The sequence below is a fragment of the Pithys albifrons genome, chromosome 20, assembly GCF_047495875.1.
Source record: "Pithys albifrons albifrons isolate INPA30051 chromosome 20, PitAlb_v1, whole genome shotgun sequence".
Taxonomy (NCBI): Eukaryota; Metazoa; Chordata; class Aves; order Passeriformes; family Thamnophilidae; genus Pithys; species Pithys albifrons.
The window spans coordinates 12,562,576-12,841,006 of NC_092477.1; the positions used below are offsets into that span (position 1 = coordinate 12,562,576).

The window sequence follows — 278,431 nt, forward strand, 5'->3', positions numbered from 1 at the left end:
CCCTCCACTGTAGGCACAGGTGACTTGTTTGTGTCCCTCAGAGCCCTCCAGTGCAGATGTCACTAAACCCTGACAGCAGTGGGGGTGGTGGGGGATCCCTGGGCATCACCTCTGTCACTGGACACTCACTGGGCTGGGCTGAAGGAGGCACAATGCCCTGGTGCTGTCCTGAAGAGCCTGGCAAGTCCAAAAGTATTAAAAGGAATAAACACGGGGGAAGAAAGTGACAAGTTCAACTAATTTTTAAGGTTCTTGTTCAATATTAAAGAAGTGCTTGCCTGGTCTCCTGACCTCCTGACAGGCAACAAATGGCCTCTTCAGCAGTCACTGTTTAGCCCAAGGAAGATCAGTTCTGGACTGAGATATCCTCTGGGAACATGTGGGGCTGCACACCTCAGAGCTCACCTCAACCTGCCACAACGAACTGTGCTGAAGCCTGAAAAATGCAGACTTTTCTCTTAATCTTTTATTAAAGTGGTCCTGAAGTCTGTTTCTAGCCTTGACAAAGCTGCAGGAGAGGCATCCTACATCTGACAGGGGAGTTAAGTAGCACTCCAGACAGGTTTTTTAAAGCTGACTTGGGACAGGAGGAATGTTAGTGTTCTCTCAGCAGGTGGGCACTGGAGCTGAGCTCTGTCTTCAGTGTGTGTGTGTAATGTACAAACTCCCAGGTATCTGAGTGTCTGCACTGACACCTGCCTGGTTTCCCAGCTTTGGTTCAGTGCTTTCTCTTTGTGGGAGTGCCAAATGACATCTTAAATTCTCGAACCTTCTAAAGGGGCACTGGGGGTCTTGGAATGTTTAACAAATTCTGCAGTACAATTTTACTCTACAAAGCCTGCACCTGCTCCTGCAGTGTGAGAGACAAACTTGCTGTTTTGGGTAACAGAGTAATCACCAGGCAGTTTTTTGCTCTCTAGAATACAGGAGTTACAAAAGTCAAGTCTCAGCAGCTGAGGCTGGGGCCCTGCAGCACCCAGCCCTGCACAGGATGAGTTTCCTTTGGAGCTGGCCAGAGGCAATGCAAACTATCCAGAAGCTGAAAACACTGACATTGCTCCTGAACCCTCACATTGGCTGTGTCTAGTGCTGATTCCAACATACTCCTAGCTGGTGCATATTCCTGGTTCCCAAAGTAGCCAGCAAGTCCTGTAATGTCCCAAGGTGAACTTGTGTTAGGAGTGAAGCCAGGCAGATAATCACTAAACTGGAGAATAAATGCACCATGTGTCTCTCCTGTTCCAAACCACTCTAATTTCAAACATCTTGCCTCAACAACGATCTGTTAACAAACTGCAGGCCAAGAATCTGTCAGAGAATTTAAATACAATTCTGACAAGATCACAACTAGATAGACTCAAACTTTACCAACCTGTGGCTAAGCCAAAGCTAATCGAGTAAGTGTTTGCCCAGGTCAGGGCAGAAGGTGATCGTGCTGGCATCTTCTTCACTGCAACTGAGACTTCCAAAAGCAGGAGATTTGTCTGAGGTATCTAAACTCATTAGAGGAAATAGAGAGTTGATTTCAGCCCAAGATAGTACCTTCATTACTCTGAAAACTGAAAGAAGAGGTTGAAGCTGGGAGAAGACGAGTGGTACAGACAAGGGGATGGTGCACTGAGATGTAAAGCAAGTTCCCAAGAGTTTCTGGAGGAACCTTTTTCTGAATGGGAAAAGTTGCTGGCAGAGGTGTAGATGTAAGAATAGTCTGTGTCCCTCCAAGGGAGGGGACAAATGAAGCACCCAGGGAGCCCTTTGCTTTCAGCCAAATGCTGAGGGGCTGGTAATTCAAGGAAGCCCAGTGCTGATCCACTGCTGTTTCTAAGCATTGCAATACTCCAGTCACTCTGACACTGTCTGTCTCTTGTCAGTACCTTTTAGAAGTGTCTGAATTTCTGGTGCCCTTTGACAATTGCAAAAGTCCTTCTGTTACTGGTGTTGGGCAGAACAAGCTGGGAAAACCTGACAAGCTGGAAGAGGAGGAAGGGAGTTTCAGGTATTAAGAAGTCTCTGTGCTGCTCTTGAAGATGCTGCTGCGTATCAGTAAAAGGGATGGGAAGTCCATTCAGACTGGGAATGTGCATTGGAGTTGACTGAACTCCAAAACTGAAGAGGCACCCAGGGCTCAGCCAGACACAACGTGCTTTCTTTTTCTCAGCATCTGTGTTCCTGTAAGTTGCTGTGGAACTGCTTATGCTGGTTGTTTGTAGACACCCCTGTCTTGTGACTGGCATGATTAAATCCAGAGAAGAGAAGGTTTCTCCCCTGCCAGGTTCCTGCAGCGAGACCTTGGGCCATCTGCTCAATGGTCTGTTGCGTCTCTGGTCGTGTGGTGCTGCTGCCCTGGCTGGGGCTCTGCTGTTGTGCAACAGCCACGTATGGAAAGCTTTATCCTTTAATGGGAAAATGGGGAAGACAGATGCAATCTGGCTCTAATATTGTTCTTGTACGTTTTCCTCTCATCTCTCAGGAGCTCTCTCTCCACTGCCTTTGCTCGCTCTGTGGGAGCACCAGAGCCCCTCTTTTTCCTTGATAAAGCAGGTGCAGTCACTGCCCCCCAAAGTGAGCTCCCTGCCTCAGGGTGTTCCTCAGGATCTCCAGAGGATCTAAACCATCTCTCCACGATGTTTGTGACCTGAGCCCATGCATATTGACACCTCATAGGAGTTACAGATCGGGGAGTTTTGCTGGCAGTGATTCCAGGTTCAAGGAGATGCCTGATTAAACCAGCAAACTCCTTTTATTAGAACACTATGGAAAAAATATCAGAGAGATCTAGTGTTTCAGAGAGGATCAGTGCCAAATGCCCTGTCTTGCTGGTAGGAGGATGGGAGATTTAGGAGTAGTTAGTAACCTGAGGGGGGAAAAAACACCAAAAAGACGAATAATAAAGGCAGCTCCTATTTTTTCTGTTAAATTTCTAGGCTACACAGATTGGTTATAAATGATGGCACTAAATAACCAGCCATGCCCAAGCTCCCTGAAAGGCTCTGTAATATCAGCAGCTGATGTCCCACTGCGCAGGGACACAATTGGGTCTGTTCCTCCAGACAATACACCTGTCACTGGCAAACAGAAAGCTGGCAATTAGCGGGGAGGCTCTGTGTTGGGCTTTCATCCCAGACAATGAGAAGGGCCTGGAAGAGGGAGATTAAGGCTGGCATGTCCACTTGAGACTGTTGAAACAAACCTCTCTGAGACTTGGGGGCATTTAGGAAGAAACCCAAGAAAGTAAAACCCTGGTTAAATCTAACTCTACAAACTAGTCTAGAAAGCAAAATAGTGCTGGAATAGGATCCTTTGCTTTGGAAATTTAAGTCTGGTTTTGTGGAGGAAACTTTCTTCTCAGTTGAGGTATCTTGTCAGTTTATCATAGGAAATTAAACCAAGTGGGGTTCTGTGCACCAGGACTGTGGTGGTTCTGTGCACAGTCCCTGTTGGCAGGTGGCTCAGGTGGAGAGCTGTGCTGGGGGGAGGTCGTGCTGCTGCTGGTGGGGGCACAGAGGGGTGAGCACTGCAGGGAGGGTTGTGCATCTTCTGTGCAAGGAGGTGGCCTGGTACAGGCAGGCTCTTGACCTGCATGTTGGGTCACTCTGTCCCCTTGGGGAAATACTGCCCTGCCTGCCTGTGACCTCGTGCCCTCTCCCCTCAGCTTCCCAGGGGATGTATCCCTGACATACCAGGCTCTTGACGTGAAGCCTGTAGCATCAGGAAGTTTGGTCAACCCTGATGTGACAGACTTGAGAGGTGAGGGGGAGAGGAAACTGAGAGAACTGGACATAAAATGTCACTGCCAAACATGCGGGTGTCTGGCCATAAAATCACATCAGTTCAGACTTTCAGTGTGCAGGGTCAGGAGTTTGTTTGGATACCTGAAGAATTAGCTTGAGCACGTGTCTTCTATGTCCCTGTCCTGCAGAGCTGTGAATGGGAAATGGCATCTGCCATCCAAAGTCCAAACTGTGCAGTTGATGACTCCTGCTTGTCTGGTCAGTGGTTGCTGTGTAGCTACAGACAGACAAGTCTTCTGGGTAAGGTGGGTGTGGAGGTCAGGTGGTGATGCTGTGCCTTTGTCCAGAGGAGCTGGAAGAGCTGTCTAGATTTGTCCAGGCACTACTGCTCCTGATAACTTGATCCATGTGAGAGCGTTGATGTGTGTGAACTGCTTGCTTGGAGTGACAGAGATGGGACGTCCTGCACTGACAGCTCCCTGTCAGCAGGAACAGCAGGAAGTCGTGCCACGACCAGAGTGCTGCAATGCAGGGCTAATTGCTTCCTGAATACTGATGAATCTTCTTTTGGGAGAGCCGGTCTGGAGGTCTCACAGGAGCAGAAACCAGTAGCCTTTCAGCCAGCTGGACTCCATGGGACAGCAAACTCCTGCTTCTGTTCACACAGCAAAGTCTCAGGGGTGTGGCAAGGGAAAGGAGAGGAGCTGTACCATGGAAGTGTCTGTTCCAGGGATGCATTAAATAAACAGGCTGAGAACACACTCAGGAATCCACTAGTCCTGTTCCTGTTTCAATGGTAGAATGTCCATTCTCAGCTTGAAGTCAACCACAGACTTTTACTTGTAGAATTTCTGAACAGTCCATTTGCAACATCCTCACACAGGGGTGGGCAGTACTTGGTGGAAGGCTTTGTTGGGGGAACTGGAAAGCAGAAGTGGTTTGGCCCTGTAGAGAAATTTCTTGGAGTTTTAGTTTCTGCATCTGAGAGACATCTGGGCTCTGTCTGTGCTCTTCAAGAATGTGTCTGAATTAGGGACAGCAGCAGACTCAGGTTCTTATTTGTGCACACACAGAGCCCTGGTCAAGTGCTCAGCATGAGCCAAGAGAGAAGTAATGACTGTTTCACTCTTGACTCTGAATGGTAAGTAGCTGTGGAGTCAAAGATGGTTTATTGGGATGAAGACTCCATGCTTTCAATTCCTTCCCTTGCAGAAGCAAAGAGAAACATCCATGTGCAGATAAATAATGGACCCACTGTAGCTCTGAGCTGGTATCAGTGGGAGGCATCAGCACCAAACGAAAGCTTGTGAAACACTCAGATGTGTGAAAGTGTAACATAACTGAGATGTGGCAGTTGTGTGACACACTTTCACAGCCCCAGGACTGGGAAGGGAGGTCAGTCTGTGGCTCTTCTCCTGGTGCCTCCTGAATCAGCACTTGTCAAACCCTGCCTTGGCTTGGAGCCAATTCTGATGCAAAGTTTGAGTGACACTGAACTCCATGAGGAGGAACTGGGTTAGAAAGAACATCCGTTTTGAGCTGTAATAAGTGTAGGGGGGAAAAGGCTGGAGGAGAGTAACATCTATGGCTGGGTAAGGGTTGTGTGTTTTGGAGGAGAGCTCTGCAAGGGACAGGTTTGCATGAGCCCGAGTGATCTCTGACACACGCCACGCTTTGCTCCATTTCTCAGTGCATCTTGCTCAGACACATGGCTTTCTACTCTACTTGGCAAATATTTGATTTATAAAGATTAACATGTTGCTTGCCCATGTGCTGGGAAGCTCTTCCAAGGGCTGTGTGAAAGATGTGCCTTGAGGGTGGCAGCTCAGGGTTTACTCACTGTTAAGACAATGCTCCTTAAAATGCACCTGAGCTGATTTTTTAAATTGCCTGCATGTAAACAGAATTGCAGCCTATTCCAAACCAGGCTAACCCACAGTGACAGCATCACCCAAACGGTGCAACACAACTTGCCCTTTGCTCAGCTGCTTATTAGAGAGGTTTCCCAGCATTAAACATGCATTGGGATTTTGCCATCTAACCATCCCGAGGTCACATGTCTGCCTGCCAAGGTCTTCATGCACTGGATGGACACCTCTTAACTCCAGGAACTCTGTTATTTCTAATTTATTTTGAGATGTATGCATGGAGCTGACTCCAGGAAGCACAGCTTCCCTCAGGAGACAGCTGACTGGGTTTGTGGGAATTAGTGCCAATACAAGGAGGAATTGCCAGCACTGGTGGTGATGACTCTTCTCTGTGGCAAAGAGCAAACAGATGGCAGTGCCCACATATGTATGAAAATCCTCTGGAGAGCCGGGAGGTCCAAAGGAACTGTCCCTCAGTCCAGGCACTGCACCCCCTTCTGGACTGTGCTCTTTGGGGCCTTTTTGGTGTGATTTTATGTGAAAGAACAATGAAATGCAAATTATTGTCTTCCACTTGCTGGCTGTGACCTTTCTTTGAAATGCCAGTGACGCTTTCTCGCCAGGATCTCTAGAGCCATCCTTGATGCCAGACACAGCTTCAAGTCTTATTTGAAAGTCCAGCATGTAATTATGGAAGTTAGCTCAGGTTTAAACCCAGAGAACTTGTGTAGGTGAGGTTGGAGACTTGGGTCTCCATTCAGTAATCACAGGAAATTTCTCTTCACCTCTCTAGGAAGGTTTATTTGTACATACAGAAAAGAGCAGCAGGGCCTGGGAGCTGGATCTGAGTTCCCATGCTCCCAGAAAACTGCATTTTGTGCTGTTACAAAAGGTGATTCATTCTGTCTAAGACACAGGCATAAGGAAAGTAGGTGACTCCTGGAATACTCTGACTCATTTGAAATAATTTTGTACTTTCCTTCTGAAGATGCCTAGAGTGAGTTTGGGCTCTGACTCGTGCCCTTTGCTCCCTTCACTGCTGAGGGAAGCAGGATCCAGTTTGGCAAAACCACGGGGAGCAGCAGAACCCTCTCCAGTGCTGCCATGCTGTCTGCAGGCCTTTGGCACTCCGTGCCCACTGCCCAGGGCTGCCAGGCTCTTTCCCAGCTGGCAGTGGTGACTAAGCAGCCCAGAGAAGCTGCCTCCAAGGTCCATTCTTGTGTGGGAGATTTATTGCTGAGAGCAGAGGCGTTGAGATGGGATAATTGCCTTCATTCCCAGGCAAAGACCCCGAAGAACAAAAGCCAGTTGCCGGTGAATCCATGGTGTGATTCAAGCATTCTCTGGGAGGGGAGCAGCGGGAACTGTGTGGGGGATTAACTGAAAGAGCAGCTCTGCCCTGTGGGGTGGGGAAGCACCACGGCCCACGGGGGTGACCTGGACCCTCCAGCCTTGGCATCGCCCCCGGGGCTGCTGCGGGCCCTGCAGGGGAAACGCTGGATCGCTGAAGCTGCTCGGCCCGGACATTGCACTGGGGACACGCCGGACGTCTCCAGCCCTGCCCCTCTTCTCCTGCCCTCCTGGGCTGTGTGGGGCTCCTGCTACTGTGCGGAGGAGCCCTGGCAACTCCTCCACTCCCTGGCTGCCTTGCCAAGCCCACGTGCCAGATTTCCCGGGAGGCTTTATTGGACACTTCCATGGAGCGGTGACTGCCTGGGAAGCAGATCCCGGTGCTGCTGGCACGGGCAGCGGAGCGGGGAGGGTTGTGAGTGTTTGCTGTTAGTCGGGACGAGGGCGCCGGGTGCGGGCTGGGCTGCAGCGTGCGGGGGCTGTGCGGGGTGCGAGGGCTGTGCGGGGTGCGGAGGCTGTGCGGGGGCTGTGCGGGGTGCGGAGGCTGTGCGGCGGCTGTGCGGGGTGCGGAGGCTGTGCGGGGGCTGTGCGGGGCGGGGGCTGCTGTGCGGGGGCTGTGCGGAGCATTGGCTGCTGTGCGGGGGCTGTGCGGGGAGCAGAGTGGTGGTCCCAGACTGGCCGCGGTTCCCCCTCTCCATCAACCCAGACCCCGGAGCTGCGCTCGCCGCCCCGCCGGGCTCTCGGGCTCGTGTGGCCGTGCCGGGCTCGGTCTCCCCAGGGCCGTTCCGGGCTCGGTCACTGGGGTGTCCTCGCTGGGTCACAGGACACTCCCCACTGCCCTGTTTTCCCTGCTCAAACCGGACTCCACGTTTCCTCTGCACCAGCTGCGGGGCCCTCCCTGCACGAGTGCAGAGCTGGCGCTGAGGTGCCAGCTGAGAGGGAGGTCGGTGGTGCCACGGATCCGTCTCCCATCCGTCAGACTCTCACTTTTCCCTGGAGGGCCTGGAACTGTGTTCAGTGTTCCCAAAGTTCCTGCTGAACTTTGGAAGACTGTGAACACAGAGCCCGGGCTGCAGACCTGATCTCCGCGGTCCCTTAGCAGCAAAGTGGTTCGCTGCGCTTTTACTGCGCACAGTAAAAGGAGGGGAGAGCCGCGCTGAGAGCAGAGATCACTCGGGGCTGCTGCTGCCAGTGCCGAGACAGCCTTAGGGCTTGTTTGCACTGGCGCTTGCACCGCCAGTTTCCATCTTTGTGTCTTTATGTACCCTCATCTCTGACTTTACTGGATGTTTTACTGCCACACAGTCAGGGTTCCCTCCCCTGGGCAGGGTGGGGTGGCAGGAGCTGCCCCCCAAGCCCTGGCACTGGGCAGCTCTCCGGGACAGCCCTGCAGTGCTGGGCTGGGTGTTTGGGCTCTTGGAGGCTGGATCTCCTGCTCTGCAGGCTCTGTTCTGCTGCTCTATTCCTGCAGATTTTAAAAGCAATGAGAAAAGCTGCCAGTGATGCAACACTGTTTGATGATGCCATTTAAAGTGGCTTTTTTATTTAGCTAATGAAGATATAAAGAGGCTCTGTGAACTTGCCTGTTCATTAACATCACACATCTGTATGTTTTACTTATTTTGTATCCTGCAAACAAATGTTAAAGTGAGACCTTGAGTTCTTCAAGAACTGGGAGTTCTTTGGATAAGATACTACCCAGGACAGGTGTTTCAGGGGGATTAATTTTTGCTTTTTTCATTCAAATCTTTCTGAGAAAAGCAGCTTTGACTGGGAACTCCCTTTCTGCAGAATGCTCCTGTCTCTGTGATGCATCTCCAGCAATACTTTGTTTATTCCATCAAAGAGTGAAAGCTTTACAGCTGGTCAGCATGTTCAGGAGAGACTTGAGCCTCGATTCTTGGTTCTTCAGCTTTCTGGTGAGTTTTACAGTAATTTTTATAATTTCAGTATTTGAGATAGTGTTTCTCTGAGTGTTATAATGCATCCTCTCTACCAGGCCAGCCTGTCCAGGGGTCTCCTTGCCTTTGCAGCCCTTGCCAAGAACCAGACTTCTGAAGGTTAGTGTTTTTATCAGCATTCTCTATGTGTTTACAAACAATATCAAGCACAGAGAAACAAAAGGAAACAGTGGCAGAAACAAAGGTAAAGAAACTTTTTCTTTTACTCTGCTTTGTGCCTGAAATGCTGTTTGCAGAGCTATTTGCCAGGCTGTTTGCTCAGCTGCTGCTCCGTGTGCCACTGCAACAGCAAACAAAACAGATTATTTTGTGTCTGCAAATTTCATCTGCAAGTGCAGAAGCTGGGACGAGCTGGGAAGTGGGGATAAAATGAGAAAATTTGTTTATAACTGTTTTGAACTAGCTTTGCTGAGGGCTCTCCCTGAGTACACCACAGTGAGCTCTTCCTCTGGGCTGAGGTTGGCGTGGTCTGTGTGTCCCACCACAGTGTGCCCTGTCCAGCCCTGGCCCCCAGAGCTGCTCTGGGAGCAGACTCACAATATCCCTCAGTTTAGGGCCAGAATAGTCTGAGCTTGTTGTCACACTGTGCCCACTGAGCAGCCCGAGGGCTGCATGGGGAGATGGTTCCTGCCATAGCTCCTGCAGGATGCACCAGGCAGTGTTTGTAACTGCCTGGGGATGCTGGGACAGACTGGCCCTCTGTGTGGCACACAGGTGGGCTGGAAAGGCTTTCTGTTTCCCCACATTGTGTGTGTCTTTCTCCAGGTTTTGCTCCTGTCACGATTGAGACCTCAGGACACACGTACGAGTATGTGGCCACTGCTTTGGACTGGTGGCATGCTGACAGGTACTGTGAGCAGCACTTTGCTCAGCTGCTCTTTGAACCCCAGGACAGCGAGCAAGATTCCTTCAGCAAACTGCTGCAGTCCCACCACATCAGAGGTTCTGTCTGGCTGAAGGAAAGGGATGGTGTCCTGCACAAACCAAAGAGAAGACGTGAGTATAAGTGGACATGGGCTTTTTGGTGACATGTTTCTTCACTGCTGGATCCTTTTCATTCAGAAAAATCAGTCTGGAAAAGTTTTCACTTGTTTTTTATTGTCACTCTGTTGGCCTTTGCTTCTTCCTTCCTGCTAACTGAAATTTCTCCTTCTAGGAGGCCACACTGTACCAGTCCTGGTATTCAGAGACAAAACAGACACAAAGTATGTGAAGGTGCTCTCTGACTTCCCAGCACTGCCTGCTGTCACAGCCTGTGCCCACCTGCAGTGGGACACCAGGACCCAGGAGATCGCCACCATCTTCTCCTACGCCGTGCCCGCGTTCATTAACGAGTTCCAGCTCCGGGGCTTTGTGGACGAGGAAGGCTTTGTTCGCTTTGCTCTCATAGTCCACGGGCACCACTCCCCATACCTGCCCGTGTTCCGTGCTGATGGACAGTGGCATCACTTCTGTGTGACGTGGCAGCAGGAAAATGGGACCTGGGCCATCTATGCCGATGGGAAAAGGAGAGCTTCTGCCAGTGGTTTGTGTGCTCCAGGACCATCCGCTCCCCAGGCCATCTACGGCCAGGGGACCTTCATAATTGGGCAGGATCAAGATTCCCTGGGGGGCACCTTCAAAGCAAAGGAGTCCTTCAGTGGGAACATCACTGACTTGCACATCTGGCAGAAAGTCCTCAGCATGGAGCAGATTGAGAAGGTTCGGTCGTGCTGGGTTATAGAGCAAGACCGTGTGTTTGGGTGGAGCTTAAACACTCTGGAGCTGGAGAGCACTGTTCAGACAGTGAGCACACAGCTCCTTTGCCCAGGTAAGTCTCACTACACTCACTGAGGGGTCAGCACGTAGGGCCAGTCCCATCCTTGGAGAGGGAATTAGATATGGTTGGTGGAATGATGTTTCTCCTTAGGCAAGAAAAACAGAAGCACATCCAGAGCTGGGCTGGGCCATTTATTAATTGTACTTGAAGTCAGTCATTACAAAACCCTTGGTCACTGGAGCCCCTGCAATGACCCTGGCACAGGCAGCTGCTTGGATATCCCAAGCTAATAATGGGATTTGTCTTCTACTGAGAGAAACAGCTTCCTTGGCAGGGATGTTGTTCCCTGGGGTTTGCACCTGGTGCTTCAATGCTCTGCTGGGAGGAAGTATGTGGGCTCTCAGCCAGGCTGGGGTGACAGTAGTGGTCAGTCATGAACTCAGGACCCAGCATTGGCACCTCCCAGTTCCTTCTGGAGAGGAGATACCAGCTGAGAGCAGTTTCTGAGCCCAGTCCCTGCTCTGCCCTGGCTCTGGGGGCACTTAAGGAGCAGCCCACAGTGTTTGTCATACTGGGGTTTGTGGATTGCTGCAGGAGGGCGATACCTGCTGGAATGGCATGTCCCTGGGAGGCCCAGCCCTTCTGTCTGTGTGTGTTTCCACAGGGCCCGTTGAGGAATGCCGAGCTTTGGAAGTTGGCAGCAGTGGATTCAGTTATGCATCTTGTTTGCAGACTTTGCCTTTCATCTGTCACTACAGAAGGGGTACAGCAGCTGTTAGTTATTTATTCATTACTTCCACCACATGCACTCTGGAGGTCCAGGCTGGGGTGATGGCCAGTGTTGGGAAGGACTTGTGCTTGCTCTGAAGGGATCACATGCAAAGCCCACTGTAGCTGGGATTTTGCTCCAGTTGCCTGTGCTCTTACAGGGGGGTTTGCTGTTCCCCAACTGAGCAGTGGTTGCACACATTCCATGGCTTCTGGATGCAGTGCAGTAGAGAGCCCCCCAACCCAGGCATCTCCAGACTCTGGCAGGGGGACATGGGGGAAGGCAGAAAAGGAGTGTCAAACTGTTTCTCCAGATGGGATCTTGTGCTAGAAGTAAAATACAGCTGTGAAGTCTCCTTGTCCTGCCTGTCCTACAGACTTAACCACCATCTGAGAACCATTCCCGGGCTTTGAACATGGTATGTGTTACCCACACTGCTGGACACCACGGCAGTGGTTCTGGTTCTGTTTTGTTCTCAGATGCATTCTGGCAACTGAAAAGAGCTCAGCTGGAGTCCAGCCACTCGCTCGTTGGCCGTGTGAACACACTTGCAGCCAGGACTGTGGTGAGTCCTGCAGCCACAGCACTGGCAGGTGACACCCAGAGCAGGGAGGAGCTGTGGGGTGCACATGCTGGCACCTACTGCAGGTTGAGGTCACCATGTCAGCAGTTGTGCCTGTGACCTCTCCTGAGCTGCTGTTGGAGATTGTGACCCATACACAGCTGTAACTCATGCTGTGACAAAGCAAGCAAAGTGTTGCTTCAGGCTGACTCATCTCACTGGGGCTGGAGCCTGGACAACAGATCCCTTCCCCCAGGATGTGCCTATTGGCCAGATGGGTGTCCTGATGCCAGTGAGGGCATGCAGGGCAGTGCCAAGGCACAGCTGAGTCAGGGCTCTGCACTGACCTAAACCATCTTTTCCATGGCAGATTCCTGACAGTGTCTTCACGAGTGATGTCCAAGACATGAACCTCTCTATGGCTCTTAGTGCTCTTGATGTCTTGGCAACTGTCCTGAGGGAAGGAGAAATGTCTGTGCTTCAGCCCTCTGACCTCCTTGCAGTGCTCCAATTACTAAAGCAAGTTTCAGATATGGAAGTCCAGGAGGGAGATGAGCTGGAGATGTTGGAAGAGTTGGCCCAGTATTACATGGAGGTGACTGAGTCAATCCTGGAAGAGCAGAATATTGGAACATGGTCATCAGTCAGCCAGGTAATGACTGAGTGCCACATCTGTTCATCTCTTGTGAGCAGCTCCTTGGGCTGCTGCATAACCACAGCCTGAGGAGCTGTCCTTGCATGGTCACCTGTGGCCTTTGTGGCTGTACTTTGGGGGGTGGGAAAATGCTGCAAGCATGGGCATGGACAGCTTGATAAGGGCCAGCTCTTCCCTGGTGCCTCACTTATTGGAGGTACAAGCAAGTTCTTGTGCAAACAAGTGCAGTGAAGTGGTGCCTTCCTTGCAAACCCCTCCAGTGGCTGACTCAGCTCTCTTTAAGCTTCTCCACTTTGTCAGCCTGGATTTACAGGATTCACACTGTCTGCAAATTCCTGGTGCTCTGTAGATTCCTTGCTCCCACATCCCGTTGTCTGGCAGGGCAATGCCCTTTCCTTTCTAGTGTCTTGTGTTTTCCATGAGTGGGCTGCCAAGGAGCTCTTGGTCATCAGCCCTCACACTGCTCAAAACATTGTCAGGCTTTGTGTGAGGGATTTCCGTCATCCCACCCCTGTTAGGGTTTTTTCCCTTAATTTCTTCCCTTCTCACATGTGTCTTTTGTGCCTGTTGCATGGTCTGCATTCTCCATCTGTCTCTTGGAAATGTGTGACAGTGTCTGGCCTGGTCAGCACTCCAGGAACCAAGCCAGAGACCTCCAGAGATGGAAGAACGCTGAGCAGTTCAGAGTTTACCTCATTGCTCACAGTTGTTCGGGTCTCCATGGCCACAGTTACTCACAGCTTCTTGATAGTGGCATAAAACCAGTGCTGGCCCAGTGTAACTGGTGCAGCAGATCTGCTGAGGGAGAAGGAGGGGGAGTTGGGCACTACAGAGGTGGCACTTGTGCATCCAACAGATGCAGGACCTCGAGCAATGGGGCCATTCTCCTGCTGCATTTCAGCAGTGGAGTCTATTTCTAAATGAAGCCTTTTCCAGAAAGAGCAAATGGTTGTTCTATAGCTTTGCAAAAATCAGGAGTCAGGTCTAAAGATCTGTTTTCTTTCCAGAAGCTTATTTAGTTATTTCTTTTCATGTTGTTTTAATGGATTTTTATAAAGAGCAGCAAGTTTCTCTCATGGCCAGCCTTGTCTTCTTGCTGAAGAAACTGGGAACATCCTGTAGGGGAGACATTACAGAAAAGCAAAGCCAAAGCCTTGAGTCCCAACTTTTTTTTTCTGCTGAGGGCCAAACATTTAAGAAAAGTCTTGTGAGCTGCTGGAAGGGAGAGCTGGTGCTGCAGGTGCTAGTTTCCATTGCTCTCTCTGTGTGTGCAGGTTATCAGAGGGCCCATGGCTGTTGTTGAGCTCTGTGACAGAATGGTGTCACTCTTAGTCCCACTGCTGACTGCAGAGAGGACCAAGATCACCATCCAGCATGGGAATATTGGTGAGTGACACTGCTAGAGCTGGGGGTGGTATCTCACCAGGACCCAGGTCAGTCACCCTGCCTGGTTCCCAGTCCAAGTCCACTCCTGGCTCCTCTCCTCCTGTGGCTCAGCTATTACCAAGTCTACAGCCTGCTCCCCATTTCCTCCACACAGTGTCCCAGTGTGAGGGCACCTCTCATGCTGTGCATTGCAAGAGGATTACAAGAAACCTTTGGGCACAGGGGGAACTGAGCTCAGATGCACATGGTTTGTGCTGAAAGGGCCCTGTCTGCTGCTGCTGTGCCTCCTGGCTGGGGTTATAGTGGGATTTTGCTGTAGCAGTAGCTCTGGAGGAAGGCTGAACCCTGACTTTCCCTTCCCCAGGGATGGAGGTGAGGCAGCTGGAGCTGAGTGGGCAGGAGCTGAGTGGCGAGGCGTACGTGGTCCAGACCCCTGAGAAAGGCAGGCAGGACTTCATCGAAGTTCCTGCAGAGGAAATGCAAAGACTGAAAACCAGAGGTTGGTTATGATGTTTATGACACCTGAGCTTCCCTGGGTCTCCCCTTGGCAGTTTTGCAGCACCTTAAGGGCCCAAACTGTTCACCCTGACACATGTGGGGTGGAGAAGTGTGGGGTGGGGAAGCCCTTGGTGAAAGGGAGATGGGACTGTGGGGGGTGAAACTATGTACAGTCTCTCTACAGTCACATCGTGGAGCTGGGGGTGTTCTGGTCCCCCAGTATCACCTCCCCAGTTAGGGCAGTGGTGCCCTGAGCTGTGCCTGTCCCTGTGCCCGTGCTCTGTCCCTGCAGGTCTCCGCAGGGTCACGGTGAAGAACCTGTGGTTTGGCTACGGGGCCCTGCAGCGCTGCCTGTCCGGCAGTGCCGTGTCCTGGGATGTGGTTGTTGCCTCTGACAGGGGACACAAGTGAGTGAAACAGCCCCCCTGCACCCCAGGGCTGTCCTCAGCAGCACGGGAGAGCTCATTCCTAAGTCTGCACTGAGTCTCTCGGTCCCTTGATTTTGGGGTCACCTCCACCCTCTCCATCCCAGCCCTGCTGCTGGGGCTGCCTGTGTGTCAGGACGGACGGCGCGGGTTCCCCTGGGGTTCCCAGCTCTGTTGGAGTGGCCGGGCACAGACCCCTCAGCCCGGGGTGGGTGTCTCTCGAGATGGTGGCGCTGGTGGCTCCCAGAGCTCTCCCGGCGCTGCGAACACTAGGTGGGGATGGCCGCCCGCACATCCCGCACACGCTGCGCCCTCAGCTCTGCCCTCGGGATGCTGCAGAGCTGTCCGCGGTGCCACCTCCCGCAGTGACGGGCAGGGAGCGGGTTCTGTTTGCCAGCGATGCCCAGGTCCATTCTGCCCAGTGCCCGGGCCCTTTGCTGGCGGCACCGGCGCGCTCCGGCGCGGATCGGATCTCTCCAGCTGTGCCGTGTAATGTCGGATCCCGCTTTCTCATGCCCTGTGGCTGCCGTGCCTGTGAGCAGCACCCTTCCCCTGGCAGGTACGTCAGCACTACAGTGGGCACCGCTGTGATCTCATCCACTCTGCTGGGCGACTACCAGGAGATCAGCACGTCCGTGCGCTACCGCCTGCAGCACCGAGCCCAGGTACCCCCGGAGGGGCTGTGCCCCCCAGCACCGAGCCCAGGTACCCCCGGAGGGGCTGTGCCCCCCAGCACCGAGCCCAGGTACCCCCGGAGGGGCTGTGCCCCCCAGCACCGAGCCCAGGTACCCCGGAGGGGCTGTGCCCCCCAGCACCGAGCCCAGGTACCCCCGGAGGGGCTGTGCCCCCCAGCACCGAGCCCAGGTACCCCGGAGGGGCTGTGCCCCCCAGCACCGAGCCCAGGTACCCCCGGAGGGGTTGTGCCCCCCAGCACCGAGCCCAGGTACCCCGGAGGGGCTGTGCCCCCCAGCACCGAGCCCAGGTACCCCCGGAGGGGTTGTGCCCCCCAGCACCGAGCCCAGGTACCCCGGAGGGGCTGTGCCCCCCAGCACCGAGCCCAGGTACCCCGGAGGGGCTGTGCCCCCCAGCACTGAGCCCAGGTACCCCGGAGGGGCTGTGGTCCCCAGCCAGCTCCCACCAGCCTTACCTGGCTGTCCCCAGCCATGGCTCAGCACCCCAGAACTCTGGGACTTAGGAGTGTCCCATGCCCAGGGCTCTCCCCTTGACTCTTGTGTCCCTGGGGAGGTGTTTGTTCTGCACTGACAGACCCTGTTACAGCCCAGAAAGTGAACTGCACCCACCTGTGTACTGCATGTGCATGTCTGTGTGACCTCCTCTCTCCCCTCTGCCTGCAGGACCTGCCTGATACACTGGTGTGGCCCATTTGTGCCTTCTGGAACTTCAGCCTCAGGTGCCTTATTTAAATTTGTGTTCCCAGAATTATAAGCTTTTATTTCCACTGGAAAACCAAACATCACACTATAAATGTAATGGTAAGAGGAGGAATCTGGAATTCTGCCTCCTTTGCATGCAGTCAACCTCTATCTGCTGGAGCAAAGTACTCTCCTGGGAAGATTCTGTCTTGGGTTGAGCTGGCAAAATGCTAACTGCCCAATGCAGATTCAGCTTTCCTCCTTCTAGCTGAGAAAAAAAGGAGAAGGGAAGGAAAAAAAACCCTCTCAAAGTAGGTTTATGCTGAAACTAACTGTATATATTTATACAGGAAAGAGAAAATTAAGAGAGACTACAATATAACATAGACAAGCGAGTGACCTTTAATGAGGTATCTACAACTGAAATGGAAAGCCCCAGTTAATTATGATTGTTGCCTGGGACAAAGAAGAGTTGGTCCGAGATATATGGCCCAAAAACATGCAGGACCCCCAGCCTCATAAATCCTGCCTGGCACTGAGATGTGTTTTTGCTGAGTGTCACCACAGTGAGAACACTGAGGCTGTGATATATTATGGATTGGCAATTAAGTCATTCAAGTGCAAAAAACCTCCTTGCAGTCCCAGACTTGTAACAGGCATGGATCAGGTTGGGGAAGGCGGGAAGAGAGTGTTTTTGGAAGCAGCTGATTAGTGTCCAAATGCTCCCACCAGCCCTGCTCTGACCCTGACCTTCCAGTGACACTGGGGAGGCTCAGAGGGGCAGTGCTGCCAGTGGGGACAGAGCTGGCCCACCACAGCCGTGCTCCCTGCCCAGGGAATTCAGCTGGGGAGCTTTGCTGGATGGCTTGGACAGGCTGGCTTGTCCTGAGGATCCCAGGGCAGTGCACAGGGTTTGTGGCAGGCTGGGCTGGGGGCATGGTTAGACACACCTGGCCCAGTGATGCTCTCAGGGAATGGGCAGTACAAGGAGCTCTTCCCAGAGCTGTGCAATTACTGCGTTCTCTCTGAAGTTGTGGTGGCTGAACTCTGCTTTTTAGTCCACAAATGGACACTGGATCTATTTCCTTTGTGTGCCTGCTGGATAAGGCAAAGCTGCTGAGACACAGGATGAGCCAAAGGGAAGTCCATATGAAGATCTCTGTCTGATATCCTTGTCTTCCCCCTTCCTACACTCCTGGGAGAATGAAATTCCCTTTGTGCCTTGGCCTTCTGTGGGAGTGGATGGTAATTTCTGTGTGTTTCTCTGGGTTTGCTGCATGTTAGCCCAGATGCTGGTGGGATGTGGTCCACAGCTGGCTGCTCTGTGCTGACATCTCTCCGGGACTCCACTGCCTGTTTCTGCAACCACACCACCAATTTTGCCATCCTGCTGCAGGTGTATGAGATGCAGGTACGTGAGGAGCCTTTCTCTGCTGCCCTGGGGGGTGGATACCAGGACTGCAGGCAGTCTGAGGTTAATTCAGGGTGCTTTTCATCTGTTGTTTCATAACTGGAGCAGACAACCACCAAGGAGGAGTTCACACTGCAGACCTTGACTTTCATTGGATGTGGAGTTTCCTTCTGTGCCTTGATAGTCACCTTCATTTTGTTCTTGGTAGTTCGGTAAGAAAAGCCTGGGCACTTGTAGCCCTCTCTGTGTTTTTCTCTTGACATTTTACTTCAGAATCTTTGTCAAGGGAGTGGTTGGAAAGGAGGTGCAGCCCTGTTTGTTTGTGCAGAGATGCTCCTGTGAGCTGTGCACACACCTCAGTCCTCATGCCAAGATTTTTATCAATACTAACAATGTTCCCCATAAAAACTGCTCTGCTAGAATTAATTGTTGTAAAATAAATGGAGCAAAGACTATTTCTTTTATTGCCAACCCTTCTGTGTCACTTGGTAAGCACAGCAGTGGCTCCCTCCAGCCCCTCCTCACTGCCTGTTCCCTGGGGCTGTGGCCAAGGCTGAGCAGCTGCACCCAAGTGCATCCCCAGCACCGAGTGCTTGCCCAGCAGGGCAGTCCCTTCCTCTCGGACTGTTGTCTTTGCAGTGAATGGAGAGAGATCTCAGGTCACCCAGACAGGTCTGCAGAAGCCAGTGAGGACAGAGAGGACATGTGCACCCTCTCACTTGGCTGCAGCTCAGGGCTCCCTCTCTCCTTTCTCAGTGTCCCCAAAAGTGAACGAACAACCGTGCACAAGAACCTGATCTTTGCACTGGCTGCAGGAGAAGCTCTGCTCATGTTCAGTGAGTTGGCCAAGAGCAACAAGGTGAGTTCACCAGGAATGTTCTATTCAACCAGCAGGACCAGGCCTGCTCCATCATCATTGTCAGAGCAAGCAGAACAGAAGTATAAACCTTTTATTAATGTTTCATTGATTACATGTAACTGGCATCTAGGATAGAATTATGTCTCTGTGTTTATATATACATTGTGCAATCCATCAGGAAATTCACCTGTTTTCTGACCCTTCATTTCTGACAAAACATCCTTCTGGAAATTTCCATAGTCATAAAACAACAGCACACAGTTCTGTCCCCTCTGAGTCCCCTTCCATGTGGTTTCTCTCCTGTCTAGGTGCTGTGTTTCATGGTCACTGCCTTCCTGCACCTCTTCTTCATGGCAGCCTTCTCATGGATGCTGGTAGAGGGGCTCCTGCTCTGGAGCAAAGTGGTAGCAGTCAACATGAGTGAAGACAGGAGAATGAAGTTCTACTACGTGACAGGCTGGGGTATCTGCACACTCCTCTGCCTCGGGTCCTCAGGGAAATGGTCTCTCTTTTTGGCTAGTGAAAGTTTTTATAGGAGAGATTGCCAAATGTTTGATTTCATTTCATATGAGAGCTGAGTGCTGCTGCTCTGCAGGGGCTCTCTTGAGTTATGTGTCAAATTGCCAGTCTTAGAGTACAAGTTAAACAGCATTTCTGTTACTTTTCTAAATCCAAGAGTTCAATATAAAAAAATGCAAGGAGAAGTTTATTGTAGGTTCTTGTTCTTGGAGAGCATCATTACTGTGTGCCAGTAACTAAAATAAAAATACCTTCCTGAGGGAGCCCTTTAGGGACATCAAATTATTTGAACAAGCTGAGTTTTGTATCAGAGGAGCCTCTTTAGTCCGTGCTCCTCACAGAGCACATGCCTAGTTGGGCTCTGGGCAACTGCTTCAAATATTTTGGATTGGTTTATGTCTTTGATTGTCCATTTTGTTAAAAAAGCAATCTGAAGAGTAAATTGCTTTGGTCAGGACTCAGGACTTGGAATGCTTTATACCTCAGAGAATGATGCTGACAGCCTGTAAATCTGGTCCTGCAGAGCCAGGACAGATTTCAGCTGCAGTGAATTGATGCTGCTCGTGGGGTTTCACAGGCTCCTGCTGGAGCATGTCTGGTCATGGGGGGTTTGGAGCAATTGTCTTGTGCACAGTGCCCTGTTTGGGGCATCTCTGCCTTTCCTGGGGTTTAGCCTGTGTGTTTTTTCTGCAGGCCTTCCAGTCCTCATCGTGGGGGTCACCCTTGCGAGTTCCTTTAACAAGTATGTGGCACAAAACCACTGCTGGCTGAATGCACAGAGCAACATCATCTGGGCCTTCGTTGGTCCTGTGCTCTTCATCCTGGCTGTAAGTGCCAAACCCTGCTGGGAAGGTGTGATTCCTGTGGGTCTGGTTCTGGAAAGGCATTGCAGAGTCAGGGCTGTCAGCACCTGCTCAGGGGTGCCACTCACAGGGCTCGTGCCTGCTGCTCTTATAGGAAAAATGTTGTTACACTTTATATAGACTTTCAAAACACAAATAAATCTCTTTAAACAAAGCATCTTTTTGACAGGAGAAAGTGCTTTCAGAAAATTTTGCTGACCAGTTCTTGTGTTGGCTGTTCAATAAAGAATGCAGATAGATGAGTAGGTCTGATTTTAATGTCAGAACATCTAAATCCTTGAAGCAATATCAATATCTTTATACAAAACATAACAGCAGAAAAAGGGACATTGTTTAAGGGGTCCAGACCCTTAACAGAGAAGGCATTCTGTAGAAGTTTTGGGATAAGTTTCCTGGGTTTCATATATGTGTGGATAGCTCTGTGAAGTCTTCCATTCAGTGCTTTCTTGGTACTGATACTTTTCACCCCAAGTTCTGCCACCAGTTGCCAGCAGAAAAAGTCTCTCTCACTGCTGGAGCTGAGGCTGCAGCAGGTCACTGTGTGCACTGCTCTGCCCTGCAGGTGAACACCTTCGTGCTGCTGCGGGTGGTGATGGTGACCGTGGCCAGTGCCCGCAGGAGGTCAAAGATGCTGACGCCCAGCAGCAGCCTGGAGAGCCAGATTGGGGTGCAGATATGGTGAGCAGGGAGGGGCTGCTCTGGGTGGGAAATGTCTTGGGTGGTGTTAGATCTGTGGAAGAAATCCTTCCCTCTGAGGGTGGTGAGGCACTGGCACCGATTGCCCAGAGAAAGGGAGCTGTGGGAGTCAGGGCAGAGGGATTCTCTCCACAGGGTCTGTGTCTCCCCCAAAGGCAGTTTGGCTGTTCTAATGCTGGTGCCACTGAGAAGCCCAGCCAGCACCTTCAGCCTGGGAAACTCAGTGCTGGACTCCATCTGCACTCACATCCCTAAATCTCACCCCTTTGGGATGGGGGACCCTTGGCAGTGCAAGCTTGGGCCTTGGTGGGCTGCAAGTAAGGCTGGTGGGGGTTGCACACACAGGGAAAGAGGCAGTGCAGTCTTCTGTAATCAGTCAATATTGAGAGACTTCTAAAAAACTGCTGCTTGAGTCATTATTTTATCACCCCCTGTGAATCTTTATTGTTGTTTGCTGGCGCCAGATACCCCTGCTAGACACGCATTGTTCCCCTCTAGCATAAATAAATTTTCCCAAATTTACAGAAATACAAAGATAGGGCATTGCTGGAGGGCAGGCTGACATCCATGTACAAATAAAACAAATACAAAAGCCCTCCTTGTAGCAGAAATTGGGGGGGAAATAGCTGTTTTCTCATGGCTAATGACGTCAAAGAGCTCCCTTCTTGCTAACTTGCAGTGATAAAGGAAGAGCAGGGGGACACAGTAGGGGCTGGGAGGTGAAATGTTTGGTTTTTCCCATCTTAACTTATTTTCTTTGCAAAGGAATGTGCAGCTACCATCTTGTTAGTGCTTCATCCCTGAATTGTGCCCGGGTAACCCTGAGCTCTTCCTCCTGCCAGGGCCACGGCCAAGCCCATCCTGGTGCTGCTGCCCGTGCTGGGGCTGACCTGGGTGTGTGGGATCCTCGTCCACCTCAGCATCATTTGGGCCTATGTCTTCATCGTGCTGAACTCCCTTCAGGTGAGTCCTGCACCAGGTCCTGCACATCATCTGCTTCAGCATCTTCATTCCTCTTTTTGCAGAATCACTGCCTGCATTTTTAAGGCTCTGCTTGTCTCGATGTCTTCCAGGGCCATGGCTGAGTCATGTTGTTAATCATTTGGTGTTAATGGGGAATTCTGTAGGGCAGAAAGAAACCCTGGTACATAAAGCAACACTTAATATTTCCTTTGAGTTTACTGTTTTTGTCAAAAGACTGTAAAGGTTTAAGCACCCTGTATGTGGATAAGACAGCAAAGCAAATCGTATTAGTCACAGCAGCCAGGAGCACTCAGTTCTGCCCTCAGCTAGGACTGTCCCCAGGACCTCAGGATAGCTGAAACTCAGGGACTGGTGGTAACAAAAAGTCCTGGAACTTGTGCTTGCCACCTGCCATTCAAAGCACGGGCATCAGCTTTGCAAACCTGGAGAGAAGGCAGCTGTAGATGGAGCTAGAGAAACACTGAACACTAACACTACCAACCCCACTGCTCCCAGCATGGGCCCGAGGGGAACACCGACCTCTCTGCAGGCAGGTACTGCCAGCAGGGATCCAGCCAGAAGGGAACTCACGTGGGCTCAGTCCCACCCCTGGGGCTAAGGCTGTGCCTGCACCAGTAGTGCCCAAGGGTACCCTCGTGGTCAGTCCTGTCTCTTGGCCCTGGGTATTCAGAGTCCCTTGGCCAGTGCTTGATGACAAATCCAGCTCCAGGGCATAAAAGTCAAGAGAGCAACTGGGCACTACGCTCCAGACCATGGGGATCCAGAAACTGTTCCACCCTGTCTCCCTTTTTTCCTTTGGCCTCAGCAGGAACTGGCTCCTGCTGTCCCTGCCCTCCTGGAGCAGCCGTGTTCATGGCGCTTCCCTCTGACACACTTGGCCAGCTCTGGCACACTTGGCTGGCTCTGGCACAGCATGGCCCTGCTCTCCAGGGTGAATCCAGGCGTTATCACCTCGTGCACAGGCCGGGTGGCTGCTCAGGGATGTGCTGCCTGTGGCTGGCGCTGGCCCAGTGCTGGGTGCTGCTCACACACATCCATCGGTGCTCTGGTGGGGTGTTCCAAGGCCAGACAAGGGCTCCCTCTCTGCATCTCCCCTCCTGAGGATATTAGAAGGATGGCAGGAGGCCTGTCCTAATGGTGAAGTGTAGCATCAGTTCTCCATGCCTCCTCATGCCATGCTTGGGTTACTGAGCAGGAGAGAACCCCGGGCTCAGTGCTGTGTGCCCATGACTATGCTGTGCTCCTTTGCCTCTGCCCCTGCATTACCAAGTTCAGCTCGATCTGCAGATTATCCCAGAAGAGAAATGTTGGTGGGAAGCTGTGGAGTTGAAAGAAAGCCATCTCATTTCATCCCCTTTTCTGACTGTCTCATGGATCCCTTGGTATTTCCTTTGAGGCCAGTGTGTTGCTCACACTGGAGTCCTGTGCAGTCCTTCTGCTGCTGGGGTTGTTTGTTTGTTTGCTTTCTGTTTGCCTGCGGAAGCCGAAGTCTGTCTTCAAGGCTACTCTGTGCGTCGACACCAAACATGACAACTCCTTCTCCAGCCAGGCAGTGCAGGAATCCAGCCAGGACTGAGCAGCAGCAGGGAGCTCATGGTGTTGTGCCAGAGCAGTGGCTGTCCCGAGGCTGGAACCAGCCCCCATCTTGGAGGTGGGAGCACCAGCACCCTGCCAAGCACCCAGTGCTGTTCCACAGGGTCAGCTTCATTGGAACTTGGAGAGCTGGAAGGACAGTCCTGAGGCTGGCTGAGGGCAGAGACTTGCAGAACTGCTCACCAGGGAGAGCAGAGGAGACAGGGGTGTTGTGTCCAGCTGGAAGTGTGGAGATCACAGGCTGCAATTGCTGGACAGATGGACAGCAGTCAGGAACATCCATCCTGCTCTGCAGGTCCCAGCACGTGCTGTGCCTTTGCTGCAGGGGCAGGGCATTGTGGGCCTTGCTGGGAGAAGATGGCAGGCGGGTGGAAGTGTGGATGGGGCGTGGGGAGGAGAGGGCTCCTCCAGAGCTGCATCTCCACTCCCACCCGCCGCAGCTGGGCCTCCTCTCCTTCCCCGCTCTGCTCCCACCGACCTCTCCGCTCCCCTCTCCCCACGCTCATCCAGAATGATTCTTTCAAGGAAGACCTGCCTTGGCAGCCTGGCCAGAAATCTGGACTGGGGGAGTGACCAGCATTGCTGGCTGAAGGACAGGTCACGGCACAGTGCCAGGGGGCTGCTACCACTGCGCCTGCCAAGAGCTCGCAGATGAGAGCAAGGCTCATTGAAGACAAGATGAATTGCATCTCTTGCTGCAGCTGATTTATCTAGCTGTGATAACAAAACACCCCACAGATATAACATAAATCTGGTGGGCCAGATAGGGCTGCTTTAAGGCCAAAATCGTTGGTCTGGAGCTGTAATTAGCCCCAGGCTGTGGCCCCCAGGCAATGCTTTCCCTGGGCACATCCCTCCCTGGCTCCTGCCATTGTTTGCTGGCCCTTGGTGTGTGAGAGAGGCACTGCTGCTGTGGTGGGCAGGGAGGGTGGCCAGGACTGCCCAGACTGCACCCAAGCAAAGCCTCTGGGTCCATCCCCTCTGGGTTTGGGCCAGGGGGTCAGGCTCGTGCTGTGGTCTGTCTCTGCATGGGACAGAGGAACTGGCCCTGGCATCATGCTGCAAGTGGTCTGTGGGAGGCTGGAGAAAGCCCCCCAGGATCAGTGCTTGGCAGAAAAGGAGGTCTGCTTCCCAGATTTAAGTTCCCCTAGCAATTAATTCCTGCTGGTTTCTGTTTCTGAGAACTGAAGGAGGTGTTTCCTGCAGGATTTCACATGCATGAGTGAATGGGAGTGTGGGAGAGCCTTGGGAAGTGGAGTGCCCAGTGAGGGATGCCCTCTCCTCCCAGATGAAATGGGAGGGGGAGAAGGAAGAGGAACTGGGGCAGGGACTGTCTCTGCTTTGGACCCTCTGTGAAGAGCCTTATCTCAGATGTGGAAGGTCCCTCCTGCCTGGTGGTCTCTGGCTGTGCTGTGCCCAGTTTGTGCCAGTCTCACCCATTTCAGTGCTCATCAAACCCATTTCCTCCACTAAAGGAGCAGAAACCAGTTGTACATCTCTGACCCTGCCTCTGCTCTCTGCTTTCCAGGGCCTGTACATATTCCTGGTCTACGCAATCTATAACAGTGAGGTAAGAGGTGCCCCTGCCTGGGTTCAGTCACTCATCACAACTGGGTATGAGCAGTTTGGGGGTTGTAGGAGTTGCCACAGGCAGCACAGCCCAACTGTGCTTCTGGAACAGTGGTTGCTTTTCCTCTGTGACTTGCTGGAGAATCTCTTGCTGTGATAGAGGTGCTCCAGCCCTCTCTAATGTCCTTGCCCTGCTCCAGGTGAGGAATGCCATCCAGAGGATGAAGGACAAGAAGAAAGCCCTCTCATTCACAGTAAGTTGGAAGGAGTCCCTGCTGTCCCTTCATCCATCAGGCACCCACTGGGGAAGGGTCCCAGCTGAACCTTTGGTCTGCTTTGAGGAGAGGAGGTTGGAAAAAAGTCTTTTTTACACTTTAGTCTCCCTTCTTTGCAGTCCTGTTGGACAGCATAGATCCAAAGATAATCTGTGCCAATTAGGCAGCAGCCTGCTGTGCCAGGCCAGGGTGGGAGCCAAAGTCCAGTGCTGATGAAATCGATCTTGGAAGTTGGATCTGGATCTAGCAAAGACTCAGGCTGCAATTTTCACTGTCCTGTATCTCCTCCCTGTCATTACAGAACTGCTCTCGCCCCATCAACTACTTATCAAGTCCAAGAAATACAATCTCCTGGGAGACAGGGAAGCTGAGTCCTGCAGCTGAGAGTGCCCTGCCAGGCCCTGTGCAGAGAGACCCTCCAGTGAAGAACATCACCAACAGAGGTAGGAGGATTGTTGTCACTGTTAGCCCAGGCTGTGCAGTAACACACAGTAAAATGTTATTCCCAAGGCTTGGATTTTAGTGCACATTCACCTGGCACTGTTAACTCATTGCACACCGTGCCCATGTGGGCATTTGGGGTCTGGTGCTGCTGCTGCTGAAGGATTCCTGGGGAGGGCAAGGTCCTTGTGCATGGGGGTCTCAGAGGGGTCAGGTCCCTGCAGCCTGGCTGGGCATGGGTAGGAGGCAATGCTACACAGCATTGCACTCTCCTGAGGCAAAAATCCAGGTTGTGTCTCACAATGAACTTTCTGCAGAAGGCCAGGCAAAGGTGGCAGTAGGAAACAGAGGGTTTAGCTTTGGGGGAAAAGTGCTTTGCATTATCCAATCAGTTTGTGGATGCAGTGACACAGACAACCTCTTTGGTGCCTTTGCTTCGGTGGGAGATACTTGCAGGACACAAAACACCAAGCATGAATATTTCTTTTCTCTGGTCTCCAAACTCATTGTGCTGCTTCACCCCTTAGGAAATTTTGGAGCGAAAATTCCCATGGGAATTTCATCAATTATGTCACCAGAGAGACCGGTATGTAATGTCTGTTATTCTTCCACCTTCACCCTCCCACAGGGCACAGCAGTTGTGTGGGATGCCCCCTGAGCTGGGGCTGGCCTGGGCAGGGGCAGGCAGGGGGGGCAGCAGGGGGAGGGCACGTTTCCAGGGGCAGGAGAGGAGGCAGCCCCAGAACAGCCCATTCCCAAGGCAAGAGCTCACCCCTGAGCCAATGGGAACCAGCCCCACTGCCATGTCAGGAGGGTGGTTGTTGTAGGGCTGTGCAGGAACAGAAACTGCCAGTGAATTTAAACCATAAAGCACCAGACTGAGGTTGTCGTGGATCAAGGCAGGAGACTTTTCCCAGGGGCTGCAAATTAAATCAGGCAGTGGGAGCTTGCTGTCCTGCCCTGGGCCAGTTGCATCTGTCCCAGGAGGGCAGGCTGGGCTGTGCTGCCTGCAGTGGGATGGAGAGCTCAATAAGGCATGGCCTAAACCAGGAAACAATTTAAATTTTACTACTCTGCTGCTACTTCCATCTCCTACTATTGAAATGATCATCAGTCCTCGTGCACTTGACATAGAAGTGCTGTAATTTCCTCAGAATAAAATCCAGCACTACTTTCCTGAGTCTCTCACTGAAGGATCTCTCTCTCCCTCTCTAATATTTATCCTTTGAAAACCTGTGTCACATAGACAGCTCTTATTTATCCAATAGATAATACTTCTGTAGCTGGCATATCGTTTTGAAGCCACTCAATAAAATCCATATTTCCATCTCTCATGATTTATATTGTGTTTAATGCTGTTCCTCCCCTCATGCTGAACAACAGCAGGACTCAGTGGCAGGTGCAGGTTCTCAGCCAGCCAGGTGTGGGGCCAGGCTGAGCCCCACAGGTGAGGTGTGGGATGCAGGGATTATCCAGGGCCCGAGTTCCCGGGGCAGAGGCAGGAGGAGCCAGCAGAGCTCCTGAATGCCAAGGCCGTGGCATTTCTGAGCAGGCAAATACAGAAAGCACTTCCCTCCATGTGAGGGTCACTGAGGGCTTTGCTGTATCTTTGCTGCATAAACATTGCCTTTGAATGTGCTTGTTTCCTTTTTGGGTGCAGCGAGGGCTGAGGCTGCTGTCAGTGCCAGTGTGAGCCCTGAGGGGCTGAGCTGGCTCTGGGAGGGTCCATCCCAGCCCCGGCCCCACCACAGGGGTGGTGGGCACACCTGTGCCCCATGTGGTGCCCCCTGAGCTGGAGGGGGCAGCTTCCTGCCTGCCTGGGAGCAGCTTTGGGTGCTCATCAGTTATGTAAGCCAGGGCTGTTTCTCCTGCTCCCCCCTGAGTGAGTCATGCCACTCTCTGGAGGAGAAGTGAATGCAGAATGTCACTGGCAGCTGCACAATAGTTTGGATGAAGAGAAGATGCTACTTAAAAACGTTTGAAAACACTTAAAATGACAAAACCCTGAGCGAGTGAAGATACAAACACAGATGAGATGTTCTTCGTGTTTCAGCTTTTTTAAATGTTGTTTGAGGATGTTTGTTGTTGTTGGACTGGGAATAGGAATTCCACATCTCCCAGAGCATTAACCATCCCTTAAGCAAAGACTGCAGATTGTTCAGGCTCTTTGCCCCTCAGCACAGAGGGACAGAGCTCTCTCTCCTCCTTTCCTGGATTTTTCAGTGGTCTCCAGGATGGTGTCCAGCCTAGTGGGTCACCACGGGGCTGGAAGGGTCCCCAGGGTGGGCATGTGGGGCAGAGTTTCAGCTCACCCCTGCCGAGGGTGCAGCTCTGCCAGGGGCCTGGCCCTCGGGGACAGGGATGAAGGCTCCAGTTCCAGCCTGCAGGGTGGCTCAGTGGTGGGACAGTGCACTGGGTGCTGGGGAACCCTGCCTGGCCCCAGGGAGTGTGGGGAGGGGCAACCAGCAGCAAAGCAGTCAGACCTGCACCTTCTGCTAACACATGTTCTCCCCTCTTTCAGGCTGTAGAGTTGACAGCATTCAAATCCTCAGGTAACATTTGCCTACATAATTTTCTGTAATTTTTGTTATTGCTGGTGCTGGGTTGTGTGGTGGAGGGCTGTCCAGAGGGCAGCTGCTTTCTGCCAGGCTTCAACAATCATTTTATTTCCAAACTGCCCTGGTGGGTCCCATCCTGGCCAGGCTCTTGGGACATCTGAACAGATGTGGGAGAGGTGGGGGGATATGGAGCCCCAGCAGCTCTGCCAGTGGCACAGCCTCTCCCAGCAGCACTGATGGCTCAGCTGAGGGTCCTGTCCCAGGGCACCCACCTGGTTTCTCCCCATGTCTCTGCACCTCTCTTGGGCAGGCAGCAAAGGGGCAGGGGACCTGCAGGTACCTGATGCTGAGCTCTCTGCCTGCACTCCCCAGCACACCTTTGGGTGCAGCAGGGACCTGCCCTCGCTACTGGGCAGGACCTGGGCTGCTTCCAGGGGTGGCAGCAGCTCTTTGCTGCCCTGGGGTATTTTGAACCACTATCTGAGGCAGAAAATGCTGGTGGGTGCTGGGAGTGCTGTGATCCCAAAGAAGGGAAGCCAGCAAAGGTGGGGTGTTCAGACAGAGCTGGATTTATGAGCTTAAAAAGCAGCCATGTAGCATCTTCTGTTTCAGGTTGTAGAAAGGCCAATGTCACCATGGAGGTGGGGAAAATTAAACCCAGAAATCCCCCCTAAGCCCCAGAGCTCTGCTCGGTGGCAGTGCTGGGAGAGGCCAGCCAGCCACAGCTCTCTGCTCTCTGCTCAGCTTCTCAGGAGGGTTGGGCAACTCCTGCCTTTGGGCAAGTCCCCATGTCCTCAGGAGACACATGGAGCATATTTACCTTGATTTGCTTTATCAACCACTGCTGGGTACTCCCAGTGTGCCAGTGCAGCCTCTGGATGGGGCCTGGCAGGCAGACAGTACAGTGAGGATGCACCTGGGGGCAAATCATCATCCTTTGCTGCATTGTGGTGTTGCTTTTGCCAAGGGAAGCAGTGCAGTAGCAGGTTTCTGATTTTGCTCCACATGAAGTGTCTAAGCAGGGCATCCTCAGGCTATTTTCAAGATGATGCCATCTAGAAGCAGTGCAGCTTTCCTCCTCACAGTGGACACTTGAGAGGGGCAAAGCAGTGGCACCCAGGAGTAGATGTGCCATAGCATTTTGGGTATAGGAACAGGGACTCAGAGACGGCGAGACCTGCACCCAGCACATGCATTTGTGCTCTGCCCCACCCTCACCTGCCTCTGCATATTTTATGACCCACATGTGTTATTAAACTCCAGCTGTGCAAAGAGGTGGGTTGCTGAGTTTGGTTTTGTTTTCTCAGGTAGGCCCTCAGTGGGTTTTTAAAAGCCTGGGTCTGCCCAGAGGGTGATGGACATGCCAGGCTGGGCTCGGTTGCTGTGGCTGTGGCAGCAGCTGAGGGTGCAGGGAGTGCCATGCAGGGAGTGCCATGCAGGGAGTGCCATGCATGGCCACCCCTTCCAGCCCCCGAGCAGCTGCTCCTGTGCCCCAGGGCAGGGTGCCTGTGGCTGGGCAGCCCTCCAGCCAGGGGTGAACGAGAAGATCTTGAACCAGAAGAGCTCTCCTCTGTGCCCTCGAGCCCGTGGAGCTGCGTGTGGCACCGGCCACGCCGCGCTGCTCCAGGCGCAGCCACGAGTGCTCCCAGCCATTACAGCACATAATGAAAGGCCACAGCACCAGCTGCAGGGGGGCCTGGGGGACTCCAAGGCAGCTCAGCCTCACACAGGCCTCTGCCTTCACAGCTTGTTCCCAGAGCAAAGTGCTGTGGGGCTCTTGGGTAAGAGCTGCTGGGGTCAGATCATTTCAGCACAGGCACCGACCCTTCTTCTATCTGTTGTCTCCAAAACAGTTTAATGAAAAGTGACATATTTTGCCTCAGGTATCTCTGTTTGAAAATTCTCAGCCAGCTCTGATGTAAATGGTGCTGCCAGCAGCAGGAGCTCTGGTAGAGACCCAGGAGAAGCCCACGTGCCCCTCAGGATGGTGGGAAGAGATGGGAACATTTCATGGGTGTGCTCACAATCTCCCAGGAAAGTTGTGCTGGATCTGGGGTGGGGTCCAGCTTCTCTGTGCTCCAGGGCCTCAGCCACACTCCTGTGAGAACTGTGGGCATCACACTGGCTCCAAGCTCAAGAGATGGCCAGGGGGTCCATGCAGAGGTGGGATAGGTGAGGAAGAGGGCGGATAAAATCCAGATAAATCCCAGACCAGTTTCAGAACCAGAGAAATGGGGAGTTTTGCAGCGAGACTGTGGCCAGAGGAAGGCAGGGGCTTCCCCCTCCCAGTATTTGGGCTCCCCCCACAGGGGCTCAGTTCAGAGTGTTCTGCAGTAATGAGCTCCAGCCCAGCTGTCCAGAGCTGCCCTGGGCAGCGAGTGCTGCCGACTTCATTACACCCTTTTTGTGAGCAGGGGATGGCTGGGGGGGTTCACATATTTGCACAAACAATAAGTCCCATCTTCCTTGTCTTGGCAAACAAGGGCTCCAAGAGGCTTCCACATCCTCCATCTCCTCAAGTGATGGCTGCTTTGTTTCCCCACGATAATTTCATTATTCTGTTTGAATACGTTTATATGTTGCTAAGCCACACATAGCAACATGGATCTTGTCTCCACGGCCCAGCCTTCCCCTGATCGATACTGAGTAATTCTGCAACTCTCACTGTATTACCTTAAACAGGATTGGTTTCAGAACATAAAGAATTTATGAGTCTTTGGGACTCAAAGCCAGGAAAGCAGCTGAGTGTCATGGGCAGAAATGCAGACCCGCCCCTGCCTGCTGACCCTGCCGGGCTGCCCTGTGGCGGCATCACTGGTAGTGCCACAGTCCTTCCCAGTGGGCAGTGGGTCTCTCGTGGAGGAGCTGCAGCCCCTGTGCCATGGGTGTTTCCTGCCACAGCAGTGCTGGCACTTTCTCTGAATCCCATGTAAAGCTCATTCTTCTGTGCTTTCAGCAGTGGGTGCTGTGCTCAGGCTGATGGCTGAGCAGGGAAGGAGGGCTTTCTCCTACAGCCATGGCCCTGTGCACGGCTGCTGCTTTGGCTCCCTGCTGTAAGGACCATGTTTCAGAGACCCCCAGAGGGGCAGGGGGGTCCCTGGGATGGCAGAGCTGTACCAATGACAGGCTGTGCCAGATCAGGGCCACCTCCACCAGCTGCTCTGTCCTGGAGCAGGTTTGGGCTGTGCTTTCTGCCAGTGTGCTGTGAGACCCCCCTGGGGCTTGCACTGTCCTGGGTGGGACCCCTGCCCTCCCTCTGCTGCCAACACAACTGACAATGTCTCTCTTTACTTTAGGTTTTTGAGAAGTTTCTGGGTGATGAGAGACAACACCGAGGGTTTTCCAGCAGTTGGGAAGGATGGCAGGTTGGAGCTGGCTTTCCTCACAGGGCTGTCCAGCCTGGGCAGAGCTGTTGCCCTGCACTTCTCCACAGCACCACGTGCAGACAAAGCCAAGGCAGGACTGGGGTACTGTGGGATCTCATGAGGTTTCCTCAGCTGCTGGCGATGGCCCTGCTTCTCTCCCAGGGGAGCAGCCAAAGCAGGTACTCGTTGTGCTGGGGGTCCCTGTGGCTATGCAGCCTCTGCCAGGGCAGCCAAGTCTGGCCTGGGGCAGTGCCCCACATCAACACCAGCAGCGCTGGCAGTGCGTGGTTGCGAGCACTTGTTGCTGCCGATAGGGCTTGTTTAGCCTGAGGGGCCTGGGGCAGTGGGGTGGGAACAAGCCCAGCTGTGCCCATGGCAGCCGTGCCCATGCCCTGTGCCTTTCCCAGCCCTGCTGCTGACCTGGCACCCCACTGTGCCAGGGCAGGGCTGGGGACAGGCTGTGTAGGAAGCACATGCACTAGGGAAGCCAGCAGCTGGCTCCAAGCCTTTTCTAAACCAGCTGACATCAATAGCATCTTCTGCAGTTTATGACGAAAACCCCCTCCCTGCTCCTGGCTGGGCCCTGGCCAGCTGGGTTCTGTTTTTCCTCCCTGTTCTCCTATTACCTCTGTAGTGTTTAGAGCACAGCAACGTGGTGGGGTTTGTTGCTCGTGATGCCAGTAAATGCTGATTTTAAAGACAGCCTTCTCTCCTTGTCACACTGTCCAAGGGAGGGGGCTCCTGCAGCGGGTCAGTGCAGCTGAGCACAGCAGAGGGGGTTTGGCCACGGTGCAAGAACCAGGGCCCTGCCCAGTCCCCTGTGCCCTCTCTGTGTTCCCCACGTCCCCTGATGCCAGCACAGCGTGTGCTGCCCAGCCTGTTGGGCACTGAGAGCCCCCCTGTGCTGGGCAGGGAGCAGGACTGGTGTGTGGGCCATTGCTGCAGGCACTGCAGTCAGCCAAGCAGTGTCTCCAGCTGCCAGGGACAGAGGGGCAGGGGCTGGGGGCACCCCAGGCACTGAAATCATACAGACAGTCACCACATCTATGGCAGGGCTCTGTGCTTTGCCATGGCTTTGCTCCCTGCCATGGTGTGTGCCAGGCCAGGGGCCACAGTGACCATCAAGAGCTGCATGAAAAATGAAAAATCCAAGTCTAAGATAATTGACCATAAATGTTGCCATTTGTGGCTCATTTACAAAACATCCTGAGAGTCAGTACAGAGATTCCCAGCAGCACTTTGAACCAGATCTTGAGTCACCAATGCCTCGAGTCACATGGAAGCAGTGGCCCCGTCCCACACCACAGTGTCCTGGTCCCACAGCGGCAGGAGCACCCCAGGAATGGGCACCCAGGGCCAAGCACTGCTCCCCTGCCCATGGGGAGCTGGGAAACACCAACCAGGAGGGGTAGAAAGGCAGTCAAAAAAGACAAAGATTGCCTTTTTAAATGAACTGCAAAATTTATTACAATGGTTTGCTTCTGACAAGACATTGGTAACCTCCTGTCTGGGAAAGAAGGGGGAGTAGTGGGGAAGGGGAAGGATGAGAGGAAGAAAAGGATGTGAGAGACAGAGAGAGAGACACTTAAGGACACTTTTCATTTTCTGAAAATAAAACATCTTTACCTCCCAAACCATTTTCTCCAGTTCTTTACGTTCACAGAAAGAAGATGAAACCAAACCACAGATCTCTGGAGGAAAATGCACAAACATGTTAAAGCAGAGACAAACATACTCTTCTGCATCTAACAAGCTTCACAAACTGCTCCGGGTGCAGCCTCTGTGGCTCCTCAAGGCACCGGCTCTGCAGAGCCACGGCGGGCAATGCCCCTCGGGCACAGAGACCACCCGCCCTGGGGAACGAACTGCAGCAGCCCCAGGAGCTGGGGCAGGGGCTGTGCCAGGCTGCCTGGGGGCAGAGGAGACGAGAGGACAGCACAGCTGAGCCCGAGGGAAAGCAGCAGTGAGAGTCTGGCACATCCTGGCTCCGGGGGCTGCAGCCCCCAGTGCTCCCAGTCCTGTTTGTGAGTCCCCATCCCATGATGGGGAGGAAGAGAGAGCTCTTTGCCTGTGGCTTCAGCACAGCATTTACTGTCCCCTGGGGACATGGCAGACCACAAAAGGGGGTTTGGGGGCCCAACATGAAGTGCAGGACAATCCTTATTTCTCCTTACCCGTAGGTAAATGCAGGAAGGGCACTGCAGAGCTCCCCAAGCTTCCCCAGGCTCCTAGACACGTGCCCGCAGCTTCTTCCTGCCTGGCTGCTCTGCCACCCTCCCCTGTGGGCAGGACAGAGCTGTGCTGCCCATGGACAGTCCTGGGCACTGCAGCTGCCACAGGTGCTGCCCCCAGCACCACAGGCATGGGGAAAATGAACCTCACCTGAGGGCTCTGTGCTGCCACCCCACCTGTCCTCACTTTGCCAGGGCAACAGTGGGACACAGCATGTGTGCCTGGGGGTCCTGGCATGGCTGCATAGGGCCAACATCTCCAGCCCAGGCCCAGCATTCTGCGTGGATCCTCCAGGTATGCCCCCAGTGCCTGGAGATGCCTGAACCACCACAAAAGCACAGCCTGGAGCGGGTTCATCTCACCTCTCCTCTGCCCTGTGCATGAGGGGCCCTGAGACATGAGGCAGGGTTGGGGAGGCAAAGAAACAGCTGGTAAGGGTAGCAGGAGAGTAGCAGAAATAAGAGGAAAGCCAGGACAGGCTTCATCCCTCCTTGGTGCTGCTGTGCCAGGTCTGCAAGTGTCAGGTTTGGGCACCGGGTGTGCAGTAGAGCTGGGGGTCAGTGCTGCCAGTGGGGCAGGCGGCAGCCGAGCCCACGGCCCTGCAGCCCTCAGCCATCCTTGCTGTCTGGTAAACCATCTGGGACGTTTCCAATGGCAGAGGTTAAATAGCATCACTGAGGAAGGCAGGGTGGAAGGCAGCCAGCCCCGGGCACCAGTCCTGCCCCTGCCGTGCTGCTGGTGGCACTGGGGCTGCACCGGGAGGCACCGGCGGCCGCGCTCAAGTCCGCTTGGCGTGCAGCATCTCGATGAGGAGGTTGTTGCAGGGCACCTCCCCGCTCAGGTGCTTGTGGTACAGGTACTCCTCGGCCTGCATGCTCAGCGCCCGGACCTCTGCCAGCCACAGCAGCAGCTGGCGGAACTTGTCCGTGGAGTGCGGGTAGTGGCACACCGTGTACTCCAACAGCGCCGCGTTCGCCTTCTCCTGGGCATCCTTAGCCAGAGTGTGGTTCTCCAGGTACTTCACGTCTGCAAGGAGGAGGAGTAGGAGGATGAAAGGGTGCCAAACTCACGTGTCTGCCCCATCTGTGCCATGCTATCCTGGGTGAGTTGGAGGGACCCACACGTCTGGGTCAATGCCCCTCATGCATGACAACACAGAGCAGAAAGGGTCCCACACCCCATCCCTGCAATGCATCCCAAGTCTCCCCTGATGCTGAAGACAGATTCCAAACCCCCTGACACCAGGACTGGTATCCCCCTGCCCTCATTGCCCAGGAAGCTGCAAAGCCAGAAGGTGCTGCCAGTTGCGTGCACACAGCAGGAGCCACTGCCAGCAGCCCTCTCTAATTCCTGAAGGTCAAGGAAGCGGCTGAATTAATTCCCCAATAAACCTGGTCTTTCCAATGTGGCAACCAGGCTCACCAGCCTAGAAACCCTAATCCTCCACACCTCGCCAGGGCCACAGCAGCTTCCCCTAATCCCACTGCCAACTCTGCTGCCAGCAGGGTGGGAAGCAGCGCAGCAGGCAGTGGTACCGAGGTGCAGGCAGGGGCTGGCAGCAAAAGGCTGGGACAGGCAGAGCCCCAGGGCAGGGGTGGTCTCCTGTGACCACAGGGACAACCCGGCTGGTGGGCTGGGGGCTCTCCATATTGTTGGGGTGGCCTGAGCTGGGGTTTGCTCTCCGAGGATGCTGCCTCAAAACTCAGGTTGCTGGGAGTGCTCCGTGGCTGAAGTGCTGACCTCTGATCAGTCCAACACATTGTGCAACTGGCTCCGCAGGCGGCTCTCCGTGGCTTTAGGGGACAGTGCCGGGCATTGCCCCATCACCCCCTCCAGCTACACACAGCGATGGTGCCACACCCGCCAGACAGAGACCTTGATGCCAACCCTGGCCCCAAGTCCAGCCTGGGCAAGGAGATTTAATGGATTTACTGTGCAGCACGAGGTGCCCAGAGCGCTACCTCGTTCACAGCCCTGCCAGCTCTGCTGCCCATGGCCCACAGCTGCTGCTGCACAGCCACATTCAGGTTCCACCTGCCAGCTGGAAAAGGGAAATATGGGCATTTTTCTGGCCAAGGCAGCTGGGAGTTCTGATTTTCAACCCAAAAAAGTTGGGAGCCAAACGTGGCTGTACCCAGAGGCTTGAGCAGCATTTGGGAGGGCAAAACACAGTGCTGGTGATGGAGGTGCCTGAGCAGGAGGGAGCAGATGGGACCCCTGGGTGGGGATGTCCATAGCCCCCCACACTACCTGGACTATGGCAGCCCAGCAAGGCCAAAAGTTCCCAGGGGTCAGAGCCCAGGCAGCAGAGGCACAGCCAGGGGCACTTTGAGCCCCCAGGGAGCAGAGGCACAGCCAGGGCACTGTGAGGCCCCGGGGCAGCTCCAGCCTCCAGCCATGGCCATGGCCAGGACTGGCACTGCAGGCACAGGCACAAAGGGCACAGGTTGTGCCAAAATGCACTTTATCAGATCACCCTTCCCTTTTCACTCTGGCGGCACATTTGCTCCTATTGTTTCCTTCTACCCCAGTTCTTGTTATGAAATCTCTTTATCTGCATAAGGTTATTGTGCATGTCATTAAAAAAAGAAGTTATATTGATAAATGTCAAATCTATCCCCTGAGTTGGCTCAACAATAGCTAGTTCTACTCGATGAACTCACCTGGTTCTCTGAAAGACCCTATTCACTGTTTAATTGAATATTTGAATAATCTTTTCATTCCTGCAAGGAATAAAGAATGTTGTCCAAATAACATTGACTCACTTCATTTAGAGACACTGCAGCAGTTGCAAAGACTGTCCTGTGACAAAGCCTCCCATCACACATACAGATATGCCTGGGATTATTTCTATGCCCTCAAGTGTTCTTCCTATTCACAGCTCCTTTTGTTTGGGAGAAGCTGCTGATAAATTGCAAACGCTTAAGGGAATGTGGGCTATAAAAGCCTCTCTTCCTCCCCTCCCCAAGAGTAGCTGCTTCATGAATGTAAGTCATGAAATCGAATGATAGGTCAATCCATTAAGGCTCTATTAAGCCCTTCTGTAGAACAAAGCTAACCTGTGCCGTCCTCATAAATATTGCTATTTTGAGAAGCCCTAATTTTAATTAAATCTCTTTACCTGCTCAGGAGAGAAATCTATTTAGAACTCAAATGGCAGCTCTTGTGAGCAGGGCTTGGCTTTGACTGTGCTGTGGCAGAGTGGTAAATGTGGAAATTCTCTTGTTAAAGGCAATTACATCCTGCACATAATACACAATCCTCTCCTCTACAGCTGAGCCTGCGAAGGGCAAATTACTCCAAGTGAGCTCTGCAATATGGAGAGAAAAAGTTGCATTTCGGGCAAAATGATGTATGGGAAAACACAGCTAGTGGAATCCACGCCTTCCCTGAAAGCTGCTGCTCCTGGGAAGCCATCGGGGTCGATGCTGCTCCTGTTCCCTGTGCCGAGCTGGGCTGTGCCATGCCGGGGGGCCAGAGGGGACACAAGGCAGCGCAGTGAGACCCTGCCCTCCTGGCACTGAACCTTCAGGGGGGCAGTGGCCAAGGAAGGTCCTGGCTCGGACTCCTGCATTTCCCACCTCGAGCACTGTTTGTGCCCCACCTTATCATTGTTTGAGCACGGAATTATCACATCTCATTTCTGTGGATTTCAAAACAGCTCCAGAGGAAAAGAAAGCTGAGGGAGGAGATGCTACAGGTGCAGGATGGGATCACAGCATGGATCCCACGCCTAGACAGGACCCCATGGATGGAGAAGTGCAAGCACAGACCAAGGCACTGGGACAGGGTCAGGGATGGGTTGGGATGGAGACGAGGATGGGGATGGAGATAGGTCTGTCACAGGCTGGGCTCACCCTCCGTGCCCCAGCGCTCGCCACCGCAGGGACTCGCTTCCCTGGAGAAATGCTGGCTCCTGTCCCGCCCGGGAGAGTGCAATTAGCAGCCTCCGAGGAGGTGTGGGAAGGGAAGCAGCCGCCGTGGCAGAGCTGTGAGCCGGGAGTGCGGCAGCCAGCTGAGTCTCTGACACCGTCCTTGCACCAGGAGGAAAGATCTGCTCCGAGGGAAAGGCGCCAGCAGCTGTGATTGGCAGCCGGGCATCCTGGGGACCCTGTGGTGCTCAGCACCACCCACAGCCGGCCCACCCTGCCCAGGGCTGAGATGCCTCCAGTGGGACTACACTGGGCATCCCTGCCTTGTGGTTAAGCCTGTGGGGAATGCAGGCACACCCCTGGCTGGGGCGTGTGTGGAGATGCTCCCCGCAACGGGGGCAGCATGGCCAGGGTGGGACAGGGGTGGGAGTGGGGCCACAGTGGGGCCACAGTGGGGCAAGATCAGCGTAGGGGCAGGGCAGACCCAGGGCTGAGCTGCGGTGCCACCGCAGGGACGTGCCGGGCTGTGCCAGCAGCGCCCGCAGCTCCGTGTTATTTAGTCTGGGTGAGGTGGGAGCGTGTGAAGGCGCCGCCAGCCCCGTCCCAGCGCGGGCACGGACCCTCTGACGCACACACAGCCCGCAGATACGGCTGCCCCGCCGCTGTCAACACCCCTGTTTGGCCCGGCCGTATCAGCAGTTGTTTCCCTGCTCGGTGTGATGGGCAAGTGACCAAAACAGGCTGCGCTTGGCCAACAGGACGGCAGAGTCCCCTGCAGCTGGAGCAGAGCCCAGCCCTGCGGCCGAGGACGGTCAGGCCCCTGTGAGGGGGCAGAGGCAGGTCCCAGCCCTCACTCCTGGCTCCTGATTAAAAGTCCCTTCATCACACAGCGGGACCCTGGGCTGTGTGTGCTCCCTCCAGCTGTGCTCACACCCCTCCCCACCCCAGCATGGACAATAAATACCCTTGAGAGTGGCTGTCCCCGTCCCAGTGCCCCCTGCAGCAGAGCTCACCGAGGCTGAAGAGGATGAGGAACTTGAGGCAGACGAATTCGTGCCGGTCCACCTGGAGCGAGTGCAAGTGCAGGACGAGCTCCTGTGCCCGGAGCACCAGCGTGTTCAGGATGGAGCCAGCCTGGGCTGTGATGGTCGACATGTCCACCTGCAAGGATGGGTTTGGCATCAGCTTTGGCTGCCCCAGCCCACCCATAACCTGCTGCAGGGAATCCCACACAGGGCAAGAGCTGGGAACTGGCCCTGAGTGCTGACTGAGAATTAGGGGTGTCAAAGAAAAGGCTGATGATCAAAACAGGAACCCCATTTAAAACAGGAGGCCCTTCACAAGGTGCTGGTGTAGGCACCCCATCTCCAAAAGCCACTCCCAGGGAGGGAAGGGGCTCCTCCTCACATCCCACCACTGACAGTATGGGTGGGGGTGTTGATCTTCCCATAAGAAACATTTTTCTCCAGAACCAGGAGCTGTGTGGCAGGATGGGACCTTCTGCACAAGCAGACCCATAGTGTAGCAAAACAACCTGTCTGCCTCATGCCTGGTTGGCCACACTGGACCAGAAGTAAGAAAAAAGTCACCCCATGCTCCCAGCCAGTCCCCAGCCCTTCCCAGCCCATCCCCTGGGTCACTGCTCACCTCCTGGCCTGTGACCAGCAGCACACTGTGCTCCTTGCCGTGCTGCAGCTGCCGGTACACGTGGTCAAACACCAGCAGCTCACTCCAGCAGTTCTGCAGCAGCTTCATCTGGTCACCCACCTGAAACAGAGCAGGAGCAGCACGGCTGACACCCACCCCACTGCACTGCACTGCACCCACCCTGTGCCTGGCACACATCCCACAGGACAGGGGGCCCCTGGGGTGAGCAGGGAGAGCTGGAGCTGCATGCCAGAAAGGGGGACCCTGAGCTGGAGGAGAGGAGCCAGGCAGGTGGCTGTGCAGAGCTGGCTTCAAAGCAGCTCAGCTCAGTGTGTTTCAGTGGCACTGCTGGCTCTTATCAGCATGGATTTTCCCCCACCAGGCACAACCTCCTCGAATCGCACAGAAACTTTAACAAAATGACCAGAGGAGGGACACACAATGGCTGCACAAAGGGCCTGTGTGTCCAGGCAGACCCTCTGGATACTTTAAAACTAAGTGAGACAGTGCCCATCCTCTGCTCCCTGCCCGGGAGCCGGGGCATCGCTGTGCCCTGCAGCTGCCAGCACGGCCCCTGCCCACGCACCCACACACGGTCACGTGCACAGTCACACTTGTGCTGCTGTGTACGGCCAGGCACTGGCCCAAAGAAGCACCTGGGCTTGTCCCTGTGAGGAGCCTGAGCCAGGACACAGGCTGGAAGGGTCCCCACACGCCCTGCAGGGTGCTGGGGACCACAGGCAGCCCCAGTGACTGGCAGGATGAGCTGCCAGAGCCAATGACTGCATTTGGCAGAACTAAGAGCTCTGTCAGGCCCCTGCACTTGCAGCCATGGCAGGACATGGGGCACACTCCTGTCCCTGCACAGGGAGCTCAGCAACCTTCCACCACCTCACGAGAACCAGCATGGGTTATCTCCTTGGCATTGCTTTTGTGAGACCCCAGCAGAGAGCTGAACTCCTGTCCTGCCTGGACACCCCTCTCCTGCAGGGCTGGTGTGGGGAAAGGGCTGAGATTATGGCACTACCTCCCTGTGGAGCAAATCCAGCGCCGGCAGCCGAGCTCTGCAGGGCCATTGTGCTCCCCTTTTAATAGAGGGAAGACAGATGCAGCATCACAGGGCTGGATAATGCCCTCGTTTTGCTGAAGAGGCTGCAATAAACCGGTGCTGGGAGATTGCAAAAGGAATAGAAGCCAGATGAGAAAGAGCTTTATGGTCTCAGAGCCGGCGCTCCCCGTGAGCCCCAGGATTTGTCTCTCAAGTGCAGGGGGTGCTCGTGCGGCAGCACCAGGGGGCGGGTGGGGTGGGAAGGCAGAGGGGCAGCACCCACTCCTGCCCCACGGCACGGACCCGCCTGCAGGGAGGGGCAGGGGGCACAGTGGGGCTGCCAAGGCTGTGCTTGCTGCCCCATTGCCCAAACCAGCCGAGGGGCTGTGCCCCATGGCCCAGCAGCACAGCCTGCCAGGCCCCCATTCAGCTGCTGAACAAAGGGCTGGGGAAAAGCTGGTTCCGCACCAAAACAAAATGGAGACTTTCTGCACCCGTGGTGACCTCTGCCCCTGGGTGAGTGGCCTGGCAGGGCACTGGGTCCCAGTGCAGCTGCTGTGCCAGCCCAGCTGCACGACCCGGCCGCCTCCGCTCCGCCTGAGCCGGGGGGTTGTTTTGGAAGCTCCTTCCTGTGCCTCATTCCTGAGCAAGATGAGCTCCAGGAGGGACAGTTTTGCCTTGAAAGAAGTCCTGAAAAATTTAGCTTTTCCTAAAGAAAGCACTTCAACAATTTTGAAAACTTCTTTTTTTCCTTTAAAAATTGGTAAGCAACTTCTCCCAAGCCCTGTGGGGGGTCCAGTGCCCACCCTGCAGCCCCCCAGCAGCACATTTCCCCTCTGTGGCTGCTGCGTGGCTGTGCCCACTCCAAGAGTGCTGCAGCACCACAGCCACATGGCCCTGGGGATGTGGTTGGGCTGGAGGGGCTCGGTGCACCACTCAGGGCTGGGGGCCCTAGAGAGGTGCCCAACACCAGGCTGGGCGCCCCCCTGCTATGGGCTGGTGGCAGAGGACAGCCTTCATGGCCCTGCTCTGGCTCTGCTGCAGGGGGGCTGGCTGGGGTCACCTGGCTGGCCCCCACGCTGGCCTGGTCTGCCCAGAGCAGTGGCTGCTAATGGAAGGGCACTCAGAGGCCATCAATCGTCCCAGCACACACACTCACCGTTAAAAGTTAAGCAAAGGATCTTCCTCTTTTAATGTCAAGGCTTTTCCACAGAGTGCTTTATCAAGGGCCTGATGCAAGCTGTCTTTGAGAGGCAATTTTTATCCCTTTTTTTTGAAGCAAGCATTTAGCTCATTCACAAAATGTGCAGTGAACCGCCAGCCCCCACCCCCCCAAGCAGAGGGGGCACTCCCCTGTCACCAGGACTGCTGATGGGCTGTGACCCACAGAAAAAGGAATTCCCTGTGGGGAAGTGTACGGGACGACATGCAGAGTCAGGGATGGTCCTGCATGCAGGTGTAGTTCCAAAACCCCTGCAACCCTCCCTGTGGGTTCATAGGTGCGAGGTGAGGAAGCCCCTGGAAGAGTTGGGGCTCCCCAAAATGTGCTCAGACCATGTGGGGACAGTGCAGCCCCACTGCACTCATTGCTCCCTGCCAGGCTGGTCCAGGGCATTGCCCTCCCTGGGTACAGCTGCTGCCCTCGAGCATCTCTGCAGCACCAGGAAGCAGAGTGGCCCATCAGCCAGGATGTCCCAGGACATCAGTTCCCAGCCATGGGCATGAGGAGTGCTTGGGTGCCCCTGACCTGCCTCCTCCCCACACATACTCTCGCACCACCCAGATCTCATGTGCAGGATTTGTCCCACAGCCCTCACACAGGTACAGGACACACATCAAGGCCCCAGGCTGCAGCCCCAGCAATTATTGGGTGTGAGCAGAACCCAACACCTTGGCTACCAACCAGTGCAAAAGTGGATTAATGTCCACCAGCACCTGCAATTAAAACTCCACACAAGTCCAAAGTGTTAATGGTCAATGCATATCCCCATCCCACTGCCCAGGTACCACCACGATGGGCATCTTAAAGCATAAAAAAACATCAAACCCAGTGCAGCTGGACCAGAATCTCACCTCCCTGCTGGTTCCCATGCTGCTATGGCACAGGATGCACAGGCAGTGTGACACTGCACGCAGGGCTGTGCTGGCCAGGACGCCACAGGCAGGGGAAGCAGCACATTTGCCCCAGTGCATGGGATGCTAAACATTGCTGCAGCATCCACAACCAGACGGAGATTTTAAATCTGCCAAAAACACTCTGGCCATCGGCCAGGAGATGAGGTCAAGATGACCCACAGATGCTAAAGGCAGAGAAGCAACTGACTGCAAACAGGCTTCGTCATGGCTTGGAGATCTCTAACAAGGACCGAAGGAGAGCAGCCCAGCAGACAGACACAGCGACTGCAGGGACCCCTCGGCCCGTGGGAATGGTGCTGCCCTCAGCATCCCCCCATCACTGGTGCTCCCCCGTGGATGGCAACACGATTTGCCCCAGCCCCTTGGCACAAAGGTGTCGAGGAGAGGGTCAGCATCACCCTGTGGCTGTGTCGTGTCCCTCTACCAGTGCAGGGACCCGCTGCACACCCCTCCCAGCCTGGCCTTCAGGCTGAAACCGTGGCAATTTGTTTAACATTCCTGGCTGCTCATCCCAATCTAAAGGTCACTGCAACCCTCTGCACAATATTGATATGTAGGTATGGCAGTGACACCTATATAAACCAGGCTGTGCAAGACTTGTGTATAAACCACTGCAAAACCAGACACAGTGTGAGTGTGCAAGAGTGTGTGTGTGTGTGTGTGTGTGTGTGTGTGTGTGTGTGTGTGTGTGTACATCTCTCTGTCTCTCTCTCTCTCCATATATATATAAAAAAATTACATCTGAAAGGACAAAGTTGCCTGAGACTCACGACCCAACAAAATATATTTCACCCCTGGCCCATATTTTTCTTGCTGAAGAGATGCTGCAAATCTTCGCTCAGTCCTGACACATCTCATCTAGACTCAGTTAAAGTTCGTATTTATGGGCGTCAGCGCTGACCTCTCCCCCTGCGCCCGCGCGGCCCCGGCCCCAGCCGCCCGCCCGGCCCTCCATAAACAGGCGGCCCCAAATCCCCTCTGCCGCGCAGCGCTATTAGTCTCGCCTCCGAAGGCCAGCGCAGTCCGTAATTCTCCTGCTGGTGACACGAGATGAGCGCCGCGACATCAGTCTCCCGGCGGATTGGCATGGGGACCCTCGTTTGTCAGTGGCAGACTGACAGAATTACTGGCCCTTAAATGAAACGATATATCTGGGAAGTTAAATCTGTTTTCAATCTGACTGCCCCGCGCCTGCGGGAGGACGTGGCGTGCGAGCCGATGTCAAGAGGCCATTAGTCCAGCACCCCCTCTCCTGCCCAGGGTGCAGTGACAGAGCCAGAGGGCCCCTCCCCAGCCTCTCCCAGCCCAGCTACCCCACCTGCAGCAGAGGGCAAAGCACCCAGTCTGCCCCACGCCAGACTGCTGGGGCAGGGAAAGGCAATGGGAACAAGACTGGTCAGCTCCAGGGCAAACCTGCTTCCACTCTCCCTGGGCAGGGACCAAAGGCTCATCCTGGCCAGCCATGAGCCAGCAGGTCCCCATGTCCCTGAGGATGTTCTCCTTCCTCTCCAGGCTCCCTGTGAGGCCCCAGGGAGAAGCCACCTATGTACAAACAGTCCTGTGGAAGCACATGGGTGGTGAGAGGGTTCAGGCAGGGCATGGCTTCATGGGGTCATCTGCCTGCACCCTCCTCCTGACCACCTCCCCATGTGGTGTCAGCCCTGCACGATGCCCTGGAGCACTGTCCCAGCACAGTGCCCTTCCAGTCTCGATTCCTGCGCTGGTCTTGGTCAACAATCCTTCCCTGCTGGGTCTGGGGCCTCTCACTTTCACACAGAGCTTCCCAGGGAAAGGAGAGGCTGCTGGCATCCCTGCTCCAACAGGGACTGCCTGCACCCATGGCCATCGACCTCAGAGACTGCGGTGTCCCTCTGTGCTGGTGGGCTCTGGGCAGAGCCTTCAGCTCTGTGCTGGCAGGAGTTCATTCACCACCCCAGCAGCCGTTTGCTTTTATGTGCCTGGCAGGAGCAGGAATGGGGATTCAAGATCTGACCTACTCCTGCTTCCCACCGGCTGTTCTCCCCATGCTCAAGCAGAAGCCACTGCCCTATACCAGGGAGTCTATGCCATGCTGGGGGGCAGAGGCAGCCCCAGCACCATCCAGGGGGCCCGGGCACCTCCTCTCTGTGCCAGGGCTCGGACCTGCCCTGCTGTGCCACAGAGTCAGCACAGAGGAGGGAGCCAAGGACGACGATACCACGTTCTCCCGCTGGAGCCAGAGTGGGACACGCTGTCCTGCGGTCCCTGGCCCTGCAAGATGCTGGGAATGCACCCACAGTCTCCATGTGGGTGAAGGCAAAAGGCACAAGCCCCTGAGATGTCAGCGAGGGATGCAGATCCCAGCTGAGCTCCCATCCCCAAGCACCAAACCCTGTGCCACGGGCATGGCAGGGGACATGACCTGCTGCTGGCAGGACACAGGTGGGCCTGCCCAGGTGAGGTCTCTGGCACTGTCATCCCCCACAGAGCCCCACGACAGGGGGAACGCCCACCAACAGGGATTCACACAGAAACAATCTATTTTGGTGGCACAATCAGGCTGACAATGGAGTTACAAGGCTACACAGCAATACAGCTGGGAACTGAATTTACACTGTTTACAATATCTCCTGGAAAACAACAACCACCCTGTTCCCAAAATCCAGGCTGGACACTGATATGATTGAAGCAAGCCCGACCCACCCCCACAATGCCACTTCCTGACACTGTTCTGGCAGCTGGGGGATATTTTGAGCTATGAGGCTCGGCCACACTCAGGCCTGTGGCATCATGGCACAGGGAAGAGCCTGGTCCTATCCCACAGCACAGTCCCCACAGCCCCATGGGAAGAAGGTGATTTGGACAGAGTCAGATAGCACAGCCTCGTGCTGGAAGCATGAGAAGGCACCCATGTCTCTCAGCTGGCCCGGGATGTGGCTCTCTGGGTTTTGGTCACATTGCAAAACTTCATTTCCCATTTTTGCATTGGTTTGGGAACCTAAGTCAGTGCAGGGCACAAATGGCAAATGTCTGAAAGCCTGGCAAGGTATGCAGGATGGCAGAGGCTGCCCCAACCCCGCTACCCCACCACTGGCCCCAGTAAATATGCAGGAACATTTGCTAAGGGGATGTCCTGGCGGGATGGGGCTCAGTTCCATGTCCCCCAGCCAGGGACATGTGTGGGCTGGTGGCAGCACACACGGCTGTGGAGCGGGTTGGGTGTTGTGCCTACCCCAGACAGCTCTGCCCTGGCTGCCTGGCGCTAATAGGACCCACCTGAGCACATTGATTTTCCTCCTAAAAGCAGAGGAGAGAATTGTCTCAACTATAATTCCTCAATGTTACATTTTTCAGTTATATCTTGAGCTTGACACCACAGTCACTCTGGCGGCGATTGCCTCCAGACCTGCCCCTGCTGTGATGAATCTGAAACCATTAGCCCCATGGACAGCAGGAATCACTCTGGCACCGCAGCTGGGCCCGGCACAGCCAGCCCTGCCATGCAGGGAGCCAGGAACCAGCCGGGGTGTGCCACACACCTGCGGTGACAGCCTGTGCCCACGGGTGTTGCCCTGTCCTCACAGCATCTCAGCCTCAATCCCGCCTGCCTCCCATCGCCCTCCCATCCCTCCCTGCTGCCAGGCTCCTACCTCCAGCTCCTTGAAGAAGATGCAGCTCCGTGCCCACTCCACGATGGAGAAGAGGGTCTGGTCGGCCATCTTGCACATGAGGCCGAAGGTGCTGAGCTTCTCATGCCGGCCCTTGCCCTGCTCTTGCTGCAGGCAGGCCAGTATCCGTGCCTTCACCTGGGCCTCGTCAGGCTCCAGCTGCAGCAGCTTCAGGATGACCTCAGGGATGTCGGGGGGAGAGCTGCTGGGGTAGGTCTCTGGGTACATGTAGGCGGGCACAGACTCGTGTGTGTTTGTGTAGTGGTCGGGGTACTCAGACTTGATGGTGCGGTTGGGGAAGGAGGGGTAGTGGTAGCCGGGCAGCGGCGCGTGGCCGGGCACAGTCATTCCCAGCGAGGGTGTCCCGTAGGGGCTGCGCTCGTAGTCAACGGGCGTCAGGGCAGCGGGGTTGGGTGGCAGAGTCTTGGACATGGCGTGGATGCTGTGGATGGTGGAGGACAGGCTGTAGTCGCTCTGCACCGGGGACATGATCTGAGGCACGGTCTCCAGCTTGAAGCCGTTGGCGCGGATCAGAGCCTTCTTCTGCTGCTTTAAGGCACGGTCCCGCTTGTACATGGGCCCAAACTTGTTCCTCCCTCCGCGCATCCGGTCTGCACGGACAGCTGGGACAGAGAGAGGGCAGAGGCTGCAGAGAACCCTCACAGAGGGAGAGCAGCGCTTCAGCATGGCACAGAGAAAATTGCTGGGGGGAAGATGACACACACACACAACTTGATGGCCAAAATGGTTTGTGGGGCACCAGCCCAGCCAATGTTACCATCAGAGCCTCTGGCAATTTCAGGAAAGGAAGAGACATTTGGCTTTAAATATAAAACAAGCTGGGGGATAAAGCAGCTTCCATCCCTCATGGGCTGAGGGGACAGCCCTTGAAGCCTGAGCACACAAAGGGCAGTTGGCCAACAGGTTCCAGTGGGTGCACCTCACCCCGTGGCAGGGCTGTGCCGGCCTCGGGCAGGAGACTTGGCCCTGCAGGTACCAGCCTCAGCTAAGGGGCTCTGACTGAACATCCCACTGACAGAGTCACTCCAACAGCCCATCACAATCTCCCAGCTACAGCAAAGCAGATGTTCCCATTGAACACCAAAAGAAACCCAAGAATGTGTCAACATGCAAGCGAGCAGGTGCTTCTTTGCAGCAGGAGCCTGTTCCTCTGCACTGCCTTGCTGTGCTCCCAGGGACTGCTGCCCTGTTATACCCCTTGGAAGAGCCTCAGACCACTGGAAGCTGGGAGCTGGGAGCTGGGAGTTGGGAGTTGGGAGCTGGGAGTTGGACGGCAGTGCAGAGGGACAGAGGAGTGAGCCAGCGAGAGCAGCTCACAGGCTGAGCATCAAAGGCAAAAAAACCCTTTGCGAGTTTGTGTTCCTGCTGACAGCCAGCGGGTCTTGCTTTGTGTCTCAGCTGTTACCTCTGCCTCTCTTTTGCCTACTTATACTGGGGCATGCAGCCAGCCCCCCCAGAGAGCCAGAGCACTCCCAGCGCTCCTCAGGCAGGCTGGAAAGGCAGGAGTGTGGTTGGGAGCAGCAGCATTTCCAGGACAAGCAGGAATGTGCTCCCAGGAGAGCTTCCCTGGCTTCCTCCCTCATTCTTTATTCATGAAAACAGCATCTCTCTGGGAGTGGTGGCCAGCAGCAGCCTCTGGAGTAAGGGGTGCTGTGGCCCCTGAGAGCCTCTCCACACACCTCTGTGCAGCAGAGAGCTGCCCTGGGGCAGTTCCTGACTTAGAGGTACAAGGGAGGTCAGCACTGTGCATATCCCAGCCAGGGTCTCCTATGGGCAGACATGGCTGGCAGCCCCTGCCACACATCTCAGAGCCAGAGAACACCGAAAGCCTGAATCTCACACCTACTCAGTTCCCACCACTGCTCAAGGTCGGGCCCAGCAATGCCCAGGAATTGCATCCCAAAAGGACTCTCATGGCCCTGGGCAAAGGTGCACAGACAGGGGCCCCAGTGGTGCTGCGTGCACCCCTCCCACAGCAAGATGCTCACAGTCCAGTCTCACAAACCCTCCACAGGCAACCACCTAGACCTCCTCCCCTCTCCCAGCAAGAACACAAAGGGAGAAGAGGCCTTTTAATTCCCTCCTGCTCTGCTTTTCCTGCCATTTGTGCCACACTTGGGATCAGGAACAACTTGCCATTTGCTGTGTTCCAGCTGTCAGCTGGGAAGGAAACGGTGTGCCCTGACCTCCAGGGCAAGGGAGCCTGAGTGGAGCCACCCAGGAAGAGCCTTCACCTCCAGCATCCCCACCTCTGCAGGTGAACCCTAAGCCACACACCCACCTGGCAGCAGGAGGGGTCTCCAGCACCCTGCAGTCTCCCCTTCCCATTGCCATTGCCTTGCCTGCCCTCACCCTCATGCAGAGGCTTGGCTGGGGCAGGCTGCTGGCCAGGCTCTGCCCCCACTCACCCACCTCTCTTTGCCCGTGCAGGGGAATGGGGGATGCCCAGGGTAGTGCCCGAGGGATGAGCAGGGCTGTGGGCTGCCTTCGGCCAGGGCTGTGCTGCTCACTGGCCGGGCTTCCCTCACAGCCTCCCTTCAGGCACTTTGAGGGGTGCCTGTGTCAACACTGCCCCCAAAATCAGTCACCGTGGGCTTGCTCTTGTCCTGTGGAGCTGGAGTTTCACCTCCAAAGCATCACCTCAGATGCTTTGCCCAAAAATACTTGGAGCTAAGTAGGGGTGTTCTCTGGTTTTTACTACAGAAGAGACGGATCCACGGAAGTATCACCCTCAGCTGGGTGAGCCCTCGGCTGCCCGGCTCAGCTAAGGGGCATGAAAGCTGCCAGAGCATGCACGGAGGGGTTTAGGGCACCAGTAACGCCATTCCAGGGAGGACAGTGAAACTGTGATCTGTTTTGAAAGCCAGCCCACGCCGGGAGTTTGCTGGAGCTGATTTTGCAGTTCGATGTTGTGTCTTACTGCTGTGCCTCTGCTCACAAGCTCTGACCCCGCTACTGAAGTAAGCGGCTGCCCGGCGAGAACACCGAGGACTTTCTGATAAACCGCACTGTGCCCCGCGCAGAGAGCCCGGCAAGGGAGGGACTCAGCCCGGCAAGGGAGGGGGGTCAGCCCGGCCAGGCGAGGAGGCTCAGCCCGGCAAGGGAGGGGGGTCAGCCCGGCCAGCCGAGGGGGCTCAGCCCGGCAAGGAGAGGGGCTCAGTCCACTCCCACCCGCAGCAAAACACAAACGATTTCGGGGCGATGAGGTGGGGGGGCGGCTGACCCTGGGGGGACTCCTTCTGCCTCTGCTTTTACTCTGCCATCCCGAGCCAACGACCTGTCCCTCAAATATATTTCGTTGCCGACTGCTGAGCGTTGCAGAACCCACAACACGCGACTCGGGGCTATCGGGGCCCGACTCTGATGCCGGGATCGACTGCGCCGACAGGAGAGAGGCGGCGGCCGTGGGGCTGTAATTGTCCTCCTGAGGGTCAAAAATCCATTATATTAAATGTCACCGAGAGGAAAAAATATAATTCGTGGTGGGTCTGCGGCAGTTTTACGGCAAGCCCCATCATTTTTAACGTTTTTCTTAAGTCTCGGCTTCTGGAATTATGTGCTTAAGGAAAACAATAATTTATTCGCTATTTCCCAACCTTCCTGCCAGCAAAAAAAAAAAAAAAATCCTGGAAAGTTGAAACCGTAGCAGCCAAAACCCCGGGGGAAAAAACCAAACCAAAACGAAACAAGGAAAAGCAGAAGGCGACGCGGAAAAACGAATTTTTTCTTAAGATCGGAGGGGAAAACGGAATCGAAGTGGCGACGGGAATGATCGACCCGGGCAGGCGGCGGGGACCGGCGACCGGTCCCAGGAACCGCACGGTCCCCGCCAACCCCGCGCAGTCTCCGCACAGCCCCGCACGGTCCCCGCACAGCCCCGCACGGTCCCCGCGCAGCCCCGCGCAGCTCCCGGCCCCGTCGCCGGCCCCCGCCCCGCCGTGCCCAGGCCGTCCGTACCTTCCAGGCGCATCCCCACGGTGAGGCACTTCTGGAAGCGGCAGTAGGGGCAGCGCTTGCGCTGAGTCTTGTCGATCTTGCAGCTCTGGCTCTCGGTGCAGGTGTAGTGCTTGTTGTTCTGCACCGTGCGCTTGAAGAAGCCCTGCGGCGGCGGGCGGCGGCGATGCGGTGGGCACCGACCACGGCACCGGCATCCCGGCATCAGCACCCCGTCCCCTGCACCCGCCTCCGACGGAGGGTCCCGCCGCCCTCGCCGCGATCGGGGCTCCCGTCGCGGCCGCGCTCCCCTCCCGCCGCCGGGCGCGGATCCGCCGCTAACGAAAACGGGCGAGAGGAGCCCCGCGAGCGGTGCCGCTGCCCCAGATCCTGCAGAGCCCCCTCCCCGCTCCCTACACAGCCCCGGCCCCCTTTCCCCCGTGCAACGCTTCCCCCACAGCCCCGGCTCCGCAAGACGCCGGTCCCGCACAGCCCGGCCCCGCTCTCCCGGCTCCGAATTCCCGGCCCCGCATTCCCGGCCCCGCACAGCCCCAGCTACGTTTCCCCGGCCTTGCACAACCCCGGCCCTGCACAGCCCCGGCCCCGCAGCCCCGACCCCGCACGTCCCGGTCGATCCTACCTTGCAGCTCTCGCAGGTGAGCAGCCCGTAGTGGTACCCGGAGACCTTGTCCCCGCAGACCGGACAGAGTTCGTCCAGGTCCTCATCATAGGAATAGTCCATCCCCTCCAGCGGCCCTGCTGCGGGACGAGCCGCGGTCAGCGGGACGGGACGGGACGGGACGGGACGGGACGGGACGGGACGGGGAAGGGGACGGGCGGCGGCCCCAGCCCCGGCGCTGGGTGCGGAGCAGGAGCGGGCGCAGCGCAGACCGAGCGGCAGGTGCGGGAGCCGGAGCTCTTTATAGCGCCTGGAAGAGCATCTCCATGTTGGTGCGGGCTCACGGCCAGCCCCCCGGGGCTGGGGAACCTCCTCTGGGAGAGCGGGAGGCTCACGGCGGCGGGGACGGGGCGGGGGCGGAGGGACCCGCCGGCCCGGGGACCGGGGACGCGGCGGTCGGGCCGGGGAGCAGCTCGGCAAGGCCTCGGCAGCACCGCGGATCGCCCCAGGGACTCCCCCAGGGACGGGCAGGGGATACCGCTCGGCGGGAAGGGCCATGAGACCCTCCTTGCTCCCCTGCACCATTCGTGGGGAACAAGCTCCCCCAGCCTCCCCGGGTATCCGGCTGAGAGCGGCACAACCCACTGGGAACCAGGAGTCCTGGGCCTGGAGCACAGTCAGCCGGGGCTGAGCACGAGCTTACCCTGCTCGGTGCACAGCCCTGGACCCCCCCTTTGTCAGAACCTCCCGTTAACCCACCCCAGGAGGCTCTGCCAGCCCAAGGACAGCTGCGTGGGGAGCACCGGTGTCTGCAGCGGCTTCTGACACATCCTCTGGGGCCACCAGTAAGGAGGTGACAGTTTGGACCTTGCCACAGCCACCCCATCTGGAGCACCCACTGCTAACAGTGTCCTGGTCTGCCTGTCAACAGCAGGTATCAATTCAGTGCTTAGGGATTCTTTACGAAACGTTCCATGACGGCAGCAGACGGCACAGGAGCACCCTGGCTCTGGGCACGTCCTGTTTATCAGGGTGCTCCCAGGCCACACGCTGCGGCTCAGGCGCTCAGCCATGGGGACCTCGAGGCCCACACGGAGCCAGGCACTGAGCTGAGCCCATCCCACAGGAGCCTGTGTCGGCACAGCCCTCGGGCTGAGGCTGGGGGGGTCTGCAGCTCTGGCACAACTGAGGGCAGCGTCCTGTGAAGGGGAGCCCCACATGGCTGATCCCACACAATCCCGCATGGCTTGTCCTGCAGGACTCATCCCACACATCTCATCCTGCCCAGCTCATCCCACCCTTTGCCCCACACATCAGCTGGCACCCGCGGGTGCGGCGGGTGGGAAGAGGTACTGGCAGGAGAGCAGCAAACAGGAAACGGGCTCGGCAGAGCATCGTTCCAGAGCCATCAGGAATGGAGCCTGGGCTAAGAATAGGAGCAGAGCAGCCCACCCCACCGTGCAGGTCAGCTGCCATTCAGGAGGGAGGGAGCACTCCCACCACCAGCAGAGTCCCTTGGCCATGGCCCCCACACTCACCATGAGCCCCCCGAGGAGCTGCCAGGCAGCCACAGAGCAGGGCCTGCCTTCCAGGAAGACAGACCCTGGAGGGGCCGTGGGCTGGGAGAAGAACCGAGCAAAGACTGCAAGGACCAAAAGCAGCTCGGAGCCCAAGGCTGTGATCCCTGCCCGCGGGGGACGGGGACAGGACGTGGGCTCAGCCTGTGTTGGGAGACAAGGGGTTCCGGACAACTTCCATGCCTGTTCCAGGGCGTGGGGGCTGCCTGCACTCTCATGGGCAACACCCAACCCCTGGGTGACCGAGAACCCCTGACCACCACTGTCTGGCCTCCCCCTCAGCAGCCCATCGGTCATTTCTGGGCAGCGGCGAGGCCGAAGGGCCGAGGCCATGGTGAGGCCTCGCCCAGCTGCCCGCGGTGTGCGGAGCCGCCATCCCCACGCCTGCTGACGGCCAAGGGACGGGAAGCAGAGGCCCACGCACGGCTCTCACTTCCTCGCCAAGCCCTACTGCGCGTTCCCAGACTGGCCTTGGCCACCACCATGCCAGGGCATGGCGGCCGTGGCTGGGAGAAGGGTGGGATGGGGGCACCGCGGTTCCCCCCACAGGCTCGTACTCACTGCGAGGCGGCTGCACGGCTGCTGCGTGTGGGGCCGGCGGGCGGCAGAGCCTCGCTCGGCCACCGGCCAGGAGCTGCCACCCGAGGAGCCTCCGTGGGGTGTGGGCACCGCGGCCGGGTCCACCACAGGCTGGCGGATTTATGGGACCTGTGTCCGCCGGGAAGGTGTCGGGGCTCTGGCTGTGCACACACCGCCCCGAGCAGGACACCGGCCAATCTCCTCCCCATGGGGGCCAGGCTCAGCCGGGATGGACCCACTTTGGTGCCTTATTGGCTTCTGTGGCCACGTGACCGTGCTGAAAAACATAATTAAGCTACAAAATGCTGCCCATAAACTAGCATTAGAAAGTGACAGCGGAGATAAGTGGGACCCCTGCAGCAGATAAGGCGCCCCGGGAGGGAGAGCTGCGGGCAGCGGGGAGCACTGGCGGGTGGCAGGGAGTGCACCGGTGCCCACAGACACCCTGATTTACGGCCCAGGGCGGGAGGGAGGGGGCCAGGTCATGGGGCAGGACACCTCTGGGAGGAACGCGAGTCCACTTCACCCACCCAGCCCTGGGACACAGCCCAGCCTGCTCAGCCAGGGGAGGTCTCCTTTGGAAGGGAGGATGCGAGGAGGCTCCTCCACACTCAGGGCCCCGCTCCTGGATCCCTGGGGGTCACCACAGCCCCAGTGGCCCCACAGCCTCAACGGCTCTGCTTGTGCCAGCACCACACTCACAGAAAGGCAGAGCCCCTGGGCCTAAGGCAACCAAGCTGTGGCTGTGTTTGCCACATCTGTTTCCCCATCTTCCATCACTGGGCATGGGCTTACCCACAGGCACCATGGCAGCTGCAGGGCTTGGGTTCCAGCCACCCTGTGAAACACGGGAATGGCAGTGCTGGGGCAGGAGGCTGCATGAGAGACTCCCCATCACACTGGAGTGGGGATCTGCTGCCACTGCCGGCCCTGCACTCCGGCCATCCATCGCTGCGGTGTCGTCCCACATTCGTGCAGTGTCCTCTCTCTGCTTCATCCCAGTGGTGACAGCCCTGAGAAGGGGTGGCTGCCATGGCCTCGAGCCCCACTCCAGCACAGCAAGAGCTGTGCCATGACTCTGCTTTGGCAGCCAGGGTGGCATGGCAGGACCCACCGTCCTGGGCTCGGGGATCAGGGAAAGGCTCATCCCCTCTTTATCAGCATAACCCTGGCATGCTCTGCAGTGTACCCACACCACATGGGGGGAGCAGAGAGCCCCTGGTGCTGGGACAGAGGAGCAGGAGCACGGACTGCACAGCCCTGCTTGTTTTTTCCTTGCGCTGCAGCTGAAGAGAGGAGAAAAACTAATGAAAACAGAGCTCTGGAAGAAGCGCCAGCCCCGGAGCAGCTTCCGCCCCGATCCCCAGCAATTATCAGCCTCATGCCAGATGTTCCGATGCAATGCCAATGTCAGAGAAAATAAATCTGTGGCAGGTTCAAGGTCCCTGCCGGGCCGGCACGCAGCGGCCGCGGCTCAGCCGCGCGCGAGCAGGGACAGGCTGCGGGGCAGCGCGGCCGCTTCCTCCTGCCAGGCATTGTTCCCCCGGGAAGCCCCGGCCCCACGCCGGCCACTGGCTATTTTTGCAGCAAGGTGCTTTCGGGGGTAAATACGTCCCTGCTGGCCTTGGGCACCTTCCTCTGCGCAGGCCCTGGCCAAGGCTGTGGCCCAGCTCCGGCAGCGGGCGCGTGGCCACGGTCATGGCCGACACATGGGCCGCGGCACAGCCCGATGGGCCCCGGCTGGCGGCGTGAGGGTGGGTTTGGGAAGGTTGCACCGGAGCAGCCACACAGACACCAGGCAGAGCCAACTTCCAGCAGCCTCAGGGATCCCTGGGGACAGGGAGGAGGTGCAGACAGGTGACATTTGGGGGCCATAGCACCCAGGAGGGATGGATGAGGCAGCTCGTGGCTTCCAGCTGCGCAGGGTATGTGGGAGGGGACGTTCAGTGCTGGGGATGGGCTCCAGAGCTGCTGCCCTGTCACAGGGTTGTCACAGTCAAGGAACCAGCACAGCTGCTGTCTTGTGCCCCCAGTGGGCCCAAGCACTGGCACATCTGTCCCCAAAGCCCTGGCTGTTGGTTTGGTGACTTGCCTGCCCCATGTCCTCCCAGCAGAGCTGCGGCACAGCTGGGCCTGTGGCTCCGCACCACTCGCTGGAGGCCACAGCGCGCTTTGGCTCCTTGCTGGTGCACAGCCTTGATGCTCAGCAAAGCATTATCTCCTGCTCGGATTTTATCTCCGTCCACTCAGCTTATCTGCCGGGGCAGCCCCGCTGCCTGCGCCACGTTCCCGGAGCGTGCCTGCAGCAGGTGTGGCGGCACTACCGTTTGCCAAACGCCGCCGGCTGCCCGCAGTCCCTGACTCCGGGGCCCGCGCCGATAATGCGCGTGCGGCGAGGACTTCGGCGTAGCGTTCCCGGTGACATTACCTTGTCCCCCGCATTCTTCCGATGCCACACACGCCTTCGCTCGGGGCGCGCGGCCCAGCACGTGGCGCCGGGGGCAGATGCTGCGCAGGCAGCACTGGGAAGCGCTGGTGGTCTCCTCCCGGGGGGACTCATTGACATATCAGTCACATAGTTCTGCATAATTGGGACTTGGATGCAGCCTCTCTTTATGTTTCCTCCTGGCAGTTGCCAACAACATGAAGCACTCCTGGGTCAAAATGACAGCCTTTTGTTTACTATTCCTGCTTATGTGCCTCATTTTCTTCAAGGATAAGAGCTCTTTATAAGAATCTTTATTGTGATGAGGTTAGCAGAGAGAAAGATTTCTCTCCAGCTTTCTCTCCCTCTTTCACAGTTGATTAGCAGGGTCAGCCCACGAGGACAGCAACGTGGAGCACAGGCCCAGCGCTCGCCTTGGGGTCCCCCCAGCCATGAGCCACATCCTCTCCAATACTGTCCTAATCTGCAGGCCCCCAGCACCCAGACCCACACGGGGTTCCCAGGCCATCCTGTGGCACCAGGGAGGGGATCCACCACCTGCAGCAAAGGTACCATGAAACCCAACCACCCCCAGCAGCTTGTGCAGGAGCTTACTGGGAGCACACATCTCCTCTCCATGCTGTTACCAGCCCAGCCATGGTGACCTGTCCTTCATCTGACCTCTGCAATCCTGTCAGAAGCAACCACACTTGGCAAACTGAGATATGAGAGGCTTGTGATGATCCAGTCAATGGTGACCCACCACGCTGCTGCACTCAGCAATCTGATTTTCAGGCTTGAACTCTGGGATGGTGGAGTTGAAGTAGAGTGATCAGGCAAGAAATGAGGAGAGATGTGGGAGCAGTTGGTGACAAGATGAGGAGAAGCTCATGGAATAGACATGGGCAGGGAGGGACATCAACGGAAAACCTTCCCCAACCCTGGGAGAGGCCTCACAGAACCATCGCAGCAGATCCTTCACCCACTGCTGGGCTGACCCCAGTGCTGCAGGAAGGTGACCCAGCTGACCCCACAGCCCTGTCCCAGCCAGCCCTCATGGGGTGACACTCCTGGGAACAGCCACTCTTGTCAAGAGAAAAGCAGCTTACCCTTGAAAGTTACTTTGCGAAGGTCAAGAGTGGGACTGTGACAGAGCAGCCTGACAAACGCATCTCCCAAAGTCCTTGGGCCCGATAATGTATGTCCCGTGCAATGTTGACACTGGTGATCCACCAAAGATCAGGTTAACAAGTTTGACGTTAGTGACAGTGTGATTTGTTCCACGCTGGCTCTGAATTCATAGCGCCGCTGGCCTTCGGTGATAAACTATTGCGCCGCGGGCACGAGGCTGTGGCAGTTGTCACCCGCTGGAGCACCGAGATGAAAAGGAAGCAAAGCTCTAATCAAAATACAGTGGTCAGTAGGGGTTGAACTGAAAATTAAAATGTGCTGGTATTTTTCCCACTCCAGCACTGCTTTCCCAGCAGCCCCTCGTGCCCGTGCAGAATGAGGGGAAAAGCTGCCTCGTCACCCGGTTTGAGGGTGAGGACAAACCCATGACCCCACAGGGCTGGAGCATCCTCCACCACCTCTCAGGGGGCCCCACCACTGCTGACCTTCCCTCAGGGGGACAAAGCCCAGGGGGCACCGTGCCAAAGCTACCAAAGCTGCTCCACAGAGGAGGAGAATGCTGCCAGTGAGGAAAACTGACACGAGAGAGCAGGAGGCTTGAGAGAGTGGGGCAGCAGCTCATGGTGGGACCGAAGTGAGGCCCCATGGGAGGGGCAGCTGCTCTCTTGAACTGCCTTTGTGGCAGCACCACAGCTCCAGAGTGGATCCCCATGTGCCCTCCCATGCACAGGAGTGTAAATGTGGAAAGTGCTGCTCAGGATTTTAACACACACCCACCTCAGCAACACCAGGGAGTGCTGAACGATTCCTGCTGTTCCACTCTCCTGCTGGTCAAGCATCTCTGGTGTGTTTGCTTGTTTGGATTACTCCTCCTGCTGCACCCCATGGTGACAGCAACCCCCCAAAACTGCTGCACCAACAGCACCAGCCCCCACTGCACCAACAGCACCAAGACCTTCCCCAGACCCACAGATTATTTCAGGACAGCGGCAGGCAGGGCAGTGCTGTGGCTGCCACCCAGACCAGCTCTGGGCTCCCTCACCCTGAGGGTGCCCCTGCCCTGAGAGAGAGCATTGCTGAAGGGGGAAGGTGCAAGCAATGAGCAGACACTGGCAGTGAAGAACAATTCACATTTATTAGTTCATACAGCTAAACACTCGCTAAACATGCATTCAACACTTATTGGTCACATTTCCACAGGTAGTCAAGTCCCAGAGCAGAGCAGCGGAGCAGGGGCAGGGCGGGCTGACATGGACTGGCACCGGTACCGCCACATGCCAGCACCAACATTCCCTGGGCCATGGCACGGCACCGAGGGGCAGCTCCCGGGCACAGCGCAGTGCCCGCCCCTCCTCGGACACCGCGGGGCCACCGGACACTGTCCTGCCCCAGCCCCGGCTCTGAGTGTGCCAACGTTCACTGTGTGTCATGACGAGGCAACATCCTGCTTCCCTGATTTACACAAGGGATTGTGGGAAAAATGAATGGGAGAAACCAGCACTTGGAACATCAGCAGAAGGACCCGACAACCGGGACCAACCCCCTTGGGAACAGCCCCCAGGCCAGTGAGGGACCAACACCATCACACAGACCAGACCCACTGCCTGCCCAGGATGGACACACGAGGTGCTGTGAGGTCCCAGGACACACACACAGCCTCTGCAGTGGCACTGAGCTGGAACCAGGCCTGGGGCTTGATGGGCACCAACACCACCAAAGTGACACGAGCCACGGCCTCGCCAGGCAGGGATGGCAGAGCTCAGCCCCGGCCACGGGACAGCAGTGACAGGAGCCAAGCCCCAACCCATGGGAAGGGAAACAACTCCAACCATCACAGCCCTTCTTCCTCACTGGCAACACACACTGGCAGTTTTTAGTTTTTCACACAATCCCTTTGAGATGATAAACAGGATGTCACACGAGGTAGTTTAGTTATGGAAATTGAGTCAATAATGTTATCAACTATTACAAGACATTTTATAAATTGAAAGAAAACAATGAATCACAAAAGGCTTTGTTAAGGTTGATCGTCATCTGGTTTCAATTTCTGTTTCTTTTTGCCCTTGGGGGCATTTCTTCCACTGAACCATGTTGCTTCTTTCATAGACTTGTCAGAGGGCAGCAGTTAGAGGAGCTATTTTTAATTTTTAAGGTTTTTTTCCAAGGGGAAGACACTGCCTGGATTGGCCTCCCCATCTTTTTGTGGGTCAGTTTAAACTCAGGTTTGCAGATCCTGGCTGAGGTGCTGGGAGTGGTCTCAGCCCTGCAAACCTGCCACAACTTTTGCTCAGTGCTGGATGGGGCTGTTGGGACACTCGGAGAGCTGTAACCCACCAACACCGTTTCACACAGTCTGACTGTGACTACAACCTTCTGACCATGGTGAGAAAGTTGTACTGATGAAAATTAAGATGTAATTCATAAGCAACAGAGTACACAGTCCTGGGACTGGCCACCAGGGACACAATGAGAAATTCCTGTTTCTCCTTTTCCATGAACACTCAAACACATTTAACAGCAAAGGCAGAAGGATGAGGTAATGCAGAAATAGAGACAAACCTCCCAGGCCCAGGAGCTGATGTGCCAGCAGCACCACCCACCTTGGGGAAGCTCTGCCCATGAGACCACACCTGAGCCTTCAGCAGGCAAACTTTCCACAGCCAAACCTAAAGCTTTCCCCCCAAAATCCCCACATGGGGCTTTGATCAGCTCTAAGACAAGTCATGAAAGAAGCAACTGTTGCAACATCAAAACCAGGGTTTCTCTGGGTCACATTTTAAATACTTATCCCTGAGCTTCTGTGCATTGAAACAACACACCATGAACCCAGAGAAACTCCACAGCTTGACACTGACAGCTATGCATTTCCCTCCATTTACACATCATCTACAACTTAAAAATTCGCTTCATACTTAAACTAGTTCCCCAAGTTTCCCCCTTTCTCCTGCCTTTCACGTGGCAGGGATGATTGCCGCTTATTATCCTGAGAAATAACAACATTTTCACAGACACTGAGCTTCAGAGCTTCAAATCAAAACCAAGAAGAAAGAAAGAATGACTGGGAAATAGCACATTCACAGGAGAATCTTTTTTTATCCTTTTTTCTTTAAAAGATGTAGTAAAACAAATTCAAGTTTGTTTTTTTTTGTTTAAAAAAAGTTGGTTTGAAGGACAAGACAAACTCCTTAACCTGAGGTGGCTGCAGGTCTGTGCAGAAGCCTGAAGATCCAGGGCAGATCCTGCTGTGTAGGGCACAGAGAGGGACAGCAGCAAGTGGCACTCAAGCCTTTGCATGGCCCACTGCAGGGAGGTGGCACAGCCACCCCTGGCAAGCAAGAGCAGTCCAGGAGTCCTGCTCACACTGGGACCCCTTGCTCTCACAGGCTCCTCAAAGCAACACCCCAGCACTGGGAAAATGGGTGTTGCTGGGGCAGCAGCTCAGCTGAACAGGCTGGCGATCCCCCTGACCACAATCACCCTGGAAGTGCCGTGTTCCCCCTGCACTCTGTGTGTGACAAGAGATGGCCAAAGAATCAAGAACTAAAGCTCCAGATTTAAGAATTATAGGAGTGCAGAGCTGTTCCCTGATGACTCAAAGCATGGGGGGCCTCTGCAGAGCGTGGCAGGTGTGAGGAGAAAGATGAAGGCCACAGGCACGATTCACAACTGAACAGGATCTGATGCATGTACACAGCACTGCAGAGTGAGCTGCTGCTGCAGCAGCTCTGCCGTGCCCAAAGTCCAGGGGTTTGGGGCACCCAGCACCTCTGAGCACACTGGCTGTCCCCCCCCCCCTGCTCTCCTGCAGGGCTGGGCATGCACAGGACAAGGACTTGCTACTGACCTATGCCTTGGGGTCAAGGCTCAGCCCACTCAGCAGGAGCCTAAGATCAAGTGAAACAAAACTCATGCACCTTCCAAAAGCTTTAACTGAGGCGCTGGGGTCTCACACTCAGGCTGGGACTGAGCCCCATCAGCTGGTCACAGCAGCTCCTGCTCTGCTCCTGCCCTGGAGACACTTCCACAACAGCAGCAAAGATCCCTCAGCACGGACCCTCCGAGCGTCTGAGCCTGAGAGCTTCAAATTTATGTCCCAAATCTCTGTTCGGATTAAAAGTAACTCTTCAGCTTTCCATCTGCACAGATGCTTTGAAGGAGAGGAGGGGGTCAGCCAGCCAATTTATCTTTCAAATCGGGGATAAAAATTGACTTGTCATGGCAGAAAATTCTACCAAAGACTATTATTGTTGATTGATTCCTCTATGACAGAAGGTCAGATAAGCAAGAGCAGATAGACACCAAAGATAATGAACTTCCCCCTACTAGCATTAAGCACAAATAAAATATGAACCCCTGTAAACCGAATGTTACGTGAAGAATGGAACAAAAATTCCAACCTTTCCAGAGTGTCCTTCAAACCAAATTCACAAATACATCTAGTGACTGACCTAACATCTCTATGTCTCTAGCTACATTCCTACCTTCTCATAATACCTGAGTTTGCAATGCAACACATTCACTTTACCCTGTTTAAAAAATACAAGTCATTAGAGGACTTGGTGCAGAAGATACCAGGAATGACTGTCCAGTGATTCTGTTCTGTTTGCTGCTTCCTTACCTGTCAGTTCAGGAAGGATTTTCTGCTCCCTATAGCAGATGAGTACTTGGGAACAGATACTGCTGCCAATTAACCTTTGTAAAATTTGCTTTCCACAACAGAAAGTAGAACAATCATGTCTGTTCATCATCGTAACTGAATTCAGCTTTTTGGTTGTTTTGGAAAACCACAGATTACCCAATTGATTATTTTTGTTGGATAGCTGGCAATAAGATGACTGCTTTTACGTACACTAATTAAAACACTTATTCATCAACAGATTATAATAATTCAGTAACTGTAGAATAAAATTACTCCTATGCAATTTTAACAATTCCTTGAGTGTATAAAACAGCAAGCCAGAAATAACCCGTAATAAAAAGATCATATCAAGCTATTCAGAAATTAAACTTAGAAGCTGAGAAATACTTTCTAACTTACAAACAGGTACACTAAAATCCTCCCCTGTACACGTGAGGTATAGGCTGTATGCAGAAGGCTTTCCTGAGAATACACACGCCTCTCATTGCACTGGCAAAGTCAATGAGATTTACGGAACCACCGCTGGGTGTGAAGCTCCATCGAGCTGCGCTGCTGCTGGGCCCAGCAGCTCTTACCCGTAACATCCTGTTTAAATAATGAACAATGAGCAGCTGTGGACTTTTGGAAAAGGGAAACCCTCGAGTGGAAGATGCCCACGCAGGGTGCCCATTCAGCAGCAGGGCCCCAGCGTGGCGTGAGCGCAGCCCTTGGCACTGCCACTGCCTGACCGAGACGTGCCAAGCCAGCGGGGCACAGGGAGCACCCACTGGTCCTGGGGCAGGGAGGGAGGGAAAGACGACATTGGTGAATGGGATTTTTCTCCTGTTCACCATCACATTCACCCACAGCAGCTGCAGCCCCTCAGCTGTCCTCGCCCTGTGCCACACCACTGTCATCAGGGCAACACAAAACGGGAGCATCTCATCCCTCCGACCCTGAGGGAACAAAAGTTATTTCCCCAAATATTTTTAAATCAGCATTCAAACACTATGCAAATGTCAGATTAACACCTAAGGAGACAGGGAGGGAAATCTAGCCAGGGCTGTCTAGGAGAGTCACTGAGTCTTTGAACGTTAATTTCTAATGAAGGAGATGAGAACAAGAGCATCTCATCCAACCTCCCCACCATGAACAGGAAGCCCTGAGATCACTCATGAGAATGCCCTCATTTAGCTAAACACCAGCACTCAGCAATCACTCCATGAACTGATCAGTTGTCATCAAACCAGTCCTCTGGAGTGGTGGGAAGCTTGTGAGACAGAAAATTCAAGCCTTGCAACATCTCAGACAGAGCAGGTCACCAAGTACTGCAGTAATGTTGCTTTTCCTGGTACTCTACAGGCAGCAGGACAGTCCCGGCAGGATGTAACTATGGAACACACATTCCCTGAGTCCAGCAGAGAAAGCCACACAGAGGATACTGGAGTCCCTCACCCCATTACATAGGTCACATTTAACCACAGGGTAGATTAACTGCTTCCAGAAATGGGGATTGCTGCAATGCAGAAGCCTCAAGAGTCAGGTACCACCTCAGAGGAACACAATAAGGGGGGCAATCCTGCCTCCTCTCTAAGTAGGTTTTTCCTGCTTTTGTGAACCTAAAATGGATGTTAAGGAAGTGATGAGAAAGTACTTGCAGTTCTCTAGCAACAACACCACCTTTGTGTAACACCAGGAGCCTGCCATGAACTGCAGGAACACAATTTCAGTGGAACTGGAAGGTACTGTGGGAATAGTGAGACAACAGCTGGCCAGGAGGAGCTGGGGCAGACCCAAGCCTGCAGATCCCTGGAGGGGACAAGGGCAGCAAGCCCCTCACAGCTCCACAGAACTGTTATCCCACTGGGAAACCCGCACCTGGAAACTGTCAGGGGTAAAGAAACCACCTGACTAGACAGACTTCTTCTTCTTCTCCACTCCCTGCCTTTTAAAAATTCAATCTAAAGGAAAAAAGCTTGGCACTTCTCTCCCACCCACTTCTCCAAAGTCGTCCCTTTGGGATACGAACAGCTCTGTCGATGTAGTGAGGCTGTTTGATCTCTACAACAAATGCTTTTGGATACAAATCATGGAAAGAGCAGTGCATGAACAGCATCTTCTCCTTGAGGTAGTCTTAGTCATCTCGGTCCCCAGCCCCAAATACAAAAGAACTAACCCTAACAAACACTGTAACATTAAACATCTTCACATTCTGTAAACTGCTGGAGAATGCATCTGCTGCATTCCTACAGAACCATGTGCATCGTGTTGAAGATCATACATTCAACTCTGTCGTGAAATAAATATATAGGAAAAAGAGTAAAAAAACAAAAACAAACAAAAAAGATTCTTGCTACAAGGGCAGGGACATCACTGCCCCATCTCCTGCCTGGGTGGCACCTGCTCCTCTCCCAGGTGAGCCACTCCCAGCCCCAGGCACAGCGTAAGGCACCGGCCAGGGCCAGCGCGCTCACTCTTTGCTCACACTCGTCTTGCAGGAATGTAGAACGGCCTTAAAAAGGAGAGGCAGCTGCTCCAGGGGGACATTCACCATTTTTCCTGGTAAGAAAGAAACCAGAATTAGCAGCCACTCCTGAATCAGATTTCAGAGACACCTAAGCCAGCAGCGCTGGAGATGGTTTTACCTTGAACCTCTCAGAGAAACAGTTAATCATCCTACAGATACATTAGACATTTGATATTCATTTGGACACAATGTGATTTATTATTTAGTGAATAGAAAGCAAAATAAATGGGCAAAGTCAGATCAAAATGATTTGTCCACAATGGAGCAGTATTTATGGAAAGTGGGAAGGACTAAATCCCGTCTCTCCTCAAACCCCCTTGTTGATCTCCAGGAGTAAATTACGAGAGCTACTCTGAGATTATCATCTAGCTCATTACGACAGAGTAGCGTGAAGCACACAGAGCCTTGACACGGGGAGGAGGCAAGTATCCCCCTTTGCCATAACACTCAGGAACAAACAGTTTTAGTAACACCAGACCTTGGAGATCTAATTAGCGACACAACTGCAGCTGAGAATTCACCTGCGGATTTCCGAGGTCCAGACAAGTGGAAACCTGGGGGTTACACTGCAGGTCTGCCCACTGCCCTGACCACCTTCTGCTTCATTCAGCAGCATTTCAGGCACCTCTCTAGTTCTTATGAGGTAACTACTCAAACCAGGATTACACCCTTTGGAGACAAAATGCCTCCAAGCTGGGATTGAAAGGAAGGAGAACCTGACCAAAGCACTTAAAGGGTGTCAGGTCAGAGCAAGGCACATCTTCCCAGAGCAGGATGTAACTCTGTTCCCACCAGCATCACCACGACACCTTGCCCAGGAGCCACTCTGGCTGGATGAGCTTGGGACTAAACATGGGTGAGAAGCTCTGACACAAAAAGGTCCCACAAAAACATCCTCCACCAAAGTCAACAAGAATTGCACTGTTATAAATTAATTTTGTTTTAAAAGCACATTTCATAACTTGCACATGATTGCAGTGGGAGAAGAGCTCAAGAAGTTACCTGCAATGTATCGTATCTCTGGCAGACACATCATCAGATCCGGGAAGCGGTTTGGCTGGTGTGGGTATTTGTACTCCGTGAAGTCCTGGCAAACATACCAGTACCGCTTATTCAGCTGCTCCAGTTGGGATGCATTGGTCAGCCCCCTGATGTCTGGAAGGGAACACAGTCTCAGCAATGCAAACATGACAAAACAGCCCAGAAGAGCAGCAGCCTCGCACTTACTGCCTCATTCTCAGGACAGACAGTCTGATTTCTGTCACTTGGAGTTGGGTCCCTCCTTTGGAGACTGGCACCCTGCAACCAGTTACACCAATACTAAAATTCCCATTTCCCCTCCTGCCATGCCTGCATCATGGATGTGTCTTCACATGCAGGTCTGGATACAGATTTTCCTCCACAAAGAGGAGAACAGCTATTGTCCTAAGCTGCTCAGCTGCAGCTCAATGAACACGCCTGGAGAAAGCAGTTCCAGCAACCTGAAATCCTGCCTGGAGCAACATGTCAGGGTTTAGACCTCACAGGAGATCAGTGTCACACCTCCTCAGACAAACACCTTGGTTTTAGCTGTATCATCTTGGCTGAGGACAGTGCTCAGCTCTGTAATTCATCTTATCAACCACATTCTCCCCATCTGCTTATGAATTATGTCACAAAGAGCTTTATAAGCTTGTCAACTTCTTATTTTTAAATTTAGCTTTGCCAGAGTCAGGCAATACACACAAAGGAAAAATGGACAGGCAGGAAGTGCCACTGGCATTGTGCAGCGTGGCCAACAGTGTGGGCTCCCTGCTGGGTCCTGGGGAGCATCCAGCACAGCGGGGCAGGCTCCGAACTGCGGGACCAGCTGACAGCAGAGCCATCCATCTACTGCCCAAAAGCTGACTTTCAAAAATAAGTCTCAGGTATTTCACATTAAAAAATTGCAAACTTCAACTAAAAATAAAAGAAGACAGGAAGTTAATGAAAATACATTTTGGAAAACAATGGAGACAGCTCGAGAAGTGCATTATCCAGTGTCAGGAAACTGCCCAGGGAAGCAAACCGGAACCTCAGCCCGGCACAGATTGAAGTGTCAGCACTATCTCCTGCTGGAAATGAGTGGGGGAGGAGGGAGCCTGCAGCACATTTTCACATTTTCACAGACTGTGACTATCTTTCACCGTACAAAAGTCGTTGGGGACATTTATTTCCAAAATTACAGCTGAACACCATCAATTGAGCACTTGCCTCTGCATGGATTTTGAAATGCCCAGGTCTTGAAACTGCCAGGAGTGCCAGCTTTAATGTGCTGCTTAATCAGCAGGAGATTTACAGCCTTTTCCTAGGCTGAATTCATGGCCTGCATGTAAATACTTCATCCATGACCACCTTTCACTGTGAAGAGTCAGATTTACATATAGAATCTCAAAAGAAGGAATCCAGCTAAGTGACCTAAGGATATATCCTGAAGGTAAACATTTTAAAAAGTCAGAAAAGCTCTGAAAAAGAGAGGACTGATTTTACAAATTCACCCTTTGAAGCATAAAAATGAACAAACACGTTTTCTAGCTGTGAATCTTTGAAAGGTTGTTATGCAAGTAGTCATAGTTCACTTCAGAAAAAAAGTCATGTACATTAACTGTTTTTAAAGTATCATTCAGGCAATTAACAAAACAGTTACCTAAAGCAGTAATACTTTCAGATAACACATTATTGCCTATATTTAAAGGCAGTAAAAACCATGTTGACAAATGAATTCATTCCCTTCCAGGTTTCTCCAAGTGGGTATCCAAGCACAGTGGCTCACACACACACTGAGGGTGCAGAGCTTGAGCCTCTTTGTGCCTCTTGGACCCTTCCTCCCGTTTGCCATCAGGGAAGCAGTGGCTGCTGAGGCTGTTTCAGTCCCTCTCTGCCCACTCACCTTGGTTCAGGAAGTTGATGGCCTTCATGCAGGCGTACTCCTCATTGCTGACCTTCAGCTGGTTGAATTTTCGAAAGAGGTAGATCAGCCGCTCCATCACCTCCATCCCCTCTTCACTGAATCTGGAGGGCAGAGATCACACATCACACATACAGGGTGTGCTCCGTACAACAAAGGCAAGAAGCTTATTAAAGTATTCAGAGATTTTAACACCTTGAAAGAGAATTTTAAAAAATTGTCATCAAACTTGCCAAGGATGTCGGCTGGCATCCTTGAACTAAAGCAGCAGCAAGGAGGAAGATGTCTCAGTTACAAACTCAGAATCATTGAATCAATGGAAGGGACCTCAAAGATCATCTTGCCAGGGACACCTTCCACTAGACCATGTTACTCAGAGCCCCATCCAGCATGGCCACACCAGGGATGGAAGTCCACAAACTTGACTGCTACAGATATTTGTAGCAACAAACGTATCTTGGTGATTCAGTTCACCACCAGCCTGCTCTGACAGTGGAGAAGGTCCAATGGAGTCAGGAGTCTGCAGTGAAGGTGAGAGATGGGCAGGACAGAGCACACTGATGCACAGAGAATACAAATCTCCCAAAAGTCTCCTGGGAAATTGCCTGATGGCGATTTTGTGGGCACAGAACAAGGTCCTCCTGCTGAAGTGGGTGCCAGGCCTCTTCAGGAGTAAATACCCAACATGTGCATCACGGAAAAGCCACAGGGTAAGGATTAGGCCAGAGCAGAGCAGGAGGGTAGGAAGGACTGCTGATGTCTGCAGGTACCTCCAGACCATCCCACACCTGCCCAGGGCCAGAACGGCCTCTCAGGAACACATCTCACAGCAACACCCCCAGCTACAAAGAAACCACATATTGAAAAGTGCTCAGAAGTGGGACAGAAGTGTTTCGGGAAGCTTCAGCATGCTCTGGCATTGTGCAGCACAAAGCATAAGAGCACAGCCAGCAAACCATCTCTGAATAGAACATAAATAGAACCTTTTTCACTGAATAGTACCTTATTTTGGCATGTGTGTTTGTTTACTTCAAAGTTATTTGTAAAATGCATGGTGGAGTTTGACCTCTGCAAAGTGAAAACAAGCTGTCTGAACTCCAGGTCACTTCTTCAAGAAAGTAATATTGTAAGTGATGAAAGCCTTGTCGGCTAATCTAAAGTTGTACAAGTTTTCTTGCTCTCCAGTTGACATTAAAAATCTTGCAGGTGCAAGATTGCAAAGCTCAAGAAGTTAATGAGCACAAAGACCACTCAATCGTCTGTTGGGTTTAATTGTTTTTAGAGCATGCACATTTTTACCAGCCACTCATCACTTCATAAATCCAGGAGAGCTCTTCTCTCATTCCTGCAGTTCAACTGTCTTACTTTCCTGCACATATTTTCCTCCCCCTTTCAAACAAAGCTGTTCTGTTTTTCACAGCCCTATTTCTCCTCGAGGACTGACTCCTCCACACTTTTCCTCGCAGTTTACACCAGGCAAGTTTCTGGCTGGGAGTTATCGGGATCAGCCGGGGAGGAGAGGGAAGGGAAACGCTATCAGGAGTGCTGGGGGAGGTCAGGAGTCTATTCATTTCATATTCATCTTCAGAAAAACAGCACAATAAAAGAAAACATTTGATCTAGCAGGCTAACAGAACATTTAGCCAGTTGTTAGAAGCAAATAAAACACACGGGCTGGGGAGCTTTATCCTCTGCCTTTGTTTGTCACCTACACGTTAGCATTTGTCTCGTCATTTTGCTAGGAGCAGAAATTAACCCTGAACTGCCAGACTGTTCCTGCTCAGTGAGATTTCTCCAACCATCTGTGAAGTTGGGTTTGCCAGTCATTACTGATCAATGTCAGGAGGAACAAGAGGCTCTCTGAACAAGTTGGACACCTCAGAGCCCCTTTCAGACCCGAAGGAACTGGCTTTTCCACCAGTGCTTAGGACAGGGAGACTGATACCCAGGAGCTCTCCCACTGCTGCTGGCAGACAGCGAAGCTATGGCTGAAGGACCATGAAGACAAGCGTGAGGGGGCCATGCAGCTCGAGACCCCTCCTCTGTGCAGCTTCCCGCTAAATGGCTTTTTGGGTGTGCATTCTCCCAGGTTACTAATGACAATTAATGACACTTGAAAAGCCAAATCAGAAGAGACTGCAGAAGCATTCCTCTTCCAAGAACATCTATTTTCATCCCTGTGCACAGATCTTCTCTGAAGGACCTTCAAGGCGACCAGCTCTGAATTGCTGGTTGCTGCAGGGCGAGGATTCCTCCTTTGTCTCGCTGTCTTAGCTCTCGCTTGTATTCATCACAAACCCAAACTGAAAGAAACACTTCCCTTGTGAGGCTCTGACCAGGACAGCAGGAACAAAAGGACAGCTGAATGCAGGAACAAGTGTCATTGTGGCTTTCTATGACCCTCACTGCTCCTCGCAGGAGCAGCACCAGATGCACGATGAATGGCCGGCCAGAACAGTGGCATGGAGGAACCTGCCCCAGGAAATGAGACACCTGGGTCCAGCTCTCTGCTCCTACACCGTGGTCTCAGCCAGTCAGTGCCTCTGGTTGTCACAGCAGACACACAAAGGTATCTCAAACAACCATGAGACGCTGCAATGGCTGAGGAGTACAGCAGTGTTTTAAATCCCAGCTCATCAGACCCCTGGTGACTGCAGCAGCATCACTGAGCCCCACAAGAGCAGAGTGCAAGGGGCAGGTGGGCACCAGTTTCCCTAAATCCTGCCTATTCTGCCATAATATTGTGAAATTATGACTCTGCTACCAAAAGGAGAATCTGTCTGGCACTAGACTACAAAATAAAACATTCAAACCAAAAAACAACACCCTGACCAAAATGATAAATGAAAGGCAAGTTCCTCAGAGCATCAGATAGCCTGTACCATGGAAAAAACAAGAGCTAAGTTGCAACATTTTTAAATTTATGTAATCAAAACAATGAAATAGCAATTAATAATGAACACTTTGATAATACAGACAACCAGCTTTGTGAACAGCCTTTCCACTGGCCCAAAGGGTTTTTAAATATGACTTTCTCTCCTGTATCTCAGGGTTACCAAAAGTGTTGGTTAGTTTTATTCTCCTCATAAAAAGGTGGTTTGTAGGGCTGTGCCCTTTCTCTGCAGGAGGAAGTTGTGATCCAGCACTGACTAACCATGGTGTGCTTTCTAAGCCTGAAACAACTGTTCCCTAAAAAACAGAAAACACTTCAGGTGAAGTGACCTGTTCCAGGGAGATGGTCACAGAGCACCTGACCACTGTCCTCCATCTCTAAGTCTCACTGCCTTTCCCGTGGGCTCAGCCCAACATCTCACCTGTGCAGCTCATCGTCAGAGGGAGAGTACTTGGAGGTGACATCTGCGAGGTCACCGAAGATCTGCTTGCTGTAAACAGTCAGGGAGGACAGCAGGATTAGCTCCTGCCATGTAGAGCTGAGCAGGCAGGTATAGTCCTTGATGGAGAGTTCACAGAAGAACGGCAGCTTCTTGATCCAAGCAATCTGCCTGAAAAGCAATTCATCCGCCAGACGACACAACAGCGCAAACAGCTCTGCCTGAGTCACTTTATACCTGCAGGCACAGTCAATATGAAGGCATAAAAAACATTAAAAACATTGAAAGATACCATCTAATGAAGCACTTGAAAACCAGGCAAACACCACAGAAATTTGTGTTCAAGTGCCCAGCATGCCAGAGCCCAGGGTGTCTGTCACCTGGCAACAGGAGCCACAATGGTGAGCACCCAACCCTGCCCAGTCAGGAAGCTCCTCCTCAACCCTGGGGGTCACCCACTTCTCCCAGCCTGGCCCAGCCAAGTAGCCTGGAGCCCCAGGCCAGGTCTGTGCCTCCCAGCTCCAGCCACGGGCAAGGGCACAGGATACCCATGGGATAGGGTCTGGTTTGCTCTTGCACTGTGGCTGCAGCTTCTCCCAGGGGATGTTCCTGCCGTGCCAAGTGGGCAGCTGTGGCACACATGGCAGCAGGGACAGCAGGGACACACAGCCCAGGGCAGCCCCTCGCGCCGCGCCCCGCACACCGACCCGTCCTCGATGAGCATCGGCGTCCCCAGCGGCTCCAGGTCCTCTGCAGACACCAGCTGGTTGATCAGGCTGTGCGACTGGGGGTCCAGGCTGCGCGCCTGGGGGGGCACCAGGGCCGAGTGGGCAGAGTAGCTAAAAAGGTGCGGGAGGTACTGGTAGTGCGTGGACACCGGCGTGCCGATGTACTGATCCCTGAGTGCGGCAAACCCGTTCAGCTCCACCGACCTACTGGAAAGGGAAAAGCTCTTCAGTACACCCCAAAAACTCCACCAGATTCGTTACAACTCAGCACCCAGCTCCATCAGAAAGGCTAATTAAAACAGGGAAAGCAAACAGAATGGGAAATGTCTTTGTATTTAAACCCTGCCCTGGAAATCACTTGAGTGGGATGCCGAGCCCTGGCTGCACATTGAGCCCAGCCAGGCACTGGTTAATGGAGATGTGGGAGCTGCTGCTGAGCTGCTGTTCAGGGAGCAAAGCAGAAACACACCTGTGCACAGCCTTTCCAGCCCAGCCTCCTGACGTGGCTTTAGGATTGTACTTTAAGTATTTACCAAGCCAGTGAACACAACCATGGCCAAGCTTAAGATGCAGCTGAAAGCAAAGGGGATCAGCTCTGAGACTCTCACTGTGTTTGCAATCCAAGGCTGCATCAGGAGGTTTGCATTCACATAACTGGCTTTATTACAACATCACCAATTATTAACCCAAAGAGAGTCTTTTATTTTCAAAATCTGAGCATGGTGCAGAAAAAGAGCTTATGGAAAATGAGCACTGAAAGGTGACCAAGTTCCCATGATGTGCAGAAAGCACAATCAATACAAATTGAAATATATTTTAAATTTAACTCAAGACTGCCTTCCTTTTCATTCACTCACAAACATCTCGCCTCCCAGTTCAATTCTTTTCAATCCAGTGCCTGTCTCTTAAAACAGAGAGGCAGGAACTTGCCATAGGCCCAGTTTACACAGAGATACACTCTTGTGTGTTTTCCCTACACTGACCCCAAGTATCACTCAGGGAAAGGCAGTCAAGATGCCTGTAACATCAAATTCTTCCAGGGGTCATTCCCACCTTGAAGATGGAGTAGAAACAGGTGAAGGCTGGTTGCTCTCAGAAACTCCATTTCCAGGGGAACTATGGTCACTGTCTCCGTTGTTGCTCCATGACATGTTTGCCTCGCCCTCAAATTCTTGCCCAGACATAATTCTCTCAATCTCTTCCTCTGATATCTGTCAAATATAGGACATGATGGTTACTTTGGCTGAGAACAGAAAGGCAGAGCCTCTCTCTGCCTGTGAACACCTTGACTGTTCAGTCACATCCAAGAGGGCTGGCCCCCTCCAGCCCCCCTGCAAGTACCACATCCTTCCTTTGCATTTAACAACATATATGAAAAAGTGCTATTTGCAGCTAGTTGTGGTGACCCCCAGTTCCTTCAGTACCATTCAAACGATGGTAACACAGCAGACAGGAATGGACACGTGAAAAGATTATGTCAGATGGACACAGCAATGAGCTGCAAATCAGCCACTGTCACACCATGAAAAACCTGGGAGTAATTGAGGCCAGTGCATTGGGAACATGCTGAGGACTGGCAGAGAGAAACACAAACAGAAGGTGGGGCAGGCTCCAGCTTGATAAAACAACTCAGAGAGGCAAGGTGACACGTACAAAATCAGTCAGGAGAACATTTACAGGGAACCACTGTTCACTATTTTTCCCCAGATAAGAACCAGTTGGCACCCAAAGTAGTAACTGAGCATCTAATATTTAAAACATGTGTAAGAGAGTAACATACATGAAGCTAAAATGGACTAAGAAAAATTTGAGTTCACTGAAGTACCAAGTTTCAAGAAAGGGCTGGGCATGCTCCTGGAGGAACATTGCACCAGTAGTGAGGAAAATACAACATAAAAGTTCCAAGGCTTTTTTTCCCCCAATTCTGTGCCTGCCCCTTAGTGAGGCTGTTGCAAACCATCAGAATGAGTGAACATGTGACAAGACAGCACTGTGAACCCTGAACATCATTTTCAAGAGCCAAACATTGCTCAGACAATTTATTCCAGTCTTGCAGAAGAACTCAGTGGGCTCGCCCAGGTACAGGACTGGAGAGTGCAGTACTTAAACAGCCCAGGAAATGGAGGTTATGGCAGAACCTTTAGTCCAGCAGTGACTCATCACAAACGCCTCAGAGGAGCAAGGGCCCACTCTGGTGAGCAGAGGCTGTTGGTGTAGTGTGGCTGCACTGCTCAGAGAGAAGTGAAAACTGTTACCTGGCCACAAATGAAATGTTTGTTGTTCTTCAATAGACCCACACAGGCTCTTGGAACCACTAACTAATGCTGTTATAAATGTGATGATTGCAAACAGCAGTTTCTGTTGTTGGAGGCAGGCTCTCTCTGGTGCTGACCCCAGCCCAGCTGCACTGCCCAGCTCTCCCCATGGAGCCCCTCACTGCACAGGCAGAGCTGCAGCTTGCCTTCTCACTGTTTGGGTTTGGTCTCACAGAAAACGCTTTCAGTGTTATTTCTGTTTTGTTAAAATAAACAGTAAACTTTTAAAAGATCCCCTTTCCAGGAGTGAGCTGGAAATGGCCATCATTTCTCACGCCTGCAGCACAGGCTGCTGAGCTGAATTACCCTGTGCTTTACAAGGCATCTCTGGACAAGCTGTGCCATCAATCAGACAGACATTTACTGGTGCCCCACTTGCCACAACTGAAGGGATTGCAGCAGGCAGAGGGAGATTTACTGGGAGCCATGGAGGGACAGACGTCCTTGTGCAGTTCCCAGAGGACGGGGCGCGGTGACACTGCCCAGGGTCCACGTGACACGCCGGGACCGCCCCGGCACAGCACAGGCAGCACCGAGCTCTGTGTACAAACCCACAGCTCACAGTGTATTGCTAACACTGTGCAGAGTCAGAGCCCTGCCGTGCCAGCAGAAGGCATGGGCAGGGATGACGAAAGCTCAGCCAAAGCAGCCCCAGCCCCTCCCAGGCCGAGCTGCTGCCACGGTTTGAGCCCAGCACTGCAGGATCAGCCACATGCCAAGGCCAGGAGAGCAGCAGGAACTGTGGAGAGACAGTCAGACATGCTCACCTGGACAGGTCCGATGCTTTTGTTTCTGCCTCCTGGCATGCCATCCTCTCTGATTGCTGGAAGAAACAACCAAAGCTGGGTGAGGAACACTACTGTTGGGTATTCCAGAAGTACATGTTATCTACTTACTTTGAAAACGATCTTTCTAACTTAAAAGACTAACTTTTTTTCATCAAAGAAGTTCACAGAGAAACCTCCAGGGCTTTCCAGGGCACAGGAGAGCTTGAGCAACTCATACCATGCTCCTCAGCACAAAGGGCACAGACACATCGATGGGGCTAGAGCCATTACTTGGGTACTTCAGTTTATTCATGCAATCCTTGAATGACTAGTAATGAAAGAATAGCAATCTCTATCACAATTAATTCCAGCAAAATTCCACAAGAAAGTGGCACATGGCAAGGAACCCTGCTTCAGCCCTGGAAATAACCCAACGAATGCCCAGACTGCTGGAAAATGAGATGTGGAGGCCAGCACGTCTCAGTCCACCACCCACAGCCCTGTGAACCACCACGAGCCAGAATGTGGAGAGACACTGAGCAGTGCTGCCACCAAGACAGAGACAAAGCACTGCACTGGTGGCTGCTGACCCTGCTGTCACTTCACAGGGTCACACCTCCTACAGCCACTACAGAAAATGGAGGGGAGATGTTTGACCCTGTCAGTCACTTGCAAACCCATCATTTACAATCTGAGTCACCAGGCTGAGCTGTGCAGTTGCATTTCAGAAGAGTAATCTTGTTTCTCAGTACAGCCAGCTGCAATTTTAAGGCTCTTTAAACAATTTCCAGGGAGCTCCAGTGAAGTCCAGTTAAAGGGAGCAGCCTCTCTACCTTCCTCTTCCCTGCAGTGGCAGAACAGCTCTGCAGCAGCTGATGGCTCTTGAGGACAGTCCTGCTCCTCGTGGGCCTCCCCTCCCGGGCAGGGTCCCCCCATTTATCAGGTCCCAATCTCTTTCCCACCACGACCTGGCCAGACGTGGCAGGAGGCTCTCCCCAGCTGCACAGCGACCTTGCTGCTGCATGGCCTCACCCTGCCTGGCACACGGGGCTGCAGGAGGCCCTCCCAGAGCAGAAAATGACACCCAGTTTAAAGAAAAACTTCCATCCCAGAAAAGCCACATTGCTGGTTGATTTTAGACACCCTCAGCTCCAACCCTCCTCGTGTGCCCCGGGGCTGTGCCTGCAGCTCAGGGAGTGCATGCAGGTTCAGCCAGGGCAGAGACACAACCCCCTGCACTGAGACCTGACCTGCACCTTCCCAAGCCCCAGCATCAACCCCAGCACTGCACAGCCCTGGGGAGGGTCCAGGGGACTGATAACTGCCCCAGCCCAGGACCAGCAGCACAGGGTCCCCACCAGCCCTTCCACACCTCACATTCCTCCCCCCCAAGCTAGTTTTCCTACCAATGTTGAGCTCTGTGCCTTATTTGCATTAAAAAATGTTTGTGTTTAAATCTCATACAGAAGAAATTTTGCAACTCAGTGATGCCATAACCTGGACACCACGGCAGGGAGAGAAAGCCCTGGAACCCCCCAGTGAGGACCTCTGGAGCTGCCTGCGGCCTCCCTGGCCTGGTGGGGACACCGATGGGAGCAAACTTCACTTCCTTTGGGCAAGGAAGAAGGAGGAAAGGAAGAGGAAGGAGGGTAAGGAAGGGAAGGGCCGGCAGGTGGCGCTGCGCCCCCGCGGCACTCACGGCCAAGGAGCCCCAATGCAATCCCTAAGGCAGATCCTGGCAGATTTGCAGGGAATTTATGGAAGTTTCAGTGTCTGACAGGAGGCTTTTGCATGAGCGATGGCCTGGAGGCATCAACAGCCACATCTAAAAACACAAGGAGACACTTTTGCGTGGCAGGAGAAAGGGGTCCCTCTGCTGCCCCAGTGCATGGCTGGGGGAGCACCAGCAGCCTCTCCTGCCATCAAACCAAGAAATCCCTGCTCTTAATGGGGAACAGCAACCTCAGAGCCTGAACAGACTAAAGACTGAAGAGTAGGGACATGACATTGAAAACCACCCTAGCCTATTTTTTACTGCTGATTTCCGAGCTACTTCAGACTTCCCATCCTGTCGATGGTGCCACAGGATTCTGTCCCCTCTTCACACATGAGGACCAAGGGGTGGCTGTCCCTAACCCAGAGCACACCTGTGCCCACCACAGTGGGTGGGCAGTGGAGACCCTCACACTCCACCACTGGACAGCAGCTGCAGGTCTAAGCTCCCACTGCAACAAACAGGTAAAGTCTGGCTCAGATCTCTCGGGATTTTAAAGGCCTTCTTAAAAGCTTTCACTTTTGCCACATTGGTAGATTAAAGCACAGAAGTGACCACTTTGCTCAGGGCACAATGCAAGGATAGATCCATCAGAAAGGACCTGTTACCTTTGCTAAATCACATGGATCAGTTCTCCAAACATTTATTTGGGGTTTCAATCAATACAGATTGTTGCTCCAATACAGTAATGAAGTAGCTCAGAACTTTGTGCATTATTTTTAATCTGTGCTGAAGTTTCACCTTCTCTTGTCCATAGTTTTAGAGGCAGAATTGCAATAGGAAATGGCAGCTGAGGGAGGGGCAGCTGAGGGAGGGGCAGCACACGCTGCCAACACTGCCCCAGTCTCTGCCTCCACCCCCCAAAGGCCCCTGTTCGTTACCTTTGCGGTTCATTCCCATCTGGAGGCATTTGAGCAGGCGGCAGTACTGGCACCTGTTGCGCTGCTTGCGAGACATGACGCAGTTCTTGTCCCGGCTGCATCTGTAGACCCTCTTGTTGCAGATGCTCCTCTTGAAGAAGCCCTTGCAGCCCTCGCAGGAGATGATGCCATAGTGCAGCCCCGTCGCCCTGTCCCCGCAGATCAGGCAGGTTCGCTGATCCACCCGCTCATCTGCAAGGCAAGAGCACAGGCTTGGAGGTGGACAAAGCGCTGCCCTCGAGGGATCGAACTCTCCTGAGGGAATGGGGCAGCCTCTGCACGCTGTGGCCTGCCCAGACAGACATCTGTGAGGCCAAGCAACAGCTCACCCAGAAACCTTGAGGGGAAAAACGGGCCTAAGGCATCCCATCATCAACTGCACAGACCAGGGGGTGTGAATACAGAAACTGCTGGGCAGACACCAGTGACTGTCACACCTCATATCCCGGGGACAAGCACCTCTGGGTGCCACAAAAAGCCCCACAGCACAAGTCTGTCGGGGTGACAGTGGGTGTGGATCTCTTAATGTCTGAGGTGACTGATGAGTGCATCCTTAAGGACCAGAGAGGCACCTGTAGGATGTGAGATGCCTTGTAACCAGTAGGATCTCTCCATGTGTGTGAGGTGAACTGCTGACCAATACTGTGCTGGCATGTTGGATACAGGAGTAGCTAAAAGTGAAGCTGTTGCTCCAAATCAAGTCCTTTGTCTTGGGTGAGCCTTCTGATCCCAGTGCAGGCTGAGCTGTCTCTGCCTTCTCTGACCACCACTAAACTAAACTACATTACCCCAATAAAGGGTGACCCCAATACAAGTCACTTCACAGAACCCAAGTGAACACCATGACAGAACCATTGTACAGTCAGGCCATGGTGAGGTGATTTTACTGATCTTTTTCCAAATCTTTGGAAGACCTTTGGATGACTAATAACGTAAATTGCAGGGCTCCCCACAACAGGAGAGCATTAAATTCAGAATTTTAAGACTCTAATACTGCCTGAAAGAGAGAGTAGGGACAAGGCTCGGCTCAGCAAGATCTCCAAACGTGGATATCAAACAGAAAGGACAAAGTACATGACGGTGAAGACACTCAGGAAGTGAACCCAGAATCCTCATCACCTCGTACTGCACAGGGAGGCCTAAACCTTGCTTCACACCAACAGCCAGCTAGCTCAAAATAATGCCAGCAAGTTGCACCAGAAGCTTTTGCTGTAGCAGATGTTTCACAGCCCAACAGTTTAACCCCTCACACACCAGGCCAAGCTGCCTCCAATCCCCACCCTGCATTTTAACCCATTAATATCCCAACAGCTGCAGACACTGCACAGGCAGGGCTATTCCAGTGCATTCAGGTACACACACACCTGCAGAATTCCAGCACCCTCCATGGGGTGGCTTTCCAAAATGTGAAATAGGCATTACTCTGATGACCAGACCACCCTGGCCCAGCAAGGCAGAGGCACTGAGGAACAGAAAGGAACCACACTGCTGTCTCTTACACAGCCAGGCATTTCAATGCTGGTTAAACCAGATTGTTTCCAGCGTTTCTCGGCTTACAGGCAGGCCAGTGCATGGGGAAGCTCAGCCTGGGCAGACACACAACTGCACAAATCCACATCACGCCTGGGGTGCTGCCCACACCCTCTGTTCCCCTTTGGATATAGACCTTGAAAAACACCAACTTTAAGATGGCACTGAGCTTGTAAAGATGAGCTGGGACAACCTCACTTCAACAACAGAACACCACCAAGCCTGGCATTCCTCAGCTGGATTTGACCAGGGAGATTCCTGAAACAACGGTGTTTATCTACACGATGGATTTTTGGAGCAGCAGGAGACAGGAGTCACAGCCCTCTCCAGCGTCAGTAAAGCCTAAACATGCTGACAAACCAGGCTGTAGGTTCTTACTACTGCAGAACACGTGAACACAATAGAAATGAAGGAGCCAAAGGTATTGGGATCAGAAATGAAACCAGTTTTCAGTTACACAAGCCAAGTAAAAATTTAAACCAGCTGTTCCTAATCACAAACAACTTTCTGCAGAGCTTAAACCCAGCAGAAACCAGAACCAATCTGTGTTAATCCCTAAAAGGTTTGCTATGCACAGCACACACATTTGCACTGTTCTGCAAATTTCACTGTTATAAAACCTTAAAATGGAAGTATGAATGAAGGAAACACAAACTTTAACTGAAGAAACATTCCTAATTCATACCAAAACATTCCCAGTTTTACAGGACAAACCACCTCAGGTATGCGCTGAGCCTAAAGGAATGTGGGTACAGATCAGGAGTGGGGCTATCTGAGCATCTCGGAAGGGAGGCAGCTAAACATGACTTTGTAGTGACCACGTGCATAATCTCCACCTTCAGCAATCTGATAAAGGCAGGGAGGGGGCCAGGGATTAGCCAGGACAGAGGAGCCCTCTCTCTCTCTGCAGGGTTTAGCTGCCGGCCCTCCCCTGCTGCCACAGCAGGGCCATAAACCCCGGGGTCACAGCGGGCAGGATGGGGATGCCGCAGCCTCAGGACCCACAGCTGGCGGGGGCAGCCGAGGGCTCTGGGTGGGCATCGTGCCAGCCCAGGGCTCGATCCTCACCAGGGCACACCAATGGCAAGAATGCCAGCCAGGGCTCCTTTCCAGGCACAGCTTTCTGTTGTGGGCAGAACAGGACCGTGTCCAGCCAGTGTGGGAAACCTGGAGGATTCCAGTGAGGAGGAACCAGAACCCTTTCCTTGCTGTGCCCATCTGTGCAGAGCAGGGTGACAGCAAAGGTGCTGTGATGGCCCCACTGCCACGAGAACTGCACATGCCTCCTACAGAAACTCCTCCTTGGGTGCGTTTCCAGATTGAAATTCACCGTAGAGCAGCGACACACACGGTGAACAAAGACAGACCTCAGGGACCACAGAGGCGTCCGCACCCTCCGCAAACTGACGCTTAAACAAAACTGGGAGATGCAAAATGATGGCCTGCACCAACTCTTAGGGTTTTAGCTGTTTAAAATCTCCTGCAGGGACCGTGGCCAGGCCCATGTCACTGCCCTGTGCCCACGGGTCTGCTGCCCCAGACCTTTGCTGGGTTTCACGCAATGCCTGATGTAGGCAACGGGTGTGGGAGCTGGGGCAGAACCACAGCAAACTTCACAGAAATGAAAGCACAGGCAAATCTAAAGCAGTTTTGCATTGGGGATGCTCTGAACTCCCTTAACCCTGAAATTTCATTAGAATATCGAAACACATACCAAGGACAGCAATTTTTAAGTGAATCAGCTCTCCCTCCTCCCTGGTTCCCTTACCTCTCATCTCTCCCCGATTCCTCTGGTTTCAAAAGCCACACAAGACCATGAAGATAAGGAAACAAAGCCTTCGATATGAAATCTTTTCAAATACCTTGCACATGTTTTATTTCAGAGAGAGAGCTGAGGAAGCTGCCTCCTTCCCCCCTCCCCAATTTTCCTGACGGGTCTTACATTTAACAAACTCATACACGGGATATTCTGGCTTTGTTCTCCCAACCCATTGTAGTAGGGGCCACTAAATCAAACAGTTGCTGCTACGACAAAAGCACTCACAAAAATCTCAACCTCATCTTGAACCCTGAAGATTTTTATGGCTACTCCCTCACTAGCCCCTCCCCGAAGCCACATTAAAGGATGTATTGTTTTCAGAGGTCATGGTAGGTTTCATACCACATACAATGTACATTCTCCAAGAATATGATGATGTTACACAAGAGTCACAGAGGAGAAAGCGAGAAGGAATCTCCCCTTGACTGTGTTCAATAAGCCAAATGGTAGAAGCAATAAATTTATTTTTCAAGAGACTTGCTTTTCCCCTCAGCAAAATGAACAATCTTCGTAAGTTTTAAAAGAAAATTCCTCTGCATTTCCAAAAGGAAATACCTTCGAATCCTGCTGGAACTCACAGCAAAGACACACAGACAAAGCACCACAGTGCACAAATGAGATTATAAATACACAGCAAATAAACTAAAGTAGGGGGACACACTCCCAGCCCTGAGCAAGACGGTGTCACCCCTCCCACCTGTGTCACTCCTGGGCACAAACACCCTGAGCAGATGCCCAGGAAGCACCTTTGGTGCATGGCACAGCCGCATTCTGGGAGGGGACCAGGTTTGGCTGCACCCCAACAGCTTCCTGGGCTGTGCAGGGATCACACCCACCCTGCAGACCCTCGACAGCAACCACAGTCCCCTGTGAGATTTGCCTCAGAAATCTGACAGTGTATTGGTGCAGCTGGCTGGGGAGATTGTCCATATCGGTGCTTTATGATGGAGGAGAAACAAAGACTATTTCCTAGAGTGAGGCCAAAAGTGAAGGCACAACCCCTTACCCAAACCCCAGGGCAGACAGTGCTGGGAATGGCCTGGCTAGAAAGCAAGAGGGAGGATGCAGAAAGAAAGCTGCTGCTGGCAAAACTTCCCATTTATATAACAGAATGTGATTTACAGATATAAAAATCTTTTGTAACTGAAAAAAGATTACAGGCAACACTCAGCGCTGCAACTCATTAATATACTTAACATCTTTTCAACTGTGTACCAGTTAGTTGCTTCTTGATTAACTGACCCTATCACACCCCCCTGCAGTACCCTTTAGCTGGGTTTAAATCTCAAGCTGCTAAATACCAGCTGTTTGGGGAGGGAGGGCAGAGGGGGAGATCTCACACACGTGTTACTTAAATCCCAACAGCATCTCGCTCCACTCTGGCTTCTGATGATGCCTCAAACACAAACAGATGTGTTGGGGTTTCTTTCCCCCCCTTATTTTTCCTATTTTTTTTTCATTGTCAACTTTTAGTTTCAAGAAAACCATCCTATGAAATTCAAGCCCCAGAAGTGGAGGAACTCCCTCCTCGCTGCAGAGCGTTGCATTGTCCAAACAAGCCCACCCCCAAACCAGGCGCCTTCGCTTCAGGGGCCCTTTTTTTTTAACTTATAATCGATGAACACAGGGATTAAATTTTCTCTGAGCTGGCCCCTGCTCAAGACAGCAGCAAGTTGGGCGGCAGAACCTGGGCCAGGCACACAATGAGCCGGGGGGTCCCACTCGTGGTCCCCACCGGCCCCGCACGGGGAGGGGTCCCGGCCCCACGCTGGAGGTGGGCGAAGGCACCAGCGCCCTGCCCTGCCTGGCCAGCCCGGCTCAAAGAGCAGATTGTGCTGCCCCCGATCAGCCCGGCCATGGCGAGAGCTGAATAGAATTAACCCTCTGTGAACGAAAACAAAAATATTTGCGTGCCCAGCTGGGAGAAAGGTTAATTTAAATGGACAAGGCTCGTGTTAAAAAAAAAAAAAAAAAAAAGGAGAGGAAAGAAAGAGGCAGCCTGCAACTTTACTCTCTGTACTGTAAAATTATGATCTTCTCACAGAGAGTCACGTTTTAAAAACCAGTGAGTGAGTACTGGAAAGAAAAGAGGAGAAATGCTGCACCAGAGGAATGGCCAATGCATCTCACACTACTCTTGCTTTCCAGTAATGAAATCCCAAACTCACAGTTATTCCCTCATGACTGTTTCTGCCCAAGAAGAGTTCAGTCAAAAGAAAACCCTCATAATAAACCAGAAATCATCAGCTGCTCTTTTTTGGGTCGGTATAAATCACGAGCACGCAGCTGATGAAACCCATCACCCTTTCCCGGCCTGGGACCCATCTCCATTAGCATATCAAAACCTCATCTGCGAAATGCAACTTCTCCGGGGCAGGGGCGCCCCGGCCCGACACCCACCGCGCCCCCGGACCCTGGGTGGGCGCTGCCAGGGGCACGGGGCGCTGTGGGACCCCCGGCCCGGCCCGCCCCGCCGTGCGGGATGCGGAGCGGATGGTCCTTCACTCCAGCCAGGGCGATGCACAAAGAGTTTGGAACAAAAGCCAAGCACCGACCCGAGCCCATGGACGGGCTGGGGACAGGCACGAGGGTCGCGGCCGCGCTGCCCACGCTCGCAGACCCGCTCCCAGTTTGCAGCCGCTCTCACCAGTGATCGACTTTCTTTAATCCAGTTTAACAAAAATAAAGCTCCGTGAGCGGTCCCTGCCCTCGCTCCAGCGAAAGCTCCGAATTCACGTCTGGATTAGACCATCAGTTTTTTAAATTAATGGCTACATTGTAAAGCAGTAAGAGAAGAACTGACTTACCTGCCTAAAACCACTTCTCTTGGCCCCGATGAAGCTGTCGGGATGTGCAACCACCGAGACGATGCAGAATTAAGCAAACCAGAGCCTAAACCCACCCAGCCCTGCGAGTGGAGGGCGCAGGGCCTGGGCACAGCTGAGAGCAGCGTGTGCCACCGAACACACAGAGCTCCCTCCCGAAATATTCCATCCCTGCTCTGAAGAGGAGCTCTGCCGCTGCCTGCGGTCACGGAGGGGGAAAAGGGCCGCAAATACCGGGGGCAGCGGGGGCTGTGCAGGCTCCGTGACCCCGATACCATCAATAATTAACCACACTAAAAAAAGCTCCTCCAGATGGTCGGAGGGATTAGTAAATTTAAAATATAAACAAATTAAGCCACAAAACAAACTAATGCCATTTTTTAACTGCATAATCCCGCTCGCAGCCCGGGCCCGGAGCCGTGAGAAAGGAAAGGCAGCGCAGGGGAGATCCCGCACGGCCCCGCCGGGACGGCACGGACGGGACGGCCCCGACCCCGCGCAGCCCCCGCACCCCGGCCCGGCTCGGCCCCGCTCACCTTCCATGCAGGTCGAGTCCCGCTTCATCCCCGGCCGGCTCTAGGGCCGCCTCATGGCGGCGGCGGCCGGGCAGCCCCGCTCGGCCATCGCCGCCGCCGCGGGCCGCCCTTATGCTAACGACGTGATGTCAGCGCCGCCCCCGCCGCACCGGCCGCGGGGGGCCGGGCCGGCACACCGACCGACCGACCGACCGACCGACAGACCGACCCACCGGCTGGCTGACCAACACAGCGACAGACTGACCGACAGGCTGGCTGACCAACAGACCGACCGACGGGCTGGCTGACCGATCGACAGAACAACCGACAGACCGATAGACCCACAGACCGACAGACTGTCTGATGGGCTGGCTGACAGACCGACCAACAGACCAACTAACCACCCAACAAACTGACAGACTGACCGACAGACTGACTCACTGACAGACTGACTGATCAGCAGACTGACTGACTGACCAACCAACTGACTGATAGAATGACCGACTGCCACCTCCAGCATGGCCACAGCCCAGGCAGTACCCACCAGCTGTCAGACACTGGCCATTGACCACCTCCATAAGCCACCAGGCATCACCACTGGTCACCAGCCCCATGCCAGAGTGTGACCACCACTTTGCATAGTCCTTCTACCAACTTTCCAGGGCAGTCAAGAGAACTTCCCACTGCAGTGTGAGACAGGTATCACTGACACACACACCCCAGCAAAATCCAGGGATCCCGAGTATGAAAATACAAGTTCCCCAGAGAAGCTGTGGCTGCCCCATCTCTGGGAGTGTCTGAGGCCACGTTGGACAGGGCTTGGAGCAACCTGGGCTGGTGGGAGGTGTCACAGCCCATGGTTGGGTGTAGGATGAGATGGTCTTTAATGTCACTTCCAACCAAAATGATTCTGGATTCTGTGACTCTATATTCTTCATACTAATAACAACTATTGGCCAAAAACTGATGTTTAATCACCAGTGCAAAGAGAACTTGTGATGGATGGGTTTGACAACTCAGCAGACACAGGCAGCACCAGCCAACAGACACAGCCACCTGGAACTCTCAGGCCAGCGTGGGCAAGATGGCACTGTGCTGTCCTCGAGCAAACCCCTTCCCATGCCCACTCCTGCCAGAGCACTCCCAGGGCACAACCACAGCCCCCTGTGAACATGGAGTGGGCTACAGTGCAATTCCCGTGTCCTTAGTGCTGGAGGCATACACGGGATGCCTGATAAACTGTCCTGGTGCTCAGCTGTGCCTGACCAAGCCCAAACCAACACTAACCACACTGCAGCACTTAAGGGAATGCCCAAAAGCACTTCTACCAATGCCCAATCCAACCTGCCCTCCAGATGTCTGGATGTCTCAACACTGGCTCTGCTCAGAAGCCACAGTCTGATCTGTTCCTCATTCTGAAGACTGCAGGGTTTAAACAGACTTTCAGAAATGGCTGACTTAGAATAAACAAGGCACAGAGGCAACAAAAGAGGTCATATTTCACTCCATCCCCAGCCTGAAATTTTATTGCTTTCTGGTGACACCCAGCAATGCAAGTAACTTGGTGTGTATGCAGGGCAGAGCTCAGTGGTGTCCTCCTGGCAGCTCAGGCACCCTGCTCCAGCTGACACTGCCTGGGCATGGGTCTGGCCACATGGTCTCAGAGGTCTCTGCCAACCCCAACCTCAACCTCAACCCTTCTGTGACTCTCTCTACTCATAATCCTGTTTTTAACCCAGCACTTCTGCACAGCAGGTGCAATTGCTGTAGCAAGCTGCTGCCAGCCTGCCCTGCACTGGGCCACACTCTGCTCTGCTGGTGCTGTAAATCTGTGCAGTTGCTGTGTGGGTCCTTGGACTGACCTCTCCTCTTTGCCTGTGACGGTTCTCCAGGCCAGGCTGTGTGAGGAGCCGCTGCCGCCGCCCTCGCAGCGCATGGCCAAGGTAAGCCAGCCCTGGCTGCACTATTGACACAGCTGTTTGCAATTGTGCTGCTCCCAGAGCTGCACATTCTTCATCCCATGTGAGCCCTCCACTGGCTCCTGGGACCCCTTGGAGAAGTGTGACCAGAATGCCGAGCGCTGGTTTTGTAACGCCGCAGTGTGAGGTGGACACAGCGGGCTGAAATAAAGCAACTTCATCTCAGGGTAACACCAGGTTGCTCCCACAACTGCTGTTGGGGCTCCAAACAGAGATACAACAAAGAAAAAAACCAACTCCTAATTCTGAAACTGCAATTATAGACAAAACCTGGCTGGGAAAAGGGATGATTGTCCAAACAACCCAAACCTTCCAAATTACTCAAAACTCACATTAAACACACATGTCACAGTTTGTCTGCAATAAATCCCCAAGGGCAGAAAATAATTGCAGAGATCTGGAACTATTCTCTAATATCAGAGGCCAAACTGGAAATGGGTAGAATGCAGGCAAAATAACAGGAAAGATGAATTTGGCCCAAATAGCCTTGCAGCAAGTCTGGGAAAAGGGAAAAGAGAGTGTCTGCTTCTTATTTTGGCCTGAATCAGCCAATTCCCACCCCAGGCAGAAAAAGCTGATGATACTGTAACCAACAACTAAAATTTTAGAATTACACCAGTTCAAAATGGTAAATGCCAAAAATTGAGCAAGTGGCACTGCTGCCTGCAAGGGGTTTATTGTCCTGATAGGACATAGGGGATGGGCCTGGGAAGCACGAGGAGGTGCTGCCTCTCTCCCGGGCACTCCCCAGGCATGTTCTGTGAGGCTGCCCCTCCAAACAGAAGGAATTTTTTAAAGATGTGGCATTTTCAGAAATACAGAGCTTAACTGGCATCACGAGTCAGCACCAAAATGGGTTGAACAGTGCCAGGCCAGGCCAGCACAGGTCTCTCAGGGCACTCTCTGCTGTTACCATCACTTGCCACAGCCAACCCCTACAAACTCCAATGAACCCCCGAATTTGGGCCGAGCGTGGCTGGCAGAGCCGTGTGGCCACAGGATGGGAGCAGCCCTTCCTCGCTCTTGCTCTCCCACCCACAGCCACCGTTTCATAATTCCCTGGGCTCCAGAGAGGCTTTGCCCATTTTCATGACAATCGGGGCTCTGTTGTGTCCCCGCAGTTTGAGCCATCGGCCCCTTTGTGGCACGAACAAAGTCCAGGCTGTGGATAACAAAACCCAGCACATTGCAGTGCTGAAGGCAACGAAACCCAGCGTTGTCCCCACCCCACTGAGCTGGCCACGGACCAAACTACAACTGCGAAGTGGATTTGATTTCAAGCAACAAATAGGTCCTAAGTAAATACCCACGTCCTGGCTTTGTTTTCATTTTATCAATAAGCGGTGCCACTGGCAGCATCTCTGCTCTGCAACACCAACCACCTGAGCCTGTGCAGTTCAGCAGGCACAGGAACAGCCCCGTGCCAGGGAAGAAGACCCTGGGCACCAGAACCAACCTGGTTTTCAAATGTAGCTGAATAAATTATATAAATTCAGATTAACAATTCTCAGCAGCCTCAGTAATGCCAATGCTACTGCTGCCAGGCACTGTAGTGGGAGAACACAGGACATACTTTCCCCAAAAAATCTATTCCCCTCGTTCTATGTATGCAGGTATTGCAGAGAAAATTTTAAAACGTAATATGAAATTCCTTCGAGAAGCTGTGGAAGGAACTCCATGGAATAATAATAAACATCCACCTGATGTTCAAGCCGTCCTGTGATAATGGTTTAACAAGAGATCGGGTAATTCCTCTGCTCCCCAGCATGAAACACACCCGGAGCGTGGAGTTAGTTCTGCTGGAGCTGGGCACTTGGTGCACACAAAATTAAGCCCTTTCCTCCTTCTTACTAGTCTGATAAGTCGTTGCATACATTGAATCCTTCCTCTATTTCCAGTGGTATCTGTTTATTTATGCTTTTATTCGCCTGGCTACCGAATTTGCCGTCCCAGGCTATTGAGCAGTTGCAAGAAGCATTTCATTGCACCTCCCTTGGTGGGTGACAAACAGCAGAGAGCAGCTCTTGTAACAGAGGAAAAGGCAGGGGGGAGGTTAAGGACTCCTCAGAGAGGTCGCCTCAAGAGGAGAAAAGGAAAACAAATGGGATTGTAGGCATGGGAAGTATATGGTTTTACTGCCTTAGCGGGAAAGTACAAGAAAGGAGAATTGCAAAGGGAGAAGCTTTACATTTCTATGAGCAGGCAATCGAGCTCCATTCCCTTCCTATGGGATGACTCCATCCTTTCTGGGGGCACATCTGTAACTCCCAGTAACCAGATCAGGTCACACAGCACCCGATCCTTCTGGAAAACACAAGGAGCTCTTTGGGCCTGTCCCTGTTGCCAACGCCAGCCCCACAGTGCCCCAAGTGCTGCACAGCTGGGGCAACAGTGGGCCCAGGGCAGGCTCTGACCCTCACACCCCCTTCCTGTCCTCCTGTGGTCAGTTGTTTCTCCCACAGGCCGATATTCAGGCACAGAATCCATCAAGCAAACACGGGGTGCAGCAGTGGGGCTTTGTCCTGCTGTATCCCACCCATAGAACCAGTGCACCCACAGACCAGAGTGGGCACAAATGACCTGAAAGCTCTTCATCCAAACCTGGGCAAAGCATGATGTCTAGCAGGGTGCAGGAAATGAGGAGAGATCCACAGGGCAGAAAGCAGAGAATATTTCCTGGGTTTGAAGAGGTGGAAAAAGTTTTGTGCATTAAAAGTGATAAACTAAAAAGCCAAAGGATGATTTTATGGCTGACTTATACAAACTGGATTCACACACTACAGCAGCCTGCTGCAGTTGCTGGTGTTTTTAATAATACCAACAGCAGACCAAGTTTGTTATCATAACTGCAATTATTATAGTTCTGAGCACTATTTACAAACTGCAGCGTGATGATGAGCAGCGATTTTCTTGTATCCCCATAAAAAACAAACAAACAAACAGTGAGGACATCTCCTCCAACATCAGGTCAGATGGTAAAACAAAGAGGAAAAGACCTTCAGAACTACAGCTGCAGATCCTGTACCTGCACCAACACGTCGCTGTGACTGCAGTGGCTCAGGAACTGCTTTGGATCCTCAGGTGTTGGGACAAATCCTGCTTGGTAAGGACCTGACTGCTCTGTGCCCTCACACACCGCGGTGGGGCTCGGCAGAGGGACCGGGGGGCACCTCGTTAATTCCCTGCAGGGAGACGTGGGGGACACGTGGGATGGGGCCGCCATGCCAAGCACGGGCATCCCTGAGCACCCCTGGTGTGGCAGGGCTGTCATCGGGCACAGGGAAACACCGGGATTCCATGGAAAAGGGGAAAATCATTGGGCAGGGCCAGCGGCCAGAGAGCCAGACAGGAGAGGGCAGCGGCCGCAGAGCCGGACAGGAGGCGGACAGGAGAGGGCAGTGGCCACAGAGCCGGACAGGAGGCGGACAGGGGAGGGCAGTGGCCGCAGAGCCGGACAGGAGAGGGCAGTGGCCACAGAGCCGGACAGGAGGCGGACAGGAGAGGGCAGCGGCCGCGGAGCCGGACAGGAGAGGGCAGCGGCCGCAGAGCCGGACAGGAGGCGGACAGGAGAGGGCAGCGGCCGCGGAGCCGGACAGGAGAGGGCAGTGGCCGCAGAGCCGGACAGGAGGCGGACAGGGGAGGGCAGCGGCCGCAGAGCCGGACAGGAGGCGGACAGGAGAGGGCAGTGGCCGCAGAGCTGGACAGGAGAGGGCAGCGGCCGCAGAGCCGGACAGGAGAGGGCAGCATCCGACCGGCGGAACGCGCCGAGCTGGAGCAGACCCAGGAGCATCAGCAACCAGCCCTTAGCCCTGCACAGGACATCCCTGAGCCAGCCCGGGCTGGGCACACCGCAGAAGGAGCCACAGGATCCCAGACTGCAGCACTGACTGTGGCTGTGCCCAGCAGAGCAGCCCCAGCACTGCCCCAACAGCTCTCCAGCATCCTCACCCCACAGGGGACTGCGACACAAACGGGTCCCTCTCACGGGCTGGCACTTGGGTTTGGTTTTACTGCACTTATCTGTCCTCTCATTAGGAGTAGCTATTTAGAATGTCCTTTCCCCCTCCCCAATCTTCTTTGAGTATTCCATTTAACTTGTTGAAGTTTGTAATCCTACTTTTTTTTCTTACCAGAAATGTCCTTCCAGAACTTACAAAAATGGGAACAAAATTATGGAGGAATTATGGCATAACCTGACAACCCCCCCAGACTTCCCCTTTGTTCCCAGGTAACTGGTCAAGAATGATCCATGCAGAAAACAGCATATTCCACTGAAAAAACCCCATCACCCATCTCAGCTTCTGTAGGGATCCCTGCCAACACCTGAGCTTGGAGACTGAGTGGTTTACCACCTAAAACATATCTCACCATAAACCCCCTATAAACCACAATTACTTCTTGAGATGACATCAGGTTTAAATAAAATTGTGAAATGTCAAAATCTATGGAAAATATATTTGTTAGAAAGGCAAGGGCAACTGAGGGAAGAGAACATGGCATGGGACAATGGGGCAGGAGAAATCCCCATGCTCAAAAAATCCTTATTTAAATTCAACTTCCTTTCTAGAGGTCCTCAAAGCAGTAGGGAAAGGCAACCAGCACAGCAGGGTGGGCCAGACACACCTGGCCTGTTTGAGGGGGATGAGGGCCCATGATTTGTCATCCCCTTTCCTGTCCAGCCATAATGTGAAGGGCCCAGCTCAAAGCTGGAGTGGTGGCTCCTCAAAAAAAATGCTTCCATCATTTTGAGTTTCTGCTGTTGTAGCTATGAGGAAGATGTTCCCCTGAGCTACACAGGCTGTCCTGGCTGCAAGGTCAGTTCTTTGTGTGTGCAGCAGCTCGTGTGATTTCAGCATGACACCGCAGAGGAGGACAGTGCTTGGGAAGTTAAACCTTTGGATTCTGTTCCGTCCTTTGGAGCAGCCTGGAAATCTGGGGCACTTCTGCTCTGCTCCCCACTCCTGAACAGAGTAAGACATGAATCCTGAAGAAATACCTTTTACCTCCATGTATTCCTTCTGCTGACCCTCATCCTTTCCTTCTGATAAGTTAGATAATTTACACATCACCTCTACCAGCAGCTCCAAGGACCAGCTACCACCCACCCCAGACAGCACGAGGGCCCAAATTAAGATGTACGTGACTGTGAAGAAGAGCCAATTTTATTAGACTAACACTGGAAAAAAATCCTCCATCTTCCCCTTGTCTCTGAAGCCACACAGGACAAAGTATTCCCATGCCTGTTCCTGACAGGGAGAGAGGCTGCCCCAGTGCAGGGACTGCTGCTTTGGGTGTAAAGGCTGAATTGAACATGCAGTATTTAAGACAATTAGGTTTTAAAAGAAACTACACTAAACATTTCTTTCATGTGTAATCAAATTATGTTAAAGCAAACCTCATAATTTAAACCATTCCATTGGTCAGCTCCTATTTGTTTTCCCTGCACCCTCATTTTTGCTCCAGATCTGTCACATTACATTAACACCTTTCCTACTCACTGCCTACAGAAATAACAGCCTTCGACATGCCTGCACAATCCATTTGTCCTGCTCTAATTACTTTTTGACATAGCCTCTTCTGCTGTTATCTTGCCTTTTCTGACCTCTGTCTGTATTAAAGCCATTTAAAACAATCTTTAAACTTGGTATCTATTGTGATGTGTCTTATATGATACTGCTGGACATTTTGTAAATCAAATATTTAAATCCATGGTAAGAAGATAATGTACTTGAGCTGGAAAGCTACTGCATAGTGGTAGCAGCTACAACTGGCTGCTCACAACACGAGCCCCCAGGACTGCAGCACATTTTCAGGATGAAATTCCTGTAGTCATAAAACTGTTCTACACAGGGAAGCTGCTCAAAGACAAACGGGGTCTTCTGTGTACTCAGGAATTTCCCTTAACTTCACAAATGGGGAGGAAAGCAGGAGAAACTGAGAAAAGTGGTCACCTGCACAAAAGAACCCAAACAACCTCCAGACAAATTGAGGAGACAGGAAGAGGAGTAGGCAGGGTGCACCAACAATGCAGCCCATGACAAATCACACTCTTCTCCAAACCCAGAGGAGAAACCATGAATCTCTAATCCCAATATCCCTCTGTTTTCATCAAGCCCATTCAAAATTGTGCCCTCATTTTCTTTTGTGGTGATTCACAGAAGATGAGCCTCTAATTACCAGCTACTTCCCTGGCTGAAGCAGCAGAGGGTCTGCTCTGTGCCAAGTGTCTGCTTGGGAGTCAGGAACTTATTCCACATGGTGGAACTGATGTTTTAGATATCAAGTTGATCCCAACATACACATGTCTCACAACACAGTGTAACTACATCTTCACATACTATTTTCCACATGATTCAGCCTCATGCTAACTTAATTGGTAGCTAGTCAATATTTTACTCACATTAGAAGAGACTTCTCAAACCTACATTTGCTCTGGTTCATTTACAGGGTAATTATCCAGTTCACACCAAGTCTGGTCTTCTAGATCCAACCAGTGCAGACACAGGCACAGCTCTGCTGGGAAAGCACAGCTCTACACTTTGTCTTCCAGATGACAGCACTATAAAACCAACAGGGGACAAAACCAGAGTCAATTAAAACACATTAAATGCAATGCAACAATTCTATGATTTGTCATAGAGATTTTTTTTTCTCTGACTCCCTCTAACTGTGTCCTCAGGACATTAAATCCCATGAACTCTGTGGAAAGCTCTTCTCACAACACTTCCCTATGCTCATTTTTCTTTTCCCCTTTCTCTATCCTGTCAGCAGCCCTGACCACAAACCTCGGCCTCATTAAGGCATCTCAACAGAGGAGAGCCCTGGATCCAGGACAGAGCAGTCTGCTGGAAAAGGGGGAGTGTGAGAGGATGCTCTGCTGGAGCACAGCTGATGGAATGGTTTTTCAGCCACACTGAGCTTGCAGGACATCTGATAGCAGGAGTGGGTCATGCCCATGGTAATTACTGAAACAGTGAATATACAGGGGACCAAAACCAACAGACACCAGACCTGAACTGAGGCTGGACAGATTTCCAGGTTTTGTGCCTCAGGAGTGGAGAGGCTCCAAGCTCCTCTTTACAGTGGCATGGAACAGCATCTCCAGAGCAGCTGCTGGTGGAAGTTGGGGACTTAATTCCTTGTGCAGGAACCTCGTGCTCAGAGGACACCCACGTTAGGGCTGTGATTAGTTCTTAACAGATGTCTCTAAATTGCCTGCTGGAAGAATCCACCTTTCCCGTGACTGACTCCGGCCCCCAAATTAGGGGGGTTGATTTCCCCTCATTAAGCCTGTCCTGAGCTGCTCTCTGTGGGAAGAACCAGCCCTGCCACAGCTCCCACTGCAGCTCCAGAGAAACACTGGAACTTCATGGACCCTCCGCTCCCGCCCTGGTTCTCCTGGCTTTGGGGGTGTGAAAATGGCAGAGTAGCCAAACCAAACAAACTCTGCCTTCTCCTGTCCCAGCGCTCCCAGCGTGTCTGAGTGTGCTGGACAGACAGACAGACAGACAGGCAGGCAGGCAGAGCTCCCTCCCGGCTCTCCCGGCCTCGCTGGCTGCAGACCATTTCCATAAATCCTCCCACAATGCAGCGCAGCAGGTTTAGCCGGAGGGATCCTCCACAACACGAGGCGCTGCAAGAAACGGGAGATGGTTCGAGAGGAAACATGTAAGAGTCAGATTTGAAATTAAAATGATCTGCCCCAACAACAGCGCCCGGATTTCTGCATTAAATTTCTGACATTCCAAAGGTATGATATGTTTGTCCTGCTCACCCAAGATAAGCCCACGCGATTTTTAAAAGTTAAAAATTAAAATCTGCATTAACAGGGTTTTATCACAGATCTTGAAAACAAGGCAAACGGAAAACTCCCAGTGCTCCCCACCAGGCGTGGTATCAGCAGACACTGTGGGGCTCTGTGTGCTCTGCTGCGATGAGTTTGCAGCGCACACACCCCAAAGCAGCCCCTGCCACTCCCAGGGGACACTCTTGGTGCTCCCACCCCCAGGTGTCACCCTGAGGTGCCACACCGTGTGCCACAACAGCCTCAATCACACCAAGTCCAGATTTAGCAGACTGTGCTTGCACTATGCCCAGAGGAGCAAACGGAAGATGTGAGACAAGGGCCACACCGGGACTAAATACAGTCAATATTTGGTTAAATCAGGAATTACACTTACAAGTTCTGGAGATAGGAATGTCACTTAACAAAACAGAACAGAAATACCCACAGGGCAGTGACCCTCTTCTTTAAAGCAAAATACACATCCAGCTTTTGTCGTTATTTGCACCAAAATATAAACATTTTCCTTATGCCCTCAGACTGCAATCGCAGAGGAACCCCATCAGCCCCACCCCAGGATACACTACCATGGAGGATGTACAGCACTCTGATTTAGTCTCATCCACCCATTAAATTGCTCCAAAGTTTTCCTTGCACATATTCCCTGCAAGTCCAGGGAGAAGCTGCTTTGCACTGGCAGAACAGCGAGCAGGGTGACAGTCTAACATGGTGTCCTGCTGAGATCCAAGAATAGCAATGCCTTAAAAGGCAACGATGTTGAGATCACAAGGAAAAGAGAATTAGGGCACAGCTGTGGAGTTCTGTAGGCTAAAACATAGACTCAATATGTCAGAGAAAATTAAATCACAGAGCTACATGTAATTTCTCGTCTCATTTGGAACTTCCCTGTAACTGTGCAGAATTTGTGCCTGGGTCATACGTGTGAGTCGCTGTGTTTGTGCACACAGAAATAAAACATGAAGTTAATTTAAGAAGAGAAAACAAAGGAGTTCCATGCAGCAGCCACACAAACAGCTGTCTTTGGAAGGATGTGCACAGGCTGCTGCAGCTCACACACAGGTCTGGGAGCAGCTCTGGAGGACAGAGAGCAAAGCCTCAGCCCCACCTGTGACACCAGCAGAGCTCATGGACTCACCTGCAGCACAAAACAAAGACAAACTGACCCGACACACACAACAGATCTGAAAAACGCCTGTTTTCATGGGGTTGTCAGACAGGGGAAAGGGACCCTTCCTCAAAAATGAAGGTACCAAAGCTGATAACAAACTTTTGCATAGGCTTTCCCCTCAAAGAAGTGATGTTACACTTTTTGGAAGAGGATCTACATATAAATTTGCCAGTATTTATTTATCCTTGAAGCCCAGTACAAGCTTCTCCTCTGAAAGCATTCAATATCCACACAGTGCAGCCCATTATCCTCTGCCAATATCTACTATTATGATCTGTGTCCAATTAATGAATTTTTTTGTCAGGGTCTGTGCCTTGAGCTGAGAGGTTTCTGTCTTCTCCAGTGTCTTCTCCTCAGCTCCAGAAAAGCCTCTGGAAGCCACCCCAGCAGGGACCAGCACAGCTGTTAGATGGAAAGAACTGTGGATTCCATGGGAGTCCCTGGATCAAAAGCTGGCCTTGAGGCAGAGCAGCACGGGCTCTCCCAGCCCAACTTGGACCCAGGATGCAGCTGAGCAGTGTCTCACCTGCAGGAGGCCAGGCTTTACCTGAGCAGCACCCTGAAATTACCTCTCTAAAAGCCTCTGAAGGCCAGGGACAGTTAAGAGAGAAGATGGAGGAGATAAAGAAGATGGTAATAGGAGCAAGAAACTGATTGGCATGAGGCTTAGATGGCCAGGCTTTCCTAAATCACTGGTACTTGAGCACTCTGGTGATACAGAACAGCAAGAAAACAGAGGTAGGAAGCTGCAATAATTACGCCTGTGTTCAGCTAAGTGTGTTTCCTGTGGAGCTCACAGAGCAGGGCTGCATGATCTGTTGGTATCAGCCTTCCTTTGTTCCTAAAGAGGTAAATTATACCCCTGATTTGGATATAAAGTTTGATAATTCTTAATGGTTACGCTTGAGCTGCAGACAGAGCTGTGGACTAATCTTCAGGAGCCAATTGCTATGAAGGATAATACATGGAGAGATTTTACAAAGTGAGAGAGTTCAGCAGCCAATAGACAGGGAGAAGTGAAAACAAGCCAGCAGGGGCAGCTCAGGGAGTGTCCATCCATCGGGCAGACTGGGCTCAGCAGGACAGGACTGTCAACCCCTTGACCCTGTCCAGTGGGTGGCAGCCCAGCCCGTGGCAATGGGGTTGGAACTGATGATCTTGAAGGTCCCTTCCAACCCAAGCTGTTCTATGATTCTACGACCCACCTCCTACAGTTGGAGCTCCAGAGCAGTGTGCATGTGACTGCTCCAGAAAAGGAGGAATGCACCGTGAGAGCCATCACAAGGGGAAGGAGATAACCCAGGAGTGCAGGAGATGAGCAGGAGTGGGGTGTGAATGCAGTGCCCAGTGATGGAGGAGAGGAGCTCTTCTGGAAACTGCCAGTACTGGGAAGGGCTAACAGGGCAGTGCCCGAGCACAGGCACTGCACGAAGGGGCACACACGTGCACACCACGATTTGATTCATAGAGAAAACACCCGGTGTTGGAGGGAATTGCTTTCCCCAGCAGAACTATGTACTACCTACTTGAAGCACAGGCTGGTTCATACATATGCAGTGTTGCTCACAACCAGTGCACGTGGTGCAGGAAACAATCCCGTAAATGAGGATGCGAAAGGAGGTCACCGATTCTCCCGGAGTGTGTTGGGATGAGGATGCTGCGGCCCCGCACGCGATCCGTGCCCACCGCGGGCCTGGCGCTGCCCGCCCTGACCCAGTTTCCCGCAGCATTTCTGCACAGAGACAGAGGTTCGAGCAGGACAAGTGTCACTCCAGCCCGCGGGATTGTCCCTGTCCTGCTGCTGCCACTGCGGGCGTGTGGCCAGCGCTCACCCACAGGCACACACAGGCATTGGGCACTGACAGAAATGTGGGCAAACACAGAAATGCCAGGAAGAGAAGGAATTAGAACAACAAAATCCTGTTCCTGTTTGCAGATTATTCCTCTGAAGCAGACACAGGGCTGTGAGAGCAGCTACAGGAATATCCATGCCATGGATCCTCCTTGGAACCGGCCTGGCAGCTCCGCTCTGGCCGGAGCTCTTTTAAAGGCCCTTTGCTCATTGCTGGCTGCTCTCAGCATTCCTGTTGCCCCGAACCAATCCTGCCCTTTCTCTGCCACCAGAAGGAATCCTCATGTACTGAGCCATCCAGAAAACTACAATTCCTTCATTACCCCAAGCCAAAGCTCTGATGCTGTGAGGAAATGCATTTTCCCACCCCAAGGGCCTCACACCTCGTGTACTGTCCTATTTCCTACTCTCTCAGTCCCTGTGGAATTACAGTGTATTGACTGCAGATGCACTGGCAGCTCTGATGTCATCTCAAGGCTTTTTCTTTTTAATTTTTTTTCTAGGTGCAGCATCTATATTTCCCCTGTTCTGAAATTTTGTACTGAAACTATACCAAGCCAAAAATCTCTTCAATGGGAAATTTCACAAATGGAGGATTATGACTTCAGCTCCAGAATAAGCAGCAGGAGCAGATGGAACTCTTCAGAAACAATGATTCCATTTTCATGCAAATTTCCTTAGTAGTTAAAAAAAGACGAGGAAGAAAAAAACCACCAAGATATCAGAATGGTTTCTAAATGGAAGGGTTTTGAATGATGCTAAAAGCAAAGGGCTGGTAGCTCTCCACAGTCCCAAGCATTTTAGCAGCAGCCAGGGGAAAAAAACAAGCATGACAAACTAAACCCAGTCTCTGTCCCCTCTCAGAGTCAGGAGAAGGGAAAGGGAAAATGGAGTGAGAGTGTATTTTAGTTTTTATCATTTTCAACATCCTCGGCTTTGTGCTAATGCACACTTGAGAGCTAATTCTTATGCTCTTTAAGAGCACAGGCTTCATTCATGAAGCAGCATGACAAAAATTCTTTATCCACTTGATGAGTACAGAAGGTGACAGGCAGCGAGGCGCGGCAGCCACGGGGACCCTGCTGGAGCGCCAACCTGCAGCGCTGCTGCTCGGAGCACAGCGCTCCCCTCGCTGCAGCAACACACACATGCATTTTTCATGGCCCAAATCTGGAAACTGAGCCAATTCTTTTGTTATTAATACTGCCAGCATACCCGAAAAAACAAATCATGCACAGAGTTAGCAGCCCCCAATTCTGGCTCTTCTACTGACTTCTTCCTCGGGTTTGGTCTTGTGCCTTCCTTTTCCCCTTGTGTTTACTCCTCCAGTGAGACAGTTCAAGCTATTCCCTCACTCTCAGCGTGGTGAGGACAACAGGCTTTGCACGACACGGAGTGGCACTGCCTCTGTGCCACACCACAGTACCAGCCACTGTCCTGTGGTGCACACAGAACACACGAGGTAAATGGGACTCTTTGGGAGGCCCAGGGAATTCCACTTTTACAGGCTGCTCTTTTAAACTGAGGGTTTAAAGCCAAGAGGAAACGATGTGCAGAGGAGCAGGAATGCACCCACTGCTGCTTGTCCCTGCCCCAGCCTGCATGAAGGACCAGGGGATGCTGCAGCCAGGCCTCTCCCTGTGCCCCATCCAGGTGCCAGCACAGAGCTGGTGCCACTAGGCAGCTCCTGCCCCAGCGACGGTCCCTTCGGATCAGCCTCTCCAAATCCAAGGGTCTTTCCTGGCACAGTCTTTACCTGATGCTGCTCCTGATGTTTTGTAATGAGGCTTCATAACTGTCTATCAATTCTATCAAACAATTGCCATCTCACTCAGTTTCATATTGATTTTTTAAATTAGTTTTATCCTTCCTTTTCCATGCAGAAGCAACATGAAGTTGGTTTCAAATAAGGCTACAAAGTGTTAGAGTAGAGGCTTCTGAGCCATGTGTTCAATACCAAGAATACTTCTGTTTAATCCCATTCTACCTACACTTATCCCTTTCATCATGTCACTGGCCAAATCTTTTCACTTTGAATTTGCTCTCAAACTGAATCTCCTTCCTTCCTCATCTAGTTAGATGGATTTAAGCAATGACAGCTACTGAAACGACAGAGCACATAAAAAATAACCTCAAAAATGGGCTCAACAAGGTTTATTTTCAAGCTCTTCCTTGCTTACTTCTTAGCAGAAGGATGTAAAGAAACAATTTCCTTAGTTAATCCCTCTTTGACCCAAATTAACTTTTTCCAAACTATTTTCTTAAATGATTTGTTTTACAGTCCTGCCTGAATAAACTTGACAATGGACATGTCTCAATTGCCCAAGGAAAGGAAGAGAACAGAAATGGGGAGGGATAAGAAGGTAATTCAGCTGGTCTGACCAGCTCAGTGCCACACACTGGGACAGTGGAAAAGGGGAAGTTCAGATCAACACTCTGGATTTCTCCTTATTTCTCAATAAAGATGCCATAGGGGAAGAAAAAGACACTTATCCTACCCTTTAAGCCCCCACATCTTCACTTGCTGGGCTTTGAGTTATGAACAGAAGTGAGACCCATCTGCCCCAGGTCTCTCCTGTCTGGGTCAGCACGCTGGATCTGAGCAAACTCACTGCAAGATACTTCTTTCCTCCCTCCCCTGACTTGTCACAGCCTTCCTGCAGGACGGGAACTGCCAGAAGCACTCAAGGATAGTTGGGAGAAGCACAAGGGAGCACCAGCATTGCCCCTCCTTTGGATGCCTCAACAGACCCACCACTGCTTTTTCCATTCGACCTGGGTAAATTTTATGCAGCCAAATCTAACACGAAGTTAGTGACAGTACTGTACAATGTCTGGAGGGCTGAGAGCTGGGCCCCCCTCCTGCCCCCAGCCCAGCACACTGACAGGCCCTGCAGGGCCGGCCCCGGCGCGGGGGCACCGCCGGGCACCGCCGGGCACCGCTGGGCACCGCCGGGCACCGCCGGGCACCACTGGGCACCGCTGGGCACCGCTGGGCACCACTGGGCACCGCCGGGCACCGCCAGGCACCGCTGGGCACCACTGGGCACCGCTGGGCACCGCCGGGCACCACTGGGCACTGCCGGGCACCGCTGGGCACCGCTGGGCACCGCCGGGCACCACTGGGCACCGCCGGGCACCACTGGGCACCGCTGGGCACCACTGGGCACTGCTGGGCACCGCCGGGCACCACTGGGCACCGCTGGGCACCGCTGGGCACCGCCGGGCACCGCCGGGCACCACCGGGCACCGCCGGGCACCACTGGGCACCGCCGGGCACTGCCGGGCACCGCCGGGCACCGCCGGGCACCACTGGGCACTGCCGGGCACCGCCGGGCACCGCGGCCTCGGCTGCACTGCCCTTGCTCGGGGAACTCGCTCTCCACAACTGCTCCAGCAGTTCTCTGCCCAGTAGGAAATGATGCTTCCCACAGAGTCAGTGAAACACGGCTCTAATTTAGTAATTGCAATGTACATCCACCTGAACAGGACCTGGTGCTTCGAGAATGAGAGCAACAGAATTAGGACGAGCCTCAAAACACTCAAGCGACTCAACCATCTGAAGATCACCTCTGATGTGGGGACAGAAAGAGGCACCTGGAGACTGGCATGTGGTTGTGTTCACACACTGTGACAAAACATTGTTCCCTTTCCTAGACCTAACATTTCATATTTCAGGACTTTTATATTATTTCTGCAAATATTAATATGGGTTCCATAGCCAGTCAGGTGCCTTGTAAAGCCTGTATTACTCTCCAATACACTCTTAGTGTTTCATCTTTTATCTTTCACAAATGGGATCAGAGGTACTGTGTGTTTTTGAGTCAGAAGCACACTCATAACCCAGCAAGCAGCAGAAGGTGTATTTTAACAGCAGCATCAACTGTGTTTCAGTAGAATCACTAGAATCACCAAGTGACTCAAGAAGTGAAAAATAATCTTTGAAAGAGGAGGCAGAGGAAGCTGTCTGGGAACTGGAGAAGTTACTAGAATGGTGATTGTGGGCAGAATGGACAGCAGATATGAGTTATCTCCTTCACACTCATGACAAGGAGGTGGGAACCTCTTCACCCACATCAATAGCAGCTGCCTGACACTGATACCAGCCTGGGTGACCATTAAAGCTGCCTGTCAAGCTTTTTTTTTCTTTTTCTTTCCAAACTGCTTCCTTTTGGACGAGTTCCATGTAACTGTCACTTGCTTTCTCATTTCGTTTTCATTTTCCCTCTATGCATTCATCCAGCCCGAGGGGGAATTCTACAGAAATCCCTGTCAAGAATGTCCACAAGGAGCCCCTGAGCCACCCCTCCCAGTCCCTGCTAAATGACATCATGGCACAGCCAAAAAGCTCAACACACCCAGGCTCTGTTGGAGCAGCAAAAGGGCAGGAACCACTGGGACACCTTCCCTTCCATCCTGGGGCTGCCAGATCCCCAGAGCAGAGGAACCAAAATGAGCAGTGGGATATCGTGGCATTTTAAGAGCAGCAAAACACAGAGAGAGAAGGATCATGTAGTGCTGGAGAAGGACAACCTGCCCCTCCAAGGAGGGCGTCCAGTGCTTTGGTCTCCCTGTGCCAAAATGTTCTCAGAGAAGAAACAAAGGTCAACTGGAAACAAGCAGAGAAAGAAGACTAAGAAGGCTGGAAGTTATTGAGAAGATAGAACGTGGACATGAACTTCTGCCCACCTCTCAGCCTTGGGTTCCCTCTGAAAACACCTGACAAAGTTCCGCACACCCCTGTGTGATTCTGGGCACATCCCAGTGTCTTGTTTCACTGTTCCAGCACAGTTAGAGGATACAGACAAGTCCATGGGAATTCTGTCAGCGCCAAACCACCGAAACCAGCAGGGCAGTGGAGTTCACTCATCCTCAGGTGGCCTCGCTGACAACGCCCCTGAAGGCGCTTCATTTCTGTCCTGCCAACAGGTCGCTCTTGCTGTGCCAGAAAGTGGAAGGGAAACAGAACGAGGCGGGGAATGTCTCCGATGTCCCGCGTGGCTCAGGGGGGCACATTTCTGGCCCTTCACGAGCGAGCACGATGCGGCCTCGCCCGGCCCCGTTTTCCAGGGGCCCGGAACGCCCGGGGACAACCGGCGGGGGCTCGGGACGGCGGCGCCAGAACCTGCCACGGCCCGCCGGGGCCGGGGCCAGCCCCGCAGCGGGGCAGGTGCGGGGCCGGACGGGGCGGCGGAGCAGGTGCGGGCCCGGGAGGAGCCAGTGTGGGCCCGGCCACGGCCGCGAGGCAGGTGCGAGGCCAGGAGGGGCCGGTACGGGGCCGGTGCGGACCCGGGAGGGGCAGGTGCGGGGCCGGTACATGGCCAGGCAGGCGGTACACGGCCCCGAGGGGCAGGTGCGGGGCCGGTCCAGGGCCAGGCAGCGCCGCGGGGCAGGTGCGGGCCCCGCTCCGCACCCAAACACCGCCCGGCCCCGCGCCCGCCGACGGGGCGGGACGGGCCCTCCGGGGCGCGGGCGCGGCCCAATCAGGAGGCGGCCCCGCGCCGGCGCAGCCAATGGGCGCGGCGGCGGCGCGCACGTGACCGGGCGCGCGGCCGCCCGTCAGCGGGCGGTATATAAGGCGCGGGGGGCGCGGGCGCGGCGGCCGCGGGGGCTCGGCGGGTCCGGCCGCGCTCCCGGCCCGGCCACGGCCCCGTCTGTGTCCCCGTCCCCGTCCCCGCCCCCGCCCGCGCCGGGGCCGCCCCGCAGCCGCCCCTGCTGCGGCACCGCCCGCGCCGCCAACAACAACTTCGCCGAGCGCCAGCCCCGCGCCGAGCCGGCCCCGGGAGCGCCCCGCCAGGTAAGGCGTTAATGCGAGTCCCGGCGGGCCGGGGGGAGCCGCCGGGGGGGGGCGGCGGCCGCGCTGCGCCCCGACCTGCCGCCAGCCGGGGTTTTTGTTATTATTATTTATGTTTCATTTTTCCAGTCTCATTTCTGCACGTGCTCCTTTGTTCTCCAACAGAAGCGCTTTTTTTTTAATATCTATATCATAGCCGCTAATGTATCGCAGCTGGAGCGGCCGCTCCCGCCGGTACCGGGGAGGGCACGGGCAGGACCCCCCCGGCCCTTATTCCCTCCTCCCCCGGAGAAGCAGCAGAAACTGGAGCGATTCGGCGGCGCCGAAGTTGGTGGCGGGTGCGGGCCGGTAACCAGACACGCGTGTCGCCCGAGGGCTGGCGGGGAGGAACTGAGCCAGACGGGGACACAAAGGAGGGGGGCAGCCCCAGACACGCCGTCCCCGCCCCGCGGCGGCCGCGCCGGCACCGCCAGCCCCGGGCGGGGACGCGAGCGGGGACAGCACCCCCGGACCCCCTTTTGTCTGGCTCCCGTGGCACCTGCGGGGGCGAGCGCTCGGCCGCCCCGCCCGCAGGCACTATCGCGACCGGTGACTGTTCAGCGACAGTGGGAGAGGGGGGAGACAGCCCCGGTGTCGGGGCTTTGGTCCTGTGGCCGTGCAGGGCTTGTGATTCCATTAGCTTTGCGTCAATTACCAGAACCATTAAAAATACAAAAAACCGCAATAAAACGAGCCCCCACGTGCAGTATTCCTCCAATTCTTGCTCCATCACACCCGAAATTTTACTTATCGTAACTTGCTCTAAAAGAAATGTAACGTATTTACTCTGACTGTCGGCAATGATTAACTGTGACGCTTGCAGTGGACTCTGTATACAACATGCAGAAGAAATCTAACGTCTTTGCCCCCCCAGACCATCTGCAGTGATTTACTGTGACGCTCACAATGGGCTCTGTATAAGATACCTAAATGAATTTCACTTCTTTTCCCCCTGACCCCTCTGCAGTGATTAGCTGTGACGCCTGGGCTCTGTGCACCATAAAAAGGTGGTCAATGTACACTTAAAAATCTGGTGTTTTCTAAGGAAATAATTGTCATAAACTTTTCCTATCGTTTTCTCAGCAAAACCAACCCATTATGAAGGCTCTGAGTAGAATTCCTCCACAAGTTTAGAAAGTTGAGAAGGGGATGGTTTGTCCTCCTCGTTTTGTCCAGGAATGCGAGATAGCAGATTTTAAGAGTTAATAAGTATTAAAAGCCACGAGGAGCGTTAGAAGTGCCTTTGCCCGCGGTGGTGCGGCCGCGGCAGAGCAGCCGGCACAGCTCCACGCAGAGCAGAGGTTATTCACATGGCTGTTCGAGAAACTCCATTCATATCTCTGACTACCTGGATTTGAATAGAAACCAGACAGCAATTCTTTGGTCCCAGCCACTATTCGCCCCGCTGGACAATAGAGATTTGTTAGCACACAGGCACAAGCCCTGGGACACAAAGCTGGAGGCAGCAGAGATAGGGGCTTCACTGCACAGGAAATTACAGCTTTTGATGCACTGTTGGCAGGTCTGTCGGTTCAGAACAGCAACATGCCTGTGCCATGTTTAAGAGCTCCTGACTGCCATTTTTAACCACCTAGAATGTCATAAAAGCTTTATTGTCGCAGTACATAAAATCATGAAGTCCATATGCTTACTTTTCAGCTGCCCTGGGTCTGGAAGGCAGGATCTGGCTGGAGATTTTAATTGGGGGGGAGTGGGAGGGGGAAATTAAAAGAATTTGAGGACAGAAAACCTTAGAGTGTTTATAAAAGCAGGTATTTGTTACCAGGGCAGCTGATGTCTGGCCTGAGAGAGGGTGGTGGTCTAATGGACTTGCTTTAGTGGTGGCTGTAAGAGGATGAGGCTGGACAGCTGATTACATCCTGAAAGGCTCAGTGAATGTACCCTGTGCAGCTCCAGTACCAGCTGTGCAGCAGGACATCACTCACTTGTGTCAACTTGGCAAACACCAAAATAAATAAGAAAAACCAAAGCGCTCAGTGTCTGGTACCTCCCATTTTCCCTGCTTTCCTCCCAGTCTGGAGTTAAAATGAGAACTGCTTGGAGACTGGGCTTTAATCCGCTGATTGGAGCCAATGAGCAGAAATTATTGAGATTAGAAACCCAACCAGCGGGTTTTATTAGCTGAGAAGCCAACCCCTCGCTGTGCGCGGCGCCGGGCAATCCTCACCCCACGAGCGGGCGGCTCGGGGCTGCTCCTCCTCTGCTTTTGTGCTTTTCCATAAATCATACCTCCCCCGCCACCTGAGCGCCACATGGAACACCCAGGGCAGGGGGGCTCGGGCTCAGAGTTCTGCCAGGCACTGTCTCGGTGTCTGGGGGTGGGAGCGTCGCTGCGAGCGCGGCGGGAATGGGAGGACTTGGCTCTTCCTCACCGGGAAAAACAATGAACGTGAGAGTTGGATGTTGCAGTTGGGAAACGTGTGTTGTTTGTTATGAGCTGCGGAGATCCAAAGCATCAGAGAATACAGAAACAAACGCTGGGCTGTCTGCTGCCGTACTAAGCACATTTAATCAGTGCAGTTGGGAGCTCAGGGAAGGGGGAAGGACTTTGAAGTGAGGAAGGTCCCTTTTCTGGGGCACTTGGAGACACCCAGGCAGAGGGGCTGAGGCTGCTCCAGCCGCTGGGGCAGGTGATGGACTCGCTTCCACTGCTCCTTCGAGCAACGGAGGGCGAAGAAAGGCTGGAGGACTAAAGTGACACGCTCTTGGAAAAGGTGCTACTTGTATAATTAACAAACACCCATCCACGTGAGGGGCCAGCTCATAGAATTTTCAGCTGCTGTATCAGAACAGTAGAAATACAAATATGAATGTAAATACTTTTCACAGGAGTCAGTTTTGTCTGAGTAATTATATAATTTCCTTGCATTCTCCTCCTGATGGAGTACAATGGCTTGGGTGTATCAGATCTCAGTAAAGCCCAGGTGATAAGAATTGGGCTAGATTACAATCAAGCTATTTTGATTTTTCTTTCCTTGCTAGTACTGACAAATCCAGAAGGACCTACCTAAAAGAAGCTTTGAACCAAAATAGTATTTTTTAATAAATGTTAATGATATTGATGGCTCTGTCTACAAAGCACTTTTATATGAAATTCCATGGTATTCTCAACATACAACAACCTTTTCTGTTACTGTAAGACTGTTCATACCTGGTATTCATACAGATGCTGATTTTAAAGTCCAGCCCTTGAAAATGCTGCCTTAAAAAAAAGTGCTGAAAAGTTAAATTCAGTCCTTGCAATTGGGCCCTAAAAGTCTGAGTACCTGTTAAGCATATGGTTTTGAATGGAAACCAGGCCATTATATGTTGGTGAAAAGAACTTCTGCCTGATCAAAACAGCCACAAGAGTAATGTCTGGGCATAACCTGCCACCCACAGTATCAGCAGACACTGCCTGGACATGGGAATAATCCCATCATGCACATAAGGAAAGGATGTTGATGGCTCTTCCCATGTGGTCAGGGTTTATTTAAACTGCACACAGAAATAACAGATAATTCCAAAGTCAGTTTTCTCAGATCCAGTTATGGCTATTCCAAGGGAAAGCTCAGAAAGGCTGAGCCACCAACAGCCTTGGAAGTGGCCCTGGATGCAGAAGAGCAGTGTGTGTATAATCCCACCATGACTGTACTGGATTGCATTACAGGGTTGGTTGCCAATAAAAATGTGTCAGGTATGCTGAGATCTTTCAATACACTTGGCAATGGAACAAAAAATGTGGAATCCTAAGAATTTCATTTTATCTTAATAATAGCCAGCAGATGCTGTAATCATTTCAAACCCACAGCACTGATTAATAGCACTCAACAAACATTAAGAACTCAAAGACAACAGTTGGGAGTTTTGATGTTCAGGGTAACATGGAAGGATGTGTTTCCCTAAAAGTACCACGGACATACAGACTGGTGACAACATCACCTGATCAAACAGACTTCAGTCATTCCTGCTCTCCCTGCTCTGCCTGAGAGCTCAAACCATCTGCAGCTGCCCACAACTATAACACAAAGAAACGAATGCAGTGGCCAGGAATGACCTGGGTAAAACTGCACATTTTCATGTGCCGAGTGCTGCACCTCAACCCCAAGAACCCTCCTGTGCCACCCAAATCCTCGTGTGTGTGAATGAATATTGCAGGGAGCCTGGGAAGGGGAACTCTGCCTGGGCGCAGGTCCCTTCCCACCATAACCGCTTTGGGATGGTTCAGTTTGGGTTTGAGCACCACGTTACTCAGACCTGTGGTTACCCTGTTTCCTTGGGAAAGGCCAGACAGTCTGGGCTGGGATGCCAGGCTGTGATTCAGGGCAGGGAACGCGGCGGGCGGGCTGGACGGGCACGCGGAGCAGTAACGTGTCTGCCCCGGGCACTGCCCTCGCTCACACGAGGCCGCCCCACAGCAGGGTTCCAGCTGCCCCACAGCAGGGTTCCAGCTGCCCCACAGCCCAGCTCTCACTGCCCCACAGCAGGGTTCCAGCTGCCCCACAGCCCGGCTCTGGCCGCCCCACAGCAGGGTTCCAGCTGCCCCACAGCAGGGTTCCAGCTGCCCCACAGCCCAGCTCTCACTGCCCCACAGCAGGGTTCCAGCTGCACCACAGTCCGGTTCCAGCTGCCCCACAGCCCAACTCTCACTGCCCCACAGTCCGGTTCCAGCTGCCCCACAGCACAGCTCCAGCTGCACCACAGCACAGCTCCAGCTGCCCCACAGCCCAACTCTCACTGCCCCCCAGCACAGCTCCAGCTGCCCCACAGCCCGGCTCTCACTGCCCCACAGCACAGCTCTCACTGCCCCACAGCACAGCTCTCACTGCCCCACAGCCCGGCTCTCACTGCCCCCCAGCACAGCTCTCACTGCCCCACAGCCCGGCTCTCACTGCCCCACAGCCCAGCTCTCACTGCCCCCCAGCACAGCTCTCACTGCCCCACAGCCCGGCTCTCACTGCCCCACAGCCCGGCTCTCACTGCCCCCCAGCACAGCTCCAGCTGCCCCACAGCCCAGCTCTCACTGCCCCACAGCCCGGCTCTCACTGCCCCACAGCCCAGCTCTCACTGCCCCACAGCACAGCTCCAGCCGCCCTGGCACACGGGGACAGGGGCTGTGTGCTCTGCTGTGCCCCAGCCCAGGCCCAGGGAGTCCCCCTGGTGATCCACCCGTACCTGTCCAGTATGGGCACACTGAAACGGAATTGGTCCAGCAGTCAGAGATTATCCAGCCCAAACATTCCATCAGTATGGTTACTGATTCTTAATTTGGTAACCTAAATCAGTTGATAGTTTTCTTGAAAAATACCTTGTCATACGAGCATTTGAGGCTTTGCTACTTCATTTCTTTTGGGCTTTGACCATAATTACTTTCACACAAGAGTGCAGGTCCCTCTCCTCTCATGCACCAGCCCCCAGTGCCCGTGTAAAGAACGCTGCATCCTGAGTCTGATGCCACGACCAGAAGGGATCTGTCCGGGCTCTGAGCAGGGCTGGTCGGGGTTTCACCACACGCTGTAGCTCCCAGTCTCCCACATTTACATTTCCAGCTGCACACACGCCGTGCCCTGGAGTGGCAGCAGCTCCATTTACATAACCAGAGCTGGGGACCCGGGGCTTGTGCTGAGCTGAGCCCAGCCCGGGCAGGGAGAGCTCCCACCTCACCAGAGCGTTGGACCTGCAAGGGACAGGCTGGGGGGATCCAACAGGGTGTTACTGAGTGTGGGCTTGTGAGGGACACAAAACCCTCCCCTGGAACTCAGGGTAATAAGTAGCTCTTCGTGGTCAGATTTGTTTCTTTAGGTGGAGCCTCAAATTCAGATTTTTAAAATGATCAACATGTTTGCAGACAGGGTTTGTGTTAAAAAGATTTCTAGTTATAAAACAGAATGCAGTCAAGTTTGCCATATATTTTTTCTGCTAAAGATTTAAATATCATGTGGCTTTAGCTTTCTTTCTGTTCACTGAATATCAAGGTCAATTAGGAATGATGTCTGGCTAGTACTCTCAGAGCAGATTAGACAGTTGCATCAAAAACTAGGACCATGTATAGGTCATCTGTTACTGTGACCTAGATTTCTGAGAATCTGTTCAATTTGTTTTATTGAAAATGTGGTCCTCTCTCAGTTCTGTTTCTCATAGCAAACCTCTCTGTAGTAGCAGAAAATAGCTTTATTAGATACTTACAGACATTGCTTACTACTTCTGCTAAGACACAAAGAAAATCAAATCCATGCAGCAGACCCGTGCCTGTCATCCATTTAATTTTAAAATAACTTAAGGTTCTGAAAGGCTTATGCCTTATAATCTAAAGCATTTGGTCCACATGCCAAATACTAAGCAATCTGAAATACATAATAGCTTAGCTGCAGCTTTGTTTGCCCTATTTAATTCATTTTTAGCCCTAAGTAACCAGTGGGTAGATGCAATATTTCACAGTCTGCTTTGGAACAGAGGAACAGAGAGAAATATTTGAGTGAGGCTGTTTTGTTTGTCTCTGTGAGAGCTTTGTAGTGCCCGGGGAGGGGAGGGGGTGTGGGCTGCCCAGATCAGACACCCCTCCCAGCCCCACCTGTTTACTGAGGATAAGGATGGGGCTGTCTGAATCCTGACACTCTACACCACATCCACCTATGCCTGCTGGGTTGTCATTCTGAAACCACATAAAAGCAGATTTCCATTTGGAACATTTTATGACAAATTTCCTCTCCTCTCACAGCTCTTAATTGTTCCGGTAGAAAGCAATTACTGGAACAGAGATCATGCAAATCCCCCTGTTGTTGGTGTAAGTACTGGGGAGAGGGGAGGGCAGAAGTTGCATCTTAAAATATTAGAACCTATTTTCTAAACACCAATGAGAGCAGTGTTAAAGGAAAACTGTAAAAGTAATGGAGTGATTGCAGAGCCCACAATCCAAAGACTGCCAACCAAATTTGAGCATCATCATCATCATCATCATCAGTCTCTGTGGCTCACTGGATGGGGCACAGAGCACATCTGGAACACTTGTGCTCTCATCACACCCCAGGACAAAAGGTTGGTCATATGATCAAACAGCAGGAGAAAGGGCACCAGAAAAGAAAATACGCCAATAGATTGAGATTCCCAAGTTAAAATCTGCAGTACATCCTCCCTCATACATCAGACTTAGGAAATCTGTTCCCAGTTTTTCAAAATTCTAAAGCCAGTTCTACCAACTCATCTGAATTTTATACTGCTTTCATATTCAAACTTCTGTGTGCATCTCACAGCACACTGGGACCAATTTATTTTACAGGCAAGATAAAACCCAGCAATATTTGGGTGACGTTATCCAAAGATCATTCTTCTAAATGATGATAAGTACATTTTCTTCCTTTTGTTTCACATAGTGGCTGCATTCAAGTAGGCTGAATGTATAATTCAGAGAAGAATGGCTGAGTCCTGCTCACCTGGGGGTCATATCCACATCCATCCAATATTTAAAAGCACACAAAAGCAAATTAAATATATAAGAGGCGGGGGAGGAAGTCTTTTTTCCAACAGAATATTTGCCTGGTAACCAGATAGAAGAGACTGCCTCTTTTCTTTTCCCTCCCAAATCACAGTTGTTCTACAAAAGTCTTTGAAGGCAATTCTATTTTAAATTTTAACACCTGAAGAGCAGTTAAAGATGTGCTGCTCTGGCTGAGCCGCACACAGAGCAATAGCAGGGAAGACTCAGGGAAAGGTGGTTGGAGCTCTGAAGCCAACGCTGCGTCATCAAGGCACGCTCAGACCATTTGTAAACAAGGCTGGATGGGTTTGGTGTGAAAATGGGAACAAAGAGCAACAAAGCACAGTGGAAACCCCTCCATGGTGAGGATGGGACAGCCTGTGGGATGTGATCAGGTGCTTCCTGACGGAACAGAGCCCAGACATGGAGGCCTTGTGGTCCCTGCCGTGGCTCAGCAGGAGTGGCCACGGCCAGGAAACGGGAGCCAGGACCTTGCAGGGGTTCAGCCAGATCAGGGCACTGGTCCTGTGTGGCACCTGTTCAGCTCACGGAGAGAATAACGCTGGCACGGGGTAAGAAATCTCACACCTCTCGGAGGAGGAGGAGGATGGATCCTCACCTGTTTTTTCCTCATTACAACATGATTTTCTTGCTTCAGTTATTTACAGCTACTGGGAGTAAAATCTTCATTGCACTGAGTGTATCCTGAAATGGAGTCTTACAAGATGGCAGCATAAAACTGACCTGGAGGTGCCACACTGCCAGAACTGAGCCAAAATGTGGGATTTTACATGTGTTTCTTTTGAGAAGAACTCCAAATCTTGAAGTCTTAACACATGAGAATGGCTGGATTATAAAGCTGAAAAACAGGAACTAATTATCTTCAAAGGGACAGTTACCAACGAATCAGGAGAAGACATTAAGGTTATGAAAAGCAAATTCTTCATTGGATGTCTCTCCATCCACACAAACTTCCAAGCTGAAAACCTAACCTTTATCCACCTGGAATTTGTCATATTTCAAACAGTGAATCAAATAGAAAAGTCCCAATTAGCATATGAAAAAAATCTATATAGTGTTGTATATGATCAGTGTGTATGAACAGGGGGTTCAACTGGAGTCATGTCCCTGGTCTGGAGTCCCAGGAAGCCATCTCTGAAATGTCCTGCTCGGGAATGGACCTTCCCTTACGGAGCAGGGATCATACTTCAGTACAGTCCTCAAAGATCAAGCTGTATAACCAAAACAAACACCTAAAATTGCCCAATTACTCTGCAGTGTATTTGCCCCATTTGCCCATTGCACCTGCAGGTTCTGGGCATGTTTTCAGCATCTCACATGGAGAACCTCCGAGTCCTGTAAAACACGTCCAGGCAGTGCCCTCGGGGTGAGACACGGCGTGGCTGTGGCGCTGCCTCCCCAAACCAAAGGACACCTTAAGGCCAGAGCTCTCACTGCCATCTCAGGCTGCATTTTATCCATCTCAGAAGCAGCAACAGGGGGATCAGTTTGATCCCAGGACCAGCAGGACAACTGGGGGTGCTTCCTGCCCTCCCTACCCTGGCAGAGACTGCCCAAGTCCAGCTCGTTCCAACCTTGATGGGACAAGGCAGTTCCCTGCAACAGAACTAATTTTTGTGAAGACTCTCACACTGGTGGCTCTCCCAGCAAATTCTAAAATGCTGAAAGGCAGAAAACAATCTCAGCAGCAGAATCATGTGCAGTCAGGATCATCTCTCCTTCCGAAACCAAGGCACAGGAACTATGCTTGAATTCCCTGCTAATGGGAAATCTTTTGATCTTCACAGACATGGAGTCGCCAGCCAAGAACAGGCAGCACAGGAGGATCTTCTGAAGAAGCAGCACTTCCCCTGAATTCCCCACCCCAGTGAATGTAACGTGCTGGGGTCTGGAGCAGGGCAGCACTGCAGTGATGGAGAACTGTGAGCGTGTTTAATACAGCAGAAGAGACAAAGTTATTTATATCTCCCAAAGCTGCTTACCCAGCGTCAGATGTGCCAGGGCATAGAGCGGCTGCAGGAATCCATCAGGAGGACACCTGAGATTCCTCTCCATTAAAAGTGATGGATCTAACACAGCCAATCATCTTCACGGCAACAAATGTTATCTTTAAAGACGGGATAAAAGTTGCCAGAGAAGCTGTGCAGATTCATGAAGAGAACACGCATTGCTGGTGACTGAAGGCACAGAAGCCTGTCTGAGAAGTCTGTGCTGAAAAACGTCTGGAAGACAGGAGGTGATTAGCGGGAAATATGCAAGCTTCTCCTTGGATCCTTCTCCAGACATCCATTAGCCACTGGTTTGATTGTGTTTTAAGAGTCATAACTGCTTTATTGATTGCAGCCAACTGCTGGAATTCAACAGTGGGCCCAAACATCAAAGTAGTTTTTCCCAACAAAGACACTTTGTGAAGTTCTGTAGAACAAGGTGACACCATTACTGAGACATCGGGCCAAGGTCAGTTTTGTTCCCTGCAGCTGCAGGTACTCGTAGCTCACAAATGCAGCCTCCTCCAAGCCCATCCCTGCTGGGTCTGCTCAGAACAACATCCCTTGTCCCACCCTCGGGGTGCTGGGAAGCTGTTCCAGTCCTGCAGAAGCTCCTTACCCTCTCCCCATCCTGCCTGGGTGGGACTGTGCTCAGTGCTAAGGGAAGGGTGGTGTGGAGGCAGAACAGGCTGCAGTCACTGAGTGTCCAATCCCTTCACTCACACAGACAGCCCTGCAGACAGGACAGCGAGCTGGGCTCTAATCCAGGGCCATCACCCCTGGGTAAGTAGGTCAGCAAGGGAGCTCCTGCCCATGGCCATGTCTTCCAGCCCCCACTGCCCTTCTCACTACAAGCAAATTTGACAAATACTTCCTTTAGCAGGTCACAGGAGAGGAAGGGTTTGGTTCTGAGAGCTTGTGTGTGTGTTCTAGAGAGTTAAAACAAGTTGTGCTTAAAAAATACAACTATTCAGTAAAGTGCTTAAAAAAAACACAGGGCATCTCATTACTCAGCCTGGGTTGTCAGATTGCAAGAACATCCAGATCAGCTTGTTCACAAATGCCTTATTTTAAAATATTATCATGTTTGGCAAAACCAAAATAATTTTCTGCTAAAATCACTTGCTGAGCCTTAGTCTAATATTTCCCAGAATGAGGAGTGTCTAGTATAATTTGTTGCAAAATCACATCCCTGTAGGTCAGAAAAGTTTCCCAGTCCTTCATATGCTCTTGAAACAGAAATTCATACCTGCAGTTTCTGAAGTCAAACCATTGTCCCCTGCTACACTCACTGCCAAGCTTTTGCTCCCTCCCTATGAAGACAGACCCATTCCAAGCCCAGGGCAGGGTTGCTGTGCTAATTTGTGCAGGTAAAGATACCAACAGACAGGACAGCACTCCTGAACCTTCACTGTTCCACCTCAGAGAACTCTGTTTTCCTGGTGACAGTCCTGCTGATTATTTAATTGCTCTCCACTCATCCCTTCAGAAACCTGTTCAGCTCAGTGATGTCTTCAGGGCAGCCTGTGCCAGAACTGGATAAAGTATCATTTCAGCAATTTCAGAAGAACTAAATGCAGATGCACCAGCCTCTGTTCCTGCTCAGTATGTCATTGTTTGCACAGTAGTAGGACTCAGATTGTGCACACACATGCAGTTCATTATCTCCATGGCAAGGACTGCTTCATGCGGCCGAGTCCTTTATCCTCACACATGGTCTGTATTCCTTGTTCCCAAACATGGAGCTTTGTATTTGACTGTACCAGAGCATTCATTTACGCTTCATTTATGCACATTTGTGTCGCTTTTCCATCTAAAAAACTCCAAATCTGCTCAGATCTGATACTCCATTTCTCCCAGGCCGGTAACTGTGATGCTTCAGGACACGGCCAAGTCACTCTAAGGCTGCACCAGCTGGATCAGGTTCCCACTCAGAACTGCACTGAGACCTCCTTGTTTGTCATTTGTTAATCCTTTAAACGTTTGCCACAGCAAATATGTATCATACCAATTTAAACTGTCATTTGGGATGAAGTCAAACACCTTACAAAAAGTCTAGGGTATGTTGCATCCCCAAGCAAGCCTCTCCACTCAGAATTCTGAGATCAGAAGAACTGATAAGTCCTCCATAAATCGCTGGAAACTGGTATGAACAGCATTTCTCTCAGGTCCCAGAGGAGCTCTGCATTTATCTTCTCTAGGACCACCTTCACAGCACTGCATTCTACAGGGGCAAATGGAACAGACTGGTAAATTGTTCTCTGATTTCATGTAGTCCCATGACTTGTCAAGTACCAGACCAAGGAGGTTTTGGACACTTAAAAACAATCTCCAGTGCCAACTGTAGAGGACTGCTGAACCTGGAGTGTTTGGCCATGGCATTGCTACTTAAACATTCACCCAAATTTCAGTGAAACAGCAATAACTAAAATTACTGCCGGCAGTTCCATCCTCGTGTCTGCCCAAGGTGTATTGGTGTGCCTGCCCTGCTCGAGTCATTTACCCTGACAAAGAAAACCCATTTTTATATTACAATTAAAGCTTGTTTCAGGACAGAGCCAATGTGCTTGCACATGGCACTGGCAGGGATGCTCCAGGCAGGCAGTGGGACACTGTCCTGTGCTGGGCAGAGTCCTGGCCCCCATTCCCACCCCTCGGGACAGTCACAGCCACAGCACGGGCTGGCAGGGACAGGGAGGCTGCCTGACTACCAGATGCATATGTTAAATTTATTCAGTGCTACTCTAGGGCAGTGCTATTGGGATTCCTGCCCTGCTATAAATAAAAGCCTTATTGTGAGGAGTTAATAGAATGATTGAATTAGGGTGTAACAATTGTTCAGGCGCCATAAATACCCAGAGCACCAGAAACATCCACAAAATGAACTAAATCCTGTCTTCACACTCGAGGTACCAGGTTAACCTCTGTGTGTCCAGGTTTGTATGCAGATTTTGAGGAAACCAATTCTTTGTACAGAAATCCACTGTCTCCACTGTAAGTTGAAAGAAACCCCCGTGTGCTCTGAATGTACAATATTTTCATTGTAAAGGGCTGCAGCCTCTGCCTCCCTGACTTGTCCCTTCACCCTGGTGAGCTCACAGGGATCCCAGTTTAAAGGCATTCCATGCACAGAACCAACAGAGTTGGGTTCTAAGGGACCTCTGTCCCATGGCCCACTGTCCCCACCATCTGGGGAGGGTGTCAGGTCCACCTCATGCTTTTTCATGACAAAATAATCATTAAGCAGTAACAGCAGAGGTGGCAGCTGCCAGCTCTGGCCTGGTTTTGGTGCCTCCTCAGCAAAAGAAGTCTGAGAGGACGGTTATGTTGAGGGTTCAGTGCAGACTGTAACTTTGGGCTGTGCCTTGCACATATTCCCACTTAAAGTTTCCAGAGAAATGTTTTATCATTTCGGAATCTGTCCAGAAATCTCGCTGATGGAGAGCTTTGAACTTGGCAAGGGGGAAGGAGTGAGCAGCCAGGATATAGAAATAACATGTACAGTTTGTTTTTAACATTCAGAAGAAATTCAAGCTCTGAAATCATGAAAAGAGAAGATGAAAGTTACTGCCTCAAAGGTCAGTGGAGGTATAAAAGGAGAACTAAGTAGTGAACTGAGAAAAAAAGCCACTCTCACAATGTTGTTTAAATATAAACACACTGTTTTGGTTTGTTAAACCCAAAATTTCATGCTTGACTTGTACTCAGTTTCCTTGATTTATGTTACACCTACCACATGTCGTCACCCTTCACACTGGGACACTCCTGAGGCTGAACACTCGAGGCTGAGCACTGCTTGTGATTAATTCAAATTGTCTTTGTTCTTTCCACCAGCTCCTACTCCAAAAGATGGCAAGAAAAAGGTGAGACTAATTTTCAGAGAATTCTTTTGATTTTCAGTATCAGTTGATGTTTAATGATACCATTAAAATCCATCAGTTGAAGTGCAGACCAACCTGTATTCTTTGAGCAGGATTGCTTCAAGTACTTCAGTAGACAATACACTTACTGTTAAGTCAGGATATTCAGAGACACTTAAGGTCCCTACAACAAGAGAAAATACTCTGAATTCAAAGCAACTCTGGAATTTCAGCAGTAAATTATCCCCACAGACTCTGTATACTCCACTCCAGTCCCAGTATAATTATTTCAGATACAGCAGCAGATTTAATTTTTAGCAAACAAGCTGCAAGTAATTCCTCTCTCAAACAATGCAAGCCAGGTGGAAAAGGTGGAGATAATTAGATCCAATGTAGAGATTTAAAGATAATAAATCCCCTTCTTTTTAGTGGAAAGAAGAGGGGGGAGAGGGGCTGTGGAAATACAGACAGAAATTGTGTATTCCAGTAAGAAGTAGCTCCACTTCTGTTGGTTTCGAGTTTGGTCTCCCATAACTGTTTCTTTTAAGTGAACTTTATGAATACATCTGAATTGGTATAGACACCCTTAGTGCAGCCATTGAGGACATGCACAGCCACAACTGCACTTCTGATACATTCAAAGCTGTTCTAGGAAACACTAAGTCAACTCAGCATCCTTAACCAGAGTGTTACACTTCTGCAATTCATTAGTCCTCGTGGTTCCATTTCGTAATTAAAATACTTTGCAGTTTAAGACTTTACAATAAAGAATGTGCAGCCCTCAGCAGTGTTTCCACTGCCAGTCTATGGAAAACATATGCATGGAAAATGTGCACAGTGCCTGTGCACAGCCATCCTTGGATAGCTTCAGTGAACATTCAACGCTGTCGGTGAGTTTGAGAACTAGAAAAAACCATCGACCGTTGACTGTACCTTGAGGTTTATCACAACCCCTCTGCTGAATGGAAAGCCTGAACCCCTTCACAGATTTCACATGTGGTTGCCATTAACAGGTCATGATTTACAGATTATAGTAACAGCTACAGAGGTTGAGTTTTTCCAGTTCTTCTACTTTCTCTAAAAGTGAATTGGTGCATAAGAAATGTTTGTTTCCTCTTAAAAAAACCAGAAAACTTTATAGTGGAGCAGAATTTGCACAGGACAGAGCAGGAGGCAGGGGAAGGTTTCGGATGGGCAGCACAAAAGCAGGAACGTGTCCGCACCATATGGGACACTTGGAAACAAATCTGAGCGTGGTGTATGTTCAAAATAGCAGAATCCAGGCCAGACCAGGAGGGAAACCTCATTTCCATTTGGGCTGGCAACTTGAGCTTCGCTGGAAAAAGCTTTGGAATGTCAGTTCATTTGCTCCCAGGAACCTGTGCTGGGTTGCAGCAGCTGCTCACCGGGAATGCCGAGGAGCGGCCCTGGCCCGGCCGGGCCCAGCTGCTCCCGCGGCTCGGGCTGTCCATCTGCAGCCAGGCAGGCAAGGAAACACCCTGCTGTTGAAAGGAGCAGACAGCAAGGGCTGGGGCACCTCAGAGGTACCTACAGGCAACCTTCACTGTGGCTGGGCAGTCGGGCAAGGGACTCTGAGCCTGTGCCTTCACAGGGAGCAGCACCCAGAACAGTCTGTTCTGTACACTCAGATGGGCAGGAGTAACTAAAGAGGGACCTGTCTGGGGCCCCCAAGAGAAAGCACAGACTGTTGGAAGTTAAGGCTGTTCCTTCAAGCACACCTGGCACCTTAATGTGGTTCTATCAAATGACTGGGGGGGCATGAAAATACCAAACAGCCCTTTGTGCCAATAGAATGTGGTTCAGCTGGGAGTTACCTACACCATCAGAGCCTTCCTGCCATCCAGGAGGTCTGGAAAATCTTGAAGCATGCAGAGTTTGCCACCTGAGACAGCTGCTCAAAGGGATGAACCCCTGTCAGCAGCAGGGGGTACCCCAGTAATGGCACAGTGGTTCTTCCATAGCCAAGAAACAGCCTCAGTGAGGGCCTGTAAATGCTCTCAGGCAGGATGTTTTGTCCTGGTGTACTGTGAATACTCCTGGGATGAGGCCCAGCCCTCACTGAGTTAGAAAACATTGTGCTTCTGAAGAATCATCTGGATGCAAGAATAGGGAAGACCATTTTCAAGCCCCTGGTGTACACAGAGTCAGGAACCATGACCTACACACCAGGCATTCCTAACTGCAAAGATCCATACTAGAAGTGGATTAACCAAGCAAAAATAACCACCATAACAAAAAAGGGTGATTTACATTGATTTTAATGTAGTTTCTAAATAAGATTCTACTCTCCTGGTGAAAGTGTGCTTGCCAGAACCACAGTGTCTTTAAGGAGCCCTGAAATAGCTGTACCCTGAGGTCAGGATGACTGCAGAGGGACTGCTCCATGTGACAACACTGTCACAGCAGAGCAGCATCTTCAGCACCTCATGGCTGCAATCAACATTCATTGCTGTCGGTGGGTTTTCTTTTCTATCAACTCACTGATCAATGAATGCAAACTGCGGACCAGCCAGCCAAGGACTGCCCGGGGGGCTTTCCAGCAAGAAAAGCAACAGTTTTGCCAAAGAAGTGCTTGTATCCAAGTTCTGCTCCAAAAACCGTAAGGCAGGTCTGTGGCTGTGCCATTATCCCACCAAAGGGGTTCAGGACTCACCATCCAGCTCCTCCATGAGCAAATACAAGCACTGAAAGCCTTACGTAACTTAAGAACTGCATGGGGATTTTTAAAGGGGCACAACAGGTGAGGAAGTAACTCAATAAATGTCACCCAGTTGGTAAATCTCTCAGTAAAGTGTAAACCTACAGCTTTCCCTGGGTATAGGAAATGAAACCTCCTCCTGAGTGAGCCAAGCTGTGGAGCAGCACTGGGTCCTACAAAGCGACCGAGAGGTGAGAAGGGACTGAAGCTGTGGGGCTTTGGATTGGCAGGGACAAGAACGGGAGGAGGCAAAGCAGAAAACAGTCACTGATTTCAGGTGCTGCTGCAGAGAACATTGTTCATGGCTGTGGTGGGCAGGGCCAGCTCTGATTACAGTGGAAAGATTCAGGGGCTGGGCAGGCAGGGGCCCTGCAGCTGTGCAGGGAGGAGCAGACACATCTGTCTGCAGCACAGACAGAACTGACACTGCCTTAAGACAGAAGAGCAACCTCTCGAGCTGCCCTCCCAAGTATTTTTAATGACAGGCACGACATCCCTGTGCCCAGGAATGCCACTGTCTCTGGTCAGTGTGAGGCCCCTGTGGTACCCCCACACTCCCCAAAACACCACACTCCAGGGAGGGCCACTCAGACCAGGGATGGTGGATCCTGCTCTGCTCAGCAGTGGTGTCACTCAATTCCCTGTGCAGTATAAAGGGCCCGAGCACTTCTCTCACACCTTGTTTCCTTCCCCAGTTGTTTACAGGATTATTCTGAAGCAGTGTGTTCAGACATGCTGTGCTGATACCCCACAGAAACCATTCCCCTCAGCTCACTGTACAGTTCAAGTCAGAACAACTCACTAATTACTTTTAAACTCCAGTTTGGTGAATATTCAAAATAAATCTGTTTGCTTGTTCTGCTACAAGACAGACTTGTTCACTTTTACACAGGAACAGCTCCACCAGGTTCAACAGCTGCACCCTCACAGACTGAGCTTTGCACAAGTAGAGCTTTAGGAAGAAACCTCCCCTCTCCTGTGCCTGCCAGCCAAGGGCTCTGTTCAGTCACCCCAGGCGAGCACATCCCTGGGTCAGTGTGGTGCTTTGGCAGGGAATTTACTGCAGCAATGCAGCAGCAAACAGCCCAAAAGCACGGCTGCCAAATTGTTTTAACATTATCAAACCGAGACTGACTCATTTTTTATGCAGTTTGACATTTTGCCTTTGAAATCTCAAATTTTTCAGCATGCTTGGCAGGCTCCTTCGGAAGTGAGAGTGCACAATCTGGATTTTTTCCAGTGACTTCTTACATGATGTACAAGAAAGTACTTGTGTGTTATTTTAAACAGACATTTCAGCCAACTGGTTTTCCCCACGTGCACTTGTATGAAAGTACAAAATACAGAAGTCCTGACAGGGGGGTTCATCTTTACTGCAAGGACTTATGAAAATAATTCACTGCAGTTACTCTGAATAAGACATTTCAGATAAACAGGAGAAACAACAGTAAAGGGACCATCACCCCCAGTTTGCCAGTGCACAACAAGCCAAAGGCTTAAGCAGACACTGCACAGATCTCAGCTACTCTGGATGCTCAAATAAGCTGAAGAATTTGGTTTCCTACTCTGCTGTAAAAAAATCCTTAGGATTTTTTTGTTGTTGTTGTAATCATGTTTGGTAATGAGACAGCAAGGGAAAAACTTCCTAAGGGAAGACAGGTTAGCAGACATATTCAGGATGTTTTTGAATCCATGCTTGGGAAGTTTTAGATGTTTCTGGCACCAGCTGTTTGCTCCCTACCAGAGCCACCACCCCATGGACCCGCCTGCTCCGGAGCGTTCCAGGGTGACGCTGAGCCCCAGCACGTTCAGAGCTGCCACTACAGACACGGGACAGCTGGGGCTGGAGAGGGCTGGGCTGTGCCCCACCAGGAACTGCCAGGGCTGCTCCTGTCTCACCCTGGAGGCTCCGGCACTGCCAGGGCTGCTCCTGTCTCACACGGGAGGCTCCGGCACTGCCAGGGCTGCTCCTGTCTCACCCTGGAGGCTCCAGCACTGCCAGGGCTGCTCCTGTCTCACCCTGGAGGCTCCGGCACTGCCAGGGCTGCTCCTGTCTCACCCTGGAGGCTCCGGCACTGCCAGGGCTGCTCCTGTCTCACACGGGAGGCTCCGGCACTGCCAGGGCTGCTCCTGTCTCACCCGGGAGGCTCTGGCACTGCCAGGGCTGCTCCTGTCTCACCCGGGAGGCTCCGGCACTGCCAGGGCTGCTCCTGTCTCACCCGGGAGGCTCCGGCACTGCCAGGGCTGCTCCTGTCTCACCCGGGAGGCTCCGGCACTGCCAGGGCTGCTCCTGTCTCACCCTGGAGGCTCCGGCACTGCCAGGGCTGCTCCTGTCTCACACGGGAGGCTCTGGCAGGCCAGTGAGGGCCCTGCTGGTGGCACTTCAGGGACCCCACCAGGCCCCACTGCCCACCAGGGTGCCCACCAGCACTGACAAGGTGATCAAAACACAGGAAGACATCAAAGGAACTCAAGGAGCTCAGTTTATTTAGTTTATCCAAAGTTTATATAAATATCTTCATAGGGAACAGACGTTTGACAAGCATTTTTCAGTTCAGCAAAAGATAACACATGAAAGCTGTGGCTGCACAAACTCAGAGGAGCAATAACATACAGCTGTTTAAGGGAAGAGAGGGTCATTCAGCTCATGTTGGACAGCCTTGCTCTTAGTACTGGCAGGTAAATTGTGCTGGGAGAATACTGTGGAAAATTCAGCTTTGTTTTAATACCCTTTAATACAGGAGAGAACCTGAATGCAGTAAATCTGAGCTGTGTCAGGCCACAAAGGCTCAACAGAGTATTAGCCAATATGTCATCATAGACTGTACATGTCTCTAAATGGCAATTATTTACATATGCATGTGGAATTATCTGTTTCCATGTAACAGTGATCAACTGCATGCAAACCTGGCTGGAATGCCTTCAAGGTGTGTTTTAGTAATCAAGAGGCAAATAACTGCACATGCATTTGCAGCTCAGAGCCTGCCATGGCTGCTCTCACCACACAGGAAGGGACCGACCGTGTATTCCCCTGAAGAGGAACCCCCAGTAAAAGTGCAACTCCACCAGCACAGTGGCACGTGGAGAGGACACTGTCCTGGCTCTGAAGGGCTTTCAGCAGCTGGGAACACCTGAGCATCATTTCTGCAATGGGCTGTCAGGTAACAGTCTGCCACTTTGGAAAAATCCACAGAATTCCCAAACAATGAGGTGAGCGGTTTGCAGAGGCTCAGCCCTCTCGGGACCAGCTTCCCAGTCCCACCACTCTGACAAGGGCCTGTTGCCATCTAGTGGATTCCATGGACTGGTCCCCCCGCACCGCAAAGGCCACTAGATGGAGCACTGAGAAGGAATTCTGAATTCCTGTTTTCAGATGACCAGCAGCTCCGATTTTCAGTGTCAGAAAGTTACAGGCCCAGAATTACCATGAAATTGGAAGAGGATTTCACCAACTGCTCTCAGTTTCATGAGAAATCCCAGGCTCTACAATTCCAAGTTCAATACTGAAATACACCACAGATAAAATACTTCCACATCAACATAATTTACCATCCCCTCAGGGGTTTATGTCACTCACATACAGGCATCTACTTCACTGAGATGCCTCTGGAGGCAAAGGATCTTACACAACCTGATTCTGCTGGTGTAAATAGTCACTTGCAGACCTGGTCTGTGCTATTTTGTGAAAAATACCTCATCAGCTCTCAGCTATGGGTATCCCCCACTTTCATAAGTCAGTGTTAGCTCTAAAACTTCTCCAAGTCTCTACCATGGAGTATCAATTCACATCTTTGGATTATCTCAGAAATTCCACCTCAACACATGTGGCAAGAAAAGGGGTACTTACTGCCCATGGAGTTCATAGGGAGGACAGGAGAGGAGGAACTCATCTGCTCCACATCTGCAGCTAATGGGAGAGTGAAAATGAGAGAGGTGATGTGCATGTTACCAAGAACTTTTTGTTTTGAAAACTTTCATTTACACTTAAATTGAGTATGTGTGTCTTTGATCACCTGAGGAAGCTGCTTTGTAACAGCATCAACCTTCCCTCCTTCACAATATTTCTATTTCATCCACATCATCTGTACATGTACTTTTTCAAGCAGTTGTACTGCTAATCTGTAACTTGTGATGGTTTGAGAATACCAATTCAGAACAACTTCCAGCACAAAGAAATTCTGAATTACATCAGCTTTAAACTGTATGCAGAGCAGCACTGTGGAATGAAAGGACATGATTATCTCCCATCTGTGTCCAGTGCACCTTCAAAAGATTCCTGATGGGAAGAGAGATCCTCTTCCAAAGGCAGGCAAAATGCTGGTATTTGATCTGGAGCAGCATCAGAAACAAGTGTGTTTAAACACAAGACACTACAAAGCTTTATTTTCTAACAGCTGAAAGAAGAAACACAATTTCCTGCCTGGGATTTTTCCTTGGCAAATGCAAAGTCAGAATGTGATCCAAACCAAATGCCAGATGCCCTCTGTGTTTTGGGAAAGATCCACCTTCCCAGGACCCAAACCAGGAAAGAACAATCTTCCAGTAACAGTTTTAACCCAAGATCAGGTAAAACAAAGATACATTATTTGGAGCTTGATCTCTCTCAAAAGATCAGAATCCCTCTCAGCACATCACCACAAACACCCAAGGCGAGCAGGTCAGTCTCCATCTCCATCATTTTGGTGCTGGTAGATCCCACATAATTATATATTCGAACTCCTCTTTAGCTTTAAGACCCAGTAAATGCACACTGCAAGTTCTATTCCTGACCACAGAACACAGTCCCAGAACCACAACCCAGCCCACAGCCAGGCTCTGCTGCCAGCCCCAGTCCTGCCTCTCACATTCCTGCAATTCCCATTTCTCTGGCAGCAGCAGTTCCCCGAGGATCACTGTTTACACTGAAAAGTGCAAAGTTCTGCTCTAATTAGGCAAACCACAAACCAATGTAAACGCTTCAGCAGACCCTTTTCACAGAACCACTGCCTTAATCCTCCTGCCGTGCTTTTCACCCCTTCCAGAAGCACCTCACAGAGGAGCCTCCCCGGTGCAACTGCTCAGAGCAGCAGCTTTGGTTCAACCCAGACACCCCCACAATTCGTTCAGCAATGCCCCGGGTCCTGCCTGTCCCGTTCCCCAGCGAATTACCAAGACATTCACTGCCTAGAACATCTCAACATTCGTTTATCAGCTCGCTCGGCTCTTCCTTGCAGGTCTGGCACCAAATGCTCAGAAAGCTGCACTGACCAGCGGGCTGAGCCCTGGGGACAGGCACAGTCCAGCGTGCACTGCACAGCTCTGTGGTACCCTCAGAGGAGAAAATCGGTTTGTGCCTTCCCATTTTCCACCTTAACGTGGGAATTGCCGACCCTCTGAAGGAGGCAGCAGCTCACACACTACACGTGTGTGTTTAAGTTTGAAAAGGTTCCTCAGATGCAGTACAGCCTTTCAGATCCCCAGAAAGAGTTTGTGCTTTTTCCCACTGAAAGCTACATGTGCTTTCACATACAGCCAAGTTAAGCCAAAAAATAAGCCCAGGTTAAGGTTACTCTTAATCTTCTGTGAGGGGCGAGCTTTGGCAGTGTGGATTCAGCCCTGAGCAAACTCAGCTTTCAGCAAAGCTGAAGGCCCAGCCCAGCAGATGGTCACTGGGGTTACCTGCTGCTCTGGCACACAGAGGTCACTGCCCGGCACGGGGGACAGATGGCACAGGGCAGGCACTGAGAGCCCACTGGGGGAGCAGCAGCCACTCGGGGGAAAGCTACACCTGCCAACATCTGCAATAGTTTATCAAGTATCATTCAAAAAGCAACTCAATAAGGCACGGGCCTCCTGAAGAGAGCTTTGTGAGCAGAGTTTAGAGAGAGCCAGCGCAAATTCTTTCAGGTCCTTTAGTTTTAGACTGTTCACGTTACAGTAACAAAGTGTAACTGTTTCCCAGCTCCACTTGGACAGGGTAATTCCTGGATTTCAGCTGTCTCTAATACGTTCCCCGAGGTGGAGGCCGCGGTCACCACAGGCTGCTCAGGTCTGCAGTCAGAGTTCCCTCACTATCCCACCCGGTGCTGCTGGAACACGGTGATGCCACACCAGAGCATGGAACATGGCACAGCTCTGGTACCCACCAGCAGCAACACCTCAGTGTTTCTGTTGTGCTACTGGCAGGTCTAATCTCAAAATCACAGGTTTTGTAAGCACATAAAAGCACAAGTACTTATGCTGTGCCTGGTCTTTGATAGGTGGATTTCAAAATCTCTCTCAGAAGAATTCAAACAGCTCTCTATGAAATGGCAGTGCTGATTTTGCTCTCTTATCCATAACCCCCTCCCCTCCAGCCCTTTTTAACTTCATAATGATATGCAATGCATTAAACTCCTAAAATCAATTCAGCGAAGGGAGAGGAGATTTGGATTAACCACCAGCTAAAATTTTGGAAACTGCTTTCCTCTAGAAGATGAAAAGCACAAAAGTCTGCTCAGCTCTGAGGGCAGCTGCTGCCAGTGCAAGTATTTACCCCCTGACCCTCTTCTGCCCACTCAGTGAACAGTGCCAATTGTTTTCCTGTGTTATACACTGTTTACAAGCCCCAAGTGGCATGAAAGGAATTAATAATTCAGCTCATGAGGCTGATGACCTTTATTGGGGTACCCCTATTTGCTGAGCAGCAATCGGAGCAAAAAGCTCCCTTGAAGCCACGGGGTTTCTTTAAGAGTTTTTCACTTTACAGCCTAATTGGCCACCATAACATAAATCAATTATTTCTCCTGTTTTAAGCAACAATGCTACCTATTCTCAGCCACTCGATTTCTAACTCCCCTTGTATCAAGCCGGGCCTTGTTCTTGGACTTTTACAATGGTCTGGTAAACACCGGCAAGGCCAGCCCGGAGAGCTTCCCGGGATGGGGAACATTTGGGAACACCAGCAAAAAGAGGTTATGCTATTTTGAACTTCTCTTGACCTTTGCCTGCCCTTGCCCCTCTTTATGCTAATTGAAGTGTATGGGCTGCTCCCAGAAATGAACTTCCCCTGAACCTGTGACACAGCATTGGACTTTGCAGAGGGGTTTGGTACCCCCTCCCCAAGGGCTGTCAGCTCATGTACAGGAAGAGATCAGCAGGGAAACAGTGCCCTGAGCACTGCAGAGACCCCAGAGGGGGATAAGCACAACCTGCTGACTCAGCGAGGCCCATCATCGTCCCTGTGCCCCACCAGCTGCCGAGGATCAATCAGGGATCCATTGGCAGAAATGCTGCAAACAGAAGGACATGGTCACAGCACAGCCTCTGTGGGCACGGGGCATTCCAGATGTGACTCTGCCATGTCCCACAGGAGGCACTCAGTGCTCCTCTCAACCTCCTGGCTCTCAGCCCAGTACGTGTGGAGTGGCACCACCACAGCACATCCTGACTCATCCTGGGGTTCTCCAGGGTCCTCCCTGCCCAGCTGCCCCCCAGCCTGTACCATTCCATGGGGTTATCCCATTCCACATGCAGCACTTGGTGTTTGTTTAACTTTGAAGTTTAAGTCAATGCTCTCCTTCAGGTTATCAAGGTCCTTCTGAAGAGCAGCTGTGCCCTCCAGAGCATCAGCCTGGTGTCATCTGCAAGTCTGGTGTGTCCATCCCATCATCCAGATGGTTGGCAAAACTGCTAAATAGTATTTGGCCCCCATACTGACTGCCAAGGACAACCACGGTGTAACAGGCCACCAGTTAGTGCTTGAACCCTTGACTGGCACCCTTTGAACAAAACAGCCCAGCTTTTCACCCAGTTTGCCCACAAGGATATGGGACAGACTTGCCTAAGGTTAAGGATGAAATTGCCCTCTCCTCATTCATGGATCCAGTCATTTCATCACAGTAGGAATGGGGCTGGTCAGGCATGACCTCCCCTTGGTAAACCCCCAGTGAACATTCCCATTACATTCCTGTCCTTCAAGTGCCTGGAAATGTCTTTTGGGAGGATTTGCTCCATACCCTTCCCACTGAAGGACTGAGACAAGGATGACCAGTCTGCAGTTCCCCAGAGCAGCTCCTGCTCAGCAGAGCTGAGTTAAAGGTGATTCATTATCCCTTATCAGCTACATTTTACTATACAGAGACATTCCTCCCCTTTTCCCTACATTGGCTAGAGCTTGTCTCACCTCAACCCTGAAACACACATTGTTTGCAGAGAGGAGTGGGAAGTAAGGTCATTGTGATAAATATTTTTACTTATTTTCATTTACATGGAAAACAGTCCCAGTTCCTGCTTACCAACAAAACTGAAAGGAAACCTACACAGAGCTGAATATTCCACGGACCTGCACTGTGTTCCTCAAAAACACTCTACAGACATTGTTATTTTAAATGCCTGTTTACATTCCAGTAAAATTCTGTCAGCGTGGTATCTGATTTATTGATGCCATCAAAACTCACAGGATTCCTGACGTGCCTCCTGCAGCACAAAACTCAAAGCAGAGGAGCTGCACGTTGCTGTGGTATCAGCATTTCCACACACAGGATGGGCTGGGTTTCCAGAGCCTTCTGTTTCTCAGACAGAGCACAGTGGAAAGCTTTCCCTTCTGGAAAGCTGCTCCTTCCCTGGGAGATTTAGCAGGCTCTGCTCCTGAAGAAATGGGGTGGTGTGGGCGGCAGTGCCGTCAGAGCCAGCCCTTGGTAACAGGGAGGTTCATCAGGGCAGCTCCTTCCTCCAAAGGGGCTCAGACACGTCTGCTTCTTATTTTACACTTTCAGGCTGCCAAAAGAGCAAACTTCATACACAGTAAAGCAGCAAAGCTTTCAGAAAAACTGTGATGATGAAAAGAGCCTCCAGGCATGTTCTAAATGAAAAGTGATCATCTGTTTCACATCCAGTGCCTCTGGGCATGCAACGCCCCACCCCAGGGGCTTTGTCCCTGCAGGAAACTTCATCTTCTCTACCTGGAGTATGTTTTGGTTGACCAGGATATTGCCTACCAGCCAACCCAGCCTACTCCAGTATGGAAAGATCAATTCCATAATCGTTCTGTAAATCTGGGGAAATTCTTTATTGACTTTTTGATCACTGATAAAGTGTTGGCCAACCCAAGGCATATTACTGTAACAAAATCCATTTAGGGGGCTGAAATCACACTGAAATTACCCAGTGTTCCCAGAGGTGAGTTGTTCCAGGCCCAACCAGAGCACCAGACTGGAAGCACCCCTGTCACTGGACCTTTCATCAGCACAGGTGATGTGCCCATGTAATGCAGGAGTGGCACTGACACACCAGGATCCTGGAGAAGCACCAACATGTGATCAGGGTGAAAACAGCTTTTTTCCCTAATCTGAAGGTTAATTAATTTCACAGCATTTATCTTCCAGTGTTCATTAGTGGAGCTAATATTACAGCTCCTGACTGTGATGGACTGTGCACGCTGCCAGGGCCTGGCTGGCTGCACCAGCCCGGGGACAGCAGCCTGGGCAGTACCCGCTGAGTCAATTGTGCTCTGGGGATCACGACAGAAACCCGGAATGTGAAACACAGGTGAGAGCTCTGCCCACTGGAACAAGTTTCCTCATTGTTATCCCACGAGCACAGAGACACTGCAGCTCCAAATCGACCACCGAATGCACAACTAACATCAGAGCAGCACCAGAGGGAGGAGCCCACCGGCTGCTGGTGCAGTTTGCTGTGCCAGGCTCAGCTGTGGCACGAGGTGGGCAGTGCCAGCACAACCCTCACCGTCCCACCAAAGCTCCTGGTGGCACTGGGGAGTTAACCCTACGAGTCCTGTGGTGCAGCACGGGGGAGGGACGTGTCAGAATGTGAAATACTCTGTACTGTGACTCAGTCACCAGAGCTGGGGCTCCCACTGCATCTCGTACCAGGGCCAAGGACCCAGCTGAGCACCCAACGTGTGGGAACAACACTGGGTGCTGCTCTCCCACTTGCGTGAGGTCTTCACTTCCCACAGGCCCCCTGGAATTGGCAGTGAATTGTCTTTGTTCCCCACAGGTCCCCTGGAACTGGCTCTGGCTCGTGCCAGTGGCTGCAATAACTGACCAGTCCCGACTCCAGGTTTTCCTTACTTTACTCCAGAATCCTGCTCCTGAAATTCAGAAATCCACAGCCTGTCCCTTCCAGCCCCACCAGTCCCAGCCTCCCAGGTTTTGTTGGAGTGAAAGGCTCACAATTAAGCATTTGGCCTCCCAGGGACAGGGATTACCAAGAGGCAGGAATTGAGGGAAATTGGATTCCTTCTCCCCACCCACCTCTCTGCCCACTGTCCCCCATGTTTGCAAACCGTATTAGCTCCTGCTGTTGCAATTCCAGAAACACTTCCCTTTCTCCTTGGGGCTGTCCCAGCCACATCTGCCCCCTGCTCTAATCTCATTTTGCAGGCCACATCTCGTAGGAGCTTTTAATTGTGGTAACACATCTCAGCATCTTAAAAAGCCCACCAGAAACTGTTTGGCAGTCAGCAAATGTTCCTCAGGATAGAAGCACCACTCCTTGCATTTGCATATTTGTCCACACTTATACTAGAAAATTACCTAAATACAGGAAAAATACCTGCATTTTGAAGAGGAGGCTCCTAATCTTTCCAAGGGGAAATTCATTCTGGATTGGATTTAGTGCATAATCCTGCTGTGAAGAGCAATCTGAAATCTTAACTCACATTTAATCTAACAACAATACAGGAGTTCATGTTTGGCTGAATTCCAGGAAAAGACATGATACAATTTTGCCTTTTTTAATCTGAGGTTTTAAGACATATGAGTACAAGTTTCACAATTCTAAATAATTTTCCATACATTTCTAAGGGAAACCTATTTCTGTTGTTTCTTCCCAAGCTGCTCTGTGCTGGTGCTCCCCAGATGGCCACGTTCTGCTTGGGCAGTGCTGGGAGGGCTGGTCACCCACAGCCCCCCACCCAGCCAGGCCTGGAACATCCATCTCTGCTCAGCAAAACCCCTCCCTGTGTCAGCTGCTGCCCAGTGCACTGAGGGAGATGAAAAGGCTGTGCCACTGCCATTCACTTTTCTGTAATTGTGCCATTTCTTATGCCACAACTACTGCAGAGGCTTCCCTAGGAAAAAACCAAAGTTACAAACAGGTCTCCTGTTCCAACTTAGAGCATCTTTCTAGATTATTTTCTAGTCTTTATCTGATGTCGAATTATTTGAATTTCAATTTATTTCAATTTCAAATTATTATTTGAATTCAAATAACCCCTATCCACATGCTACAATAAAATATCCTACAGATGTTGACAACTGTTTTCTTTTTATTGGGCAACCTATAGATGTATTTTTGATTTTGTTTTTTTGCTGGTTTGTTTTTTTTAGCATAACTCAAAGATGTAAAAACAGGCCAAGCACCCAGAGGTGCATTTCTTCTCTGGCACCAGTTGGCAATAGAAGCTGTTTCAAACTTATGCTGTTTCATGAAGAAAAAGCAGAATTTTAAAATTCTTCTCCTCTAGATATAAACACAGAGGTTTGGGGACAGGAAACAAACCCTTCACCCACCAGCTACAGAGAGGTAAAGGAAAAAAACCTGCAAATAAACCAGCTCAGCACTACTGGAAACCAAATCTTCAGCCCAGGCTGGAGCTGCCAACACAACACGAGCTGCCTCCTGCACAGATTGCAGCTCACAAAGGCGAGTCCTCTGCACTGGGGTGAGTTACACGGGTGGGCAGGGAGGGGCACAGCACTCCCCTCTGAGCACAGCAAGGCACATTTCTGGCAGGGCTGGCCAGCCCCGTTGCCCACACCCGGTGATTGATCACACTCTGCCCCTTAGAAGAGCTGATTGGTTTCCTGGTGCCAGGAAAATGATTGATGGGTATTTCAGGCCATGGGCCTCTCTTCCTGCTGGGTGTCCCTTTCACATGTCTCCAATGGGCCTGGGGATTTTTTTCAAGAGTAGGAAGTGTCATTTTTATGGATTTCATCCTGTGATAGGGACAGTTCACTGAGCAGAGCCCTGCATAAATCCCAGGGAAACACTAAAGGTCAACTCGAGTGTTGAGGTGATGGACCCAAACTGCACAGACCAGGTAAGCAGGAAAACAGAGCTGGGCACAGAAAAGCCTCAGACAGCAGCAGGCACTGAGGAGCCCCAGGCTGAGCCTGCCACTGCTAACTGGGAGCAGCAAACCCAACACTGCCACCTCTCCCCAGTTCCCTTCAGTTCTGTAACACACCCCAAGGAAGGTAAATTGGCAGGTAAGAACAATCCTCACCTGTGACCCCCAGAAAGGGCTTTTCTCCTCGCCCTGTTGGTAACACAAGCAGGGGATGTGGAGCCTCCTGGCAAGAGCACACACAGGACATCTGAACCAAAAACATACTCAGGAATAATTCCTTCTAAGTATTGCCAAAAACCACAGAGCTACAGCTGTGAGGCTGCTCATTGAAGGGAATTTTGGAGGACAAGCTGGTGTTTGGCAGAACTCTCAGAGACTTAAAGTTCTTTTACAGATCTTTACTATAACCACAACAAGCATCACTTAATCACTTGGCTTCAGGATCTGGGGGCTCCAAAGCAATTCCCACAGGTAAACCCAACAGCAAGTAATACCCCCAACATTCACAGGAGCCCCGTGTCCATGTGCAGCCTGGGGGAACAGCCCAGCAGGTCAGGGGGCAGAGCAGGGACCCCCAGAACAGGCACCTCCAGACACAGGGACCCCCCTGCAGCCCCTGTTCCCTCGGGAACAGCTGGAGGGGTTTTACCCGACCAGAGAATTTTGAGATTTAGTCCCAAGGACTTCACAGTTCCAGATTATGTTTCCATAAAAACTATTCAAGGTTTCCATCAAGTTTCATCTGAGAGGTGTTTCCAGACAAGGCCACCACAGCAGTTTGCAGCAGCCAGGCTGCCATTACAGCTGGGATAAATTTTTCCTGAGGTTTTTTTTCTGATGGGTTCATGAAGGGAAAATGGGCTTAAAAAAATTAATCTTTCACAGTGACCAGACATTTCTCTAAGTTTAAATTTCAGCACCTCCACACACCCACAGCTGGGATGATGAGGCAACAGGAGGCAGAGAAGTACCTTGTGCTCTCTGAAGGCCACGGGGTCCACCCTGAGCAAATGGAAGCTCCTTATCGAGGAGGACTCGGATACCCCGGCCAGGCACAGCCCTGAGATAAGTTATTGGCAATCATTTACCAATAAAGAACTTCACTGCAGCCTCCCTGGGGTGCATCTCCTCTTCCTAACAAAACCTGTACAGAATCATTTTTATCAACGTACAAAATCTTCAAGTCTTCTAATTATGTAATTAGAACTGTACTAATTAAGCTAAACCTTGAAGGGTCCCCTTGTTCCCCAACTTCCCTTTCTCAATTAACTTTGCACAGTGATAACCACTCTGGCTTAAAGGCTAAAAAAGGCCAGGATCAAAAGGCTGGTTTAATACAGCTGGAGGGAAAGAATGCACTTCAGCTCCCCAGCAGCCATCTGATGAAACCCTGGGCCAATTCTCTATGTAAATGACTTAATTAGAATTACCAGATTACACTGCTGAAGGCTTTATTTAAATAGGCAGTTTATCAACAGGATAAACTGTGCCCCCATTCTCACAGAATGCTGCTGTAAATGCATCTGCTCAAAGCTCCACCACGGAGGAGCTGAACAGAAATTCAATAAACCACTGGCACATTTTCCTCACCAAAAAAAGAGAAACCACAAAGGGCTCGCCAGAGGCAGGACAGAAAGATGGTTATTGCTCCCCAGCAATCACAAATAGTCTCCTAGATGGGAAAGTTCCCTCAGTTTCTGTAATGCAGCATCCTGATAACAAAGCAGGAGAGCAGTCCTGTTGCTGCAGTGTCTCACCACACACAGGCTGCATCTGCTGCACACCAGCACAGGCCCGGGCTCAGCACAAAACATGCACAAACCCATCCTCCTGATTAATGATCTACAGAGCCATCAATACCAAATTCCAGCTTTACTCCAAGGGGTATTTTTCCATCTTACCATCAAATCAAACAAAGGAATTACGTTCCTCCTAAATTACAAGTCTTTCATTTCCCCTCACAGACCTGAGTTCAGAATTCTATTTATTATTTTCTATTCCTATTCTTTACAAAAGCAAGAGCCATTCACATTTGAAAAGCCAACACTGAGCTGAAATAACACCGTAGCTTCTTGTTTATTCAGAGACATTTGACTTCAGCAGCGTTGCCATTCCACAACTCCATTTGTTTTTCTTCCTAAATCTTCAAAGAAATGTTTGTAGCAAGTAAACTAAGACTCAGCTGTATCAATGAAATAGTCTTTGTTAAGCAAAGCTTATCTCATCAGATGCAAAGCAACCAAGCCTAAAGAACCACTAAAAATGTCAGTGGGAGCCAGTACAGGTTGGGAGTGCTGTGGAAAAGGGGTTTTTCTTTGAAAACCTTCCACTCTTTGTGCTTTGACAACTTTCCTCTTCCCTCTGGTATAAGTTCAGCCAGATCAGGAATCTCCCTGCCTGAAACTCTGATAATTTTACAGGAACACAAAAGTCAAGTAGTTTTCTGACAAACGTGCCTTCCATGACTACACCACACCACGAAGTGTCCGAAGTTCCCTTAATTCTGGACAAGCTGATTTATCCCTGATTGAACCAAAACAGAAAACAATTAAAAGGGTGTAAAAGCCACCATGTCTCACTCTCAGAGGAAAAATATGCCAAGAGAAGCTATAGGGAAACTGCTCTTAAATGACACCCTGTTGAGAAATAATTGCTACTGCTGCAGGAAAATGAACACCTTAATGTAATTACTTTATAAAAAATCGCTTCACTCGTTGCCATTAATTTGCTCAATGACAAAACACGTTTCTTGCATGGAAGGGGAAGTACTTAAACTGGCAAGGGAAAAACCATCATCTTATTTCCTAAGAACGTCAAGTGCCCCTCAAATAATGAGGCTGCAATTGCCTGTAACTGCTGAAATAAACCCACGTCATTCCAAAGTTATCCCGAGGCTCCTCTCCCTGAAGACACCAATAAACCTGCGGCAGTTGACTCTGGGTTAACACAGAGCCACGTGCACAGCTTAAGTTCATTAATGATTTTAGCACAGCCACCAAGAACACAATGCAACACTTGCATCTCTGCCCTGTCTATATTTGCATCATACAATTTTAACCTTTTCCATTAGGATGCCCAATGTATCAAAAGTGCAACTAATCCTTCTTAAACAGAGAAACGTTAAGAGTTTTCGTTTGCCATTAACATCTGCAGGTATTTTATAAGCCCTTGAATTAACAACCCAATCTTTTCTGCTCCTCCCCTGGCCCCCAGAGGCTTTAGAAAGACTGAAGGTCAAGCAATGTCTCAACACCGTGCCCGTATTTCACATTTTTGAAGGCAAAGTGGTAAAAGGTTGTCAATTATCCATTCAAAAGACACACTGCAGCCACAGGTACGTCTGTCACATGAAACAGCTCTACAAGACAGGCAGGAAACTCTTAAAACTAATCTGATTAATCAGAAGAGATTCCCCCAAAATCCCACGTCTGTGGGAAGAGCAGCAAATGCAGACAAAGCTTTAGCATTGTTGGACTCTTGGGGACGCCAAAGCAACGACACTTTGCACATGAAGGCACAGAGTTCAGGAAGTATTAAGGATGTATTAAAGTATTAAAAGCGTTATTAAACTATCTAAGGGTATTAAGTCTCTTTCATCCAACTGGACATCTAATTAAGCGAGGCAGAATAAAGTGTTTCCAGGGACACAACTCGGAATTACTCGAAGCCCATCCCGCAGCTCCCGCACTGCGCGTTGGCACCGCCCGCACCCCAAGCCAGGATGCTCCGGAGAAAAAGCCTCTTTTGTCCGAGCAAACCCTTTGCAGAGAACCCGAGTACCTCGAGATGGTAAAATGCAATTGTAAACCATAAAAATTGGCAGGGACATTCAAGTGCAGATGCGGCATCTGCATACGGGAAGTGTAAAAGGTCCCAAATGGTGCCCATAAACCCGGGCCGGGCCCGGCTCGCAGGGCTGGGGGACCCGCGGGGCGGCCCCGGGACACGGCCCGGAGCGCCGGGCTGGGCGCAGCGGGGTCTGGGGGAATCCAGCGAAAATCCCCCCGCAGCGAACGCCGCGGGGTCCGCGGGGACCCCCGTGGGGAGCCCGGCGAGCCCCCAGCCCCGAGCGGGTCCCGCCGGCCCGGCCCGGCCCGGGGCAGGCCCTTTGTTGTGCCCCCCGCCCGCAGCCCCGGGACCCCCACCCCGGCCCGCCGAGCCCCGGCCCCACTCACCGCTGCGGGGCGGCCCCTTGCTGGCGCCGCGGGGCTCCGGCAGCTCTGCGGGCGGCTCCAGCTCCATGGCGGGCCGGGGCCGCGCCGGGCCGGGCCGGGCCGGGGCGGGCGGCTCTCAGCGGCCCCGGCGGCCGCGCTGCCCCATGGCCGCCCGGGCGCTGCTGACAGCCAGGGCCGCGCCGCTCGGCCCGCCCGCCCCGGCCCGCCCCGGGGGCTCCGAGGCACCACGGGAGCTGTAGTCCGAGCGCCGGGCCCGCCCCGAGCCCTGCACCGGCACCGCCCCGAGCCCTGCACCGGCACCGCCCCGAGCCCTGCACCGACCCTGCACCGGCACCGCCCCGAGGCACCACGGGAACTGTAGTCCGAGCGCTGGGCCTGCCCCGCTCCCTGCACGGGCGCCGCCCCGAGGCATCACGGGAGTTGTAGTCCGAGCGCCGGCACCGCTCTGTGCCATGCACCGGCACCGCCACCAGGGGGCGCCCGCCCGCACAGCCCCGAGCGCTGCACCGGGAGGGGGGAACGGGCACAGGGGAAACCGGGCATTGGGCACCGGGACCGGGAGGGGGAAACGGACACAGGGGAAACCGGGCATTGGGCACCGGGACAGGGAAGGGGAAACGGACACAGGGGAAACCGGGCATTGGGCACCGGGACAGGGGAAACCGGGCATTGGGTACCGGGACAGGGGAAACCGGGCACTGGGCACCGGGCACGGGAGGGGTGAAGTGGCACCGGGGCAGGGGAAATCGGGCATTGGGTACCGGGACAGGGGAAACCGGGCACTGGGCACCGGGCACGGGAGGGGTGAAGTGGCACCGGGGCAGGGGAAACCGGGCACTGGGCACCGGGACAGGGGAAACCGGGCATTGGGCACCGGGACAGGGGAAACCGGGCATTGGGTACCGGGACAGGGGAAATCGGGCACTGGGCACCGGGCACGGGAGGGGGGAACGGGCACAGGGGAAACCGGGCATTGGGCACCGGGACCGGGGAAACCGGGCACTGGGCACCGGGCACGGGAGGGGTGAAGTGGCACCGGGGCAGGGGAAATCGGGCATTGGGTACCGGGACAGGGGAAACCGGGCACTGGGCACAGGGACAGGGGAAACTGGGCATTGGGCACCGGGACAGGGAGAGGGGAACGGGCATCGGGACAGAGGAAACCGGGCACTGAGCACCGGGACCGGCCAGGGGGGAACGGGCATCAGGACAGGGGAAACCGGGCACCGGGACTGGCCAGCGGGGAACGGGCACCGGCCACGGCGAGGGGGAAACCGGGCACCGGGCCAGGGGAAACCAGGCATTGGGTACCTGGCACGGCAAGGGGGGAACGGGCTTCAGCACCGGAGGGGAAACGGGCACGGGAAAAGGGGAAACGGGACAGCTCCGGCGACACCGCCCCTGCAGAGGAGGGGACCGGCCAGCCCGGCACGGGGCAGCCCCGGCGCAGCGAGAGCCCGGGCGGGCACGGCCAGCTCCGCCCGGGGGGAACGCGCCGCCCCCGCCGCCGCCGCCGGGGCCGGGCCGGGCCGTGCCGGGCGGAGCGGGGCTCGGGGCGGGCGGTCCCCGCCGCTCTCGCCATGCGGGCGCTGCTGCTCCCCGCGCTCCTGCTCCCGGCGCTGGCCACGGTAAGGACGAGCCGCGGCGGCACCGACGGGGCGGCACCGGCACCGGCACCGGGACTGGGTGGGCACCGCGGCGCTGCCCGGAGCGCGCGGGTCTGGTTGTCCGGCGGTGCCCGGGCTGGTCGGCGGTCCCGGGACGCGCGGGGTGCCGGTGCCGGTGCCGGTGCCGGTGCCGGTGCCGGTGCCGGTGCGGGCTCGGCGCGGGGAATGGTCCGGGCGGGGGCCGCGCTCGCGGTGTTGGAAGGTGCCCAAGCCCGTGATGGGCGCTGCAATGAGCGGCTCCGTGCCAGAGAGAACAGCCCGGACAAGCCTTGGCCCGCGGGGCGAGCAGCGGGAGCGGGACCGGGCGGCGGGGCGAGCCAGCCCTCCCGTGGGGCCAGGAGCGCTCGGGGCCAGCTGGGACCTGCGTCCCGCGGGGTCAGTGGCCGCAGCCGGGCCGAGAGGGGCCGGAGCAGGGACACCGGCACCCAGCCCAGAGGGATGGTGGTGGGAGCAGCTACTACTGACACGGTCACCAAAATGTTTAAAAAACATGATTTTCCAAGGCATTTGGTGGAATAGAACCATAACACAGCTGTTGTCAGCAGCACTTGGCTTGGAACAGATATCCAGAGCCAGGAATGCCCTGTGCTGGGCTCCCGGCGGGGTGCCAGGGGTGATGCTGCCCTCCAGACTCTGGGATCCACAGCCCACAGCCCCACGCAGTGCCTTCGCCTTCTCCATCCCTCCCTCCCTGCCAGTGCTGCCTGCCGTGCTCAGGGGTGTTGTCTCTGTTCTTGCTGTTGGATGAGATCCCGTCTGTGGGCATGTGTGTGCCACACAAGTGCTTGGCATGGCCATGTCCCCGTGACCGACACGGGACACCCAAGCAGCGCCAGCACCCGGGGCCTGGCTGGCATCAGCCACAGCCCAGCCCTGCTACACTGCTCTGCCTCGGCTGCAGAACGTGTTTGACGCCTTGTGCCAAGCCTGGCAGGAGGAGGAAGAGGAGGGTGACATGGTTTCCCTCCCGTGACGGGGACATGCCTTCCAGCAGCTGTGCCAGAGGCAGCAGCTTATCAACACAGTGTGTTTTCCTCCCAGATGAGTCCTCTGGCAGCAGCCAAAGGAGAGCTTAAAAGTTGGCCAAGGGTCATTGTCAAAGGTCCTGCTTTCTCCAAATAATGTCACAAACTCGGTACTCACATGGATATTCTTGCAAGAGGTTTCAGAAACTGGGAAAATTACCCAGCTCGTAAAGCTGGGAGTGAGGAAACCCTCAGCAAAATGCAGGGACACTTTGCCATCCCAGCCCTGTGTGTGCAGCCCCCGTGGGTCTGGGACCCACTCTGGAGGAGGGGCAGCACCCAAGCAGGGGGTCCAGGCTGGAGGAACCACTGGAGCCCCCACGGGGTTGCACAGCCCCCAGGCAGGTCTCCTGGGGAGTCAATGGATCCCCACCCAGAGCAGGCAGTGCAGCATGAGCTGCCTTGTCCCTGCATCCCAACCCAGCTGCTCACTGCTGGGAGAGGGTCCGTGTGTGGGTTGTGCCCTGCAGAGTCGGGCACAGGCTGACAGAGGGCACCCATGACGGGTGACCCTTACAGAGGCTCCCCACGTGGGAGACTGGTTTTTAATACTTCCTTGTTTGTGAGCTTTTCTGTATAAATAGAACATGCGGTTCCTGTTTAAGGAAGCTGGTAAAAGGCAGGAGGGGGTTTAGTGTTACGGCCGCACGTGAAGGTGGGCAGCGAGGTACACACGGTGCCTCTGCCTCACTCGGGATGGGCATGGCTGGAACTGGGGGGTCTCTGGGAAGGGGTTCGTCCTTCCTGCTGTGGGGGAGGCTCTGTGTGCCCGACACCCCCACCCCGTGCAGTGTCGCAGCTGCTGCGGCTGCTCTGGGCACCCTCCCGCTCGTGCCCCACCTCAGCAGGACACGCAGGGCCTCGGTGCCAGCCCAGCCGTGCCAGGGTCGTGGGAGGGGACCCTCAGCCCGGGGTCACCTGCTCCCTCCGAACGAGCTGCAGCCCAGCCCTGCCCTGAAGAAGGAGCGGAGCGCGGGTGGGACCTCAGCCCGTGCCCGCGGGTCGGGCTGTGCTGGTACCGCCACCGGTGCCTGGGGGATGGTGGCGATCGGGGACCCTGCCAGGAACGTGACTGGGACTCCCGTGGGGCACAGCTCGCCAGGGGTTCCCACAGGAATGTGAGTGCACACCCGGACCTCGTGCACAGACACTGCCCGTGTCCGGGACACGCTCCCGGCTGGGTCGGGGCTGGGCAGCTGCCCGGGTGTGTGGGGAGGGGCGGCAGCTGGTGGGGCCGGGCTGGGAATTCTGCCTGTTTGCACAAGCGCCAGCATGGCCATGGGGAGGTCAGGGGGCCGGGGAGGTGCGAGCTGGCGAGGTGGTGTTTGGGGTCCCTGCCCTGCTCCCTGCAGAGAGCTTGATTAGATCCTGCTCCGTTTACAGCCCTTTGGTCCCCCAGTGTTTTCCTTCAGACAGCAGGACCTGGTTTCCCTTTGAACGAAAGGGCTTTTTGAAATGCAAAATGGGTGAGGTTTTGCAGCCCTTCAGGAAGAGAAGGAAGCCCCCGGCCCATGTGGGGTCTGTGCCCTGCGGGCAGTGCCCAGGGAATGCTGCTGCCCGGTGCCACTGGTGCGTCACCCCGGTCGGCTCTGGAAGGAGGGTGCCTGTGTGGCCGTGGGTGCTGCCTGCAGGCAGGACAGGGACCCCGCAGCCTCTGCCCTTTCCCACGCCGCACTGTGCTCCGCTGTGGTCCGGGGAGGACCGGGAGCCAGAGCTCAACTTGTTTCCCAGCTCTGCCACCGTTCTTTTTCCCAGGATGAGTCAGAGTCCCTGAGGGCAGAGCCCTGTCCCTCCGGGGTCACGGCCTCTCCCTGTTCTCCCGCCCTCCCCGTGCCTGGGGCAGGCGCATCTGCACCCGGAGCACCCAGCACGGCTCCTGCCAGCCCAGGCGGCCCCCCGGGCCCGCAGCCAGTGGTGGGGGGTGAGAGGGATGGCTTTTTTGTTCCCGAGCACAACGGGACTAGGGGAGAGCTGGGCTAAACCAGCTGAAAAGCACCCTGAGCTCCGTAGAATGAGTCAGGGCCATGTGTGGAAACAAGGGAGTCCTTGAGCGTGTGCCTTGGGCCATCGCGGGAGTGTGGAGGGGCCGAGCGCGCCCCGAGGGGGCTGCACGTCACCACGAACAAGGGACCCTGTGTGGGCTCGGAGCCGGGACTGTGGGGGCACAGGGGCACTGCTGGGCCTTCTCACCACCATCCCTGCTCATCGGGTCCTGCTGGAGGCTGGGAAACAGCCACAGAAATAGGACTGAACTCCCTGGGCCAAAACATGCTCTGGTGGCCGCAGGGACAAGCAGCTGCCTGGGCTTTGTCACTGTCAGCCCGGGACAGAGTGGTGGGACACAGTGCTCTGGGCCAGACTCTGCCCCACACTCTCTGGGGCACGACCAGGAGCCCCAGGGGTGGGGGGAGAACTCTGGGCTGGCACCAGAGAGGATCATGGCTGTTACGACTTGCTGGGGTCCCCGGGGCCCTGTGGTTTGCCCAGGTGGGACACCAGACTCACCACGTGTCCCACAGGCGCTGGGTGACACAGACCAGGTCAGAATGACCTCAGAGGGCTCCGACTGCCGCTGCAAGTGCATCCTGCGGCCGCTGAGCAGGGACGCCTGCAGCCGCGTCAGGAACGGCAGCGCCCGCGTCGAGGACTTCTACACGGTGGAGACGGTGAGCTCCGGCACCGACTGCAGGTGCTCCTGCACCGCGCCCCCCTCCTCGCTCAACCCCTGCGAGAACGAGTGGAAGATGGAGAAGCTGAAGAAGCAGGCGCCTGAGCTCCTCAAGGTATCTGTGGTGTGGTGGGAATGGGTGCTGAGGGCCAGAAACACCCTCCCTGTGCTGCCCCAGCCCTGCCCTGTGCCCCAGCCCTGCCCTGTGCCCCAGCCCTGCCCCAGCCCCACGATATGCCCCAGCCCCACGACATGCCTCAGCCCCACAATATGCCCCAGCCCTGCTCTTCCCCTGCAGCTGCAGTCCATGGTGGACCTGCTAGAGGGAACTCTGTACAGCATGGACCTGATGAAGGTGCACTCCTACATCAGCAAGGTGGTGGCCCAGATGAACACACTGGAGGAGGTGAGCTCTGGCAGCACCATCCCCGCAGTGCTCCCTGCTGAGCTGCTCAGGACTTTCTGGGAGTGCCATGGGCTCCCCAGGTGGAGCTCCAGCCTCTCCTCTCCTGCAGACCATCAAGACCAACCTGAGCAGGGAGAATGACTTCATGAAGGAGAGTGTCCTGCACCTGACCAACCAGATGAAACGCTACGAGAACTATTCCGACATCATGATGAGCATCAAGAAGGAGATCTCCAACCTGGGCTACCAGCTGCTGCAGAAGGACGCAGCAGCTGTCCCTGAGAGCAAGGCACAGGTACCCTGAGCCACAGGTACCCCTGGGGCCAGCCCTGCACAGGCACAGCCGGTGCTGCCAGGCAGAGCTGAGTTCCCCCAGGCTTGTGGCAGGTGCACCCCTGGCAGCCAAGGGCTGGTGCCTGTGCCCACTGCCTGGCACGGTGGCATCAGGAAAAGGGAGAGGTGGGAGGGGAGGGGGTCTGACAGGCTGTGCCCACCAGGACACTGCAGGCAGCCGAGAGAAGGAGGCAGGACGGTACCCCAGCACCCGCAAGGCCCTGGGGGACAGGGCAGCCCTCCGGGCACCCAAGGAGAAGCCACCGAAGCCTGAGAAGCCCAAAAAGGAGAACGCCAAGGCCAGGGCAGGGTCACAGCCCACAGCCAAGCCCAAGCCTCTGGCACACCAGCAGACCGTAGTCCGAGGCATCACGTACTACAAGGTCGGGCAGGTGGGAGCGGCCGAGGGGCTGCCCAGCAGCCGCGGTGAGTCCTGGCAGGGGGCACAGGAGTTGAGGACAGGGGCACCGTCCTAGCCAGGGGAACGGCCCGGGGCAAACCCACTGACCTCCAGGTTGTTCCCCCACACAGAGAGCCCTGCGAGGGGGGCAGCTGAGCCAGACCAGCAGGAGGAGAGGGGCCCTCCACCCTCCCCAGCTGAGGGGACCCCAGCCCAAGCTGTGGCACAGACAGAGACTGCCGTGCCCAGCACCACGGCTGTGCCCAGCACCACCCTGGCCCCACGCAGCACCACCCGCAGCCCCCCCACCCCAGTCCTCGCGCAGGGCACTGATGGGGACTCCGAAACACTAAACAGAGGTGGGTGAGTGGGGAGCAGCTGGGAGGGGGCACCCAGCCTGGTATTGCCAGTGATTGTGGCCAGGCCAGGCCAGCAATAGCCATGCCGTGGGGAAAGAGGAGGAGGCAGCTGCTTGGAGCAGGGATAAGCCTTGCTCCTCCTCCTCTTGCTCCTCTGTGGTACTCAGTGAAGGAAGTGGAGTGCGAAGGCACCATTGAGTCGGTGGAGCCCCCTGTGGAGCACCACAGCTATGGGCGCAACGAGGGGGCCTGGATGAAGGACCCGGTGGCCAAGGATGACCGGATCTATGTCACCAACTACTACTACGGGAACAGCCTGGTGGAGTTCAGGAGTCTTGACAACTTCAAGCAGGGTGAGAGTCAGCAGCTAAGTGGGCACAGGGGCCTTAGCTCCTCCTGGATGGGTGTCCAGTGCCATGTGACATTGGCTGTGCCAGGCCCTGGGGCGGTGGGCAGCTGATGGGGACCCGCACTGGGGCAGTGAGGGGGCACAAGTCCCACCACTGCCAGCACACTCAGGCCATTGTGCATAGGTGGGTCCCAATGCCTCTCCTGCCCCCTCACAGGCCGCTGGAGCAACCTCTACAAGCTGCCCTACAACTGGATTGGCACTGGGCATGTCGTGTACCGGGGGGCCTTCTACTACAACCGTGCCTTCACCAAGAACATCATCAAGTATGACCTGAAGGAGCGGTACGTGGCAGGCTGGGCGCTGCTCCACGACGTGGTGTATGAGGACACAACGCCCTGGAAGTGGAGGGGCCACTCGGACATTGACTTTGCTGTGGATGAGAGTGGGCTCTGGGTCATCTACCCCTCTGTGGACTACGACTACTCACAGCAGGAGGTGATTGTCCTGAGCCGACTCGACCCCGGGGACCTCTCGGTGCGCAAGGAAACCACCTGGAAGACGGGGCTGAAGCGCAACTCCTACGGGAACTGCTTCATCATCTGTGGCATCCTCTACGCTGTGGACACCTACAACCAGAAGGAAGGGCAGATCTCCTACGCCTTCGACACACACACAAACACGGAGGCAGAGCTCCGGCTGCCCTTCCTCAACCACCACTCCTTCACCACCCAGGTCGACTACAACCCCAAGGAGAAGGTGCTCTACGCTTGGGACAACGGCCATCAGATGACATATGGGCTCCACTTCGTGGTCTGAGTGCCCGGGTGGGTCCCATCCACACTCCTGTGCCCACCCTCTGTGCCTGGCTGGGCCACCTGAACCCACCCAACCCCAGCTGGACCATGGCTGTGGCGACAGCCCGGCTTCCACCCCAGACCTCTCCCCACCCACTGTGCCTGTCACCTGCACTGTCCCCACTGCACTGTGGGGCAGGGAGTGCACATAAGCACAGCCACCAGCAGACACCCCATAACAACGTGGCCCCCAGGGCCGTGGTGGCTCAGCTGGCATTGTCTTCCCAGGGATGCAGAGAGGAAGCCCAGCCCTGCATCCCTCTGGCACTGCCAGCACCACGGCAGCACCTGCCCTGTGCCACTGCACTGAGCACCCACCACACTGGTCCCAGCCAGGTCCCAACACCTGCCCACCCACCTGCACACCCACCGACACCGTGCCAAGAACCACCACCTGCACACCCACCCACACTGCACCTGCCACCACCACCAGCTGCCAGCGGTGTGAGTGTCAGGACAGCCCTTGTGCCCTGGCCCACACCGAGCCCTGCAGGGCAGCTGGGCCCCCTTGCTGCCAGGCATGGGAAACAGGTGCTGGTTGCTATTTTAGAAATGTGGTTAAGATGCCTTTGCTTTTGCTGCTCATTAGCTTGTTATTTAAATGCATTCACTGGAGCTGTGCCCAAGTCCCCTCCTTTGGGCAGTGGGTGCAGAGGAGCCTGCCTGCAGTGCCAGGGTGTCCTGCCCCCACCCCTGCCCACACCCCTGCCCACACCCCTGCCCACACCCCTGCCCACACCCCTGCCTGCATCCAGCCCTGGGCAGGGGAGCCCATGGGCTTCTCACTCTCCAGGTGAGGCAGGGTGAGGGGCTGCGGGCGCTTGGCTTGGTTTTGGTCATTTTAGACGTGAACAGTATTAAACATAACAGATGTGAAAGCAGGCTGCGTGTGCTGTTTGTCCTGCAGCTGGGCAGGGAGGAGCAGGCACTGCCCATGCCCATCCCTCGCTGTCCCTGTCCCTCGCTGTCCCGACGCACAGCCAGGCGTGCCCGGGGGTTGCTGTCCCGTGTGGCTGCTGTTCACTGCACTCCGGGCAGGCACAGCTCCCCACACCGAGCCCAGGGGGACACGGCACAGTGGCCGGCGAGTCCCGGCGCAGCCCCAGGGCAGCAAACCCTGCCGGGTGCTGGGGTACCAGGCACTTGGCATCGTGCAGCCCCCGTGTCGGTGTGTGCGGGGCCAGCCTGCCCCACGCCGAGCCCCGCACCGGCCGTGGGGCAGCGCCTGCACTCCTCGTGCTGCGGGGCCAGCACCGACGGTGTCCGGCAATGCGGGAATGTTTCCCACCGACTTTTCCCCCCAGGTTGGGTCCCTGCCAGGCTTTTATCTAGCGATCCCCAGCAAATCCCTGTCCAAACAATACGGATTTCTGACATTTTTTTGTGGTAAAGTAAACTCCCAGCACATCTCTAATTCCAGGGCTTTGTTGTTCTTCCGCAGGGGCTGCCGTGGCTCTGCCCTGCGCTGGGCTGGGCTGCGCTCGCCCCTGCGCTCCCCTCGGTCAGAAAACATGGGAAGGCCGGAATGGAACCCGCGTGGTCAGAGGACTACGTTGTGCTGGGCATCCTCTGGGCTGTGGTGCAGAGCTGTGGTGCAGAGCTGCAGCCCCAGCAGTGCTTTGTGAGCTGATCCTTGTCCTGGCAGTGGTCCCCAGTGCCTGCTCCTGGTCCCAGTTGCAGCCTCAGGCGGGACAAGGCGGGCTGGGGAGGATGGGGGTCCCCGAGCAGTGCCCAGTGGGACGTGTGGGTGGGGGCAGGATGGGCTCCCGCCGCTGACTTCCAGACATTCCTCCTGTGCGTGGCCGGCACCACCTCGGCTCATAACGTGATTAAAAGATTAAAATCTCTCAGTTCAGCAGCAAGCAGCAAATGAAGCTTGAGACAGGGGTGCTGGGGGACTGTGGTGCCCAAGGCCCCCGTGACAGCAATGGGGCGCTTGGGGAAGGGCAGCCAAGGCCATCTGGGCAGGTGGCTCTGGTGTCACTGCTCTCTCTCCCCAGATCCCCTCCCGCAGGACTGGCTGCCCTGGGATCAGCCAGGCAGTGAGCCCTGACCACCCCCTCCTTCTCAGTTACTGGCCGGGCTGGTTTGTTTGTGGTGGTTTTGCCTCATTCCTGGCCCTGCTGCCCAGGCTGGCATCCTGCTCTCCCCACGGAGCCAGCACAGCACAGAGCTGTCTCAAGGTCGAGGTGAGCCAGGGGTGGCCAGTCTTTGGGTGGGCAGGATGCACAGCAGGCAGGGCATGGTGCCAGGGGACATCCTGGCCAGAGCCTGTCCATGGCTGCAGCCTGTTGGCACCCACTGAGGGTGCACCAAAACCTCAGTCCCCGTTCCACCCCGGGTGCTGTCTCCACCTGGATCCACCATGGCACAGCTGTGCCAGCACAGCCAGGCTCTGGGACCAGGGGCCTGGCAGAGAGATGTGCCTGGGATGTAGTGCCCAGCTGCACCAGCAGCCTCTTGGTAGAGCCTGGCAGTGTCCACATCCTTCCTGGGGAGCAGGAGGCTCAGTGCCAGTGCCACGGCCCTCGTGCTGTGCCCCCACTCATCAGCCGCCTGTGCTGGGATGTGTTTGGTGGGAGATCATTGGTGCCATCAGGGTGCCTGGTCAGTGTCTGGAGAGCTGTGGGGTGATGCAGGGACATGGGGTGACATGGTGCCACACGTGCCAAGGTTGATAGCCCTGGGCAGCTGTGGGAAAGGGCTGGGCAGCAGGTGGTGGGTGGTGGCCGGAGGGAAGGGAGGGGACCCACGGGCCTTGGCAGTGCCACTGCTGACTCACTCACCAGTGGAAACTGAAATCAGTTCCCAGGCTTGCTGCCTGCAGATCCACACCCCCCCAGGCCCCACAGCCCCTCAGGGTAGCACGGGCACCTGCAAACAGCCTTCCCCAGCAGCATCCAGGGCTGCCCCAGGCACTTCCCGTGGCCGAGCTCTGCTCAGCCTGGTGCAGGGTCTTTCTCCATCTCCCTGGGGATGCACAGTCAGGCTTGCCAGGAGCCAGGAACCCTGGTGGGCAGCAGCCCCTGCCCCGGGGAGCCTCACAGTCCCCCTGCCCCAGGGAGCCTCATGGTCCCCCTGCCCAGGAGCCCCCAGGCCAGCGGGCACAGGGCCCTGCAGTGCAGTGCTTGCATGCAGACACTGCCCATATTCATGGAGCAGCAGGACCAGGGCACTGTGGGGGCAAGTCCTGCCCCAGCATGGCCAACAAAACGAGCATTCAGGGCCGGGCGGGGGTGGCTGCCCCGGGCAGAGCTGGGCCATCTGCACAGCGGTGGGACGAGGCATTTCCCCGCCAGGCTGGGTGCTCACAGCGTGGGGCCTGTGGTCACCAGTGGTGCCAGACACGCTGCTCACACGCAGAGGGCAGGGCTGGCTCTTCCCAACATGCAGAGGGCAGTGGGCAGTGTGGCAGGGCACAGCCAAGGGCACCGGGATGTGCCCAGGGGGGCCATTCCCAAGCTTCCTACCCTGCACAGCACCTCGTGTGTCCCACACGTCCCGCTGCCTGCAGAAACAGGGGCAGCCCCCGTGGTGGTGCTCAGGACAGTGACTCAGGGCTGTCCCAGCAGAGGGAGGTGCAGGAGCAATGCCAAGAGCATTAGAAGAGCTGGGGCTTGTGTCCATCGCAGCAAACACCAGCCAAAGGAGGTGGGGCCCGAGCTGTTCTCAGCAATTCAAAGTTTATGGCTGAACGGTCTTGAGGGTCTTTTCCAGCACAAATGACTGATGCCATGACTTGAATCTCCCTCTGCCCCCTCTGCAGCTTGCCCCTTCCCCCAGACCCAGCTGCAGAATGGGGTACAGGAGCGGGGCCACCATCCAGGCCAGGCCAGTGCCTGCTGTGCCAGGCAGAAACATCTGGTGCTGCCGAATGCGTTCCAGGGCACAGGGCCAGGGCTCCCCCCGCAGTGGCACCAGCCCTGGGCCGTGCCCACAGCCGGGCAGCAGCTGCGCCTCCATCCTCCTCCCCGCCCGGGAAATTATTTATTTGCTGAAGAATGGCTTTTCCCAGGAAGCTGCTCCAGTGCTGAGGGACATCTTCAGTTACAAGAACAAATAAACAGTTGGAGCCTGCGAGGCCCTGACACTCTGCACACCCTGGGGCTAACACCAGTACTAACCCCGGGCCGGCACCCGCAGCTGTGCAGGGTCAGCGCTGGGAGTGGCGTCCCCAGGACGGGGCTGCAGAAACACCCCAGCACTGTGGCCAGGGGACAGGGGCCACACTGCCTGCAGCCACACCGGGGGGATGCTGGGTGGTCCCCATAAGGGCAGCACAGCACTGGGGTCCTCCGTGGACTCTGTGGCCCTTTGCTGGGGGTTCTGCCACTGGCCAGCCCTCCCTTTGAGCAGCAAGGCTGGAGAGCCTACACTCAGCCCCAGAAGCAGCAGACTCTGCCAGGGAGCTGGGGCAGTACAGCAGCCATCCTCTGGGGCTGGTTGGTAAAGAGGGAACCACCACAGACCACTGGAGACACAGCCAGGACAGGCTCTGCCTTGCACTCAGCAGAACAAGCATCTCTACCTGTGCCCTGGAGGAAGTTCATCATTCCACTCAAGTGTCCACTCAATCAGTGTGTTGTTCCTGGTCACTTAAAGGGCTCTTGTCCACGGGATGTCTCCTGTAACAGCACAGGGCAGTTCTGACTGGTTGGTTTTGCCATCCGGCTACGGGTGGATGGAGTAATTCAGCTCCAGGATTTAGTGCCAGAAACCTGTTCACCTCCTCAAATGGTTGCTGTGGGCTGTGCACAAAGCCTGGGCTGTTCTCCCACACTGGCTCCCACTTCAGCATGGGGATGGCTCCTGGATGTTCAGTGCCTGCTAATCAGTTTCTCCCCCTGTTACTGGCTGGCACTTCAGTGATCTGTACTGTGATCAGATCCTTGAGACAGCAGATCCTCTCCCAGCAGCACGGCTGCTCCTGGGGCTGGGGTGGAAGGTGTCACCTGGAGCACTCCCTGGCACTGTCCTCAGTCTCTGGTGCAGTTTGTGCTGTGTTTGCTTTGCCATGTCAGCAACGGTGGCAGAGCCATCAGGCTCTCTTTGGCTGCACTGCCAGAGCAGCACAGGGCACACACCTCTCCAAGAGAAGCCCAAATGCAGCTGGGCATGATGTGGCATAACCAGCCTGCCCCAGCCTGCCCCATTCCCAGCACAGGGCACCAGCCCCATTCCTGTCTCCGGGTATCAGACTCCAGGGACGGGCGTGTGAAGGTCTGGGATCCTCACAGGGTCTGTGCTCCCCGTCCTGGGCAAGCACCTTGTGCTTCTCCTGGAGCAGCTCAGGGCTGGCCACAGCAGGATATTCAGGAATGGTAACCCAAAGCCATTTGTAACCCTGCCTGGCTTCCTGGGAACACGCGCGGGCCAAGCAGCCAGTTCCCACACGCAGCACACCGGCCCTCGGCACGCTCTGGCAGCCCCGGCCCAGGGCCCTGCCAGGCAGGGTCCCCTCGCTGCCAGACACGTCCCATCCCACCCCGAGCTCCAAACAAAGCCCTGGCACAGCCCTGCTGACATCACGGGGCTGCACCCTCGCAATGCTGCCATGTAGGGGAAACCTCCCGCACCACACGCAACTGGGGCCTCTCTGGGCAGAACTTGCTTGAGGCCTAAAAATCCTTCGCCGAGTGAGCAGAATTAAGACCTTTTTCCTAAACAGAATCTGGATCCCATCTAGGAACTCCCTAATGGGTAGGGAATTTTCCTGTTCAAACGTGTTGGCTGCACCACCACAATCCCCAAGTGCTGCAGCCCTCACGCTCCAGCACACTGTGGAACTCTTCCCCACAGCACAACCAAAAAAGGCCTTTAGAACTGCAACTGCACCTCGAGTCCCAAAGAACTCCATGGGGGACAAGGTCAGAGCATTTAACCCTTGCTGGGTTTGCAGGTGGAAACGTGGAACCCTTGGGGCTCAGCCTTTCTCACACCTGGTCTCCTGAGCTCACCTGCCCTCATCAGTGTCCAAACCCTGGTCTGAAACCATCCCCCCCAAGGGGACTCTTAGGGGCTACAAGTTGCTCGGAGATACAAACCAGGTGCCAACAGAGTCCTTCAGTTTCCATGAAGACCCCTAAAGCCCCTCAGCAAATTCATTTATTTCTGTTAACATTTAAACACTGGCACAAGACAAAACTTAAAATATTTACTCTTAGCTACTGAAGTGATAAAAATCGATGTATCAGCAGTCAAGCCATTTTCTGTGAATGCTCCCATGTCCCTCCATGAAGCTGATGGCTTCTTTATGACCTCCTTACCCCCCAGTCCCAAAGAACCAGTGACACTTGCAGAGCAAACTGCATTTAATGAGCCCCCCGGCAGCCCCGGGCTAGGCCTTGATGGCGAATTTCCGGGCCGGGTACAGACGCTCCTTCCGCTGCTGCTTCTTGGTCTTGAGGTTCATCTCGTGCTTGTTGAGCCGGCGCCGCATGGCCCGAGTCTTCTTGGGCCGCAGGTCCAGGGGCTTGTACTTCTTGCCCTGTTGGCACAGACACACAAGTCGAGTTCAGACCCAGCTGAGCTCCTGGCAGAGCAGCAGCACCACTGTCTGAGCCTCTTCCTTGGGACCATCATCACAGCCTGGAGGTTTCAGAGACCTTCTCTCCGCTGGGGAACACAAGTTGATTTTCATTTTTGCAACAGTTGTGCCAGCTTTGACTCAGGCTTAAGTAATACTTCATCTCAGGTCTCAGTTATCCAACACCTCTTGGAAAGTTCTCTCCCCTGCCTCTCCCCCTTTTGATGCAATGAAACCCCCAGGAAACAATATCCTAAAAAACCTGGAGTTAAAAAATTCCTTGGTCATCTGCAACATCATTTTAAGAGTTTCTGCATTTCTGCACTCTGCATCTCCCTGAAGTTCATCACACCCCAAAGAAGGGATGCTGGCAGGAGACTCTCACAGCAAAACCAGACTCACCCCCAGCTTACAGAATTCCTGCAATAACACTCAAAAAGGAACCATGACCACAGAGCTTTAAAACTGAATATAAGGGAGTCTTTTTCATTGAGTTTTAAGCTTTTAAGTAGCAACCTACAAAACCAGTTCCTTCTCACAAATGCTGGAATTGAGAACAGTAAGAGATAAAAGGCCACTGTGGAAGACGTTTGTCCTTACCTTGTAGAACTTCCTCAGGTTTTCCTTCTGGGTCTGGTTGATGACAGTCAGCACTCTGGCGATGGATTTCCGCACCACACGGCTGTGGGAGGGACAGAGCTGTCTCAGGACACGGAGCTACCCCAGAGCACAGACCCCGGGTGTGCTCCAACCACCTGCCCCACGATACAGCAACTCCCACCACATCCCTGCTGTGGCACCTCTGGACACACACACACCCCCCGACCCCCAGGCCTGCCGAGCCCCCGCACGGCTCTGGTTTGTTACTGTGCAGCACACGACAGTTTGTTACGGCCCGAGAGCAGCCCCGGCCCCACTCACATCTTGGAGAGCTTGGACGCGGCCCCGCCGGTCACTTTGGCCACGCGCAGCTGCGACAGCTCCACCTTCAGATCGTCCAGCTGCTTCAGCAGCTCCTCCTTCTTCTTCCCGCGCAGGTCTCGGGCCTTGATCTTGGCCTGCGGGAAAAGGCGTCAGTGCCCCGGCCCGGCCCTGCCCCGACCCCCGCCGGGGCCCCACACCCGCATTCCCGGTGCCGCTTTCCCGGCGATGCCGGCGGATCCCCGGCCCCGCTCCCGGGGGATTCTTGGCCCCGCTCCCTGCAGATCTCCGGCCCCGGGGGATGTCGGCGGGTTCCCGGCCCCGCTCCCGGGGGATGCCGGCGGGTTCCCGGCCCCGCTCCCGGGGGATGCCGGCGGGTTCCCGGCCCCTGTCCCGGGGGCTGCCGGCGTGTTCCCGGCCCCTGTCCCGGGGGATGCCGGCGGGTTCCCGGCCCCGCTCCCGGTCGGTGCCGGCGGGTTCCCGGCCCCTGTCCCGGGGGATGCCGGCGGGTTCCCGGCCCCTGTCCCGGGGGATGCCGGCGGGTTCCCGGCCCCTGTCCCGGTCGATGCCGGCGGGTTCCCGGCCCCTGTCCCGGGGGATGCCGGCGGGTTCCCGGCCCCGCTCCCGGTCGATGCCGGCGGATTCCCTCTCCCCTCTCCCCGATTCCCGGTCCCGTCGCTCACCATGGCGGGCGCGCGGCCGGAAGGGCGGAAGCGGCGCAGGGGCAGGGGCGGGGCCGCGGCCGGGCCGTACCAACGCGCGGCCGGGCAGGGGGAGGGACGTGCGCGCCGAGCGCCCCCCGCGGGTGGGGCGGTGGTGGCGGCCGCGGCGCTGACAGCGCGGGCGGGAGCGGGAGCGGGACCGGGAGCGGGACCGGGAGCGGGAGCCGGAGCCGGAGCGGCCCGGCCCGGCTCGGCTCTGTGCTGGGTCTGAGCTGCTGCCGCCGCCGCCCCCGCGCGCTCTCGGCCGCCGCAGCCCTGTCAGAGCGCAGCCGGTGTTCCCGCGCTGGCCGAGGTGCGGCACTCTTACACCGGCATCAGTGGGGACGTGAGGGCGGGCGGGGTGGGAGCGGCGGAGGGGCAGGGGCAGGGGCAGGGCCGTACCGCGGCATAGGCAGCCGAGCAGCCCGGTGCCGGTGCCGGTGCCGGTGCCGGTGCCGGTGCGGTGCCCGCGCTGCCGCCGCCGTTTCCAGGCAGCGCCACCTCCCCGGCCGCGCGCGGGAGGGCGGGGCCTCCCGATTGACAGCCCGCTCGGCCAATCAGGAGGCCGTCTCACCGCCAGCGCGGGCGCTCGGCCAATGGGCGCGCGCGGGGGCGGGGCCGGCGGCGCGGGGCGGCAGCCGCGCTCCCCGAGCCCCGGCGGCGCTGCGGCCGCGCCCGCACCGGGAGCGGCTCCGGCACCGGCAGCGGCACCGGCGGGGGCGGACGGCGAGCGGGGCCGCCCGGCAGCGCCTGTCCCGCCCCGGCCCGGCCTCCAGGTGCGGGGGGCGGAGCGGCGGCGCGGGCGGGGCGGTGGCGGGGGCGGGCGGGCGGCAGAGGCAGCGGCGGCTTCGGGTGCCTCGGGGCAGGCCCGGCGGCGGCGCGTCCCTTGCCGCGGTGTCGCCGCCGCAGAGCCCCGGGCCCGGCGGAGCAGCCCCGCCGCGGGCGGCAGCGCAGGTAAGGCGGCAGGTGCGGGCGGGGCCGCGTGAGGGGCGGCGGGGCCCGCGGGCTGCCCGGGCCGAGCTCCCCGGGCCGGGCTCCCGGTGCCCCGCGCTCCCCGTGCCCTGCGCTCGCTGTCTCTGCTGCTCGCGGGGAGCAGGAGCGCGATGTGACACGTCTAATGCTTAGGCCTGGATTGGCAGCGTAGCTGAAATAATTACCCGAACGAAACCCCCTCTTGATTCACTTCTCCGCTCCCCGCGCTCCCTCCCGCCGCACCGGAGGGGCTGTCGGTGCCCACCCTGCCCGTGGCAGGTCCTGCCTGTGACAGGCACTGCCCTCGGTGTCTGCGGGCGAATCCGCTGGGACGAAGCGGTGCAGGATTTTACAGGCGCCGTCCGTGCAGTGCTGGATATCCACATTGCAGGTTTGATGGAATCGTCGGGGGTTTGTTCTGATTTTAAACTTTTATTGCAGCAGGTCCCTCCCCACCGAATGCTTTTTTTGTACAGAAATGCTTTGGACAGTCGGTGACGTGAGAGGCCCTTGGGGACAGAAGCTGGATGGTCGTTATGTTGCGCCATCCCCCCAAATTTCTTGCCCTATAAAATGTCCATAACCAAAGACTGGCACAGGTAAAACATTCAGGATCAGGACTGCAGGTTTTCATCTCTGGGTCTGACCTCCCACCACAGAACAGGACCTGTTATTGTCGAAGCCAGAATTGCTCTTCTATCATTTAATAACCAGGCTCCAGCCTTCCATGCCTAAGCTGTGTCTGGGCTAAGCAATTCTAGTCCTCCAACCTGCAAAATGGATCCCTTAATATAAAAAATCTTCAGATTTTGCACAGAACCACAACTTGTAATTCCTGGCATCTTATCCAAGCTAATGCAGAGCAGCGCTGTGGGACCATATGATGGCTAAAATGTGAGTGTGTCTCTCAGCCTGTGTGTGCTTCCCACCCCTGCTGGGAGCTGTGGGGCTGCTGTGGTGTGGCAGCTTTGGAACTGTGGGACATCATCGTGCTGTGGGTGCTGTGGTGGCAGTTTGGAGCTGCAGCCCCTCCTGGGCTCTGTCACCTCACCTGAACCCGCGGCGTGGCGGCTCTGCCAGCCCAGCACAGGCTGCCCAGGGAGCAGCTCGGTGCCCAGCTGGGGGTGGTGTGTGCAGAAAAAGGATTCTTCCTTTTCAAATCAGATCAAATCAGTCTCTTTTAAGATGTTTGGATAAACTGGACTACAATTTATGTTGATTGAAAGAAACAGTCACTTCACAAGGAGCAAAAAGCACAATTCTGGGCTGGCAGAGCACTACAGGCAGTGCACACAAATGTGATGGCCAAGTCCTTTACTGCAGGAAATAGAAATAGAAAAACCATTCATAAAAACTGTATGGAGAAAATAAATATTTTGTTGTGCTGCAAAGGAGATTGTGATCATTGTTTTATCTTGAAATACAGGTACAATACAGCATCAAAATTCAATTGGCAATCCAGGTCCCTTACAAACTCAGGAAGGTTTTATCACAAAGATGTCTGTGTGTAAGAATGATACTGTTCTGTGCTCATCATGCTCTGCTGAGAAACTCGAGCTACAAGTGATAAAGATGCTGAAAGTGCATTCTGGTGGGAGAAACATGCAGCTTCCTGTATTGTTATTAATGTCTGTGTCCCTGTTTTGTTTCACGAAGGCAAGTAATAAAAATGGAGTGCAATGATTCAGAACATCGAGAAGCTTCTACCCCGAGTCAGTTGTGCATTGAGATCAGCTGGTGGTGTCCGGAGTGTTGCACTGAGGGCACAGCCTGGGGAGGTGGGAGCGGGGCTTGCAGCTCTCCTGCTGCTGCCAGTGCTGGTTGTGTCACACGCTGTGGTGGCACCGTCCCTGCTCGCCCTGCAGCTGCCTGGCTGCCTGTGCCACTCACAGCTCCCCTCTGCCTGCATCACTTTGGTTCTGCTTTAGCTCTCTTGGCTTTAAATGGAGTTGTTGATGATCTGCTGCAGCACAGATGGATAATGGGAATTCACTGGATCATCTGGACACGTTACTTTGCTGGCTTGTCTTTTATTCTGCACGGTGTGCTTTGGGCAAGGAAGAGCTCTGGTGTGAAGGTCTGTTCTGAGGTGGTTACTGCCTGAAGAGCTAAAATGTAACTGATTTTAAACAAAACCCCTCCCATGTCTCCAAGCAGCCCTCCAAAGCCCAGTACAGCTCTTGGAGTCTGACCACAAAATCCTGAGTGTCCATGGCTTTTTTCACAGAACTTTTTGCAGTTCTCATTTTTTCATAAAAGTGTTCCATTGGAGCAATCTTTGTGGAAGAAAAACCAGGACCTGTATGTGCAGGCTTTGTAATAATTTTCCTTGGTGTTCTTGCATAAGAGTGTTTTGCAGCCTTGGCTTTTGTAGCTGAGTTGCTCTCCTTTACACAAAAGCTCTGTTCTGGATATGAGTTTTTAAACAGGCTGGAAGCAGAGGTATGGAATGGAGTATGTGTTGCAGCAGAAGGAAACAGTTCAAAGGAGTGGACCAAATTGTGTGTGGGAGCTGCACGGAGGGTCAAATGGAGATCTGGTTCTGAAAAGCAAGTAAGGACGTTGCCAACACAAATATTACCTTGCAGTTTACATGTGCTGAGAGAACACAGCAAGCCCTGCAGCAGGGATGGAACAGAGTAACCATCAGTCTGGATCCCTGAGGATGTCAGGAGAGGAAGTGTGTGATGCCAGAAAGCCTGGATGGAACTGCAGGTTTAGAGGACTTGTTGTTTGAAGTATTTTTAATTATTGCTATTAATATAACAGAACATGGACTAGAAGCTGAATTTTGAAAATATAATTAAAGCAGAAGTCAGCAGAGGGATTTCTCTGCTGTGAGGCAGAGGGACAGTCCAGCAGAGTCTCTGCTCAGGAAGGTGAATTCCCAAAGTGGTGATACTCCCCATGCAATTCCCAAGCTCGCTGGCAGCCCCCACCAAAGACTGGCTTGGAGGGAAGAAGTGGACTGAAGGGATCAGAAAGCTTTTCCAAGCTTGTCCTGCATTCCCTTTTGTTGGAGTGTGGTTTCAGTTGGAAGGCAGCCATTGGCACCTTGGCCAGGGATGGGAACAGGCTGCAGAGTGTGGTGAGAGCTGCCCTCCAGGTCGGGCAGTGCCCTCAGCTGCCAGCCAGGCCAGCCAGGGAATCATTTGGCTGGCTGGGAAGGAGCCTCTCTGCCACATTGCTGCACAATGCAGCCTGATATTTGCTGTTCCATTTGGGATTTGTGAGTGTACATCAAGGAGTTAAAAAAGCATCAGTCGTTGGAGGAAAGAAAGAAAAAAATGGTTCTTGTGACTGGGATGCTTTTCAGGAGCTTGGCTGCTGGGGAGGCGAGAGGCATGTGCTTTTCCGCCCTGCTCGAGGTGATGGCTTAGTTCAAGGGGGCCCACATTTGGCTCAGGCAACAGTTGTGTTGGCTTCTTGCCACCAAATGTGCATAAAATGGAGCTGACTGCAATTCCCTCCTCGCTGCAAATGGAGGGGCAGCCAGAGGGACCCGGGGCCTGTGCTGGGCTGGGGGTTGGCCTGGCTGGGAGGTGACCCTGGGGTGTGTGATCCCCGGGGCAGCACAGGCTGGTGCACTGGGGCTGCGTCGCTGCTGTCGAGTCCCTGCGTTGTATTTTGGTCTCTTGTCACAGCTAATGCATTTCAGACCTGCTTGTGCCTGTGCTCCCAAAATCCCTCTTCCTTCTCCCAGTGGCTTACGTGCTTTTCCAGATGTATGAGGTTCACCTCTCATTTGCAGACTCTTCTATGATTCTGTGGCTTATGCTTCGCCACAAAATCAAGATAAAACACAACTGGCGTTTTAGCTGCTCCAAGAACATTGTGTGTAAATAAACCACTAAATAGTTCAGCCTGTGAAATGTAAATACACACAGCTCACTGCCACAGCTGATGGTGTTTTTCTGTCTCCCTTCTACCTCCCACCTCTGCCAAGAGTGGGCCAGCCTGATGTTCTTTTTTCTCTTGCTCTTTCATACAATGCAAATGACTGCTAAGTACCATGTAGGTGGTGTGCAGGCACCACCACAGATTCATAATTTGAATTTGGATAAAAGGAGACACTTCCGTCCTCTTCCACGTTGCTGCTGCACCATCTTCTGGAGATGCCTGGGATCCGATGACCCAGAAATTCTGCCTTGGTCTGACTTTGAGCTTGAGCCCGTTTTTAGTAGCAAACTACTGAAGTCAGTAGAAGAGCAGAGGCCCAACTGTGCTGACATTTTTAGCCTGTGCCCTTTGTTCATCCTAAGTACAAAAGGTCACGAACTGCAGTGAAAAAGGGATTGCGGAGGGCGCAGAATGGACAAAGGGGGAACAAATTACCAGTGGCAGAAACATAAAGAAGAGAAGCGAAAGTTTTGTGTTCTGAAAGCGATTGAAGAAGGCCACGTGCATCCCATGGTGAGATCATGTCTCTTGTGTTTCAAAGTGAGTCTGCCCAGAGAGAATTCAGTGCTGCTGAGGTGTGGCTCCCATGAGCTCATGCAGGAGGCAGGAAGAGACTGCACGGTTTCCATGGTGTGATGGTAATGAGCACCTCAGCCTTTCTCTGGGAGCAAAGATGCCAGAGCTGCAGTTCTGGTTACAGACAGGTGTGCTTTAAGCAATAAAGGATTTGTGAAGACATGTGAAACAAATGAAAAACCTGACTCTGTAGACAAAGCACTTACTTGAAGCTAAACTAACAGGATTGGCACTGCATGTTGGATATTCCCACCAATTTGACTCAGAATGGAGTTGAATTTGTGGTGTTGGCCGTTTCCCTACAGGAAATAGTGGGATGTTCCAGTTGAGATGTCACAGGTAATGCAGAGGTGGCAGCTCACCTTAACTCCAAGGTCTTAATGTGATCTCATCTTCTGATATGCTGAGGAAGGAACTCCATGCTCACCTGAAAGTAATGCACTTTCAGTTGGCAGCAATAAACTGTGTGTAACTTGTATAACAGTTCTTGTGTAACTGAGTGCCTGCTCTCTGCCCCTTCTGCTGGCCAGCACTGCAGCTGGGGGACTGTGCATGCCTGACTTTACCTGGTTTTCTTGCAGAGCCCCTGCCCCTCCTTTCCCCTTTTTAGGAAACGAAGTTGATGCAATTGCATGATCAGGATTCTTCTTTTTTCTTTTTCTCCAAGCAGCTTTTAAACCTCTTGTCTGATGGAAGTGTTGTTGCTATAGGGAGAAAGGTCCTGAAGATTGTCTAGTAAGTAATTTTCACGCAGTTCAAAGAAGGCTGAATTAGAGTGGTGTGTTTAGTGCATCTATTAAAGGAAAGGACAGACAGAAGAAAGTTGTGTTTTGTAGCAAGCACCTGCCATCCCCTTGGCATGTGTGGAACCCCAGGGCAGTGAAAGCTTTGCCTGTGCTGGGGAGAGCTGGGCTTAATGGGAGGGGAAGGATCCAGGTTGATGTGAGACCAGGCTCCCTGTCCCTGTAGGAGTGAGGGTGAGTGCTTGTTTTTATTGTTTTTTAAAGTGACTTCCCTCTTGCTTAATCTTTAGAAATAGCAGTGTTTTTGCAAGTCAGCTGTAAAAATGGTGCACTTTAGTAGGAAAGACACTTCCTTGGAGAATTCCTAGTAGGAGTAGAACTAATTGCATTTACAGGTGATTTTGCCAGCCACACTGTAATTTGTGCACAAAATCAAAGTTTTTCACCCTCCTAGTTAATCCCTCTTTAGTGCCCTTTGAAGTAAACAAACATCCAGGCAGAGAGAAAACACTTTGAGCAGTGTTGTCACCTAAATAAAACAAGTAGCTGTTTTCTGTTTCTCAATTCGATTTTAAGTTGCTTTTTGTTGTGGTGTTCCAATAAAACTGTGCCCAAAGCCTGGGCTGTGCCCGAGCCCTTTTCCTTGTGCATTCCTTGGGCATTCAGCAGTGGGCAGAGCTGGGACAGAAATGCTCTGGCTGTTCCCTTCTCTCGCCCTGGGCATCGCTGTGCCCAGACTCAGCCCTGCCAGGAGCCCAGGTGTGGGCCCAGCCTGCTCCCAGGTGCTCCCTGCACATCCAGGGAGCTGCTGGAGAAGGAGCTGCTGCATCTGGCAGAGCTGCAGTCACTGCAGTGCAGACGTGCCCCGAGGTGAGCAGTGCTTGGCATCAGGAATGACTCTGTTCCGTTCCAAATTTTACAAAAACCCCCTAGAATAATAAATCCTTCTTCACCACCATATATTTTATAAAGCAATGGTTTGATGTATAACTGCTTGTTGCTGTTCCTTAGAAGCCCTGACTCCAACAGGCTGTGAGGCTTTTGGTGCATGTCTGGGGGAATTGCTGTTTATTTATCTGTGTGATTTTTGGGTAGACCTGAGTGGTGTCTCAGGAACTTCAGGGCAGTGCTCTTGGTGCAGAATTAGTTGTTCTGGCGAGAGGAATGAATGTGGTTCTAATGAATCTGTGTTGTCTGAGGCTCTGTCAGGACTAGCACTCTGAGCAGATAACGTGGAAACACACAGATGGTTTTCCCAAAACGTGCAGTATAACTTTGAAAGGAAACATGAGACGAGTGTGCCAGTCTGTAGAAGGAAAGTAGAGGCAAATGGAGAGCCAAGGTAGATATTGTGCTTGATGAAGGTAAGATCAGCTGGTTTTTGGTAGGGATTTGAGAAATGATGGTTCCAGGCTTTGGGTATCTGTGATCAAGAGCTTTGTTTTATCTGTGTTGTTAATTTGCAGATAAGAAATAGATACCAGCTGGGTGTCTGGCTTTGTATCATGTCCCCTTTTGGCAGTTGATGCTGTGGGAGATGTGTCAGGATGAAAAGTAAAAAGAGAGCTGGTCTCTGACTCAAGGTTTGACAGCTTTGAAATCCTGATAGACTGGAACGTGTTTTCCCCCATTGGTTTCTGTGGAGAGCAGTTCTTAGTTTGGGGAGAATCCTGTATCAACAAGATGGATGTACAAAGTGTGTTTGTTTTTGGGTTTCACTATCACTTGCATCTCTAAGTGAGGAGTGGGAAGCATTTGAAAAACAGTGAAGATCCCACAACTGAGCAGAAGGGATGGCTTAAAAAAAGGCAGTTGGGGTATACGAGTGGTATGTCAGGAGGCCAAGGTGTCATGTCCAGCCAACTCCACTGTGCAGCTCTGGGAACTGCTGATCCTGCCTGTCACTCCTATATAGAGCCTGCACCCTCCTGACACCCACCTGTGCACTGTGCCCTGCAGTCACACTGAAGCCTCAGTGCCTGGGGTTTAATTTGCCTGTACGTGTTGGGTGTGAAGTTGTGGCCTCCCTCCTGTGCCAGGCAGCTGAGTGGGGGGGCACAGTGCTCCTTGCTCTGGAAAAAACTAAGAGGATGTGCCTGTAATACAGTTGCTGGAGTGTCCATGCTGGACTTGCATTGTCAGCCTCATTTCCCTGAACCAGAGTGTTCCTTCCCTGCTCACAAAGCCTGCCTTGCTCTGCAGACCTGAGTCCTGGGGCAGGGCCAGTGGGGAGTGCATCCCATTGACTCCAGCACTTTTCCCCTTCCAGCTAAGCCTGGAAAACCTGAGCCAAGAGACAGCAAACCACAGGGAAGTGGAGACATGTGTGATCTGACATCTGACTTCAGAAATACTGGCCAGCACCATGAAACTTCCATCCCTGTGCCATACCCCTCCTCCTGCTGCCCTGTGGCTCCAGCTGCTTTGGGCAGTCAGACCCTCCTCTGGGATGTCACCAAAGCTCTGGCTGCTGCAATGGCATGAATTTGTAAAATCTGTTAATGTATTGCATTAAGCAAACCTGGAATTTTGTGTGCTGAGAGTGCATTGGGAAGAATCTGGCATGCCAAGTGCTGGGCTTGGCTAACACCATTTTCCTGCCTTGTATGGCCTGAGGAGTTGGCAAAATCTTTGAGAGAATAATAAGTTCTGCTGGAAGTCACCATTTTCTGACTTACTTTAACAGTCTTTTAAACCAATGTTTCAGTGTGTCCTTTTGTACACTCTGGAGATAATTTTTTAAAAATGTGTTACTTAAGAAAAATTGTCATGCCAAACAGCCCAACAGTTTCTTTTGCATGAAAGAAAGCAAAAATCATCAAACACAGAACAAAAAATTAAGTAGGTGATATTGCTGGTATAGCTGGGCTGTCAAACCCGGGAGAACTGTCTGTCTGCAGGTGAGGAGCACAGATCCATGGGGATAACTCCCAGCATCCAAGGGAGGGAGAGGTCCACACTGTGGATTTACTCCTGGCTGCATTTTATTTATATTGTTCATTTGGAGCTGAGCAGTCCCTGAGGAAAGGGCGATGTCAGGAGCTGTATTCCTCCCTCTGCTGTGCCCACTTGCTGTTCTAATAATAATTCTCCCTCCTGTCTGTGCTGCTGCTGCATTACAGCACAGTCCTGAGTGCAGGAAGCACCTCCTCCTCCTCCTCCTCCCCGAGCTGCTCCTGGTGGCAGCTCTTCCTTTGTGCAGCACCAAATCTGCTGGTCCTGCTCTGGACCACGATAAGCCAAAACCAGTGCACGAGACAACCAATTTTATTTTCCTTCTCTGTCAGCTGGAAAAGCCAGTTTTGCCTCTTTTTCCTGCCTTTTGATACCTTTCAGATTGGCTGGCTATGGATTTTCTAGTGTACCTTTTATTGATTGCATAAGTGGCTTCTTCATATTGGGTCTGGTGGACTCCCACCATGTGAGAACTGCTGTGTTTTAAAAGAGCAGAAGCAAGTTGGTTTTACGTGCCTGTGTCGGCGCTACCACAGGTTCTGTTTCAGTGCTTGGGGTCTTTGGCCGTATAACTCAAGGGTAGCATAAAATCAAATTCACTTTGCCATGAAGTGAAAGGCCAGAGATACAGCCTGTATGAAACATCCTTTCAATTCCAGCCAGCTGCTCAGGTTTTGCCAGTGTGTCTGATCTGCTCCCGAGTGCCGGATTGTCCCGCCGAGCGCAGGATCCAGGTCGGCCTTGCTGCGGAGCACACGGGACCCCGGGGTGCTGTCCTCTGCTGGAACTCCTGATTCACCTCCTGGCTGCTCCTGACATCTGGTTTTAGGTCTCACTGTTCACTTTGATCTTGTGCTTTAAGTCCTTTGGTTGTGTTTGTTCTGTGCTGTGTGAGTGTCAGTGTTGGGGGCTCTGGGGCTCGGGCTGCTGGTTGGCAGCGTTCGTGTTCATGCCCTGCTTGCCAGGCTCGTGCCAAAGCTGCTGACACCTGGATGGCATGTTTTGGACTCTGGCACCCATATTGCAGTTACCTGACAATACTTCCTGCCTTTTACTGGAGCCTTGAACAAGTGGTTTGTGCAGTGCCCCCCTGGCCTTGCCCCAGTGCTCTGGCTGTCACAGGGGTGTGGAAACACAGGTGGATGTGTGTGCTGCATCTGTCTAACCTGGGAAATCAGGAGGTGCTTGGTTGGCAGGATGGCTCCCTAACTTACCCTAAAAGCTGGGGGGAAGCTGCCAAATTCTCCTGCATTTGGTGGGCATTGTTTGTTCAGGGAAGTGTTTCTGAAACCTCTTTGGTTATCGTGGACGTGTTTTGTGTCAGTTGCTGGAAGTGGCTTTGGGTACTTCCCAAAGGCTGGAAGGAGTTAGCTGTGCCATTCCCTGGCTTGAACTGGGACATGTAGGCACATTTTTGTGCAAACAGCATGCAGACTGAGCTGCTGCACAAATGGAACTTGTTGCTTACCAAAAGCACTTACTAGAACTGGTAGAGAAGCTGCTGGAAGTAAAAGCTCTGCATTTGCCCAGTTAGAGGGGTGTTTATCTTGCACTAAAATCCTGATCACAGAAGTGCTGAAGTCCTGGCAGCCATTTCCAGAGGAGCTGTTTTGTTGCTGCTGCTCTGAGATCTGTAGCTCATCTTTGGGTGCTCAGAAGGTTAATTTGATATCTGTGTATGTTTGGAGTAAGATGTTAAATGCCACTCTGCCTCTACAGGCTTTCATATTCCCTTACTCAGTACTAGGATTGTCTACATTATATCTTAGTTTTTGTTCAGGTGATTATTGTACAATGACATTTTGCTCATATGAACAATAAAAACAGATCTGTAGGTATAATTCTGGGCAGAGCAAGCTGGAATTAAACAGTCTTGAGGAAGCAGAGAGGAAGGATGGGGTATTTTTTAGCATTCAGTCTAAATGTTTGCTGTGTTTTGGCAATAGGAAGTAGTGAGCTACAGCTTTCAGCAGTTACAGAAGAAAATGAAATGTTCACAGAACTGAGACTGGCTGCTCTAAATGTGGCTGCAGGATAAACACCTCTGCAGAAGGCAAATTTGGAGAGGATTTCTTTGTCCAAGTGTGAAACCCGAGTGCTGTTTGTGCTACGGTCCTTTCATTGGCAGTTTTGTGTTTGTGAAGATAATCCTCAGAGTTATTTTATTTTATGAGTCTTGTACTGCTACTATTTTTAATTTTGCTGTGTTAACTAGTGCACTGTGCAATAATTACTCCCATGCTTTGATTCTCAGCCATTATTTTTAATGAGTCTTGAGAAGAGTAACCTGTGGGAGAGCTGCATGCTCTGTGTTGCATCCCCATGGAACTGAACATGCATCTCATCTGGATGAGCTCACAGCAGCCCTTGATTTCTGAGTAATGTGGATATTTTCTTCTTCATAGGACTGAGTTTGCCCTAAAAGAAACCATGTCATCAGGAGGAGCTGAAGATGATATTCCTCAAGCAGAGAGGAAAACAGTGACAGACTTTTGCTACTTGTTGGATAAGTCTAAACAGCTCTTCAATGGCTTAAGGTTAGTGCCTCTTTGACAGGGTTCCTTCAGAAGAGCCTGGGAACACACACACTGCAGTATGTGATGCTGAACTCTGTTGTACAATGAACATCTTGAACTCAGACCCAGTGAGTTTGTTTAGGAGAAGACAATGCACCTACACACGGGTAGTTTTGGACCATGTATAAGAATGTCTGTAGGAATAGAGGTTCCAGTTAACAGTAAAGTAGAAGTTGGAGTTCCCTGAAATTGGTAGAATTTGTACTGAAATGCTGTGTATGAAGTGCACAGTTAAGGACTAGATGTGGCTCTCTGCAGTCAACAGCACGTGAGTCCAAACTACCACAGTGTCTGTGCCAGAAAAAGGGATGAGGATTGGCCTAGGTTGGAGGAAAGAAGAGGGAATATTTTTGGGGAAAAAATTTAGGAAATGATAAACAGAAACATTCAAGCCATGCCCTGTATGTGCCTGGTGAAAGAAATGCTCGATTTGAACTGTGGAGAATCTGTGGAGAAAGGTAAAATCTACATTATCTACAAGGCATCTCTCATAAGAACTAGAAAGTCTGGCTGGTTTGTCTGCAGGCAAAAAAGAGTAAGAGTTGTTCAAGAAAATAGTCCCCATTTGGACAGTGATGTAGACATCCTGTTTTTGCCAATATATGCTGAGTTACACATTATATATTCAAGAGCTGGTTTATTTCTAAGCTTTCCTGTAGAGTCTCTCAAGCAACATGAGTTTGAGCTCATATTTGGTTGGCAGTTCAGCCACTTACTGGTCTCTGAGTAATCCTGTATGTTTGGGCCCATATAGCTTGCTGTTAGTCAAACACAGATGGTTAGCAAAGATGTTTTTAATTCCTGCACCCCCTGCTATTGATAATCCTTTCATGTGCTTTAGAAGTTGATTACCAGACCCAAAACAAACAGTTTGTGCTCCAAAATCTGAGTGGTAAATGGGCAGTAGAGATGAGGAGTCGTTGGTGATTGCAGTTGCCACCTTGTGAAAGAGAGTAAAGGAAAAGCACTGAGATTTTGAGGCCAGGATTTCCAGGACCAAATATGACATTACATTGGCTTTCTGATATTTATTTGTGCTCTTCAGTGACTTGGGCCAGAATTTCAAGGAAGCTCTATCACAGAATCACAGAATATTCTGAGCTGGAAAGGACCCACAAGGGTCACTGAGGCTCTTATCTGTCTCAAGGGTAGAGCTGGCTTGAAATTTTGGCCTGAGTCCAAGTGAATCTGGTTCACGTGTAGCTCAGTTCAGCTCAGAGAGGTGGCAAAGAACCTCCAGCCAGTCTGTGTGTTCTCTGGGCACGGGAGGAGTTGGTGCTCCTATCAGATTTCCAGAGGAGAGATGTAGTTTCTGTGTATATCCATGGGACTTTGCCAAAAGGAAACCTTCTCATCCAGCTAGATGAAAAGAAAATGGAAAATACCTCTGGGTGAAATGTGGCCAATAAAAATAGAGAGATGGGCTTAAGCAGCCCGTTCTGCTTTGTGAAAATAAGAACATTCTGGAAGGGGAGCCTGTCTCTGTCCTTCTTGTAACCTGGCACAGTTAAGTTGCTTCTTGCACTAAACTTGACCACCATTTCACCTCTAAGACCTGTGATTCCCAGGGGCATAATGACTGGATAAAGCAACATCATAATTCTCAGGTATCTCATCTGTTAGTGCTTGTTCTCTGGGGAGTTCACCTGAAAACAACTTGGCAAGCATCCCAAGTCTCAGTCCTGTTGTTTGCTTTTCCCTCCAGCATAATAAATGCATTGGATGCATTTCTGCCACCTCGTGTTTTGAAGATGATGATGGTGTTTGCTGCTGTTTTATGGCATTCTCTTGCCCTTACCACGTTTTGTGGGAAAGAAGTGCTGGGAGAAGGAGAGGAGAGCAATGATTTCCTTCCCAAAACCTCCTCTGGGCACTTCAGCTACAGGGAGCTGAGCCTGTAGCTGTGTTGGCAGCTGCTTAGCTGTTGCTGCTGCCAAAAATTGCAAGGGCTCAGCCTGCCACGTCTTTGTTTCAGTAGCATTTCCTTCCTCTCTTCCCAATACAGATGCCAAATTCAGCATTTGAGGAAAACATATGATGGTCTGCCAAGGTTGCTGCTCGAAAGTGTCCTTAGTGCTCGTGCCCCTGGTGATGCCACTGCCCATGGCCATGCCCACTGGGACAGTGCAGAGGGGAGATTGTCTTTCTGGTGTCTGTGCCTTGGGCTGTAAGTTACAAGCAACTGTACATGAAGTATATTTCAATGGCTCTCTGCCTTCCCCACTCCCACTTGCTTTTTTCTTGGAAAAAGCCTTGAAAGAGGGAGGGTGTTAGGAAGCAGTTTTTCATGGTGTCCTGTTACCAGCATTATTTTCTTTTTAATGGTAAAAAGTGCTTAAATGTGTTCAGTATCACAGAGGAGCTTGAAATGTTACAAAATTTAAAGACTTTCCTCAACCACATTTTAGAGAGGTTATTGACCCCCTCCTGGGCACTGCTGAGTCCAGTTCTGGCCCCTCACTGCAAGAACATGGAGGGGCTGGAGTGTATCCAGAGAAAGGAATGAAGCTGGGGAAGGGTTTAGAGAGGAGCAGCTGGGGGGGGGCTCAGCTGGAGCAAAGGAGGCTCAGGGGGCACCTTCTGGCTCTGCAATCCCTGCCAGGAGGGGGGAGCTGGAACAGGGGGTCGGGCTCTGCTCTGGGAACAGGGACAGGAGGAGAGGACACGGCCTCAAGGGAAGGTTCAGGTGGCACAGCAGCAGGAATTTCTGCCTGGAAAGGGTGGTCAGGCACTGGCAGGGGCTGACCAGGGAGGTTTGGAGTTCTCATCTCTGGAGGTGTCCAAGGAACAACTGGATGTGACACTGAGTGCTCTTGTCTAGTTGACAAGGTGGGGATTGGTCACAGGTTGGACTCGATGATCGCAAAGATGTTTTCCAGCCTTAGGGATTCAGTGATTGTTGAATCTACCGTACTTTCCCAGATCATGGTGTCCTGTTGCTCCTTGTGCAGGCTGCAGGAATCATGACTGCTGTCCTTTCATGGAACATGGTGATAGGATAGTGTATAATCATGTATTTTATAGATTTCTAGTTGCAATTGTGGAACCTCTCAGTTTTGTTCCTTGCTGCTGCTGCTTCAGAAACAACAGGACCCTGTGTAGGTTCAGGTGGTGCTGAAGGTGTGGCTGGGGTGGTCCTGGGAAGTGAGTGGCTTCTCCCCTGACTGTGTTGGAGCAGCAGGTTCCAGGGAGGGCCCTGGTGTGGTGGAGTCTTTGTGGGTTGTTGCAGTCGGTGGAGAAGCTGCACCACAGCACTGCTACCCCACTGCTGCTCAGGTTCTGGGAACAGGAGCCTGTAATTACTACAAGCCCATGAACATAAAAGGAAATTGTCTTTTTTATCACCTGTCAAAACTGTGAATGTATTTAAAGCTTTGAATATTAAACTTACAGTTATTGTAACCTCCCTCTTTGAAGCATTTACTGCTGAGTCTCCAGCACTCTCAACATCTTTATATCTCTGGAAGTTGTCCCTGTGTGACAACTTCCATGTGGTGCTGGCCAAGCACACCTCAGCACCTTTAATTGGGTTTCAGCCAGCATTCTGTGGCTTCTGCCAGCAGCGTGGCTGAAATGAACTACTGACAGAGAATTAATTATGAGCACATAAGTAGTGCTGGTCTTTGCTGAGACAAGGAGTACAGCACGAATTGGATAAAATTTTGAACTGTCTGTGGACTTGATCCACCAGCCACTCTAGTGGCGAAAGGGAACCAGTCCTCTGTGGCCAGTGTGGGAAACCCATCCTTTTAGAACATCTGAGTTTGTGGCTTTATGTCCCGTTTGGAATGTTTTAAAAGCCAAGAAACTGGAAATAGTTTCCACTTGTTAGAGGCTATTTTACTGTCCTAAGCAGAAGCATCTCCACTCCCTCCTCTGCATCTGGATTCCTTTGGCTGCCCCTTCCTCCCTCCTGTGCTGGTGCCCAGCCTGGTGGGTGCTCCAGCACCGCCTGTTCTGAACCAGCAGTCTGGGCTGGGCACACCCTGCAGGAACCTGAGCCTGCTGCCTTTGTCTCTTGGTGTCCTTCTGTAGGTCTGGAAGTAGCAAAATAAAGACCTATAGCATAGGTCTTTAGTTCTCAGCTTGGGTGTACAGTTGCCTCTGCATCATGTATTCTCCTGTCTCCTTTGGTGGGAGGATCTGTGTTAATAACCCACTCTGCAATCAACCCAGCCTTTAGGATTCTTCTGGGGTGTTTCTCACCAAAAATGCACATCCTCTGGTCCTGTTTAAAGAACTGTATATTGTCCTCCCTGTGCATCTGTTTTCTCAGAGCAGTTTTTGGTGCACGGGAGGGCCATGTGTGCTGTTCAGCACACAGAGCAGTGAATGGGTGGCAGGAAGGGCAGGTCTTGTCTGCGAGAAGCTGTGCTGAAACCACGGTGAGGTATTGTCATAAATGAAGTTTTATTACAGCCGTGTCAGAATACTATCAAAAGAACAAGTGCTCCTGTCTGTTTCCATGGAGATCTTTCCCGTTCCCTGGGGAGCCGAGGAATCCGTGGCATTGTGCAGCTATGCCAGCTGCAATTAGGCTGGTGCAGGAACAGCCCTGTGGGCACCCAGCAGTGGCTGGGGCAGCCCGGCCAGGCACGGCCACTGCTGGCAGGGGCTCCTCAACATGCCACTCATTTGCAGATACTCCAGTGTAACACAGCACAGGGAGCTGAGCTGGGCTTAGTAAGGATGTCTAGGCCAGGAGGAAGGTGTGGAATCAAGAGGTGAGAGGTGAGATGCAGAGGGTGTATTAATTAGCTGACTGATGAGGGATAGATGCATGAACATGATCAGCACATAATTACCTGCTTATTTCTTAATTTGTGCAATACCTGCTTGTTGGTGTCTGAGAGAAGGTATTTCCTTGTTCCCATGTGTTAGACCTTTGCTCAAATGGCCTGAGCAATTTAGCCTGGAAAGCTCAATTTACTATTGGTAGGTTTTTCGAGTCAACTTGATAATTCAGTCATTCTGTAACTTAGTGCTGAGGAGTTTCCATTTGTATGATTTTTTTAAATGATCCATTTTAGTGTTGTTTGTATTAGTATTTGCTTTTTGGTTTTACTTTTTAGCATTGAATCTTGTGGCTGTACTAACTAAATTAGAGCTACCACTTGCTGTATCAAAGCCTGCAGCATATCTTGGATGTTTGGACAGTGCCTTAACTTCTTTTGTTTAGCTAAAATGTTTACATCTGTTACAACAAGAGAGGGTGGTGCATCATTCCTTGCAGACAAGGCTTTAAATTTGCAGGTGTTTATATCCAGCTGTATTTGGCTGAAGGTGCTGGTGCCTGAAGCACGTGTTTATATTCCTCTTTACCCCTCACTTCATCAAGGTGTGCTCCAAGATGTTCAGCAGCCAGTGGCAAGTTTGAGGGGATATTGTTTTTTTGGTAAAATCCTACACAGATTCCTTGACATCTTCCTGCAGTATCAACACCAAGTACTGGAATGGTTTTCCAGGCTGGTAACGGATTCATGTTACATGTAGTAGCTGCACTGGGTCCCTTCAAGCTGTGTGGGAAGTACAGTTGGCTGACGAGCAAAGGAATATTAATTTCCTTTCCTACCTCGGGTGCTGTTAAAGCAATTACAATGAGCAGAAACGTGCCAGAGTGCTCTGAAATCGTGTGTACTGCTCTGCTTCTCTGATTCCTACAGAGGACATGCCAAAGTTTCCTAAAGGTGGTGGTTCCCTTGGTCTCCACCCTCCAGGCTTGGAAGTGGAATACGTGGGGTTTCTGTGCCTGTGTGCTGAAGGGGGTGCATTAACCAGCACAGTGATTTGAGAGAGCATTCCCTGGAGAAATCATTCTTGAATCAAATGAAGGATTATGGTGTCTTGGAAAAGCTGTTCCACTTCCACTTGTAGAGTTGTGATCCTCCTTTGAATCAGCTTCAGTGTATGTTTGTAGGCAACATGTGAGACTGAGGGGTTGGATGTCCTCTGTTCCATTTGTTTCAAGTCACTCCCAGGCGACAACGACCTGTGAGAACTGAGAGCACAAACCTTTAAAGCCCAAATCATTAGGAATACATCACAGTTGTGGGGTGGAAACAGCACAGCGTGGGAATCCAGTGGAGACGTGAAAGCAGAACTGAACTGGGTTTGCTGACTCACCTTACAGCATTGAAGGCTGGTGTGAGAACGCCAGAAGGTTGTGACAGGTCACTAACTATGAGTTAGAGGGTGACAAATGTTGTGGTGATGATTTAATGTGTGACCCAGTGAGTGTTCACTGTCAGCATCATGTGCTGGCCTGACCTGGTGCCACCTGGACAGTGGATTTGTTGGTGATGTTATGGGCTCTGTTTCTGAAGCACAGCAGACAGCCCCATCTGTTTAAAACAGGTTATTTCCTTAATGAGTAGCAAGAAATATTATCAGTCTAAATGAACTGATTTCCATTAGATTATTGAGCTTCCTCATGGGTAGGTTGGTTTTTTTTCCATGGTATTTTAAGAGTCCAATTTAGCTTTCTGTACATATAACCATAAAATTATTTGACCAAGATGTTTTTAATCACCTGTTGCCTGCAGGAACATGCTCATTTCATGTTCGAAGTGATCCAGTAACAGCAGGTCTTGAGAAACTGCAGGAATTGTGGTTCTTGTAGTTTCGAGTGCAGGCAGAATTCTGAAGTATTTCAAGTCAATAGTGACGAAATCTGTTCTGACTGGGACACAGACAGGCTGCTGTCACATTGAGCTGACTGGAATCTTCTCCCTTACTCTGCCTTTGTCACTCTCTTGCAGGGATTTACCTCAGTATGGGCAGAAGCAGTGGCAGTCCTATTTTGGGCGGACATTTGATGTTTACACCAAACTCTGGAAGTTCCAGCAGCAGCATCGGTAAGGGAGTGTTGTAGGCAGAGGAGCTGTGTGGGTTTCAGTGCAGTGTGAATCTCTGCTGTGCCCAGGGCCCAGCCAAGATTGAGATCTCACTGTGTTGTTCAAGCATGAAGGGATGGAACAGCTGCTTCCTGCAGTGCTCACAGTCTAATGAATTAAAATGTTGCAGAGGTTTCAGTGTGACTTTTTTAACAAACCCTTTTGCTCTACCTGAGTGTGTGGTGCTTTGAAGTCGTGCTGAGGAGATGATGGATCCTGCAGAGCAGAACCCATCTGGAATGGTGTGAAGCCTCTTGCTGCAGTGTGGGCTCTGATCCTTCACACCTTCCACTGGCTGCATAGTCTGAGTGTTCTCCTGGGAAGTTGTGGCCTTTTGTTGTGTGTATTTTGTGCATCACACTTATGTCTGGTTTCTTGCAAGTTAATGCAAGATAAATGATCCTTGTTCTGGGGTGTGTGTGCTGTGCTGTTGTGAGGGGCTGCTCCTGGGAGTGCTGCTCCAGGAATGAAGGCTGAATTTGGCCCTACAATGGCTCTTTGTCTTGTCTGGTGGGATGTTCTGGGCAGTTTGGGATTGCCTTTTAATCTTTCTTTTCTCTTTTGCAAAATAGACAAGTATTGGACAATCGGTATGGGTTGAAGAGGTGGCAAATTGGGGAAATTGCTTCCAAGATTGGGCAGCTCTATTACCATTATTAGTAAGTAAGCACAGAAGAGGATTCAGTGGGGAAAGCAGGGTTAGTGGCAGTTCCCTGCCAAATGTCTGGATGCTCAGTCAGGAGGAATCAAGTGATTGGGCTGAGTCACGACGGCTGTTTCTGAATGAGGGCCCTGGGGAGTGCATGGGGTGCTGCAGGGAAAGGCATCTGGTACTGCATTGCTGGTCCCACTGTCACTGCCTGAGGACTTATCTCCTGCCACCAAAGTGTCTTCCATGTGTGCTGTACTGCACCGTCCTGCAAAAGTGTGATTTACAAGTTTGGGAGCTTAATGTTCCTTTAAACTTTCCAGTGAGCCCATCACCTGTACCTGTGGGTGCCAGATGGGCAGCTTTGATTGTTGTCTGAATTGGGATCCAAGCCCTGAAATCGCCTTCCCAGAATGAGCGTCTGCTTTCATATGGTGTTGGTGGAGGAGGGAGTTTTGCTGTGGATGCACAGGGTGGCTGGGGGCAGGAGGGGAGGTTTGGTTTGGACTTCCCTCTGAGCCAGGGGGCTGATGCAGTTTTGCTCTGCAGCCTGCGCACCTCCGAGACCAGCTATCTCAACGAGGCGTTCTCCTTCTACTCCGCCATTCGGCAGAGGTCCTACTACTCCCAGGTCAACAAAGAGGACAGGTATGTCTGAGGGGGTGCCCTTGTTTGTTCAAGACTGGAATAGTGCACGGGAGCAGCAAAGGGCTATAAACTGAAGAAGCACAACTGGGATAAAATCCATGTTGTTGAAGGAGGTTTCTTTTAATCCTCCTGCCGTGATTAAAAACCTCAGAATTAATAAGAACTTTGCAGGATGACTGGAGGAATATTCTACTGCCTGGTCCTGGATAGAAAGCCATTAGCTCCAAAGTTCTGTCCTTTTGAGTCCTGAGCAGTATCATTGCTGGGGCCCAGAATGCTGTAGCTGGAAGGTGGGTCAGCTGGGCTGGAGCAGTGGAATCTCTTTGATTCTGGTCAGGCTTTTCAGGAGAACATCAGTTAGCACTGCAGTGCAACAAGGTTTGAAGAGCCAGCCATGATAAGTGACCTCCATGCCTTTCTCACATAAGGAGACTGTGGAGAAGGAGAAGGTTGAGGCTTCCTTAAGTATTTTTTATGTTCCCTTACCCAATTTTAAGTAAACCTCTATGCAGCCAGGCAGCTATTGATCACCATATGAATTCAGTCAGAACTCTTAATCTGCCTTGTTCAGCCTTGCTCTGGTGTCAAACTCTTCTCTCCCTTACCCTGCGACCTCCTCTGTTCCATTTGAATCTCAAATTTGGCTGTTATGTCCTTGTTGTGTTTAGGCCTGAACTGGTGGTTAAGAAGCTGCGTTACTATGCAAGGTTTATAGTGGTTTGTCTCTTGCTCAACAAAATGGATGTTGTAAAGGACCTTGTGAAGGTATGTTAAAATAACAGTAAAGGTGCCGAGGGGTGGGAGGTTGCTGATCCCCACTTTCCTAGTCTAACATCCAACTAGTGAACATTTTCTGTGATTCAGACATTTAATAAAGACAGTTTAAGCTCAAATGATTTGACAGTGTTGTTTGAACACAAAGTATAACTATTCCAGTAGCTGCAGCCCAGACAGGGAGGTGCCTGTGACTGCAGCAAAGAAACCCCAAGCTGCTCCCCACAGAATATGCTTCCATCCCCTCTGTCAGCCTGCAAGCAGCTCCTGCTCTTGACAGTTTTGTGTAGGTTGCACTGCTGTCTCTGTCTGAGCTCCCTTGAAGTGCTAACTTAGCAGGAGCTGAAACAGCCACACCTCTCCCCTCCTCAGTGTGTTCAGTCACGTGTAAGCTGAAATTTGAGTCCTTGGTATCCAAAGCCTATGGTAATAACCAGTGACAGAGCTGCATGTGAGTGGGATAGTTAACCCCAGATATTCTTTGCATTTGGACCTACTTAAAAGACAGTTTGCATTGCCCAGACTGAGTGCAAGACTGGCATTCTGTCTGCTGAAAGGGCGCGTTTTGGCTGGCGTTAGTCAGAAGTGTGCTGCATATGTTCTCGAGGAACTGATTTATTTGTAGTTCCTAAAGGCCAGCACAGCAAACCAAATGTAGAGTTACTGACTGCCTGTTAGACTCTTGCTTTAAGAAGTGACTGTGTCTGTCTTTGAACTGTCTGCATCAGGAGCTTTCAGATGAAATTGAAGACTACACCCATCGTTTTAATACTGAAGATCAGGTGGAGTGGAACCTGGTTCTTCAGGAAGTAGCAGCATTTATTGAGGTGAGAATACCATTTCCGTGTAGTTGTTCAGAAATAAGATTTTGTGTCTTGTTCACCTAAGTGGTCCTGCATCACAGCTGTGGGGTGAGCAGGCACAGGGACAGTGTGCCTGTCCCATTTAGTCACTGAGACATTCACCTGACAGCCCTTAACGTGAGTATTTAAATATTGCCAGAACGGGTGGCAGCACCACCATTCACTCACCTCCTTTGCTATTCTTCTCCAGGAAGAGAATGTACACTAAAATAGGGCAGTTATTCTGAATTGTAGGAATATTTAGTTTATTCTGTGTGAATTTGTAAGGTTGTTGATGCCCTTTGGCTCCTCAGGTATGAAGAAGCTGAGGCAGAGTCTGTGTCATTAGAGGCAGGATGCTTGTCTGTTTGCTGTACCTTCATGTGCTTGTACCATGTATTTCTTGCAGTCTCTAAGAACTTTGCCTTTCCCCATGGGAAGGCATTACCCTGTAGCCTGCATGCAAATATATAAATGGCAAAATAATATAAAAAATCTCTCAGGTATGAAACGTTTACTGTAAGTGACGAGACCTTTGGACTTTTCTCTGACTGTGAATCTGTATGTTTTCTGAATTCCTGATTTATTCTGGTTGCTTTTTTTTAGGCAGACCCTGTCATGGTTTTAAATGATGACAACACCATTGTAATCACCTCTAACAGGCTTTCTGAGACAGGAGCTCCCTTGCTGGAGCAGGGGATGATAGTGGGACAGCTTGCTCTGGCAGATGCCCTGATTATTGGGAACTGCAACAACCAGGTAAAAGAAATTCTGGACACTTTGGAGTTCCCCCTTGGAGTCCCTTCTGGTCATACAACAGAGATTGCAATAGAGGAGAACACTAAAATATTTTTTGTGATATTTTCAATGGCATCAAGAAGAAGAGGTTCTCAGAAATAAGAGCAAAAAATGAAATGTTATATATTAGACCTGTGATATTGACCTCCTACTGCTTATATTCATCATGTCAGTTAAGTAGTTACAATTGATTTTCATATACTGGATTGTTCCTGACATTGAGGCATGAGAGGCCTCTGAGATATAGCTTAGAAAAAGCTTGACTTCAGCTTTCATGTGAAATACTCCAGTTTGTTGCAACTTCTGTGGCAACAGAAAGAGGTTTTCAAAAGACATTCAAGGTCTGTTTCTTACATTATGATAATGAGGTTGTACAAACTTCGTGACTTCTCTCTGAGCTCTTTTTTTCAGACAAGCAAGGGAGTTGTATCTAAACTACCCTTGGTGTATCTTTATCAGATTTTGTCTGAATTCATAGTCCATAGCCATTTCTGCACTTGGTTTTGGGGTCTGCACTGCAGGGACTTGGGTGGGCACACCAGGAACAAACAGACTTTGTCCTCAATGAGCTTCTCTAGAAGTCATTCAGAGATTCAAGGAGGGCACTGACAGATCCCTGAGAGAGAGAGAATGGTCTGCCTGGTGTGCAGTGGAGTCTCTTGCCTGGATAACTCCAAAGAAACTCCATTTATTGTCTGTCAGAATAAACTGTTTAACTGCCTTGCAGGTCAAGTTCAGTGAATTGACAATCGACATGTTCCGAATGCTGCAAGCGCTGGAGAGGGAGCCCATGAACTTGGCGTCACAGATGAACAAACCTGGAATGCAGGCAGGTTCCACTTCAGTGACAAACCTGGCAACAGATCTTAACTGGCTCTTTGCTTTATTTTAAGTGGTATATTCCTTCAGCATTGTCACTGTGCAGGGCAGGTTGGTAAAGGTGGTGTAACTTCCTGGAAGGTGGTGAGGAGTAGCTCATAGCTGGATTCATCAGCTTGCTCAGTCATCTGAAAGTTAATATCCCCTGCAGAGAGAGCATAAAGATATTTTATCTGGGGCAAAAGGAAATACGAAGATTTTAATTTATTTATTTGAGACAAAGAGTAGATTTTCTCACTCGTTTCTTGGGTGATGCTTTAGAGAGTAAGAAAGATTTCAGTAACAAGTTTAAATGATGGATAATACAAAGTTCTGGTTCAAATATTGTGCATCTTGCTTTACTGTGTAATAGGAAATGCACCATGGGCAGAGCATTTGTGTAGAAGTGTGTTGGAGATGAATAAATAGAAATGTAGAGGGTTTTGAAACAGCTTTGATAATATCTTGTTTTGGGGGTTTTTTTGAGTAATGTCTTTGTTTGTTTGTTTTAACAGGAGTCGACAGAGAAACCAGCCAGGAGGGAAAACCCCCATAAATATCTGCTTTATAAACCAACTTTTAGCCAGCTATATACATTTTTAGCAGCATCATTTAAGGTTTGTGAAATTGGTGAATTTATTTGTAAGGAAAAATAATGCAGGATGGTGTGTGACACTGAATAAAATGTGGATCTCCACTGATCTGGAAAACAGAAAAATCTAAAAGTTCTTCTTTTACTTTGTGTCATGCCAAACATAATCCAAAATCAGAGAAGTACCTCAGGAAACTGCTGCTCTTCAGCACTGCTAAATCTCCAGTCCTGTATCCCATTGGAACTGTATCCTGCACAGGCTGTATTTTTATCTGCCTGCCTTATTTTCTTACTCACTGCTTCCTACAAACCAGTAATTTGTAGATGTTTTTAATGCAGTTGCTGCACTTCGTTTATCAAAGTTGCTGGGCTCATTATACTTGATTCTGACTGTACAAGTCAGCAACTTAGGATTTAGTAGTAAAACCAAAATATGAATCCTATAAAAAACAAGTTCCAGTTTGTTTCAAGAAACAGCTGGTGAGGTGCAGGAAATGCATCCTTACTGCTTAGAATTTTGGGTGCCTGCATGCTCAGCCTTTGGCAGAAATCAAAAGCATCTGTTCCCTCAGGCAAACAGCCCATTAGAAAGGTGGAAAATAGACCTTTGCTAGGACTGTACAGAAACCTGGATTGTTGTGCTTGTTGGCCACCTGAGAAGGGTCAAGGGGAAGAGACAGATATTGCAGACTCTGGGGTGTTTGGAAACAAACCCTCCTTTGTGTGTGTTTGGGAGTTGGGGTCTTCATGGATTTTGGCAGCTTTTAGTTCCCATTTCCTGGAAAGCCTCAGAATCTGTGTGGAAGCAGATGCTTTTTCAGTGCTGCTTGGCCCTCTGGTATCAGCCAGAGGTCTGTGTGGAGCAAAGTTACAGACATGCCATCAGGTGACACTTGTCTGTGCTCCCTGTTTGGGGGTGTCTGTGGGTACAGGGAACAGAGGGAGGCCAGAAGCAGGAGCAGCACAATTACCATGACAGTGTGTTTATGCAGATGGTGGTTGAATGTTAAAATAAACTTGTGCCTTTGTCCCCTTGCTGTGCCCCGTGTGGGTTTCAGGAGCTGCCTGCCAACAGCGTGCTGCTGATCTACCTGTCTGCCACGGGCGTGTTCCCTGCAGGTCGTTCGGATAGTGAAGGTACAATAAAGGAATGCTCCCTGTCATGAACAGGGCTTGAATTCTCTTCATGTTCCAGGACAAGTGACCAAGAAAGATGTCACAAAGCTCCTTTCAAAAGACAAGTCAATTTGATTCTCCTGTCTACTTAGTAAGATAGCCTTTTTTTTTCCACAAACAATGATTAATTCTTTGTGTTTTAATTAGTGTGCATTAACCTGAGAACTTTTCAAAGGGCATATCCAGTTTTTGATGCATCTGAAGCATTAAAAGCTTCCCCAATTTTGCAGACCCCGTGGCTCACTTGATGCATCAGTGCAAAGTTGATGAAATGGCTCAGTGGCACTTTGTGATTCTTTCCAATCCCCAGCACCAGGAGAGGGGTGGGAAGGGGCTGAGGCGTGGCAGGGACTGGGCTATTTGCACGCTCCTTAACCTGACAATTCAAGCCCTTCTCATGATTTTTGACAATTCCCCTCACCTCATCCTCCTCTTCTTTAGAATCAGCAGAATATTTGGATGCAGCTACAATGTAAAAGCTGAAAACTGGTTGGCTAAAGTAAACACAGTCCAAAGATCTGTTTATATAATTCAAGAAAAAAATCAAAATAACTTTTTAACATCCTAAATATTGTACAAACCTCATCTGTTTGAGACTTGCATTCCTTTATAAGATGCATGCCTTGTCCTCCCCAGTGCATGATTTATGGAGCTCTCAAAATGTTAAAAGAAAAAAATCCCTGTCAGCTTTGGATTGTGGCAGTGATTTTTTTAAATGCTTTTAACATTTTACTTTGTGCTGCAACTTGGTGGTAGGTTCTAACTGAAGCATGTTCTCCAAAGCCTGTGGAATGTCCACCTCACTGCTTGTGTTGTTTCAGCTTAAGGCCTTGTAGAGGCATCCAGGCTCAGTCCCCTGAAGGGCTGCACAGTCAGAGTTCTGCTTTCATTGAACGAATCCCTTCACAACTGCAACCTTTTAATAAGGTGGTGTGGTCTGCACAGAGTTCTGCCTTATTAAAAGGGAGAGCAGCTGCAAGTTGCACTGTCCATCACCTGTGAGCTGTTTGTGCTTGGCAGACCATGTGAGATGTTTGTAACAGTGTTAAATTAATGTGTGTTCTGTTCCTGGTTTTGTATCCCCAAAGCTTCCCTTAAAATGGAAAGGTGCCTTGTATCCAACCCTGAAAAAAATTGCATTTGGTGGCCAAATATGGGTCAACCAGCTCTGCAAATGTATAACAGAATGAGGAAACCATAATACTTTATTTTGCTAATTCATATCCATACCAATGGCAGAAATATATCTTTATACCTTGTAGGATTTGATAATTTTTATGACCACTGCTTTCATCTTTGCTTTCCATGAGACAGTCAGGGGGTAGCTCAGTTGTGCAAACTTAGCAGAATACTTTGTTAGCTTACCATGGGAACAGGTGTCCAGGGTGTGTATATGTGAAAATTGGGAATTCTGCCTTTGAAATCTTAAAATAGAAACCTTTTCTGCAGATTCGAAATCTGGTTAAATCTGTTTTGTCCTTTTGTCATTCTCTGAGCTCCCTCTTCTCCTCTTTGCAGTGTTAGAACTGCAGATGATAGCAGTAGATCCATTCTTTTTGATTCATTTATCCTTATTTTTTTATCAAATTCTGAATCTGGAATATGCCAACTCAAACAGTAGTTTTACAAAGGTATTGATTTCCCTGTATCAGATGTGTAATGGGTTTTAATCTTTTTGCTCTATAGTGTAACAAGAGCCAATATCTGAATCTTTTGTATTATGTTTGTGGATAAATAGTGAATCATTAAATTAGAAGTTATGAAGTTGCATTGCTTGCTTCTATTTGATGCTGAGAAAAGCATAGAATGGTAAAGCTCAGAAAAGCATAAAATGGAATATGTAGTTAGGAAAGGCTCCACATTCCTCTCTCCCCTCCTACAACCACAGTAGTTCAGATTCCTTTTGTTTTCTGGGATTTGTCATTGCTTTCTGCCTTTCATTAACCATCAGATGTGTCAGAGGGAGCTGCCCCTGCTGATCTGAGCTGTCCTTTCCCCTCGTGTAGGTCCCTATGACTTTGGGGGTGTTCTGACCAACAGTAACCGCGACATCATCAATGGGGACGCGATCCACAAGCGCAACCAGTCCTACAAGGAGATGCACTGGTGAGTGGCACAGGGGCACACCTGAGTTCAGGAGAATTTGGCTTTAATAGAGAGAAAGGCCACCAAAGCCTCTGGAATTCAGACTTCCCAGTGCAGGACATCATAATGGAGATTGGCTTGAAGATGAATAGTTAGAAATGAATGTGCAACTTTAAAGGATGATTTAAACACTTCGAAAGTATTTCTGTGACTTAATCTAAGTTCTTAATTACTGACAAACTTCATATATTGATGGATGATTTCTCAAGAAGGTAAACATCTCTTGAACTGATAACAAGTCCCATTGCCCATATCATAGAGAATGCCGAGTTGGTTGTGCAGTTAATCTCTGAGGATGAATTCTGGAGACTTGGGGCACAGGGAATCTGCTTGGTTTTTATCTGCATGTGGGCAACTGAGCAGATCTAGTGCTCTCTGAGGCATCCCATTCTCGTTACAGCCTCCACCCTGGAGATCTCTACCCTTTCACCAGAAAGCCCCTGTTCATCATCGTGGACTCTTCCAACAGTGTTGCCTATAAGGTAAGACCCTTGGAGGCAGCTCCTGGTGTGGTGGGATCCAGTGCCAACCCCTAGTTAGCTTACACTTTTAACAGGCTATTTTTTTTAAACAGTTTGTATTCAGTCTTTCTTTTCTTTTGAGGTTGTGCATGCTAGTCAGGATCTGACCCTATGAATAGGAACAAGAAGGAGAAGCACATGAACAGCCGCTCATTGGAAAGTAATAAATCCTCCTGGAGGGAAAAAAGGTTCAAGATTTCCAAGGTCTCTGGTGGGAGGTTTATTTTTGTTTTATACCAAAGACAAATCTCGGTGTGTGTGCATGGGGGAGGGAGATAACTAATATGCTTTTCTTTTTTCCAGTCATCCAACACTCAGTTGCTTTTAAGCAACAGAAAGGAGTCAAAGCATTGAGCCTGATCTTATAAAACACGGGGTGTCTGTGTCTGAACCAAGGAAGTAACAAGACTCAAATTAGCATCCAGTGTTACTGTAGAGTGGTGTTTGCTTGGACACTGAGCCTCCTTCCTAGGGTGCTCTGGACTTACAGTAGAATTGCTCCATGCCAAATCACCTCTGGGAATCTGCAATTCGGGTAATACAGAAGCAGGCATTGCACTCTTGGTGGCCAGTTGAATCAGGAGAGCATTACACGTTTATTTAATTCATGAATGGGGTAATAAGAACGTTCTATATCTGGGAAAGTGCCACTTCTTCTGTCTTCCTTTTTATAGCTCCATTATGTGCAGTGAGGAAAGGGAACATCCTTGTGCTTTGGAGGAGGAACAGGGACGTCTAGTGGCCAGAGGAGCTTGTGCCTTGTTCAGTGTCCACAGGCTGTGGTTTGTTTTAAAGGCATTTGTTGGCCAAGGAGAGGTACTAAATCAGTGGTCAGGGTGATTCAGGATAGTTTTGTGCTGAGCCAGGGAGCTCCTGCCTGACAGTCCAGTGATGATCCTCTGGGTCTGTGCTTTGTTGCACCGTAATGTGTCTCAGAGGGGTTTTTAAACACCACTGCATTTAAGTTCACCACACTAAGGGTTGAGTTTTTTTGGTTTGGTTTGGGTTTTTTATGCCATTCCCCTCTATAGAGTTGCTGAAAGATGTCAAGTGGACCAGCTCTGTAAGAGAGTAAGGGATTCCTGGTGATTCTTAATTCAGATACAGCTCTAGACAGACTGGAGTTCTGTGGACAGCCTAGAGCAAAGGATCTGTTTGGGGTGATGGATTTCCACATGTGGATTTGCAGCTCTTGCAAGAATAACTGTCAAGTGTTTACAGTAGAATTTTCTCTTTGTATTACGTTTAAGTTTGGTAATTACATTTTCTTTAGGTTTTGTGGGCACACAGTAAGCAAAACTGTTCCCTCCACTGAGTTTCTTTTCCTTGTCCTGCAGTGAACTGACCATCAGTAGTATAAAACCCAGCAGTGCCCTGTCTATTCAGCACAGAGCAGCTGGTGGGAGAGCAGGGTAGCTCTGCCTGTGTGGAAGGAGCACAGAAATGGGAGCTTTGGAAGTATTTCAGGACAGCATTATAGAAGTGGCTGTTTGGAGCTCTGTCCCAGATCAGAACTGTGTGGGCACAGCCTTGAGAAATCTAAAAAGAAACATGTTCAGCACTTCAGAAGTGACGTTCACCTGCCCCATCTCTTGCCACTGAGCGTAGGCAGGCAGGTGTGTGGGGATGGCTTATGTGTCTTGTCCTGTTTTCCACTGAAGGCACATGGCAGAGCTCTCCATGTCAGTGTTTTCTGGCCCTGGCACCCTCCTGCTGTCCCCGTGCTGTGCCTGCTGAGGTCCTTGTCCCCACAGTGCCCCGACAGGGCTGGCGTGTGCCTGTCCCTGTCCCTGGGTGGGCTGGGAGGGCTCTGAAGGCTCGAGCGCTGGCACGAACAAAGAGGTTCTGTGCAACTGTGTGAGAAGTTGAAGTCAGTGCTGCCTTTTTTCCACATGGCTGCTCTGATCTTTCCTGATAGGACAGGAGCTGTCCTGACATTTAAATGTCAGTGCCAGCAGCACCGGCAGGAACAGCGACTGCTCACACCTCTCTCTGCAGCCCGTCCTCTCCCCCTCTGCAGGGCTGAGACGGTGAGCACTGACAGGCAGCCCTGCCAGGAAGTGCCTTGCCAGTTTGTCAAATCAGCAGCACTTGAACAGCTTCCTCCCCTGTATATTTAGCTGAAAGTGGAAGATAACTGCAAATCGAGCACATCTACTGAAAGCCGTGATTTTTTTTAACACTTCCATTTAAATATAGATGGCTGTGTGTTCTTGAAGGTTACCACTGCATATGTGGATGAAAGAATATTTTTAGATCAATATCTTCCTGTAGCTGTGGTTGTCTGGGATCATGTATCATGGTCAGATGCAAAGACTTCAAACCAAACCAAACCAAACCCAAACCTCCAGCTGGTGAGAATGCAGGGCCTTTGTCAGTGATGTGGTATAAATACTCAGCTTAACAAAGGCTACATGTGATGTGACCTCTTTTGGAGATGAAGATGATGGGTAGTTTTTTTCCAGAAGAGATGTACATGACATGCATTGTCAAAAGCAGCAGTGCTTCTGTGGGAAACTTGAATGCTGAAGTGAAAAACAATCAATTTTGAACCAGAAATGTGGATTATCCTTATTGGAGTCATCCATGCATTCCTTATCCAGAGCTGCTGTCAACCCCTGGACTGCAGGGCAGGTTTTCCTGGTGACTGTGTGGCCCCTCTGCTCCCAGCTGTGGCTGTAGGTGCTCTCGTTCCTTTGTTCCATGTATCCCACAGCTCTGGGGAAATCAGGAGCAGGGGGGTGGTGAGTGAATCCTGGTGTTCAGCTGGGCTCTGGTAGGCAGTTGTGTCTGGGCAGGAGCTCAGACCTGGAAGCCAGTCTCTCCTGGATCCTGGTGCAGGTGCAGCAGGTGGAGCAGCACCTGCCTTCCAAAGAGCATGTTCTGGGTGAAGCTGTGGAGTCTCTGCCCTTTGCAGGACTCTGGTTGTGTGGGCTTAACCTGCTGGGACAGAGTCCAGGGTGCTCCCAGATAAGCAGAAAGTGATCCCTTGCCCAAGACAGCCGAGTGCCCCAGGTGTGCTGCTGGCACTGTTCAACTGCAGCATTGCTTTACTGGTGGCAGGTCTGCTTTGGTCTGGGACTGAGTGACACAAGATGGAATTAAACATGTCAATCTGTTCATGAAAACTGAGCATAGGAGTTACTGGAGAAGTGACACCTGCCAGTGTGTGTCCAGTTCAAACCAGCAGTGTCTGGGGTGACTCCTGGAGTTTGAAATGATTCTTTATTGTTCCCTTTCAACAATTCCTGGGCTGGCCTGTAGTTACTGTCTGTAAGGGAATAGTCTTTGTTCCTTCATTAGAGACCAAATCTTAGTATCCAGCATTATCAGTCCTCCTTGGGCTGCTGATGAACTCAAAGGGTTTTTAGACTAGTCAGCACTCTGTCAGAAATGGGAAATGTTTTATTTTGATTAGACTAGATTACTGTCTTTAGTGTTTAGCAGACTTAGATTAAATTATTCTGTAAAACTAATTCAACTGAAATACACTGCCCAGAAGAGTAAGTTCCATTTGAATTACACAGAGGCCTGAAGGAATTAAAAAATTAGCTTTTTGCTTCTATACAAGTAAATACTTCTGGTGTTCCGTGTCTTACACTTGTAACCTGACAGTTTTAAGAATCTCATCTGCAGACACGTGTGTGGCACTCGTGTGCTCTGGATGCAGTGGTTTGAGTCTGTGCTTTGAGAGGGTGCAGACACAGTCACATTTTCTATGGATTTGCAAGCCTGCAGTGTTAAGAAAGCTGTTCTGGTAAAAGCTAATGAGGTTGTGTAAATGATTTGGGTTTTTTTTTTCCCTTTGTGATAATTATTTACCAGCAGACAGATACACAGTAGGACAGTTATCAGATAAATGTTGCTGAAACTGGACAATAGTGGTGTTTGAGGTTCTGAAGAAACCCTTGTGCAACGAGACACTTTGGCAGTATTGAAGGTGCTGGTGCAGGGGGCATGAAATGAGTATTGTAAAATGAGGTTCAGGACAGTGGGTATTAAGGTTATGACATACTTGCTTTAAAGAAAACTTATTTTAAAACTTGTCTCCTCTGGGCTTTCCTGTTTCATCAGACATAGCTCCTCCTGCTAGAAAGAAAAGGGGAAAGAATTAACTTTGGCTGGACAGTTCAGTTGGTATTGAGGGAATCTGCAAGGGCTGTTTTTGCCTGAAAACCAATGGCTTTTACTTTTACTCCAGAACATGATTTTTTTCAAGTAATGTATTAGTACTGAATATTTCCATGAAATCAGTGTCTGCCATCTGTAACAGTGAAATGAGAGAATTGTAATTCCTTTAAAATGTAGTGGGTTATATTCCTTCTGTGCTGTGGTCTAAGTGAACTTGTCAGGCTCACTGTGAATGCTGAGCTGTGTGAGGGACATGAGTGTCTGTGTCATTAGTAGGATTTGTACCCTTGACCTGCTGAATATTCAAGGCAAGCAAAGTGACCATCCATACTTCAAAACTCTTATCTGTTACAGAATTTCACAAACTTATTTGGACAGCCATTGGTGTGCTTGCTTTCTCCAACAGCATATCCAAAAGCATTGCAAGGTATGTGCAGAATTGCATTTCCCAACAAGTTGCAGCTGCATCACGTGTCTATCCCAAACAAATAGATTCCTCAGGAAAAGACAGCCTGTCACTGCTGTGTGACCCCTAAATCAGGTTAACAGTAGCTGAAGTAATACGATGTTTATTTACTGTTTATGGTAAATAACTTACTCTAGCACTGATGGTACTTCTACAGAAAGCTCCAACGAGTGGTAGGAGCAAAGCCTTTCCTATGCAGAGACTGAGGAAATTGCTATCCCAGCACGGGAGGATTGTGGGTTTTAGCACTTTGGGCAGCTTTATGAGTCCCAGAAAGGGAGCAGAGTCAGTTAAGGTGTCCTGGTGTTAGTGCACGTCCCCAGAAGGCTTTATTGCCAGTCCCTGCTCAGATCTCCACGAGAGGAGGTGTGACTAACCCAGAGGAGCAGCTCCTCTGTTACGGAATTTAGCGGGTGAGTGACTTCATTCTGTGGCAGGGACAGTGTTTCTGTTTCATGTGCCAAATGCATCTCTTTGTCTATTGATTTATTTTTCCTTGTAGATCAGTCTCAGCGGGGTAGCCTCTTCACACTCTTTCTGAACAACCCTTTAATGGCATTCCTGTTTGTCTCTGGATTGTCAAGCATGCGCAGAGGGTTGTGGGAGAAGTGCCAAGATTACCTTCGCAAAATCAACCGGGACATTGCGCAGCTCCTCACCCACTCCCGCTCCATAGGTAGGGCCTCAGCACGCCCAGCTGAGCCTTGGGAAGGGCTTTGGAAGCCTTTCTAAACTCAGCTTTCCTTGCCTTCTCTACAGATCAGTCCTTTCTTCAGTTTTTTGGGGACGAATTTCTTCGCTTGCTTCTCACAAGGTTTATCTTCTGTTCAGCTACAATGAGGATGCACAAAATCTTCCGGGTATGGAGGGATGTCTGTGCCTTTGTGGGAATGACAGTCCAGTCATGTAGAGCTGCACTGGCTCAGGGTGGAGGGGTCTGAGGGCTGAGCAGATCCCTGTGACTCCAGAGAGATGACTGATGCTCACACACTTATTCCTCCAGCTTGCACTGAGGCTGTGCCTTCGTGTCTCTCCAAAGGCACAAAGCCTTTCTCTTGCTGGAGCCTTAGTCCTGCACTAAGTCACAGCAGACACACTCTAGCTCGTTTATGCCACTCTGACCACCCATGTTTGCTAGAAAAATTGATTGTAATAATTCAAGATTATTATTTCTACACAACTAAAAAGGTGTAGAACAAGAATATAAGAGGAAGTGGGGAGGAGTGGGACATCATTGCTGAGTGTATTCTAATGGGAATGGGTTTTGAAGGGTCTTTGAAGTACAAATGAATAAGCTAAACAGGAGGGTGGTATTTTTCCTCACTGTTGGTTAAAGCTGTGCCAACAGTGCAGTCTGCTTCTGGATCTACACCATTTTACATCTGTGAGTGTTGGCATATCAACTGCCTGCTCCATTTTAAACATGCAGGAAGAAGTGGGAGTTGAGCACAGAAAGGTGCAGTATTCACTTGTGGAACTGCAGACATCCAGCAGCTCTCCCAGCCTAAACCTGGGCTGCTCTGGTATCAGGGAAAAGAAACACGTCTGTGTTCATGGGGACAGGTTTGCCCCCAGTGTCTTAGTATTTGTTTTAGGGTGAGATAAATCTCCCAGTGGAGATGTTTGCATGTCTGTAATTTCAAGAAATGAACTGAAGCCTGGTAGGTAAGTACATGTGAAGTGTTTTTGTCTTTTTTTTTACTGTTTGTTTGGTTTGGGGTTTTTTTCCTAAGCTTTGTGTGAACATACCAATAACCATCTCAGGTGAATGGTCGTTTGTATTCCTGCTCTAACCATCTCTGAGTGAATGGAAACAGAAAACTGAAACTTGTAGAACATTCTCTGTGCCATACTGAACAGATAGTGTGACATTAGCCTTTTGCAATCTTCTTTGTAAAGGGCATGAAAGAAATGAGTGTCTGATTGTCTCTGTTTTCACTGTCATCTAGCAGGAGACTCGAAATTACCCCGAATCTTATCCTCAGCTGCCACGAGATGAAACGGTGGAGAACCCTCACCTCCAAAAGCACATTTTGGAGCTGGCTTCCATACTGGATGTTAGGAATGTTTTCCTGGAAAACACCCTCGATGACTATTAAAAGAAACTGTCTTATTGCAAAGGGGTTTCCCTGGCCACAGATTTTGAATGGTGCAGTTTTATAATGTGAAATTCATAAAAGGAAGTACTTGATTTTATTTTTGAAGTTAGGACCGTTATTTTAAAAAGTAATAATAAACAGCTGTTAGTTGAGCTGTTCCATTCTGTATGGGGTCAATTTTATAAGCAGAAGTTTTCATGTCTTTTAAATGTTGAACTAAAGAATCACTAGAGGTTTATTTCTGGTCTTGTGGCTGTCAACCACATTTCCAACAGCTGATCCTAAGCATAGAAATATTATTGGTTACCTTTAGCCCACATTTGTGGAAATCCTTTATTTTTATACAATTTTAAGAAATTGGAAAAAAATCAACAGAAAAAACAATATTTTATCCCCAAAGAGTTTGGCTTTGAAATGGTAAAGATGGAACCACACAGTGCAAACCAACAATAGCAATAACAGAGCCCTTCATAACAAATATATTTTTTCAGTCTTACGCAAGTGGGGAGACAAAACTGTGGACAATAAGTTGCATTTGAGGCAGTGGCTTTGAAGTGAAGTTGTAAAGATACTTAATGCTCCCCATAAATTGGACACAGCAGTTTTCCAAATGAACTGTATCCTGCTGGCCAAGGACCTGGTTGGGCAGGTGATCAAACTGCAAACCCCCAAGGCTGGTCCCCACCTCTCACTGTTCTGTGGGACATCTTGCCATTTTTATTGCTGCCACAGGAGGAGGGGGCATTCTTTATTTTGAGGTACTATGTGGAAATTCTGACATTTCCAGCAGGTGTTACCTCTCCATTCTGTGTGGGTGGAAGGTGTGACCACTCCCTGAAAGGAGCTGAAAGGGTGTCCTGTACAGTGCTGAGTATGAGCCCTTCCCACCACTTGTGTATCCAACCCCCTGTGCTGGATCCCCGTGCCCCAGGAGAGGTGCTGATGTTCCCCTTGTGGGTTAAAACAAGTGGGAGCTGCCATAAATAACCCCATAGATGTTTTGCATGTGCCCCCCCTGCAGCTCAGTCCTGCCCTGGAACCAGGGGAGTGGAGGGGCTGTCACTGTGGCAGCCCCATGGGCTCCCCCAGCCCTGCCCTCTGGGTGTGTGGAGGGGACACTGGCCCTTGGGGCAGTGCTGGCTGGGCAAGGCTGTTCTGGCTGCTGGGAAAAGTGCTGGCTGGTTCATTTGGGACTGTGCTGCTGCCCTGCAAGATGGAGGAGCTCTGGCAGCTCCTGTCAATGCAGGGGTGAGCAAGAAGGAAATGGAGATACTTTATTAAATGAAAAAGTCTAATGTTGCTGTTCCTTGGGCTGCTAAAAAGAAGTGAAAGGATAAGTCTGATCAGGGTTTTTGTTGAACCCCAGCCAAGCCTCTGTTGAGGTGCAAACAGTGTGGAACATGTTGCCTCCCCTGGTGTGGCAGGCCTGTGTGCAGAGCCATCACCCAGGGGATGGTCTGGTCAGCCCCAGCAGCACTGGTGGGGACATTCAGCTGAGGCACAGTGTGGAACGGCAGGAAGGGCTGGATTGTAGCTGGGGAGTTTGCATGAAGGTTCTTCTTCGGGCTGAAGCTTGTGCCATCCATTCTTTATTTCCCAAGTGTACAAAATCCTGTGAACGCTCGTGCTTGTCCTAGGCAGTCTTGAAGCTGGTACCTTGAGCCCCCCAACTTGGTGCTGCCCTTTGGACTCTGGCAGGACTTCATTTCCAAGGCTGTGGAGTTTGTTTTAACGAGTGTGTGTTCATGTGTGTGCATGTGTGTTCTCGGCGTTTGTGTGTGTATGTACAGTACACATACATCTACTGGCTGGTGTAAATTGTAAATATGTATATATGTATAGGTACTTGTATATGTATTAAAAAGAATGAACCACTACAATGTCTATATACAAAATTTATATATACACACATACGCCATTTCGGGTGGATTCCACAAGGTGCTGCAGATCATTTGTGGTTGTAGTAACGGTTATGGCTCTTCTGCCAGTGTAATTTGCTGTGTCCAGGAACTTACCCTTGGACCTTGAAGTAATTTGTAACTGATTGGAGGTACAGGAGCCCTTAGTTAGCCAGGGGAATGGGTACCCCTGTATGTATTAGTGATAACATTCATGTATTAACTGTGAAGCTGATCTCTGCCTTTCTGCCTGGTAGGAGGTCCCCAGTACTAAAACATGGGATTGTATGTGGAAGCTGAAGGTACTGGAAGCCTTTAATGCAGCAGTGAGTGAGAGGCAGGTTATCTGTTGCCCTGCCTGCTGTTCCTCTCCCAGCAGTGTTCAGCTTGCATGGAAAAAAGGAATTGAGCTTTCCCCAGCTCACTGCCCTCCAACCAAATGCTTTTGCTTTGCTTTAGCCTTTGCATTGATGAAGCTGTTCTCATTTTGGTTCCATCTATGTGAAAAACAGTATGCTATTTCCAAGCATAGGAATGATGATGATTCCACTCATGTGGGCTGGTGAACCTCCAGGATTTTGCTTGTGAACTGTCTGGGAAAGCCTTGGTGGTCCCACTTGGATTTCAGCCAGGCTGATGTGGGGAGTCCTCACTTGGGTTCTGAGAGGCTTCTACTCCACTTTGCAGCCCTTCCAGGCAGTTCTGTTTGCTTGTTGCCAAGGTAGATCTCCTCAGAGGAGAATGCACTTTTTAAAAAACAGAACAAAAAGGCCTGAAGAAGCTGGAATGTAGGAGGAGAATGTAGGCCTTGAAAATTGGTTCAGAAGTTGTACTTGTCAGTGATGACAGTCCAAGTCCAACATTCATTCTTGAGGTTCCTCATTCTTCTCTTACCTGCTGATCTTTGTTAGAAGGTCCAATGCTGGCAGGGATGTTCAGAGACAAAGATTTCACTCCTGTTGCATTGGAAGGAGTATGGAATTGTACTGTGTATGCAAAGGGCTCTTACCCTCTGTCTGCTCTGGCTGTAGCTAGGAGAGTGTCTGCTCTTGGATTTTGAGCCAGCCTGCTCCCTTCCCACCCAGAGCAACTGCATTCATGATGAAAATGTTGATATTTTCCCATCCAAGTAAAAGCTTGTCTTGTTTAAACTAAGTCATTCTAAACTTGTGCTACTGTGTGCTCTGTGCTATGGTCGTAGGTACCTCTTGGTGTATGCTCGTGTGTACTGAAGAAAATCTGGTTTCTGTATCTCGCAGTCCTCAGTGTGGAAGTGAAGCAAAGACCGAACCATTTTTAAGTGAGAAGAGAACAAATCCTTTTCTTCTCAGGCCTGATGCCTTCCCTCTTGTCTCGCTCTCCCTTTCTCCATGTATCTTTATTGCTTATATTAACGGAGAAGACTTTGTCAGCACCAGGCAATGCCAAATTAAAGGGATAAATTCTCATGTAATACATTGAGAGGAGAAGGTGAACTGGACCAACTGTGTCCTTATGGGACTGCTCCTGCCTGGCTCCCTATTCCCTGCATGTGGTGTGCTCAGATGAATCCTGCTCCCACAGTAGGCACCTGTTTGTGCTCATGCTCAAATTGGCTTTGGAACATCCCACCAAAGTTACTGCTGTTGCCATTTTTTCACCTTTGACTTCTCAAAATAACAGTGATGGGGGAATGCAGGGTTAGGAGTCTTTAATGCTCTGGTTTTTATTTGCTGTTGGGATGTGATGTGTCATTTTGCTTTGTGCACAAGCTAAATGAAGCACTAACTTCCATGAGCTGTGCAAATGGGACTTGCTCCCTGGAGTGCTTTCTTGAGACGTTCCAGGACGTTTCTTTGAGTAGTTCATCAAAATAATGTCTGTCAAGTCATGACTGACTAAACCCCTCAAGACTGTTCCCCAGGGAGATATGCTGAGATGTCTTTTAAGGATCATAGGAAATAGATGGAAACAACAGGAAATTAGGTTCCAAATGATCATTTTCAAAAGCTACAACTTAAGTAGCTCTGGTCAGGCTTCTCCTCTAAGGATGGGATGGAAGTGCTGCTCCAAGATCCATCCCTGGCATGAGCTGGGACGCACCTCCCCTGCCCCACCACCTCCCACGTGCTGTAAGTGTGCTGTGCTGCAAGTCTGCTCCTTCCTGGAAGCTGAAAATCTTGCCACCTGTCTGAACAACTGTTTTGTCTTGAGGCTTCTTTTGTAAAAGCTTTATCTGTGTTCAGTGCCACTGTCCGAGTGCAGCTCAGCCCTGGTGGGGCAGTGACTGCGGCTGCTCCTGGGGCTGAGGGAGCTCCACAGGCAGGAACAGTTGTATGAACAGGGGAAAAATTCTAGTCTAGAGAGCTCAGCACTGCTCTGTGCCCCTTGGTAAGGTCAGGCTCTCCAGAGCAGTTCATACTCTCCTGAGGGGGCTCTCTGGTAATATCTGACTTTTAGAGCAATAGTGTTCTGTGACCAAATGTATTGCAAGTGCTTTGAAGATCTGGATGTCCACTAATGGAGCCTGGGAGGAACACATTAGACATGTAACTGCTTTGGATTGAGGAATGACAGACACACTTGTTTTCCCCTCTAAACCATTACTATGAAAAGACAGAGGAGATTTAGTTTGACATTTCTGAATCTGATTGAAAGACTATCTCTGAATTCTGCCCAGTTGCACACACAGGTGTTTGGTTTGTGATGTTATTCCCATTGGGAACAGCCCCAGTGCAGCTCCCTGGCTCGCAGGAGCTCCAGAGCAGGGCAGATCTCACCAGCCCCACACCAGCAGCTGCTCCTCCAGAATAAACCCAGCTGGGAGGATCTGCCCACCGACTCCGCAGGTCACTGTTGGCACGTGGTGATGATGGTTCCTGTGTTGAAGGGCTTTGTTGGGAGCAGGATTGATTCCGCCTTGCCAGGCTGCGAAGCACGGGCGGCTCTGCCCTGGCAGGGCTGGGGAAGGGCAGGGAAGGGAGCGCAGGTGCGATTGCTGGCGATGTCCTGGAGCGCAGCGGGATCGCCTGGGCCGGCACAGCTGCCCGGGGGCAGGGAGCGCTTTCCTCTCTGAGAATCACATTATTTATTACCAAAAGTAATTTTATAGTGAATTGGTTTAACGTTATTTTACAGCTGTGTGCCTGTATATCGTATTTTGGTAAAAACAGATATTTTCCTTGAAATATATAGAGATATATAAATAAACTTTTTTGGAGCAAATGGACTTTTTTGCAAGGGATGTGTAATCGCCAAAGCAGTGTGATGCCAGGAGCGACTGTGCCGCTGTTGGATGTCCGTGACGAACAGCCGCGATGGAAGCGGGGACACCCCGAGCCCAGCCCGGGTCGTCTCCGCCTCTGCCGCCCCTTCCCGGCACTCCGGAGCAATCCCGTCCGCTCTGTCCGTGGGGACGTCCGTGCTCGCGGTTGTGCCGTGTGTCTGTGCTGGGCTCGGCCTGCCCTGTCCCGGCCCCGCCGACGGACTGTGCTGTCAATAAACTGTGGTGAACGCTCGTTCCGACCGCCTGGTCCGCCCCGGGGCGGGAGGGCGAGAGGGAGCGGGGCCGGGGGAGGAGCGAGGCTGAGGGAGTGCCGGGGGAGGAGGAGCAGCGGTGATGGAGGCGGAGCGGGGCCCGGGGCTGAGGGAGGCGGAGCAGGAGCGGGGCCCGGGGCTGAGGGAGGCGGAGCAGGAGCGGGGCCCGGGGCTGAGGGAGGCGGAGCAGGAGCGGGGCCCGGGGCTGAGGGAGGCGGAGCAGGAGCGGGGCCCGGGGCTGAGGGAGGCGGAGCAGGAGCGGGGCCCGGGGCTGAGGGAGGCGGAGCAGGAGCGGGGCCGGCGCCGCTTCCTCCCCGCGCGGCGCTTCCGGGTCGGCGGCGTTCGGGAAAGCGACGGGGCCGGGGCTGGCCACGGGCGGTGAGGGGCTGGGGAGTGAGGGGCCGGGCCGTGCCGGGGCCGCGGGCAGTGAGGGGCCATGGGCGGTGAGGGGCCAGTGCTGAGCAGGGCTGGCCACGGGCGGTGAGGGGCCGGGGAATGAGGGGCCACGGGCGGTGAGGGGCCGGGCAGGGCTGGCCATGGGCGGTGAGGGGCCGGGGAATGAGGGGCCACGGGCGGTGAGGGGCCGGGGAATGAGGGGCCACGGGCGGTGAGGGGCCGGGGAATGAGGGGCCACGGGCGGTGAGGGGCCGGAGCCGGGGCCGGGGCCGCGGGCGGGCAGGCGGCAGTGACAGGCCCTCAGTGCCCGGAGCTGAGCGCGGGCCGGGGCTGCCCCACGGGTGTCACAGACCGGCCCGGGGGGACACGCCGGGCCCCGTGTGGGGCCGTTGGTTCGGGGCCTTCGCGGGTCTGCGCTGGTGACCCGGTTTGTAACGCAGCGTAACAGATGGGATGTTAAAGGGCGTTCCGTTGCCTTTAAATGGTTACTGCGGGTGGGAATTTTAGTGTGGAACCCATTCCTGTTTGATTTGCAGGTACTGCCAGGCCGTGAGGGCTTTACTGGAACTGGAAGTGCAGTAAAGCAGTGGATGAGGCACAGGATTACACCTCAGCATCTGCACGCTTTGGGCAGAGTGCCGGTGCAATAAACGCTGGAGGTCGTGGGTTTCGAAGAGACCCGTGGGCGCCGCAGGGCAGAGCAGGGCGATGTTTGCCAAGCTGAAGAAGAAGCTGGCGGAGGAGGCGGCCGTGGCCCCCAGACCCGCGGGCACCGCCCGCATCCCGCGCTCCGTCAGCAGGGAGTCCATCACCTCGGGCGGCGCCGACTCGGGAGACGATTTCGTGAGTTACTCCTGGCTTTGAAATCTGATTCCTCTGACAGCGTTTCTGTCACAGCTTTGCAAACAACCATTTTAAGTCTCGTGTGTTGGTAGACTCTGTACTGTAGTGTCTTAGTAAGTGCATCTCTTAATGCATAAATGTGTCATTAACTTGAATGAACTTAAATATCGAAGAGAAGACCTTTCTATGATGACCATAGTAGTTGCCACGAGGTTTCTATTCCCATGTAAATGTGAGTTACAAAGCTGTTTCAATACAGAACATTGATAAACAGACATAAAATATGGAATAAAGCTGTAGTTGTGTGTAAGATACCTATTTGTAAAATTAATTGCTGAAGCATAGAATCCCAGAAGGGTTTGGGTTGGAAGGTACCTTAAAGACCATTCAGTTCTACCCCCTGCCATGGGCAGGGACACCTTCCACTAGCCCAGGTTACTCCAAGCCCTGGGATACTTCCAGGGGCAGTGACATCTTCTCTTAGAGTAGGAAAACAAACTAGTTATGGCCAGCTAGATATTGTCTTGGTTTGTGTTTACCTCTTGGCTTCCTGGTACTCTTCCTACCTGAGACGCTCCGTGTGTCTCTGCCAAAAATGCGTGTGCGGTTTTGTTGCACTCAGAACTATTGCAGTTCCTCTCTTTCATTATAAAACATTGTTTAAACAAGTGGTGAAGTTCCAGGAGTGTATGGGTTAAATGGAACTCTGGAATGCTCTGGCACCTCTGCCCTGGATTGGCTGTGTGTCACATTTTTGAAAGCCTGGATTAAGGCAATGTCACCCCAGTGCAGGACCCAGTGCAGGACCCAGTGCAGGACCCAGTGCAGGACCCAGTGCAGGACCCAGTGCAGGGCCCAGTGCAGGGCCCAGTGCAGGACCCAGTGCAGGGCCCAGTGCAGGGCCCAGTGCAGGACCCAGTGCAGGGCCCAGTGCAGGGCCCAGTGCAGGGCCCAGTGCAGGGCCCAGTGCAGGACCCAGTGCAGGGCCCAGTGCAGGACCCAGTGCAGGGCCCAGTGCAGGGCCCAGTGCAGGGCCCAGTGCAGGACCCAATGCAGGGCCAGCAGGACCCAGTGCGGGACCCAGTGCAGGGCCAGCAGGACCCAGTGCAGGGCCAGCAGGACCCAGTGCAGGGCCAGCAGGACCCAGTGCGGGACCCAGTGCAGGGCCAGCAGGACCCAGTGCGGGACCCAGTGCAGGGCCAGCAGGACCCAGTGCAGGGCCCAGTGCAGGACCCAGTGCAGGGCCAGCAGGACCCAGTGCAGGACCCAGTGCAGGGCCAGCGGGGCCAGCAGGACCCAGTGCAGGGCCAGCAGGACCCAGTGCAGGGCCAGCGGGGCCAGCAGGACCCAGTGCAGGGCCAGCACCAGGGCTCTCTTTGCTGTCTGCAGAGGGAAGAAGTTATTTACACAATTGAGCTTTAACTCATGTTTTCTGAAGCTCAGCTGAAATTCCAGTTCTGCTAAGCAGAGAATGGGAGCTCCTAATGTTTAAATACATTTTATGATGGAAATATATTAGCCTTCTGTTTTCCTGATTGTTTTTTTAGCACTTAACAAATTCTCATGTAGAAATTCCATTTGCCATCTTGCAACTTTGGAGAACAGAAAACAAATGATGGTGGTGGCTGAAGTCTTGGATGGTTTTCAGGAAACCTCCACGGATTAGTTGCTTTATCAATGTTCATTTAGCTGCTCTTAATATCGATTTTTATGGAGCAAAAACCACCCCAGGAATCATCAGTGGGTTTTGCATGGACAGACTGCTGCATCAGGGCTGCAGTGAGCTTAGCCCACCTGAAAAGCATTGCTGCTGCTTCTCTAATTAGTTTGGTTTTCAGGAGTTCTGCTTTGACCCTTTCTGGTGCCTGATTCCCATTCCACTGTCTCCTCAGTGCCAGTTTGAACACACAGTTCTCAGCTCCCTCCCCAGACACAGCTCTGGGGAGCAGCCCGTGTGGCACAGCTCACTGTCTAAGCCCTTGCTGTTTCTCTCCTTCAGGATTTTTTGCACGTTCTGCTCTGCTAGTACAACTTTCCCCTTTATGTGAAAAGCAAATGTTATTCCCAGGTGTTTTTATCCCAGAGTTAATGCATGGCAGGATTGCTTTTTCTAAATTTTTTAAGTTAGTGTTGCTTTTCTCCCAAGGCTTCTGATGGAAGCACCTCCAGAGAGGATCTTTCATCCCAGTTGTTCAGAAGGAATGAACAGATAAGAAAACTGGAGGTGAAGTTGTCTGGTATGTGTCCTGATACATATAAAGCCTTGTTACTTTAGGAAATATTTTTCTTTGAATTTAAGTGGTTTAATATATTAAAAATACATGGGTTTAGGGTTTTTTGAAAATTGATTTGTAGCAACCCAGCTGATTGACATCTGGGGAGCATCCAGCATTACTGACTTTTTATGGAGGTGACTGGCTCTTTGCTGATTTCACAACACATTTATGTGGTTCCTTGGAAGAGCTGGGATAGCTTTCTGCCCGTGTTCCAAGTAGTGTCTGCCCCCACTTTTAGTTTACCTGTGTATGCAATGGTTTGTTTCTCAGAGTCTGAGCTTTCTGATGTTGACAGTAACACAGTGCCATCCTCATAGAAGTGAGCTTGGAAATGAAGAAAAAGCAAAGAATTCAATATAAACCAGTCTTGAGGCTTTTTCCTCTCTAATTCCTTGTTCTGTAAAGCTGCAGTGAGTGCTCTGCACTGACATTGCTCTCCATCCATCCCTCTTGTAGGGAGAGAACCAGAAGCCAGGCTGAACTCTGCTACTCTGCAGCTTCCCAAAGCTCATGGAAGGCCTAGGGAAATAAGGAAAGGTTACAGGGTGCTCAGGATTGTTGTAATTTATTCTGGAGACATACCAAACTCCAGTTCAAGAGAAGAGAGGATTCAGAAAGTATTTCATGTTGAATTTGAAAGGCCAATGTGCTCACCTGCTTGCACAAGGTAAACTTAGCCATGACTGAGCCTTAACACAAGAGAGAAAGGCTCTGATGTCAAGAGTTTTGTGCAAGCAACCCAAGCAGTGAGTAAATCCTCCTCTGCATTTCACAGAAGCTTCTCCAGGGTGTGTGTCCTTTATTGGGGTGTTTATTCCCTGCCTCCTGTGTCAGCAGTGCTGGGTGAGTGTGAGGGCAGCGAGGGCAGCGCAGCCGGGCTCGGCCTCAGAGTGCTGTGGGAGGGCAACAGCAAGCACAGGGATGCAGTGCCCATGAGTTGCCCCTTCCTTGCACCAGAGACCTTTCCTGAACAGAGTTAAATAGCTCACTGTTCTGCAATGAAGTAAAAAGTGGGGACAGTTGTTCATTCTCTGGTTCTGCCCCCATGTGTGACTGACACCCCCAGGACAGCCCCTCCTGTTTGTGCCAGTCCTGTGCACAGCTCAGAAGGATTTGCTGTGTTCATTGTTGTGTCACCCAACTTTCCCCAGCAGGAATGATTTTCTGATTGAGAAAATCATTGTCATTTGCCACTCATCCTTTTTTTTCCCCCTCTTCCCACTCCCCCTCCCCAAAAAATGTCCTTCCCCAATGTCTGTCCATTCCTGGTCTGTGCTGCTTCTTCACACAAGATTATGCTGATCAGATCCGAAACTTGCAGAAGATGAAAGAGAAGCTTGAAAATGCATTAGAAAAGCATCAGGATTGTACGTATTTTCTTTTTTTCCTTTTTGTTTGGTTTTTTGGAAGTTGAAAATTGCTGTGGTTGGAAGGAAAAGCATTTAGTGTACAGGTGTGTTCACTATTTCCTTTCAAACTGTGCACCTCTGTACTGTGAAGAATTAGAACATGAGTTTTTATCTTATTTACAGCATGAAAAGCAGCAGTAGTGTGTTGAACAAAGTTGTTATTATACTCCTTTTGCCACGTTTGGGGGTCACATGCAGAAGAGACCTTTTAGAAAGCCACAGCTCTGTTCTGAGCCAGCAAGGAGCAGCACTCCTGTCTCCTGTTAGCTCTGGCTTCTGGCCAGTGTGCCAGCAGCATGAGGTAACCAGTGCCACAGTGTTAGTGCTGGAGTCAAGATGGGGCTAATTACTTGCAGAACAAGCTCTTTAAAGTCATAAATAACTTACAGAAAACTGAAAAGCAATTTTTAAAAGGTGAGTTTTTAGTATAGCTGGTGGTTCTCTGTTGCCAGCCTCCATGAGGAAGTTTCAGGAGCAGAATGAAGCTCACCAGGCCAGTCGAACCAAGATGGCTGAAGGAATGGCTTTGGCCTTGGAACAAAAGGACAAGGTAACAGCTTGAGCATGACTTCTGACTCTCATGACCCTGATGTTGTAAGCAGGTGTTGCCATTAATTAAAATAATTGTTCAGCATAGTGTGTATGAGTGTGCAGCTCTTGGGAAGGAGGGACCTCTGGGTTTCATGCCAGGACTGCTCTGACTGTTCTGACTGGCTTTAACAAGAGCCCACAAAAATTCCTAATCAAAGGTTAAGCTTGTGCTTTGATAAGATTAATTGGAGTGGACCTGCTGTCACTTTTATTTTACTTGCATAAAGCTTAAGTATTCAGGTAGCAGAAATGACTGCCCAGCCTCCTTCTATAAAGCACTGGCTGTTGCTGCTGTTTTGCTGATTATTTTTTAATCATTATGACTGCTTAGTATCTGCTAACAAAGCACATTTTTTTAACCTTGAAAGTCTACAAATTGATTTTGATTTCCTTTTTCTCCTTTCTTTCTTGTTCAGGAGTGGATGGAAAAACTGGCTCAAGTTGAAAAGGTAATTAACCTCTGAGTTTTTCTGGGGGTGGATTTAGTGTCTGTGTGTGTTTGTGAACACCAGCCTGCACACTTCCATCTCTTTGGAACTCAGCTCTATTCAGCCCTTTTTAATATTTGATCTTTGCTCAGTGGGAGGGGCCAATCATTTGCTTTTGTTACCCAGTGCTTCAGGAGGTATTTCTGGAATTATTTTTTGGTGGGAAAATTGCCCTTCTGTAAAGTGGAACAGTAGTTTCCTTTGTTCCTGAGGAAGCAGCTGGGCTGCAGAGGGAGGTACTGACTTTGTCTGAGGTCTTGCTGTGGTTCATCTGTTTCATAAAATAACCAAAACTGTTTGGTAGGGATGTTTTTAATACAAGATTTCATTCTTGTAGCTGTTCCAGCTGTTTGGCTTAGTCTGTTTTCAAACTAGCTCTGATTATGAAGACATTAAACATGCTACTATTTCTGTCCATTTTTAAGAGTTCAGTTTAGGTGAGTGTTGCTGGCATTGTAATGAATTCAGATTTCTTTCTGTATGTTTTGAAGTTTGGTGATTTGCACTGTGCTGTGGATGTGGAGGGATTCCCAGTTCCACATGTAGCACCATCAGAGCTTTGTGGCTGCAAGACAAAATGCTTTTCCCAGAGGGTTTGACTAAACTCTTGTTGGCTTGACATGAGCACACAGATATTCTTGGATTCCTTTTGGTTTTGTTCATTTATCAGGAAAAAAAGAAGCTGCAAATACAGTTACAAGAAGTGAAGGAGCAGAGTTTGAACCTTTTCCAAAAACGAGATGAAATTGATGAACTAGAGGGCTTTCAGCAGCAGGAAATGGCCAAAGTTAAACACATGGTAAGAATAGTTTAAATTTTGCTTTCTGGCCTAAAATTTTTACCAGAATGCCAAGTCAGTGGTAACTCTGCATTCGTTTTTTAGCCCTTATGTTTGTACACAGTCTTGGTCAGTGTCAAAATCCCAACAGTGGGTACTGAGTACGGTATTACATCATGTAATTCAGCTTGTGGCTTAGTGAGAAAGGCGAGTTTCAGTGCAGAGGCCTGTCAGCACTGCTGGCCTGTGCCCTGCCCAAGCTAACCGTGTGCTGTGCAGCTGCTGAAGAAGGAGGAGAGCCTGGGCCGGGCGGAGCAGGAGCTGGAGCTGCGCGCGCGGGAGCTGAGCCGCGCACAGTCCGCGCTGCGGGAGGCGCGGGGCGAGGCGGCGGGGCTGGGCTCGGAGCTGCACCGGCTGCACCGGCAGGTCCTGGAGCTGCAGGCACACAGGTAGGGCTGCTCCCCCTGTGTTTCTGCCCCGTGCCCAGTTCTGTGCTTTTGGGAGGGTTTGTATATGTGGTGAGTTGGCTGAGTCGTTGCCTCGGCTGTGCCCACAGGGATGTAAATGCCAAGCCCATGATAGCAATACTTGTTCAGGGTTTTGTAAATTGTTATGATTCCTTTTTTTTGTAGTTTGAATGCTTAACTGTCACTTTTTTGGATAGTATAATCAAACAGTGGTTAATGATGGTGGCTGGTTTTAGGACAAGAAAATTTTGTTGCTTAGTCCATTTTTGTAAATGGCAGAATTGTCTGCTAAAGATTATTTTTCTGGAATGGTATGTCACTTTTTTTATTCTTTTTCTGTGAAGAGATGAACTAATGACAGCTGAGACAAATGCAGAAAATAAGATCACTGCTCTGGAGTTAAGAGAACAGGAGCTACAAACTGTCATTCAGCAGCTTTCTGTAGACTTGCAAAATGTAAGTTTGAGCTAAGTGAGATTTGACTTGAAAGAGCTCCATGTCTGCAGAAGTTAGATTAGATATCAGCTGTTTGGTGTTGGAAATTTAAGTTTCAAAGTAAGTAATTTCTCAACATTTTTAGGCTCGAGTTGCTGGTTCTGGTTGTGAGAAGAGACTGGAAGTGTTGCAGGCAGAACATGAATCACTGAAGGTGGAATATGAGCAACACAAGCAAAAGGTAAAGTGCTTTCAGATGGATCTGTTGTTGCTGGTGTAAAGGTGCACATTTGGGTGATGTACACCTTGGTGTAGTTGGAAATTTGGTGACTAGAAGGTGTTTTAGGATCATACTGTCTTTTCAAATAGGACTTTCTAATGGCACTTCTGAAAGTCAAACCACAACAGATTAGCTGAAAGCTTCATTTACCAAAAGGGTTCTGTGATTTCTTGTTCTCACAGATGACTTTTGAATTTGCTGAGAGAAATAAATTTACTGAACAGCTGCAGGAAAAAGTGTCTTCCCTGGAAAAAAAGCTAGAAAGAAATCTCTCAGGAGATGAACATGTGCAGGAGCTGCTCAAAGAGGTAATTATACAGTTCTAGACTGCAGTCTTAGTGAGGGTTTTCTTTTCTAGGGCATACATTACTTCTCACCATGGGAAGAATAGCTGATGATGTCAGGCAGGCACACTTGTCCCTTCTGTGTGTTTTGGCAGCCTGTCAGTGCTGGGCAGAATGTGTGGGTGGCCACACTGAGCCTGTTTGTGTAGATCCTGCACAGATGTCTGTGTTGGCCTTTCTGCATTGTCTGTTTGGGCAATGCATCTGGTTGCTTAGAAGGAAAAGAGCAGCTTTTTAACATCCCCACAGAAGATGGGACAATTTGGTGGTTTTTTTGGTTAATCCTTACAAGAGCAGTGGCTGCTTTTCCTTGTTCTTCAGCGAGGCAATGGGACAGGGAGGGGAACTGTTTGCACATAGGTGTGCAAACAGAACCTTGTGTATTGAAAGCCTGAGCCTCAGAAGTGCTAAGAAACTGCAGAAACCAGAAACTTAGCTGTGGTTAATGCCCTTTGTCTTTCACCAACAGGGATGCTCCTGCTCAGAATCAGCCTTGGAACAGTGTGTTCCCCAGGGGGTGTTTGCTCTTCCTTGGCCAGGCCTGCAGTCACACCACCTCTGTTACTGTGATAAAAGAACTTGGCTTAGTAGACTAGAGCCAGTTCAAAGTCCATGTAGAGGTATTAAAACATTTTTGAAAGTATCTACCACAGTAACGAGGAGATGCTTTGTGTGTTTGTGTATTTGCTGTGATGCAGGAGAAGTTCAGCTTTCATAAAAGATTTTTTTAAACCCTTAATCTTGGCCTGAGTTACAAAGTGATGACCTAGCTGCTGGTTAGAGCTTGCATATGGGTGATGCCAGGGAATATCCCATTCTTAAAATAAATGATGCCATCCACAGGGCAGCAGGATCTATGGAGCCCCTGTGCAGTAGCATCAAACAAACGTGCTGGTTCCCAAGGGCACAGCTGTATTGCACATCAAAATTCCTGTTCTGTTTTAGTTGGACCTTAATGAAGCAAAAAGAAAACTTGTAATTAAACAAAACTCTCAAACTTCTCTCTGTGTCCATTCTTCCTCCTGCTTTTCACCTCAATGTAACCTTCAGAAAGCTGCTCTTGAGCAGAGGCTGGATGAGACCCGGCAGCAGGTGCTGACAGACAGAACTCACCACGCTGAGACTCGGAGCCGGCTGGAAACACAGGTGAGTAGTTTTTAATGTCACTACAATTTCTGACTGTTTCATCCTCTTCATGCCCTTCTGCTCCTCCCCTCACTGTACTGGTGCTCTCAGCCAAAGTAAGACTGTGTGTCACAGTTAGTCTTGAAAGGAAAGTGTAATTGCTCAGTTTCTCTGGTCACCTGCCCACCCTCAGGGGTGGAGAAGGGCCTAGAGGTGGTGAAAGTAGAAGTTTTGTGCAGATCCTCTCTGTTCCAAGAAACAAACAGCTCAAGTGGAGGCATTGCTGTGGGGAGTGCTGTGATGATGAGTTTTTAAAACCAGCAGGTTTCAAGTAGGCAGCCTCTCTGTCTCTCTGGTTTCTTGGGTTTAATGTCCTGGGTCATCCTGTATTATGCACATTTTTTTATAATAATGTCAATGCCAATGGATAAGGAACTTAATGTATGGTGTTACTTTAGAATAAGGAACTGGAACAAAAACTACAGATTGCGACAGAAGCATTGAAAAAAAGCAAAGAAGCAACTGCTGAGCAGGATCTGAAGATCCAGAGGCTGGTGAGTATCCTGCATGTTTCACTGACCAGTAGCAGGTCAATCTTCAGCATCCCCAGAAACTCTCACTTCTGTTTGTTTTATTACTCAAGGATTTTCTTGCTCTTTGTCTCCTGAACTCCTGCCTGTGTGTGAGTAGATGACACTGCTGCCAAAGGAATAATGTTCCTCAGTTTGGGTCTCTTGAAATGGTGTCTGATCTTGTCAGAGCATCAAAATACCATTTTATTAATGCAGTGTTCTTTATTTCTCATAAGGAAACTGATCTAGAGGATGAAAGAAATCAACTGCAGCAACAGAAAGATCAGTATGATCAGAAAATTACTGAGCTGGAGTCCCAGATTGCTGCTCTTGGAAAAGCTTGGGAATTGGATAAAACAGCAACTCAGCACAGGATTGTAAGTACAGACACTGTCTGGTGAGCCATGGGAGTCTTCACAAAATGATTTTAACACAGCTTGTAGAGCTTTCTTGTTGTCTGAATGTCCTTATTCAGCATTCCTGGCATTATAATAGATCTGCTTTGAGGAACTAAATAGGAACAAAGCATTTGATGCATTTAATTGTTTAAACAAAGCATTAGAATAATTGTATTGAGTATTTAAGCAATCTTTATTTTACAGAGCCAGTTGGAGAAGGAAAATGAAAACCTTAACAGAAGCAGAGAAGAGTATGAAGGTTCTTTAAAACAACAGGAGTCTGAACTGGACAGGCTAAAGGTAAGGGCTGAACTGGGCAGTGCCATTGGCTCAGTTCAGAGCTGAGGTTGGGGAGCAATGAACAGCCCAGGGTGTTACATTTGGTACTTGGAGGCCCATTACATTCAGGTTGTGGGTGCTTGGGCTGTAAGTCATCTTTGGTACTCCATAGAAATGTGTTTGAGAAGCATTACAAAGGGCTGATCCTTCTCTGAACTAGAATGCTTGGATCTGCTTAAATCAGGCAGCAATAACACATTCCCGTGTTGTCAGGCATGAAGAGCTTGGAAATCCTGGTAGCAGTGATGAACACAGGATAGTTCAGCATCAAATTCCACTCACTGTGTTCAAAACAAAAAGCTAAAACCTTAAATTGGTCTGGTATTTACATCTTACCCAATTCTGACTGTAATTTTGGATTGTTGAAAGTGTTCTGTAGCTACTCTGGGATGCTTGATTGGAATAAAGATAAATTGTAGCAAGGAGCTCTTCTTATTAATAGAGACTTCAAGCTGAAAGACGTTTTGAGTATTGGGTTTGTTTGGGCTCTTACATGAGTTCTGTGTTGCTCTTGCATGTGCAGGGAGTAGCAGTCAGTAAAACAAAGGTAACTCTCACTGGGAAATTGTGGTGTGTCAGAACACTCAGAAATCTAGTCCTGATCATTTGGGGTTTAATGATGAGACTGACTTGATTGAAGTTGTCTCACATAACCTCTCAATTACTTCTGGTTTGCAGAATGAGCTGAGCAGTAGAGAGACTGTCAGTGTGGAAATTGCCAAAGCATTGGAAGAAACACGTAAACAGAGAGAGGAATTACAACAGCAGGTTGGTTAATCCTGACAGTCTGAAATGTATTTGGGAGCTACCCACCCCTCATAGAGCAGACTAGATTTGGAGTTGATTATCCTTACAGTCCTGAACATTGATCAGAATCATATCCACAGTAAGTAAGACAGCAGTGATTGCCTCAGTGAACTTGGAGCTGTGTCAGGCCCTTTAATCTGTGAGGTGTTACTGGTCCCAGTGGGCTGGGCATCCCGAGCCTCTGACCAATTGGCAGCTTGTTTTAAAGAAACCTGCTAATTCTGGTTTGTTCCCTTCAGTGCCTGTATCACACCTGAGTCCCTCTGGAGCACAGCAGTTGTAAAATTGTACATTTCCTCTTAAGGGAGGAGCTTGTATCCAGTAACCAAATGTCAATTCTAGGTAGTCTTTTTTGGTCTTCCTATATAAAAATGGTGGTTAACATGAACCTGTGTTTGCTTAGGGTAGGAACTGCCAACTGAGCAAGTTTGAGTGAAGTTAGTCCCATCTTTTGGATTCTTTATCTTCTCTACTGCTGTAGCTCTGTCCTTGCTAGGGCCAGCTCTGTGTAGAAGGGCTTTAAGGCCATCTCCAGGTTTTCTCAGTGGCTTTTGCAGGTGCCACCTGCTCCTGTGACAGTCTGTGATGGTGGCACAGGGTTCATCAGAGCCAGGTGTGGCTTAACTCTTGCAGCATTAACTCCAGTGCTTTTTGCAGGTCAGCATTGTGGAGGTGGTGCCTTCTGAGCCTCTGAGGGATGTTGAAATCTTTCAATGCCCTCCTCCTGTTTTATGTCTTTAATGACTTCTGTTTGTTTGTCTGCTTTGAAGGTTTCCCATCTGAATGCCCTAATAAAGGAGAAGGACCAGCTGATTGAGGAAAAATGTGATCTGCTGCTAAAACAGAAGGAAGAACTGAATCAACTCAGTCAAGGTTAGACCAAACAAGTCTCTTGTATCCCAGACAGCTCTGTCTAAGGACAGTCTCTAGTTCTGGCCTTGCCTGGAAGATTGTAATATTTCTAGATTTCCCTTGCATATTTAGTCTATTAGAACTTTCAAAATGCTGTATCATTCACTAAAAATTGGATAATCTCTCTTCTGTGCCCTTAAAAACAAAACCAGTTTTTAAAATCAAGTTCTTACGTTCACACACCATAAAATAACAAATCTTCTATACTTTCTGTAAATTACTGGTTTGCACAAAACATGAAATGAATGATGCAGATTAAAAACTTCTGCTTTTTTGCACCCCTTTAGAAACTGTGCTTCCATAATTAAAGAGGAGCTGCAAACTGATACTCCACAGTCATGCTAAGAATGAAGTGCCATCATCTCATTCAGTTCTCACCCCACCAGTTTTGTACATTGCCAGTATTTAGAAAGAGAATAAAACTGTGCCCTCCTGTTGCCCATTCCCTCGGTGAGCTGTGTCTGAGGCCCTGTGTCCCCACAGTCAGCCCCAGGTGATCCTGTGCAGGCACAGCTCAAGTCACAGACTGTTGATGGGGGCATTTTAATTGATAGCAATGCTGTTATGTATTGAAGTCATGTATATGTATAAATGTATATAAAGTTTGGCTGCTCCTTTGCAAAAACATGTGTGGCTTAACAGAGCAAGGAAGAAGGTGAGAGTTTATTCTCGTTGTAGTTTGCTTTGTTTAAGAAAATGGCTGAGAAGCTCCCGTTTGATGTGGAGCAGGTACTGAGCAGGTGTCTCTGTTCTCAGACCACGAAGCTGCCTTGCTGCAGGTGCACCAGCTGCAGTCTGACATGGAAACCAGTCAGAGCCAAGCGGAGGAGAAGGAGGAGACGGCGAGAAAGGAAATTGAGGAGCTGAAGTTGCAGGTACAGGAGTGCCTGTTGGCCAGAGAGCAGGAGAAAAATGTGAGTGCAGGTGCAAATCCATTCTGTCAGACTTCAGGAGAATAGGCAGGTGTGCAAGAGCCCCCCAGCTCTGTCCTGCCTGGTGACACAGGCTGGGAGCTGTTTGCTCTGACAGCTTGCTCAGGACCTGGAACACCAGCAGTGCAGAACATCACTGTTGTTCCCTGTCTTCCTAAAGAAGGCTGTTACCTGTCAGATCTGTGGCTCACTTAGGAAAGACAACCTCTTATGTGACTCCTCAAATGTCTTGAGAAAGCAATTATGAGATCAATGAGACACAGACACAGAAGTAATAAACAGGCCAGTGACAAGTGTGGCCAACTCGATTGCCAGTAATGCTTTCTAGTTTAAAAAGCATCCACCATCACCCCCTCCAAGAACAACAACCAAAAAGAAGTCTGGCTTTCTCCTTGTGGAGGGTTCCTGGGCTGAATATCATGATATCTCTCCAAGTCACTGTTCATTTTGACAGGTTTTAGAACTGGAGGAGTCGACGAGGTCCTTGAACAATGAGCATTTCCCTTCTCCAGAAAACTGTGTGGTGGAACAGAATGGAGAGGTGGCAGCTGGAGATGCCATTCAACTTCAGAAGGATAACAGAGAGCTGGAACAGCAAATTGCTGAGAAAAACAAGGTGAACCAAAACAGCAGAAACAGCTGGTAGTCTTTCCCCTTTTAATTTGGAAGCCCAGAAATTGGTGCTGCCCCTGCTGCAACCTTAAAAGGACAGGCATGTCCAATTGGAATCCAGTGTGCTGTGAGTAAATGTTTTCCTTCTGGTTTGTACAAGGATCTACCAACCATGGATAAAAACTGTGGTGAGAACTGTATAAATCCCTACCTATTTTGAAGGGAAGATGCACCAGATGATGCTCTTTGCAGCTTTCCCGAAGAGCCCTTCTGTGTGAATGCAGTTCAGTTCCAGGTGCTGTCACACAAAAGCCCAAGTGTCCTGTCAGGTGCCCTCTGCTGTGTGCAGCTGGCAGGGCATTCAGGTTGCTGCTTCAGAGCTGGCAGCACTGGCCAATGGTTGTTTCATTCATTACTCATTTGTTCTGGGTTTGTCCAGGTATCTGGGGGTCCTGACAATGAATTCTGTGTTAAACTGTCCTTTGCTGTGCTTACAGATCATAAAGCAGCTGCAGCAAAGAATGACAGAACTCAAGAAAACCCTCCAGAAGGAGCTGGTAAGGGTTGGGTTTTTTCAGTCTCATCTGCTACACTTACTGACACGTCCTTGCAGTGTCATTCCTAAAGCTTGACTGCTGCCTCCCCTTTAATCCCTTGCATTAGTTTTCCTTTCCAAGAAAAAAAAATCTATTTAAAAAAAAACTAAAGAGGTTTTAAAATTGTTATTTTTGTTCTGAGCTTGAAAATTGTTTTGAAGAAAGCCCAAGTTTGAAAGGCTCACAGCAGGTTAGTGATAGGAGAAAATTACCAGGGGACAGTTTCTACCACAGAGCCAGTTCCATGCTGGTTTGGGTGGTGTACACACAACACTGACAGCAAACAGCTCCTGCCCTGGGGTGTGAGGAGAGCTGGAGACACTTCTGTGCTGTGACCCCATGAAGGATGAGACACTGTGTATGCCCAGGGTGTACCCACCTGGACAGAACCCTCTGTTAGACATCCTGAACCCAGATCCCCTCTCAGTGTCAAGCTGACAGTGTCTGCAATGTAATTCTCTTTTTCTGGTTGTTTTTTTTTCCTTTTCTGTAGAAAATCAGGCCTGACAGTGAGGTACCTGAGCTACGTGAGAAGGCAAATCCTGAAGTGCCTAATGCTGCTGTGACTGTCACCAACAACTCAGATTTAAATGACTCGAGGGAGATAAACTTCGAATACCTTAAACATGTTGTATTAAAATTCATGTCCTGCCGGGAATCTGAGGTAAAGGTGTCACTTACCTTTTCTTTCTATGCATGTCTTTCTCTGGAAATGGCCACCTGTCCCCTGCTAAGGACACTTGGTGCCAATTCCATCATTTTACACTTAAAAATTGTACAGTAGGAGACAGTGAAACAAAATACATAACAGCAATGTGTTTGGAAATACAGATTATTATGAACTCCCTGAAAGGGAAATGTGGATTTTTAAGAGGTATTTACATCTGGATGTTAAAGATCTGGATCTACAATAGATTCCCTCTGCACTGCTCTGAAAAGGATATGGATTATGTGATCACAATGACTGTACATTGAAGAAGGAGGGGAAAAAAAACACCAAAAAAAAAGACATAAACCACTTGCTGTTGGTCTGTAAGAGGTTATTCCTTGTGCATTTGGAGCTCCCTCCTGTTCTCTGCTTTGTGTCAAAAGAGCCAACACTACACTTGATTACAAGTCAGTGGGTAAGGTCAAAGAATAATCGTACAACTTGATGGTATCCTGAGTGCTTGACTCTGTTACTGCTCTGTGTGCTGCACTTACAGTGTGAGCAACATGGAGTGAATACACCTCAGTGTGTATTTGAAATGGTAGGTAGGATTCTCTCCTGCCTGCATTCTGGTGTGATCAACTTTTCACAGCTTAGAAAACCAGGGTGCCACAGGAGCCAGGCTGCTTCTCTCTTCTAACTAAATAGGCTCCCCATTTGTCTTCTTTCTCCAAAACATGCAAATAATTGTTGAAGAACAGAAAGCCTGGAAAGACAGACAGAAGAAGTAAGATACAGGCCATCCCAGTCCATAGGAACTGGGAATAATGGCAGGCTGCTGGTCTGCTGAAGTCTGTGACAGACCTCCAGAAATCTGTGCTGCACCAGTCCAGAGTGCAGAGCCCGAGAACATCATAAGCAACACACCCCTGTGGTTTTTTTCAGGCATTCCATCTCATTAAAGCTGTGTCTGTGTTACTGAATTTTTCACAAGAGGAAGAAAACATGCTCAAAGAAACTTTGGAGTACAAGGTAAGAGTTCTGTGCCATGTGTAGTCTCTAATGGGACTGCAGCAGATGGAATGAAAATTCCAAGATGCTGGGAGGTCAGGTAAAGTGTCTTTTCCAAATGTTAGCTACAATAATAAATAATAAATGTCTTTGTACTTCTTCTTTTATGCATTTGAAGTGTGAGCCCAGTGTGATGTGTTGTGCTTTTGTGTCCCAGATGTCCTGGTTTGGGTCAAAGCCATCTCCCAAGGGCAGCATCCGGCCATCCATCTCCAGCCCAAGGACTCTGTGGCCTTAAGGGACCCTGCAGATGGAGTCAGCATCCAGGCACTTCTTTCTGTGACAAGAATGCTGAACACACTGCTCCAGGTGTGTCTTAATCACTGTCATTGCAGTATTTTGTACAAGAACTTCTGGCTCTGTTTACAAAACTAATACTGTGCAAGGAGAAGTTTTCACTACGGACTGAACACCTTGGGGCAGGATTTGGGGACCATCTCGGTGTCTGTGGTGGGAGTCAGCTCCTGGTGCTCATCAGAGTGGTCCTGTGTCCCTGGCACCCAAGGGCAGGGACACCCTCCCTGGCAGTGGTGCTGTGGGGTGGTGATTCCAGCTGCTGTTCCAGCTGCTGGAGCCGAGGGACTCTGGGCACAGCAAAGCTGCTCGTGTGGCTGTGGGAAGCCAGCAAGGACAAACGTGCTGGCAGAACTGTGTTCAGGGTGTGATGGTTTGCAAAGCCTTTCACGGGACAGGAGTGGGAGCTTTAACCAAAAACAAACTCTGCCTTGCCTTCTTATACTGACATAACTAATGGTTGGCATTTTTTCATATCACTGTGTAATTTAAGGTGCACATATCCTGGCCTGCAGCCCTCAAGGCTGCATGTTGATGATGATTATTTAATTTGAGAGCACAACTTTACAGAGTTGTCTGATTTTACTTTTCTTAAAGAAAAATAATATTTAAAATGGTCTTAATTCTAGTACCTAATCCTCAGTCGCCTTTAAAACTAATCTATTAGCCTGTTCCTTGGGTTGTTAGCAGTGGGAAAAAGGGTAGGAAACCATTTTAAATTTTTAAAGCTGAAGTCTAGGTATTGTAAATCCACATTGAAAAATAGCTTTTATTTAAAAAAAAAATCTAGTGACAAAGGGTGAAGAATATTGGTACTAAATGCTTTATTTTTTTTTCTTCCAAGTCTGCTCCAACAAATCTTCATAGTCAGGATCTGCCTCTTTGGTTGTGGTTTTCTGTACTTTAAATACTGATGGTTAAAAACTGTTGGGAACATGTTAACTGTGTCCTGACTACATGGTAAAAAAATGCTGCTAATGAGTTTTGAGGGCAAAATTCAACTCTTAATGAACAAATCCTGGTTCCAGCAGCTTGTTTTCCTACTAAAACAGTAAGGAAGGGGACCAAGGTGGCACATGCCTCACAGGGGAGGTGCCATTTTGCCCATACTTATTAATACCATTGGAAAACCTGGATCTAAATGGGAAGCAGCAGTGAGTCTGACTTACCAAAAACGAGGCCTATTTTCAAAAAACTGCACATGTATGGAATTCAGTGAGCAGGCTGCAGTTCTGGGAATTCTCTTACAAGGAGGTTCCTATCACTAACAATACTTGTTAAATATACATTCAGGATAATTCGAGCTGTTCTGCAGTGGAGATCCAGGTGCTGTTGAGGTGTTTAACTTTGCTGACAGGGCTCTGACTGACTGTGGAGTGGCTGTGGAGATGCAGAGCTGGGAGGTACAGCAGGAGCTGCTCCTGTTCCCTGCACGCCTGTGCTGTGCCCAAGGTGAGACCTTCAGGTGAGGTCAGTCAGCAGAGAGGGGAAGGTGCTTTGATCCAGGTGATCCAGACCCCAGCTGGCCTCCCAGACAGCCACAGCCCACACAGGTACTTCCTGGAGCTGTTACCTGGGCACAGGTGACACTCCTCAGCTTACATTTATCTGAAGTTAAGAAAACCAACAGTTTTTTGGTACACTAAATCTTATCCAGACAGTCTTTAGTAACCAAATCCATGGCACTTCAGAGAGGATAGAACAGTTAATGGAATGTTTCAGTTCTGCTCTACTGTGAAAATAGACAATCAAAAAGTAGATTTATCTCAATTGTTTTTCTGCTGAGACACAGCAAGGTGGGATAACCCTGCTCATTCTGAGAAGGTCTTTTTAATGTCCCCCTGCCCTGTTTCTGTGGGACCAGGGGTCAGGACTCCCTGACTCAGGTTTATGGCTTCTGAATGACTAATGGTTTCTGTTGGTCCTGGCTTGAAGGGTTACTGAACCATAAGGAGTGCAGGACAGGCAGCCTGGAATAGTGACAAAATAAAATCCTGGGTTATGTATTCACTAACAATTTCAAATTCAGATCCCAAAGCTCATACAGGATCACCTTACCACAAACTAGTTCTTAAGTGTTGAATTTTCATTAGCTACCAGAGCAAGACTGGTGTGTATACATGTATTAAAAAGCTAATGCACTTTCCCTTGTCTCAGAACAGTGGTTATATGTACTCCTTTCTATGGCCATTGGATTTCTTTCCTTCTATGCTGTAAATATGGATTGTATGATGAAACACTATGAAATTTGTGGTGCAATACATTTTGGATCAAAACCCTAATCCTGATTTCCTTCTCTTCATAGTTCTGGTTATCTACCCTGGGATACTATAGCTATTTAAAACTGAATTTTAAAGCATGGCCCAAACCCCAGCCTCGTTCCAGGGTCAGGATGGCTGTCCCAGCCATGCCATGGAGGCCTCTCCCCCAGGGAGCAGTGCCAGCAGGAGCTGGAGTGCTGCTGCCTCCAGAATCTCCTCCCCAGGAACAGCTGCTGCTGCACTTTGAGCAGCTGATGGGAGCAGGACTGGGTGGGGCAAGGCTGCCCCAGCAGCTGCTCCTGGTGCCAAAGGGGAATGTGGCCCCTGGCACAGCCATGGCTGGAGCAGTCATGTCCTTCTGCCTGGGCAGAGCACGGGGCAGGCAGCTGATAGACAGGACATGCTAATACCTAAGTCTGGAGTATCTTGACTTTCTAGCATGGACAAAGATATAAAAGGCAAACCCAGGGTGATTATGTGTTCTAGTCACTGCATCTTACATGTCTTGATTGGAACAGCTAAGCTTGGCCTCCCTGCCTACATCCAGGACACAGATTTGAGAATAAGGAGGTGGGAGCAGTCATGCAAAGGTGGACACAGCCTGAACTTGGACAGTATTGCTGGCCTGCTTTGGAATAAGTGTCAGACATATGGTTTAGCTAGAAATAAATTAATTCATGTGATCCAAGAACTTTATTGATGCAGCAGGCACTTCACTTTACATTAAATCAACCCAGAGTCCATCCAACCACATCCTCTGCTCACACACCCAAACCCACCTTTGTCCCACCCTCTCCCCCAGCAGCTGCGGCATCGCTGGCCCGGACGTGGCTACCTGGGAACTAAGGACACGGGGCATTGTGTGCCACCACACCTGGCACAGCAGCATCTGAAATACCTGTTCACTTACAGTAATAGCAGGCAGGAGTGTGCCTTCCCTCTGCCTGGTAAAGAAGGGAGCAGGAGACTGTCTTGGCTCCTGTGTGTGATAGTCGGAATTATGCAGGAATACTTCTATTCCTCCCCCACCTTTAAGGTTGAAAGCATTCCAAGAGGAGGTTACTGTAGGATTTCAGTAGATTGTAATCTCTATAGATGGACCAGTGTTGTTTCAGCTTATTCCTTCTTCTGAGTCCAAACCTGAACGTCATCTCTGCCCAAGTTAACAGTCTTTAAACAGTCTTTCTTGCTGTAAGAACTCTTACTATGGAGCCCAGCCCTCCTACTGCCAGAGCCTGTGGGAAAGGAGAGAGGTTATAGAGTCACTGTGTCCCACACAGAACAAACATTTAAGTGTTTAGCCACAGAAAATGTCATTCTCCAAAATCTAACCATCTTTTGGATCTCGAGGGCACCAGTGCTGCACATCTCTGATGAAGCAAATGTCTCACCTCCTGTATCCCTCAGTGGGAGAGGAGGAGGAAGGGCTCGTTTGCGTCCCTCAATGCAAATGACATTTCCTTCTGAAGTCTAGAAGATGGAGGTGATTATGAAAATAGAAATATTAAAGCTGACTGCTGAAAATGGGGCATTTACTTTGCAGCCACAGTTCCAGCAGAGCCCAGGAGTGTCACAGAGTGTGAGACAAGCACAGTGATGAGCAGGGAGAGAGGAAGAGGCGAGTGGAGAAATGCAAAGCACCTGCTTGGAGCAGAACCTGCAGGGGCTGCAGGCACGTAAAGTCTGAGCTACCAGACCTGCCACAGCCCTTTCCAGAGGACAGACCGGTCCTGCCACTGAGCTGACTTCACTCTGAGCAAGCCACACGTCCTGCCAGTAGCACTACACAGGAGAACACAAGGCTTTAAACCCTGCCCAGCCTACTCAGCCCTGCCTTGCTCCTTTCACAACAAAGAGGATGAGCTGCCCTGCGTGTGTCTGCACGCCCTGAGCACGTCACTGCTCCAGTCGGGGTGTGTTGTGTCACCTCCCACGCCGGGAGCACCCACCCACAGTTACCTGAAAATACCTCAGCAGAACCAACAGGGAAAAAAAGAAAAAAACAAACCAAAAAGCAAGCAGAAACATGTTCTTTGCTGTCCTGAGAAATGCCCTCCACCCATGTCAAGGCTCTGCAAAGCTGCTGACAGCTGCCACTAGCTGGAGTCACACCCCACCTCTGTCTGTCCTCCCGCAGTAACAGCCCTGCACCTTGTGAGAATGACAGCAGCGTTTGCAGCAGCTGCCCTGCACCCTGAGCTGCAGCATTCCCAGGGATCGGCTTTCCGAGGAAGAGCACTGAGCCTGGGCTGCAGCCAACACCCCTGCACTGGGGGAAGAGGTCACTTGGATTCCTGCCCAGGGGCAGTGGCACCCAGCAGCTGCTTCAGGGATGTGCCTCCACCTGGAATGTGCCTCATCCCTCACACAGAGGGAAGAAGGTTCCACCGTCAGCTGCTGAACACATCCCACATTCCCCATCTCTCATTCCAAAGAAACACAAGAGGTCCACTCTGGCCCCCAATGGAATCTTTCTGGAGACCTCAAAAGCCTCTTCTGGGCAAACCAAACAGGTTTGCTAAATCTGTGACTCAGGCAATGAAAACTGCCAGAGCTGAGCCAGGCTGGGCCCCCTCGGCCAGGCCCTCCCTGCAGAGGAGCTTCAGCTGCCCTGTCCACCCAAACCCACCCTCTGCCACCCTCTGCCACCCTCTGCCACAGGCAGCACGAGGCTCCCTCCGGCACACACGGCCCTGCCACAGCCCCACGGCCCAGGGTGAGGTCTGACATGTGGGCAAAGGCTTTGTGAGTCCAGGCTCAGAGACCAGAGATAAGGCCCTGCCTTCAGCTGCTTCTCTTGCAGGGGCTCTCCCAAAACCATTGACCAGGACCCTGTGAGTGTGGCTGAGCCAAGAGTGCCCCGAGCACGTACCTTTTCATGCCACTGAAGTAATATTGCACTGCTGTTTTCTGTTGGCTTTTCAAATCCTTTATAAATGTACTTCATTAACAAGTCAACACCATTTCTGTCTAAGGAATTCACCGCCTGTTCTATCTCACTGCTTTTAAAAGATGTGAGGACTTTAAGCATCGTTCCCTGGGCCTGCTCCTGAGAAGACAAGGAGAGAGATGTGAGAACCGGCGGAGTTGGGAACAATCCCCAGACGTGCGTTTGACAAGAGGTGGCCACGCTCCAGGCTGGGCTGTTTCTGGGGTTAAATGGGGAGGAAGGGCTGACGCCTGGGGATCACCTATGGGAAGGAACACACGGGTCACCGGCAGCCGCCGGACCGCAGCGGGTGATCAGCGGTCACCTCACAGCTCCCGACACCGACCCGCGCCCCGGTACCTTCATCGCCTGGTTCCTGCTGTTCCCGGGGGAGCTGCGGATCGCGGTGTGGAAGGCTCGGAGCGCCTCCCCTGTGCGGGGCGTCAAGGACTCAAACGGCGGCACCGCGCGGGGCTGCGCGGCGGCCCCGGGACCGTGTCGGGGCAGGGCAGGGCCGGGGCCGGTGGCGCTCCTGCCCCGCACGGGCGATCGGGGCCGGTGCCCGGTGCCCGTGTCCGCTCCCGCCGGGCCTCCCCCCGCTCGGGTCCCCGTCCCAAAGGATATTGCCTGAGCAGCGCCTCCACCTCGGGGCCGGCATCGGGCTCGGCCGCCGCCGCCTCCTCGGGCTCCTCCACGAAGCGATTCTCGTCGTACTGGTCGATGTCGAGGCGGCGGAAGCGAGACGAGAGGGTGCTCCGCGCCATCCCCCGCGGGGCCGGGCCGGGCCCGGGACAGGAACCGGGACAGGGACAGGAGCAGGGACAGGGACCGGGACAGGAACCGCCCCCGCGCGGCGGAAGCGGAACCAGCGCGGCCGCCCCGCCCCGGGGCAGGGCCGGGGGCGGCACCGACACTCGCGGTATTAAAGACACGAAAGAGCCTGGAAAAAATCCGAACAATGACTTTAATGTACAAATCCCGTCGCTGCGGCAGGTTCGCGGGTCGGACCGGAATCCCGAGGCACACGGAGCGAACCGGGCCCGGGAGCGGCCCATGAGCACTCGGCGCGGCAGCCCCGGCCCCGCCTTTGCTGCTGAAAGCTCTTAAAACTTACCAAAACAAAAAGCTGAACAAGAGACGGGCCCGAGCGGCTCCCGGAGCGCGGGGGGCAAAGGAGTCGGGTCGTCTAACCCTGGACTAGGCGAGGACTACATGCAGTAGTACAAATTTCAAGGACATATTACAAATACTCTGAAATTAATCTAGGGGAGGGGGGAAAAAGACTGCTACAGACACCATAACACACAATAAATTTAGATAATTTAAAAATAAAAAAGGCAAGAGGCAGCATTTCAGCAGCAAAGTGCTCAATAAAAAGTATATTGTAGGGGCAGGCCCGGAGGAGGGCAGAGGCTCAGAGGAAATAGGGCGTGGTGGTCCGGGGCGGGATGACACGCTCGGAGTCGGGCACTGCCCGGAACAGCTTCGGCTCCCGCGTGTTCACGTCCTTGAAGACCATGATGGAGGCGATGTTCCCGCAGCGGTAGCAGTAGTTGGGTGCTGACCACACCGTCACCAGCTTCTCATCAAACATGAACTTGTAGCCCTCGTGGACCAGCTGGTGTGCTCTGCAGATCAGCTTCAGGTTGTTGATGTGCACAAACTGCAAGGGAAGGAGGGAGGTCAGCGAGCCCCGAGCAGCCCTGGGCTGGGCTGGCACAGGGGAACAGAACAGAACTGAACGGAACTGAACAGAACGGAACAGAACGGAACAGAACGGAACAGAACTGAACAGAACAGCATCTGGGCCTTGACACCTGAGCAGGGAGAAACACCCCTAAGAATGGGTGGCACAACCCCAGCAGTGAGAAACGCTGTGAAATCCAGGTGGCAGCTGCAACACAGTGGGCTGTGAGTGCCCAGGCTCGATGCTCCCTGAACGTCAGAGCCTGGCAAGGCCAGTGTGTTACAGCCCTGGGCAGTCTGCTCACTGCTTTCCAAAAAACATAATTAACTCAGGAATTGTTAAGAAGAATTGTGGTTTTCTCCTAAATCCCTAGGAAAGTGTTCCACACAAAGTCCAGGGACACACTAGTGACTCTCACCACATTACACCTTTTAAAAACAAGATCAGTATTAGCACATCTGGCAGTCGTGTTTGTGCTTTTAGGTTCAGGTGGCTCATTTTTCCCAGCTCGTGTGGGCAAAGCTCCCCCAGAGCCAGGACCCCCTGTCAGAGTGTGACAGAGCAGTCCGTGGGGTGGCAGCACCCTCGGCCTGTCCCAGTGGCACCTCTGGGTCCCTGCCCTGCCCTGGCACTGCCCCGGCCTCGGTACCTCGTTGGTGACCTTGGCCCCGAAGAGCCACCCCGCGCCGCGGGGGCTGATGGCCCAGGTGTCCACGTCCTCGGGGTCCGACCACACCAGGTCGCAGAAGGCGCCTTTGTGGGGGATCTCCTGGTTCCGCTCGATGGTCCGGATCTGATCCAGGGTCTTGATGTCCGGGGAGAGCCCCCCGTGCACACACAGGATCTGCTCGTCTATGAGCTGTGGGGACACGGCGTGTGGGCACAGCACTCAGTGCCCAGCAGTGCCCAGCCCCACAGCTGCCCCCAGGGCAGGTGCTCAGCCCCACAGCCAGCAGTGCCCAGCCCCACAGCTGCCCCCAGGGCAGGTGCCCAGCCCCACAGCCAGCAGTGCCCAGCCCCACAGCACTCAGTGCCCAGCAGTGCCCAGCCCCACAGCTGCCCCCAGGGCAGGTGCCCAGCCCCACAGCTGCCCCCAGGGCAGGTGCCCAGCCCCACAGCCAGCAGTGCCCAGCCCCACAGCTGCCCCCAGGGCAGGTGCCCAGCCCCACAGCCAGCAGTGCCCAGCCCCACAGCTGCCCCCCAGGGCAGGTGCCCAGCCCCACAGCTGCCCCCCAGGGCAGGTGCCCAGCCCCACAGCTGCCCCCCAGGGCAGGTGCCCAGCCCCACAGCTGCCCCCCAGGGCAGGTGCCCAGCCCCACAGCTGCCCCCCAGGGCAGGTGCCCAGCCCCACAGCTGCCTCCCAGGGCAGGTGCCCAGCCCCACAGCTGCCCCCAGGACAGGTGCCCAGCCCCCCAGCACTCAGTGCCCAGCAGTGCCCAGCCCCACAGCTGCCCCCCAGGATAGGTGCCCAGCCCCACAGCTGCCCCCCAGGGCAGGTGCCCAGCCCCACAGCTGCCCCCCAGGGCAGGTGCCCAGCCCCACAGCTGCCCCCCAGGACAGGTGCCCAGCCCCACAGCCAGCAGTGCCCAGCCCCACAGCTGCCCCCCAGCAGGGCCCTGCACTCACAGCTGCAATGGTGAGCATGTCGAACACTTTGGTGCAGTATCTCCAGGCGTTGGCATTCCCATATTTTGTCTGGCACTCATCTGTGGGAGGGAGAGGCTTTACAGCAGCAGGGGCAGCACCAGCACCAAGGGCAGCACCTGCCAGCCCAGGGGTGGCACAGGGTCCAGCACTGCTGGGCAGCACCAGTGCCAGGAGGGGCTGAGCAGCTCCGGCTCTGCCTCTGTCTCTGTCTCTCCAATTGAATGTGGCACCAAAAAGCCAACGGGAACCCCACGTGCCAAGAGCAGCGAGATGTGCCTCAAACACACCCCCCTCCCAAGCAGGGGGGGAACAGCCACGTTAACAGAGGCCAGCCCTGAGCTCCCCCGTGCCCCCGGCCCTGGCAGGTTGGCACCCCCCGGGTGGGCACTCACCGTAGAACCCGTACACCTGCGTGATCTGCCGGCTCTCGTGGTTGCCCCTCAGCAGCGTGATCCGGTCTGGCCACTTGGCCTTGAGTGCCAGCAGGTACGTGAAGGTCTCCAGGCTGTAATAGCCTCGGTCCACAAAGTCCCCCTGGGGCAGAGACAGGGGCACGTGGGGCACCAGTGCCCAGCCCCGAGACAGCAGTGCCAGCCCCGAGCTGCCCCCGGCACAGAGCCCGGCACTGGGGCAGGATGTGCTGGAGCTGCGGGCACAGGCTGTGGGGCACAGGAGCTGTGGGGCACAGGAGCTGTGGGGCACAGGAGCTGTGGGGCACAGGATCGATGGGGCACAGGATCCGTGGGGCACAGGATCCGTGGGGCACAGGATCCGTGGGGCACAGGATCCGTGGGGCACAGGCTCTATGGGGCACAGGCTCTGTGGGGCACAGGCTCTGTGGGGCACAGGCTCTGTGGGGCACAGGCTCTGAGGGCACAGGCTCTATGGGGCACAGGCTCTGAGGGCACAGGCTCTGTGGGGCACAGGCTCTATGGGGCACAGGCTCTGTGGGGCACAGGATCCATGGGGCACAGGCTCTGAGGGGCACAGGCTCTGAGGGCACAGGCTCTATGGGGCACAGGATCCATGGGGCACAGGCTCTGAGGGGCACAGGATCCATGGGGCACAGGCTCTGAGGGGCACAGGCTCTGAGGGCACAGGCTCTGTGGGGCACAAGATCCATGGGGCACAGACTCTGAGGGGCACAGACTCTGAGGGGCACAGGCTCTGAGGGGCACAGGCTCTGTGGGGCACAGACTCTGAGGGGCACAGGCTCTGAGGGGCACAGGCTCTGAGGGGCACAGGCTCTGAGGGGCACAGGCTCTGAGGGCACAGGATCCATGGGGCACAGGATCCATGGGGCACAGGCTCTGTGGGGCACAGGCTCCATGGGGCACAGGCTCTCTGCGGCCCCGGCCGTGCCTTGCGCTGCCCCTCCCGCCGCTCCCGCCGCTGCCCCGCGCACGCACCATGAAGATGTAGTTGGTGTCGGGGACCTGCCCGCCGGTCCGGAACAGCTCGCACAGGTCATAGAACTGCGGGGAGAGGCGCGTGAGGGCCCGGCCCGGCGGGGCTGTGCGGGGGCGCCGGGCCGGGCCGCGTTACCTGCCCGTGGATGTCCCCGCAGACGGTGACGGGAGTGGACACGGGCTGCACGTTGGACTCCTCGAGCAGCAGGTCGCACACGTAGTCACAGAGGCGCTGCGGGAGCGAGAGCGGCGGGGTCGGGGTCAGCGCGGGCACCGCCGGTACCGCCCCGGCCCGGCCCGCCCCGGCCCGCCGGCCGCGGCCGCACCTTGAGGTCGTTCTCGGGCAGGTACTTGCAGAGCCGCGCGATCTCCACGTACTTGTCCAGGTCCAGCGGCGCCATCTTGGCTCGGCTGCGGCGGGGCCGCCACTTCCGGGAAGCGGCGCGCGCCGCCGGCGCAGCGGAAGCGCGGCGGCACTTCCGGCGCCACTTCCGGCCGGGCCGGGCTGGGGCAGCGATGGCGCCGCGGGCGCTGCCGGAGCTGCAGCCGGGAGGAAGGCCCGGGCCGGGGCGGTGGTGAGGGGACAGCGGGGACAGCGGGGACAGCCCGGGGCCGGGGCGGTGCTGAGGGGACAGCGGGGACAGTCCGGGCCGGGGCGGTGCTGAGGGGACAGCGGGGACAGCGGGGACAGCCCGGGCCGGGGCGGTGCTGAGGGGACAGCGGGGACAGCGGGGACAGCGGGGACAGCCCGGGCCCGGGCGATGGGCATGGCGGAGGTGCCCGGCGGGCCCCGGCTCGGCCCGGCCGCGCTGAGCGCCGCGCTCGCCCCGCAGGTACCGGCTGAGCCCCCGCGGGGAGCGGCCCCGCGCCCTCGTCGGTCTCGGCTGCCTCGTCCTGCCCGGCCGCGTCCTCCTGCTCGGCGGCGCCGACTCCGCCCGCGCCTTCGCGGACGCGCATTTCGTGGAGCTGGGTGAGGGCCGGGCCGGGGGGCACCGGGGGGCACCGGGGGGCACCGCGGCCGGTCCGAGCCCCTGTCCCCGCCCGCAGCCCCGCTCCGCTGGGTCCCCGCCGGCTGGCGCGGGCTGCGGCCCCGCTACGAGCACGCCACGTTCCTGCCCGGCCCCGGCCCCGGCCCCCCGCGCCTCTGGGTGTTCGGCGGCGCCCACCCCGCCGGGAACCGCGGCTGCGTCCAGGTGCTGGACCCCGGTGAGTGCCCCGCGGCCGGGCGGGTCTCCTCGGGCCGTGTCGCTGTGGCTTTAATGGAATGTCTCCACTAGAAAGAGGCACGTGGGAGAGCCCCGCGGTGCGGGGGGCGCAGCCGCAGCCCCGCACATTCCACACGTCCTCGGCGGCCATCGGGGCGCGGCTGTTCGTGTTCGGGGGCGGGCACCGCGGGGCGGAGCCGGTGCGGGACCAGCGGCTGCACGTGTTCGACACAGGTACGCGCTGCGACAGGAGGAGCCGCGTCCGGAGGGGTTGGGTGGTGGCTGTTCCTCGCCGCTGACGGGCAGGAACCCTTCATGGGATCCCTGGGAACTCTGACCCTGCTCCAGGCGCTTCCTCAGGAAGCCTCAGCAGGACTTTGGGGTCGCTGGTCTGTGGAGCTTCCACTTCCCTAATGCAGCTGTGCCTCTGTTTTCAGCCACCTTGACCTGGTCCCAGCCAGACACCCACGGTGACCCCCCTTCCCCTCGCCACGGACACGCCGTGGTGGCACTTGGGACCAGGCTCTACATCCACGGAGGTTTGGCTGGAGGTGCTTTTTACAACGACCTGTTCTGCATCGATACAGGTGAGTGGGTACCTGTGGGGGGGTGCTTTGACCTTGGGGCACCTTTTTCTTCTAAAATATCAATTCTCAAGTGCTTGAAGTACCACCCTCTTTGTTTGAATCAGCAGAACTGGTGGGTTTTGTGTCATGCACAGCCACGGGTTTGTTCTTTCCCTGCACCAGATGACATGAGGTGGGTGAAGGTCCCGGCCAGCGGTGACGTCCCCGGGGCAAGGGCCTCCCACTCCTCAGCAGCATTCAAGGACCAGCTGTACATTTTTGGTGGAATGGGGCCAGAAGGGGCCCTGGATACCACGTACAAGTATGACACAGGTAGGGGGGCTGCTCTCCAGGGTGGCAGAGAAGTGCCAGACACTCTGCCTGGGCTTAGGCTCAAAGCTGCTCTCCTGAACAGCGTCCCTGTCCCCGTGTGTGACACCAAAGCTGTGACTGTGTCTTTGCACTGCAGGGAGGCAGCAGTGGACACTCCTGCAGTTTGAGTTGCCCCTCCCTGCTGGGAGGCTGGACCACGCCATGTGTGTCATTCCCTGGAGGGCTGGGCCTCCCGAGGACACAGAGCCACCTGTGGCAGGAGGGGACAGTGCTGGGCCCCTCCCGCAGGGCCAGGGCTGCGCTGAGGACTCTGTGGTGCATCTGCTGTTGGTGTTTGGGGGGATGGACACGCAGGGGCAGATGCACAGGGACTGCCTGGTCACCCTCATCCAGTAGTGGGGCTGTGCCCCCACAGCACCAGCATTTCCTGCAGCTGGAGAGGCCCCTGGAGCCGATTTTGTCCAGGAAACACCCTTGGCCACTCCTGAGGGCCAGGGGGGCTCTGCCTGCACAGGGCCCTGCAGCCCCAGGCCAGGGAACCTGCCCCAGGCCCGGGTGGCTTCAAGGCACGACTGGAACTGGCACCATAAAAGCTCCTTCTGGACTTCGTTCCATGTCTTATCTCATGGATGGGATAAGAATCATGTGTAAAATAAAAAGACCAAATTCCAATTAGTTTTTTTGCTTTAATAACATATAGGCTACTTTTGAGTCTTCAGAAAACTGGCCTGTTTCATATGAGACTTCAATAAAGCTTTGGAGAAGTTTTACTACTGCAGGAAAATGTGTGTGTAGTTAAGCCAACCTCCTCCCTCTGTGCTGTGCACCACCACCACTGCAGGCAGGAGAGCAGCTGTGGATAAACCTCCCTCTCCCAGCTCCAGGAGAGCTGCCCCCTCAGCAGTTACTCCTGCTGGATCCCCCATCCTTATCAGGAAACTGTTACATCAAAGCACTGCAGGGAGGTCAAAGTCCACCAGCTCCCTTCAGAAACAGAGATGTCCAACTCCTGCCTTCAAACCTGCCACCTCTTCCCTTCCAGCTTTCTCCACACTCAGCTCGGGGCTGTGCCTGTAAACTCAGCCCCAGGTACAGCTGTTCCCATTTAAAGGATGCCAGGATGGGAACCTGGAGGGGAGAGCTCCACTCCAGCCCTCAGGGTTAATCCAACTCCTGCTCGGAGCTGGTGCCGTGACCGGGTAATGCAAATCACAGAACGGGAGCAGAGTCCAGTGTAAATAACAAATTTATTGTGGTCACTCCAGGTAGAAAAGCTCTACACCAAGTTCACATGACCAGGCTGTTAAATAGAACGTTCCACTGCCAATACTTGTGACCCCACATGTACAGCCCCCCCGCTCCCCTCCCCGGACATCGAGCGACTGCTAACGAAAAGCAGGATACAGCCACGTCGGGCTAGCGGTTCCAGCTCCACTCACGAGTGAAGATTCAGAGTTACATTCCAAATTACGAGTTCAATATTTTAAACAAGTGTTCCTGAGTCCAATATATACACACACCACATTCCGAGACGCCGTATCTACAACTCATCCTTCTCTGCTGGCTCCTCCTCCCCGGGGGGAGGGCCTGCGCTGCCGTACAGCTTGCTGACAATGGGCTGCACCACCTCCTCCAGCTCCTTCTTCTGGGCTTTGAAGTCTTCGATGTCTCCATCCTGATGGCTTTCCAGCCACTCGATCTTTTCCTCCACTGCTTTCTCTATTGTTTCCTTGTCTTCAGAGGACAGCTTCCCACCCAGCTTCTCCTTGTCCCCGATCTGATTCTTCAGGGAGTAGGCGTAGCTTTCCAGCTCGTTCCGGGCATCGATGCGCTCCTTAAGCTTCTTGTCCTCCTCAGCAAACTTCTCTGCATCGTTCACCATCCTCTCGATCTCCTCAGGCGTCAGCCGGTTCTGGTCGTTGGTGATGGTGATCTTGTTCTTGTTGCCGGTGCCCTTGTCCTCGGCCGTGACCCGGAGGATCCCGTTCACATCAATTTCAAAGGTGACCTCGATCTGGGGGACACCGCGGGGGGCAGGAGGGATCCCCGTGAGGTCGAAGGTTCCCAGGAGATGGTTGTCCTTGGTGAGGGGCCGCTCGCCTGGAACACAACGAGACATTGTTACTTTCCCAGCTGTGGCTGGTACATTGTGAAACCACGAGTGACACACTTTCCTCTACAAAACATCTACAGCCTTTGTGACAAGACAGCACGGACAAAGCCCCTGCAGCCTCCACCTGCCACAGGGGCCACCAGGTGACACCCACCTTCATAGACCTTGATGGTCACGGTTGGCTGGTTGTCAGAAGCTGTGGAGAAGATCTGAGACTTCTTTGTGGGAACAACAGTGTTTCTTGGGATCAGCTTGGTCATGACACCTCCAACAGTCTCAATGCCAAGTGTCAGGGGACAGACATCAAGCAGCACCAAGTCACCTGGAACAGATCAAGGGCAAGACTGTGACACGACTTCAACTGGCAACATCCCAACACTGCAGAGGATCCCAAAGACTAAGGAACACTGAACTCCAAGGACTGGACTCCATTTGCTTGTCAATACCCAACATCCACTGTTCAGTCAACACTCCTGGGTGTCAGTGAAGGTTTCATTACCTGTATCCTGGTCTCCAGACAGAACTCCAGCCTGGACAGCCGCACCGTAGGCTACAGCCTCATCTGGGTTAATGCCACGAGAAGGTTCCTTCCCATTGAAGAACTCTTTAACAAGCTGCTGGATTTTGGGGATGCGAGTTGATCCACCAACAAGGACAATCTCATCAATATCAGACTTCTTCAGGTCAGAATCTTCCAGAACTTTCTGAACAGGCTTCATAGTGGAACGGAACAGGTCCTGGGAAGACAAAAACCACACGACTGTGAGAGTGTATTCCCAACATGTTCAGTGTCTTCACTGTGCAGCCCTGGGGTACAAAGGACAACCACTACAGAGAAGGGACATCAACTGGGTGATGAGCAGCCTTGGTGAGGCCCCAGCTCCCTGGCAGGGAGCAGCTCCCTGCTGTTCTGTGCAAGCAGGGAGTTATTTATACCCCGAAGTGCAATGTCACAGCATGAGATGCTGCACATTCCCAAGTCCCCAATCCAGAGCCAAGGCCATGTAACTTTACCTTTCTAAACTTACCATGTTCAGCTCCTCGAACTTGGCTCGAGTGAGTGTCTCTGAGAAATCCTCTCCTTCAAAGAAGGACTCGATTTCAATCCTGGCCTGGTGCTGAGATGACAGGGCTCGCTTGGCTTTCTCCACCTCCCGCCTCAGCTTCTGCACAGCTCTGTTGTCCTTCCTGACATCCTTGCCAGTTTTCTTCTTGTACAGTTTGATGAAGTGCTCCATAACACGCTGGTCAAAGTCTTCTCCACCCAGGTGAGTGTCACCATTGGTAGCCACAACTTCAAAGACTCCGTTGTCAATAGTGAGGAGGGAGACATCGAACGTTCCACCGCCCAGGTCGAACACGAGGATGTTCTTCTCTCCCTCCCTCTTGTCCAGTCCGTAGGCAATGGCAGCAGCTGTTCTGCACAGGGAACAGCCTGTCAGAGCTGGGGGTGCCCCGGCCGTGCCCAGGGGCAGCACAGGGACGTGCCCAGGGGCAGCACAGGGACGGGTGGGCACTTACGGCTCGTTGATGATGCGCATGACGTTGAGCCCCGCGATGGTGCCGGCGTCCTTGGTGGCCTGGCGCTGCGCGTCGTTGAAGTAGGCTGGCACTGTCACCACGGCGTGGGTCACCTGGGCAGGGACAGACACTGTGTCAGAGACAGGAGGGGAAGCCACAGCCTGGGAATAGTGCCAGCTGCCCACCGCAGGGCTAGGGACAAGTAGGGCACTTTCTGTACACTGAGGTGAAGACCCCCCACCAGCTGGGGCCACTCCACAGGGCTGACTCAGCTCCCCCATCTCCCCTTTCTTGAAGCTGCTGCTCTAAGGTGTTACCAGCAGCTCCCCTGCACTCACTTTCTTCCCCAGGTAAGCCTCTGCAGTTTCCTTCATCTTTGTCAGGACCATTGCAGAAATTTCTTCAGGAGCAAATGTTTTTGTCTGTCCACCTCCAACATCGACCTGAATATGGGGTTTGGCTTTCTTCTCAACCACCTGAGGATAACAATGGACAGTGTCTCATTCAGTCCTCTGTACAATTACAATCATTCCTCCTTGTTTCAGTGCTTCATTCCCCCTGAAGATCAAGCAAAGCTGTGCCAGGAACTGCTTGTTCCTCCCAGGAGAGCCCCAGGGCTGCTCAGAGGGGCACCAGAGCCAGATGCCTCTTCTGATGGGGGCTGTAGGCCCCTCCCTATGCCCCACCCTCCACCCTCAGGCCTCACCTTGAAGGGCAGGTACTTGATGTCCTGCTGCACAGAGGGGTCGTTCCACGTGCGGCCAATGAGTCGCTTGGCATCAAACACGGTGTTCTCGGGGTTGGACGTCAGCTGGTTCTTGGCGGCATCGCCGATCAGACGCTCTCCCTCAGGGGTGAACGCCACGTAAGACGGCGTGATGCGGTTGCCCTGGTCGTTGGCGATGATTTCCACGCGCCCATTCTTAAAGACGCCCACACTGGGGGGAACGGAACCGTCAGGCGGCGCCGGGGCCGCACCCCCTTCCCCGCACAGCCCCTCCCGAGGGCCCGCCGGCCCTGCCCCCCCCCCCCGGGGCCCAGCACTGTCCCAGCACTGCCCCCTGGCCCCACCATGGGCCCCACCGCGGCCCCAGCACTGCCCCCCCGGCCCGGCCGCCGCCCCGCCCGGTCCCCGCTCACCAGGAGTAGGTGGTGCCCAGATCGATGCCCACTACCGTGCCCACATCCTCCTTCTTCTCTTCCTCGTCCGCCCGCACGGCGCCCAGCGCCAGGAGCGTCAGCAACAGGAACCTCATCGCGATCGCTCGCCCGCGCCCACCTGCCGGGGGTCACAGCGCCGGTTACACAACGGAGGCGCCACGTGCGGCCCCCCCGTCCCCGCGCGGCCGCCGCCCGCCCGTACCGCGCGCGGAGCCGCCGCCGCCGCCGCCCGTGCCCGCCCACCCGCCCTCTCCGTGCACAAAGGCCCCGGCCCGGCCCCGCCGCCCTCACCGTGCCCGGCCCTGACGGACCCGCCGCTCCGCGCCCCGGTCGCTGCTGCGCCGCCAGGCCGCGCCGCCCGCCCTTTTATACCTTCCGTTACCCCTTCGTGGAGCCTCCCCATTGGCCGCCGCGCCCTCGCTGGAGCCTCCCCATTGGCCGGCTGCTACCCAGCTGGCCTCTCGCGATTGGCGCGCGGCGCGCGGCGGCTCCGCCGTGCCCCCCGCGCGCCTCCCCATTGGTTGGTCCCGGCGGCGGCGGGCGCGGGCACGCGCGAGCCAAGCGGAGCGTCCCCATTGGCTGGGCGGGACCGCGGGGGGGGGGCACTTCTGGAAGTTTCCATGGTTACCGACCGCGGGGGGAGGGGCCACGAGCGCGACCCGCCGGTAGGGGGCGCCACCGCCGCCCGGGGCAGCACCGGGAACACCGGAAGTACCGGGGGGAGTTCCGGGGGCACCGGGAACACCGGGGGTACGGGGGGTACCGGGGGACACGGGGGGTACAGGGGGTACCGGGAGGTACCGGCGGTACGGGAATACCGGAGGTACCGGAGGCACGGAGGGTATGGGGGACACGGGGGGGTACCGGCGGTACCGGGAGGTACCGGCGGCACGGGGGTTACGGCGGACACGGGGGGTACCGGCGGTACGGGAGTACCGGGGGGTACCGGCGGCACGGGGGGTACGGCGGGTGTGGGGGACACGGGGGGTACCGGCGGTACGGGAGTACCGGAGGTACCGGAGGCACGGGGGGTATGGCGGACACGGGGGGTACCGGGAATACCGGAGGTACCGGAGGCACGGGGGGTACGGCGGGTGTGGGCGGTGTGAGGGGTACGGGGGCACACGCGGTGCGGCCGGGCCGGGGGGGTCTCCGGGCAGAGCTCCCCGGGCCGAGGTGACACGGGGTGTGTGCCCAGAGCCCCCGCCGCTCCCCCGGCCCGGCCCGCCGGTGCCAGCAGGCCGCGAGGCTCCGCCATGTCGCGACAGCCAGCCCCGCGCACACGAGTCGCGCCGGGCGGAGCCAAGGCCGCCGCTGGGCCCGTTCCGGCACTACAAGTCCCAGCAGCGCCGGGGCCGGGCCCGGCCGGGCTCGGGCAGCGCCGGGGGAGGAGCGGCGGGAGGAGGAGGAGGAGGAGGAAGGCCCGGGCCTGACAAAACCCTCCGGTTTCTGCAGGGCAGCGAGAAGCAAGGCGGGCAGCCGAGCAGAGACGGAGCCGAGCAGGGTATGTCGGGCGCGTCTGTCGCGATAGCGCGCCCGGGAGGCGGCGGGCCGGGGAGTTGCGGGCGGGGTGGCGGCGGCGCTGCCCCCGGGGGGTCCCGCTGGGAGCCGTGCGGGGCTGGCCCGCGGCCTGGCGGCCCGGCCCGGCCCGGCCCGGCACGGCTCGGCACGGCTCGGCCCGGCCCGGCACGGCTCGGCACGGCCCGGCCCGGCACGGCTCGGCCCCGCGGCCGGCGGGGACACAGCTCGGAAGTTCCCCCTGGCGCTCCCGCAGCCCCCGACGCCGCCGGGCGGTTTTCTTGCAAAGTCACGATCCCGCGCTCCGGAGCGGAGGAACCGGGGGCGCGTGTGACAAGACGGTTCCCGGGAGGGGAAGGGCTGTGCTGGGGAACCAGGCAGGAGGCTCGCGAGCAGAGGCTGCAGTTTGGAGAGGACGGAGGGGGAACGGCCCGGGCAGCGTGAAATGTGAAACATTCTGTAAACAGAAAACAGACTTTTAAATTGCTGCTGCTGCTGCGGAGGGTTCCAAAGTACTCGGGATGCTCCACACAGCAGTGCTGGCATGAGGTTTGCCAGGCCCTGGAGAATGTGCTGCCCTTGCTGCTGCCCTACAGGGGGATGTTTCTCCGTAGGGAAGGGACCTGCTCTCGAGACAACAGGCTGGGACAGGTTGGGTTTGTCAGTTTGAGCAGCTTCGAGTTCTGCACTTGTTCTGACACAAAGTTTATTAGTGTGACACTTACCTAAAGGGAGCTCCTCTTTGCAGCATCACAGGTTGGAATAGATTTTAGTCTGGTTATGTGCTTTTATTGATTTTATGCAATGCAGTAATACCATAATAGGTGATTTAGCAGCCAACAGATTCCACACGTTGCTGCTGAAGTTCTGGTACAGGGCCTGGGAAATGAGGTGCTCCTTGCACACAGGGTGTCCAGTGCTGGCTGAGAGCAGCCTCCAGGCAGGAACAGGCTGGAGGGATGAGCTCCCTAGGAATGTGCATTGGACAGTGGAACTGCATGTTGTGTGTTCCACGTGTGTTTGGGATGGTGGGTGTTGTAACCTGAGCTCTGCAGAGCAGCCCTGGGTCTTGGGGGGCCATCCTACCAAAGGAAGGGCTCTTTTAGCTCCACTGTGGCAGATGGGCTGTTACCTTGTGTAAAGAAATAAGGCCTGTTAGTTGCTACTATAAATATTAATGAGAAAAAAGGTACTTCATCAGGGCTGAATTAGCTTGGGAGCTCTTCAGGCTGCTTAGGAATTATTTTTCAGTAAGGAGGAGTGATTTCAGCTTTGCCCTGCCCTGCCCACGTTGGATCTGCCCAAACTTGCTCTGGAGTGAGTCTTGCATAGTGAGACTGAGGAGGAGCAACTAACCCTGTGCAGGAGAGGCTGGAGGAGGAAGGAGGATCTGGTGTACCAGCAGTATTTACCACTCTGCTTAACCTCTTTTCTGTCAGCTGAATCACAGACATATCCAGCAGGGATGTGGCTCATTCCTCTATGCCACAGGACAAACCCACAGGCTTTGTAAGGTGGAGTTCAGCACCTAAAGGTTCAATGTCGTGTTTTCCAGGACTTTTAAAAGTAGGAAGCAATCCCTGTCCTGTGTTCATCAAAGGATAGGCTGCCTTGGGCCCTGAACTAGTCTGTGCTGCCAGCAGGGCAAGGCATCTTGGGTGCTGTCAGGTCATGCAGGCTTTGCTGTTGATATGTGGAGCATCGTGAAGAGAAATGGTTTGAGTTGTTGTGCTAAGCTGCTCCTGCTGTGTCACAGTTACTTGTAGGCTCCTGAGAATCTTGAAATAGCTGACAGAAAATGGAAATGTTTTTGTACCAACATCAAATTCCAGGATTGAAAAATAACCTGCACACAGCAGGAGCTATTAAATATCTGTTGTTTCTTCAGCCAGAGCAGGCTGTTGGATCTCTGCATATCCCAAACTGTCTCCTTTATACAGCTGTGCACAGATATCTGCTGCTCCAAGTGTGGTGCATGGGAGTCATAAACCAGGTTGCTGGGTAATTACAGGCACCTTTTTGTTTATGAGAAGCTGATAAGGGAATCTGACAAACAGCACTTGAATTAGCAGGAGCTGGAGCTGTTGCTGCCCAGTCTGCTCCAGCACTGCCTCTGGTGTGTCCCCACCACTGCCTGGGGTCAGAGCTCCCAAAGCTGTGTCTGGGTGCAGCTGTGGAGCCTGGTCAGAGGGTGCAGCTGCTGTGCTGTCAGTGCTCTTGTGAAGGGAAGAGGTTTGTGGGGAGGAGCAGTGTGTGTCAGGTAGGTGTGTTAGTGGTACAAGAGTTTCTCCTTTCAGGGCAGGCTGTGTTGGGAATACCAGATCTGCAGGGAGGAAGAGCACATGCATCTTGCTCAGCTGCTCTTCTCAGGTTTGCTTTACTGAGCCCTGCTTAGGAGCCCTGTGTGTTAAACTGCTGCTTCACATCTCTGCTGTTCTCAGGTGGCTGCCAGGGGCCTCAGGTGAAGGCAAAGTTCTTGCTGTGCTCGTGTGGCTCCAGAATAACTCATTTAAGAACTGATGAAAGGCAGTGCCAAGATGCTCCTCTCCATGGAGGTGGATCTGAGCAGCAAACCTCACAGTCGAGTCAGTTGGATTTTTATGGAGGTTACAAAGTCAGGGAAGCTGCTGATCCTTTTTCCTTGTACATAGGGTGGAAGCTGCTGCTGTGCTGTTGTCTTCCTGTGGATTGACAGGAAAATCCTGTGGATTTTCACAGTTCCTGACAAAGCAGTGGTGCACAGTAACCTGCTGTGGCTCAGTTCTGCATCAGTTCTCCTCTTGCTTTGGTTATTTCTGGTGTTGTGCAGCAGAGGCAGATAACACAGACACACAGGTAGTGCCAACTGATGGGGTTATCAGGGAGTCATGAGACAAGTATATTTAGAAGTGCAGTTGCAGCCAACAGTGTTCTTTGGAGCCTTGATTTGGGCCTGAAGTTCAGGGTGCCAATGAGTTTAAAAGGGAAATTCAGAATGCACAGCAGTGGGCAGTGTCCCACAGCGAGTCAGGGCCTTGGGGTCTGGCAGGGGCAGAGGAGGTGCCCGGGTCCTGTGCTGGGCACTCACTGCACTCTCCAGGCAGGTGCCAGGGCCGTTCTGTCAGGTCGTTTTCAGGTGCCCACAAATGTTTACTGTGTTTTCAGGCAGTTAGCGAGTTTAACGAGTTTAACGCTGGGGGGTTTTGCAAGCCCTTAACTTCTGAGACAAAATATACATTTGTTGCAAGAAGTTGTTATTTGTTTCTCAGAGAAGTTTGGCAGTAACAGCAATGTGTCATTTTCTAATCATTTCTCTGAGACTGTCCCAGTTAAAACATCGGAATGAACACAACCTTCAGGTTTGCTTTGTGATCTCATCTTTGGGTGCATCAGCTGTAACCTCTGGTTATGGTTGCTGGGTTTGGGAGGGGGTTTGAGTTTGGGGTTTGCTTTGAGAGCTTTGTATGCCCAGTTGTCTGTATTTGCTAGGAATGGCCTTTAAAGCATCAGGTGCAATAAGACTGCAATTTTTTATGTGTAAAGACTTGTGACAGCTTCTCTGTTCATCTCTGCCTGCATTCTGGTTGTGAGGTTAAAACTATAGAAGAAAGAACTTAATTCCACAAGGAGCAATGATGTTGTCAGTGCACCTGGTTATCAGGCTGCAAACCCCCCAACAAATGGGAAACCTGTGCCTAATTAGGGAGCTGTTCTTGCTGTTCAGCAAGGATCACCTCCTGCCATGCTGAACAGTGAACCACAGATCTTTCAAACACTAAAAGGGGAGAGCACTGGGCCAGCACATGGTGTGTTATTTGTAATTTCTCAAGCATGGACTGAGTAGGTTTGTGAAGCAAGGCTTGTCCAGAGTCACTGCAGGTTGTGGGAAGGGAGTTTTTATTTTAACTGTAGTCTGGCTTTGAAGGCTTCCCCAGCAGAGCCCTCTGACATGTATCCATTCCTGACATATCCTACAGGTAGCTGTTGCAGGTCCTGTCTGGATCAAACCCTTTTCCTTCCCAAATTAGCTGATGTGACTGTTAGTTCTGGTGGGGAAGGCATAAAGCAGTTGATCCTCAATTCCATGACTGTGTGATTGTACCCCTTCCCTGTCAGCATTAATGCAGCTGGTGGTTTTTTCTCCCACAGAGGTAGTTTTTAGATGGATTTGCTCCTTGAACGTGTCTTGACTGGTGTGGTACTCTGCTAAGTGAGATGTTGTCTAATTGTGAAGTTAGGGCTGATGTTACAGACAGCACAGTTGTTTCTGCAGATTTTAGTGCCTAATTTAGTGCTATAAAAGACTACAGTTGTTTCAGTTTTTCTATCTTTAAGACAACGTTTTTGGACCATGACCCAAATTGAAATATTGAGAAATATTTTGAGGAAATTTTTTTTAGGGAATTCTACTGTTGAGCAAAGTCTCCAGAGTTATTCCCAGCTTCTGCCTTACCTGGATATTGATACTCCTTGAGGTTTAGTTTTTTTTAAATTAATAATATTATTTACTATTTTTTTAGCAGAAAAGAGCAATACTGGGAGGTTGCATAGATGAGAGAAGTAACAAGCCAGAGATTACAACACCCAAGTCCCTGGGTATTGCTGGGTTATGGAGATGGGCTTTAGGATGAAGGAGAAAGTGCAAAGTGTTTCTGCCTGTTCCCCAGACAGTGAGTGGGAATGGGACTGCTCTTTGTCTCTCTGAGCTTGTGTTGCCTCAGCTGTGGTAAGTCAGGGCCACACCTCTGCAGGTGATGGGCAGATTCCCCCTCAGATCCTGGAGTGTGGTCGGGAGCGGGGCAGTGCAGAGCTCCTGTCCCAGCTCACCAGCACCAAACACCCTGTGCCTCTCTGCAAGTGTCTCCGATGTGCTGACAGAAGGAGGGTTAATGGCATTGGCAATTAGGAAGCCTTTCATTAGGAGTGACTCAGTGGCCGAGTGGTGGGCTGGGGACCGAGGGAAGGGACACAGAGCAGTGTTTGCTGCCTGGGGTGGGTTCATCGGGGCTGGCGGGACCTGTTCCCTCCCCGCTGGACTCACTCTCCGCTCTCTGTCGCACAGTGGGCGCCGTGTCGCCCTCGCCCCTGGCTGCCCACCATGGTGAAGCTGGACATCCACACCCTGGCCCACCACCTCAAGCAGGAGCGACTCTACGTGAACTCGGAGAAGCAGCTGATCCAGCGGCTCAACGCGGACGTGCTGAAGACGGCAGAGAAGCTTTACCGCACGGCCTGGATCTCCAAACAGCAGCGCATCAACCTCGACAGGCTCATCATCACCAGGTGACGGCACCGCCCTGCCCCACACACGCAGCAGGTCCTCACACTCACAGTCTGCACCCCTTTGCTGTACTGATCACAAAAATAGCGAGGCTTTAAAGCAAACCTCAGCGAGGGAACCTCACACACATCCAAGTTATTTGTTACTTTTTAATACCTGTGTTTGTTTTACTTATGTTTGTAGGAACAAACTGTTCTGAATTTGCAAATAATTTGTAGTAACTACCTGGAAAGACTATTTTTCCCTGTTGGCTGTCTGGTTAATAGAATGACCATGTGGCATCTCTTAGGAAGTTTGTTTACCTAAGAGTTACTTAAACTGTTTCAATGTTTTTCTTTAAAGTGCTGAAGCTTCTCCTGCTGAATGTTGCCAGCATGCAAAAATCTTGGAGGACACACAGTTTGTGGACGGCTACAAGCAGTTGGGATTTCAGGAGACTGCTTATGGAGAATTCCTAAACAGACTGAGAGAGAACCCAAGGCTTATTGCGTCCTGCCTGGTTGCTGGAGAGAAGCTCAACCAGGACAACACTCAGAGTGTCATTCACACAGTCTTTACCTCCATTTATGGCAACTGCATCATGCAGGAGGATGAGAGTTACCTCCTCCAGGTCCTCCGTTACCTGATTGAGTTTGAACTCAAGGAGAGCGACAACCCCCGGCGGCTGCTGAGACGAGGCACCTGTGCCTTCAGCATCTTGTTCAAGCTTTTCTCTGAAGGGCTCTTTTCTGCAAAACTTTTTCTTACTGCAACCTTGCATGAGCCAATCATGCAGCTTCTGGTTGAAGATGAAGACCACCTGGAAACCGATGCCAACAAGTTAATTGAGAGATTTTCCCCAGTACAGCAGGAAAAGTTGTTTGGCGAGAAAGGCACAGAAAAGTTCAAGCAGAGAGTCCAAGAGATGGTTGACTCTAATGAGGCCAAGCTGGTGACCTTGGTCAACAAATTCATTGGCTATCTCAAACAAAACACTTACTGTTTTCCTCACAGCCTGAGGTGGATCGTGTCTCAGATGTACAAAACGCTGTCGTGTGTGGACAGGCTGGAGGTTGGCGAGGTCAGAGCCATGTGCACGGACCTTCTGCTGGCCTGTTTCATCTGCCCTGCCATCGTTAACCCAGAGCAGTATGGGATCATTTCAGATGCTCCTATAAATGAGGTGGCAAGATTTAATCTGATGCAGGTATGATTCAAATTGAAGTACTCTTAAAAAATGTAAATGAGAAAGGTTCTTGGGGGTTTTTTCCTACCAGAACTGATTTTACTACAGTAAAAGTAAAGGTATTGTTTCTCCTATTTATAAGTTGAATGCTAACAAAATATTTATGTTAATTGTTGCTGAAAAGTCAGGCTTTAAAGTTTGTCTGCTTAAAATACTGCCTTGAAACATTTGGCAGCATGTATTCCTGTATCCCTTGGAAGAGTTGCAAATATATAATATGTGTATAAAAGCTGATATAAGAGATGGAAACTAAAACATAAAAGTGAGTGTGAGATGAATTCTGGAATGTGTGTAAGTGAATGTTGTGCTGTTCTTGCTAATGTTCAATGTCCTGCTAGTTATTGGAAAAAATAATGCAGTATTTTGCTGAACCCTGTGGCTGTCTGGCAGTGTTTGTGGTGGGCAGCTCTGCTGTGTCATCAGCCCTCAGAGCACTCCCCAGCCCTCACAACCAGGTTTGGTCTGTACAAACTCTTGGGCAATTTAATGGTGGTGTGGGGAGGTGTTGTCTGAAGGTGTTGAGCAATGCTGCTCTCACTGAGGATGTTCCCCACAGGAGGAGCAAAACCTGCTGTTTGATGGTGTCTGTAAACTGGGCAGGGAGGAATTCTCACACCATCATCGTCCTGCTGTGTTTTACCCCGTGTTGTTCTCAAACCCATTATCAGTCCTCTGCTGTGCCTCTGCTCGGGTGCTGTGGCAGAGCTTGCAGTTGGCAACTCTTTAATTGAGGGCTCTTTTGCAGCTGGAGATTAGTAAGGGATGTGTGCTCTGAAATCAGGGTTAGCCCTCTTGCTATTTTTTCCTCAGTAAACTATATGCAGCCTTTGAAAAACTCTGGGTTTAAGATGACCCAGATTTAACTCTCAATTCTGACGTGTTGTAAAAACAAAACATGCTTTGTTCCTGAGAGAAGGAAGTATGGATCCTCACAGCACATTTTCTTGTTAAATGCAATCACTGCCTTTTTTCTAAAGCTTCTTGCATTTTTTCTGCTCTGAAAGCAAGCACAAGACACTGTCCACTCAATGAGAAGTATTTCTTGGAGTATTAATTGAAATTAAAATGGAGGAGTTTTTTGAGTATTTTTTTTGTGATTGGGTCCATCATGTTGTTTAGAAAGGCTTATTCTTTGTACTTCTTTTCCATTTCAGGTTGGGAGGCTTCTGCAGCAATTGGCAATGACAGGCTCTGAGGAGGGAGACCCACGTACCAAGAGCAACCTTGCTAAATTTGACAAAGTAAGAATCCAGACTAAAAACCCCTCAGACTCAGTGTGTGTGTCATCATCCTGCTGCAGTCTCCTTTTTCAGATATTGCAAAGGACTTACTAAGTGTTTAAGTTCCATGTACTGAAAAGCAGATTAAATCCTGCACAGTGCTGGAAAAGAAATCTGGAGTGCTGGAATTAAGGGCCAGGGATTCTTGCTTCTACTCTGACCTAATACTTCTTAAAATAAAACACAAAAAAAGAAATTAGAGCAAATTACATTTTAAACTGAGCACAGGAAGTGTCCAAGGGCCACGTTGGGTGGGGCTTGGAGCAACCTGGTCTGGTGGGTGGTGTCCCTGCCAGTGGCAGGGAGAGGGACTGGAGGGTCTTTAAGGTCCTCCCAGCCCAAACTGCTCTGTGATTTTATGATTTCATGAATTACTGTGTGGCTTTTCAACTGAACCTAAACAAAACACTTTGATCTGAAGACAACTTCAGTATGAAATGTGGTTTAACACAAAGAAATTTGTTTGTGCAAGTAACTTCTGTTCCTTTTAGTTTTGCATAGTTTTGCTTTTTTATTCAGCTTTTCCTTTTCAGTAGGAACTTTCTGAGAGCTGGACTCAATGAACCTTGTGGGTCCCTTCCAACTCAGCATGTTGTGTGGTCTGTAGCCATACAGCAGTTACCTTCCTCAGAGCAGCAGTGAAATTAAGGATCTTTGATGTGTTGTCAAATGTTTACAAGCTGTTGATATCCTTTGTTACAGAGTCATCACACAAAGCTACACATTTGTTATAAAAATAACATTCAATCAGATTAGAAAGTGATATTGTGTGTCGCTTCCTTGTTTCACTTTTGGTCTGTGCTCAGCAGATTCTTCAGGAAGGGTCACTTTAGTTGCCATAAAACAGTTTAATTTTTTTAAAAAATTATAAGAGGACACTTAAGTGACACTTTTGAATGCAGAACAGGAGCCACGGAAATGCTGAAACTGACCATGTGCTTTCCTTGCTTGTTCTTCAGGGGTTTTAACAATTTCTGCTACTTTATTGTAAGATTTTAAAAATAGGAAGCAAAACTTCATGTTATTCTGTAAACTGTTTAGATCCTGTGGTAAGTTTCTTTCCAAACTGCAGAGCTGGTCCCTCATTTGCAGTCTCCCCTCTGCCCCTGCAGGGCTGTGTTGCTGCTTTCCTGGACGTGGTTATCGACGGGCGCGCGGTGGAGACGCCTCCAATGTCTGCTGTCAACCTCCTGGAGGGGCTGAGCAGGACCGTGGTGTACATGACATACAGCCAGCTGACCACTCTGGTAATGCCCCAGGGTCTTGAAAAGTAGGATAAAGTCGTGCCCTCATGTCCCCACAAATCGGGCCGATCACTTACCCTGCAGCTCTTACCAGCACTAATTGTAAATGTTTAGGTTGGCTTTATGCGGAATGTAATGTCAAGTGACCAACTTAAGGAAGATCGGATGGCTTTGGAAAACTTGCTGGCCAACTTGCCCCAGAACAAGCCAGGGAAAAGCAACAGCCTTGAAATGACTCCATACAACACCCCCCAGCTGTCTCCTGCGACCACTCCAGCCAACAAGAAGAACCGGTTGCCGATAGGTGAGGAGGGCGAGCGGAGCCCCTGGTCTGTGCCCCGGGGCATCCCTGAGCCGTTTGCTCAGGCATCTCTTGGGGCTGCTCTTTGCCTACCCCTTCAGTTCCTCTTTTTCTGTGTAGATGGTGAAGAATTTTCTTTAGCATAGAAAGCCAGGTGTCTTCCTTATTCGTGATACAAGGAGGGTGAGCTCCATCCCTCCAGACTGAACTTGAGGAAAACACTGGAGTGGTTGGTAGTCATAATGTGATGGTTGACAGGGATAGTAAGGGGAAAGTTTAAAGATGGGAAGCAGATCTAGGAGGGAATATTGCTTAAGAAAGTGTTAAGATGGAAGCAGAGACATTTAATTAACAGTATCGAGTAAGTTTAACATTTTTCTGTCTCAGAAGAGGGCAAATGGGGGGCAGGATGAACAAGCAGGAGCAGGACTTTAGAATATGTGCTGAGAAGAGAAGCTTTCCCCTTTCTCCATTCTTTGCTTGCTCTAATTCCAACTGTCAGTATTCTGGAATGCAATGTTATGTTGGTTGGATTTTGGTTTTTGAATAGGATTTTGGTGTCTTGAACTTTTCCTTTGCAATAATATTTTATTTACAATAGGAGGTGTGGTACTCTTAGTAATGATTTATGAGATAAATAATCAGTCAGTGATCATTTATGTGATTATGACCACATGGGAGAGTTTTGTTTGAGAGATTTGATGTTAGTGTGTGAAAGGATGAAAACAGACACAGCCTGATAAGTGGCAAAACACCCCACAGAGCAACTCCCCAAACAAACCTGTCCCATGTTGTTTTAACTCTGCTTCTGAATGGTTCTGGTCTTACATCTATAAAGTGCTGGCACAAGAGCATTTATTTTATGGTTTAAAATAGCTTTTGCTCAAAGTTTTTATTTCTTTTGTTTCATTTTAATGCTTTCACAATCCAGGACAGCAGTTGGCAGCCATTACTGCCTGGGATGCCTCTGCCACCAATCTCTCAGCTCACATAACTCTAGTAACCCCTTTTGGTGGGTAATGCCCTCTTTCATTTTTCTGTCTAAAACTTTGACCTGTGTCACATGACCCAAGCATGCCTTTGGGTTACTCTGGAAATCAGTTCCCTTTGCCAATTTCTTAATTGATTTCTATATAAAACTTACTTTGTGTTCATGTAGTTTTTAAAACCCCTTTGTGTTTCTTTGTGTGATAACCAGAATTTGGCTGTGACTTCAGCTCACTTGTCTTATTTTCCCTTGATCAAATAAAGAAATAATTGGTGTCTTGCTGCCATACTTAGAAATCTTAACTCCATGTGGGCATTTTTCCTTGCATGGAGCCAAACTTGGGAATCTGGGGCCACTTGAAGAGATGAATAGAGTCACAAAATAATCTGAGGAAACCACCTGATGTTGTACTGTGTGTCTGTGTTTGAGAGACCAGTTAGAATAAGATTTCCTGCTTTTTAGGTGAAAAAAACCTTCCAAACAAATGAATCAGAGTTTTAAACTACAGAAACATAGACCCTTTTTTTGTGGATAACAAACTTAATTTTCTCATATAACTTACTAAAGGTCTCTCTGTGATTGCAATATGCTGGATTTGTGTAGACAAGCAGGATACAGTGCACCTTGTTTCTTATGCTGAAAGTTTCCTTCATCAATACTCAAATTTAAACACCAGTTCCATATCTCAAACTTTAATAAGGCTTTGATTTTGTAAACTTATTCAGTATGTTTTACTAGTTGAAACACTACAGTTCTGTATTTCTGTTGTATTGTCTTTTTTCCCTCCTTAAACAAGGAAGAACTTTCTAATGTTGATATTTCAAAATATTTTCTTAGCAACTCGTAGCAGAAGTAGATCAAATATGCTGCTGGATCAGCACGGAGATCACGAGGGATCCTCCCAGGAGACCATCCCCGAAGTTCAGCCAGAAGAAGTGCTGGTGATTTCTCTGGGGACAGGGCCACAGATTACTCCAGGAATGATGTCAGAAAATGAGGTATCCAGACACGATGGCACCTCAGATATTTTGAACAGTGCAGCCTCTGTCTTCTCAGTAGCAGAACAATGAGGTTGTGGCACTACGTTTTGGTAGTAAATCTAGAATAGGAATTAAAATCCTTACTTTATGTTACTGAACCTGGGGCTTGTAGCTTTCAAATTTCTCTGTTAGGTGGTTTGTTTTCCCCTCACTTAAGATGCTTAAGAGCAAACCTGGGCTGTTGTTCTGAGCTTGAGGAAAATGATACAAGTGCTCTGTCCTTTGGATCAAGGGACACAGGTGAATGACAGAACTGGAGCACTGATCCTGATGTTTTTGGCAGCTCAGACTTGAAAGGCAGAGGCCCAGCTTGTTGTGAGGGCAGAGCTGTGTCCCCAGTACCATCAGTGCCTGCAGAGTGTTCTTAGGGCCAGGCTGGAGTTACAGCCTTTTCTTTCTGCAGCCACAGCACTGCTGCTGCTTCCAGGTTTGCTGCCTTGCCTGGTGGTCGGGATTATCTCCTTTGGCAGCCTCGTGGAGATCAGTGTCCATGTTACCCTGCTCTGGGGGGATGAGGGAGCTTGGCTCTGTTAGCAGGACATGCCTGATGGTCACAGTGTGGTCCTTTGCACTGTCCCAGCTCTGAGCTGGGAGATTGCTGCCTTTATTGCTGCCTTTATTGAGATGGAACGTTACGAATTTGACAGTGACACTAACGATACAAAAACATGTCTCTAATATTTTATTTACTGTTTTGTTACCTGAAAAATAGATGGTTTTAAGGAAGTCTTCTTTCTTTCCCCCACTCTCCAGGTCTTAAATATGCAGCTTGCAGATGGTGGGCAAGGAGATGTCCCCATTGACGAAAACAAACTCCATGGTAAACCTGATAAAACCTTGCGCTTTTCCCTCTGCAGTGATAATCTGGAAGGAATATCTGAAGGTGAAGGGCTGCTTAAGTCTTGAACAAGTTCTGTTGCTCTGTTGCTTTTGGGGTTTTTCCCCTTAACTCTAAAAGGAAGGTGTGTTAAATACAGCATCTCGTCTTTGCCATTTTGAGGGCTGTGTAATGTTAGAGCCTGTCTTTTCTCTTAGCTGTTCAGAGAAAAAAGCCTGCAGCTAAATTTTGACCTACAAAGGCATAACCAAGTCTGAGAAAAACTGTCTTTAGAAAGAGAAAACAGAGGGCTTTTTTTTTAAACTTAAATGCAGTACTAGTTATTAAAATAATCTAATTTAACTCTAAACTTGGGCTTCTCAGACTGATTTTTCATCATGTTTTAGTAAAATGTTACCTATCTCAGAATAGTTTCTGGACTCTGGACAACTCCTTTTTATGAACCTCAGACACAACAAAGCACAGGTGTCTGTGGCATGGAAGTGGTTTGGACAAACCAGTCATGCATTATTTTGTATAACTTCCATAACTTAATTTTTGCTCTCTGTCTCCTCAAATAAGAAAACAAATTCACAGACAAGTAAACAAATTAATGGCAAAGACTTGATTGACTTTTTAGTTACAGCAAAGTAGAGTATAGATTCAGTATTGGAACTGCTCCTTCATTTCTTCTAATTTGTCTAGTGAATTGTGTCCTGTATTGTTAAGGCTGTATATTTAGGCACTGTTACTCAAATTAGAGTGAAATCTGTTTTGGCAGGTCCCTCAAATCGCTCCAACTCTGTGTCCTCTCTGGATCTGGAAGGGGAGTCGGTGTCGGAGCTGGGCGCGGGCCCCTCGGGCAGCAACGGCGTGGAGGCTCTGCAGCTGCTGGAGCACGAGCAAGGCACGTGCTGAGGGGCTGCAGAGGGCAAAGCCAAAGGCCTGGGAAAGAGGTTCCAAAATTGACTAGTTCAGGAAGAAAAAAGTAGAAGTTTTCCTTTCATGATCACTCTTGCATTTATTCATGATTTGGTTTGGTTTTTCCCAAGAAGTATTTCTTGTAGTCTGGTGTTAGGAAAAGGGAATCACCTGGAATTTTGAGGCTTAAATTGATATGACTGGACATGACCATGAGCAACCTGCTGTCACTGACCAGGGAAGGGAGCTTTGGGCTGGATTGGTCTCTGGAGGCCTCAGCTTTTCTTTGATCAATTCTTCTACAGGAATAGTTTCAGTTTCTTGGTAGCACTACGTTTCATTTATTTTGTCTGTCAACTTAGTTGATAGGTCAGCATGTTTACTTTCAGATTTTTCTTCTTGCATTTCAAATGTGTATTCAGGCAGCATCTCTTGAATACTATCATAGTGCTTTGCAGGCCTTACTTTAAACCACTGCTTTACCTGACAGAGTTAGAGGATTGGTTAGTTGGGGTTTTTTCCCCATAATACACTCTTCCAGATTTTCAATCTGAAGTCTTTGGAGAAGCCTTTGAGAAAATCAGGAACTGTTTCTTTTCCCATAGCCACAACTCAGGATAATCTGGATGACAAGCTCCGTAAGTTTGAGATCCGTGACATGATGGGTTTGACTGATGACAGAGATATCTCAGAAACTGTGAGCGAGACGTGGAGCACAGACGTGCTGGGGAGTGACTTCGACCCCAACATCGACGAGGATCGGCTGCAGGAGATCGCAGGTACCGGGTGCTGCGTTCGCTGCTGCGCTGGCTCTGGGGCTGCACAGCCCTCCTCCTCCTCCCTCCCTGAGCAGGGCTGTGGCCATGGATGTAACTGAGCTTTTCCACAGGAGGATTTTGTGTGCATGACCTGGATTGTGTTTAGTTGCTCGTTTCTTTTCAACATTGTGTTTCCTGGTGGCTTTCTTAAGGACACTTCTCTCTCTAGAGCTGTCTCCGAGCCCAGCTCTAGCCATACGCTTCGGCTTTACTTTTGCAGGTGCAGCTGCAGAGAACATGCTAGGCAGCTTGCTGTGTTTGCCAGGTTCAGGATCCGTGTTGCTTGATCCCTGCACAGGTTCAACCATATCAGAAACCACAAGTGAGGCGTGGAGTGTGGAAGTATTACCAAGTGATTCAGGTCAGAATTGGGCAGTTTTTGCTTATTCCTTTAGCATGATTCTAAGACTCTTCCAGAGGCACATAATGCAAAACAACAGCCTCTTCCTCTTTCTTCAAGATATTATTCTCCTAGGGTTAAGTTAGTGTTTGTGAATACTTCCAAGATTAAAAGGACAAATTGTTCCTAGCAGAGAGAAGATGGAAAGCATTGGGAGAGACTTGCTTAAGAAATTCTTAAGGGCTGAAGGGGAAGAGAAGGGTTTGCAAAGAAACCTGTGCTCTCTTTCCTTCCCTGTGATGTTGAGTAGGGGCTATACAGTTTACTGTGGTTAGTGAAGATGTGACACTATCCTGTTGTGTCTAAAAAATACAACACATAAAACAGTAAACACTCCTTAGCACACCTGTGCAGACAGAGCATTGCTATCTGTGCAGAGTCCTGCCTTGTGTATCAGAGAATGTAAGAAAACTCTTGCTGAAGTGTTTGAGTTCCCTTAGAACTCGATACACTAAATCAACACCCCCACATTCCTTCTGCATGTGAATGTTAAGGGAGCCTGACACTGAGGAATGCTGTTCTCTCTCTCTGCTCTTCATTGTCTCCCTTTGTAGAGGCTCCAGACTTAAAACAGGAGGAAAGACTCCAAGAACTGGAAAGCTGTTCTGGTCTGGGCAGCACGTCTGATGACACAGATGTGAGGGAGGTCAGCTCTCGACCCAGCACTCCAGGGCTCAGCGTTGTGTCAGGTGTGTTCCACTGTCTCTGAAAACACTGCTCTATCAGAGCACTCACTTTGCTGCATATGCTTTAGCTGTACATCACTCATAAAATAACTTCTGCACTTGTTCTGGAATTTTCAAAGCAGTGATTCTAAGTTTGTCTTACAGAATAAATAAAAAGGCATCAGAGTGGTGAATACTCTGTGCTGTAACAGCAGTGATTGGCACAGGAGTGTTGGTTGGGAAGAAACTCCAAACTTTGATTTTATTATCACAACTTTATTTATTTAAATCAATCAGTGTATCTCTAGTTTTTATTTTCTGTCAAGTGTCTACAGGTGCTACTGTGAGTTAGGAGTTGATTTTTGCAGTGTTCACCAAACATTTGAAGAGCCTCAGGATTTTGCTTCCTTGCTCTCTGAAAGACTATTACAGGTACTTCTTTTGTTATGTGTAAGGTATTAGTGCAACATCTGAAGATATTCCTAACAAGATTGAGGATCTCAGATCTGAATGTAGCTCTGACTTTGGGGGAAAAGATTCTGTGACAAGTCCCGATATGGATGAAACAGCCCATGGTAAGTTACTTACCTGGAATCTCTGATAGTCACAGATGACATTTATAGTCCTAAAGTGTTAAAATTTTTGCAATTTCAAAGTGCTGATGACTAAGCTTAACGTTTTCCTTAATTGCCAACAGTGTATTTGTTTGACAGAGAGACTCTAGTGCTTTGCAGTACTGGAGCTTGAGTACTAGATCTAAGATCACCTTTCCCAATTCAGTTTGATTACATTGGCTGTCCTCTTGCCTTTTGGAACTGGGCTGCTCCTCAAGGTTTTCTCACTATTTGTGACATGATTCTTTGATCATTTCAATGTACTGCAGATATCTTTCCATATAAGAATACCTTTACAAGTAGTTTGCAGTATAAGTTCTGTAAATTGTTACTGAGGGTTGGTTTTGTTTTTCCTTATGTTGGAGTTGGTTTTGGTACCGTTCTAACTGTTCTCTCTGTATTTCAGGAGCTGGTCAGTTGACATCTCCTCCTTCTCAGACAGATTCTTTGCTTGCATTGTTTGACCCTCTGTCCTCAAATGAGGGTGAGTGTATAAAGAATAAGCTTTTGTATTTTTAAAAATAGGCATTTTCAATGCTTCTGTGTTAGTACCAGGTAATTTGGAAGAATCTTAAAAGAAATGTGTGTGGCTTCTGTTGTGCTTATGCCCACAGGTGTGTCAGCTGTAGTAAGGCCTAAAGTGCACTATGCCAGGCCCTCTCATCCTCCTCCAGATCCGCCCATCCTGGAGGGAGCTGTGGGAGGCAACGAGGCCCGACTGCCCAACTTTGGGTCTCACGCCCTGATTCCCACCGACCTGGAGGCCTTCAAGCAGAGACATTCGTACCCCGAGCGGCTGGTGCGCAGCCGCAGCTCCGACATCGTGTCCTCGGTCCGGAGGCCCATGAGTGACCCGGGCTGGAACAGGAGGCCTGGCATTGAGGAGAGGGAGCTGCCCATGGCCCCCGGCAGTGCTGGGGCCGCTGTGCTGGCAGCCACGTCCCAGTCATCGTCCTCATCTCCCAGTAAGGACTCCTCCAGGGGAGAGGTGAGGCTTCTGGTTGTCATTCTGTTTCTATCTGTGCATCCGTGCCAGAGAGTTGGTATTAAATGTGTTTAGCCAAGGGATTACAATGCACTTTTGTTACTCTTTAAATGTTGGCCAATAATGTTTTATAAGCTAAAGCTACAGATGTCCAGAGTGGATTAAATGGCTTCTCCTAAGTTTACTGGATGAGCTTTACTGGATTTGGTGGTACTTCAGCAGCAGATTCATTGTAGTGTTAAACTGCTGCAGCAGCCTGATAATTAATTTTGTTTAAAAAAGAAATAAGTGAAATGTAAGGTTCTTCATGACTTTGGGTTTGCATTTGCAGGCTGTCCTTTTCAGGAAGGATATTTCTGACTTAAGCTGCTCCCTGTGCTCTGCTGTAGTTCTGTTTTTACAGTCAGTGTAGCAAAACCTGATGTGGAGAGATTTTCTCTTCACACTTGATTTGGTAAATGCTCAAATGTAGACTCTGCCCTTCTGCAGATTGAGGAACGGAAAGACAGCGATGACGAGAAGTCTGACAGGAACAAGCCCTGGTGGAGGAAACGTTTTGTGTCTGCCATGCCCAAAGGTAGGATCATGTCTGTCTGGTTTTGGTGCTTCAGTCAGAGTACACCCTGCCTTTATTATAGCTTTAGTCACTTTTACAGCTAAAGTATAAATAAATATATAAATAAAATGGGAAGCTACCTGACTCCCTTGGGTAGTAGTTCTCCTGAGTGTATTGTACTGGGAAAGCAAAGCTGTTTTGCCTGGGTGTCTCTTAAAGGTGGAGCTTACTGTAGATGATGACAGCCCAGTTCTGCTCTACCCCATGGTTAATCCTATGCTTTTATTGAAGTTCATGTGGTGAAAATCTGCATTAGTCACTTTCTGAAAGTTCCTGCAATTTGGTCATTATCTCAGAATAGTCTTTGATGAGGTACCTTGCATTTTCAGCTCCTATTCCATTTAGAAAGAAAGAAAAACAAGAAAAAGACAAAGATGACATGGTGCCTGACAGATACGCAACACTTCAAGGTATGTGAATAATATCTTCCTAGTAATTTTCTCTCAGAACAAGCTTCTGGAGCTCCAGACTGCCCACCAGGTAGCTGCTGACAGACAGGTATGTGCTACTGTAGTTAATGTTCACAACTGGCATTTTGAATAAGAAAATGGATAAAGACTTCTTGACTTGAAGGCTGTTTTTAAGTTGTCAGGTGTCTGTCAGTGCAGACAGTGGAATCTCAACTCAAGTCCTCACTTTCCCTCCCTCTCATTACAGAGCTCATGTCCTTGTCACAGCTGAGCTGTAAGGATGGCTGCACAAACAGTCCTGTAATAGTCACTTAAGTGCTAAATTAAACATGTTTTGAACCTGAGTGTTTTATTTTCTGTTTGCCTAATCATTTCTAGAAGTCTTCAAATATCCCAGAACCATTTGTGTATGCAGTGTAAACATGCTGAGGATCTGGCTTCATAAGTTCCCTTTCATTGCAGTGGGGTTTTTTTCTGGTTTGCTTCAGACTTTATAAATATATTTGAATTGGGGCTTCATGGAACACAAGCAGCTCTTTGTTTGATGTGGCTAAAAAGCAGACTCCAAATGTGTAGGTCTGAGTTTTTGTGTTTGCTTTCAGTTGGCACAGCACCAGGGTGAGTCCTGTTGTTTTTTGTTGTCCTTGCAGACGATCCCAGCCCAAGGCTCAGTGCACAGGCACAAGCTGCTGAGGACATTCTGGACAAATACAGGAATGCAATCAAGAGAACCAGTCCCAGTGAAGGAGCCATAGTGAACTACGACAGTGCAGGTGAGAGCCTGGCTTTTGGAATCATCACCAAGACAGTTTCTCCTCCTTCAGTATTCTAGACCAGTGTTGGTATTACCAGCTGAACAATGCAAGCTATAAACCAGCAATGTTTTGTAAAATAATCTGTGGGACAGTCCTTCAGAGGCTGGGAAGTAAATCAGTATTCCCAAGGACCCCTCTATCATATTGCCTTTGAGGGGGCTGATTGTTAACAGCACATCTCCTACCAGTTTCTTGTTTTGTTTTAATGGGTACTGAAGAAATAGATTGCCTTACAACACTGATGCAGTTTTTTCTTAGCAACTTGTAGTTTGTATATTTTAATATTGTTTTTTTCACTTATCCAGAATAAGCTGGCTTATTTGCTGTCTCCATTTTCCTTCTGACCTTAGAGTAGCAAGCAGAAAACTAGTCTGGTTTCTTCTTCTGACTCTCCCCTTCAAGTGTGATGTTCTTTGTTTCCACAGAGGCCATTGGGGATGGTGAGAGCGTGCACGACTCCCCCCGGGATGAGGCTTTGCAGAACATGTCTGCAGATGATCTCCCAGACTCTGCAAGTCAAGTAGCACAGCCACAAAGTTCTGCTTTCTCCTATAGGTAAATATGTTTGCAGGTTTCCTCTTGCCCACAAAGCAGAATTAAAAGCTGAACCAGTGTGATTGGTTCCCACAAGAATCTTAATGTGGATCAATTGTAAACTTTGACGAGCTTTTATAGTTTTAAGCGTCTCAAACTGTCGTATTTCCATGGATGAAGGAGGGATGTTACAAACTGAGAGGACAGAGCAGTTTGGAATTTAGGCAAATTCCTTTGAAAATGGTCTGGATGCTGTATCAAAAGAACTGATATTCTAAAGTCTTGGCAATGTTGGTGTGTTAAAATGATGTTAAATAATTTCTAGGCAGTATTAAATAAAAAAGAAAGTAAGGGCTTCTTGTTGAAGAAGCAGACCTCTCAACAACTGTTTTAAGAAAATATTTTTCCTCTTTAAGGGATGCAAAGAAGAAATTGAGATTGGCTCTTTGTTCAGCAGATTCTGTTGCATTCCCGATGTTGACACACTCAACACGGAATGGGCTCCCAGACCACACAGACCCTGAAGGTACAGGTTCTTTGTATTGTGTGTGGCTCTTCTTGTCCCCCATCTGGTGGCACTTGTACTGCACCATTTGTGGTCATATCTCTTTGGTATAGACTTAGAAGGCACAGGCTGCCTTGTGTCTCCAGAATGCTTTTGTTCTTGCTCCACAAACCAGCCTTCCATGTAGATCTGTTCTCATTTTTTTTAAATAAAGTATGACAGATATAGTGCCAGTAGAGGCTGAAGCTGTAGAATAGACTCCCAAAATACATATGCTGTTGGGAATGATGCTACTTGAATGCCTTACCTACTCTTTGCGTTGATTTAGTATGTATGTGTTGTGTTGTATCCCTCCATTCATTTAGGTTTATTTGCAGACAGGTGAATTTGTTGCTTTATCTGGTCCTCTTCACATTTCAGAATGGTTTTAAATACTAGATAAGATGGTGACATGAAACCTTATCCCCTGATACCTGGAAAATTCAGAAAGGCTTAATAAAATGTTCTAAAACAACATTTAAGTTTTGTTTTAAATCGTTAATGTGTTTCCCATATTAAAAACCAGTTTATTTTCATCATGCCTGTGTTTCTTTTCCTTAATAATTTTTCTGTGTTCTTTACTAGATAATGAAATTGTGTGCTTCTTGAAAGTTCAGCTGGCTGAGGCCATCAACCTCCAAGACAAGAACCTGATGGCCCAGCTGCAGGAGACGATGCGCTGCGTGAGCCGCTTCGATAACCGGACCTGTCGGAAGCTGCTGGCATCCATTGCAGAGGACTACAGGTACTTTTGTTCAGTGCCCCATTGACAGTGGGTTCCCAAGATCATATATGTACTCTCTAGCAGATTGGGAAGGTCTGTTTTGTTTTAAATTGTACTTTACCAAACCAGGTTACTACAGCCCTACTTCCCCACAAACCCATGGAATTGCCTCACTTACTGTGAGTGGCTTAAAAAACCTTGTGCCTTAAGTTGGTCCAGGTAGTGATAAACTCACACTAAGTCAGTTTGTGGGTGCTGCTCAGCAGCAACAGACACGAGATGCTGTTTGGAATTGGCTTCAGTCTCGAGTGCTGCCAGGGCAGTGAACTCACAGAAATCTGTGTGACATGAGCTTCAAAATTCATGTATTGTTTTGTTAACATCAGCAGGTTGAAGATTCCTTCTGCACTACAGCTTAGCAGTTTGTAAAGCTATGAGCCTCCAGCTTTGTTGCCAATCTGATGCAGAGCCCTCTTTATTTTAGGAAAAGAGCTCCATATATCGCGTATTTAACTCGCTGTCGCCAGGGCCTGCAGACGACACAGGCACACCTGGAAAGGCTCCTGCAGAGAGTCCTGCGAGACAAAGAAGTGGCCAACAGGTACTTCACCACAGTATGTGTGAGGCTACTTCTGGAGAGCAAAGAAAAGAAAATAAGGGAGTTTATTCAAGGTAAGATTAATGCAGACTGGACTGTTTATATTCCTTTACTTTGTGTTTAGATGTTGGCTTGAGTTAATGTTTTAAAATAAAATTTTTGATCTGAGGAGCAGATTCCTAAAATTATTTTAATTTCAGCTGGTGAATTAGTGGCTCAGATAGACATATGTTGTATGTTGTGGCAGCTAAGCCATGGTAACTGCCTGCATTTTTCATGGGCTGAGAGAATGAAGGTAATTTGACCTCACCTGGCCTAAAAAGTTATGCTAAATCATATTATCTAGCATCTGCCCCATGGAATAAGAATAAATGCTATTAATTATTTTAGATCTCCTGGTAAATGGTAAATTAAGTTGCAGTGTCCAGTTCTTAGTCTAGACCCTGTGGCTGCACCTTAGAAGATACAGGGGATAGTAGTATTGTGAGTCAAATGAATCAAAGATTCAACAGTACCACAGCATAAGGGGTAGCAGCACCAGGAAGACAACTTTCAAAACAGAACCTACACCAAACTAGTTCTATGTTCTTTAGGTCCATACCTGACTTAATGGAGCACATAAGGAATTTGGAGTCAGTTTTTGCCTCTGGAGCATTTGGGTGCTGCATGTTAAATGTGCCTTAATAGGCTGGAATTAATGTGAGAACTTGTATTTACTGGGATGAAAGTACTGTTAATAAGATTCAGTGACCCAGGAAGGAGTTAAAGTCTTTTACTGGACAGAAAGGAGACAGCTATTTCTGGATGATCTGAAAGAGACACTGGCAGCCGTGGCAGTGAGGCTGCTGGCAGACATGAGTGGCAGCTGTCTCTGGGCAGGTGCTGTGCAGATGAAGCTGATGAATGGGCAATGATTTGGTCACGCTGGATTCCCTGGGCTGCATCATTCATTCTTGTTTTGTGCATGAACATGAATGTTGCACCTTTGTGTATTGAATAAAGGTAGTGGGAAATGGTACACATGGATTTTCAGATCTTGCCCTGCTCCCCCTTCAGCACCTGACAGCTTTGTGTGTGCTGGTTCCTGTCCCTGAGATTGTTCTGGGTGTTGTCTCTGTGAGTGGCTGGGAAGAGGCTTAAGAACTGGTGCTGCAGAGGGAGTGATTAACACAGTATTGAGTATTTTGACCATATGCTTTGTTAAATGTGTTCAATATGCTTTTCCTCTAATTCCTCCATTTATTTCAAGTGTTTCTGCTTGTATTTCCCTTACTGGGATTTGGACAAAACGGCCTCACTGCTGCCTGGCAGAAAGTCTGAAGTGGATTCTGTTCTCTTCTTGCCAGAAGACCCAATCAGCATTAACACTTTTTGCTTACGTGAATGTTCCTTCTCCTCTTGCCTTTTATCAGATTTCCAGAAGCTCACGGCAGCAGATGATAAAACAGCCCAAGTGGAGGATTTTCTGCAGTTCCTGTATGGGGCCATGGCTCAGGATGCCATCTGGCAGAATGCCAGTGAGGAGCAGCTTCAGGATGCACAATTAGCCATTGAGCGCAGTGTGATGAATCGCATTTTCAAACTTGCCTTCTACCCTAATCAGGATGGAGACATTCTGCGTGACCAGTAAGTTAATGGAGGTGGAAGTACTTGGTTTGTCTCTTGCAGTTGGTGCAGATGGAGGCTGTGCACCCCTCCTGTGACAGGCCTGCCTTTGTCAGCCAGGCCACACAAACTCGTGATTTCATTCAGAACATTTTGGGAAAGGACAAGGAAGTGCTTTAGCATCACGTGCACACGTGTTTGCAACAAACTGCTAGAACAGAATAAAGCTGTAAATGTGGTGACTTGGGATACATCAGGTCTGCTGAGAGAATGATCGAAATCTGCTTCAGGACTCCATCCATTTCCTGGTTTCGTGCAGTATTTTCCATGCCCCATTTGGGGTTTTTCATTCTGTGTTTTAGAACAGATGCTGTTGGAATGCTCTAAGAGTTGTGTGGATGTCCAGCACAGTCCTCTGCACCCTCACTGGCCTGGTGTCCATCAGCTGTAGTGTCACCATGACTGTACATTCCTGAAGATCTCCCTTGTAGCATTAAATGTAGAACAAGTGGGAAGCCCCAGGGATCTGCTGGCTGCTGCTTCCTTCTCATTGATGTTTCTTGTGTTTTAGGGTCCTTCACGAGCACATACAGAGGTTATCCAAAGTGGTGACTGCAAACCACAAGGCCCTTCAGATACCTGAGGTAGCAACTCCTTTCCTTTGCCTCTGTGTGTGTGTGTCAGGGTGCTTGGTTTTGATTGTGTTTGGGATGGGGAGAGGATTGTTCTGTTTTACACTTAGAAATGTTGCTTTTCTGTCCATGAGAGCTGAATTATCCTGCAGGAAAACATGCTGTACCCGTGCTCTAATGTCTTCCCTTGACTGATCCTTCTAAATTCTTTTTTCTCTTATTTTGCCACCTCTGTCCTGATAGCAAGATTTAAGAACTAATGCTACCCTGCTGTAAGATGCAGTAATTTTCTGATAATTTGCTTCAAAAGAGGAGATTTGAATCCTTTATGCTTCCGATGAGATTCCCCTGCCATGGCTGAGGTTTACAGCTGTCAAGTTACCTTTCTGAACCAGCCAGAATTAACAAAACCTTGCAGCTCTGTGTGTTTACTCAGTGCCTTCACTTTTCTCATGGCTAATAGGATGACTAAAGGCAGGTTGGTAGGCTCAGGCAGTCTGTCAGGGCTGGGTGTCTGCAGCTGGCTGGTTATCAGTTCAGCACATGAAGTGTCTCTAAACAGTGAGTGTTCACAAAGCTGCTGCTATGGGAGAGGACCTGCAGCTCTGCCTTTCTCTGGAACATTCCAGAGTCCTCAGCAAGTCATGAAGAAGTGCAGGGTAATTGTGGGAGTTGCACACAGAATACTGGCTTCTTGTAGTGTGTTTTCAGTTAACACCTCAGGAAGCCACCTCTGTTGTGAGTGCAGTGTAGCCATTTCAGACTCACAGAATGGCTTGGGTGGGAAGGCACTGACCTTAAAGACCGTCTTGTTGCACCCTCTGCCATGGGCAGGGACACCTCCCACTAGACCAGGTTGCTCCAAGCCCCAAAGCCCCATCCAACCTGTCCCTGGACACTTCCAGGGTTGGGGCAGCCACGGCTTCTGTGGGCACCCTGTGCAAGGGCCTGCCCTCCCTCCCGGGGAGGAATTTCTTTCATATATCCAACCTAGACCTGCCCTCTTTCAGTCTGACTCATCTTGCCTTAAAGCTTCCTTTTTGTCCAGAGCCTGTGAGTGTCTGGTGCTCCAGCTCCTCTGTGGTGCCCAGCAGTGCTTGGACACACAGAGCTGGCAGCTGTTGCTCTGTCCCCAGGTGTACCTGCGGGAGGCCCCGTGGCCCTCGGCACAGTCCGAAATCCGCACCATCAGCGCCTACAAAACCCCCCGGGACAAGGTGCAGTGTATCCTGAGGATGTGCTCCACCATCATGAACCTGCTCAGTCTGGCCAACGAGGATTCAGTGCCTGGGGCAGATGATTTTGTTCCTGTTCTGGTTTTTGTCCTCATAAAGGTGAGTGCTTTTGCAGAGATCACAAACTCGAGCTAATTCTTGTCATTAACAAGCATATTTAGGAGGAGAAAGAATCCCTGTGGGTAGTGGGGAGCATGCCAGGCTCAAACCCAGATCTGATTCAGCAGGTTTGAATGGGAACATCACAAATGTGCTCACAGTTACTGTTTTTGAATCCAAGCAAACTTTGCGTTTGGAACCAGGGACTGGGGTGCAGGTTTTGTGTGTGGAGTGGAGTTTGTTTGAGGTATGTCCACCAGCATCTGTCTGTCCTCTGTGCCTGCATCTGTCTGTCCTCTGTGCCTGCTTCATGCTGTCCTCTCAGGGCCCAGATCTGCACTAGGACTGACCTGTGGCTGGGAAGAGGCTCAAGAACTAATGCTGCAGAGGGAGTGATCAGCACAGTATTATTTTCACCATATGCTTTGTTAAATGTGTTCAATATGCTTTTCCTCTAATTCCTCCATTTATTTCAAGTGTTTCCCTTACTGGGATTTGGGTCTTTTTGACATGAGTGGAGAATGGTCTGTCATGTGTCAGGTACTAAAACAACAGGCTTTATATGACTTGAGATCCTGATGACCTTCATAGATTCTGCCAGTGTTCCACTTCTTTCTCTTTACCTGCTAGTAATTTTTCCTGGATGGAAAAATGCTCCTTTCATCAAGCCTGATGCCTTCTGAGCTTGTGAGATGAGACTGGTCAGGACAGGCAGTGCCTGCCCCACTGTCACATACTGTGTAGTACGAGGATCACTGCACAGAGGGAGTTGTGGTTCTGTCCTGTATCATCTTGCAGTGTTTGATGCTGAGCTTTGCAAAAAGCTGTGAGTGTTCTCTCTCTTCTCTAACCCCCAGGCAAACCCCCCTTGCCTGCTGTCCACAGTGCAGTACATCAGTAGTTTCTATGCCAACTGCTTGTCCGGGGAGGAGTCGTACTGGTGGATGCAGTTCACGGCAGCCGTGGAGTTCATCAAAACCATCGACGATCGCAAGTAACGCTCAGCACGTGCATGGGCAGACTGTGAGCAGGAGAGCAGTGAGAGAATGTACAACAGCTGCAAAAGCTGAAGAAAAGACTTTCCTTGTATAGTACTGTACAGAACTGAGGCATTTTAAAACACACCTTTGCTAATCTAATTAATTTAACAGGTTTTCCTCTTCTCTTTGGGTTGCATTTTTCTCCCCTCTAAATACTGGCACTGCAAAAGGGACCACAGTTTTCAGGTATTTTGGAATCTCAAAACATGCAGAAAATTCTTAATGCTTTCTCCACCAACTCTCTTCCTGAATTCTTCCTCACGTGAATAGTTCATTTAATTTCTAACAGAAAACTGAAACAAAAGGAATCAGGGGAGCCACATAGTAAACTTTCTAGTTGAATACACCTTTTATTAAGAAAACACCAGCCACACTGAAAGTTTGTAGTAGCTGACATCAGTTATTGATTATATTTCACCTAAATTTAAAATCTGAGAGGACAGTGTAAATATTATATAACTATATTTAATGTGTTGCAAGTTTCTTTGGACTCCTTTTCCTTTGAATAAACAAACAAAAGCCTCTCTGACCTCTAACAGGTTGTGACGGACTGTGCGTTGGTGACGGGAGGACTTCGTCGAGTGGCTAATTAAAAAGGGCAAACTGAACTATTTATTAAAGTGTAATTAAGATTACTGAAATTTCTAAAACTGGAATTTACAATAGGGCTTATAGCTAGCTGAACTCTTCTTGGCTTGGGCATTAGGGTGTTACAGAGGTTTGGATATATAGAGGAGAGGGACTGTAAGTTACAATAGAGAAGTCTAATATAAAAAAGAAGAAATAAAATACCTTACTGTAATATTTTTTCTGAGCTATTGTGTATACTGTACAAACCCCAAACAGAGATCCTTAACAGAACCTTGGGCTGTAATATATATTTTGATTAGTGACATTAAATACATATGCCAAGGGGTTCAGTGAATGTTTTTACTAAATGTTCTTCGTGTTGTCTGCTATGCAGCAGTGCAAGTTTTACTGTTCATATAAAATATTTTAAAATAATATAACACTGTTCTTTATGAAACATATCATGACATCAGTTCAGGGTGTTTTATAGATTTCTCACCCCACCTTTCCCTTAAACTGACAGTTACCAATTTAAAGAGGTTTTTATGCACACCACCACATGTGTTTTTCATGAGTGAAGTGGTCTGGGCCATGACCACTGAGTGTTGGCTGTTTATAAACACTCACTGCCCTTTTTCAGCTTGAACACAGTGAAAAAGGGCAGCAAGCATTGAACTTCTTCATGTCAGTATTATTTCTTGCTCTTTCCAGAGTGTTCATTGCACCTCTGACAGAGGGATGTGGGAAGATTTGGTGTTTGTGAGTGGTAAAGAATACAAAATCTTTCTCACATTCTTTTCAAAACATAATTGGTTCATGTTGTGTGTGTGTGCACTTTGATGATTAAAACCTGGAAGCAACTAGTACTTGGGAAATTCATGTGGTTAATTGGAATTAGAGCAAAGTATTGAGTGCTTGATTTGGATGTGCTGCTTGTCAAGGCATAGTTAAAGAAATTTACTTTCTAGGACTCTGCTATAACTCAGTCCAGCAGTTTTGCCAAACTAATCACAGGTGAGAAGGTGGGATGGTAACTTTTTTGTTTATAGTCTTTCTCCTCTGTTAGAGACTCGATTGTGTGGAGGAGCAAAACTCAGTCAAAACAGAATTCTTCTGATCTGCCTTACTGTGGTGGCTCAGTCTGTGTGGCACTGCAATAATCTGGTTATTTAGCCTTGATGGGTTTTGGTGCTGAACACGTAACTCAATATTGCAAGCACAGCCCTGACCAATAACACTCAGCAGCAAAGCACAAACATGCCCTTGAAAATATGCCCAGATCATATAAAAAAGCAATATAGATTTATTTATATTGAAGTGTCCTGGAATATGTAATTTTACTTGAATATCCAAGACGTTAAGACCGAAGTGTGGAAGGTTTCTCAGTCCTGCAGTTTGGGTGTTGGTTGAGGAGAGCATTTGTAGGATCCCTAAGGAAGGCACGAGGACACTGGGGCTGGATCACCCTGTGTGTGGCCTCTGCTGACCTGGGCACAGGATTGGGGCAGCACCATCAGGGCTTGCAGGTTTGCTCTCCCTTATGGAAGGGGCAAGAACCATTTCCTTCACAGCTTTTATCACTTTGTTTCTCTGCATAGAAAAATATTTAAAAGAACTGATGTCTTTATTTGTTATTTAGTTATTTTAAAACCAGTAAGTGTTTCAGTGAGCCCCAGGTGAGCTGACAGTTTTTGTAGCAAGATGGTCCTTTGCTTCTCTTTTCCAGCCTACTCTGAAGGTCCTTTAGATAGTCTTGATAGATGTAGTTAGAGAATTAGACTTTCCAAAGAATTAAAAACCTGCCTGTAATGTCCTTTTACTGATCTCCCTGATGTCTCGTAAGGTTTTGTTTTAAAATGCTAAATTCCATGTTTGGGAAGTGGTGTTAGGTTTGTGCAGTAGTGAAGGTGAAAAGACAGTGCACAAAGGACCAAAAGTACCAGAACTGCTGCCAAAAGGTGCCAGCCAGCCATGGGCCTGTTGCTGTAATCTTGGTGCCTTCTGTGAATTAAACTCCGTCAGCCACTGGAGGAGGAATGGGACAGTTTGGGGAAGGGGGGAGGTCCCTGGTGGTGTCACAGCCACCTCGGGCTCGGTCCTTGTGGGCAGTGCTGGGTGTTGGCACATCCTGAGGAACTGCCACGTTAAACGATGGCATGTCTGTGCCTGGGAATGTTACAGAGGTGCTGGTTTCCTTTTTGGGTAGAGGAGGGAAAGAAAGGGCTGGGGTTTTCATCCCTAGGAGATTCCTTTGTGCTCCTGTGATTTCTCTTTAAAACGTTTTTAAGTTCTCTTTAAGGAGAATCAGAATGTGTTTGGCCTTTCAAGGATTTGAGTTTAAAAGTTTTTGTTTTGAAGACCTTTTCCTACCAAATGCTGAATGTAACTGCCATAAATTTCAGGAAAAAAAGCCACAAACATGATGCTGTTTCCTGTGGGTGAGTCTCTGGTGAGCACAGTGTTGGGTTTGTATTGCTTGAAAATGTTCTTGTTCTGTTAAGCCAAATTCTTAGAGAATTGGAGAACTCACTGCCTTGGGAGAAGGGGCAGAGGTGTTGGCACAGTGAGCTGAGGTGTGCCAGGAGAGCTGGAGCAGCAGGAAGGCAGTGGGGACGGAGGAGGAAGAATGCTCATGTCTGGGTACAGCTGGGGACGTGGTTGAGCCTGTACTACTTGAGAATTAACCTCTGCTAAGTTAGTAGTGTGTGTTCTGTACCTTTTCATTGTGCTTTACCTCTATTGAAAAGCTTTGTACTGCCTCTCCTCTTTGGTAAAGCCTTTATACATCTAAATTAATGAGCTTGCACAATCTTGTATACAGGAACCCCGTCTTGTCTCTTAACGTGTTTATTAATGTATTATTCTGTAAAAACTGATTAAAAGGAGAGCAGTTTAACCACCTGGCTTTGACATTTCTGCCTTGTTCCAGTGCCATCTCCAGTTATGCTGGGGGTGGCAGTGCAAGTGTGAGGAGCCTTCCACTAACTCTGTGTTTCCCATTGGGCATCGCTGCTCTGCTCCATCCTCACACCTCTCAGGGAAGGGACAGGGGCAAAAAAGAACCAAAATTCAGTTAAAGGGAGAGGAAGCATCACTGCATTTGCTGCTTAACACAGAGCTGTTCAGGTGTTATTTTAAACTCTGCAGCTTGGCTGTTCTGATGGCTTGAGAGGAAAGGAATAGCTCTGCCTGCAGCAGGACCGTGCCCACCCCTCTGATGCCTTCATGGGAGTGGTCAAGTTTGAAAGTATTACGTTTGGCATCTTATTTCTTGAGAAGTGCTCTCTCTGCCTGTGAGACAGGAGGATTCCTGTGGCTGTGGTGCCTCCCCCGGTGCGGCCCCGAGCGGGGCAGGTGGGCACAGCGGCAGGGCCGGGGCAGTGATGGCGCTGCCACGCTCGGTCCCCGCAGTGTTATTGACCTTGATTCTCTCTCATTTGCATCCAGCATTTTTCATCCTCTGGAATATGGTGTTTGGGGACCTTTCCATCATTAAGTGGATTTACAGCAATTTCCTTATGTGTTTTCTCCAAGGGATTCTGTTATGAGAGGCACATTAAATCTCCATTAATACCTCATTATCCGACTGATAAGATTACCATGATAATGAGGCAGAAATTCTAATTGTTTCACTTCTTATTGTGCCTTTCATTAAATCATATACCTGGAAGTTGCTGTCGGAGAGGGGAGCTCCAGCCTGCAGAGCTGAGGGGTGACCTGGTGCTGTGCACGCTGGTGCTGTCCCGCACAGCTCTCGGGCTGCTGGGCCAGGCTGGCCTTGCCCCCTGGGCTCCTGTGCCCCTGCCACGGACCCTCCTCAGTGGCTGTGAGACCAGGAGGGCCTCCAGTGGCCCAGGAGGGCCTCCAGTGGCCCCAGGGCCTTTGGCAGCCTGCACTGGCAGCGTGGCTTTGGAGAGCCCGTGTGTCCTGTGCCCGGTGCCCGTGCTGTGGCTGCAGAGCTGCCTCCTGCGGTGGTTCAGTGCGGGGTGTGCAGAGCTGTTAGAACCCATCAGGTCAATGATCCATGAACTAAAAAGTCTCTAAGCAAGAGCAATTATTGTCTATCATGTGTCAAAGGCGCCCGTATTGACCCCGATAGATGGAGCCATTATGGCCTGTTGAGGCAGCGATCCATGAACAGGGTGCATGGGAGCAGAGGGCTCGAGTCGCCACCGAGTCCGTCTGTCCTGCCTGTCCCTGCAGGGTGAGGGGGCACAGGGTGAGAGGCAGTGGGGATGCTGCCAGCTCAGTGTTCTGCCCAGGGCAGCCTGGAGCCAGGCTGTGCCCCAGGGCTCCCCAGGGGCTGCCCTGTGCCCTGGCTTGCACTGCCCTGCTGTGTGCACAGACATTCCTGGCACCAGCACGGCCTGAGCTCTGGCGCCAGGAGGGGAGACCCCTCGATGGGGCCGCGTTGGTCACACACTACTGGTGAGAGCCCCTGCCAATCTCATTAGGGAGCACCACAGAGCGCTGCTGGGCACCAGATCCAGCTCTGGATCCCCCAGTTCCTTACCAGGGAGGGACTGGGGCCATCCCTACTAACATACTGTTCCTCGGGCTCAGCTAATGGATGTGGAGGAGCCCAGGGTGGATGGCACCTCTTGCCCTGCAGGGGAGGGTGTCCCCAAGACAAGGACCATGTGAGCCCCTGCTCTGGGCACAGCAGTGGTAATGGCCATGGAGCCCCTGGGCCCTGCCCTGAGGGGAGATGGAGCTGGGCCCCAGCCCCTGGGCCCCTGCCCGGGCTCCTGGCATCTGGGTCTGCTGCAGAACAGAACATTGTCCTGCACAAGTGGACTCAGGCTCCTCTTGTGCTGAGGAGGAGATGTCCATAGTAACTGGCACTTTGAAGGGCAGGGAGACAAAGCCTATGTGAGAGCAGTGGGCAGAGAGGGTGGATGGGTGCCCTACCCATCCCAGCCCTGCCCACCCTGCCAGCCCCGCCGGCGGCATCGCCGCCACCGAGCCACGGCACCAGCAGAGTCGTCGGGCTGGGGTTAATCAACATTCATTCATGTTTCCAAGTGTAAATTGAGCATTTGTTTAATTATGTGTAAGCAGCAATACATTCTGGCCATTATCTAAATCACTATTTTATTTCCTGGATGTGGTTTCATAATGCTGGGTTTGTGCTCCAGCCTCTGCATCATTAACAGAGAAGAGTTAATGAATATAAAAGCGTAAAGGCTAATTACACTTTAATTTACAATCATGGTCTCATTTTGGGACCACATGAAATCTGTTTTGAAAACAATTAAAACAAAAAAAAACCCAACAGTGAAGGTCTGGTGAGTGGAAGGGTGTTGGCACAAAGTGAGCAGTGGCCACCCGGCCTGTGGTGGCTGCTCAGTGTTGGCAGGGCCAGTGCTGCCTGTGGCTCCTGGTGTGTCCCTTGCTGTCCCCTTGGCTCTGCAGGGGGATGACCCAGGCTGGCAGTGGCACCCCCTGGGGCCTGTGCCCGGGGATGTAAATTGGAGCCCGAGCAGGAGCACAGCTCACCTGAAGGAGACAAAGATTTATTGGGCTGCAGATGTTGAATGCAAAATTCAGAGTGCTGACTCTAGCATTTTGCAGTACTTGCCATTCCCAGGATCCATGGCCAGCAGGCACCAGAGCCTGGATTCTGGGGGGCTGGAGGCTGATGGTGAAGCTCATGGTGTGAGTGAGGATGGGGAGCAGGGTCAGGCTCCCTCAGGTGCTGGGGCTCAGGGCAGCTCCCTGCAGGTTGTGGCAGGCAGAGCCCCCAGATCTGTCCCCCCACCACAGTTGTCTGTGACAGAGATCATGGTTTCATCTGAGGGTATCCCTGAGGCTCTGGGGACTGTCAGAGCTCTTGCCATGTCCAGGGCTGGGACAGGAGCTGTGCCCACTGGTGTGGAGTTGCCCTTCTAGATCTGACTGTGGGTCTCAGGTGGGATTTTGGGGTGTTGGCTGGGAGGAGAGCAGGACCAGGGGGAGCAGGGTTGGAGCACGTGGCTTGTGTGCCAGTGGTCAGGTGTGTGCATAAGGATGTGCTCGTGTGCTTTGCAGCGGGTGAATATCTTTGTATTTCCTTTATTCTGCTGTCCTCACAATGGAGTAGGAGCTGAGTGCTGAGTGCAGGAGGGAGCAGTGGCCTCAGAGCCAGAGGCTCATTCCCTCCGCCAGGCTGGCTGCTGGCAGAGGAAATAAATCTCCCTGAGAAAACCACTTTGCTCACACAATTCCAATCCAACAGGGCGTCGTGGCATCACTCACTTCTTGTTTTATTTAGCTGATAATCTTTTATTGGGCCAGGGGAGCCCTGTGGGGGCACAATGCCTTTCTGGGCAGGCGTTGGGCCTGGGGGGCTCATGGCAGGGCAGCGATGCCCAGAGGATCCCCTGGGGGGGCTCAGCTCGGGCTGTGCTGCAGCTGCACTGGGACCTGTGTCCCTGTGGGGACCCTGAGCTGTCACTCTGCAGGAGCACCAAAGCCCCCGTGACTTCACTCACCCTGCCCGTGGTGGAGGACAGGACGTGTCCCTTTGCTGCCAGGTGTCTCTGGAGGTGGCTCAGGGACCTCTGCTCAGCAGGATTCACAGGACTCAGCACTTGTGGTGGACCCAGGGGCCCTGTGAGTGCCTCTCCCGCTGATGGATGTGCTGAACGGGAACAGTGGAGGCTCCTTCAGCAGCAGGCACTGTCACAGGATCCAGCTGCCCTTGCTGGGGCAGTGGGTGCTGGGGCTGTGCCGTCCCCCCAGGTCCGTGTGGGGTCCACACACCTGATGGTGTGAAAGCATCCCCACTCCAGTACAGGCTCCTGAGGACATTGCCCTTGCTGTCCCTCTGCAGGGCTAATGCAGGAGCTGTGCCATCATCAAAAGCCTGCGTGTCCCTCAGACAGGTTTGTCATGTGGCTTGTCACTGTTGGCGGGGCCGTGCCGCTAATGAACACATCCAGGGGTGAGTGCCTGCGGTCGCTAATTGAAAGTGCTCACAGTTGGGAATTCCTGTGGGTTGGGCACACTCCCTGCTCTAACAGGGATTTGCCTTTTAAAACTCCATGGCTGCCGAGGGCGGCAGAGGAGGAATGGCCACTGTGCCCTGGCTGTGCTGGGAGCAGGCAGAGGTGCCACACGGGTCAGAGCTGTGTCACCCTGAGGAAGGCAGCACCCCAACCACAGCTGAGGTGGTGGCTGGGTCTGCCAGGACTGCAGAACTGCTGGGGCTGGGGGCTCCAGCTGTTTGGGCAGCTGTTGGCTGTGATGTGTTTGTGCCTCCGGAGGGCTGAAGGCTCAACAGGACCCTTTGCAGTGGCACCAGTGACCACAGGGCTTGTGTGGGGCAGCAGCGCAGGCCCACCCAGCTCCCCCTTGTCAGCATTCCCACCTTCCCACTAATCCTTGTCATCCCGAATCTTATCAGCGCTGATTTGATATTTACTTCCAGATCGTGGATGAACATGTTGAACATCATCATCCAATGATGATTCCCCATTGACAACCACTTTTTGAGACCTGTCAGTCAGCCAATTCTTAATCCTTTTAATGTGAGCTCTATTGATATTATATAGAGCTAATTTTTTAATCAAAATGTCATGTACTATTAAATCAAATGCAGAACAGAAGCTGAAGCACACCACAGCTTCTCAGTTACTTTTATTAGTTAAACTTTTAAATTAAAAGAATGAAACCAAATCTTTTGACAAGCCCAAATTCCCATCCAGCCGTGCTCCTGGCTGTGGTTGCAGCCCCACTTGCTGTTCCAGCTGCTGCCCCGGGGTGGACGTGGCCAGAGGGGCTGGTGCAGGGCTGGCTGTGCCAGGGCTGGCTGAGCACTGGGGTGGCCTCACTGCAGAGCTGCAGCCGGGACAGAGGGGCTGAGTCTGAGCCACTTCACAGTTACAGCCTTGTTGGGGAAGTGGGAACGTTCCTCCTGTGCTGGGTGCAGGCTCTGACCTGAAAACGCCGGCACAGCCTCCCCGGCTGGAGCAGGAGCGGCCGCGCAAATGCGACATGACAGCGCAAGACACACCCATATGGTCACCAGCTGTCCGGCCGCCACCGGGCCCTCCTGGCTGGGCAGGCGGTGCCCCAGTCACAGATGCATTTTGGGGAAGGAGGGAGGGCTCGGGCACTGCCCGTACGTGCAGGCAGGCACACGGCATAACCAACCCTTGGGGTCCCACCAGTGTCACTCTGGATGGAGCTTGGGTGCAGTCTGGGTCCCTGTGCCACCATGGCTGGGCTTTGGGGACCCCTGCCCAAGCCAGGTGAGCCAGGCTGCTGGCGTGTCCCCTGCCCAGAGACCACCTCTTGCTAAGGCGAATTCTCTGGCTCTGTCCCCTCCAGATCAACGAGCCCTTTGTAAATCTAAATTAATAAGGTTGCACAGCTACAGACACAGCAAACACGGGCTGTGTCTTGTCTTTGTCGATCAATGCTTTCTATCATCCCATAAAGCTGATTAAAAAGCAGAGCAGTTCATCTCACCGAGTTCCGCATCCCAACGTTATAAATTTGATATTCCGGTTAATGATTGTCAGCGCCAGCACAGAAGCTGATCAGTATTTGTATTTGTAGTTTATAATTAATTATTGCAGCGTTGCTGGAGAGGCCACCAAGGAGGGGTTGGGACCGATTAAGAATTTGTTATCCCTATAATGCCAAAAAGCAAGAGAAGGGCAGTTTGTGTGTCCAGCACTGCCCCTGGCAGAGGCACACAGAGCACCAGTGTGACCTGTCACCAGCTCCACACCTGTGTCCCCAGTGTGGCTGGAAGGGTCAGCCAGGAGGGTCAGCTGCATTCCAACCCTTCCCTGTTGTCCGCAGGGAAGCTGTGAGGAACAGATGTCTCTGCCCCAGCTCTGGACACAGGGCTGTTGGTCCCTCAGGCTACACGGTGACCTGGTTGCCGATGCCAGCTGCTTGGGGAGCCCATGGCTGGATGTTGCTGTGCATCCCTGTCTGGCAGCCCTGCTGGGGGCTCAGCCCCTCAGTGACTGCGGGCAGGGGCTGCTCCTTGCCAGCCCTGTGGCACAGGCCACAAAATGCCACCAGTGGGTCCCACAGCCACTGCCTGGGCCACCATGGGAAATTTTGGGACTCCTTTCTCCTGAAATAAGAAACTTGACCCAAAAGGAGTGTCCTGAGCTGTTTCTCTGAGATAAAATCACATAATTTGAGCAGACCCCGAATGTCAAACAGCCCTGTGTCCCGAATGGGTGAGGTGCACTGGGGGTCGAGGTGGTCCCTGGCCCTCCAGATAGGAGCAGGGACAGGCCATTGCCAGGAACAGGGACAGGGACAGGGACAGGGACAGGCCATGGTAGTGGTGGCGCCGCGGGGCTGCCACGAGCGGCCTCAAGGTGGCAGCGTAAGAGTGGGAACTGCTTCGGAACAAAGGCAGATCAGAGCCCCCTGCCCAGCACAGAACCCCCTGCCCAGCTCAGAGCCCCCTGCCCAGCACAGAACCCCCTGCCCAGCTCAGAGCCCCCTGCCCAGCACAGAACCCCCTGCCCAGCTCAGAGCCCCCTGCCCAGCACAGAACCCCAACTCCTCAAACAGAACAGGAGGGTCATGATGCCACCAGTAAAAATCCAGCAGTGGGCATGAAAACAAGGTCCCGAGGGTGCAGGGTTGGGGGTCCTGGGACCCCCACAGCCCCGGGCCCGCACAGGGACCCCCAGTGGGACCCCCATGAACAGCTGGGGAGGCTCCGCAGGCTGTGCCAGGTGTCACAGGGGCTGTGGCAGTCACAGCACGGGGGTGACCAAGCTGATGGTCCATGGCACAACACCCCATGTCTGCAGGGACTCTGGGGGTGGTTTTCATGTTTTAGTGCGTTTCTCCCCGCGATGCTCTGGATGTGGGAAGGTGGATGCTCTGGGTGTGGGGCTGGTGCCCATGGAGGGAGACGGTGCTATTGGTGCCAGGTACGATGCCAGGGGTCTGCGCTCCCCCTCCCTTGAGGGGTCCTGCCCCTGAAAAGCAGCCCAAACCCACTGCTCGGTGTGGGGAGTTCCTCTGCCCAGTTCCCTTCCACATTCCCTCAGTGAGTCTGTGCCAGCTCCGGGGCTGGGGCACGGGAGGTGCCCTCCTGCTAATTGGAGTGTGCTGAGGAGGAACCGGCTCAGCTCTGCCTGCCTTGACATTAAGACCTAAACTTGCTGTAAAACCAAATGGATCTGCACACCCACATCCACGAGGCTTTTAGTTCAGCAACAAGTGAATCCATCAAAGCCCAGCACCTAATTTAATAGCAATAATGAAAGGTGTGCGTCACTATTAATTTAAGCACTCCAACATTAGCCTTGCACTTAGAAACCAGCAAGGCAAAGCTATTTACAAATGAATGTACCAGGGCAATAAATTGAAAGGACTGGTCTGACCTGCGGTGGCGGCTTTCTTCATTTATACATAGATATATTTCTATAGATGCATTTATTCCCATCTCTTTAGCAAACCCTCCCTAATTAAGTTGAAGTGGCAGTGAAAGTGTGGCAGTAAGTGTGGAAAGAAGCTGCTAAAAATGTATTTAATTCATTATAAATAATCTTTGATACTGTGAGGTTGCATAAAGGTTTTCAGTATTGGAGCAGGACACCACAGAAGGCCAGGCAGATCACCCACATGTGGCAGCAGCGTCTGTGTCCCGTGGTTTGACATCCCCACGCTGAGGAAGGGGGAGCAGGCTGGCATGGGGGGGCTGTGGGGCACTGGCACCAGTGCCAGCAGCGGCTCCGGCGCCGGGAGTGCCATGGGGCGAGGCAGGGTGAGGGTCTGTGGGCACGGGGGCTCTCGCTCCGTGTCGCTTCATGCTGTGTGTGCCCTCGGGATGATAATGTATGTGAGGAGGAAGGTGTATGTCACCCACATTAAAGGAGTTTAATGTGCTTGGAGTCACATTATTGTACCCTTGCAGAATACATTATCTGTCACGCTGCCTTTACAGGCTGTCACCTCGCAGAGAGGCTGCAGAGTTCCTGGAAACCATTATCAGCCTCTAATGATATTATCAAATTGGAACACATGTGGTGTGGTGGGGGCCAGGGGAGGCACTGCTGCCACCACCGCTCTTCTCCGTGCCCCAAGAGGTGCCTCTTGGGCCCCACCAGCCCTGGGAGCAGTGGGACAGGGGCTGCAGCTCCACGGACCCCTCTGGAGCCCAAGTCCAGTGTCAGATGTAGTGAAGGGTCCAGAGGTTGTGGATGTCCCTGAGTAGCCCAAGGAGCCACCATCGGGACTGGGGGTGGCATCTTGGGCAGTGGCACCTGCACCTGTCCCATAAGACCTCTGCTCACCGGTGGAGGGACTCTGCCTATGGGCACCGTCCCCACCGTGTCCCACTCCAGGGTGCCCTTTCTGTGGCCGGTGACCCCACTGGAGCCGCCGAGCGCTGCTCTGCCCTCTCCTTGTCAGGTGGAATTGGAGAAAAAAGGCACGGTCTTTTTTGGAGTGTAATCTTCTGCCCGCGACAAGGAGCCACGCAAACTGATAAATTGCAGATTAAACGAGTGCCACACTCCACTCCAGCCCTGGCTGTTAATTCCCCTGTTGTGCAATTCCCGGCTCGCAGGGGCTGTCAACTTCAGCTAATCGCAGGAGGCACTAAAACACTCTGCCCTGACAGCGCCGGCCCGAGCACCCCTGAGTCGCGGCTCAGGTGGATTGCACGCATCACTTATGCACAAATCAGCAATATGCCAGCAGGGAGGAATTATGTCCGATGACAGCCCAGACATGAGGTACATATTGCAGAGCCGCCGTGACAGATTGCGGCGGGCGCGGGGCTGCGCTGGTGCGGGAGCAGCTCCGCCTGTGCCAGCCCCGAGCGCACCCGGAGCCACCGGCAGGGCCGGGACAGCGCCCCGCACTGTGCCAGAGCCCCGCACTGTGCCAGAGCCCCGCACTGTGCCAACCTGCCCTCATCCCATCAGCACCAAGCTCTGGGCTGCCCAAAGGGACTGGTGCTGGCACCGCATCGAAGGAACTCCCTGTGCTTGAGGTGGAAAGGGCATGGGGCTGGGAATGGCACTGTAGCAGAGGGAGTGTCCCTCTCAAGTGGCAAGACATCCTCCGGTGCCTACCTGGAGTGGGGCCAGCCCTGCTCAGCTCAGCCCAGCCCAGCTCCACTGTAACGTTTAGCTTGCCTTAGTCTGTGATCCTGAAAAGCTTAAATTAATGACAGCCTTGCAGTTGCTCATTAATAATTGCTTCATTACTGTACGCAGTTGCAGCCTCCTGACAATAATGGGGTTTGCTGGTGTATTTCTAATTATCTGGCATTTCAGCTTCCCAACAGAACCCTGGCACTCCCTGATGAGACCGTCCTCTCTAGAGCCAGCACAGCCCAGCCTGGCAGTCCATGCGCTCCGTCCTGTGCAGCCCTTGGGAAGGGGCTGAACTACCCTGGCAAAGCCCCATGTGGGACTTGGGGGCATCAGGATCCCTCACATTTGTGCCAAGCTCCGCCATGTCCCCGTCACACACCTGGTGCTTGTGGCAAGGTTGGTTTGGGAGCAGTGGCATTGAATGTGGTGGTGGCAGGTCTGGCACACTGAGCAGGTACGTGTCTGCAGCTGGCAGTGCTTGGTGTGGCCATGCCATGGCCATGCCCATGGCCACGCCACAACTATCCCCATGGCCGTGCCACAGTGGTCCCCATGGCCACACCTGGGCCATCCCCATGGCACTGCTGCTTGTGTATGTTCCAGCCAAGCAGGAGGTGCCAGAACCTCTGTGGATGCCTCCAGATGGGCTGCCTGGGCAGGGCCATGGCACTGCCAGCAGTGCCTGCACTCGTGGCAGGAACATGAGTGCTGTTTCCTCAGCTCCTTGGAGAAATTCCTGTGGCACTGGCGGTGCTGGTGGCACTGGGGGAATTGTGGCAGTGAGAGGGGAATTGTGTCAGTGGTGAGGGAATTGTGGCAGTGGTGGGGGAATTGTGGCAGTGATGAGGGGAATTGTGGCAGTGGTGGGGGAATTGTAGCAGTGATGAGGGAATTGTGGCAGTGGAGGGGGAATTGTGGCAGTGATGAGGGAATTGTGGCAGTGATGAGGGAATTGTGGCAGTGGTGGGGGAATTGTGGCAGTGGTGGGGGAATTGTGGCAGTGATGAGGGAATTGTGGCAGTGATGAGGGAATTGTGGCAGTGATGAGGGAATTGTGGCAGTGGAGGGGGAATTGTGGCAGTGATGAGGGAATTGTGGCAGTGATGAGGGAATTGTGGCAGTGATGAGGGAATTGTGGCAGTGGAGGGGGAATTGTGGCAGTGATGAGGGAATTGTGGCAGTGATGAGGGAATTGTGGCAGTGGAGGGGGAATTGTGGCAGTGATGAGGGAATTGTGGCAGTGGTGGGGGAATTGTGGCAGTGATGAGGGGAATTGTGGCAGTGATGAGGGAATTGTGGCAGTGGTGGGGGAATTGTGGCAGTGATGAGGGAATTGTGGCAGTGGAGGGGGAATTGTGGCAGTGATGAGGGAATTGTGGCAGTGATGAAGGAATTGTGGCAGTGATGAGGGAATTGTGGCAGTGTCTCCACTCTCACAGCACAGAAATGACCACTCCTGCCTCGCTCCAGCCTCGCCGCCAACTCGCAGCCCATTATGGCACGTGGCCCCACCTGGGGAGGGGGCTCATTTGTAGTTAAAAATCTATTGTGACTTGTCAGAAAAATGAATAAATGAGCACATTATTTTTTCATTTTGGAGCTCAGCATCTGTTTGTCTAATCAAGAAAGAGAACTGGGAAAGTCAACCAGGGCTGACGCACACATTTTATTTAACTTTTCCTCTGTCAAAGGAGTTTAAATGTGTAATGAACAGGCCATGGTGATTTGAAATATAATCCCATTACTCTGATGAGATTACCCAGGCTGTGAGAGTTCACAAATCATGCTTAGGGTTTTTAGAGTGAACAACACCCTGTTGAGATTTTTTTTCTCTTTTTGCACTTAAGCAGAGGTGTGTGGGGAGAATAAAACATGACAGTGCTTAACCCTTCATGCAGTGAAGCAGCAGAGCGGGGCTGTGCCCAGGGCTGGCCCTCCCTGTGCCCCAGCTGCTCATGGTGGCCCTGGGACCTTCCATGGACACAACAGCAGTGCCAGGGAGCAGACCCTGGATGGGCCTGGGGCACAGGACACCCTCCCGCTGTGCCCACACACCCCTGTCCTCATTGCTGTCCTTGTCCCAGTGTCGCACTGGGGTGGCTGTGCTGGGATGTGATTTAAGGGGCATTAATTCCAGCTGCAGCAGCAGCACCCACTGCCACAGCAGCACATTTCCATGAATTCACGGGCCCATTACAAACATGTCTCCATAAATAACTCCCCACATTAATCTCAGGGCTGCACCCTGGGCTGTGTGATGGGTTTCACCTGCTTGTCCCAGTGCCAGGTCCCAGCCCTGTCTGAGGAGCAGCTGCAAAACCCCTGGGGATGCACCAGGCTCCTGCCAGCCCAACACCAGAAAGCCTCTGGTGTTCATGCAGGGCCCAGGCAGAGCATCCAGTGCTCTGGCCTTGGGTGCCAGCACATGCCTGGGTGCCCCGGGTGTCTCCTGCTCAAAGATCACTCTTGTGGTCTCCAATGCTCTGATAAAGCCAAGGAGGTGTTGAAGAACAGTCCCTGCAGACAGGACTCTTCCAACAGCTGGAGTCAGAGAAAATACAGAGAATCTCTGCTGCCTCCAGCAGCCCCCAGTGCGCGGCAGACCCGAGTCATCCTCGGTGCAGGAGCTGCATCCACTCTCCTCTGCCGGAGCCCAGGAGCAGTGACGGAGGAACAGCTTGCCTTGCTGACCCAGTTGAATGCCCATCTGACTCAATTACATCTACAACTACCGGGGAAAGACCAGCCTGTGATGGTGCTCAGCTGTGCACAGATTGCAGCCATGAGCTCCGATTTAACTCCTTCAGAAAAGCTGAGAGGTAGAAATGTCTGTTCAGTGGAGTGGCTGCTCAGCTCTTGGAATGCTGGATCTTTCCAGGATTTAAGGAAGGCTTCCTGTATGCCATGTATCCAACTGGTTCTGATCTTTGAAAGGAAATTTGATTTTTAACTCTCAATGGCTCTTTTAGAGCAAATAAACTCACTCTGGGCTCCCACGTTCCCTGTCCCTCGCCCAGCCCTTGGAGTAGCCCCCACCAGAGGTATCTGTCTGTCTGTCTGTCCATCCCTGCCAAGCCCTGGCTCCCAAGGACACCTGCACCAGGAACAGCCAGTGGCAGGTGACAAAAGGGTGTGAACACAGGTGGTCTAGGCAAGGGACTGTGCCACAAACATCACCACAGACAGCAGAGATTTTATTATTTGAATTTTTAGGCTTTACTGAGAGCAAACCTGCACATGTTGATGATAAATACACTTGAGGGGGTGGCAACAGCACTACGACCATGGAAACAGGAGACTGCTGCAGTTTCTGATACCAAATAGGCAATTTCTCAGTTCAGTTAAAAAGAATTGAAACTGGGTGGCCAGAGAACATTCACAGAACAACTTTAATGTTAAATAGTTCACAGAGTTGGTTAAAGGAGTCATTTACATCGAAGGGGTTTTCCCCATTGCATTTGTGCTGCACTTGCACATAGAAAATATTAAAAAAATTAATAACATACTATAAAATAGCATTTCTCATTTTGCAGATATCATGGAAGACTGTACAGAGAGGCCTGGCTCGGTGTGGGCAGGGCTCCCTCCCTGTGCCATCGGCACTGGAACGGCTGAACCACCAAAACCGAGAGTGAAACGCAACAGGTGAGAGACACAGACCCTCCCTCTGCCTCGGGGGTTGTTCCTGCACTCCGTGTTAAGGCTCAGGAGGTTTCTCTGTACAAAAAGGTGGGAGCTGGCAGAGGTCAGGCTGTGCTGGGGGACTGCCACGCTCGGCTGGCCCAGCCCGGGGGGTTCAATGCCGGGTGGAACCGGGACAGTTCCACGACACAGGGACGTGTGTGCAGAGCTCCAGCTCTGCAGGTGGATGGATGAAAGACACCTATGGTGAATTCAGCCAAAAATGCAGCTCTGGGCCCCAGCAATCCCATTCCCATGTTCCCTGATGTATTAAGGATGGACAAGGCCAAGATAGTTACAAATCCCAGTACAAAGTAGGTCTCTATTTTTTATTTTTAAAGAATAATATTAAGAAAAGGTGAAGGCATTTCTCAGTCCTTAGGTGCAAGGTGCCTCAGAGGAAGGTCCTGGGCAGGAGGATGCTCCTCTCCACCACCAAGACACTGCCACGGATTTCCAACTACAGCAAGGAACTTCCAATAAAGCGTATGCAAAGCTGAAAAGCACAGTTAAATAAAAACATTTTTGAACAAAACAAACCACAACAGACTCGGCTGTCTCAGCATCCCTTGCTAAGCACTCCCCTGCCACGGCTGCTGTTCCTGGCTCACGGATGCCTCCTGCACTTCAGCAACAGAAGTGAAACCATCTGGGACTGCAGCCTCCCCCCAAAAGAACTGTGCATCATATGGACCTTGAAAAAGATTACATCTGTTTATTAATAGTAAAAATGGATACATTTGTCCTACATTTTGTTTTTAGAAATTTGATCATGTCACAAGCAATACCTGCGTGTACGTGGGTGGATTACAGATGTATATAATTTATTTTAACCAGGCTGTGAAATAATATGTAATCACATCTCTTCTTGTGATTGTACATAATACAGTAATTAAATGATGCCAGTCTACGTCATTCTTTTATTTCTAATCAAAGGAACCTGAAGCGTAACAGTCTTCTTTCCAGCTGATATGGCTCTTTATTTCTGTCACGGGGAGACCTCCCCTCAGCACCGAGGGAGAAGCTCCCATGAGAGACAGACAGGGCAGTCCCGATTCCCCCCGGCCGCTCCTGCCCGCGGGCAGCGGAGCCCCCAGTCCTGCCCCCACCGGCACAGGCGGCGGGCGCGGCTCGGCCGAACGCGGCACACGCTCTGCCCGACGTCGGCCTCACTGCTGGCCTGACTTCTTCTCCTTCTGGAAGCTAAAGCTTGTTCTCCTGCTCAGTTTTCTTTGTTTCTGAGCAAAATAATCTGCTCTGGCTGTGCTTGCTCGTGACTCTAGAATATAGTTAACCTGCAAGACACAAGACGTGTTTAATTGCATTGGTGGTTGAGCGGGACAGCCCGGGGAGGGGCAGGGACCCCACACAGCCCAGGGGACAGGGCTCTGGTGGAACTGGTCCCAGTGGCCACCAGGACGATGGTGGCAGAGAGAGACTGGAGCACCAGAAGAGCCTGGCACATCCTCCCACGTCCCTTGTTCCTTTCCCCACCCGGCCACCCAAACCTCTGGTGAAGGCAGTGAGGAGACCCCCAGCACTGGGATAATCCACTAATGGGCTTCAATAAAGCATTTTATCAGCCTCAATAAAAATAATTCTTCCATTACACTGTTTGCATACTCAGCTAATCTCAGAGTTTTTCTGTGTTTTGGCACATTTTACTTGATAAAAGCATTTTTAAATGATATTTAACAAGCCTGCTACTCCCTAAATTTATTATCTTTAGTGCTTTGTGATAATCTCACAGATAATTTTAATGGAAGGTTAATGCAAGAATCAAAAAGATAAAAATGCCCTTTGGTCTGCCATTAGCTGGTTAATATGCTGTGGCTTAAAACTTGCACAATTTTATGCACTGCAGAGTGTTTCACTTTCATTGCATATTACAGCTTAAGGCATAAAAATATAGGGAATTTTCATGGTCAATAAAGCCCCCATCCTTCTCACTTGATCATGTAAAAAGCCTAATTTGAAAAGTCTGATTTTTCTGCCTCTCCTAATGTTGATGGAATTGAAAACAAACCAGTGACTTGTGCATGAAACCAGAGAATGTTCTACGTAAACGAACTGCCAACTTTAGAAAAAAGTACTGTTCAACAATATTTCTCTTTTGAATATTCATATTATTGACAGTAAACTTTTTTTTATGTCTTCTTTTATGACCAGTCTCAGATGTGTGGAGTCACCACCCCTGGAAGTTTCCAAAAAACACGCAGATGTGGCACTCTGTGGTATGGTTAGTGGGCAGGGGGGGATTGGGGAAAGGTTGGAGTGGATGATTTTGGAGGTCTTTTCCAGCCTTAAGGATTCTGTGATTCCAAGACTCTGTTCTGGATTACAACAGCTGATTTAAGATAAAGTGGGAACAAAAGAATTGGCCCAACAGCCCACAGAATAGAAACCCCCTCAAATGCCTTCACCTTCTGTGTTATGAATAAAAGTTATTTTATCACATGTCAGTTATTTAACAATCCTCTAAACTCCACACAGCCAATAAAAGTAAACATAACAGATGGTTTGCCAGAATTATTGCTTTTGAATTTTGACTTGCTACGAAAGATGAACTTGTGGAAAATTCCATTTAATATTCCAAGAGTGTAACAATAGCTGTTTCCCCAAGCAAGGGAGGCCTTGTCTGCACAGAGCCCAGGGGAAGCAAACAGTGCCCAAGGAGGATCAGGGTGAGGAACAGTCCCTGTGAGCTCTGCAGGAACACCCAGGAGAGGGGCAGGAGCACCCGACCCTGCAGCCCCCACACCCCTGCATGGCACAGGGATGCTGAGCACCTCACATGCCAGGGGTGGAAACTACCTGGACACAACAACATTTGGTAGTTTCATACAAAATTTCACAGAAAATGGTGTCTCTATTAATTAGAAACAAGCACAAAAGGAAATGCTACACACAGACAGGCAGTGACTGTTTGAAGGATGAATAAAACAGGCAGGGAGCAGCCAGTCTGGCAGGTTAAACACACCTCAGTGGTTCTCAGGCACTGCACCCTTGTGTGTTACCAGAGCCTCCTGAACACTCTCATGTCTAACAAGTGGAAAACACCAGGATTTTGGGTCACGTTAAAATTTAATACTCACCTTCAGTACGATTTCATTGACAGTAGCAGCATCTGATTCAAAGTAAAGGTGTTTGTAGTCATGATTGCTTAGATATGTAAGTTTAAATATTGCATGACCTGCAAAGATAAGAAAAAACTGTTCAGAATATTCCTGTAAAGTTTGAGCAGAGCTCGTGTGCCTGACAGAAGAAAACCACAGATGGTGATCTCCGCGTACCATCAGCACGACAGAAGGAAGCAATGAAATGCTGACAGGCTTCTCATGTCATTTCAATTTAAGGCAAGTGGTGGCTTACAGGAGCAGCTGAACTCCAGTCAATAAAGTTCCTTTTTCCATCACATCCCCACTGCAGGAAACGCAAAAATCCATCAAATGGCTGGTTAGCTCCGCTCGGCCCGCGCCGGAGCCTCAGCCCAGCCACTGCTCGGGGCTGGGTCGTGGAAACACTGCACAGGCACCACTTGTGGAGAAGTGTTGTATTGAAAATAAAAGGGCAATTAACCCAGAATCATCACTCCAAAACCTCATCACCCCAAAACATCACCCAAACACACCCAGCTGCTGCTGGCCAAGGGAATGTCAGCCCTGCACAGCACCGAAGACGCAGCCGCACCGCTGCCGAACACTCAGAGCTGGGATTGCCCTTCCTGCACATGGGACAGTCCAAGCCAATGGTAACCCATTTGCTGGCAGCTTCCTGGCTGCTCGGGCCCAGTCCAAACACAGGGACTCAGGGGCTGAGTAGTGCAGTGGACACGCAGTGTGCCAGCCCAGCAGCTCCGTGGCTGCCCTGGGAGAACGGCCAGGACAGCGCTGGGAGGGACAACTGCAACACAAGGGTGTCAGGTGGAACATGTGGGGAGGCAAAATATCCTTCACTTGTATGGATGCTGATGGCTTTAAAACGAAAATTAAGCATATTCTATACATGGTACTTTCCCAACAGTTTTCTCCAAATTTATTCAGTTCAACGGTCAGAGCTGGCAATCCATAAAGTAACAGCCACGTTACTGTAAATCCAGGTCCTTCCTGCAGGAAAGCTAATTGGAAATCTTATTTACATTATCTAATTCTCCAGATTTCCCAAAAGTGACTGATATATGCTCAGATCGGTGGCCAGGAAATTTCAGATGCAAGTATTTTATTGTGGCATGTTAATTAAACACCATTATGATGCACTAATCTGGAATATAAATTCTATATTGAAAAATTGGCTAATAATAATAATAAAAAAAATACCCTTTAAATCATTTGACAAATGATACCCTGGTGGTACTAAAAATGTGGAATTCCAAGCCAGGAGCTCATCAGCATGTTAATGAATGCAGCTCTGCCTGGAATGCAGCATCTTAATGATCCCAAAAGTGCCAGTGCATGACTCCTGGGGATGGGACACAGCACCATCACCCACCAGCTCCCACCATTTTCCTTGGACATTGAACATTCCACACAGTCACAGACACTGATTACTAAAACTGAAAATGGCACAGAACACGGTCAGGAGGACCCCAATGAGCTGCTGGTTTGGGGTCTTGGAAGTTCATCGGGTGGTTCTTCCTGTGGATCAAGACAAAACCTGTTCAGGTGTTCACCACTGCCATGGTGGATGGAGGGTGGCAGGGTGTGTGGCATGGCACGGCCACCACACGGCATGGCCACCACATGGCACAGCATGGCATGGCATGGCACAGCAGAGCACAGCGTGGCACGGCACGGCACAGCATGGCATGGCATGGCACAGCAGAGCGCAGCATGGCACGGCACAGCATGGCATGGCATGGCACAGCAGAGCACAGCGTGGCACGGCACGGCACAGCATGGCCACCACATGGCACAGCATGGCATGGCATGGCACAGCAGAGCACAGCGTGGCATGGCATGGCACAGCATGGCATGGCATGGCACAGCATGGCATGGCATGGCACAGCAGAGCACAGCGTGGCATGGCATGGCACAGCAGAGCACAGCGTGGCACGGCACGGCACAGCATGGCATGGCACAGCAGAGCACAGCGTGGCATGGCATGGCACAGCATGGCATGGCATGGCACAGCATGGCATGGCATGGCACAGCAGAGCACAGCGTGGCATGGCATGGCACAGCAGAGCACAGCGTGGCACGGCACGGCACAGCATGGCATGGCACAGCAGAGCACAGCGTGGCATGGCATGGCACAGCAGAGCACAGCGTGGCACGGCATGGCACAGCATGGCATGGCATGGCACAGCAGAGCACAGCGTGGCATGGCATGGCACAGCAGAGCACAGCGTGGCACGGCATGGCACAGCATGGCATGGCATGGCACAGCAGAGCACAGCGTGGCATGGCATGGCACAGCATGGCATGGCATGGCACAGCAGAGCACAGCATGGCATGGCATGGCACAGCAGAGTGCAGCGTGGCATGGCACTGCCCACAGAGCCACAGAATGACATGGTGACACAGAAATCAAGCAGATCACATCCTTTGCCGTGCCTGATGACGGAACCCCACCCAGGCCCCCCAGCTCTGCCTCACTCCAGGGAGCTGCCCCTCCTTTCTGGCAGAAGCACCAGCCCAGCTGACCAGCAGCACGACCCAGAGCTTCACCCAAGCATTTCTTTTTGGATGTGAAGAGTCAGCTCTTCCGGTGACAGAACAACAGATGCCGGTACCAAATGCCAGTACCAATCCCAGCGTGCCAAACAGCGTGAGACAGCGTCCGCCCTGCTCCCCTGGGAGCCCAGCGCTGCCCCTCTGCTCTGGCAGGCCAGGGCAGCACTCACAGCACACCAGGCGGCACTGCCAAGGTGCAGAGCCTGTTCCAGTCCTGCCTTTCTGGCACAGCTCTGGCCAGGCTCAGACTCACACCCTGCAGGGGCTCCCCGGAGCCGCAGGGGACGTGGCACGGATGCCAAATCCATGGCTGTGCACAACCAGCCATGCAGAACATGCAGCCCCATCCTGCCCCTGACTGGTGATTCAGTGGAAAGAAGCCAAGAAGACTCTTCCTTAGAAAGCACCATTACAGCATCATGTTTATGGGCTCTGAGTCCACATCACACTATTTACAGCGTGAAATATGAGTGCACTGAAATCCTAACTGGCACTTTGCTCTGCTACTCTTCTAGCCAGATGGAATTTATGAATTGTGAGATTGATTTCCATTTCCAAGAGTGCTTAAATATGTGATGTACCTCTTTCCAATAGAGCACCACCCCTGACAATTCCAAGATCAATAGGAGCTTCCATGGTTTGATGTTTCCATATGAGAGGAACTGGTAACAAACAGCAGCAGCTCAAGTTGCTCCTACTGCACGTGATGGGAGATTTCAACCCAATGCAGACACTGCACAAAGGCTCCACTACCACCACTCCCACAACAGCAGTGGTTTGGTGTTTGGGGGGAACCTCAGTGCTCTGCAATCAGCATTAATCGGCTGCACAACACAAAATTCATGTTATTCCCAACTATGCTTACTTGTTAAAACAGTTATGGAAAGCAAAGGGACTGACAGAAACTCATCTGTTACCAACAGCTTTTGTGTAGGCACAGCCCACGGTGAGCTTGGCACAGCTGAGGGGGCTCGTGCCAACGCCCCTCACCAGCCCCACCGCGGCCGAGCCCCAGCCCGTGCCGGGGCTGCCCCTGCTGCAGCAGCAGGAGAGCAACATCTTCCCAGCACTGCCCTTTGGCCTCTGCTCGGAATGCTGATAAATCTTCTCCAACCCCAACACTAATGGGTTCCTGTGTGGTTACTCCTGGAGAGGAGCCTACAGCCGATGCCAGCGGAAGGGCAGGATGCTAATTCACTGGGAATTCACCGAGGAGAGCTCATTTACTCCTTCAGCACCATGTCTCACATTCAGCTGCTTGCCCTGTCTCCTGATTTTTAGCACCACTGCACTGCCAACGAGGCGAAGGAAGAGGCTCTGCAGGGCCGGCCACGCAGCGATGCCGAGCTCTCCTCACCCTGCTGGGGCCTGGAGAAACCCCCCTGTGCTTCAGCCCCGTGTCCCTGTCCCTGTCCCCAGTCAGCAGTCCTGCAGAATTACAGCACCTGAATTATTGACCAAAATGTGCTCATACAGGCAGCAGTAAACCTTCTGCTAATTCCTGCAATCCTGAGAAAACACCCAAACCCTTAGCAGGCCACCACACTGCACTTGATATAGGTGAAAAAATTATCACTTTTTAATCTAAGTAATAAACTCTATCTAAAAAATACTGGGAAACAGTATGCCAGGAAATACAGAATGCCTGGAAAACTTTGGAAGGTTGTGAATTTGCACAAGACAAGACAATTTTTTTACTGAATCTGACAAGACTATAAAGAGTTTTCCTTCTTCCCCTCCTACTCCACAATTCAGCCCATACCAAAACCCTCTTTGCCAAAGCCACTCTTTAAACAGTATGCACAGAATGAAATCACTAATTAGATGGAGGATGAAAAGAATATTCATGAATTGGACAACACAGAAAACAAACACTGGGGAATGCAAATTTATGTTAATTTTCCAATATACCTTGATGATTGCTTTGTCATTACAGGGCCATAAGGCAGAAGTCAACAATTAAGAGTTATTAGTGGAATAAATAGCTGGAGAAGGACCTCTCTGAAGAACAAAGCACTTACGGACATCGTTTGACATCACTGATCCTCACCACTTCAGAAACTGTGATCAAAACAGGATCATACCCTGAAATCTTCTCAAGGCTCCAGAAAGGATGAACAAATTAGAAATACACGAGCAAAAAGGCAAGGAATAAGAAAAAAAAATACACACCAGCAATGTTTTTGTACAAATTTCCTTCAAATCCTGTATCAGATAGTGGAGCTTTTGCTCTCCAGTCCCTGCTCTGTTTCACCCAAAAGCACTGGGGAGAGACTCATCTGTCTGAAATCCACATGTGCTACCTCCAAAACGATGCTGTGACCCTGGAGCAGGGCCTGAAGGTCCTACCAAAGCCACAAGAGTTGCATTACCACCAAACCCACCCAACATTCCTTCTGACAACCTCTGGCAACAAAAAGCCTTCATTTTTCTTCCAGGGGATGTCCCAAGTTGTGCCATGGCTGCAGCTGGATTGTCCAGGACACAGCACTGTGCCAGGTTAGAGACACAGATCAGGAATGTTGGCCTGAGTGTACAAGTGGGGCTAAGGCCATTTTATGCAAATAATACTTATCTCAGAGGGACATAATTTAGAGGCAGTGAGGGCAGTCATTTCTGGATGAAATCCTGACCCCACTGATACCAATAGAACTGATGGGTTCAGGCTGCTCACCATGAACCTGGAGTGGATGTCCTCAAACCAAACAGTACTTTAGTAGGAACAAATGACATGAATGCACACATCCACTTTTGTGTCAAAGTCTGGTAACTATTCACACATCTGGATTTTTTTTCCTCTCAAAGCCTTTTGCTTCTTCTTCAAATTACTATAAAAGGCAGAATACTAATAAAGATTTTTGCAAAAATGCTGAAAATAGAGGTGGAACTTGGGGTTGCCCAAAACCTCTCCACCAGCAACCTTGTTTGGGAAAAAAGATGATAAATAAATCAAAATGCACTAAGCAGTGTTTCCACATGGCAATCGGCTCCTCCACTGTGTCTGCACCTCATCAATCACACATTGTCTGCCTGAGAGGCGAGCCTTGTAAATGTCACATCCACTCAGGCCCGAGGAGAGGCGAATCAAAATGCAGCGAGGAGTTTTAATTGGATAGTGTAATTAAACTAAAAAACCCCAGCAGAATAGCTTTGACAGAATAGATGAAGACCCCTTTTAATAGGGCTACAAAACAGATTTGTTAAAAGGATGAGGCAATGCACGCTCCTGATTGCGCTCAGGAGAACTTTTATGGAGAGGCTGTTCAAGGGGGACGCAGTTAATCAGCACAGCCCAGGCTGCGGCAGGAGCCGCTCCGGTGCCACCGTCCCCAAACCGCTGCCAGCCCTCCGCAGGGACCCCCCACTGCCAGACCCCTCTCTGGTGGGACACAGCCCACCGAGTGCTGCCCAGGCTGCCGGGGCCCCCTGGGCTCACCCAGCCCCTCCAGCCCAGCCCTGAGCCCACCGTGGCACACCGAGCCGGCGGCACAGCCACTGCCATCTGTGCCCGCTGCTGTCCCCCCGAGGCATCCCCTGCCTGCCAGCACAGACACGTGTGTGTGGGCTCATTCCTTCTGTTCCACACTTGGACAGTCCTTTCACTCCGAGCCTGAAGTTTGGGAACATTTTCTCTGCTGAGCCTGTTTTTTACCTTCTGATCAGAAGCTGTGATTAGTCTCCTATCAAGCAGGAATTTTATTCTGTTACTTTACAGATGCTCTGCATTACCCACAGTGGGAGCAGGGATCTCAGGAACCAGCACAGGATATTTTGTGCACCATTTGCAGAGCACACAGGTAATCACTGCCTCTGCTCTGGCCCCACTGCAGGCTCTGAGCAAATCTGCAATGTCTTTATTTGAGCTTCCCAATGCTTTCTGTGTATTTTCAGCCCTTCCACAACAAACAATGAATTCAATAAGTTAGCGTTACCCGACGTGCATAATCAGGAGGAAGTGGACATGGAATTAAAACATCAAACACCTTTAGCTTTAAATGAAAACTACATAAAGGGGGTTCAGGCATCGCTCTGGCTATCACTTACAGCAGGGTGAATACTGCTGGAAAAGCTATTTTCGTGCAGATGTGGAATTCAATGGGAAAGACTGACTCGTGTAGCAACATCAATCAAAACGTCGGCTCGGCTGGCAGCTCCCGACAGTAAGGCAGGTTCAAAGGTCACGGGATAAAGAAAAAGCCAAGCTCTGGTTCAGCTCTAATATCTCCTCGCTGGAAGTCTTGCCGAGGTACCTGCCCCCCTTCTGTACTCGCAGCTTTCATTAATCTTCTTGCCATCTTTTTTAACTAGTCATGCAGAACCGCTCGATAGCGAGACATATAATGGGGAGGCCCTGTGCCTATTACCAGGTTAACACTCTGTTAAGCCCCAGTGCAACAATGGAATCAGAATTTAAAGGAAATCTTCAGCTGCAGGGTGCAACGCGGGCAATTAAATTACAAACCCAAGTTACCCATGTACTCCGTGACCTACAGAACACCTTTGTTTAGACTTACCTTCATATTGAGGGTATTTTGACCCAGTAACTGAGATGTCTCTGCTTTATGAAAACAAACCCAAGGCAGATAAGGGGTCACAGAGAACGCTGCTTCAGTGTCTCAAGTAAATCATCAAACAAATCCAATTTCTGCAGCTTGTGCAGCACACAGATGAATGAGAGAGGCCCGCGGTGAGTGTTCCACCGATCAGCCCCACTGGCACCCCAGGGCTGCCCCGAGGTCTGCGGTCCATCCCCACGGCTGTGCCGGTGCTGGTGCCCGGCAGCCCTGGGCACAGGGCAGCCATCCCAGCCCTGCTGGCACCCCAGGGCTGCCCCAAGGTCTGTGGTCCATCCCCCCGGCAGTGCTGGTGCCCGGCAGCCCTGGGCACAGGGCAGCCATCCCAGCCCTGCTGGCACTGCAGGGCTGCCCCGAGGTCTGCGGTCCGTCCCGACAGCAGTGCCAGTGCCACTGCTGGTGCCCGGCAGCCCTGGGCACGGGGCATCCATCCCAGCCGTGCTGGGACCACAGAGCACTGCACCGAGGCAATGGGCAGTGACACTGAAGTTTCTCCCTTGTCCAAGTAATGTAAGAGACATTACCAGAATCAGATTTCCTTTAAATTACACTATTGCAAAGGGATATAATTGTATTAAACTTATTATGTTGCTTCCTTAAGACTTTATATTATGTACACTTAATTGAGATACAAAGCTCTTTTCAGCTATAAAAATGACAACTACTTTATTAAGGCTTAAATCTTATTTCTCTATGATAGGATGCTTCCTTTCAAGGTTCCAAACATTCAGAATCTCTCGTGATTATCAGGCCGAACCTGATTTAAAGAAGCTGTTCATGCCCAGTGTTCTCAGGTACTAATGGCACTGGAGAGAGCCAGCAGGGCCATTACCTCTTCCCTTGGTCTAAATCCAGGGAGCCTGATTTAATTTACAAATAAAAATTCAAATTCTGACCCAGGGCTACTACAAGGGCAAACAAAAATCATCAGCTATCCCTGCCTACAATCCTTCTGCTAATGGCAAGTGAGATGCCAGAGCTTTCTGTTTTCATTTCCTGTCCTCACTGAAGGCAGCTCTGAGTTCTGTGAACTTGTGGCACAGGAAAGCTCAGCCCATCCAGAACAGCTTCAAGCCATCTGTAAATATTCACACCATGTCAGCTCTGAAGCTGTTGAGGCCTTTAACACACATGCAAGTGCCACTAAAGCTTCACTGCATGAACCTGTTCAGAGAAAACTAAAGAAGGTGCACAAGGCTCTCCACTACACTGATACGCTGGTCCCACCACTCAGCCTTCACTCCCAGTGCCCCTTGTCCTTATTAAAAAGTATAGTCACATTTGGAGGCTCCTGCAAACCCTTCACCTCTTCCAGAGGTTACAGGAACCCAGCCCAGCAAAGCAGGGCTCAGCTGGGTTCTAACCCTACCACAGTGCCTGGGGAGGGAAGGCAGTACCAAACTCACACCCTGTATTTCACCTGCATAACAGGACAAGGACTGGTGCATGTGCAGAGCACTTCTGAAAGAGGAGATGAAGCATGTTTGTGTTACCAAAGATAAAAACATGAAAACAAAATATATTGCAGAACTCAAAGACCTTATCTGTACTCAGCCTCTCTTTGCAATAATTCATTCAAGGAAGATCTGGGAATAATTTTTGATGTAAACTCTGCTACAAACATACATCACCGTTCTGATAAAAATCACAGACAAAACTTGTGAAATACAGTGAGTTTCATT

General features: G+C 51.5%; 13 protein-coding genes across 38 annotated transcripts in view; 6 read left to right on the forward strand and 7 right to left on the reverse strand.

Moving 5' to 3' along the window:
- Positions 1-6,975: 6,975 nt before the first annotated feature.
- Positions 6,976-33,095, forward strand: ADGRD2 (adhesion G protein-coupled receptor D2). Of its 6 annotated transcripts, none has more exons than XM_071574528.1 (26): positions 6,976-7,364; positions 8,741-8,868; positions 8,949-9,009; positions 9,676-9,906; positions 10,067-10,720; positions 11,334-11,432; positions 11,918-12,003; positions 12,371-12,652; positions 13,930-14,041; positions 14,406-14,540; positions 14,832-14,946; positions 15,524-15,629; positions 16,320-16,375; positions 17,622-17,748; positions 17,854-17,960; positions 18,505-18,607; positions 18,916-19,069; positions 19,820-19,953; positions 20,552-20,667; positions 21,528-21,648; positions 24,791-24,832; positions 25,032-25,085; positions 25,408-25,549; positions 26,075-26,133; positions 28,069-28,099; positions 31,402-33,095. In XM_071574528.1, exons 2-26 carry the CDS (start codon positions 8,821-8,823, stop codon positions 31,407-31,409), a joined length of 3,183 nt encoding a protein of 1,060 aa, XP_071430629.1. In that variant the 5' UTR covers positions 6,976-7,364; positions 8,741-8,820; the 3' UTR covers positions 31,410-33,095. The 6 variants fall into 6 exon arrangements, with proteins under 6 accessions (XP_071430629.1, XP_071430630.1, XP_071430626.1 ...); XM_071574529.1 differs by having other exon boundaries at positions 17,857-17,960; XM_071574525.1 differs by lacking the exons at positions 28,069-28,099; positions 31,402-33,095 and having other exon boundaries at positions 8,714-8,868; positions 26,075-26,212.
- NR5A1 (nuclear receptor subfamily 5 group A member 1) lies at positions 32,915-52,927 on the reverse strand. 2 transcript variants are annotated; one of them, XM_071574531.1, is made up of 7 exons: positions 52,764-52,927; positions 50,647-50,762; positions 50,031-50,172; positions 46,035-46,675; positions 39,222-39,341; positions 38,588-38,735; positions 32,915-34,728 (listed from the first exon to the last, which is right to left on the reverse strand). In XM_071574531.1, exons 2-7 carry the CDS (start codon positions 50,746-50,748, stop codon positions 34,481-34,483), a joined length of 1,401 nt encoding a protein of 466 aa, XP_071430632.1. In that variant the 5' UTR covers positions 50,749-50,762; positions 52,764-52,927; the 3' UTR covers positions 32,915-34,480. The 2 variants fall into 2 exon arrangements, with proteins under 2 accessions (XP_071430632.1, XP_071430631.1); XM_071574530.1 differs by having other exon boundaries at positions 50,647-50,765.
- A 4,542-nt stretch (positions 52,928-57,469) lies between these two features.
- Positions 57,470-134,010, reverse strand: NR6A1 (nuclear receptor subfamily 6 group A member 1). 3 transcript variants are annotated; one of them, XM_071574485.1, is made up of 10 exons: positions 133,865-134,010; positions 121,479-121,538; positions 76,206-76,436; positions 73,551-73,606; positions 71,522-71,679; positions 70,448-70,672; positions 69,723-69,977; positions 66,391-66,512; positions 64,485-64,637; positions 57,470-63,514 (listed from the first exon to the last, which is right to left on the reverse strand). In XM_071574485.1, exons 1-10 carry the CDS (start codon positions 133,929-133,931, stop codon positions 63,426-63,428), a joined length of 1,416 nt encoding a protein of 471 aa, XP_071430586.1. In that variant the 5' UTR covers positions 133,932-134,010; the 3' UTR covers positions 57,470-63,425. The 3 variants fall into 3 exon arrangements, with proteins under 3 accessions (XP_071430586.1, XP_071430585.1, XP_071430587.1); XM_071574484.1 differs by having other exon boundaries at positions 70,448-70,675; XM_071574486.1 differs by lacking the exon at positions 121,479-121,538 and having other exon boundaries at positions 70,448-70,675.
- Positions 134,011-135,348: 1,338 nt separating this feature from the next.
- OLFML2A (olfactomedin like 2A) lies at positions 135,349-142,809 on the forward strand. The gene is made up of 8 exons (XM_071574533.1): positions 135,349-135,492; positions 139,076-139,339; positions 139,523-139,630; positions 139,740-139,925; positions 140,128-140,389; positions 140,495-140,722; positions 140,890-141,075; positions 141,289-142,809. Exons 1-8 carry the CDS (start codon positions 135,445-135,447, stop codon positions 141,888-141,890), a joined length of 1,884 nt encoding a protein of 627 aa, XP_071430634.1. The 5' UTR covers positions 135,349-135,444; the 3' UTR covers positions 141,891-142,809.
- A 5,206-nt stretch (positions 142,810-148,015) lies between these two features.
- RPL35 (ribosomal protein L35) lies at positions 148,016-150,158 on the reverse strand. The gene is made up of 4 exons (XM_071574238.1): positions 150,059-150,158; positions 149,376-149,512; positions 149,055-149,136; positions 148,016-148,415 (listed from the first exon to the last, which is right to left on the reverse strand). The coding sequence occupies exons 1-4, from the start codon at positions 150,059-150,061 to the stop codon at positions 148,266-148,268; spliced, it is 372 nt and encodes a 123-aa protein (XP_071430339.1). The 5' UTR covers positions 150,062-150,158; the 3' UTR covers positions 148,016-148,265.
- Positions 150,060-184,542, forward strand: SCAI (suppressor of cancer cell invasion). The gene is made up of 18 exons (XM_071574717.1): positions 150,060-150,302; positions 150,416-150,852; positions 161,628-161,759; positions 168,557-168,652; positions 169,264-169,350; positions 169,890-169,988; positions 170,657-170,753; positions 171,491-171,589; positions 172,211-172,363; positions 173,130-173,231; positions 173,776-173,877; positions 174,911-174,989; positions 177,035-177,134; positions 177,574-177,655; positions 182,180-182,252; positions 182,794-182,967; positions 183,051-183,151; positions 184,241-184,542. The coding sequence occupies exons 1-18, from the start codon at positions 150,060-150,062 to the stop codon at positions 184,388-184,390; spliced, it is 2,406 nt and encodes an 801-aa protein (XP_071430818.1). The 3' UTR covers positions 184,391-184,542.
- A 5,468-nt stretch (positions 184,543-190,010) lies between these two features.
- On the forward strand, positions 190,011-208,700 carry GOLGA1 (golgin A1). 6 transcript variants are annotated; one of them, XM_071574141.1, is made up of 23 exons: positions 190,011-190,182; positions 190,737-191,043; positions 193,190-193,280; positions 194,612-194,686; positions 195,181-195,278; positions 195,736-195,768; positions 196,478-196,606; positions 196,865-197,034; positions 197,397-197,508; positions 197,633-197,728; positions 197,950-198,075; positions 199,162-199,257; positions 199,695-199,790; positions 200,045-200,185; positions 200,411-200,506; positions 201,224-201,313; positions 202,123-202,225; positions 203,021-203,178; positions 203,651-203,812; positions 204,306-204,365; positions 204,898-205,068; positions 205,999-206,085; positions 206,282-208,700. In XM_071574141.1, exons 2-23 carry the CDS (start codon positions 190,909-190,911, stop codon positions 206,360-206,362), a joined length of 2,406 nt encoding a protein of 801 aa, XP_071430242.1. In that variant the 5' UTR covers positions 190,011-190,182; positions 190,737-190,908; the 3' UTR covers positions 206,363-208,700. The 6 variants fall into 6 exon arrangements, with proteins under 6 accessions (XP_071430242.1, XP_071430246.1, XP_071430247.1 ...); XM_071574145.1 differs by having other exon boundaries at positions 203,021-203,139; XM_071574142.1 differs by lacking the exon at positions 190,011-190,182 and adding an exon at positions 190,266-190,284.
- Positions 208,701-209,339: 639 nt separating this feature from the next.
- Positions 209,340-212,485, reverse strand: ARPC5L (actin related protein 2/3 complex subunit 5 like). The gene is given in 4 exon segments (XM_071574153.1): positions 209,340-209,914; positions 211,552-211,728; positions 211,969-212,210; positions 212,213-212,485. Coding segments are annotated over 4 exon segments (642 nt in total). The 5' UTR covers positions 212,373-212,485; the 3' UTR covers positions 209,340-209,851.
- Positions 212,486-212,553: 68 nt separating this feature from the next.
- Positions 212,554-216,752, reverse strand: PPP6C (protein phosphatase 6 catalytic subunit). The gene is given in 7 exon segments (XM_071574152.1): positions 212,554-213,271; positions 213,945-214,154; positions 214,922-215,001; positions 215,335-215,476; positions 216,352-216,417; positions 216,488-216,632; positions 216,634-216,752. Coding segments are annotated over 7 exon segments (1,011 nt in total). The 3' UTR covers positions 212,554-213,022.
- Positions 216,753-216,822: 70 nt separating this feature from the next.
- On the forward strand, positions 216,823-219,225 carry RABEPK (Rab9 effector protein with kelch motifs). 2 transcript variants are annotated; one of them, XM_071574150.1, is made up of 7 exons: positions 216,823-216,926; positions 217,185-217,321; positions 217,399-217,557; positions 217,629-217,790; positions 217,994-218,143; positions 218,306-218,455; positions 218,592-219,225. In XM_071574150.1, exons 1-7 carry the CDS (start codon positions 216,868-216,870, stop codon positions 218,849-218,851), a joined length of 1,077 nt encoding a protein of 358 aa, XP_071430251.1. In that variant the 5' UTR covers positions 216,823-216,867; the 3' UTR covers positions 218,852-219,225. The 2 variants fall into 2 exon arrangements, with proteins under 2 accessions (XP_071430251.1, XP_071430252.1); XM_071574151.1 differs by lacking the exon at positions 217,399-217,557.
- A 458-nt stretch (positions 219,226-219,683) lies between these two features.
- On the reverse strand, positions 219,684-223,622 carry HSPA5 (heat shock protein family A (Hsp70) member 5). Of its 2 annotated transcripts, none has more exons than XM_071574148.1 (9): positions 223,542-223,622; positions 223,230-223,368; positions 222,796-223,027; positions 222,428-222,565; positions 222,090-222,202; positions 221,597-221,987; positions 221,068-221,305; positions 220,723-220,890; positions 219,684-220,555 (listed from the first exon to the last, which is right to left on the reverse strand). In XM_071574148.1, the coding sequence occupies exons 2-9, from the start codon at positions 223,343-223,345 to the stop codon at positions 219,996-219,998; spliced, it is 1,956 nt and encodes a 651-aa protein (XP_071430249.1). In that variant the 5' UTR covers positions 223,346-223,368; positions 223,542-223,622; the 3' UTR covers positions 219,684-219,995. The 2 variants fall into 2 exon arrangements, with proteins under 2 accessions (XP_071430249.1, XP_071430250.1); XM_071574149.1 differs by having other exon boundaries at positions 223,562-223,586.
- A 274-nt stretch (positions 223,623-223,896) lies between these two features.
- Positions 223,897-251,093, forward strand: GAPVD1 (GTPase activating protein and VPS9 domains 1). Of its 7 annotated transcripts, none has more exons than XM_071574730.1 (28): positions 223,897-223,915; positions 224,706-224,754; positions 229,810-230,030; positions 230,371-231,214; positions 232,408-232,494; positions 233,646-233,780; positions 233,892-234,081; positions 235,010-235,090; positions 235,904-236,064; positions 236,860-236,989; positions 237,705-237,830; positions 238,450-238,623; positions 238,883-239,023; positions 239,617-239,751; positions 240,183-240,302; positions 240,748-240,825; positions 240,956-241,329; positions 241,816-241,903; positions 242,272-242,352; positions 243,003-243,125; positions 243,593-243,722; positions 244,118-244,227; positions 244,831-244,990; positions 245,454-245,641; positions 246,980-247,193; positions 247,744-247,816; positions 248,941-249,138; positions 249,996-251,093. In XM_071574730.1, exons 3-28 carry the CDS (start codon positions 229,846-229,848, stop codon positions 250,134-250,136), a joined length of 4,467 nt encoding a protein of 1,488 aa, XP_071430831.1. In that variant the 5' UTR covers positions 223,897-223,915; positions 224,706-224,754; positions 229,810-229,845; the 3' UTR covers positions 250,137-251,093. The 7 variants fall into 7 exon arrangements, with proteins under 7 accessions (XP_071430831.1, XP_071430832.1, XP_071430827.1 ...); XM_071574731.1 differs by lacking the exon at positions 223,897-223,915 and adding an exon at positions 223,962-224,000; XM_071574726.1 differs by lacking the exon at positions 223,897-223,915 and having other exon boundaries at positions 224,670-224,754; positions 238,961-239,023.
- Positions 251,094-266,818: 15,725 nt separating this feature from the next.
- Positions 266,819-278,431, reverse strand: part of MAPKAP1 (MAPK associated protein 1) — an 88,306-nt gene continuing 76,693 nt past the window's right edge. For all 5 annotated transcript variants that reach the window (XM_071574551.1, XM_071574550.1, XM_071574553.1 and 2 more), the window contains 2 exons: positions 269,599-269,696; positions 266,819-267,798 (listed from right to left, as the gene is read on the reverse strand). In XM_071574551.1, the coding sequence (XP_071430652.1) occupies positions 267,673-267,798; positions 269,599-269,696 (224 nt within the window). In that variant the 3' untranslated portion in view covers positions 266,819-267,672. The remainder of the gene's footprint in view (positions 267,799-269,598; positions 269,697-278,431) is intronic.

Coding starts and splice junctions, on each gene's coding strand:
- ADGRD2 (XM_071574525.1), top strand. CDS start 8,821: ATGTTCAGGAGAGACTTGAGCCTCGATTCTTGGTTCTTCAGCTTTCTG. Junction 20,668..21,527: donor CAGATTGGGGTGCAGATATG/GTGAGCAGGGAG, acceptor TCCTCCTGCCAG/GGCCACGGCCAAGCCCATCC. Junction 25,550..26,074: donor GAAGAACATCACCAACAGAG/GTAGGAGGATTG, acceptor TTCACCCCTTAG/GAAATTTTGGAGCGAAAATT.
- NR5A1 (XM_071574531.1), bottom strand. CDS start 50,748: ATGGACTATTCCTATGATGAGGACCTGGACGAACTCTGTCCGGTCTGC. Junction 46,676..50,030: donor CGTGGGGATGCGCCTGGAAG/GTACGGACGGCC, acceptor TCTCTGTCCCAG/CTGTCCGTGCAGACCGGATG. Junction 39,342..46,034: donor TCTTCTTCAAGGAGCTGGAG/GTAGGAGCCTGG, acceptor GCTCTGTTTCAG/GTGGGTGACCAGATGAAGCT.
- NR6A1 (XM_071574484.1), bottom strand. CDS start 133,931: ATGGAGCTGGAGCCGCCCGCAGAGCTGCCGGAGCCCCGCGGCGCCAGC. Junction 121,539..133,864: donor CAAGGGGCCGCCCCGCAGCG/GTGAGTGGGGCC, acceptor CTCTCCCATTAG/CTGCAGATGTGGAGCAGATG. Junction 69,978..70,447: donor CCGATGCTCATCGAGGACGG/GTCGGTGTGCGG, acceptor CTGTGCCTGCAG/GTATAAAGTGACTCAGGCAG.
- OLFML2A (XM_071574533.1), top strand. CDS start 135,445: ATGCGGGCGCTGCTGCTCCCCGCGCTCCTGCTCCCGGCGCTGGCCACG. Junction 139,926..140,127: donor TCCCTGAGAGCAAGGCACAG/GTACCCTGAGCC, acceptor TGTGCCCACCAG/GACACTGCAGGCAGCCGAGA. Junction 140,723..140,889: donor CTCCGAAACACTAAACAGAG/GTGGGTGAGTGG, acceptor TGTGGTACTCAG/TGAAGGAAGTGGAGTGCGAA.
- SCAI (XM_071574717.1), top strand. CDS start 150,060: ATGGCGGGCGCGCGGCCGGAAGGGCGGAAGCGGCGCAGGGGCAGGGGC. Junction 172,364..173,129: donor TTGGGAACTGCAACAACCAG/GTAAAAGAAATT, acceptor ACTGCCTTGCAG/GTCAAGTTCAGTGAATTGAC. Junction 182,968..183,050: donor CACCCACTCCCGCTCCATAG/GTAGGGCCTCAG, acceptor CCTTCTCTACAG/ATCAGTCCTTTCTTCAGTTT.
- RPL35 (XM_071574238.1), bottom strand. Junction 149,137..149,375: donor GCGTCCAAGCTCTCCAAGAT/GTGAGTGGGGCC, acceptor TCCCTCCCACAG/CCGTGTGGTGCGGAAATCCA. Junction 148,416..149,054: donor ACCTGAGGAAGTTCTACAAG/GTAAGGACAAAC, acceptor CTGTGCCAACAG/GGCAAGAAGTACAAGCCCCT.
- GOLGA1 (XM_071574141.1), top strand. CDS start 190,909: ATGTTTGCCAAGCTGAAGAAGAAGCTGGCGGAGGAGGCGGCCGTGGCC. Junction 197,729..197,949: donor ATGAGCAACACAAGCAAAAG/GTAAAGTGCTTT, acceptor TTGTTCTCACAG/ATGACTTTTGAATTTGCTGA. Junction 202,226..203,020: donor ACTGAATCAACTCAGTCAAG/GTTAGACCAAAC, acceptor CTCTGTTCTCAG/ACCACGAAGCTGCCTTGCTG.
- RABEPK (XM_071574150.1), top strand. CDS start 216,868: ATGGCGCCGCGGGCGCTGCCGGAGCTGCAGCCGGGAGGAAGGCCCGGG. Junction 217,791..217,993: donor GCTGCACGTGTTCGACACAG/GTACGCGCTGCG, acceptor CTCTGTTTTCAG/CCACCTTGACCTGGTCCCAG. Junction 218,144..218,305: donor CCTGTTCTGCATCGATACAG/GTGAGTGGGTAC, acceptor TCCCTGCACCAG/ATGACATGAGGTGGGTGAAG.
- HSPA5 (XM_071574148.1), bottom strand. CDS start 223,345: ATGAGGTTCCTGTTGCTGACGCTCCTGGCGCTGGGCGCCGTGCGGGCG. Junction 221,988..222,089: donor ATGCGCATCATCAACGAGCC/GTAAGTGCCCAC, acceptor TTCCCTGTGCAG/AACAGCTGCTGCCATTGCCT. Junction 221,306..221,596: donor AGTTCGAGGAGCTGAACATG/GTAAGTTTAGAA, acceptor TTGTCTTCCCAG/GACCTGTTCCGTTCCACTAT.
- GAPVD1 (XM_071574730.1), top strand. CDS start 229,846: ATGGTGAAGCTGGACATCCACACCCTGGCCCACCACCTCAAGCAGGAG. Junction 230,031..230,370: donor GACAGGCTCATCATCACCAG/GTGACGGCACCG, acceptor TTTTCTTTAAAG/TGCTGAAGCTTCTCCTGCTG. Junction 241,330..241,815: donor AGGACTCCTCCAGGGGAGAG/GTGAGGCTTCTG, acceptor GCCCTTCTGCAG/ATTGAGGAACGGAAAGACAG.